Below are 284,696 nucleotides of genomic sequence, written 5' to 3' on the forward strand. Positions count from 1 at the left end.
ATTACAAGGAGGGATTTTATCCGTGTCTGCAAACATTCTGTCAGTGTTAAGTGACAGACATACTGCGGCTTCTGTTTTTAGTTCCGTCTTATCAAGTTCAAGTGACTAAGGAAAGTGGATACCATATGATGCATAGCTTAAAAGCCCTGTAATACAACTTAAAGATAAAACTAACTTTGCTTAACTTAAAGGGAAACAAAACGGATCATCAAGAGTGACAAATGTTAACCTTAAAAATATTCTGTATCTCAAACCAGATGTAATCAAACCACCATGTATAGTTCAGAGACGAGTCAACACACCAGGACATTTCTTTTCAAGCATGCATTTATTTTCTACTCTTGTCTTTTTTTTCTTCTTTTACATAAAATATACATGGAAATGAGAACACTGGTTTACCAGTAAAACATAATTACATGAAATCCCCCCACAGCAGAAAGTGTTGTCACATTTCATCAGGTTTAGTTGGACTTGAGAGTTGATGTGTTTTTTGTGTCATCGAATGCTGTACAGTGAGTCACAGTTCATTCACACTCGCTCGCTCACTCACTCATAGGCTCTTGCACGCACACAGCCACACAAAAGCTGCACAAGATCATCTCCACAGCAATTGCATTTTCTTTACATTTACATATTAACAGGTGGGACAGAATTCCTCAGTGTGTTTGGTCCAGAGTCCGTTCTTCAAATCCATAAATCCATTTGGCAGAAGTCCAAAACTTTTTCTTTTTTTTTTAAATTCTGGAAGCAAGTAAGAAAAATGTCCACTGATTTGAGGATGTCATTGTGATTAGGACACAGAAGACACTTCTGTCTTGCTGGTAGAGACTGAGGACTCATCCTCCACCATGCCGCCCATTCCAATAGTGCTCAGCATGCAGTTACGGAACTGAAAGAGAAGCAAAGATAGCAGAGTCAGAAACAATGGGTTCAGCTTTGAAGAAAGCAGAAATTGGAAACACTAGAAACTAACTAACCTGTTTGTTGAACAGCACATAGATGACAGGGTTGTACAGAGCTGAGCTCTTTGCAAAGAAGGCAGGGATGGCTGCTGTCAGGGCGGTGAAGGAGGCTCCCTTGTTCATGAAGATCCAGCCGGCAAATGAGGCATATGGGACCCAAGCTAACAGGAAGCCAAAGACCATCAGGACGCACATGCGTGTCACTTCCCTCTCAGCCTTCTGGGTGGACTCTGACTCCTGCTGCTGGGCTGCGGCCTAAAGAGTTTGATAAAATAAAAGATAATCAGCCTCCTGCAATGTGTTTTAGAAACACTGGACGAAAAACATGCCTAAAAACTTCACTTACAGCTTTGACTGTCAGCACAAGGCTTCCATAGGTGAAGAAAATGAGGAAGACAGGGATGAAGAAGTGGACGACAAACATGTACATGACGTATGATTCATTGTTGAAGCCTGGAGCCAGAGTGTAGTAGTCTGGTCCACATGAGCACTGCATGCCCTCAGGAAGGTACCTGTGTGAGGTTTAAGAAGAGCAAATCAGGTGTTTATTCTACAGCATCTAAAAGCATCTGATTTGTGTGTTTGAATGGTTTACAAGTCAATGAATCTTAGAAATTCAAGACTTAAAAGAATGTGTGAATTACCTGGACCAGCCGAAAAGAGGGGGAGCAGCACAAGCCATAGCCATGATCCAGGTGAAAGCGACTCCAGCTCCAGCATGAGTTCCACTGAACTTGAAGCTTCCCATGGGTTTGCAGACGACAATGTATCTCTCAACAGCCAGGACGACCAGAGACCAGAGAGCAACTTCACCTGCAGGAGAAAGGGAAGAGAAGTTAGCAATTCATGTGTGCTGTGTCATGTCTTCCTCCAAAGAATTTCCTGCTTCTTCTTTACTGACCTCCGAGTGTGGCCATGAATCCCTCAATAGCGCAGAAAGTGGCTCCGAGGATGAAGTAGCCGCTCATAGCAGATGTGATGGTGATGGTGAATCCGAAGGCGCACATGATCAGTCCAGCCACAGCCAGGTTGACCAGGATGTAGTTGAGAGGTTGCCGGAGCTTCTTGTTCTGAGCTGTTACCAACAATGTCAGACCGTTGATGGGAGTTCCAGTGCAGATCAGGAAGAACATGTAGAAAGCCAGAAGCTTGAAAAAGATGGGATCCGCCAAGTAATACTGCGGGTATTCAAAAGGACTTCTAACAATCCCAGTCCTGTTGGACATGGGGATGTAGAAGTTCTTGCCCTCAGTGCCATTGGGCTCGATTCCTCCTTCCCAAACCATCTTGAGTCGCTTACTTTGCCGGAGCTTCGATCGACAGGCAGTGACAACTGTGTGTGAAGTCACTCAGTGCCCAGTAGACATCTCATGCTGTCCCAGGTGCTGTTTTATACCTTCCTGACGTTATCCGCAAATTGGCAAAGTTAGATTACAAGGGGATTGTGAGAAAGGGGACAGCTCAAGTCAAATTGATAATTGACTTTAAGAAAGCCGGTGGTGATGCCGGTTGGTGGTGGTGATGGTAATGGGGGGGGGGGGGGGTTCTGGTAAGCACCAGACAAAGTCTGTCATCTGTCTTCCTGTGTCTGTTTCTTCATTGAAAAATAATCTCTTCACCTATGTGTTATGTTAAGTAAGCTAAGGAAGAATAAGGACAAAATGTTGCTTTACATTATATACCACTTTAATATATATAAATGACCTTTTCCTTATCTGTTTATAGGGTGGCTGAATCTCATGGTGATGGAAAAAAAATGTTTCATGTGCATGATCGTGCACACAGATGACAGGTGCTTTAATCTCCATCCAGCTCTTTGCTCAGCAGACACACTCACCCTACTGAGGGGCATCTAGCTGCTTTTGCGACTCTACAGCAACTCCTTTAAAGTCTTTATTGTTCGAGGATGGAAGTGAATATTGGATGTAGGACCGGAGATCAGGACAGTCAGATGAGACATCACGACACAGGCTGGGAAACAGGGTAAGGAATTCTGATTATTAGATGGAAATTAACTGGACAAAGTTGCCTCTCTGAGTGTTCGCGTGTGTGTCTGTTTGTTGGGCAACACACGTTTCAGTAGCTGACGAGTCAATAACTCAATTCAGTTTCATGTTACGCCACAACTGTAATGCTGACGTGGTGACAAATGCAGTTCAGCTCCTTTGTAAAGCAAACATCCCTGCAAACAGGGTGCACTGTGCCATGGGTAGATTATTTATTACAGCCCAGTCACTCGTTTATAATCAAACCTCTCATCGTGGATCACTCTGTTGGTGGTTATGGCGAGCAGATCGAACAACAGGTGAAATCGAACAAGTTTATTATGAAATGTAGCGGATGTCCGAGTTTTATTTTGTAATATCGTTTTCTGTCACACGGGGGCGAGCGGAGACTGAGAGGAGGCTGCTGCACAGTTCAACACAAGGCATGAGATGTACTCAGCGGTGATAAGTAACTAAGTGCATTTAATTATGTAGCTTACTGTTCTTGTACTTGTGTTTCCATTTTATTAGGCTATAACTAAAATTCTGTGGCACAGCATTTATTTGACAGCTGAAGTCACTATTTACTTTCAAGATTGAAACTACATTTTCCATTAAAAACATGTGAAGCTTCTAAATTAACAATCCAGTGTTAAGAGTAAACCAGTAGCTCCCTGAGAAGCGGACACCAGTCATTTGGTCTTCGAGTCCAGATTGAGAATCAATTATAAGAAATAAATAAGCTATTATAAAGTTATTTGTTTTTGTTTTATGACATGTATTTGACTGAATAATAGTGATTATAATACTAATTCAATAATTGTCATACTTTTTGAACATGTCAGATCAATTGGCCACTAATGTAGCCTAATTATCACTTTGTCTTTTTCTCTTTATAAATCTTTATTCTTTATTTTATGACTTGACATGACTTGGGACTACCTTGAGACTTGGACCAAAAGTCTTGAGTGGTTGGTTCTGTCTGGTGGTTCCCTCTTTTTTTTTTTTTTTTGCTTGTGTTTTATTTAAAATAAAGTATTGTTTTTGTTCGAAAGAGGTTAAAGAATCGAATGTTTGACGAAAAGCAAATATTAGAGAAAAGTACAGAAATATATGAAAACAGATTTATTTATCAGAACTTTATTATTCTATTCTATTTTATTTTATTTTGTGAGCCTGACCTTAGGTTTGGGAATCACTGGACTCAACTACCTGACTGTAATTAGGGCGGCTGTATCTCAGGAGGTAGAGAGGGTCGTCAGAAGGTCGTTGGTTCAAATCCCCTGCTCCCCCAGCTGCTTGTTAAAGTATCCTTGAGCAAGATACTGAACCCCAAATTGCTCCTAATGAGCAGTGTGTGAATGTGAAAAATGTTGGAAAGCGCTTTGATTGGAAAAGCGCAATAGAAATGCAAGTCCAATTACCATTTCCTCTTACTGTAGCCTAATTAAAACGGCTAAAATGAGCTCCACCTTGAGCGACTACAGCAGTAAAACTCTGCTTACACACTGATGCATCAGAATGAACAATCTTGTAATGTCATATATAATAATACATCAGTCACAGCAGATTGACTACTTGTACTTTTGATATGTTTTGTACATCCCATATGATTATAAATGCACTTCTTCTACCTGTAACAGCATTTTTATTAAATTGTTGTGTTAGATATAGAAGACATAGAATAGCTCATTATAGTTGTCACAGAGCACTATCATTGTGATGCAGGTTTACATCAGTGGTAAGATTCAGATCCCTTATTTAGGTTAATGTTGGATTATGTCATGTAGAATGGCATTCAGGATAAATTATTCATTCAGGGGTATTCAACTAAAATTCAAATAGGTCCAGTTAGAGAAAATTTCCTCAAGCAAAGTCCAGAACATCATAATGTCTAACTTGCGTTATGATTTAGTGTGATATTGAGGTAGCCTAGTAGTTGCATCAACGTCTGCATGTAATCAACAACTGACTGTCAAATCAAATAAAGAAAGAACAATTCAAAAACATTTTGACAATATTCATTGTCACTTAACATTTAATTATACAGATATATAATAGGCCTACTGTAGATATGTATTATTTTCTTCTCTCTTTAAGGAAAAGAAGGGCTGCATTTAAAAATAAAACAGTGACAATAAATAAATAGCTTTTTAAAAACTGTGCATCTTAAAATAAAGTACTTAGCCTAATTTTTGGAAAAATAAAATAAAGTGTAGCAGCAGCTTGAGTTTCCCTGTTTCGTTGTTAATGTTTCACATCTTAACAGTCTCAACCAAGTTTACAAGAGATAGATCTCAACACACACGTGCAGGTGCTCATTGGTGAGCCTGGAACGATATTTAGTTTTAAAAATGTTCATTGTGGAGAATGAATGAGTCTGTCCAGTCTGGGTTGAAAGCCCTGTTGTCGCTGTCCACTTTCCGCCGCATGTGGTTATTTTTCTCTGTTGTCTCCGGCTCACTCGTCTGTCTGTCTTCTCTCCCTGTATCGCTCTGTCACTCGCTTCTCACCTCTTTCATCTGTCTGTATTCAGAGTCGCAATGTTTATCGCCTGGAATGCACAGATTTGATTGGCTGAGTAGCATCACGTGGGATGGCTTAACTCGCATGCAATTGGTCAGTGGATTTCCTCTGCTAAACCAGTACCGTAAAGTCTAAAAAAAGCTGCGCCGGTCAAAATAGAAGCGCCCGTCAAAATTTAAAATACTTAAATAATTTATTGACAATAGGTCCAGGTCCGTATAGGACGGCGTCTGGGTCCGGACTCGGTCACTGTTAGTGACATATGATTTAGGGGAACATAAGCCAGAAAAATGGTCGCAAAATATAAAAATTACAGCGCTCACAGTGGCCCTGTTTGTTAACTATATGGGCCAGTATTACCGTATTTCTGGTGAATGTGTATTGTTGTAATTATTATTATCAGATTGAAATAGGATATAGAAAACAGGATACTGGATATAACTGTGTATTATATTTTATACACCAACTGTGTTTTGTCACATAATTTTAGGAGAGTAAAAGGTCACAACAGACACACTCGAGTAACGAACAAGTAGTTCACATTTGACCTGAGTAAATCCCAGTAGTGCTGTAACCATACTATACAGTTAGTGTATGAGCTTTGTGCAAGTGTAATTATACCTTATAGGCTATAACAGCAGAGTAAACAGCACACACTGTCATTCAGAAACTAAAACTGTGTTTCAGTTTGTCCTCAAAAAATGTCCTGATTTTGATGATTTTGTCTGTTCATCTGAGTCACAGTGTTCGTGATTGATCCTCTGCTTTGAATGGGTGGTTAACCTGAGGATTAAGCAGGAGGAGCAGCAGGAGTCCCACAATCCCTCCCAGCCTTGCAAGGGTCAATTCAGGTCTCACCAGCGTATTACTTAGGTCTACTGAAGAGTGGCACACACAGGCTACCTGGTAATTCCCAGTTTACTAAAGTATAACCATTGAAATCAGGCCACGCTTTAACACAGAATAAGAAAGAAAGAGGAATCTCCAAAAATGCCTTTATTCCTTGGATACAATGAAGACATATGTCTGACTTCACGCAAAGGAGATGGTGATCATCTTCCAGCAGAAAACACCACAGATCACACCAGTGAACATCCAGGGTTTGGACATAGAGATGGTGGCAAAATACAAATACCTGTGTGTTCACCTAAACAATAAACTGGACTGGACTGACAACACAGATGCCCTGTACATGAAGGGCCAAAGTCGCCTCCATCTGCTGAGGAGACAGGTCCTCTGGGGTGCAGAGGACATTACTACAAACATTTTATGACACTGTGGTGGCATCAGTGATCCTTTATGCAGTGGTCTGCTGGGGAGGTAGCAGCACGGACAGGGACAGAAAGAGACTGAACAAACTGGTTAGGAGGGCCAGCTCTGTCCTGGACTGTCCACTGGACTCCATAGAGGTGGTGGGTGAGAGGAGGAAGTTAGCCGAGCTGTCAATCATGGACAACACCTCTCCCCCCCCTGCACCAGACTGTGGAAGCCTTGAGCAGCTCTTTCAGCAGCAGACTCTTACACCCACCTCACTGTGTAAGAAGGAGTGCTACCGCAGATCATTTATTCCCACAGCCATCAGACTGTTTAACTCAAGCACTACATGAACAGTCACTTTCCACCCACTTGTTTGCTTTTGTAAATATCTTGTGTTTTTCTATTTATTTTCTATTTAATATTTAATATTTCTATGCATATTTTTCTGATTCTACTTGTACTGTTGCACCTTGAGCTGTTGTAACATGTGAATTTCCCCGTTGTGGGATAAATAAAGACAATCTTAATCTTAATCTCTTATCTCTTCCAAACATTAACAGCATCAGACAATATGCACGCTTAGCAACTAAATAGTTGTGGATTGGTGTTCATGTAATTAATTCACGTAATTAAAAAAGCCAGACAGTGCTGGCAGGTTCCAGCTTTTAAAGAGCCGCCTGTTTGTTTTGTCAATAGCACTTAGATAACAGGATAATACAGAGCTCTTTGCATTGCTGCTGTTAAGACATTGAAGGCAGCTCCCTTGTTCTCAATGATCCAACCTGTGGAAGAGGACTTACAAAGTCCAGACAACAAGAAAGGGACAGTAAAGAGGCACAAGTATGATGCGCCTCTCTCAGCCTCATGAGTGTCTTTCATTATGTCAATAAGAATTTTAATATAATGTTCAAGATGTTGTCGGCAGCCTAAGCAGCCCGGTCGCCAGGATAAAATGTTGGCACTTAACGTTTCTGCAAAACCACTGATATGTTCATATTCGTAGGCTACACACCATATTGACATTTTTTACAATTTGTGTTCATATGTGATGTTTAGGACCTGGATTTCCAGTTTACAGGGCTGCCAAGCTCACTCAAAATTGAGTGTTCAACCACAAAAAGACACAAAACAACCACAAAGAGAAAAAAAAAAACAATGACAAGATACCAAAACAACCACAAAGAGACACAAAACAACCACAGAGAGACAAAAAAACAATGACAAGATACCAAAACAACCACAAAGAGACACAAAACAACCACAAAGAGACAAAAAAACAATGACAAGATACCAAAACAACCACAAAGAGACACAAAACAACCACAAAGAGACAAAAAAACAACGACAAGATACCAAAACAACCACAAGAACACAAAAAAACACAAAAAGACACACAAAAAAACCCACAAGGAAACACAAAACAACTACTAAACACAGAGAAAGAGATACAAAGCAATCACAAACCAGTTCAATAAGGTTACATCATTAATCAGTCAAAGGCATTTGGTGCCTAAACCTAACCAATGCATAAGCACAGCACAGGTTTTGCAGAAACGTACATTGTTTCTGTTGATTGGACCTCATTTAACCCCACAATGATGTACAGTGTCTTAATTCACTTAATCTACTGAGGTGCAAAGTTTTGTTTCACAAATTAATTATAAAAAATCTAACGATAATTAAAGCTCTGACCGTCAGCACAATGCCCCCTAATTGAGATACTTTTTTTGTTTATTAGTTGTTTAAAGGACCCTCAAGAAGGCACCATTGTGCAAATATCATTAAAAATTTCATCATCTTGCAATAATAAAATAGTTCACAGGCAAAAATTTACTGTATATTAAAAAGATATTTTTTAAAAAGCCTTTGTGGTCCTGTCCTGTCACAGTTAAAAGCAATGAACTAGAAAACAGAAAGAAATAGAGCTTATCTTCCTCCAAGACCCTCCAAAGTTCAAATCCTCACAGCAAAGGAAGACAACATCTGAGGATTATTAGATTATCTGTAACAGGCCAAGTTTTATACAGATCTCAGATATGTGGTGATATCCTCCTTTCCCCTCTGTCTAGAGACATTCTGTTCCCTGATGATTATACACCTTAAAAAAGATGTAAGGCCATTTTTTCAGAATAGCATAAAATAGCTAAAATAAAATATTTCAAGTAAAAAATTTAAAGACCATACTATTATTATATATATTATAGTTATTATAATTATATAGACATTATTAAGAGTTTTTTTCTGCAATCAAATATTGATTTTTTTTATTTTTGGATGGCCCTCCTGACATAAGCCCACTGTACCAGATGGCTAGTCCGTCACCGCCATCTATCCAAGATGAGAATCCTTGTTAGTGCTGGCTGCTGAGAGACGCGGGACATTGTTGTCTGCAAACCTATGAGAAGCAACAGGTTGTCTTCACCGGGATTATGGCTCTAGTTTATGTTGCCATCATATTTTTGGTTCATCCAAGTATAATAAACGTGTGCTGAATTACGAGTTTAAACTCATGATCATTTATTTACGCACCCATTTATCACAAGCAGATTTCAAAAGGCTTTACAGAGACTGGAAACCAAAGCAAGTGACAATTCAGTAAGCGCCAACGTGCAGTCAGAGGCAGGAGAGTGAAGATGTTTATGTTGAATTTATAATCTTGTAACTGAAATCAACCAGTTTGACTCAGCTGAGGCAGTCATAGCGAGAAGTAATATCTTAAAAAGCACAAATTGGAAAGTCCCAAAAGTCACAGACTAATGTTTAAAAAATAAATAATTGTCTTATAATTGTCTATTTCATTTTATATATAAATGAGGCTTGTACAATCATGAGTAGCAGTGGTGATAGCAGTACTTGCAGCATTTACCAATGTTTTTATTGTGTGTATTTACAGTTCAAGTTAAAGCCATATACAGAGGTTTAAAAGAGAAGCATAATCATGTATATGACATCTTTCTTTGTACTTTACCTCCATGTGTGGTTGTTAATCCCTGGATCGAACAGGCAGTTGAGTCGGTGTGTTGAAGATGTTGAATCCACAGCAGCTCAACCTGGTCCAACCACAAGTCGACAAGGCCATTGATGGGAGTTCCGGCTCAGATCAAGACAAATATGAATGAATTTGCTGTGAATTACCAGAATAAACTGTGGCTCGTCAGAAACACTGTCCTGTTGATGTGAGATGATATGTGTCATGATTCGATTGTAAATTCTGCGTAGTTCTATATCACTCAGTCATAGCATGTGTCTGTGTCTGTGTCTTTCTGTCTCTCTTGGCCTTTAATTAAGCTGGCTGACTTTAAGCTCCTTTGGAGTATCTTAAGGACACTCAAAACACAGAAACATAGCTGACTACATAACGAGCAAAACTACCTTATGGAAGCATGAACTACGTTAAACAAGCAAAAATTACTTAAAATGAGCAGAAACCTACATGTAAAACTAGATGTAAACAGAGCATCACAAGCAGCTTTTCTTTGCATAGAATTCAGAATGTTTTTTTGTTTCTTTCTAGTTTATGGCACATATACAATTGCAATTACTGTTCTGTAGTCAACAATCAACTTTTTTGCAGAATGTGCTCTCTTCAAATAAACAGAAGACATTTTATGTCATATGTTCTTGGCCACTTATAGTGTCGCTCTGGCCCAACGAAGACAGAAATTAGACATCGTCTTTTCAACCTGTGACTGTAAGCTTTTTCCTGTCTTATCCGGGTCAGTTCGGGCAAAGAGACTGAAGCTAATCACATTAGGTCAATGACGGCTACAGTTCTTACATATGGATTTTGGTCTGGCCTGAAAAAACAAACAAATGCATAAAGATTAAACACACCAATCAAGGAAAGAAAGTAAGGAAAGTTCAGGGAGTTCTCATCCCCGGGTCGTCAAATACTAATGTTTTGTCACGTTTCCACAACGTACACTTGAATGTCTGAATGAGACACACCAGGCTTTACTAACTAATATTAGACGCTCATAACAAGAGTAGTATAAAGAAGATGTAAGCTGGCGGTTGGGGAACACAAGAGACAGCTGTTTGTGTTCCATGCGAAACTAAAAGTCAGCATGTATTTTTTTTGTCTCAAGACATGCATACGTCACATGAAAACACACAATGTCCTCAAAGAAGAGGTTAATAATGTACACTACACTATAAACTTATACAGTCAGTCCTTTTGATTCCAGCTTTGGTTGGCTTCTTTAGAAGAAGTTTACTAAAGGCCGAGATGATGTCCTAAAAACGTTTGACTGAACTTTATTACCAGTCCTTAATCAGGATTAAGAGAATTCATCCGGACCTGTAAATTGTAGCAAATGACTTTAGGCGATAGGCTCGCAAGTCCGTGTTAAGACTAATTACTGACCTCTTATAACCTATTTGCCACCTTATAGTCCTGTAATCCAATTGACAGATGGGTTAGTGGTGAGGTATAAAAATCACACCTCGCATCACTGACTCTCTGTCCATCAGCACTTTCAGGTTCTTCACTTTCAGAAGAAAATCAAAAGAACAACAGACCAGTCAAGATGGTTTGGGAAGGAGGAATCGAGCCCAATGGCACTGAGGGCAAGAACTTCTACATCCCCATGTCCAACAGGAGTGGGATTGTTAGAAGTCCTTTTGAATACCCGCAGTATTACATGGTGGATCCCATGATTTACAAGCTTCTGGCTTTCTACATGTTCTTCCTGATCTGCACTGGAACTCCCATCAACGGTCTGACATTGTTGGTAACAGCTCAGAACAAGAAGCTCCGGCAACCTCTCAACTACATCCTGGTCAACCTGGCTGTGGCTGGACTGATCATGTGCGCCTTCGGATTCACCATCACCTTCACATCTGCTATGAGCGGCTACTTCATCCTCGGAGCCACTTTCTGCGCTATTGAGGGATTCATGGCCACACTCGGAGGTCAGTAAAGAAGAAGCAGGAAATTCTTTGGAGGAAGACATGGCACAGCACACATGAATTGCTAACTTCTCTTCCCTTTCTCCTGCAGGTGAAGTTGCTCTCTGGTCTCTGGTCGTCCTGGCTGTTGAGAGATACATTGTCGTCTGCAAACCCATGGGAAGCTTCAAGTTCACTGGAACTCATGCTGGAGCTGGAGTCGCTTTCACCTGGATCATGGCTATGGCTTGTGCTGCTCCCCCTCTTGTTGGCTGGTCCAGGTAATTCACACATTCTTTTAAGTCTTGAATTTCTAAGATTCATTGACTTGTAAACCATTCAAACACACAAATCAGATGCTTTTAGATGCTGTAGAATAAACACCTGATTTGCTCTTCTTAAACCTCACACAGGTACCTTCCTGAGGGCATGCAGTGCTCCTGTGGACCAGACTACTACACTCTGGCTCCAGGCTTCAACAATGAATCATACGTCATATACATGTTTGTCGTCCACTTCTTCATCCCTGTCTTCCTCATTTTCTTCACCTATGGAAGCCTTGTGCTGACAGTCAAAGCTGTAAGTGAAGTTTTTAGGCATGTTTTTCATCCAGTGTTTCTAAAACACATTGTGAGAGGCTGATTATCTTTTATTTTATCAAACTCTTTAGGCCGCAGCTCAGCAGCAGGAGTCAGAGTCCACCCAGAAGGCTGAGAGGGAAGTGACACGTATGTGCGTCCTGATGGTCTTGGGCTTCCTGGTAGCTTGGGTCCCATATGCCTCATTTGCTGGCTGGATCTTCATGAACAAGGGAGCCTCCTTCACCGCCCTGACAGCAGCCATCCCTGCCTTCTTTGCAAAGAGCTCAGCTCTGTACAACCCTGTCATCTATGTGCTGTTCAACAAACAGGTTAGTTTATATGAAAATGATCTCACCTAAAATTATGACGGTTTAAACCCACCATGATGTGTACTAATATGCTCATTTTGTTCTCTTTTTCAGTTCCGTAACTGCATGCTGAGCACTATTGGAATGGGCGGCATGGTGGAGGATGAGTCCTCAGTCTCTACCAGCAAGACAGAAGTGTCTTCTGTCTCTTAAACATAGAGACATTTTCTTATACCTGGACATTTTCCTTTCTACTGTCTATTGGATCTGGAATAATCCTCAATGTGGACTGAGTGAAGTTCAGGGACGTGAACGGCTCCTGGAGCAAACTCATGAACTGCATTTTCTCATCTTTTATTTAAAGGATGTTGGGAAGTGTTTGTCTTGTTGATGTGAATTCAAAATCAATGCACATAATGATAAGATTTGTGAACGTATGTGGATGCTCACTTTGTCTCCCCCTGCTGTCGGAGGCACAGTGCTCTTTAAACATTTCAACTAATTGGCATCATTGAATCTACATGACATCCTTTAAAAAGCATTTGGCTTGATGCTATTACATCAGTGGGAACACATTTTGTACTGTATTTTCAAAGTGAGCAACTGCATACACTGAAAAACTCTATTTTTGTCATTTGCTGAGTTGGTCATCATGAATTGTAAACATTGTATATATATATGAAAAATTAGCATAGAAAAAATAAATGCATGCATAAAAATGTGTTGCTATATTGAGTTTATTTCAAACAATAGACAATAGAAACTTGCTGCCAGTACAAGAAAGTTGCAACCTAAATGCAGGTAATTCATTAGACATATTGAACTCTTTAATTGATCAAGATTTAAATGGGTTTAATGGACCACACAGAAGCTTGACTTTATCTAAACTGACATTTAAACTAAACATTTCCATGTCTAAGTCTTAGCTTGCTTCTACATGCTGCCTGTATAGGGCATCAGTCCCTACAGCAGGCACATTGCCATCATGTCATCAGGGTTAACTGATCATGGCGGTGACTAAGACAGAAAGGAATGTCCCAGAACTAGATCCAATTAGGAAAATAGCAGGGTTAAGAACACCAGAGTGCTGCAACTGTTGTGTGCTTCACGTATATTGGCACAATAAATGTGTTGAATGCAGAAACTTCATTCCGAAACAGATAAAAATTAGACCAAAGACCAAATGAGCTGACATGGTTGTGGTTGGAATTGAATTTGGGACAATTTGTACATTGGAATTAATATGAAATAGGATGTGACAGGATAGGGAGAAGTCAATGATGCTCAGAAAAACATGAACAAGAAAGAAAAGTGTGGTAGTCAAGGAGGTGACAGCACTTGTTTGCTGTGTTTGTGTGAGCCTTTAACATCGGACATGAGCAGCAATTTTAATTGAGTTAAAACTTGAGATTTTGTTTGAGATACAAGTGTACTGGACTTCCTATTTGTGTAGGAAGTCCAGTACAGAATCATTTAACTTTATTTTTCACACCGAAAACACTTTCCATTTATTCATAATATCAAAGTTAAACCAAACAAAACTGTAGGAAAGGTATTAAGTTATAAGTCAATAGTTTTTTGAGGGACCCCTACAAATCAAGCATGTGCCATTCAGTACTTAAAGGGCAGGACATAAAAACACTTACCAGTACAAACCAAAACATCTACAATATCAATATGGACATGACAACATAGGCGTGTCAGAAAATGTGAGAGTTATGGAGGGGACAGAACTTGCTTCTTGGTTGTTTTTGTTTATTTTTACTTAAACTCACACTTAAAATGAAGAGGTATAAAGTATATACAGTATATTTTAACAAAAATTATACCAATATTAATACTAATTAGGCATGAAGAACACAAAACATAATGTAGCAATCTGGCATGGAACAACAGAAGTGAACTTGTATAAGTAGTGAAGGCTAACTCAGGAATGAGGTGCAGGTGGGGAGGCTCAGGTGGCTGCATGGCTGATGAGAAATAGGAAGGGTGGGGCAGGCAGGCGATAAGGAAAGGAGGGAAAGTCTGAGGACATCTAGTGGACAGATCGCAGGTCTGGAGAGAAACAGAAATAAATTCAACACTTTAATTTTATGCCCCCATTTTTCACAAGTAGAAGGGAAATCTATAAAACCTTTTCTGTGCACACAAAAGCTTTATCACTGTCAGATTTGTGGCATATCAAGATGCTGATTAATCAGTATTATTATTGCACAGGTCTAAAAAGTGCAGTTTTATCACACAACACAGTGCCAGAGGTGTTGCAAGTATTGACTGAACGTGCTAACTGACAGCAGGAATGTCCACCAGAGCTGCTGTATTTTAGTTGACTTGCTTAGTTGTGCACTATTAAATGAATCTAATGTGAATGTATACATAACTCATTTTGGTCTGCACTAACTGGGATATTTTCATACTCATATTTATTATTTATTAATAACAATACACTGCCCACACTGTTCTAATTACACTGTTTATATTTGTACATGTTATGTATATACAATTCTATTTCTTACCTTTTTATTTTATTTATTTTTTACTATTATTATTGCTTATTGTTATATTGAACTGTTCTTTGGCTGCTGTGACCCACAAATTTCTCAGTTTGCGTACTTATAAAGGAATTCTGATTCTGATTCTGAACCCCCTGCTTCACCGCTCCCCCGCACCAGTAGGGAGAGCTGAGGTCCAGTAGGTGAACCTATCCGCCCCCCTCCCCCTTCTTCCACAGCCTCTGTATATGACACTCTCTCAGCAGCAGCAGACGCACCTTTACAAAACAGAGGGCGCCCAGCCGCCCACTCCCCACACGCCAACATGTCATAGTTGACTTGACGTGTAAATGAGCAATACAAAAACCGGATGAAATGAATGCAAACAGTTTTAAGGCAGCCGGTACTGGTCGGCACCGGGGTCGATCCGCCGAGATGACGAGATAAGCCCAGAGGTGGCTGCTACAGAGCCGGTTACTGTGGGCGACTGTCCGCTCTGTATTTTTTTTTTTTTTTTTTTTTGAGGGATCTCAATGCCGCCCCTCCACAAATGCCGCCCTGGGCGACTGCCCATATGAGAAACCGCCCCTGGGTTATACCATGGCCCGAACACCACCATGGTTCTCTCTGTTCACAACACTGACATTAGAAAACTCCTCACTGACACAACGCCATACACAGTCTGCCATCTGCATGGTACAGTGAAAACTGGGATTCATCTGTAAAGTGAGCATTCGCCCAGTTCTCACAAAGAGCTGCAGTCAGGTCAAGACCTTTTTGAGGACGATGAGCACACAGTAGAGTTTCCCTGAGACACTTTCTGACAGTTTTTGTGGAAATTCTTTGGTTGTGGAAACCAACTGTTGCATCAGCTGTCCAGGCGGCTGGCCTCAGACAATCTTGCAGGTGAAGAAGCCAAATGTGAAGGTCCTGGGCTGGTCTGCGGTTGTGGGGCCAGTTGCAATTCCTACCAAAAATGACATTGGAGACAACTTATGTTAGTGAAATCAACATTCAGTTAACAGGCAACAGCTCTGGTGGAAATTCCTGCAGTCAGCATGCTAACTACATGTGACTGCTATGTGTATTGATTTTGAGCATTGTTGTGTGATAAAACTGCATGTTTCAGATTGACCTTTTATTGTGAGCAGCTCAAGACACAACTTTGCACTAATCATGCTGTTTAGTCAGGATCTTGATATGCCACATCTGTCAGGTGGATGGATTAACTTGGCACAAGTCGATGCTCACATGGATTTAAACAAATCTGTGCTCAATATTAGAGATAAAGCCTTTTGTGTGCACAGAAAAAGTGTCAGATCTTTTAATTCAATTCATTAAAAATGAGAGCAAAAACAAAAGTGTTGCATTTGTTTTGTCTTTGTTGAGTATGTGGGCAGGGATACGTGAGCAGGGGCTGGGGACAGGGACAGGGCTGGAGATGATTGACTGGTAGAAGAAGAAAACCTTTAATCTTATCCCTGTCCTAATCCCAGGCAAGGCCACAGTAACAACAAAAGCCTTGTGCTGTCTGTCGACCATACTTAGTCTGTACTAAAGTATAAGTATCCAGGATCCACTTTCCATAACTCTTGGCAGAAAAAAAGAGGATATCAGCAAAAGCCTAGAGCGAGCAGCCAAGTGTATGCAGGGAGGGGTATGATAAGTATATAACTGTATGTAAAATGTATTTTCCTTAGTCATCTATTTAAATAATAAAAGTATGTTGCCCACTAGCAAATACAAATCAATGCTCCATGCAAGTCTGTATGGATAAGTTTCATCAAAAGACCAATGTTATGATTGGACTGTGTGGTGGCCTGTTTGTGGTGTGCTTCTGTGCTTTGTGTTTCAGTGGTGCTTGGTGAGGCTCTCTAGAGTTTATGTACATGGAAAGCTTTCTTTTGGTGACTCGCCAGCGCTTTAATCCTGCCTTCCTCCTCTTCCAGTGTGACCAGACCATTCCTGTGGACCAGCTCCTCTACCACTCGCTACACAGCCTCGCGCACCTCTGCCAACCCCTCACAACCCCGACTGTCTGAGCCAGCCTCCTGCTTAACCCTAAGTCTCCACCTGCACCACCCTGGGAACCACCAGCCTGCGCTCGAGCTCACCGTCTCTTCCTACCAGCAACATGTACCTTGTGATCAATAAATTCACCTTTCAAGTCACTACCTGTTTGGCGTCACTTTTGTTTCCACCTGTTCAAAACTACAATCATTACAACCAACACAGAATCAGTGAAATACTTGCAATTCTCAGTCATCAAGTAAAACCAAGGATGAAGTGAACCATTTGAATGTAAATAAAAATAAAACCGCAACCACCAAGACATCTTTTCATGCATGCATTTATTAACTTTTTCTACACTTCTTCGTTTTATAAAATATATACAGAATATTATGACAGAGGTCAACAAATATGCTAACCTCTCCACGTCATAAATATACACAGATGATTCTCACACACTCGCACATCCAAACATATCAACACCATGATAACAGGAAAAATCTTCAGGCTGTGTTTCATGGATGTTTTGCTTGATTCTCTTTCAGCTGTGGTTCATGCAATGTTGGAGTCCAGTTTTTATCACGAACCCACACGAACAAAAAGTGTGCCCAGGCATGTATTCTTATATTAATGTCCACTCGTTGCATTCTCTTATATCCATTTGCTTATTTCCATTTCAAGACAGCCAGATTCAGGAAGACATCAGGAAGGAGGATGTCCGCAGTTGTAAACTTATTAAGTTTAAGAGACAGAAGACACTTCTGTCTTGCTGGTTGATACTGAGGTCTCATCTTCAACCATGCCACCCATTCCAACTGTGGAGAGCATGCAGTTACGGAACTGAAAAGGAGAAAGCACACAGAGGTAAGATATCAAACAATGTTGTACATTTCTCACAAGAAGAAACCCTCATTTGGAGAAAATAATTATAGCTAAACATTAAATTATAATCAGATATTCAGGCTACACTCTCAGCTACTCTGAGCCATCGGTTTGGTAAAAGACAGCCTTTGTAAAGTGTTTATTACTTGTATGTAGCAGCTTCAGTAATTGTTGATAAATAATTTACTAATGCTTTAAAGAAAAAGTTATAATCCATTAGTAAGAGTAACTTTTGGTTTGCCAGGTTGTGGCTCATGTTCATCCTCCACCAGCAGGACACCTGATTTGTCTTTTCAGCGCATTAGTTCAGCTTGTTTGACCTCTGACCTCCTGGAAAAAGGGTTGCAGAGTGTCTAAAATTCATGTATGTACTATTTATAATTCTACCTGCAGACCTGGAATGTCTATAACTGTTGGTGACTCACTAACTTTTGCTGTCGTGAGAAACTCTTAACTGCAAACTTGATGTTAACTACCCTTTATTAAATATAAAAAATTTAAAAAAAAAACATTTTGGATGGATACCCAAAATTCAATAATTGTATTATAAGTTATCTATAAAGCATAAGAAAAACATTTATGAATCATTAATTTCAGCATATGAATGCCTTCAAAAACTAACCTGTTTGTTGAACAGCACATAGATAACAGGATTGAACAATGCTGAGCTCTTTGAGAAGAAGGCAGGGATGGCCATGGCTGTGGCTGAGAAAGCAGCTCCCTTGTTGAAGAAGATCCAGGCAGCAAAGCTGGCATATGGAGTCCAAGCCACCAAGAAGCCCAGGACCATCAGGACGCACATGCGTGTCACTTCCCTCTCAGCCTTCTGGGTGGACTCTGACTCCTGCTGCTGAGCTGCTGCCTGAAATGTGTTGAACACAAGGAGGTTAGTAAGACATACAGTCTCAGAACATTTATTTGAATTTCGAACTTATTTACTTGAACTATTTTGTCATTTATGCGAAATGATGCATTGATTAATTGAGAAGATTATTGGCAGATTAATAGATAATTAGATACAAACATATGTTGATCATCATAAAGAGTTGCTAATAGAATTTGGATTAACCTTTTTGACATTTAAGTAATATTGATAATGCACTTGTTGTGAAGCTGAATCAGTCTTACAACTAACATTAATATAACTATATTATAAAATAATGAGATTAATAAAATAGCCTTTTATAAAGACACATTACTGCACCAAAAAGGTGCAAAAGACAAGATTGAAATGATAAAGATGTAGGTATTAAATACAAAGCACAGGTGAGTTAAATGCGGCATGTTGAAGGGCAGGGTGACCAAAAAGACTTTGCCAACCACCGTATCAAGTACAGACCTACTTACAGTAAAGCACAGTTAAGATAATAAGACTTACAGCTTTGACTGTCAGCACAAGGCTTCCATAGGTGAAGAAGATGGTGAAGACTGGGAAGCAGAAGTGGCAGACGAACATGTACATGACATAGGACTCATTGTTGAAGCCTGGGGCCAGAGTGTAGTAGTCAGGTCCACATGAGCACTGCAGACCCTCAGGGATGTATCTGTGAGAGAATAGAGGGAATCACTCAATTTTGTACATTGAAGGAAACATTTAAGCATGCAAATCCACCCCACTACATGTGCTAGATGAACTTATGAGAAATTGTCATTTCCTGTCAAGGAATTAAGAATAAACGCTTCACTCTTACTGTAGTAAAAGCAACTTTCAGCAACACTGTTCTGTATGTCAGCATCCATTCTTTATGCAGTTTGACAGCAGATCATCAGAGGACTAATTTGTTTTTAAAAAAATTCTGTCTGCGTACATAGTGCTTATTACCTTTAAAACTTTAAAGACATTTGACTAGGTTTAATAATAACTTCATGCTTGTATCTGAGTAGCATTTTGCATCACTGGGGCAGTAATGATTAGCATTGAAGGAGGTCTCATCAAGGAAAAGAGAGAAAAACTGAAAGGTTTCTTGACTGGTCAGTTCTCATCATGTTTATCTATGCTTGCAAGAAGCTATTCATCATTACTGACTACCTTTAGTGTTAATCTTTGCCAGTGCAAAGCTTTCCTGAGACACTGTACAGGGTGACAACTACAAGCTTTGTTAATTTGACGTAACAAGATAATCAACCACTAATCGGGAGATAACAAGCTTTTTTGTCCCGAGATAACGAAGACCTTAACTTACGAACTTTCGAGTGCATCTTAAAACAACACTTAGATACTCTATTTACTTATCATTATCTACACCTCCAACATTTTTTGGCTGCTATAATTCTTCATCCTGCCCTTGCTGTCCTGATTTTTTTCTTATTTTAGTGTAGGCACAGATGTTTGATATTTGATTTACCTGGACCAGCCAGCCAGTGGAGGAGCAGCACAAGACATAGCCATGATCCAGGTGAAAAGGACTCCAACTCCGGCATGAGTTCCACTGAACTTGAAGCTTCCCATGGGTTTACAGACAACAATGTATCTCTCAACAGCCAGGACGACCAGTGACCAGAGAGCAACCTGACCTGGGAGAGAGGAAAGAAACAAAAAACATCCTGTTATAATTGAAGTTTTTCTTTAAATTTAAAATGCAATGTCAAAGAAGTTCTTATATCATACCTCCTAGTGTAGCCATGAATCCCTCAACGGCACAGCCTGTAGGTCCAAAAACAAAGTAGCCATTGATGGCAGTGATAAAGGTGATGGTAAAACCGAAGCAGACCATGATCAGTCCAGCCACAGCCAGGTTGACCAGGATGAAGTTGAGAGGTTGCCGGAGCTTCTTGTTCTGGGCCGTGACCACCAGTGTCAGGAAGTTGATGGGGAAGCCAGTGCAGATCAGGAAGAACATGTAGACAGCAAGCATTTTGAATAGAATTGGATCCCCCAGGTAGTACTGTGGATATTCAAAAGGGCTCCTGGCAAGCCCCGTCCTGTTGGACATTGGGATGTAAAAGTTCTTTCCCTCTGTGCCATTAGGCTCCATTCCTCCTTCCCAAGTCATTGTCACTACTAGTCTGTTGTCGTGTGGAGCTTCTTTGGCTAAAGCAGTATCAAGCCCCTCTGTAGCTGATGGGACGTCTAGGAGTTTGTTTTATACTGTTCAAAAGGGGATTACAGGAGGATTATAAATAAGTCTTTAATCCAATCATCTCAAATATATCTTAACACCGGATAATCGCCATTGAGGTGTAAAAAAGTTTTAGCAGCGCAGCTCTCTCCCTCTCTCTCTCTCTCTCTCTCTCTCTCTCTCTCTCTCTCTCTCTCTCTCTCTCTCTCTCTCTCTTTGCTCTTTTCCGGTCGCTCACTGAACTTGAGGGTGAAAACATTGAACCTATCTGAAGCATTTTTCTTTTTAATTGTTAAAGGTATAGATTGTAATTTCAACCACAACTGATTAACTCTTACACATTCAATGGTTCCTTTGAATTGCTTAGTAATAAATACACAAGTTAGTGGACTGGGATCCACTAATGTTTTGGATATATTCTGATGTTTAACAGCTTGTTTTTTTCTTTTGTTTTTTTGTTAAACAGTATTTTAGTTTATACATTTATTTCCTAACAAATAAAATCATTTGACTCACAAAAATTTAGGAAATCTTGTTTTAGTATTAAATTATTATTTTATGCATTTCTCTTTATTACTCATCATCCTCATCATTCATTGATCAATAGTATAACTGTAATCGAAGACAAAATATGAAACCTTTTTGTTCTTTTTGAATATTTGTTTGATTTTTATTTCTAAATTCAGGTAGAAATAATGTTAACTAGTGTAAAACATTATTTAGATTATATTATACTGTATATACAGTATATAGTATTCTAAAATTTGTCCGTCTTATCATCTCAACACAACATTTACAAGTGCTTATAACTCTAAATTTCCAGTTGGATGAAATTCCTCATCATATGACATATGCTATTTATTTGTTGTATTTGTTCAAAACAGATGACTCTGCAGTACAGTAAGTAATGCTCATGATCACTTTTTTGAAAAAAAAGCATTATTTTTTATGTAAGAAGAAATGGTGACATACTGGGTTAAAGTGTATGATATGGATAACAATTTGCATATGTATTGACGTCATGGTTCACCTCCTGAACATTCCCACCTTAATCACCACCACCACAACTGATGTCTGTGGGGAACATGTAGACATCAGATGTCAACTGCCGAGTGACTGTTGGCCTAATACATTTAAGTCATATGTACTTTTAGTGTCATTCCTTTATTGATAGTATGTTTATTCTTATTCAGAGTACGAGGGGACTGGACTGTGTTCAAATATGCACTTGGTGGACAGTAATAACTGCTTGTGTCCTTTGTAAATATGCAGGTTTAGTTTAGACTCTTCAGCAAACCTGACTGCTTTGTCAGTCGCACGTTCAGACTTTGGTAGGAAACTTTAACCACAATCGTTCCTGAACATTTAACCACAATCGTTCCTTACCATTTGACCACAATCTTTCTTGAACATTTAACCTAAAATGTTCCTTAACATTTAACTACAATCTTTGGTGTCATGTTGGTATAATTAATTGGGGAAAACAGTAAACTGAAACAGATACAGGAAGGATCCTTGAATTACATTGCAGAATTTTAGTGGATATCATTTTACACTATCTTTGAATGTATGTTATTATTTAAACTGTTTATTACTTTACTTCCTTCCTCTTGTTAATTGCATTGATTGATTGTGTGTCTGCCTGCCCTTGCTTTGCTTTTTTTGTAGAGACAGGTCACTGTAAACTGTACTCACCATCTCTGTATCCATGACACACTTATCCTGTGGGGAGTATAGCTAGCTAGAGCCTCTTTGCTCACATTGGGCTAGCGGTCAGAAATAACACAGTTCATCAGTTGGTCACAGGGCTGAGCCTAGTTGACACATATAGAGGAAACACCCACACACACACACACTCACTGATACAGTCCGAGTGATCAAATCACCTGAATCGACTGTCATGTCATAGATTGTGCCCATGCAAACATAACAGTTGCGTGTAAGAGCAGGGTCAATAATTACCAATTGTCTTTCATGTTTGGTGTGTGTGTAAAAATGCTAGTTGAGCTACACTTTAAACCACTGTGATTCATCAAAAATACAATTAAGCAGACAGTTTTGGATGCATGCATTTATTTACCTACATTTACAATTTCATAAGCATTTATAAAATATATACAATTGGCCAGGAAAATAAATTCCGGCCCACAAAAAATACAGATTCAAGTGCCAGTACATTTTAATAAAGATGAAGACATTTGAAATAAAACTCCTCCTAGATAACAAAGCACATCATGCCTGATGGTTGAGAGAAGCTGTGATGCTTCTTTTTATTTATTTTGAAATACAAAAAACTGGTGCTTCGCTGCTGGTGCGAGCTTGACATACAGTACTGCACCCGGCGTCAGATGTTACTGTACAGCATGCAAAGGGTTTTTTCAGGATGACTCGGAGCCTGAAGAGACCCCACTGAACATAACCAAATGACACCACTGTTTGTATATACTTGTTAAAAGTCCATGCGGAAAAATCCATTATAGTTGCTGAGATTTGAGAGCGTTTAGGAGGTAGTAGACACTTCTGTCTTGCTGGTTGATACTGAGGTCTCATCCTCCACCATGCCGCCCATTCCAATGGTGGTCAGCATGCAGTTACGGAACTGAAAAAACAGGACATAGTATGATTAGACATTAAACAAAATGCCTTTAAACAGTACTTTAGTATTATGTCATTTTTTAAATTTAAATCCTCAACGACACATTAAAGGAGAATGCTCATTTATTTATTTATTTATATTTATTTATCTGTGTGTGTGTGTGTGTGTGTGTGTGTGTGTGTGTGTGTGTGTGTGTGTGTCAGCAAATATAATTCCTCTGGTGAAGCACTTTTTCAAGAAACTGCTGTATGAACAATGATAAATATTTGACAATAGAATATATGAAACAGCTTTAAATATAAAATATGTCTGCCTATAGATGTATGTGAAATATGCGTGTACTGTACTATCCCATTTTAAGGACAGTTTTTGAATGATTTGTGCATGTGGATAAACAGTTAATGAATGTTTTATAGCGCACTGTGAGAGCGTGTCATTTAATATGATATGAATATGAATATTTTCTTATGGTATACTATTACAGAAAAGTGATAAAATACATTAATAAACACTTAAAAACGTCCTTATATTTGCTTCCAAACACTGAATAGGGACTTTAAAGTGAAGTGCTGAGAATACAGTACCTGTTTGTTGAACAGCACATAGATAATAGGATTGAACAATGCTGAGCTCTTTGAAAAGAAGGCAGGGATGGCCATGGCTGTGGCTGAGAAAGCAGCTCCCTTGTTGAAGAAGATCCAGGCAGCAAAGCTGGCATATGGTGTCCAAGCCAGCAAGAAGCCACAGACCATCAAGATGCACATGCGGGTCACTTCTTTCTCAGCCTTCTGGGTGGAGACAGAGTCCTGCTGCTGGGCTGCAGCCTGAAAATGAAATCAACATCAGTTATTGTCTGTAAAGCATACTTTCTGTGGATTTCACCAAAAGTAAAAAAAAGAAAAAAAAAAGAAAATCAAATGTGATGAATGTTTTCTTTTCATATAAGTATGATTATATGAAAATAAATCAATCAGATTAAAGCCACTGTCTCTTACCGCTTTCACAGTGCACACTAAGTTTCCGTAAGTGAAGAAGATGGTGAAGACAGGAACACAGAAGTGGCAGCTGAACATGTACATGACGTATGATTCATTGTTGTAGCCAGGGGCCTGAGTGTAGTAATCAGGTCCACAGGACACCTGAATACCTTCAGGAATAAACCTGGAAATACAGGACATTAAATGTGAGGTGATCATCTAACCCTTGGAGAGAAAACAGGCAAGATTACAATATTCAGTTTCAAGTGGGACTGTAATCTACAAGATATTATATTAAAGGCCACTGTACAGTTGCAATATAAGGATTTCATGAAGAATTGTTGAGCATCAAATAATTCAAAGAGTTTTGGCAGTGGCACCAAAAGCAGAGCACAAGTTACATCCTGGTTGAGTCTGCAGGATGTGACTGGAAGTCTGGGACATGGACCATGTAATCTCATCCTTGTTACCATGGAGTGGCTGCCAGGTGGGTTTATGTAATTAAAATTTGCCTTCCTATATGAAAAATGTGTGAAAACTTAATATAAATATAATATGTTATATTTATAAGAATATATCAAACTCAGTTGTCTGGAGCAAGACTAATATAAGAGTAATATTTGCTGAAAGTGACTGATGACTAGAGTGGAGGGTTTTAACACTCCCTTTAAAATACAACAATAATCCACACAGTTTTAGTTGCGTGACTTGTTGAGGCATTGATAATCCATCTTAAATGGGAACACCCAATCCCCACATTATCTGCAAATGCTACAAGGCGCTAATCACATGTTAAGATCGCATGCAAATATTCATTACCTGATATGCAGAAGTGCTCGAAAGGTAAAACAAAGGCAGCAATTAGAAATGGCTTTACTGTAGTACTCTACAGTTCATCTCATGAAGTTTAATAAAAGGACAAGAAATCATCTAATTTGTTTGTTAAATATAAAACCAATAATTCAAGACAAGTGTCATTTGATCATATCAGTATGTTCTTCAGGCAACACTGGGCACCTGCACCAGTATAGTTATTAATTACTAAAGTGGATTTAAGAAAGGCTTGTACCATTGAACCTCACAACACCTATTTTCAGTCCTATGAAGAATCTGTAAGATGAAAATTTGGGGATTTTTCTGGAGTCATTAAATGGGACAAATCATCACATATAAAACAATTTCCTCAATTATGTTGGAGCATTATATATTGAGTCACTTTGTTTACATTTGCACTGATATAGGTAAAGCTAGATGTTTATTTGAGCTATGCTAGTTTGAAAGTTAAAGTCTGTCTCTTCTTTCACCTTTACTCACTTGGTGATCCTTGTATCACCAGAAACGGAGCAGTCACATGACCAGACGGGTTGTAAACAAACCTCAAGCTTATATAGATCAGAAGAGGAAGACTTTGGGAGTATGTTTGGTGAACGTTGAACCAGGAAGCAGTCTAATGACCTTAACATTTTCTAATTCAGTGGTGTAGTCACTATGGTGGTGTTTGTTCAAAACAACCTACCTACATTACATTTACAATTTGAGTGTAACTCATTACCTCGACCAGCCAACAAGAGGAGGGATAGCACAGGAGCAAGCCATGATCCAGGTGAATGCACAACCTGCTGCAGCGTGAGTGGCTGAAAATTTGAAACTACCCATAGGTTTGCAGACCACAATGTATCTTTCAATAGCCAGAACCACCAGAGACCACAGAGACACTTGACCTGTTGATAAAAAACAAGAGAACAGAAGTTGTGATGAGAACCCTCAAAATCCTGTCATCTGTTGTGGCAGCTTAGAGCTCTACAGTCTCATGTGACCAGTCATGAAATAATGTTGCTAGGCAACCAATGGACTATAGCACAACCACAAGTAAACATCCATTTTCCCAAAGTGTACCTCCAATGGTAGACATAAATCCTTCAATAGCACAGCCCATGGTTCCCAAGGAGAAGTAGCCCATCAGGGCGGTATAAAAGGTGACTGTGAATCCAAAGAAGACCATGATCAGTCCAGCTACAGCCAAATTGACCAGGATGAAGTTGAGAGGTTGCCTGAGCTTCTTGTTCTGGGCTGTGACCACCAGTGTCAGGAAGTTGATGGGGAAGCCAGTGCAGATCAGGAAGAACATGTAGAGAGCCAGTAGTTTGAACATCCATGGATCTGCCAGATAATACTGTGGGTATTCAAAAGGACTCCTCACAAGCCCCGTCCTGTTGTTCATTGGGACATAGAAGTTCCTTCCCTCCGTGCCGTTCTCCATCTTTCCAAGATAGGATTTGGATTGGCTGTGTAGAATAGGCTTGGAGCACAGGTGTCTGCTCTCTAACTTGTTGCATGTTATACTGCAGCTATGGTTATATAGACCCCTGGGGGGTGGACTAACAGTGGATCAAGAAGATAAGCAAGAGAGGATTTACATGAGAATTCAACGTATTATCTGTCAGAGTATAATCACTTGTTGCCTAAGAGAGAAGGGTTCAACTTCATTGGAGCAATGGAGGTCACAGAATCACAAAGGTCACTTGACATTTGAGAGAGATACTTGTCTCTCTTTTCCTTTTTTTCTTCCTGTGAAGAGCATTTTTACAGCTCACTTCTAGTTATTTCAACATGAGGAAACTGCACACAAAAACCAGCACAGCGTGTCTTTTCATGAGCATGTACAACACAAATTCCTGTCAATCTATCCGTTTTTATATCTACTTCAGTATGAGTTTTCCTTTGAAGAAGTTGTGTAGGACTGCAGGTCTAACAGTGTAATTGAATAATGCACCTTTAACTGAACAAAATGTGTTAATGAGCTAAACACCATTAAAGGAGGCCTCTGACAGATAGCTGTAATTTTTTAAGCTGACTATCTATTTAGTATGGCAGCAACTAAGACTTTGTTAACAGGATTTAAGAGTGCAGGCGAGCACACAGTTACAAATGTTTGCAAACCGATGGATACAGGTCTGACCCTATTCTTAAGCGCTTGTTTCCAGACTCAAATCTTGAATGCTTCTGAGATGTACTTCTATACTAATGTGTTATACTATATACTAATGTATTTTTAAAAAAGCAGTTGCCCCTGGCCTGCATTATTGCCTTCATAAAGAAGAGACAAAAGTGTTTTGCTACCAACTGATTGATGGATTTCTGTTTACAGCTTTTCTTTACAACATCAAATCCTCCAAGTACTTTAACATTTACCTGTCCATTTGAGATTTAAGCAGGTTGTTCAAATCTTTACCTTTATAAACATTTTACGCATAAAATGTTCTGTCCATTCTCCCTGTGAGTGGAGTCGTCTGCTAAACAGCAGAAGCTTTTGGTTGCCTCACACTGAAGATGCCCTAATACCAATTAAATGATTAAATTACACCTGTAAGTTGACACACCTTCTAATTAATGATAACCTGAGGTAATCCCTTTACAGGATGGTCCAGTCTTTGATGAGGAAGTTGAGCTTACTTCATTAGTGTCACACATGTACTACCTGAATAAGGATGAATACCTAATACTGATTGAACCACTATGCTTGACCTTAAATCTATTGCCTCAATTTTGGCCCCTTGCTATACGGTAATGTGCGGCAATTCATGTCATGTTGATGAAGGTTCTCAGTCATCCAGGTCATTGTAAAATCTAAGTGCTGTAACGTAGGCAAGTGGACTTGTTTCAGTTTCTTGAAGTCGTTTCACCTCTCATCCAAGAGGTTTCCTCAGTTCTAACTGGCTAGAGGGGAGTTGGCAGGCTTTTAGATTCTGTGTGGGTGATGTCATGTTATTACAATTACTGACTGTACGCTAAACACAGCCAATTTTAATTTCCCAATACCATTGAAAACAGTCCTGATTGAAATGTTCAACGACATAATAGTTTCATGAAACAAAGAATATCTCATACATACTGATAATATGGACACCACTTATGAAAAATGTTGTCAGTTTATCATGATTTAATATTGAAGTTAGAAGATTTCTCACAGAACAGTTGTGTTTATGGAGGGTAAATGTTAATCAGTTAACATTTAAATGTTAACTAATTAAATATATGAAGATGTATTTGTTTGTTTATTTGTTGAAGGTGGCCTCACTTACCCTCATGAATTATGTATATTCTTGTATTATATTCTTAATATGAATTTATAAAGCTAATGTATACAATTTTGTACGAAGTACACATTGGCTCAATTATTAAATTAATTTGAGTTAACTGAATTACAACTACTTTTGATCAGTTACAGATAGTAACGCTTTTTAAATTACACGTCATCATTGTAAGCATGCAAGTGTGTGCAATCAATTCTGAGCATTGTGAAATTAAGATTGAGTTTGTGCTGATATGATACCAGTACAGTGGGATCAAATGGTGCTCCATGGAGATCAATGGATTTTACGTTTTAGAAACTGTACGTTACCCTCATAATTTGGTGTGTTTGTTTAGTTTTTCATACTGTGTATTATATAATGTGAATATACTGTAGTGTGTACGTACCATGGCTGAGTGATAGATACATTTAGAGTTAAATGGCCTTCATTATACCATGCAGCTCTTAACTTATATGGTATTGTATGAGCTTCCATGCCCTTGAAACATCAGAATGCAATTATAAGTATTTAATATTGAATAGTGTTTGTACAGCCAATAGTGGTTGAGTTATAGACTCAATGGATGTCAATGGATTTTTTCAATCCTGCACCGTAGAGAAAGGCTCCTTGACCTGCAGCAGCTGAGAAGCTGTTTGGTCAATTTAGAAGCTACAGATAACTTTCATTTCAAATTAATTGTGAGGTCCTTTTATCAGTTTGTGTTGAACTCCATTTAGCATTGTGTTAATATATTATACAAGTTATTTCAAATACATTAATGATAAGTAATAACATTTTTAACTATATATTTGTACAAAAAAATAAAAAAAAACATGTTCTATGCCTTTCTTAAGCAATATTCAAGCATAATTCTGGTTTACAGAAACATAGGTAGATGAAATTATCCTCATCCACAAGGTAAAGCAATAATGTAAATTTTCACAGGTGCAAAATGGAGTGAGTTCAGGAGTGGATTTAAATCCCATTTTGATTCAAAAAGATATGATGGTTTAGAAAATATTTAATCAATTCAACTGAATGACTTTGCAGTAATACATCTTTTCTCTTAGTGATATTTACTGTGTTTTTCTGACTCTCTGATATATGACCCCTTGAGACTAAATGAAAAAAGATCAATATACTGTATTTATACATTTAAAAAATAAATAAAAGCAGATGCATGGATGGATGGAATGAATAAACACAATAAACACAAACTGAACTTTTAGAATAAAATCAAAAATGTTAAAAATTGTAAATATCTCAATAGACTGCAAAAGCAGCATGACTGTTCAACAAGTTCGTTGTAGATGTGCACAGACTGTATGGGTCAAAAGATTGCACTGAAGACTCAGGTTCATCCGTTAAGAAGATCATTGGTTGGTCATGGATGTCAGCATGGTTTGTCAAATGTTTGCAAACCGATGGATACAGGTCTGACCCTATTCTTAAGCGCTTGTTTCCAGACTCAAATCTTGAATGCTTCTGAGATGTACTTCTATACTAATGTGTTATACTATATACTAATGTATTTTTAAAAAAGCAGTTGCCCCTGGCCTGCATTATTGCCTTCATAAAGAAGAGACAAAAGTGTTTTGCTACCAACTGATTGATGGATTTCTGTTTACAGCTTTTCTTTACAACATCAAATCCTCCAAGTACTTTAACATTTACCTGTCCATTTGAGATTTAAGCAGGTTGTTCAAATCTTTACCTTTATAAACATTTTACACATAAAATGTTCTGTCCATTCTCCCTGTGAGTGGAGTCGTCTGTTAAACAGCAGAAGCTTTTGGTTGCCTCACACTGAAGATGCCCTAATACCAATTAAATGATTAAATTACACCTGTAAGTTGACACACCTTCTAATTAATGATAACCTGAGGTAATCCCTTTACAGGATGGTCCAGTCTTTGATGAGGAAGTTGAGCTTACTTCATTAGTGTCAAACATGTACTACCTGAATAAGGATGAATACCTAATACTGATTGAACCACTATGCTTGACCTTAAATCTATTGCCTCAATTTTGGCCCCTTGCTATACGGTAATGTGCGGCAATTCATGTCATGTTGATGAAGGTTCTCAGTCATCCAGGTCATTGTAAATCTAAGTGCTGTAACGTAGGCAACTGGACTTGTTTTAGTTTCTTGAAGTCGTTTCACCTCTCGTCCAAGAGGTTTCCTCAGTTCTAACTGACTAGAGGGGAGTTGGCAGGCTTTTAGATTCTGTGTGGGTGATGTCATGTTATTACAATTACTGACTGTACGCTAAACACAGCCAATTTTAATTTCCCAATACCATTGAAAACAGTCCTGATTGAAATGTTCAACGACATAATAGTTTCATGAAACAAAGAATATCTCATACATACTGATAATATGGACACCACTTATGAAAAATGTTGTCAGTTTATCATGATTTAATATTGAAGTTAGAAGATTTCTCACAGAACAGTTGTGTTTATGGAGGGTAAATGTTAATCAGTTAACATTTAAATGTTAACTAATTAAATATATGAAGATGTATTTGTTTGTTTATTTGTTGAAGGTGGCCTCACTTACCCTCATGAATTATGTATATTCTTGTATTATATTCTTAATATGAATTTATAAAGCTAATGTATACAATTTTGTACGAAGTACACATTGGCTCAATTATTAAATTAATTTGAGTTAACTGAATTACAACTACTTTTGATCAGTTACAGATGGTAACGCTTTTTAAATTACACGTCATCATTGTAAGCATGCAAGTGTGTGCAATCAATTCTGAGCATTGTGAAATTAAGATTGAGTTTGTGCTGATATGATACCAGTACAGTGGGATCAAATGGTGCTCCATGGAGATCAATGGATTTTACGTTTTAGAAACTGTACGTTACCCTCATAATTTGGTGTGTTTGTTTAGTTTTTCATACTGTGTATTATATAATGTGAATATACTGTAGTGTGTACGTACCATGGCTGAGTGATAGATACATTTAGAGTTAAATGGCCTTCATTATACCATGCAGCTCTTAACTTATATGGTATTGTATGAGCTTCCATGCACTTGAAACATCAGAATGCAATTATAAGTATTTAATATTGAATAGTGTTTGTACAGCCAATAGTGGTTGAGTTATAGACTCAATGGATGTCAATGGATTTTTTCAATCCTGCACCGTAGAGAAAGGCTCCTTGACCTGCAGCAGCTGAGAAGCTGTTTGGTCAATTTAGAAGCTACAGATAACTTTCATTTCAAATTAATTGTGAGGTCCTTTTATCAGTTTGTGTTGAACTCCATTTAGCATTGTGTTAATATATTATACAAGTTATTTCAAATACATTAATGATAAGTAATAACATTTTTAACTATATATTTGTACAACAAAATAAAAAAAAACATGTTCTATGCCTTTCTTAAGCAATATTCAAGCATAATTCTGGTTTACAGAAACATAGGTAGATGAAATTATCCTCATCCACAAGGTAAAGCAATAATGTAAATTTTCACAGGTGCAAAATGGAGTGAGTTCAGGAGTGGATTTAAATCCCATTTTGATTCAAAAAGATATGATGGTTTAGAAAATATTTAATCAATTCAACTGACTGACTTTGCAGTAATACATCTTTTCTCTTAGTGATATTTACTGTGTTTTTCTGACTCTCTGATATATGACCCCTTGAGACTAAATGAAAAAAGATCAATATACTGTATTTATACATTTAAAAAATAAATAAAAGCAGATGCATGGATGGATGGAATGAATAAACACAATAAACACAAACTGAACTTTTAGAATAAAATCAAAAATGTTAAAAATTGTAAATATCTCAATAGACTGCAAAAGCAGCATGACTGTTCAACAAGTTTGTTGTAGATGTGCACAGACTGTATGGGTCAAAAGATTGCACTGAAGACTCAGGTTCATCTGTTAAGAAGATCATTGGTTGGTCATGGATGTCAGCATGGTTTGTCAAATGTTTGCAAACCGATGGATACAGGTCTGACCCTATTCTTAAGCGCTTGTTTCCAGACTCAAATCTTGAATGCTTCTGAGATGTACTTCTATACTAATGTGTTATACTATATACTAATGTATTTTTAAAAAAGCAGTTGCCCCTGGCCTGCATTATTGCCTTCATAAAGAAGAGACAAAAGTGTTTTGCTACCAACTGATTGATGGATTTCTGTTTACAGCTTTTCTTTACAACATCAAATCCTCCAAGTGCTTTAACATTTACCTGTCCATTTGAGATTTAAGCAGGTTGTTGAAACTTTTACCTTTACAAACGTTTTACTTGGATAAGCATAAAATGTTCTGTCCATTCCCCCTGTGAGTGGAGTCATCTGTTAAACAGCAGAAACCTTTGGCTGCCTCACACTGAAGGTGCCCTAATACCACTTAAATGATTAGATTACAGCCGTAAATCGATGCGCCTTCTAATTAATGATAACCTGAGGTAATCCCTTTACAGGATGGTCTAGTCTTTGTTGAGGAAATTGAGCTTACTTCATTACAGAGTCAAACCTGTACTACCTGAATAAGGATAAATATCTAATACTGAGTGAACCATCTCTAGTCTCTCTTCTCATCTCATTTTCTTAACTGCTTTATCCCTGAAAACAGTCCTGATTGAAATGTTTGACGACATAATAGTTTAATGTAACAAAGAATATCTCAGTTTATCATGATTTAACATTGAAGTTAGCAGATTTCTCACAGAACAGTTGTGTTTATGGAGGGGTAAATGTTAATCAGTTAACATTTAAATGTTAACTAATTAAATATATGAAGATGTATTTGTTTATTTATTTGTTGAAGGTGGCCTCACTTACCCTCATGAATTATGTATATTCTTGTATTATATTCTTAATATGAATTTATAAAAGCTAATGTATACCATTTTGTACGAAGTACACATTGGCTCAATTATTAAATTAATTTGAGTTAACTGAATTACAACTACTTTTGATCAGTTACAGATGGTAACGCTTTTTTAATTACACGTCATCATTGTAAGCATGCAAGTGTGTGCAATCAATTCTGAGCATTGTGAAATTAAGATTGAGTTTGTGCTGATATGATACCAGTACAGTGGGATCAAATGGTGCTCCATGGAGATCAATGGATTTTACGTTTTAGAAACTGTACGTTACCCTCATAATTTGGTGTGTTTGTTTAGTTTTTCATACTGTGTATTATATAATGTGAATATACTGTAGTGTGTACGTACCATGGCTGAGTGATAGATACATTTAGAGTTAAATGGCCTTCATTATACCATGCAGCTCTTAACTTATATGGTATTGTATGAGCTTCCATGCCCTTGAAACATCAGAATGCAATTATAAGTATTTAATATTGAATAGTGTTTGTACAGCCAATAGTGGTTGAGTTATAGACTCAATGGATGTCAATGGATTTTTTCAATCCTGCACCGTAGAGAAAGGCTCCTTGACCTGCAGCAGCTGAGAAGCTGTTTGGTCAATTTAGAAGCTACAGATAACTTTCATTTCAAATTAATTGTGAGGTCCTTTTATCAGTTTGTGTTGAACTCCATTTAGCATTGTGTTAATATATTATACAAGTTATTTCAAATACATTAATGATAAGTAATAACATTTTTAACTATATATTTGTACAACAAAATTTAAAAAAAACATGTTCTATGCCTTTCTTAAGCAATATTCAAGCATAATTCTGGTTTACAGAAACATAGGTAGATGAAATTATCCTCATCCACAAGGTAAAGCAATAATGTAAATTTTCACAGGTGCAAAATGGAGTGAGTTCAGGAGTGGATTTAAATCCCATTTTGATTCAAAAAGATATGATGGTTTAGAAAATATTTAATCAATTCAACTGACTGACTTTGCAGTAATACATCTTTTCTCTTAGTGATATTTACTGTGTTTTTCTGACTCTCTGATATATGACCCCTTGAGACTAAATGAAAAAAGATCAATATACTGTATTTATACATTTAAAAAATAAATAAAAGCAGATGCATGGATGGATGGAATGAATAAACACAATAAACACAAACTGAACTTTTAGAATAAAATCAAAAATGTTAAAAATTGTAAATATCTCAATAGACTGCAAAAGCAGCATGACTGTTCAACAAGTTTGTTGTAGATGTGCACAGACTGTATGGGTCAAAAGATTGCACTGAAGACTCAGGTTCATCTGTTAAGAAGATCATTGGTTGGTCATGGATGTCAGCATGGTTTGTCAAATGTTTGCAAACCGATGGATACAGGTCTGACCCTATTCTTAAGCGCTTGTTTCCAGACTCAAATCTTGAATGCTTCTGAGATGTACTTCTATACTAATGTGTTATACTATATACTAATGTATTTTTAAAAAAGCAGTTGCCCCTGGCCTGCATTATTGCCTTCATAAAGAAGAGACAAAAGTGTTTTGCTACCAACTGATTGATGGATTTCTGTTTACAGCTTTTCTTTACAACATCAAATCCTCCAAGTGCTTTAACATTTACCTGTCCATTTGAGATTTAAGCAGGTTGTTGAAACTTTTACCTTTACAAACGTTTTACTTGGATAAGCATAAAATGTTCTGTCCATTCCCCCTGTGAGTGGAGTCATCTGTTAAACAGCAGAAACCTTTGGCTGCCTCACACTGAAGGTGCCCTAATACCACTTAAATGATTAGATTACAGCCGTAAATCGATGCGCCTTCTAATTAATGATAACCTGAGGTAATCCCTTTACAGGATGGTCTAGTCTTTGTTGAGGAAATTGAGCTTACTTCATTACAGAGTCAAACCTGTACTACCTGAATAAGGATAAATATCTAATACTGAGTGAACCATCTCTAGTCTCTCTTCTCATCTCATTTTCTTAACTGCTTTATCCCTGAAAACAGTCCTGATTGAAATGTTTGACGACATAATAGTTTAATGTAACAAAGAATATCTCAGTTTATCATGATTTAACATTGAAGTTAGCAGATTTCTCACAGAACAGTTGTGTTTATGGAGGGGTAAATGTTAATCAGTTAACATTTAAATGTTAACTAATTAAATATATGAAGATGTATTTGTTTATTTATTTGTTGAAGGTGGCCTCACTTACCCTCATGAATTATGTATATTCTTGTATTATATTCTTAATATGAATTTATAAAAGCTAATGTATACCATTTTGTACGAAGTACACATTGGCTCAATTATTAAATTAATTTGAGTTAACTGAATTACAACTACTTTTGATCAGTTACAGATGGTAACGCTTTTTTAATTACACGTCATCATTGTAAGCATGCAAGTGTGTGCAATCAATTCTGAGCATTGTGAAATTAAGATTGAGTTTGTGCTGATATGATACCAGTACAGTGGGATCAAATGGTGCTCCATGGAGATCAATGGATTTTACGTTTTAGAAACTGTACGTTACCCTCATAAATTTGTGTTGATAAAGAAATTTCCGATTCTGATTCTGATTCTGAATCCCCTGCTTCACCACTCCCCTGCACCAGTAGGGAGAGCTGAGGTCCAGAGGTGGACCGATCCCCTGCCCCCTTCCCCTTCTTCCTCAACCTCCGTATACGAGACTTTCTCAGCAGCAGACGCACCTTTACAAAACAGAGGCCGCCCAGCCGCCCACTCCCCACACAGCAACATGACATCATTGACTTGACATGTAAATGAGCAATACAAAAACCGGAGGAAATGAATGCAAACAAATTTAAAGGGAAACTCTCGCCAAAATGCAACCTAGGCTTTTTTTGTGAAGGAACCCGAGTCAAACCTTTGTGTAAAAGCATAATTATGACGAAAAAGCCACTTTTAAGATTTACCGTATTTTCGTTTTCCGGTCAAAATCATTTTCAATGGCGTGCTAGGGGCAACTTTATGGTAGCATCAAAATCGCTATTTTTAAAACACTAAGAAGACTCGACACAACATGCCCATATTGCCCATATGAGGAACCGCCCCTGACTTGAAACATCAGAATGCAATTATAAGTATTTAATATTGAATGGTGTTTGTACAGCCAATAGTGGTTAAGTTATAGATTAATAGATGTCAATGGATTTTTTTAATCCTGCACCGTAGAGAAAGGCTGCAGCAGGTCAGAAGCTGATTGGTTGCTTTAGAAGCTACACATAACATTTATTAGGGCCCGAGCAGGAAACCTGCGAGGTCCCTATTGTTTTTGTAGTGATTATTATTTTTCTTTGTCCCAAATGATCGCATTTTTCACTGCCTGAACATACCCCAAAACTCACCAAACTTGGAATATAGATCAGACCTGGCGAAAAATTTTATAATCTGTTGTCAGTGTGAATTTTCACCACTAGATGGCGCTATCAGGGAAAGTGCATTTTGGCTAATAACTCCCACATACTTTGTCGCCCATTCAAAAACCTTATATCCCCGCGTTCAGTGAATTGTGCTGAATCTCCTGATATAGGCCACGCCCATTTCCGCATACGGTTTTTTTTCCGCAAATTCATGAAATGTCGCAAACCTACTTTTTCGAACTCCTCCCAGGCAATTTCACCAATTTCCACGAAACTTTGCACGCAGCATCTGTGGGTCCTCCTGACAAAAAGTTATTAAAAGAATTTTGATATTCCAAAAAATACTCAAGTTATTAAATAACAACTTCCTGCAGATTTCGTTCCAAACAGGAAGTGTTGCATATCTCCACATTGGTTTGTCCAAATGACGTCAAACTCAGGATCCTACTTCCTCATGAGGCCCTAAGGCTCTGTGCTAAATTTTGGCCGATGACCACTAGGTGGCGCTCTTTAAATTGAAGTATTTTATATCTCAACATCGGTTGGTCGGATTAACACAAAACTTGGTACACTCATTGCCACTGCCCTTCTGAGGACAGCTGACAAAGGGGTTACCGATCTGACACTAGGTGGCGCTCTGGTGGCAGTTTCTTTTTAGATTTGGCACTGTGCCCACACCATAACACTTATGGATATGAAATTGATAGGGGTGGTATAGACTGGCCCCTGTAACTCACACACCAAAAATGACCAACAGGTGGCGCTATTATCACACAAAGCAGTTTTTGACTAATAACTCCCACATAATTTGTCGGACATTGTTAAACCTTATATCTACGTGTTCCCTGAATTCACCTGAATTGTATGATGTAGGCCACGCCCACTTTTGCGCAAAATTTCCATTCGCAAATGCGCAAAATGTCACAAACCTACATTTTCGAACTCCTCCCAGACAATTTCTCCGATTTGCACCAAACTTTGCACGCAGCATCTGTGGACCCTCCTGACAAAAAGTTATTAAAAGAAATGTGCTAGTCCACACAACGCCCAAAATATAAAACAACAATTTCCTGCACATTGTGGTCAAACACACATTCTTGTGTATCTTGATGAAATACAGTCCGATTAACACAAAACTTTTCCCAGTTGTGTTCCATGGCCACATGACGATTTCTGACACATTTGGTGCAAATCGGCCAATAGGGGGCGCTTTTATTGCTAAATGACTAAATAACAGCTTGACTGCCTTCACTTTTGATTCCTCAACGGAAGTTGATGCATTAACAAGCCCCGACAGCAGCATGTAACGACAGCAGCATGTAACGACGGCAGCATGCCGCAACAGCAGCACACCCCGACGCGCGTGGACTGCGAGGGCCCGTTCATCGCTGCTTGCAGCTTTAATTTCAAATGTATTGTGAGAACCTTTTATTAATTTATCAACTCCTGTTAACATTGTGGCAATATATAATACAAGTTATTTGAACTACATAAATGATAAGTAATAACATTTGTAAGTATATGTTATATATATATAACATGCAACATGGAGTGAGTTCAGGAGTGGATTTAAATCCCATTTTGATTCAAAAAGATATGATTGTTTAGAAAATATTTAATCAATTCAATTGAATGACTTTGCAGTCATGCATCTTTCCTCTTAGTGGTATTTACTGTGTTTTTCTGACTCTCTGATATCATATGACCCTTTGAGACTATGACTAAATGAAAAAAGATCTATATACTTTATTTATACGTTCAAAAACTAAATAAAAGCAGAGAATAAGATTAAAATGTAAAATGTAACACTTTAAAAATAACCCATCCTTAGTCAATGGTACATTTTTGTTTACTATTCATTAATATTAATCATGTAACTTAAGTTAAAATGTATTTCAACAAAAGTAAAATTCACAGTTGTTTTTGGAAAGTTTGTAGCCGATGTTTATGAATAATTTGAATTACTAAAAGGTCCTATTTGTAAGAAAAGTAGATTTTTGAGTTCAAGCCCAGATGACCTGTCCTACAATCCCAAAGCCTCAGTATTTGTAGAATTGAGACTCAAAAAACAGCTTTTCTTACAAATAGGACCTTTAATAAATGGTTTTAGAACCAATTCATTGTTTGTTAACAATGAAGTAACTATTTACTAACTATTTACTACTACATTTGATGGTTATTATAACGTGTTAATGATAAAATAAAATTCAATAAAAACAATCTTACACATTTTGACAAATGTTCTGTGTACAACATATAGGACTTACATAAATAGGAAAAATAGTATCCACTTGGACCCAATTTTTGCTGGTTTGGGTCGGTGGTTAGTTCAAAGTAATACAAATAAAATGTGTTTTATATTGATTTACATATCGACCAAATTGTGATTCTTTTAGATGAGAAAGTGATGTCTAATGATAATACAACCCTATATGGTCATGCCCTGGATGTACAAACAGGAAACCATCTGTCACACGTAAGTATGCCAATTCCCACAAGTGGGATTTCCACACCAAGGAGCTTGTGTTCATCTGCTTAGCATCCAAAAATTGTCACCAGCAAGCTGTTAAACCGGAGGGGTTTGGCGCTTTCTAATCCTCAATCCTCACAAATTGGATTCACACCTTGTGCGCAAGTCGGAGTTGTTGAGCAGGTTGTCTGGGAGTCAGGGCATGCATTAGAGGTGACACCTGTCTCCCTCAATTCACGTCGTCTTCAAAAGTGATTACAGCAGTGACATAGTGACTCTAGAGGACCTCAGGTTTACTCTGAAGGCAGGCACTGAAGGTCATATTCTATCATGTTCTTCCTCTCCAGTAATTTTATTTTTATTTATGATGAGATCTTTATATTTGGGGGAAACTACGGAGACCAGTTCTGCCATTAATTAATTACAATACAATGACATTTAATGTACATCGCTGCTTCGTCCAAGCACGTTCGTTAAAAATATATACAGTAGCTGTAACGGCCCATACTGACACAAACTGAATTGTGCCTGTCTTTGAGTTACACTGTAATGTAATTGTTTAGATTGTGTATTTAGATAGATAGATAGATAGATAGATAGATAGATAGATAGATAGATAGATAGATAGATAGATAGATAGAATTTTTGACATGCCAAGCATTGAACAATCAAACCAACAGCAACTGGCAAATAAACTTATTTGCGACAGTAAATTATAAATATATACATATATATATATGTACATAACATGAAGATTTTTGAATGCCTACAAATATTCAGACAATGATGCATTAAATCCTGGTGGGTGTAGCTGATTGGTCAGAGGGGCGATTTGCGTATGTGGGGCATCTGGTACAGCGAGGATGTGAAAGCTGAGCTCTAAATGAGATTGATATAGAAGCTTGAAGATACCCATAAGCCTAGGGCAGGTGAGAAGTCCAAAAAGCTTAGATCAAAAGAGTGCCTGCCTCGTGCCTGAAGTCACACGTACACAACAGCTAATTGGCATTAACCCTCTGCTTAACACACTTAAGTGTGATGAAAGTGTAACAGGAAGTGCGGCACAAGTGACGTACAGGAACTAAAGCTAATCTGCTAGTAAGTCAGGAAGACACATTACATGACTGATGCAGAACATAATGTACCATGTTAACACACATTATATGACTGATGTAGAACATATTTTACCATGTGAAGACACATTATATGACTGATGTAGAACATATTTTACCATGTGAAGACACATTATATGACTGATCTAGAACACAATATACCATGTTAAGACACATTATGTCTGATCTAGAACATATTGCACCACTAAGACACATTATATGACTGATGTAGAACATATTTCACTACATTAAAACATTATATGACTGATGTAGAACATATTTTACCAAGTGAAGACACATTATATGACTGATGTAGACCATATTTCACTACATTAAAACATTATATGACTGATGTAGAACATATTTTACCAAGTGAAGACACATTATATGACTGATGTAGACCATATTTCACTACATTAAAACATTATATGACTGATGTAGAACATATTGTACCACATTAAGACTCATTATATGTCTGATCTAGAATATATTGTACCATGTTAAGACACATTATGTCTGATCTAGAACATAATGTACCATGTGAAGACACATTATATGACTGATCTAGAACACAATATACCATGTTAAGACACATTATGTCTGATCTAGAACATATTGCACCACTAAGACACATTATATGACTGATGTAGAACATATTTCACTACATTAAAACATTATATGACTGATGTAGAACATATTTTACCATGTGAAGACACATTATATGACTGATGTAGAACATATTGTACCACATTAAGACTCATTATATGTCTGATCTAGAATATATTGTACCCTGTTAAGACACATTATGCCTGATCTAGAACATAATGTACCATGATAAGACACATTATGTCTGATCTAGAACATATTTTACTACATTAAGACATTTTATGACTGATGTAGAACATAATTTACTACATTAAGACATTATATGACTGATGTAGAACATATTTTACCATGATAAGACACAGTATATGTCTGATCTAGAACATAATGTACCATGATAAGACACATTATGTCTGATCTAGAACATATTTTACTACATTAAGACATTATATGACTAATGTAGAACATAATGTACCATGTTAAGACACATTATATGTCTGATCTAGAATATAGCAGACCATATTGAGACATTACCACACATAGACAAGTAGGCTTGATTATTGTTCTATTAATCTTTCGAGCATAAAATTGGTTGGTTGGTTGGTTGGTTGGTTGGTTGGTTGGTATGTTGGAAGTTGGTTGTGAGTTGATCCTGCCAGGTGATTCAGTTAATTGAAGATCTCATTCAGAGATGAAGATGGGAATCCTATGTTTGAATCTAAAAAAATATAATGAACTATGTGCTGAGGTATCCTAGTAGGTCACTGTGTTGCCGTGGGATTATCATTGCATATGTGAACACTTTCTCTCAGGCTGTGCTGTCACAGACATGACGTGATGCCTGATGAGATCTGTGCTCTGTCTAATCTCTGCTTCCACAGTGCCCAGACACCCAGACACTCATGTACACCAAAGGATTAAGATCTAATGCTCACCTCTCCAACTTACATATGCATCGATTTTACAATCCATTGATACTGCATCCAACAAATTCTCATTAAATCCCCCAAGTCATAAAGTTCTGATAATGTTACAGGGAAATCTCCTGGAATTCATAAATATTATAATGCCAAGAACACAAGAAGTGATTTGTGACTGTGACTAAATTTATTTAGAATAAAATATTTTCATCATTACATCGAGACAATGTGTATCTGAATATTAACTAACTTGTTAAAGTTTAATAATCATGTATTTACCATGTTCATTGGTATCAAAGGTGTCATAACAGGTGGATCAAATGTATGAATAACATTTGTTTGTTGAGCACCCTCTGGTGGTCTCCTGATACTGCTCAGCACAGTTACCTCTCAGAAAACAGTGGTAGGCTACACACTCACTTGCCAGGTCATTAGGAACAGCCATTGCAATCTATTACAAGATTCCTGCAAGTATTTTTACCTTCATTAAGGTCATGATTCAGTTATTATCTAAACTGTTTTAGAGAGGTGTTGGTTTGAACTTTACTGGTCAATTGGAGACTGCAGATTGTGGGGCTGCTGAATTGTTTTGTGTAACATAATAGAAAAAGGTGTTTCTTATATTTGTCCTCCCAAATTATATCAATGTGGGTGGAAAAACTTAACTCACAAGCTACCAAACCTCTTTGTATTGTGACAGTGTAGCCAACAGATATCCCCCTCTACTGAACCGATGATGCATCACTTCCTTTATCTCCAGCTTTAGCACATTAGCACCCATACCAGCAGCTGCCAATTTACTGCACATTGAATATGAAGTCCTCTCCTATCTCTAAGGTCGGACAATATCATAAAGATGATACTGGTTATCATTTAGAAGAAGTTCTGACTGTTCTATTCGGCTGAATACATTTTTAATTTGTTTTATTTATGTGGGAACTAGGTCATATTTACATATGATGTGTTGTATGTTTTCCTCCCCCTTTTGATCTTTTTGCCCTGACAATAAACTATGTAAATCAAAAATGATGTAATTATAGAAACCGAAAGAAGAAGAGGAAGAAGGAACAAGAAGAAGAACACCACTTTATGACTAAAGAGTGGCCTTTAATGGCTAGAGTACGCAGGTAACTACTGGACAAAAAATGTTATACCTGCAGTGAACAAACAAGATAATCACTATAATAAAATGAAAATTGTGAAATGTCCATATGATTTGCTACTAAAGCACCCTCTAGTGGTCTATTTTGTTCTGCTCAGCAGAGTTCAATCTCAGCTGATGGAGGCTGGTGGTTCCTTAATACAGCATTTCTGCCAAAAATAAAAATACATTAATATGTTTATTTATGCTGGTTCTATTATTGGTGTTAAAACCATACTAATTTCCGTGATAGTGGATGTATTTTTGACATAATATGTAAGGTTTCACTTTCTGTATTATTGGTCTTGTTTTTAGGTGATTCAGTATTGTTTTCTTTTAAAAAATAGCAGCAGAGCAATAATAATGTCCTCTTAAAATTTGTTAAAACATGTTATTTTAATGACCTAACTGTATGTGAGGTAAAAAATCTGTTTATAAATATTTGCATAAAATGATTCCTATTTATTAACTTACAACAAGAATTTCCTGTCAGTACAATGAATTTTCATTCACACCTTAACATGCACAGGATTTTCAGAACCTCATCAAAGCTACAAAGGAGATGTCAGAGACATCAGGAAATATATTGTCTTTGAGGTTTTACTATAATCCTGCAGCGCCTCCCAGGGGCCAAACCTAGGAAGAGCTGATGTCCAGTATGAACAGCCTCAGATGAGTATGTGTTACAAGGTATAGTGATATTTTTTACAGAATAAGAAAGTCAAAAGGGCTCATAAACTCATACAGTGGTTGTGATAGAATTAATCTAGCAATATACTTTACAAAAACTTCTAGAAGAAAAATAATGGGGTCAATTACTGGGTGAAAAGAACAAGAAGTCTTGGGAAAGGAGTGATTCTAAGAAACATGCTGTAGTTATGACATACTCATGTAATCTTCTGTCTTTTTATTTTTAAAAAACACAGTTACTAAACATACTGGGGCATTATATTGTTGTTTTGGTATAGGAACATAGCGGGGGGAAAAGAAGCAGTTATTTAAAGAAACAGCTGAACAGAAATCAGTTCTAAAACACACCAGGACATTAAAAAGGGAGTCATTTCTTCTGTTCTCTTAGTCTTTGTTCAGAGTCTAACTTCTGCATCATACGATATATAATGTGACATATGACGAGTTGGACTTTCTCAGTGTTAATACTTGAAACTGGGTAAATTTCCTCCAGAAATGAGCTGTCATCTAATAGTGGTGGTTCTGCCATAAAGACCTGCGTTAAATTGTCTTCGTCTTTTTATTCCTTTTATTCTTTATATTTGTACTTAATTTTTTTATTAATATATTCAAGTTATTATCATCATTATAATAACAGTTTTATTATGACAACTAAACTTTGATATAAATACAGGTGAGCCAAAAGTCAGTGTGGTTTATTACAATCAGGATTACCAACATCAATTCTACAAAAAAGTTGAGACATCATGCTGCAGGGGTGTGGCACACCAATCAGCAGGCCAATGCACTGGAAGTAAGCTATCAGTGGATAACCACAACTATACACAAGAAATAACCCGTTTTTCAACAGAAAAAACATTCAAACTGCTACTAGTGCCACAGCAAAACTTAAATAATATCAGAACAAATCAAGTTTTGAACTCCCAATGCACCAGCTGCTCCGGTGACTGGAGACCAACACCAGCTGCAGCACAATAAAAGATTCAACTCACCACTATGCTATAACAACACATGGTAATTTCTAACCACAGGTCAACACAGCTTAAAGCAACATTATGCAGAAATGGGCATATTGTTGGATTTTGTGCCCCCTGAGTTTCTGTGTGCAACACCACTGTCATAAATAACAAAATTCATTACATCGTAACAATGTTATGTGTTGAAAACCTGTATGTTGAAGTAAACATGTATGTAACGCTGTGATCCTACCCTCTCACTGAAGTTACTTAGTGCAGAAACAAGTGATAGGGGGGCGGAGTGGCTGAGACAGAGACACCATTCACCCTATTACAAGACACTGTACCATCAACATGATTTCGAAGCTGTTGTTTTATGGGGAAAAATGTACATAATGTTGCTTTGATATTAGAGACAATTTCATCCCTTTGCCACTATTACAAACTATTACTATTACAAAACTATTACAAAAGAAACAGTACTGTAAATAGTTGGCAGACCCACATTTTATGTAGTAAAAATTCAACAAATGACTAATACCTTAGGGTGCATTCACACCACTACATTAGTTAAGTCATCCCTGGGTTAACACTGTGTGTGTGTGTGTGTGTGTGTGTGTGTGTGTGTGTGTGTGTGTGTGTGTGTGTGTGTGTGTGTGTGTGTGTGTGTGTGTGTGTGTGTGAAAAGGCTCAAATTCATCCCAGGGTCAAATCTTAAAGTGTAACTCCACCAATTTTGCACAATAAGTTTTGTTTACAGGGTTTAGGAGTAGTGCTGCATATGTCTAAAAGGTAGTATAAGGCCTTTTGTGGCTCCAGAGGAAGCTGCATGTTAATCATCTAAATTGCCTCCAGAGATGTCACTCAATGGCTAAGTTACATTGTGGGTAATGTAGACAATATTTCTGGTTCTACTGTATTAATTTGATCATTTGTAGTACTCCGCAAGACCTGTAAACACACTTTAATGTGAAATTGGTGGAGTCACCCTTTAATATGCAGTGCGTAAAGTTTGTCAGAAGTGGTCACAGGAAGAAATGAAGCTGGCACCTGACACTTTGTTAACTTAGTACATCTCTGTGTAACTGAATTCTTTGATGAAAGCTTATACTTTAAGTAATAACAGGAAAATTACAGAAGGAATACAGTAGTTTTATATTGCAGCCCTCATAATGTGTACTTACTCTAATCAAACTGTAAAACGGTAGAACAATGGCGTGTTATATTACTCTGTAATTCAAATGAATAAAGCTCTGAACCTGCAATGTGTTGAATTACAGCCTGAATACTAAGGTTTCTCTCAGTTTCAGGTGTTAAACGGACAGGTGTGAGGTGTGGTCTGTTATGCTTGAGACACCCACTACATTGCACAGTTGCATTGTAAAGTGCTTTACTCACCTAAAGAGCTTCTTTATCTCAATACCTCATTTACTACTTTATATACCTTAATTTCCTATAACTTTAGTAAGTATTTAAATATTTATATACATTTGTCATAGGGACTTTCTAAATGTATTAGCTTTGAGTCGATGTTCCCTTTTTGTCAGGTTTTTTGTTTGTTGCCGAATAACAATAATAATGTACACTATACTTAGTACTAAACACTCTTTATTTTAAACTTTGTATTTAACTTTTTAGGCTAAGAGTAATTTAAAAGTAAACAAAACTTCTTTAGAATATTGCTTTTATTGTCAATATTCTTAGTCTTGTTAACCACACTACTCAACACCGCATGTTAGAATTTGATGTTATCATACTCCATCATTATGACTCAGAAACTGTATACATCACAGATTTTAAATCAAAGAAAATAGATTTCCTTCCTAAATATAAAGTCTCACAACTATTTTGTAGTTTTATTCCAGCTCAGTCACCAGAATATGATGTTTCAGCAAAGGTACGAATTTTGACATGTCATACATATCATATCAACATTTCTCCAGTACGTGCCATATGACGTTCACATTATGTATAAGAGTTGACTTTTATGTCAAGAGGTAGAAGGTATGATTCTGAGCAAGAGAGCTGCCAGGCCAGAGACCACAGTTTAAGACAGCATTCCAACAATTGTAAGTGTTGCTTTAAGCTGTTTTTGTGCCTTAACCTAACCAGACCATAAGCACAGCGCTGTCACAACATACATTTGACAATTGAAGCTAAAGAAACGTAAACGTCATGGTTTGCAGAAACCTATATTGCCATCATTTCTTCCTGCAATTGAGTTGTTTATTACTCATAGAAAAAAAATAATTGTGCATAATAATGCACAATGATGTTATTTAATATGACTTTAAAACTTTTTTAAAAATCTAACAGTGTGATTTTGCAAATCACACTGTAATCTATATCATTATAAGAAGTATACAGCCAGCTGGAAAATACAAGAGAAATAAGAATGTATGTAAACTGTACAACCTGGAAGATCAGATCTTCTTATTGCTAACAGATGCTGCAAACACTGTAATATATTGGGATTTGTTCGAGTTTCCTGTATATTGTTATTGTTTTTGGCGGTTATTTTCAGTTTGTAAAACTGCTCAGTATTTCTCTCCTTTATTTTTCTTTAATTTTAAATAATAAATGATCTCTGAACTCTGTCACTTGTGTCATCAGGACTTGCCGTGCGCAGTGTGTGCAAGCTTGTGAAAGTCAGAAATGCTTCTTCATTTGTTGCCTTCTTTAATGTTCGATTAGATAAGTCCTTTGCTGGAGTGCACAGTATTTTCAGTCTCTGTGTGGAGAAAGAGATGGTTAGTGGTGATGAAACAACAAATATTCTGAACTATAATCATCTTTAATCAAGAGGAAATAATGTGAGGTTGTTATAGAGCCACGAAGTCAGCAGAAGGATGGAGGATGGAGGTTGTGGTTGATTGGATGGGCCACTAAACATCAGACTTTAACATATGTATACACTGATCGTTTAACTATAACCATGACATTATTTTAATAAGAACGATTATTTGATTAGTCGATTAGTTGTCAACTATTATGTTAATTGTAAACAATATTGAAAATCAATTAATACATTTTATATTTTTTTAAAGAAAAAAAGTAAAAAATATCTTATTCCAGCTTCTTAAAAGTGAATCTTTTTCTGGTTTCTTTACTCCTCTATGACAATAAACGGAATATCTGTGGGTTGTGGACGAAAAAAGACATTCGACAGTGTCGTCTCCAGCTTTGCGAAACATTTTTTCAACATTTTCTGACTTTTTGTGACCCAACAACTAATCGATAAATAGACAGATTTATCAACAATGTAAATAATCATAAATTGCAGCCCTGATTTTAACCCAAATTATAATCCTTCTCTTGCCCTTACCAAGTTGTATTATGCCTAAACACTAAACTTTTGTAGTTTTTATTTTTTTTAAATTCTGCTTTGATTATTAATTATTTTTTAGTTTGCAACTAATGTAACTCTATTGTCTGATTTGCTTTTGTTTGTAACAGTGAAAACGTGTTACTGTACCTGTCTCAGTGTTCCCGGAGTTACACTCACAGCATACAACATCCACAGAGGAACCATGAGTGTTGAAGAGAGCGTGAAGAATCCTCCAATGGCGTAACCCCACCAGGGGTATTCATAAGTGTTGTTGAATTTGAGCGGTGTATATTTGACCAAGGAGAAGAGAAATGTGCACTAGAAAACACACAAACAGAGAGAAAAGAAGATAAGGCATATAAAGATACTCAAGATGATGCAAGTTCACAATGGGCTTTTCTGCTTTTAATTTAATTTAAGAAAACATCACAGAGAGGAGAGGGGAAATATAGGAGCGAGAGCTGGAGTCTCTGGTGAGTAGGCCACTGAATTCACAGAGAGTTGCCCTCAATTTAAAGACATTGACACACACATCCAATGTTAGCTTACGGCTAGTGCACAGTAAAGTAAACTGGCTGTTTAGGGCATAAACACTGCATGAGTAACGCAAATAAACACAAATGTTCCTCCTGCCAGACTCGCTTCACTGTTGATGTATACACCATAAAATATCCACCACTGCTGATGAAAATCTATCTGATATGATTCAGGCACAAATGTTCACAGATGTGTTAAGGTTTTATTCACATCAAATGTGGTCTCATTCACCGACTTCCCTATCCTGGAAGTAGCAGCAGCAGCCTAATGAAACGCAATGTTGCCTTGAGTAAACTGGGTTTGAACATTGTTGAAAACATGTGGGACAATGTAAGTACACAACTCAACAAAATATATCACAGGCTCAAAGCATTTTTAGACAGTCTAATGCAGAATTAATACATATTATATCTTTAAATAATATTGGAGCCAGTGATGAGTTAAGTTACCTCTTATCTTTTCTTATCTTTTCTTATCTTATCTTATCTTAATGACTTACACAAATTCCTTAAACAATCCATTTAAAATGACACTGAACAGCCTTGGGTTGCAATACAGCACTGCATTAATGGTACTGGTTTCCATCTGGTTGAGACATTGACTACCTTCAGGACAGAAGCCTCTGGCAGCTGTCAGGTACACTCGCCTGTTAGTAAAGCATGAACAAAGTTAAAGGGCAGGTGTGCTCACATTTCCAGTACTTACGGTACAGACAGCTGGTGTGAAATACTGCCAACAATATTTCATGAACGGCCACGGTCGATATCCAATCATGTCCTGTATATTATCATACTGACGATCTGCACCTGAAGAAAATAGGTATTAAATACATCAGCATCAGGGTAAACACACCTCTGATTTCTTCCTGTTTAATTTGAATATGTTTTATAGTAATTCACAGGAAAGAGGCAAAGATTAGATCAATGTGTGAAAACATAAACAGAATTTTGCATACGTTTATTTATCTGCTTTCCTATCCTGCCACCTGTCACCCCTCAAGGTGGGCACCACTGGATTAAAACGTTAAAGTTAAAAGTTTTCCTTACCATAGATCCATCCAATACAGACAGACTGAAGAATAGCAAAAAGCAGGAGTGTCATCCCGCTGCAGGCATAGTAGTCAAACAGCTGGAAAATATAAAGGCCACCCTGCAAATACGAAAAAATAGAGTCGTTCAGCAAAAGTCAAAACAAGGTTGTCAACTGAAATGGAAATGCTCAAAATGAATGCATCTGTGAAGATGAAATTGTAAATGCTTTTGTGAAAATAAGACATGGGAAACATGAAATGTGACACTCAAAAGGGGGAATAGTTAAGCTTAAATTGACATTGACACATTTTACCTGCACCAGATACTCAGCCAAGAACTCGCTCAACCCTATAATGCAAATTTAGCTGGCTTCCTTTATTACATTGACATATAGTGAAAATAAAGGCTTACTTCTCAGTACTCACCTCAGTGACCATCAGAAGGCCAAGAAAGAAGCTCCCCACAGAAATTGCAAGAAGAAGGAGTTTACGACGACAGCCGCTTCGAAAGAAGTCAGGATACATGTCGGAGATGGTTGTGACCAATGCCTCTTGATAGACAAACTACGGTGATAAGAGATTTGTTTTTAATTGAAACAAAACGATTGTATTATGGTTTCTCAGTGAAATTATTACATTCCAAACAACCTTGATACATAGTCCTACCTCACTATCTAATCCTAAGAAGATGATCATAATGAAGAAGGAAATGGCCCAAAGCTGAGGAAGTGGCATCATAGCCACAGCACGAGGATAAGCAATGAATGCCAACCCTGGACCTGAAAAGGCACATGTAAAGAACTGTCATATTCTTAAACAACTCAAACAGTTTCATTGTGGGTTTCTGACACACATTATTAACCCTTCATACCTGATTCAGCCACCATCGCTATATCCACACCTTGCTCCTTTGCCATAAACCCGAGCACAGAAAAGATGGCGAATCCAGCTACAAAGCTGGTTAAACTGTTTAACAGGCACAGGTAAACACAGTCCCTGTTGGTGATAAATCAAACAATTTGTAAACCTGTGCTCTAATTCAACTTACAGGAACTAACTGGAACCAAACTGAATTGAGTTCAGTCAATATGGATGAGGAAAAATACAAACCTGTAGCAGTTGTTGCTGTACTTGTTGTAACTTCCTAAAGAAGTAAGAACACCAGTGCAAACTCCATAGGAGTAGAAAATTTGGCTGCCAGCATCCATCCATACCTGAGAGATTTGGATGAATTTATGTTTAGTTTAGGTTTGTAAAGGTGCTGTCTGCCTAGCTATAGACTGTCTTGAGTCTTGTGTATTCAGTATATTCAGGCACTCAAAGCACTTGATAAGACTTAAAAAATATTGTACCTCTGGATCAGTGAGGCGGGATGGGTCTGGGTAGAGGTAGAACATGATTCCTTCTTTGGCCCCCGGTAATGTAAGACCACGAACAAGCAGCACCACCAACATTAAATATGGAAACGTGGCAGTGAAGTAGACCACCTATGACAGAAACAATAGCCAAGTTTTGTGGCATTTAAATATTTAAGACCAGAGATTTCCATGAAAAAAGAAGTAAATAACAAGTTAAAGGAGCGATGTGGAACTTCTGTGTTCTGCAAGAAGCCAGTTGTTAGTTTATCTTAGCGGACTCCATTTCTAAACTAATGTTAGCTGCTGTTGCTCCTGTTAGCGGAGCAGAGAGGCACTGAGGCGAGAACGTGCATAAAGCCATATCCTTTCACAAAGTCCACAGTCAAGCAGCATTAAACAAAAACAAATAATCCAGCCTTGTATAGGCACCCGAGAGAGATGGGGAAGGTCTCATTTTTCATTTCATGTTACAATCCGCTCAAATATGGCCAATAAAAAAGTGATTAATACACATAACATGCTACAAATCGTTACACAGAGCCCCTTTAACATTAAGATTGTACCGTACCTTTCCTGTTGTCTTGACTCCATTCCAGACACAGAAGTAGCACAACGTCCAGGCAAGAAGTAGACAAAGGGCCAGGTCCCAACGAATATTACCGATTCTCTCAATCCCACTGGACAGGCCCAAGATTCTCTTCCTGCAACAAAGTTTATTAAGGAACAATACAACAAAAAACAACAGCTTTTATATGGTACATTATTCATGCTACCTACTCCCAAAATTCTATGACTGAAGATGTGCTGTTTCCATACAGGAGCAAAGTGGATGTTTGATTGGGACCATTCTCAAAACAGCCATCTTACATGAAAGAGAAAGAGAGCTTGTGAATACTGATGAACAAAGTGAACACATTGCACAGTTTTATTTGCCAAAACTGGAAAATAAAGTCCCTGTACCTGTGTTCCAGCTGTTGCCACAGCTTGCCCATGGAAGCTCAGACCTGAAGGATGAAAACAGGTAGAGAAACGTCCAAGCCAGTATGATAATGTAGTACACCCCAGTGTACAAAACAACCACTTGACTTCCGTAACCTAAGCCTGTAGACAGATAGAGATACCGTGTTGTATTACTATGAATAAACCCTTATAACATAACACAACAATGGCTCAGTTAAGTGTCCCATCAAGCTATTCCAGTGAGCCAGGGTGCACAATAACACAACCTCCCCTGCAAGTGGTTTGCAGCCATCTTTAAGGGTATGAAATACACCTGTACTTTTCCTGCTATGACATGTAAGAACAACTGCTGTGAAAAAGGTCTTACTGGGCATAGGTGGCAGGTGAGGCTGACGATAGGGAAGGCTAATATTTGACCAATGATCATACTTGTTTTAACATCCACATTAAACGACAACGTCATACTGTGATGTTCACTGTTCAACTGAACTGTCGTCACATTAAATTTTTTTATATCAAAGCATTCACAATAACCACTCAAAATCTCTCTCTTTCTTTCCCTCTCTCTCTCTCTCTTTGACTCTCCTTCCATGATCCTGTCATTTCCCTTCTGTCTGTGGATTACTACCATACCCAAAGTTTAATGTACAACCACAAAAAGCAAGCAGGCTAAGAAACTGTTTATCCGTCTGTCTATTGATTGATCACATCTGCTCCATTTCTATTCTTAACATTTCCAAGCCTGTAGAAATGTCACTGCAGCAAATATATGGCATATTTAAGCAGCAATATAGCTATAAACCTGACAGGACAGAGGAAACTTTTGGCTTCTGAAATAAATATTTTTGACAGCTCTGATGGAGCTCAGGATTCATCAGGAGGGTCATTATTTTCTAAACCTGGACTGTGTGTATGTCAATTTGGATATGTAGAAGAACATTTAATTCTGACCAATTCTGTCTAGCTGTCGAGAGATTCATGTAACAATGAAGTTAAGATGCTGTGCCTGATGCGTAAATGCTTATTGTGGACACATTTATCCTTTCTGCTGCTGGGGGATCGCTCCAGGTATTGTATTATTATTTTTTAAATTCTCATTAAAGATGTATAGTTTCACCCACATGCATCCCAGCGGCTATTAATCAGAGTGTTCATTTTTATGACCAGACCCCCTGATCTGTGGATTATCCCATGGATATAACTGCAATCTGCGCATAACTCTATATGAATGATAGACTAAAGCAGTAAATTTAGCCTTTTCAAGCCTTTATTACTATCTGCCCGTGTAACTGGGCCAGATAAACTTAAGAATGACAGAAACAGCAGTCGTTAAAATGAAATCCGATTTGGTATTCTTGTATTTCAAACATTCGGTTATGTCTTGGCATGAGAGTAACATTAGGATTCATTTGGATCGTCTGCAGACAGGACCAATTTAAGTCAAATAATCACTTGGGGCTTTGTTTTGGTATTCACAGACTCCTGAGGGGAAAATCTGGCTCTTTAGCAGCTAAATGCTCCACCTTGTGCGCAAAGTATTCTCTAACATTGTCTATCTGCTGTTTGGTGGTTGGCAGGTGCTGTATAGCGAGTCTATCAAGGCTTTTTTTCAGCTGGAAACCAAAACATGAAAGTTGTGAGCCGTAAAAACTCCTTTTAAAAAATTGGAGGATGCTTAAACACTGCATAGAGCTGAGGGCAACTAAAGTTACTCAGCGAATTTGCGATTATGGTTACCCCTTTCACGTACACATAGTCAGTTGAGGCATTGTTTATATAATAATATTAAGCAGTGCAGCTTTTAGTACACAAAACAATGAGGTAAATAAACAACCACCAAAACAGCAGTTTTTAATAAATTAACTTATCCAACAACAGTCATTAGCACTTATGTATGGCAGCATTTTTGTTTTTTTAACATCACACAGAATAATTTTACATATTTTCTTATTTTTGTAGCTGATCCAAAAAGGAAAAAAAGATTTACCTTCAAAAAGAGGGCAGATTTTTCTCCAACATGTTATTCCACCCTGACTGGTGTACTGGCCCAAAGATGTCTCCAGGAAGAACAGTGGGATGCCACAGGTGAACAAAAACAAAATATATGGTATGAAGAAAACCCCTTTAAAATAAAAATAGAATATCTTGTTAAAATGTTGATTAGATTGCATACATGTGTGCACACAAATAATGACTTCCAAAAATAGGTCAGGAGGTGTTGAACTTGTTTTTTTAAGGTTATACAGCTGCTAAAGAACTTTAAGAAACCATAATCAGTTTATAACAATACTGCTGGAGTTGGCTGGGTTTTTATTCCACCACTGGCATGAGAGAAATGTTGCCCTACAAGTCGACTATTAACTGCTCACAATCTTCTGGTTGTTTTCCCTGCGATACAACACAGCATTTTGTACATGATGTATCTAGATAAGATTTACCTCCTCCATTTTTGTAGCAGAGGTACGGAAACCTCCAGACATTTCCCAGACCAACAATGTGTCCGGCCACAGCGAGGATGAACTCAATCTTACTGCCCCACTGCTCCCTCTCCTGAGGTTCGGGCTGAGTACGTCCTGGTGCAGTCCCAAGGTTCATCAGATTCATTTTCACCTGTGAGTTTTGTTTTTGGTCCATTTCAACCTTTAATAGAAAGATTCCATTCAGCATTCTTAGAGAGTATGAATGAGTTCCCCGGTTACTCTTTGTTATTATCAGGTTTCACTCAGCCTGAATTATTTCCCAAATGGCATAACACATGCACACCATGCTAGATACAAGCCCTGAACAAGGCAAAAGACAGGCGATACAACTTTCCACCTTCAAAATCAGAAAGTAAAATATTTTGAAATAGAATAGGAGTCAGCAATGCTATCAGCAATGCTAAAGTTATTTTTTCAAAATAAAAGCCCCATGGAGCAACTGTATCTTGTGTGAGGCTTGTTTACATGCAAGATATATGCATACATACTGTGGATACTGTACAGATATACATATTACAACTATAGATACATACATACTGTGCATATCAGACCAGCAACAGAAGCCTACAGCTTACAGCTTTCACACAAAGATTCTCCAGAAAATGTGAACAGTCTTATCACAACAGACTACCACTCACAACATGTGGGATGTCTACTGCATTTTTCTGTCTGTATTTTATGTCAAATTTATATCAGTACAATAACATTCAAGCACCTGTTAATGTTTCAAAAGATTAAAGTGGAGTCTTGTAGAGTCTGTATGTGATGTGATGGAATTTGTTTCTAACTTTAGTCTACTTTTCTTATTAACAGTGTCTTATCTTGTGATTAAGTTGAGTCAGCTAGATAGCTAAACATAAAGTAAAATCAAGTATTGTTTAGGATCAAAAACATTTCTTTTAGCAAAACTAATCAATGTATGAGGTAAAAACACACATTTAGGATTTAATAAGTCATTTTCATAGTTTTTGCCTAAACGCAGTATACGAAAAAACAGATTTAACATGGCATAAATAATTGATTCAGTTATCTGCATTAATGCAAAACATGAGCTAAACTTTATCATATTACTGTACACCATGAAGTCAGATTTAAAAGATGCACACATTACCTTGAGCAGGTGAGGTCTTTCCTCCTGACACTTGTTTAATGAAAAAACACAAGCCTCTGTCCAAGATTAAGTTGAGAGAATGGGGCTTCTCGGAGGAGTGGCCACTGAGACTGACCTAACCAGTTTTTTTCTGTAGAAACCAACCAGACAGGGCACATAGGGCACACACACACACACACACACACACACACACACACACACACACACACACACACACAGTGTCACTGTCTGTTTTGTCTGTTTGCCATGATAAGACAGATAATAAAGAGGGGAGTGGGCTTCTCCTTTATCTTGGGACTACACACTAACATGCAGCATATTTGCATTTTGAATACATATGCATACATATGAAGGAGCTGGGTCATATCAAAAAGCAGCTTCATTATTTGTCATAATTCCATCAGTAATATCAGTTTTCTTTTTGGACTCAGTTGCGACAAAGCAAGCTGAATTGCTTAGCAGTGCTACTTTCTGTAATTGTTAGAAGTGATTGGGGGCTATTATTCCTCTTTTATCTTTCCTTTCCCTTCTAGACAGGAAGAAGGCAAAGACACAGGCCCCCTGGTCTACATAAGTGGAGCTGAGGTGGAGGAGGTGAGCAGTGTTAGGTTCCTTGGAATTACCATCACAGTGAACCTATCAGGGTCATCACACATCACCACCCTGGGCAAAAGAGCACAGCAACAGTTGTACTTTCTGAGAAAACTTAAGAAGGCTAATTCCAGAGCCAAATTCTGGTTACATTTTACATAGGAGCAATAGAAAACATCCTGACTGGAAATGCTCTATAGCTGGTGATTAAACCAGAACATCACTGGTACCCATCTATAGAGCATCAGTGACATCTGTAAAGTGAGATGTCTGCACAGAGCCCAAAGGATACCAAAAGATGACACCCACCCCAGCCACAGTCTGTTCACTCTGCTGCCATCTGGAGAAAGATACAGAAGCATCTGCTGCCGTTCCACCAGACTACAGAGCAGCTTCATTCCTCAGGCCGTGAGACTCCTTAACTCATCATCAACACTCCATTTTATAAAATAGATTGGGTTTTTTTCTGTGAATTTAGCACAAAATGACTCAAACATGGTTTCATTTTTTTAACCCTCAGTGTTGTAAAAATAATAAATAAGTTTATTGTGTACCTTGTCTTTTGTGGCTCCAGAGGAAGCTGCATGTAATTTGACACATTTCATCCAGTGATGTCACTCAGTGACTTAGTTGCATTGTGGGTAATGTAGGCACCAGGTTTGGAAAAGAAAGAAGAGTGCGTGGAATAAAAAATGGTGATGTATTTGGTTCTGTTGTATCATTTTCATTTTTGCTTTTAAGCTGTCCATAATGAGACCAAAACCTAGCTGGCACCCACATTACCCACAATGCAACATAGCCACTGAGTGACATCACTGGAGGAAATTTATTAGATTACATGCAGCTTCCTCTGGAGCCACAAAAGCTTTATATTACTTTTTTCTAATTGGTGGAGCGACTCTTTAAGTGAACACATCCCTAGGTATGAATAGTCCGTAACATTATATATAACGCTTATTAGCAATTTCAGATCAATTTATTTTTGCAGTTTTTCACAAGTTCTGTTTAAAGCAACACTTAGTTTCCCTCTTTTCACATTTGTCTCATGTTGCATAAAAGGAAGAACGAAAGCATCTAGTTGGGAGCATTAGATTTCTCACCATTCTTGTTCTCATTGTTCCCCTGAGAATTCAAGCCAAGAGTCATGGGTGTGAATGCTGTGTTCACAACACATGTTCACACTTTCTGTGAAATGTTTTTAACATTTTACGGAAACTTTCCTTATTTTAAATAATAGAGGATAAATTAATTTAGTACTAGACTTTTTTTTTTATTTTACCACCATAATACAGAAACACTTTAAGCAATTCAGTTTAGCTCCCAGTCATTAGTGAAGCAAAGCATCTCTTCTACCAGCTTTCACTGTTTTGCATCCTTCATTCCTATCCAACTGTTCCAGCTGTTCATACTCTTCTAACTTTCATCTTCTCATTAATACTCTCAGCTAGAAACACCACAAACATTTATTCATCTTTTAAATCCTATTCATAACTAGACCCTTTCCCCCTTTTATCCAATTCTTCATACTCCGTCACCTGCTTCCCTGTGTAAATTAAAGCCAGCTATTCAGTTTAGAATCAGATTCTCAAATCACAGTAAAATGTTCCTTTCCTTTCATACGCCACTGATATTATTCAACTTTAAAGACAGCAATTTCATTTAGCATCAGTGCTCAACATCCAGAATTCACTCCACAATTTCTTCAGAGATTGTGTTCCTTTGTTATTGGTGGTATTGCTGGAAGCTATAAAGTCAATTCAAATGTTTTATATCTTTAATTCATTTTTGGGTATCACCCTTTTCAACATCCAAATCACATTAAAACGTTCCAAAGAATATAACTTTCTTTGAAGCTTAGTTACAATGCAAGTCAATTAGAAAACCCTTTACATGCCATTGCTTGGGTTTTTGGTTTAGTTAATGTTTGCAGTTTTATTTTGTAAGGTTCATCCTCATGTGCCACATTATGTTACTTCCTGTCTATCTCTTGTTTTCGCTCCCTTGTGATTGGTTTCACCTGTCTCTGATTAGTCTCCTTTGAATTAAGGTCCGCTTCCCTCTCTCTTTGTCAGGTAAACTGTTTTGTTCCTGGTGGCATCTCATGTTTTCTGCCCCTGCCAAACCAGAAGCTCTCTCCGACCTTCTGGTTTGTACTTCTTCTGGTTTTTATAGATTTGCATCTGCCTGTTGTCAATTCTGTTGCTTGCCTGTGTTTGGGTTTGTTTTCAGTCAAATAGAAAATAAGCCACATGTTTCTTTAAATTCCAAACACAAATCTTATCTCTTAGTACACTTATACAGTGAGCCAGGAGTACTTTTTTTGTTTATCTGGAGAAAAAAAACCTGCCTTCAAAATGCCACACTCTAGTTACCAAATGGTTTCATCCACTTCTTACCTGTTCAAACTCAACTGGTAAAACACTTCAATCACCTCTCAGGGTATAAAAGAGGCGTCAGATGACCTTGTTTGTTTGTTGGGGGTGGAGCAGGATGGAGAACAGAGAGGAAGAGTGAGAGCAAAAAACTGTAAACCTTCTCTCACCCATTCATACATCTAAAACAATTGGGACCTTCTCACGTCAATTCAACTTTTCAATATCTTTCACACTTATTACACAATCACAATTTTAAGTTTCATGCCCTTTTTCTAGACCATCTTTACATTTGTGTGAGTGTGTGACAGAAAAGGAGGAGATATAAATGACTGCCTTTGAGGTAGAAGTGGGAGCATGAGAGTTTAGGCTGTTCCCACTCTCTGAGCCATGAGCACAAATAGCACTTAGCATCACCATGACAACCTTTGATAGCAAATTGGGAACACACCGCTGATAGAGACAAAAGATACAAAATAAATCCATGTACCGTTCGCTGTTTTTGAGTTTTCCTTTTCAAAACTGAAATATGTTTGAGAGAGAGAAATGGAGATTGAAACAGAAAAAAATATATTTTTTAGGGGAGCTGAACACAACAAAGAAAGATTTGCTTTCCTTTTCAACAGTTAAGACCACCAAGAAGAAGAGAGGGAAGAAAAAGTTGCACTTTCATATGTGTTTTAATGGACAAATTTAGGCATAGCTGGCAGAAAATCACAGGAGTTACCTGTTGCGACAACTCTAGAGAGCAGCATAGATTTGATAGATGTGAGCTTCCTTTCATATTGAACACAGAGGGAACAGTATCTGACAGTCACATTTTCAGCTGTCATGAAGTGTTGACCCTGCTATAATGGAGGTGGTTTTAAGAAAACTTTAAATTGATGTTTTGTTTGTTATTTTTAAAATCTATTTCTTTCAATGGATTAAGTTGTTAATTAAATGACTACATTTCAAAGTAATCTGACCAAACTCTAAGTGTCATGTGGCCTTTCTAGGTTTGATACAAAATATTCTATATGATGGTACCACATGATACTGTGAAGCATGGTAAAGACATTAAAATGTTAACGGCTACAGAATACTGCAGCTGAGTGATCATTCCCTCCACTCCCAGCTGCATTTCCAAACAAATACTGCATGTCTGTAGACACTAGAGGGTGACAATGATCTGCAAAGTAGCTTTTCTCTCAAACTGACAATCATCTTGTCCAGTCACAAACATACACACAAATATCATGTGTTTTATCATTTACATCTGTGTCCTTCTTTTATTCACACCTGTTGTCATCATTTATCATTTATCAAAAAAGTTGGACACTACATAAAGACTGAATAGATAAATCTTTAGTTCACATTTAAAAGTATCAATATTTCCAGCTCTCTCAGATCCTCTGGTAGCTCGGAGCGTAAAAGCTGAAAGCATCACCAAATGTTTTAGTTCTGCTTAGTTGAACAGCTAAAAGAGAAGAGCCTAAGGGTCTGAGGGGTCTCCTTGGCTCAGAGACCAAAAGGATTTGTGAGCTGTAGTCTGGTGCAAGGCAATGTAGTGTCTTTAAAATCAATACAAAAGCTAAGAGGCAACCAGTGTAAAGACTTTAAAACAGGCGTGATGTGTGCTCTCCTTCTGGCACTCAGATTTTTGAATTAACTGCTGCTGATTCATTATATCCATTTGTAGACCAGCCTCACAGTTGTCTAGTGTGCTCGTGATAAAGCACACTAGAGGGTTGAGTCCTAGTGCATTTATGAGTCCAGTTTCTCTCTCTGAGCCTTTGAACCAATGATCGGTGCTTCTGTTTCTTTTCTGGTTGAGTACTGTGACATCCAGGCAATGATATCTAAAATACAGTGAGCCAGGAGTACTTTTGTGGTATTGTTTTAAATTCATCACACCAGTTTGTATATTATGCGCAGTAAGTAATATGTATATGATAGCTGTGTGTATTGTTTTGGTTGAATGAACCACAACATGGTTTTTGAGTGCAGTGTTTCATTTTGCAAGAGATACACATTGTGTGGAGTTTTGGCAAAATGGTTAACTGTTTCAGTTTTGCTATTAGAGTTTTGAGGAATTGAGCTGAAGAGTGGAATAACAATGAAATGGTATCTAGGCCAGCTGAGTTAGCTTACCAGTTACAATATGTGGTAAATGGTCTTGCATTTCTATAGTGCTTTTCCAGTCTACTGACAGCTCAAAGTGCTTTACAATACTTGCCCCACACACACACACACACACACACACCATGCCATGCCATGCAAGGCACCAACTGCTCATCAGGAGCAATTTGGGGTTCAGTATCTTGCTCAAGGACACTTCAACATGTAGCTGGAGGTGGGATTTGAACCACTGACCTTCCGATCACTAGACGACCCGCTCTACCTCCTGAGCTACAGTCGCCCCAAATATGTACATACAGTTCTTTTTTTCATTTACAACATTGATTTTAAAGTTTAACTTTTCGAGGTTTTGAGGTAATAATAAATACCCTGATAACAGACTTCAGTTGTTCAGATTTTGGGGCTACATTATCCCTCACTGTTAGGTTTGTAGTTGAACTGTAACAACCCCAAAGCTTATAATAATAATAACACCCTACAAGTCTGAAGTTAAAGATTACAAATGTGACATAGTTTGTGAAGAAGTCAGACCTGTCTTGTTAAATCAGGAGACAGCTGTGTTTCTTTGAACTCCAGTACCCCCGAGCAGCCTCACATCGGAAGATGTTGCCGAAGATAATTCATTAACCACCAGTAGAATATTTTGTCCAACATCTTGTACCTACTACACCCTACACACTTGTTGCAAGCTCCTCTGCCAGAGAGACACAGACAGACATCAGCACTGAACTACAGAAGAGTATTTTGAGATGAAGAACACTGAAAAAAAAACCAAACATCCGCAGGGATATGACCTTGCTCTAGGTGATGACAGCTGGTGAGTATAAGATATGATTCCTTTATTTATCTGTAAGTAACAGCTTACACTTGTGATGTATTTCATTAAATTCAATAAAAAATCAAACTTACTGACAAGTTTATGTCTCAAATACTGCATGACTGAACAACTGTGCAAGGCCATTTGAAAACTCGTACTCAAATTTGCTTTATCAGTATGAACATAATAAATACTGTAGTGCCAAGTCAAGTTGAACGATTGAGCATGGAAGTTAATTTTCTCTCATGTTTTGAGAGCATTGAACCATTTCTCACTTCATGATAAGAACACACAATGACAACTGAGCAAACTCCATCCACGGATGAAGACTAAGATTACTTTGAGTGAAGGTCCATACAAATTGTACTGTAAAGTATCCAATATCAAATGCACGTAAGTATCAAAAGCACAAGTAAAATCAGTTTTTACATATATTTCTATGTATGTATAGACTATGTGGGTCGACCGATAATTGGCCTGGACTATTATTGGATCCAATATTCAGCATTTTCTGATTATCAGACTCATTTTCTTTTTTTTTTTAATCTGATTGTTGATAAAATTAAGTAACTAGTAACTAAAGTTATCAAATAAATGTAGTGGAATATAAAGTTCAATATTTGCCTCCAAATGCTGTGGAGGTGAAGTATAAAGTAGCAGAAAATGGAAAATACTAAAGTAAAGTAAAAGTACCTCAGAAGTGCAATGGAACAGTCATCCAAGTCGGAATCTCGAGTCGGAAACTCAGGCAAGATCCACCAAGCCTGACTTTACCAACATAAACACACAAGAACAATGGTGCACATAGTGAACAATTACTTTTTACTTTTTCATCACTTTTCACTTTATATAGTGTTTGTTTTGTGAAACAAACTATTTGCTTACTATTTGTTGCTGTCATTTTCCCTTCCACACTGTTCATTTTATGCTGTCGTTGCAATGTGAAGTTCACAGACTTTCCATACAAACATCCCTTTGTTGCATTTAGATTGGAAGTTGGGAATGCCGACTCAGAAATACCAACTTCTGACTTGCAATGGAACGCAGCATTAATGTTCGATGACTCAATTTCAGAGAATTAAACTCTTCAGTAGACTCTCTCCTCTGAGAAGCACAGTATAGCCTAATAGTCCTTCACAAAGAAATTCACAGTCCTGCGGCGTTAAATACTTAAACAAATCATCCACAAGTTTATACAGGCAACCGAGAGAGACAGGGAAGGTCTAGCTAGTTTGTCAAATCAGCTTATAAGGTGACGATATGTCAATATTCTGTTCACAACTTGTTTCTACTACCAAGAAGGCTATTACTACAGTATACCAATGCTCTCAGAAAATAAAATAAGGAAGCAAAAACATTATGTTAAACTGAATGCACTCATCAGAGCACCAGACTTTGAGAGAGATTGTGTCGTCTTCACAAACCGCACACATTTGTGAAATCATCTGTGTTGAAAATAGCAGAAATACCATGGTGGGGGACTGTGGATGTTGGACCTCAGGGTGCCTGTGTGGGACAGAGACTGACGCAGAGGGAGGGAGAGACAGGATCATCTTGGGTCACCAGCTGTGTCAGGAAAGATTATTTTGTCGCTGTGAGGAAATGTTTACCCTCTCTAGTATTAGCCTAAGTGACTTTAATACCTTTCCGTTTTCTTCTCTTCAAATCTTTCAGGTTTATTATAATTGTGTATAGCTGGAGTCAAACTGTATCTTCAATCACTCACTTTGTCATTTCCAGTACTGTGGTTTTATAACATGACACTCCATATTTTGTGGCTCACATTGTCAGTTGCTTGCAGCACTTTTGTTAATGTCTCATATTAGATTATCTAATGTTCCTCTATGAATTATCATGAAATCGGGATCACTTGCTCCAACATTTTGGGCAAATAAAAGCGAAGGAAAACAGCAAGTCTCAATTATTAATAACTTGCACTGTCCTCAGCTAACCAGAGAAAATCATAAACAACAACGACCGTGCCAACTCTTCACTTCCACAGCTGTCAGCTGTTCAGACTGGTGTGCAGTCAACGCAGGCCTATTTTTTTTATTTTTATTTATTTTGTTAAGGTGCACCAGTCAACACTTCACAATCTTGTGTGTAGGATTTGAACGTTTTTATAAGCCTTTGGTAATTCACAGTGGTAGAAAAAAATACTGCTGCTGCTGACAGAAATCCATGGCTATACCCTCTACCAACCCCCATCAGAAGAACAGCACCAAGCATGTTCGTCAAAAACTGTGATTTTTTTTTAAACTATAAAGTTTGTTAAAATTTTCCCAGACCCTTGAAAAACTTTTTTTTGTGTATTATGTCATCTCATGGAAAAGTGGGTCAAACGGGAAGAGGAGAGGAACTTTCTCTGGCCTGTGTGCTGGGTTGTGCACCTTCATTTCCTTCCAAGCCTCCTTTATTTTGATAAATTGACCTCACAATAAAATAAAGTTATTAATTTCTTGCCTCATAAAAATCCCCAAAGATTATGTTTGACCAAAACATAACCAGATGTAAACTTGATTTGTGTTTTATGAGGGGGAGTTACATGCTGGAACCAATTCTTGGTGGCTGACAGTCAGACGCAGTGTGTCCAAAAAAATCCCCCAAATTTGGTGATCTGCACTGTAGCCATAAATCCTCCACAGAAGTACTCTGCATAACAGTATAAACTCTTGTTCATCAAGAAATATGTAGCTCCATCATCCAACACCCCCTGAAATGCCAAATTGCCATTTTTATCTTTCAAGACAGCTCTTGAGACATGCTAGCTTTTCCTCCTGCTGGAAGTTTCCTGGAAATGTATTATGAAAATGATCAGCTATGTATTACTGTCACTGCATATAAGAATAGCAGAATGTCATTATCAAATCAAATTAGGGTCATTTTCAATCAATTTTAAGCTAATTATTGTGATTTTGGGCTACCTCTAGTAATTACCACCAACTTACCATTACATTTCCAGGCCTGTAAAATGAAGTGTTACCGTTAATTCCTTAATTGCTACATTCAACACCATCAACAACACGATTACCGATCCAACATACTACACATCTTCTCACCCACGGGACAAGGCATCAGCCACCACATTGTCGGTCCCTTTTTGTGTTTGATCTCCAGGTTGTATCCTTGCGGCAACAGGGCCCAACGCATCAGTCGCTGGTTGTGGTTGTACATCTGTGTTAGAAAGACAAGAGGGTTATGGTCTGTGTATACAACCACGGGAGATGGACTGGCACCGACATACACTTCAAAATGTTGAAGTGCGAGTAGCATAGCCAGGGTCTCTTTTTCAATGGTGGAGTAGTTCAGTTGATGGCGTTTGAACTTGACTGAGAAGTAACACACTGGATGACACACGTCACCCTCCCCATCTTGTATCAGCACAGCCCCAGCTCCTGAAGCACTCGCATCAACCTCCAGCTTAAAAGGACGGGAGAAGTTAGGCGCCGCCAGGACAGGTGCACTGCAGAGGAGAGACTTTGCTGCCTCGAAGGCATACTGACATTCAGTATTCCATACAAAAGGAACCCTCGGGCTACACAGACTGGTTAAAGGGTTAACTACCACAGAGAAGTTTTTGCAGAAACACCGGTAATAACCAGCCATGCCCAAGAAACGCCGTAGCTCACGCCTTGACGTAGGAACCGGATAGGACAGCACGGCCGAGATTTTAGCATCTACGGGCCGCACCTGCCCGCGGCCGACCTGCTTCCCCAAGTATGTAACCGTGGCTTTACCGAACTCGCACTTGGCTAGGTTAAGAGTCAAGGATGCTTCTACAAGTCGTTGAAACACTTCCGCCAAGCTAGCAATATGACTGGCCCAATCGCTTAAGTACACAACGACATCATCAATGTAAACACTACAGTTCTTGACAGCCCCTAGCACCAGATTCATCAGACGCTGAAATGTAGCAGGCGCATTCCTCACTCCAAATGGCATAACTGTATACTGCAGGAAGTGGTCTGGGGTTACAAAGGCCGAGATCTCAGAGGCTCTGGGTGTTAATGGAACCTGCCAGTACCCTTTCAGCAGATCGAGCTTTGTAATAAACATGGCCGGCCCAATACTATCGATACAGTCCTCCATACGAGGTAGAGGAAATGAGTCCGGCACTGTAACTGCGTTAACCTTGCGATAGTCGGTACAAAAGCGCGCGGTACCATCAGATTTAGGAGCCAGCAAACAAGGGGAACTCCAAGGACTACAGCTAGGTACAGCTAAACCATTGTCCAACAGGTAATTAGCTTCCTTTTTCATCAGTTCCCTCTTGGCTAAAGGACAACGGTAAGCACGCTGTTTAATGGGAGAGGCAGCACCAACCTCGATGTCATGTTTTAACACGTTGGTGCTAGATGGTACGTCACCAAACAGAGATGGATGGGAGCGCATTAAAGAAACTATCTCTTGTCATTGATCTACAGGGAGATAGTTCAAGTGGGTGTCTATTTTCAACAAGAACTCTGTGTTAGACAGCCTACCACTCTGCTGATCACTGCCCAGTACCGCCAAACCATCGTCAGATTCCATACAAACCAAGGAAGTAGCTGTTTCGCGAGGGGCAGCAGTCTCCGGAGTTTTTTCCTGCTCCCCCTGGATGGCTTCCCTGGAATGATAGGGTTTAAGCATGTTAATGTGGCACAATCGCACCTTACGTCTGCGGTCAGGCGTGTGAATGACATAGTTTGTGTCGGACACCTTGCTTCTTATGACATACGGGCCTGAAAAACGGGCAGTAAGAGCAGAGCCAGGTGTCGGTAACAGCACCAGAACTCTCTCACCAGGTTCAAACTCACGCTTAACTGCTTTCCGGTCAAACCATTCTTTCATACTCTCCTGGGAGGAGGAGAGTGCCACTTTAGCCAGCGCAGAAACATGACACAAACGCTCCTTACATCGCGATAGAAATCTTGCACTGTAGTCTGCGGAGAAATGTTACTCAAGAACCGTTCCTTTAACACTTTCAGTGGGCCACGCACATTGTGCCCGAACACAAGCTCAGCCGGGCTGAACCCCAAGGACTCCTGTTTGGCTTCACGCATGGCGAACAGTGCAAAGGGGACACCCTCATCCCAGTCTCTCCCTGTATCATGACAGTACTTACGCAGCATGGACTTAAGAGTTTGGTGCCAACGCTCAAGTGCCCCCTGTGACTGTGGATGATACGCACTAGAGACTGAATGAGTGATGCCAAGAGACTGCAAGGTCTGTCTAAAAGATTTTGACAGGAAGTTAGTTCCTTGATCAGTCTGTACAACTTTCGGTAACCCAAACATAGTAAAGAACTTGGTCAACCCCCTTGTGATGGCAGGTGCAGTGATTTTTCGCAGTGGAATGGCCTCAGGAAAACGAGTGGTCACGCACTGGAAGTGAGATGAAAGAAAAACATCCAGGCTAGACAAACCTCAGACTCAACCAATAACTAGGAATAGCACTACGGCCGGAGCCCCGAGAGAGTAATAATAATAACAACAACAACAACAACAGGAGGAGGAAGAAGAGGATGAGCACCACACAGCTCTGATTCACACACGACCGCACCACACACTACTTGGCGGTTTGACCCACTGGCCCCGTCTGTTTCCATCTCTGCAACCTTATAGCAGCCCACCCGATTGCTGATGTGCTGCAGGTGTGCCTGACCAGTCAGATGGGGAGGGCGGTACCTGGGGCAGGACACAAGAGAGCAGAGGACACACGTAACATAGGGGATTACCAACATCTCCATTTATTGTCATTTTCTGTCAGCTAGGTTTCATTTGCAGGGGTCAACCTGAAATGTCCGACTTAAATTAGAGATGAACAAAACAGATGTTAAAAGTACTATACTACTGTTATAAAACGTAGAGGCGGTGCACGGAATAAAAAGTTTAAGAATCACGGCCTTGGACGGTTTGGACTATAGTTTCACAAAATAGGGGCCCTCAAAAAACTTTTGGCACAGGGCCCCCAAAAAGCTAGAATCAGCCCTGACAGTTACCTTTAAAAGTATACTTATTACTTAATCCAGTTATATGTATTCCTTACTCCCTGTACAAAAACAAAACATATGGGCATCAACATAAATAACATAGCCTACTGTGCATATCCTGTTCAGATATGTATGTGTGGAAGCCTTCATCACCACCCACAGAGCCATACACTGCTGCTGTTACCGCTACTGTACACTCCCCCCCTCTGTACTGAGCAGCCATGTGGTGCGTTCAACAGTCTCCGCCTTGAGTTGCTCATTCAGAAACACTCATCCCGGCCCGCCCCCCGGCTGCCTCTCACTCTCTCTCCCTCCTGCTCTTTCTCTCGCCCCCATTGTCACACATCGCTCTCTCAAGCCTCCCCTCATGGGCTCACTCATGGTCAGAGCCGATAAGAGCACTTGTCCAGGGGAAGACTAGACTTTAATTTGCCCCCTAAAGGCACCAGATGAATCCCGCCAACAAGCGATACATGGAAGCATAAGTCTACTGACGTGACGCGATCTTTTCTCAGGTACCAATCTCTTTATCTTCAGGTCACATGCCGGGTTTGTTTTCTGTCTTTATCTTTGTCCTTTGTGTGAATTATTAGTTTACACTCTTGTGGTGTCATTTCACCAACAGGAAATAAAAGATACCCTCGCAGTGCAGTGACAGCTGGGCTTTTGTGGCTGAACTTCTGCTTGGCGCTTGGAGCTCTAATATGTAGGCCAAAGGTTACCGGCTCTGCTACAGAGAGAGCAGCTATTTCCCTTGTTTAGTGAGCACCTCAGGCTGCTCTGTGATCATTACTGCTGCAAGCTCACACTGTTTCAAACAATACAGTTCTCCTGTGCAAAGATTTGGACAGACTGCATAATGATAAAATCTCAGAAAACAGTTGTTTGACAACGTTTGATTGATGTTAATAAATAAGTATTTGTCAGCATCTTAATCCTAAAAGCAAAGCAGCTGTTAAAAAACAGCAGAACAACAGAATGGAGTTCATGAATATTATGTATATATAGATTTTTTTTTACATACATGAAACTATTAACCTCAGTGACAACCAAAAAAAGAAACCAGCGGTAGTGGCCAGAAACTTTGCCTAACACTGCCTGTTTCACAAGGTTTGGTCACATTGAGAGTTATTTTTGATTAACCACCATAAGTTCTTGATGCACTTTTCAGTTTTGTCGACCTTTCCATCAGGCTCTTCAAGGTTTGTGATGAGTCAGATTTATTTATATCACAAATCACAAATTCGCCTAAAGGAGCTTTAATGATCTGTTCAGATGGCACTTACCTGAGAGGTATAGTAAGTCTGGTGTAAAGCACTTTTTTTCTTTGCCCTGTGACTAATTTGCGATACCATATCTGTTCCAAACCGAATACTGGGGTTGTCTGTCTGGTGCTCATCAATAGTACACTACTTGTCAGCCACTGTAGAGCGTAGGGATGGCAGCATCAGTCAGTCCAGCGCTGTGGTCCAGACAGAATATCATGAAAACTGTTGGTTTGCTATGAAATGCTGTACAGAAATTTCCATTTCCCACCAGAAATCCTGCTGACTTTTGTCAAAATTTTTAATTATAATAACAATTTTAGTAATGACATTCCCATCAGCAAAGCTGGACCTTGTTACACATGTTAGAAATAGCATGCTAACATGCTAAATCACGGTGGTGTACATGGTAAACATCATAATATCTGCTAAACATCAGCATGTTAGTGTTGTCACTGTGAACCATGCTGATGTTAGTATTTAGCTCAAAGCATAGCTGCCTCACAGAGCTGCAGACTCTTGGTGCATGTCCCAAACCCCTGGACAGACAGCCCCTGCATAAAACTGGTCTCTGTAGGGGACGACCGATATGATTTTTTCAGGGCCAATATCGATTACTAGAAATCAAGGAGACTGAAAACTGATAATCATTTGCAGTAAAAATAAACCTCTTTGTGTCAAATTTCAAACAACCAGTGATGGAATGAACTTAAGTACAATTTACTCAAGAACAATACACGAGTACTTCGTTTTTCTGCTACTTTATACTTCCTCTCCACTACATTTATTTGATTTAGTTATTAGTGACTTTGAAGATTCCGATCAATCAGTGTTTATAGGCTATTACTTTTGATGTTTTACCAATCAGATAGTGTTGTGGGCAGGACATTGTGCAAGAGGATGTTGCATCTGAGCAATCTGACAGAAAAATCACTGATATCAATAATCAGAAAAATGCTGAATATCTGGTCGATAATCGCCCAGGGCTGATAATTGCCGTCTACTCCTAGTAGAAAGATGCAAATATTTTTGAAATTTGTGCTACATGACCAGAGAAAACAGGGAAAAAGGGCTGTGGTGTTCGCTTTTGATCAAAAGCTAGAAAATCTACAACGGCTAGAATGCACCGTGCCTTCCCAGACCAATAAATACTTCCACTGATGAGTACCAAACTGCAACTGCGGTTCTGGCTCAGAGACAGTTTTGAAACAGGAAACAGTAAAACAGCCAGTTAGTAACAAATAATATTGTTACAATAGTAACTAAAATATGTCTATGAAAGCATTTTAGGTGAGAAATAGACAATTTAGAGGAACCTTGGTTTATATTTGATTGGCAGTTCCCAGTTTTACATATTGAGGTTTTTTGGCATTTGTTTTCAAAACAGAGGAACAATATGTTGGCCACTTCCAGTACTGCAGCTGAACAGTACACTAAAATGTTTTGAGAAGTAGGCAGAGTAGGGACAGAACCTTGGTTTCTATCAGCTCTGCCTAGTTTAGACTCACTCTCTCAATCCGACTATACTCTTTATGTACGGGAATGCAGGCGTACAAAAATGAAGAACAACGATCTGTAGTTGATACAGCAGCCCTGAAGTCCTCCAGATGATACGTTTTGCATCATTTGATTTATGTCTGCAGGGTGGCAGGGTGCTGGGTGCAGGAAAAATAGAGAGAGGTTTGTCACAGTTCATTTGTATGAGCTACCAGCAGTGTAGCGATACAACACAGGTTGAAAATTTGCAAAGCTCCCGTTTAAGGAGCGGATATTAAGGCACTATAATCATATTATGGTAACCCATAATAAAGTTTATAAAGCTGGATTTATAAGTAGGGCAAAGTTTAGGTTAGTCAAATTTTTGCAGCACTTCGATTTAATCAGTTAATGCTGCTTAGATTTGTCCGTCCGTACAATTACTCCAGTAGACTGTTTGTGTAAACAGGAATGTGCTCTTTCACAACATGTCTGGTTTAACAAGGACTGAGGGTTTAGTTGTAATTATGTGTGAAAAAACAAATTAAATCTGGTTTAAAACAATTATTTATTGTTAATGTGGTCACCTGTTTATAATTTGTTATTTGTGGACAAAATAAAACATTTTCCACACAGATATTAATGAATAAGACCCATTGTGAGTGAATGTGCTCTTCCTATGTTGAGCAGCTGTGTCCCCATGGAGTGTGGTGTCTACCAGGACAACAATGACACCATTTATAGGATATGAACCCAGGAGATGAAAAACAAGACAGTAAGGCCATGAGCTGTGGCTCAGTTAATTCCCTGGTTTGAACCTTACACCAAGGGGAGGAATTTCTCAAGTGAGCAGGAGTAGCGACACCACTCTTGATAGCATTAGTCGAGGAAAATCCCACTGAAATGTCTTTTGAGGACGACACTGAACCGCTTCAACTCTACGGGCACTGGTCCACGTCTCGCCTCACCATGACAGTGGACTATCAGAAAGACAGAGACACAGAAACACTACACAATTGATGCCAGGATATGATCAAAACGAACTAGAAAGTGTCTTTCAGCCGACATATTTTCACAACGTTCAAACTGTAAAAAGTGAGGTGAAAAGCTTCATCATAGAGAGGAAAAGATGTGATTATCGTTCAAATATGGGGCACACTTTCAGACAATTGTTCTTTTTTTAATCTCCATAATCGTGTTGCACTCCTTGTTTATACAAAAAGTGACGGAAAGGATCAGAGCTGCAACGATTAGTCGATTAATGAAGAAGTCAATCAAAAGACAATATGTTGCCACTTATTTTGCGAGGCTAATCGTTTAAGTCATTTTTCAAGCAAATATAATTTATGATATTAAACTAGCTTTGGTTTGATAAAAGTAATCTGAAGATGAAACTTTGGGCTCTGGAAAGTTGTGATGAGCATTCTTCACAATTTTTTCAATATTTTATACAAATTTTATTTTAAAGGGGCACTGTGTAGTTTTAGAGAAGAAATTCAAATTCAGAAATTTATATTTACAATATTAATGAGGTAATAATACAAACTCAAACTTTTTTTCTTTTTTTTTTTCATAACTGAATAAACTAGATGTTCTCAGAGGAAAATACGGTCCCAGAGCACTGTTTGAAGCTAGAAAGGTGGCAGGGTCCGCCAAATATATACAAAGTAAAACAGTATGAAATTGTGTTGTCCTTTATGGTCAGTTTGATTATTCAGTTTATTCAGTTGTGAAAACAAAGAGAGTTTGTTTATTTAGTTTGTTTAGGCATAAAAAAGTCAGTGAAGATCTTTCTCTTTTGATTCACTAAACTACAAAGTGCACCTTTAATTGAATATTCAGGAAAATAACCAGCAGATTACGCTATAATGACAACTAGAATGCCACTCGATAGAGCGCGTCCATTTATCTGGATCTGCACCAAAATTTGATGAGGTCTATTCTGGTCTGAGACCCATCATCCATCCAAGTTTTGTGGAAATCCATTTGGTAGTTTTTGTGTGATCCTGCTGACAAACCAACAAATGGACACGGGCGAAACATAATCTCCTTGGCAGATGTAGAAATCGTTAGTTGTAGCCCTCGAAGTAATTGTGTGAAAATGCTGTTTAACCATCTGACATGCACTTTGGAAGCTGCCTACTGATGTCTTTAAATTCTCTGAAGAACATAAGCATATTGGAGCGCTCACCTCGTGTGCCCCGTCCACACCAAGTTTTTTGGGGTCGCTAGGCAGACCTCGTTCCTGAAGATAATTTGTCTCTATGAAAGTCCCAGTGTACCAGGAAATACTCTGTGCCCACAGAGAATTTATAGGATAAAGCAAATAGGACTTCCATTTATGTGACTTGCTTAAGCAACTGCCAAAAAAAGTTAAAAACACTGAAGTAATGGCAGACTTCCAACATGTGACAGACCAGCTTTACCGCCATTGGTAATATGCCCTTAAGTCTGTGCCTGAAACAGGTGTAAAGCATGAATGTTTGGGTTAGAAACACATTTTTGACCTCTTGTGAAGTTTTTCCATTTGACGCAGCCTTTTCGTGTCCTGTAAACTTTGTATATGGACTCCCTCTACACTTACTGTCTGCTGCATGTCACCTTTATTATAAGCTTTGAGCACAGTGTATTTTTTCCCTTCATGTTATTTTTGTTCTCATACTTGTGCTTCTTAAATACCACACGTATTTAACACATAATTGCAGGCCTCTGGTTTGTCCTCTCAGTGTATCTACCAAAAGATCACTAAAGCACTTTACGAAAGTTGTTTTGAGCATCTCAGGACGTATATTTAACAACATATTTTCCAGTCTATTTGCTTCACTCCCACATCTCATCCAAGGCAGCAGCACAAAAGCAACATTGATGGGGGAATTATCCTCATGCCAAGCAGCACTGACCCTCTGTTGACCTAATACAGCAAGACTGCTGGCATTGTGCGGGTTTTGAACATTAATATACAGATTAAATCATGTAAATATTCCTGCTGTGGTGAGTGATTATGTTGTTAAACTGTTTACTTGTTACTGAAGAGGGAAATATTGTGTTATTGAGCCACTATTTGCTACTGAAAAATAAAATCCACAAACAACATCAATAATTATAATTAATACCCAATCAAAAACATGTTTTTTGGAAACACAGGACTGCAGTATTTGCCTTTGAATGAATCTACACTGATCAGAAATCCTACCCTACCCTTTTCTTGTTACAGTGCGATGGACAAGCCTTTTGGACCAGATGTCAAGTTCACATTGAATGACGCCACGACGCATCCTGCACCCGGTACCCAGGCCAGAGGACAGTGGTCGAGCAAAATGGAGTTCCTCTTGGCTGTCGCAGGACAAATCATAGGCCTGGGAAATGTGTGGAGGTTCCCTTACCTGTGCTACAAAAATGGAGGAGGTGAGTTTCATTCAATGAAAGTGATAAGTAGCTACTGTCTTCATGAGTAAACATGCAGAATGTTTGAAATACCTCAAACTTGATGGCAATGAGAATAGATTGGGAGCTGCAACAGCAAGAATTTCTATCATAACAATGTTTGTCTATGTGTTATCAGCAAAAATCTCAATTCAGAACTACTATGTAAATATTACCTTCATTTGAGGTACCCAACATCTGCCACACCCAGCTGTGTGCAACATAAGAAACCACGAGCAAACAGACAAAACACAAGCAACGAAGAAAACATTTCTACAACTGTGATAACACATACGCTGCATTTGGAAACAAACACTGCGAGAAGCTAAATACAAACTGAGAAACTAATTTCATAGGTGTCGTAAAGAAACACTTCAAATGCAGAAACACAAGCATATCCAGACACAACACAACAACACAAGTTTCAAATGAAACACACCCAGACTACTGAACTGATGGTTGAAAAATGATCAAACTATATATATCTAGTATAATTTGAGATTAGACATTGGATAGCAATAGTCATTCTTATGGATCACTAAAAATGTTGAACCTACAAACAACTCATCTGGTGTTTTTTGTCTGTTTTCCCAAGGTGTGTTTTTCATCCCATACGTGCTCTTCCTCTTTACCTGCGGCATCCCCCTGTTTCTCATGGAGACATCCCTCGGCCAGTACACCAAACAGGGGAGTATAACCTGCTGGAAAAAAGTTTGTCCCCTTTTTGAAGGTAAGGATCTGAAATAACTGTCCCTGTGAAATCAAATAAATCTGTGTAATTAAACATTAAGAATGTCAAGACGTGTGACATTAAATTATTACAAAACTGTGATCCAATAATTTACAAAATGGTATTATGTCACTAAAATCGTATTAATCTTATATTGATTCATTGGCGCTTCATTATTTTATTTGAGTTTTCTGATGTTATGAAGGTTTTGTTCAGTAATGTTTGCAGACAGAAATAATCTAATAATAATCTGTTGAGAAAACGCAGATAAGTTAAATCTCAAAGACACACAACATGTGAGTATCTGTATATGTCCTTGGTAAAAACATTTTTTTATCAATTGCAACCTCAAATCCTTCACATCACATTTTTCTACAGTTGCTGGGGTGAATGTAGGACAAAACACGCAGACACACACATCAAGACCTGTGACAACATTTGTATGTACACAAATCTGTATATGAATTATGTAATGAGAGCATTGATATTGTAATATATTTTATCATTTGTCACAAAATAGAAGTTTTTCTATATGAGAATGTCTTTCTGAGTTTGTGTGCTCATTTAAAAACAGATATTCTGTCTTTTGACATTTAGGCAGATGGATTTGCGAGATCACGCAATCTCGCAAATTCCTCTTGCCAGGCTTCAAGCGGTGCGATGATGTGATTGGTTAAAAGTAGCCCATGGTCAACAGATGGTGTGTCCAATCACCTGCCAAGTATGTTTTAAAATGGCCGTCCACTTTGCCAGTTTTCAGTGGCGCCTTTCCAGATGGTTTTGGTAACATACCATCTATTACATGGGGTTCCTTGACTTCCTCGGGTTGACATGACACACAGTGGTTAAATATTACCTCCAGTGAGCGATCACATGTGACCGGATGATTTACTGAAGTGTCCTTCTCATGTTCACGTGGCTTCAAGCACACATTTCTATTGTAAATTAACAACAGTAGAAAAAGTATTTTTCACCTAGCTGCCTGTCTATATACTGGAAAAGTATATAGACATATTATTTAATAACAGTATATGTCATTTTTCATAAAGATTTTCAAATTATTGTAGTATTTTGTTATAATATATTGTTATTGTTTGATTTGTTTTATTACTACCACTTTTTTGTTTGTTCATGTATATTTTATCACTGTATTTACTGCAATAATTTACTTTTTCATTATTATTTTTTTTAATCTGCTCCACATGTTTTCTATATATGTATAATTAAAGGAGCTATATGTAAGCATTTTAGTTAAAAATGTACTAAAATTATCAACAGTTAGAAGATATAACAGTTTTGACCTCATGTCAAATATGTCAGTCTTGTGTTGCAGAGATGTGTGCTGAAGATAGCGTGCTAACCAGCTAGCCACTGCTTGTTGTGTCTCATAATACCACTTTGCACCTCAACAGGTGATGATGAGTTACTGTACTGTCTAGTCTGCCCTCAGTACAACATGAGTGGATGAAGAAGTAGCACCCCCCCTCTGGGGGAATAAACCAACTTTCAGCAACAAAGGACAGTAGTAGAGGCAAAACAAAAGTTAGCCTAACGTCTGTGTTTTTACTGCTTGGCGAGTAAAGTTGCATATAGCACCTTTAATTAAACTAGTGTTTGGCTCAAAGTAGCACACTGAACACAGTTTCTGACAAGAATTTAATCCAGAAGTATTTGTTGCTTATTTCAAAGAATTTAGCTTGTGATTTAAAGACTTTTTGTTTGTTTATTTCAGGGATGGGGTACGGCAGTATGGTAGTTGTTTTATACTCCAGCATCTATTACATCATCATATTGGCCTGGGCTTTCCTGTATCTGTTCTTCTCTTTCCGAACTGAACTTCCCTGGGCGAGTTGCAGAAACAGCTGGAACACAGGTAGGTTCCAGTATGTGATCTGTCTGAGTAAACACATGTGGAAACAAGTCTTTAGGCTCATTTTCAAGTCTGGTTTTGGATCTGGAATGCAAAGTCCAGCTGCTGGAAACATTTAAGTCTTGAGGTGATAGGTTTGCTCTGCCTGGCTTGTTATGTAACATACTTAAAAAATCTTTCCAGACACATCTTGTGACATACAGAATATGAATAGATACTTATGGTTTTCCCCAAAAAAGATCAACAACATCTTTGACGTCTTCTACTGAGACTTTAGGTGAACACAGAGAAGCTGTCGTCCATCATATGCCACAAACTAGTGTAATTACATTAAAAGACATATTCATAGATATATGAAAATGTCAAAAATTAATACATTAAATTAAATACTAGCACATTTTAAAGGCAAGAATAAAAAAGGAGGAATTTGATAATGTGTGTGTATGCACCCTTAACGCCTGTGATCTTTGCAACAGAGACCTGTGTGGAGTTTGATCGAAGGGGTGATTCGAATTGGACTGTACCTGCAAACGCAACATCACCTGCGAGAGAGTTTTGGGAGTAAGTATGAGTAAAAAAATTCAAATACGACAGTAAGCTCTGAGAGTGCCATTTGTGAATTATAACTGAGAATGTGCTTCGCAGGATACGAGTTTTAAATATCACAGGAAGTATCCAAGAGATGGGCAGCGTGCGATGGGAGCTGGCTCTGTGTCTTTTGTTGTCCTGGATCATCTGTTACTTCTGTGTCTGGAAAGGAGTAAAGTCTACCGGAAAGGTAGGATCATGTTTTATGTCATGTGCAAAGTATCAAACAACTCCTAAACTGTTAAAGGTTAACACATTGGCAGACGACATTCTCCTCATTGCCTCTATCACAACAACTTATGTAACATCTTGTTCGACAGAACATAAAACAAGATGTCTTTGCACAAAGTTCATGGTTCAAGTGGAAATGAATAATCACTGAAAGTTAATGTTAAAGTGAGGCCACGGCACAAGAGCTCATTTTTACAATTGCACAAACATAATGCATGGCTCCAGGAACGGCATTATCAGTCTGATTTGCAGATACTTGGTGGAAGCCAGAGGATAAATCCTAATAACTTTGGTGATCACGTTTGTGGTTTCAGTTAAACATTTCAGCAACTGTTGGATGTATTACTGTAGAAACTGGTGCACACTGAAGATAAAGTGGAATCACTTGTTGATCCTTTAAGTTGTGGCCTTGCCAAATTTTAATTGTGTCCAATTCTTTGGTTGATGACCAAATAAATGCAAGGCTACCTACATTCCCATCTACCTTAGCTAGACAAGACAAGACAAGATAAGACTATTGATCCCTCACAGGGGGAATTAGAAGTGTCTAAGTCACAGATAAAATATAACAAGACAAAAATAGAGTAATAGAACTAGAGTGGCACTCAGTAGAGCGAATACCTCTGCCACGACCCAACAGTCCCCTTTAATTTAATCAAGCCCAAACCAGCATCATCTTCTATGGCCCTGTATCACTCTAGATTTTAAACCACCCATAACAGCTTAACCATAATTTAAGCTCACCAGATCTAGGTCTGCATCAAATTGAACTCACTCCTAGATAATGTCACCTCAGTACGCCTGATTTTTGGATTTGTCACTTTATATGGATCTGCACCAAAGGTTAATGGGGTCTATTCTGGGCTGAGACCCATCCTCCATCTAAGTTTCATGGAAAGCCTTTCAGTAGGTTTTGTGTAATCCTGCTGACAAATCAACCAACAAATAAACGAACACGGGTCAAGACATAACCTCCATGGCTGAGGTAAAAAATAAAATTTTTAAAAATCCACTCTATTCACCTTTCACATATACAGATATGACCAAGATGGATCATTTCAGGGGATGATACATACATGATATCTAGAAGTATGCTAAAAACAAATACAAATATATACACATACACATAAAATATGTATATATAATTGTGCTAATTAGCAAATATTACCATGCTAAATTAAGAATGTGAAGATGCCAAACTTAAAGGTGCAATGCATAAGAATTGGCCAAAGTCAAATTTTGCTGCTAACTGCTGCTAAATGTAGCTGCTGTTAGCTTATTAGCTTGGTTGGCTGTGAAGTCCACCTCTGAGCCCTCAGCTATACTATCGAATTATCCCCTTTTGAGGTAGAAAGTGGTATTATGAGCTGGTTAGCATGCTAACTTCAGTTGATATTTCTGCAACAAAATACACTGACGTCTCTGACATACATCAAAACTGTTATTTCTACACATTCTTTTGATAATTTTATTTAATATTTGAATGTTTTAGACTAAAATTCTTACAAATTGCAACTTTAAATAAGCTGTTTCAAACATCAGTTGTGCAGCTTTGTAGGACTGTGATCACACAACATCCATTCTTTTAACACAGCTATCAATGTCCACAATTTTTCCACAAATCAACCCCACCATGGCTCTTCCACAGGTTGTTTACTTTACTGCCACATTTCCATATGTGATGCTGATGGTGCTGCTTGTTCGTGGACTCACGTTACCTGGGGCCTTAGATGGGATCAAGTTTTACCTCTACCCAGATCCATCCCGCCTCACCGACCCACAGGTATGAGCAGATTTCTCTGCTTACAGATGGTTTTAAATGATGTCACTGAAGTCAAAAGGTAAAACATCAGCAAATATCCATGAGGTGGTTCTGTAGAGATGCCCGACAGAGTTTCAACACAAGGTAAAGGCCTTCCATATGCAAGTGATCACATGTCTTTATTTGTCTTGCAGGTGTGGATGGACGCTGGCACACAAATCTTTTATTCCTATGCTATTTGCATTGGGTGTCTCATTGCACTTGGCAGTTATAATAAATACAACAATGACTGTTATAAGTAAGTCTGATATAATATCTATTATGTTTGCTTTTCTAAAAGTTTCAATACTGTTGATAAGATACACATAAAACACACATAAAGAACAAACACTTTCCCTACAATGTTAGCAGCTTCAGTCTGCCAGTGGAAACACAAGAATTATACAAAAATGATACAAAAAGATAGACCGTATTGGCGTCACGCTCGGGGTGAGAAGCTCGACTGCCAGGATAATGTTATGCTGCTATGTTCCAGGTTGCACTTCATATAAATGTAGTGAGTGTGACAAATAGTTATCATTTCACCACTTTCCAGCTTGATCAGCATCTAAAAAGATGATGGATAGCGAAAATCTGGACGGACACTGGGCCATATTTCAAAGTAAAACAACATATTTAATAACTCGTTAGCTAACGTTTGCATTTAACCACTTCCAAGCTAACATTGCAGTTTAATTACATCCAGGGCATTTCACTTCCAGGCTTAAAATGTGTCTAAGACGTGCATTGGTGTTATCGAATTCATTTACACCTTTCCAATCCTTCTGTCCAACACTATCAAACAGTGATGTTCGCTTGGAAGTGGTTGAATGCTAACGTTAGCTGTTGTCAAAAAGAGGCTCATGGGCTATCAAATATGTTGTTATATGTTGCTAACATCCCTCCAGATTGCCTTTTTTAGTTGCTGATCAAACAGGACGCAGTGAAAAAAATGATTTGTCAGATTCCCTACATTTATTGGACTTGCAATCTGGCACACAGCAGTACAATATTTGAGCTTTCCACCTTGAGCATGATGTCAGGGGATAATGACTGCCCTGCTAATATGGTCTATACCCATATTGGGCAAGATATTTCAGAGTAGTTTATACATGGATAACATCAGGTATTTGTTTCCTCCAAATATATAGTCATTCAGGCATCAGGCCAAAAAGACTCTTGTCAGGCAAGTTTATGAGTCACATCTACTAAAAGAAAAATGTGAACATTTTATGATTTGAATACAAATTAACAGGGTATAAAATGTATTTTTTGTCTTTTTTGTTTGTAGGGATTGTGTGTACTTGTGCCTACTGAACAGTGGGACCAGTTTTGTAGCTGGCTTTGCAATCTTCTCTGCACTTGGATTCATGGCATATGAGCAGAACATGCACATATCAAAAGTGGCAGAGTCAGGTGAGACTAAAGCAAATGTTATCAATCAAAGAATAAATCAAGAAAATAATGAACAATTATAACTCTATGTAGTTTCAGTGAAATACTATATATATATATATATGTATATATATATATATATATATATATATATATATATATATATATATATATATATATATATTTACACCCAGGGGTCCATTTTTTCTTTTGACCGTCTCGTTCTCACCGCAGGTCCCGGCTTGGCGTTCATTGCTTACCCTCGAGCAGTCGCCATGATGCCTTTTCCTCAGATCTGGGCAATATTCTTTTTCATTATGATCATCCTACTGGGACTGGACAGTCAGGTTAGCTGGCTCTTCTTTAGAGCTCAGTGAATTAACATTAAATAAAATAATAAAATGCTGAGCTATAAAACTCTGAATGTATGTATGCAGCATGTGTGGAGTTACTGTGTAACTTGGAGGTTTGTGTTTCAGTTTGTAGGACTGGAGGCTGTCGCAACATCCATTTGTGACATGAATCCTTCCTTCTTCCACGTCGGCCAACGACGTAAATTTCTCCTGCTTGGCATCAGCATTGTTTGTTTCCTCATTGGCCTTCCGATGGTTACAGAAGTACGATCAGATTATAATGTCATGTCACTTATTTCACAACAAACGTTTTTTTCCTCTTGTGGTAAAAGATAATGACAACAGCTGACTGTGGTCCCGTTTCACACACAGGGTGGACTGTACATTTTCCAGGTGTTTGACTACTACGCCTGCAGTGGGATGACTCTACTTCTCTTTGCCCTTCTGCAGTCTGTGTGTATTGGATGGATTTACGGTGAGTTAATAAATAAGAGGGATGTCCATGTTTTCTTTTTACTGTGATGGTAAATTCCCTCATCACAGCTTTTCCATCTACTCACAGGTGCAGACCGGTTTTATGCAAACATAGAGGACATGATTGGATACAAGCCTTTACCTCTGATTAAGCTTTGTTTGAAGTACGTCACTCCAGTCATATGCATGGTGAGTTGCAGTCAAAGTTTATGATAACATCATTGTAAACTGCTTGATTGATTTTGGGTCATATAAGACATCAGTTTACTTCTAAAGATTTGAACAGCTTCCTCTGTGACTTTTTTCAGGGAACGTTTGTTTTCTCCTTGGTCAAATACACTCCTCTGAAGTTCAACAACACAATTGAGTATCCATGGTGGGGTTATGTTCTCGGGTGGTGGTTCACTCTCTCCTCTACACTCATTGTTCCTCTCTTTTTGCTATACAATGTAAGCGTCACCCCCGGTACACTGCGACAGGTGAGCTCTTTGTATGTATAGGTCAACATGTCTAAAAAAAGCTATGTTTTGTTGTTGTTTTTTTATTAAAACCTATATTCTTCTTTGTCAGAGGATCGCCATCTTGTGTACTCCAGCTAACGACATTACTTTGAACAAATCAGAGAAGAAAACTCTTGAAGTATACGACCTGACCTCGTCTCCTGACAGCATGGTGTCCTAGTTATTAAACAGCGTGAGGCATCAGGAAAAGCTTTCCCTCAATCCAGCGGTCTTACTCTCAAGTTCCCTTTAAAGCACTGCTTCCCAAACGCTTGTGACACCTTGTGGCAGTCCCAATGTCCATAAGGAATGCCTTAAAATGTATCATGATTGTAGTTCCTTCAGCACTACAAAGTATGGTCACTGACTCAACAGAAATATCAAATATGAAGAGCTAATGAAAATCTAAGCTCAGAGATCCACTAACTGTACAGTAAACATTTGTTTTTCCTTGGTTTCACGGTTATCACGTGCCATCGTGTCCTTAATTCATCAACTGATCTATTGATTTTCTTTCTGATGAACTGTATTTCTTTAAATTTCAGAAAATAGTGGTACGTAAAGTTTCCCAGAGCCAGAGGTGACATCCTTTCGATGTCTCTTTTTGTCCAAATAAAAAGTCAGAAACAACAAAGACATTCAGTTTTATAAAGCATACAAAACAGGCAAATCTGAGAATCTGAGAATCTGGGACTAAAGATTTGTCTTGTTAATAACTTCAGCAATTAATCAGTTGCAAATTATTATTCTATATTCTGTATCATTCTATCTCATTGTTCTCAAACCACCTTATCTACACCCCCTGCTGCAACAGGTAGCCAATAAGCATATAATGTGGATGTGATATTCAACCTTGGACGTGACTGTGGTTTGCTGAAACATTAACTGCCAACATACAGTAATATCCTGGTGACTGGGCTGTCTTTGTCAAAGCTCATTAATGAACATCCAGGACCAAATTCAAACTCATATCTGATATTTTATATTGTAATTCATCTAAAGATGAAAGAAAAAAGTGTTATTAGAATACAAGTGTTTTTTGTTTGTTTGTTTGTTCTGCTTTTTAGTTGTAACCAGGTTGTTAACTATTTGTAGTTAAGTAACACTGATAAACTATTGCCAAATAAGCCATACAGATTGAACACTCGAGTCACTTTTAGATCACTGTGAAAGACAAAATACCTTAAAAATTCAAATTGTCAATGTTGAGACGAAGAATCCAGCAGTATGCGGTCCCGTGCACCATAGTTGTCCCTACACTTCTGACCTACTCTGAGCTCAGCTACTGTAAATATGTGCATGTTCTGCCGACACAGGGAGGGAACAATTCAGCACTGACAAGATTGTGTTTGGTGTTAAAGGGTAATGTCATTTTAAGTTGTATTGTGATGAAGTAAGCACCAACTGTACAATGAAAAGAGAAACACATGCAGACCTATCGGCTGTTATAGTCAGAATCAGATAATGCTATTTTTCTAACAGTATTTTTTTACTGTAGTCTCAATATTAAGCTTGTTTAATTATAGTTTTTGTAGACATTTATCAACTTTGCCAGTTAATGTTTATATGCTTTTGTATCCTTTTTTACATCATATATCATTGGCATCTGTGTAAATGCTGGAAGGATCATTCAAAATTTATATTTTCTTAAATGTCTGTTTTCAAGACATCTGTGGCAGAAGTTGTGTAAATTCATGTTTAAATGGACAATGTCACATTTTATATTACCTTTTTGTCAACAGTAAATAAATCCTGAACAACCAGTTAGTTAATGTTTTATAAATCAAAATGTTTGTGTGATTGAATGAATCACAGGACTGGTTCATAATAAGTCAATTTCATCATTTAAATTCTGTTCAACACTGTGATACCTTAAATGTTATCTTCATGAATGACACAATTTAGGTATTAATGTGATTATTATTATTACTTAACTTGAATGATGAGAAAGAATCAGCACCGTAAACTATTGATCATTTGCAAACTGTCAGTAATGGTCAGTTACTAGTTTGTTGTTGTTGTTGTTGTTGTTTGGGGGGGGGTTCATGATAATTTGTATTTTTAAAGACCATGAAAACCATGAAAGTCAACTATTTCAAAAAATAAAATAGTTTATCAAATGCTAATCGTAGTTTGTAAATAATTGAAATATTTGTTTTCTGAACACTTGAACGCTACAGCCCATTAAAGGAGTCATGAAGCATAAATTGTTGTGTCCTTGAATGCACCAACACAAGAATGTTTGGAGTGACAATGCTGCAATACCACACATCAGTAACTTAGTTCAGAAAACAAAATGCATTTAGTAATTCAGGCGCTTTTGATCAGATTACATGATTTTCCTCAGTAGATGGACTTTGTGTGGTTGCCATGGAAATATACCTTGAAAAGGACCATGATGACTTCAAAGCTGTGGTTCAAATTCAATTCTTGATCTTGGCCACAGCAGTTGAGAAAATTTAGCAGCTGTTCAGAGCTTTCAGTCACATCACTTGATCTCCTTTCTTAGATTTTAAGATAATCTCGACAAATAGTGTTCTGAAAAAAAAATATCTACAATTCTGTGACAATTAAGCAAACTGCCAATGAAAATAATAGCAAGAATAGCTACCATACTTTGTGAGATTGTTTTCTTCACTGGTGTTTCCAAGAATAGGACTTAACTTTGAATCTCAGCTGGATAGGGTATAAATATTAAAGTGGCTGTAATTGTTGTTTTTATAATAACACTGTATCAAATGACAACATGAGAGGAGCTCAGTGTTCAATTAACTGTACAAACCACAGCTTTACTGCTGTTTTGGCTCACTCTCACCACTCTTGTTCTTGGATGCAGCTGGCAGCTGTTTTCAGTAAAAAAAAAAAAAAAGAAAAAACAACTCTAAAAACTGACTGGACTAGACTAGCTGGTGAACACTGTGGAGCATTTGGCAGCTAATGAGCCAGATTCTTCTTTCTGGTGTTGGTAGAGACCAATGGCAGAGGCAGACGTAAAAAAGAGTGAATATTGGACTAAGATTCATCATGTGGACACAAACATGAATAAAATGATTTATCATAATCAGTGGTGATGTTTAACGCATTATCAATAGCAGGCATTCAATCAAAGGGGTTTGTGTTCGTCCAAATCTTCAGTCTAAATTACTCCTATCTCCTGCGCCGTTCTGCTCAGTGGTCGTGGTCACCTCTCCAAACCTGCAGAGCCTGCTGTAGAGTTTTGTCTTCTTTGTCTGTATGTCAGGGTTTTCATTGGCCAGTTTGTGATCAGATAGTCTTATTGGCTACCAAAAAGCAAATGAAAGGTAAAAAAGAAAAGTATGTGTACCCCCAAAAAATAACTTAATTACAGTAATTTAAGTAGCTGTAATTAGTTACTTCCACCCCTGATCACAATATGCACTCACGGCTTGTTTCTGCTGCAGTTTTAAAATGTATAGCTGCCATGACATTAGATCTGTTTGTATTCACAATAGGAGTGAATTACCTGGCTTAACCTGAGTGTGAACAATATCTATTGGCATAAATGAGATGCTTTGATTCACATTCTTGTTCTGCAAAGACAAACATAGTCAAATTATTCCTGTATCTGTATGTGTCTCCTTAAAGACAGTGTTGAAATTCCCTTCAGCTGTTTCAGTGTTACATAAGATAGATTCAAACATTTTTTATGACAATACCACTATGCTAATGTCAAAAGCATACATTAGAGAAATAATTACACTGTAAAGTATTGACCTATAACTTGAAGAATGGCGTCTTTCTTTAAATGCAACTCTTGGATTTATTTAATGCTTGTAAAGTGCAAAAAAATAAAAAAATATATATAAAGAAGACATGAACAAAGGTACCTTGCAGAGTTTTTTTGTCTGAAAATATTTCTTTCGCATAAATGCCAGTTGAAAACATTGATCACATTTTCCATTACAAGGTGAAAATCTTTTGAATACATGTAAACATTTTGCATGACGTATCACACATCAACCATGCCGCAGTTTAATCTGCATTTTATCCTTTTTGTTTATCTCAAAATTGTCAAAATTACTCCAGTAATTTGCGGTTATCAATGACAAATGTAGCACTCGAAATATTTTTGTAATTGACAATGGGGGATAAATATTCAGTATATTGTTAAACACAATTTATAATTGCTAGAAAAAGTACTTCATGCTTGTTTCCACTGTACAAAATGTTTGAATGTTAAGAGCCAGCGGTACTTGAAAACATTAAGCAATAAGCTGTTTAAAAACCTTGCTAACATACAACAATATATATTTACACACACTCATACGAACACACTCACACACACAAACATACTGTTGATTTTTTTTTCTTTTTTTACACAAAATATTTAAGACAGCTAAGGTTTTCATTTTGAACCAGCCAATGTTTATAAAACATCACGATTATTGTCAAGATTTTAACGTTCCATGAAAAGATAACAGTGTTGGCTTGACAGTCACCAAAGTGCATCATTGTCCACTATCTACTAACATTCACACATTTAAGAATAACAAAAGAAAAATAGATGCAGTGAAATAAAAAGACAACTGTTTCCGGACTGAGGCAAAAAGAACCATACAGGTATAAAATTATGTAGCTGAGCACATTACCAGAGTTGAAAAATTAATGAAATTTGTGAAAGAGAAAAAAAACTGTTCTGACGATTTTAAAGCTTCATTGTAGATTGCCTCTCCTGCTTGCACTCACAGAGTCAACACGAAAGGGCTGATTTTATGATCAAATGCCTCCTTTTGTGGCAGTCATCAGATGTAATGCTGCGTTGAAGATTGTGCCATGTTGCTTAAATGCAATTAGCTGATTGACAAACGCACAATGAGTGCAACAGAGAAACTTTGAGTCAAACTCAGACACAGAAACATTTCATTTAATATACGTTTTAACTTTTGTTTTTGTTTTTTTAAACTGAAGCTTTTGAAGCTTTGATCCAATAAAATTGGTATCAGTTTATAAAAATGTTATCACCGTCTGTTATCACACCCACAGACGCCTATCATGAGTTTGATCAACTCACTATACTACCCTGGCTTCACTGTTTATATTGTGTGACAATGTTTTTAATGAATGAAAGACAAGATTTCAACAAATAAGTAATGACTTATCATGCATGTACTCATGAATAAATAATTTTAGTGCATGGCCGCAAAACAATTCTTCAACTTTGCGTAAAACAAATGTCTAATCTTGAATTGTATTTCTGGAAATAATCTCTCTACATCACATCTTAAGTGCTGTATCGTTGGAGGATTTTAAACCCTGTGTGGGAGTGTCCTTACAGAGTTGTTAAGGACACATGTGAGCTCTGAGTTTCAGAGTCGTTAGGGGTCGTCTTCATGAAACTGAAACAAGTCCAGTTGTCTACAATATAGTGCTTAGAATTACCATGACCCGGACGACTGAGAACCTTCATCAACATCTCTATAACACAGTTTAGGTTCTGGTCTGGACATTTAGAAAAAAATTGGCTTTATAGGTAGTATCCCATTAATTCAGCTGTTACTGGCAGTAACCAAATACAGTAAATAGTGCATTTGCCAGAATGCCAGAACTCATGTTTTGGTCTAATTTAGGGGTAGATGGATTTGCCCCGAGTTTACAAGTAGGAATTCTGACTTTCAGTGTCGTTCCATTCCACTTTTTCTAGGAGGGGTTCCTCGTTGTCTGAAACGCAGCAGAATCATCTATGGTTTGATGTGACCGATGTTTGTTCGCTGTGATTGGATAAACAATGTGACTCAATGTGTGAAAAGAAATGTGTGAGGTGATGGGGAGAGGACCGAGGGCATCATGCGGACAGGAAGAGAGTGGCAGTGGTTGAAGGAGGGAGGGGCAGAGAGGCAGAGTGGGACACTTGGAACAGAGAAGTAGAAATAATCATGTTTCAAATACCACTACGCTAACGGGGCTTGTTACACTTCTTATTCAAAGTACATATTGCACATTAAAAAAATAGCAAGGTTTCAAGTCTGAATCCCAAACACCTCATGATACATGCATGCAGCTGCCCAAGAAAAGGCTTAATACCAAATACAGGTCAGGGTCAGTTTTGGAATTAGAAACACACTGTGGAGGCACATCTCAACTCTACATAGTCGCCTAATGACAAATAACATGGAATTCCTCTGCTTTTGAAGAAATAAATTATATTTTTATCAAAATATAGTGGGGGCTAAAAGTGTTCACCAGTCTGAACTCACTGATTCTGCAGTCTACTGGAAGCTGCGTCCTGGCAGTTGCACAATCCGTGCAACAGGGGAAATGCTGTTTGGCTTGCAAACGTCCCTGTTAACACTCTGCTTTATATGCAGGAATGGTAACGTTGGATTTGGGGATAAAGAGGTTTGGATTAGAGGCCTTTAAACGACTTTGTTCCTGCCTCTGCTCCCACGGCTTGGAAAGCAAAGAGAGGCATGTCTTTCTTTTTCTCCCTTTCAAATGTCAATATTACGACGGACAGTCCTGACTCTTCCGCCGTCGTTTCATGCCCACTTCACCGTTCATGCTGCTCCTCGTGCTCTCGTCCCGCCTCCTCTTCGTCTTCCCAGTCTGTCGAGGAGAGATGAAGCACAAGTGACTACAACAGTCTAAAATAAACTATTTTGTATTAGGCATTAGTCATTAGACTGATGAAAATAATCTCTGCATGTCCCTTTAAATTGAGCATTTTGTGAGAATGCACCTTCTTAGTGAACAACTGACAATTAAAAATACATACACATTTGTATTTTTTGTTAATATGAAAAAAATGACTTTATTAAATTTTGTTTTGAGGTCATTTTTTTATGTTTTAAACAAAGAAGAGTATCCACATCAATAGCTGAGAAAATGTACAAATTCCTGAATGAACACTAGAGGGCAGCATAAGACAGAAGAAGAAACAATAACACACAGGAGGATGATTTTCTATTAAAATCTTACCGAAACCTTTAGACAAATAATGAACTACCCATATGAATTATATAAATATATATATTTTTTAATAAAGGGGTCCTGCTGTCAGCATTAAAACATTTTACAGGCCACTTGGCCGGTATCGTTGGGATGGATGTCCATCAATTGTATCAATATTTCTCACCATGACACACAAAATGGCCTACCATCACATTATAACAAAGTCTCCCAACCAAGTAAATTAATTTGTAAGGTTGTATGGGAGTCTAATGTCTCCAATGTAATTTACAGAGCTGAAATTCAACAATTGTGAAGTCAAGCCCTTCAACTCTTTGTTGTTTAAATTCTACCTGTACAACAACAAAAAACTACTTTGGTAGGCCATAAAACTGGTGAAAATAATTCCATGGTGTGTGTTTGTTGAGAGCCTAGTGTTAGTACAAATTATACAGTTTTTAGACCTGTTTCCTGAAACTTGAAATTATTGTTTATATTGAATTAATTTAGCTGAAAAGAAAAGAAAAGAAAAGAAAAGAAAAGAAAAAAAGAAAAGAAAAGAAAAAAAGAAAAGAAAAAAAGAAAAGAAAACATTTTTTTTAAAAGTGAAAAAAAAAGAAAAGAAAAAGAAAAACAACAAATGAGCCAGGCTGACTGTTTGTCTACATTTAGCCAAGAACGGTGAGTTTACAGACCTTGGCATCTCGTTCTGCAAATTTCTGGAACATGTTGGCATAGGTCTTCTTGTCCTGCTCATGATGTTCCTTAATCTTGCTCTGGCAGATGGAAATCTGAGCACGAGCTGCTCGATTCGAGGGGTTGACTTGAAGCACTTGCTGAAAGTCTGCCATGGCCAGGCTGAACTCGTTGCGAAGGAGACGAGCTTCCCCACGACGATACAAGGCCTTCTCATTGCTCTCATCAAGCTCAATCACCTAATCCACACACACACACACATTACACACAGAGTAATTACCAAAGAATGTATCCAAAAACATTTGGCAGCAAAGAGACATTGTCGTAAATTTGGACTTCAGCTCACCTTGTTGCAGTTCTCCACTACTTGTGAGTACTCTTTTAACCGCAGGAAACACAGCGCTAAATTGAGGTGTGACGTCAAACTAAAGTCCTGTATCCTCTTCTGCTGCTCAATCCCAGTACCACACTCCATTTCTAGCCAGGAAACGATGCGCTGGTACTGGATGACTGCCTGGTGGTGCCGCCCTGCCTATGACAGGAAGATAATACCATATTATGACAATATGCAGAATAGGAATGTGAATTTGTGAAGATAAAAGATCAGCATGGGGAACATACCTTAAAATATTGATTCCCTTTGTGCTTAACTCCAGAAGCCAAATCCAGCTTTTGCTTCAAGTCCATTTCCCAGGATTCTTTAGCCTTGTGGAAACATAGTCAGGTCAGAGAAAGAGAGTAAACACTGTTTCTTTCCGTTTCTGAAAGTATCTACATAACTGTATCAGGAATAACCTGAACAGGAGCTGAAGGCGAGTTGAATCCTAATTCTTTTAATTGGAGGAGAAATCTGGTCTGGGATGTCGGGTGGTACCATTGTTCGTCCCAGATTAAATGATTATGTGAGGGGTTTAGAGATCAAGTCTTTAACCCCCCTTACATGAGTTTCTAGATGTACTCAAAAATCATATAATAACAATATTAATGTGAAAAAGAGGTGTGTATTTTGAGTTTAGGTGGGGTGAGATTTAAAAGTGTGTTTGAATTTGTTCAAACCCAAACCACACTCACAATCATGTTATTTCTTTGGATTTAAAAAGTAGAAAGCAGGGCTCACCCTTTGAAAGTCTTTGAGGGTAACTTCGTATACGATGTCAGTGTCTGGTCCAATTTTGTACTCTGGTTTACCTTCGCTTCCAAAGCCATACCTGTGAAAACAAGGAAAGACACGACAGAGCATGAGCCTGATGATAATGCCGTTCAGAAGAACAATAAACAAACTGTTAAACCTTCATTCTGAAACAACCCACTTCTATGTGTCAAACTGCCAAACTGGGTACAATGACGGTATTAACTGTCAACTCAAGCCATTTGACATTTAAACTGCAGCGTGGGAAATACCATGTGTTATAAAATTCAAAACCCAACACTGGTAAAAAGAAATCCCTGGATGTTACACTTGTATTTTCTATTTTATTGCAATATTCCAGAAACTTGCTCAAAATGCAATGATGTAAAGGAAAAACTTTTAAACGGCTTGTGAGAATGTTGGTGAGGACTGTGGGAGAAGAAGCACAACATACAACAGTTGGTCTCAATACGCCTCCCTTTTACGACCTATTTATTATGAATAAATCCATACCCTGTAGATTTTAATATAAAACAGAGTGTGCATTTTACAAGCTCTTAACCGGATAACGGACTCATATGAGCAGAAATGAAAAGATTCCTCAGAAGAGTAATGTAGCATAATAAATTGTAAGATGGTTCTTTTCTTGTACAAAAAAGGTGGATTTTTTGTGAAGAATTATGTATATATAGTATTATCTTTTTTTGTTTGTTTGTTTGTTTGTCTTCACTCTCTTGCTTCACATTTGTTTCTGTGTTAGTTGATTGCTTGCTGGCATGAACTCTTGATTGTTAGTGTGTCATAAATTCCTGGTACTTAACACCAGCACTTTGTATTGCTTTTGCCTGAGGGGATCATGGGGAGGGTTGGTGTGGGCAGGGTTAAGGCAATGATATGATGTGGTTTTGGGAGCACAGTGTCTTCTATATATTTTTGTAATTCCTCCTTATTTATGTTGTATTTCTTTTAAAATTAGGGGAATGATAAGATGTGGTTTGGGCTGTACAGTGTACAGTGTTGTGTGTGTGTTTTTCCTATGTTTTTTGTCTGTGTTGTTTATGAAAAGAGAAAACTGGGGTTCACAAAAAACACAGGAACAGGAATCTGCCTTTTGTATGATCAAATGAGTGTATGTCAAATACTATTTGCAATAGTTGTAATCATGTACTTTATAAAATGTCAAAAAAATGTGAAAAATGCTCATCTAACTTTCACAAGATCTAAAGTTTCCAAAAGCTAAAGGCTCCTCATTTACCGTTACAAAGAAAAGTAGCAAATTCTTATATTTAGGAAGCTGGAAATCATAAATGTTTGACTTTTTTTAGAAGTAAAATGATTAAAATTCTTAATTGATTATCCAAAAATATTTTAATGAATCAGCTAACAGCTAGCAACTCTAATAATAATTAGAATGTTCTTTTTGTTTTTTGGATGACTGACAACTCAGTCACGTCCTGATGATCAAAATAACCCACGTCACGCCTCAATCTCTATGAATCACGATCCTGACAGTTACGACTTTAAAAGTCCTGTCCATAAAGATTTTTTTTAAACAATATAGTACATTGCTAAACCAATATCAGTACCATATTCACATTATATCAGGTGATTGACTCAATTGTTGAGGACTGCAGGACTTGTGACTCCAATCATTAAGTACAAACTGTACACTATAAATAGAAGCAGTAACAATACTGATGCAAGAACAGAGTGTTATGCACATACTGAACATAACCAATATGCAGCAATCTATTATTTTACCCATCTGAAGTTTATTTGTTTATAGTAATAGTTTTGTTTTTTACAATTTACTGACTTGTAAACATTGTATGTTGTTAGTTATTGTTGCTTCTTATACATATTTATATATACACCTATTTTTTCACCTACTTGTATGTATCATGGTTATTAGAGTTAACTAAAACTGAACTATAAAGTCATTTAGAACAAAGGTTAAGTGCTGGCTAAAAGAAAATAAGAGCTGTACACGTATTTAGCTAACTGTACTGTACTTTGTATTGATGTATTGTGGTATGTGTGCTGTGATTTGTGTATTTCATTGTATTTCCATAACTATTGTGTATGTTTGTGTCATGATACTGACCACTGAAAGCTGTATATTTTTAAATGCGGTCTACATGTTAAAGCCCACCATGGGCAAAAGCTGAGAATTACCAATAGCTTTAAACTCTGTGTGGTGCACATGTTTCATGCTTTGTGTTGAAGCTATGTTATATTGCATAAAATTCAAATAAGTAAACTAAAAACTAAAACTAAAATAACGTAGAAATATACAGAAAATGTCTTTGGTTTTAGTCTTTGTCAAATATGTCAACACAAGCATGAGGAGGCACTCAGACTGGGACGTGATTTTGAGTGATGTGCCTTGACAAAGTGAAGTGAAGTGTATTATAACAACTTTTATGAACTTCTTAAATCTCTCATCCCTGACAAATACCCCAAACATATTTACAAACAAACTAAAACTAATAATAAAAACAAAACTGAATGAGCAAACACACATTGGAAACTTAACAAAACTAAACTGAACTGAAAAACTGTGTGTAACACAGAGCAACTTAAGACTGGAGTCAAATTCCTTGTATTTGTACACATACTTCGGCCACAAAGCTGATTCTGCTGAAATACTGACTGTTTGTAAACTGAGGGATTTTTCTGATTATGGTCTCGGTCTTCAAAAGTCCATATCAGACAAACACTGAAGAAAGGCTGTACTGTAAAATAGCAAAATGAATATAATCAGCATCTGGTGCCATGAAATAAAAGGTTCCTGGGGATCTTAATTGTATTTTAGCATAACGGGCGTAATGAAGGACCAAAGCAGAGATAATCCCACATAAATACTGGCTCACTGTAATTGCACTGAGAGAGTAAAAGAAGTGACAAGGATCACATTTTAAGCTTGAAGTTTCAGTAACTTACTTTGGCTTCAAGTAAAGTATGCAGCACTCTCCCTTCTGCATCTTGTCCATGGCTCGGTCGACTCCGAGAGGGACGCCTTTATCTTCAGCCTCACCAACAATGAAGCTGATGTCCCTGCAGTCAAACAATCTGCCACCACAGCTTCCCTCCAGGTGCACTGTGGGACATTAATCATGCCACAGTTTAACCTCAGATGCAATTGCTTAATAAAGAAATATCCGTGAAGAAAAAAAAAAGGGGGTTTTACCGTCAACTGTTGCTCCATCGTTGGGATTACTGTAACCGTCCCCTTTGACCTTTATTCTCCTTAAGATGCCGCCGTCATCCGTAAGCGTCTCTCCTTCGAACTTGAGTAGCTCCATCTGTTTTGTTGAAAACGTTTATTTAGTCATTGCGCCACACAAACAGTGATATACAGCAGAACACAAAATTACAGCTCAGCTTAACTCTGTGTAGGTGTGGGAGGAGAAACGAATACGTAACGAAAAACAAGTAGGAGTGAACACATAAGTCAGGCATATAAAACAGAAGAAAGAGAAATAATGACTATCAGAGACACAGTGCAGGTAAACTATGGAATCACTTTAAGACAAATACAAACAGCCAGCTAAGATAAATGCATCCCTGTAAGCTACATAAATCACCTTAACATTCATCTCCCACTGAGGTAGCTTCAGACTTGAAAGATTGTCTTATTATTTAGCACATCTGTTTGTTGCAACTCTTTGTTGCAACTTTTTGATGTTAAAGTAGAGTAAAATAGCACATCTCAAGACCTTTTTTTTTAATGGCTGCACAATTCAATTAAACGGCAATATTTTTATAATTCCACATCATTTTACACACATTTCCCCCAAAATATTTACTACAATTGAAAACTTCAGGATCTCTTCTAATTTAAAATAACAACATTTGAACAACATTTAGCTGCAAAGCACGAGTTTGTAATGACTGAAAGAATGAATGAATAAATTTTGTTTACTTTAAGGCGTTTATAAGCAGCATATAAACAGGGTATAACACACTGTAACACCGATATGAAGACATTTTAAAGCGTTTAATAAGGTAAAATATATGACAACATTAAGAATTTCTCCTATGAAGATATATTTGATGTTATAGCTGTGTTTCATTATATTTTCCATCATTATCAATTTAAATAGCAGCCTGAACCTTTGGGTGCCCACAGGACGAGTTGTTAATGCTGACAAATACATCAAACTGACAATAGACAAGTTTTCTGCTTCAGCATATCATTATGAAGTAAATGATGATTGCACAATGTAGATGATATAGAACTTTTGATCCATTTCTATTACAGACCAAATTATTTGAATAAGCTCATGTTTTGTGCTGTGTTGTTATTTGTGACTCTGAAGAAAATGGAAACAATCCAGTTGTCTTTGCCACAGAGGCGCCAACAATAAAACCACTTGGAAACACCAGCAGGGAAAGTTGTCTGTTGCCAGTGTAAATAAACACCAGTGTTGTAAAAAGTACCAAAAAGTTTTACTTGCATGAAAAAGTAAAGATATCGTGTTAAAGTCACCCATACAAATAAAATAAATTGTAAATAGTACTTGAGTAAAAGTCAAAGTCAAAAGTATCTGCTATTAAATGTATTTACGTCAAGTAATTTTCTGGCAATGAAAGTACTGAAAAGTAAATTCTGCATTTATTTACATGTATGTATATACCGTATACTATTGGTCGACCAATTATCAGTCTGGCCGATTCTCAGATGGGATATTCTGCATTTTTATGACCACTGGAATCAGTTTTTCTTTTTATCTAATTGCTGATAAAACTATTAAAGAATGTAGTGGCAGAAAATAGAAATACTCAAGTAAAATACAAGTGCCTCAAATTTGTACTTGAGGCAACATTATGTAACTTTTTGACCTTAAAATAACAGCTTCAAAATCATGTTGATGGTACAGTGTCTTGTAATAGGGTTAATGGTGTCTCTGTCACTTGTTTCTGCACTATGTAACTTCAGTGAGAGGGTAGGATCACAGCGTTGCATACATGTTTACTTCAACATACAAGTTTTCAACACATAACATTTTTATGATGTAATGAGTTTTGTTTGTAGTGAGCACGTACATTACGTCTGACAAATTGTTACAGACCTGCGATTTGTATTCACGACAGTGGTGTCGCACTCAGAAACTGTGGGGGGCGCCAAATCACACAACAGGCCAATTTCTACATAATGTTTCATAAGTACAGTACTTGTGTATATGTACTTAGTTACATTCAAATGCTAAACACTAAATAGGGAGAGTTGAAGTTAAGTATTACCCAAACAAAAATAAACGATCTGAATGTGTCGGCACAAACTGAGCCATCACACGAGAAAATAACTATGAACACCTGATGATATGATGCTTGGTGGCATCTGACACAGTTACTTTTTTGTTAGCTGCGATACAGGGGGAACACAGACAAAAAACAATTTATGGGTGGTCAAAGATAATTTTTATGACTTTTAAGTGTCCACAGGGGGTGACTTGTGAAGCAGATCATTTGGCTAAATGTCTTTTGATTCTTCCCAGAACTGAATTATAATTATCATTGATTATAGAGGACGGAGAAAGCCTGAACTGTGTCCCCACTGAGCTCAGAACAGACATCTGAACTGCTCTGAGTGTTACTGAGAGGGATTAAAATAGACAAACCAGTTAATTTTATGAGCACGGAGCGCCGTCTGCAGAGGCTGACACATGCTCCTGAATTATCAGGGTCCCTCGGTGTGATGCAGTTAATGCAAAGCACAAAAGGCAGCACTGACACGGCACACCTACCTCAAACACTACTGAACTGCTGGGAGGTATTTTGTCGGGATTACCAGCAGGTCCATAAGCGTACTCTGGTTTACAGAGTAATGTGCACACCTCGCCTCTCTGCATGGACAACACACCAATATCCCAAGCCTTGAGGACTTGTCCTGTGAGAGGGGAATGAGAAGAGATGCTACTGGTTTGTAAAAAAAAGCCTCAAAGATCATGCAATCATTTAAAGTTAAATTTGACACCTTTCTGTTTTTATCTTCTCCAGAGAGGAGAAGACAGTGAGGAGACGGTACAGAGAGAAAGAGCTAGCCTGGCTCCATCCAAAGATTAAAGAAATCAGCTAACCAGCACCTCCAAAGCTCATTTATCAACACTTTACATCTATTTATTTAAAGCAAAGATGTAAGAATGACCAGCTGTGGTTTCACAAGGGCGATAGCTTATATACCAGAGGTTTTGAGCAACAAGCAGATACTCCAGAAGTTATTGCACCCAGCCAAGAAATGATCCGGCACATAACTACATAATCACCCTGTAAAACCACGACTTGTTGTTTTTACACTTTGTTTTATATATGAAGATATAATGTGTTAATTAGGGAGCTTTATAGGAGCGAGTAAGTGGGTTTTGTTGTCGTTGGACACAGCCAAGCTAGCTTTTTTTCCCATATTTCCAGCTGAACTAACCATCGCCTGACTATAACTTCATATCTAACTGACATGAAAGAGGATGGCTCATCGAACTCTCATTCAGTCTCTCTTTCGAACTCAGCGCCGATATAGATTCACGGCTGTGATGGAAACACAACACCCGGCTGTTTTTTGTGACTGGCCCAACTGACTTGATAATACTTTTCCATCCATCACTGTCAAGCTGCACTTCAACATTTTTCAGTCAGCGCTTAGTTTGAAAGAGAAACTGAAATTAAAGATATGAAAAAAGTAACCAGAGGTCTGAGCTGAGTCAGCTGCCTGATCGGGACTGGACATGTGCAACTCTAAACAGAGATGACAAAAGAAGTGCGATGTGTCATTCCTTAGCAACGGCCATTCTCAGCTCCTGAGAAAAACGATGTGTCTGATTCAGAGCGTTATCTATTAAGACTTTTTAAAACAAGTTTCAATGTGTTCTGGATATAGTCTGATGAGGTATATTCTGTAGTATACTTTTTAGTGTTTCCTTTTTTTCTTACACATTTGTGGTACACAAAGAAAAAAAACAGAAAGGCAAACTTGTCAGCTTTAGTCTTGTATTAACTAAAGCTGGAGCCAATAACGGAGCCTGTGACCACTGCAGAGTCATTTGACCCGGGAATGAATGCTGATTGTACAATTTTGCCACTGAAGACAATAACACAGATGTTAGTCGGTGTCAGGCACAGTCAGGTTTCAACAGTAATACATAAAGTCACCTACCCTTGCCCACATTGAAGCAAAAAGGTTCTTTGCGATCTCGACTGCAGTCAAACTTCTTCCCGTTTAGCAACTTCCCTGTGTAGTGGACAGTCACTCTGTCCCCTATCATTGGCCGGTCTCCATCTTGGCCCTGATGCTTAACAACCTGCAGATGGTAAAGACAAGTTTCCAGTTCAACTGAGAAACCTTTTTAACAGAGAATATAGAAAAGACAGAAGGTGTGAGATCCAGAAAGAACAGACAAATATCAAGACTGTGCCGTATGGTGGAGCAATGAGTCCTCAACGTGCCTGAACGCCTACAATGCAATGTTCAAATTTAAAGCATTGATGATGAATACCTTGATAACTCCGTGGTCTTTGTCAGGTGTTACATCAATGCCCTTTGCAGCAAACACGGCTGTGGCTGAATGGCCATCCATTGGCAGATCCTGATCAGTGGTCATTTCTGCGTGTGGGCATTACACAGTAACACTGTAGAAACGAGGAACACACAAGCCTACGTGTTAGCAATCTGAGCACCATAAATAACATGTCCTTGTGTCTCATCTTTTCACTTTCGGACAAACTTGCAGCAAGGAAAATGGCACCGGAAAAAAAATCCAATTTGTGGAGCTGGACTGGAAAATTCTGATCTCTGACAAAAATATCAATACACAATCTCCATAATCCACCCAGTAAAACTTGACTTTTTTCCTCCACATTATATAACTTGCAGCTATTTAAGGACACACGTTCCAATTCCATGTACTGTACTGGAGACATCTTTATAGTTTTACTGCAAAAGCCACATTAACATCGATCCCAGCTGTGTGAGGAACATTACTTTGCACTACAGTTGAGATATCACTCAACTGTACGGCACCTTGTCTGATTCCCCACAGTAATAACACGACTATAAATATGTGAAAGGCAGCACCGTGTTGCCTACTTCGGTCATTTTATTTTGAAACACACGCCGTACTCACCAAAGTACAGTACGTTCCCTGCTATTAGTTTATGGCCCTTTGTGCTCTTTATCAATCTATAAATAACAGTGACACATCTTACGGACACCAGAATTAAATCTGCAGCACGGCACAACCTCATTCAGGGTTTTTCACTGTTGATTTTGTAATGAGTGCTTCAGTCTTCTTCCTCATATGCACATGAAAAGTGTGGGCTCGACTGTGCTCTCAGACTCTGTGCTGTTAAAGCTGCGCCATCACAAATACAGTCATGTAATCTCTGTCAGTGTTTGTGATGAGGCAGGTAGAAATCTTGAGTTGGTTAGGTGATACACTGATATAATATTTTATCAGAATTTGAGGCTACATATCGTCTGGTTTTGACAGGTGATGTTGTCATACAAATGCTGTCCCTTTTAGGTGTTTCAGTCGGCATTACCATTAAAATATATTTTTTTGAACAGTATTTCACCACTACCTGCACAGCCATCATATCCACATATTTTGATACCACCAGTTCTCACCCCATATACAGCATACTGATGTCAATATCAATATCACTGTATTCTGTCAAAAAAAGTGTTTTCTTGCACTTTTTTTAGCAAGAAATTATCTTTCTCACATAAATATAATACAACTAATCAGAAGAAAATATTTTCTTTTTTCTGGTCCTTCAAAACAACAAAATAATACAACAACCTTAAAGGATAAGTTCACCCAAAAATGAAAATTCAGTCATCTACTCACCCCGTGTCGATGGAAAGTCAGGTGAAGTTTTGTAGTCCACAAAAGAAACCTTCACAGCAAAACAGTGTTGCAGCACTCTCCTAAACAACTAAAGTAGATGGGGACTGCAAATAATCCTAAAATGGCTCCATACAGCTCGTCTGGCATATTCCAGTTCTCCAGAAGCCCTGAGATCCCAAATTGATTTGAAAAGATGTTATTTACACCCTCGACATGCAGTTGAGCTCGTGTACCCACTTCAGATGGGGTGCACACTCACACTTTTAGCTTAGCAGCTACAGTGAAGATTTCAACTTTAAAAGGGGTGTAAATAGCATATTTTTAACTCAATTTTCGGATCCAGGGGCCATTTTATGGCGCTCTTTTCCAGTGCTTTTTATGCTTTAAAACAAGTCCCCATCTACTTCAGTTGTTTAGGAGAATGATGCAACACTGTTTTGCTGTGAAGTTCCAGAAATGTTTTGTGGACTACGTAACACCTGACTTTCCATTGACACAGGGGTGAGTAGATAATGGCTGTATTTTCATTTTTGGGGCGAACTTATCCTTTAAACACAACACTGCTGTATTGAGATGATAGATAGATAGATAGATAGATAGATAGATAGATAGATAGATAGATAGATAGATAGATAGAGAGATAGAGAGATAGAGAGATAGATAGATAGATAGATAGATAGATAGAAAAAAACTGCAGCTTTGCCAGAGCAATAAAACTGTAACGACCTGTTGGTGTTACAGCTGCTAAGTGCTGCCTCTCTCATCACAGCAGCGATTGTCGTTGTCAACAAGCATTGTCACTACCTCAATGAATACACATGGCCGCATTTTTTCAGTCTGCCCTAGCAGAATAGTCTTGACATTGTTTGAAGACAATGAAAAAGTTAGTTAGCTATGTCAAGCATGTTGGCAAACACTATTTGGCGCTTATCATCACATGCGGCAGCTGAGACGTTAACACTTGCTGGAATAGCATCAGCTCACAGCTGTTCTGGGACTTTGGGATGTTACTAATGTCAGGACTTTTGGCCAGGGGTGTGAGGGTTTTGTCCACAAACCAAACATATTCAGTTTACGTTCAAAGAGGAGTAAAGAAACCAGAACATATTCACATTTACGAAGCTAAAGAAATTACAGAAACCAATGTATTGATTATCAAAATAGTTGGGAGATTAATTTGATAGTTGATAACTAATTGATGAATTGTTGCAGCTCTGTATCTACGATGACAAAATAGATTGAATAGACATTCTCGCAAGACTTACAACACTGTTGAATGCTCCCGTTAAAAACATTTCATTTTATTATATTATGAAGCACAAAGTTTCAAGCCCAAATTGTCTCTCGATCAGAAGAATAAAGGCAATTTGGTATGGAAGATGTTGTACTTCTTCTAAATGTTGTGAGGTGTTAGGAAACAGAAATCATTGCACAAATTTGGAATTTCTGCACCTAGACAAAATGAGATGTACGTGCGCAAACTAACAACAAGATACTTGCCATTTCAAAATAATATATCACAAGGACAAATGATGTCAGTTGTTTCTTAAATTGTGAGCTGTATGCTGGTGAGGAGTAAAGGTTTATATTAAGGCTTATGTCGTGGGTTCGTGTTGTCTGTGTTACTATATAAATAACGATTAGAGGAAATGTCACAGTCAAAACTCTCGCCTGAAAGTATTTATCACATCACACCTTATTGTAACTGTCACCCATCATCTGAGCTCCCCCGTCATGTAACATTAGGACGAGTTGGGGCAATAAATTAGATGTAACTCATCAGTCTGCTAAGGTCAAGTTCAGATTGACTGCAAAGCCTCAAGACAGTATTATGAGTGATAGGTTTTGCAGTTTGCTGATCAGACGGGACTCTTGCGGCCACTTGATATTTCCACAGCTTCACGGCTACAAACTTTGGGTTTTCCCTGCATCAGCTCTCTAGATTTTTCCACCAGTTGTCCTGTTCTTCAGTTGCTGTTGATGAGCATGTGCAAATATTTAGATATCCTGCTATGGTGACTAAGTTCTTAGAGATCCTGTACGAAAATGAAGCAACAGAGCTCGGCCCTAGAGAGAACTTGGCAGTAAGCTCACTGGATTGGGTATTGATCAAGATCACAATTCAGATTTTCTGTGTGTGAGAAAGATCTTAGGACCAGTTAGAGCACCAGCTGTGTGCTTCAACCCACAGGATGAAAAACCATAAAGATGTGTCTCGCTGATATCCACGCCATTTATTCTGCTTCTTCAGTTTGGTGTCACTCTCAAGTGTTCGTTTGTTGAACACAAAATGTCTGTTTTTCCAGGAGCAGCACCTGTGTCTTAAAATTTCATGGATATCATTAGATGTAACTTGTTGTACGCGCGTGAGTGTGTGCATGCGTGTGTGTGTGCATTTGTGTGTGTGTGTGTCTGAACACAATGTTCCTTCTATTCACAGTTCCCCGCTGGCAAAGCCTGATGGTGTTCACCAATCTGATACCCCCTCACGTACAAGCCAGCTTCATTTTTTTAATAAAAATGAGCAGATTCAATTATTCAAATTGAGCGTACCTTGAATTTGAAATTTGAACAAACGAGATTTAAATTTCCAATTAATGGTGACCGTGTTGTTATCATCAACACATTCACATAATCAAAAGTTATTCATTCCCTCAATTTTGTCATTTCACTTTGTTCTTTTCTTGTAAGAAAAATTTTGTTTTTTATGAAAACTCTGAGCAGGGAACTACAGATAGTTGGGACACTGATAAAATGGCATGTGAGCTACATGGACATAAACTCAGATACCCTCCGGAGGAATGCAGGAACAGAACACAATGAGGCAAAGACCACATCCACAGACGTACACGGTGTATCTGTACATTCTGTCTCACATCCGTACTCTGCTGCTGCTGCTGCTGCTGCTGCTGCTGCTGCTGCTGCCGCTGCTTCATATATGAACATGAGAGCACTCAATGTGCATGACCGACCCATAGGCTGACATCCTGAAGCAGGGCTTTGTCTGATATGTCCCTTTTTTTTTTACCTCACACATACATGACAAAGAGTTGAAAATGAAGCTTGTGCTCACTTTGCTGCTTGAGTGGCACAGATTCGTTGTACTTTAAATGTAAAACCAACAGTGTAAACCTTTGAATTTTACTGTTTTTTTTAAGGCAGTGCCACCCTTCAGTTTCATGTGTGTGTTTCTTTAGACACAAAGTTATGTATCTTGACTGAATGTCTCCCAGAGGCGATTTCATTCATCTCTGGGACTCTGTCTCAACCCGTGTCCATGTCAGCAAGCCAACTCATCTCAATCTAAATACATGTGCGATAACACCAGCATACTTTAAGTCACTCAGAGGCTTCCAATATGACCTGTAATGGTCTTAAATGAGTAGAAATCATCTGTGACTGAACTCCAGTCATTGCTGCTCTGTCTCAGAGACAGGGTGTGACAACCTGTACTTTATGAAAGATACACCTAAGCCTTGAGGGACACTAGGATGTAAACTGTTGTCCTCCGCGAGGAACCACAGCCAACAACCACACATTTCTCACACACACTCTCTCGCCAGTAAACACACACAGGGAGTCTTATCAGCCCTTATTTTTCCAGAGCACACTGTTACAGCTGTAACCCCAAATGCCCCATACATACACGTGCGGCAAATTCATCCATCCTGGAACATCTAATAATGATCTATCATCTATTGACTCAGAAAGGCGTGATTTCCTATTTTAAACAAGGGTACATCTCAATATAATATAATGCATAACAAGTGTCCCTTTATTTATTTTGTTTTTAAGCTGATCATAAAACACTAGACAAGCCGGCACATTACGTCTTCATGAACTCTTCTAAATGAAGTCTCTCCGCTGCAGGAGAATAAATAAATTAAAAAATACTCACATTTCCTTGCGCTCCTTTTTTTTTGTTACCCCTTCCCAGATGAAGAAGAAGAGGGAGAAGAAGAGGGAGAAGAAGAAGAAGAAGAAGAAGAGGAGACAGCCGGTGAGTGTTGCAGATCGTGAGCCGCGTCTATTCCTCCTAACTCGAGCCCGCCCCTCTCATCTCATGTCCAGGGTACTAAATGTTCTGCCCATGCGGTTACTACGTAGCGCTGTTATTCTGTTTCTGTTTGTCCCTCCTTTATCCCTCTCAACCCCCTCTGGCGATGAACGTGCCGGTGAAGTAACCACATGGATCCCAGGACTTCAGAAAATGACAGTGGCGTGGAGAGGGAGAGAGAGACACGCAGAGACAGAGAGAGAGAGAGAGGGAGGGAGGGAGGGAGGGAGAGGTAGTTGTGGGAGGGCGTTTAGTGTAAAATTAAGGGGCAGGTCTTGGAAAGAAGCCACAAAGTAACACAATGTTCCGGCTGTACTGTAGCTGTACCGCTGCCGCTGCTGATGAGAACACTGTGTTCCAATAGACACCCTGACCTGTAACCCGTTCCGTGCCGAGCCAGGCCGGGAACAGCCTGTACCGCAGCAGGCTGTTCTCTCCGCTCAGCTGACAACACATATCATCAACACTGCTGTGTAATAGCCTGACACACACACAGAGAGAGAGAGAGAGAGACAGACAGACAGACAGACAAGACGAGGATGTGTGACACCGACACAAAAGCACATCACGCTGCCCGATAAGACGCGCGCTGAGACGGATTACTGTTTGTGTAAAACAGCCGCTTCTTCCGACATTTTTACGCGATAAATACAATCGGTGTCACGTTTCTGTAACTTATACGAAGGTAGGGACTTCGACTAATGCGCATAAATATCTGTTTTTAATACTTATTTTTTATTTTTTTTCTATTATTATTATTATTTTGCTGCCTTGCTGTTATTTCTATCTCTTGCTGGGTGGAGATCGTTGTGTCTGCCAAACAACAAGTGTTTACATTACTGGAGTGTTTTCAGTGGTGAAAAACAAGTAACCACATCTGTTGTGTAAAAGTACCAGCACTAACACAAGAATACATTTTTGTAATTTATATTTTTGTATCAAATTATGTAAATGTAAAAATTTATAATAATAATAATAATAATAATAATAACAAAATAAAAGTAGTCACCAAGAAGTTCCTGATTCACGTGATGTGATGTTTAATGAGCTATTTCTTTCCCTTTTTTTGACATATGTTGTAATACGTTTTATGGGTTCTTGTTTTGCAAGTTAAATTTTAACTTGCAAAAGATGAATAGTACAGCTGTTTAACAGTAAGAAGGCTTAAATGTCTAAACTGTAGCAGGTTTTCTTACAACCTAAAACTGTCACTGCAGTCTCATTAGCTTTCCTTAAATACTGCACCCATAGACTGTAGGGTCTGTTTTCCTGGACCTTCTTTGTCTCAAAGTTGTGGGTTTCTACACAGTCTGTCCGGCGGCAGACGGTGTGATCAGGGGACAGAGGGACAGAGGGACAGATCTGTGTATTGTGATTTTACTGCAGTGTTAGGACTCCAACGTCATGATCACATCTGCTAGAAGTGGGGTTGAATAGTAGACATAAATGGTGCAGGGTGACTGACATGAAAACAAAATATTCAGTGAACGTGTGCGCTCCAGCCATCACAGTAAAAGTTTTAGTTATTAATTTTCTTTAGACAAAAACAGCATCTCAACACCAACTCCAATGATCTGAATTGATCTGAAAACCAAGGTGATGTGCTGTGTGGTAAAAGTAGGGTTTCATTTTGTGAAAAGCGGCCAAAGAGGCAAGTATTAGAGCACCTTAAATTCGTTGGCTACTTAACTCTAAAAAGATATTATTAGTAGTGTTTAGAGAAAAACTAAAAGACGACACCCACCCCAGCCACAGTCTGTTCACCCTGCTGCCATCTGGCAAAAGATACAGAAGTATCCGCTGCCATACCACCAGAGTAAAGAGCAGCTTCATTCCCCGGGCCGTGAGACTCCTGAACTCATCCTCAACACTCCATTGTCTAAAAGAGATGTAGCAGGAATCAAGGACACAAACACTATCTTGTTTTTTTAAACCCTTGTTTAAACAAATGCTAATAAATTTACCTTGTACCTTATATTCTCTGTAACATATATATTATACAACATGTTATCACAGCTGAAGTAATTTAAAGGTGCGATTTGTAAAAAGTGGCCACCTGTGGAAGTCGTACTCCAAACAAATAGGGGGCAGCATATCACCAGAGTTACCTCTAACTGCTGCTAATTGTCGCGCCCATAGCTAGTTAGTTCAGGTAGCAACGTCGATAGCATCCCTATCATAGAGACCGTTGGCTATATACTGTTCATTGAGGCGGGGGGCGGGGTGCGTAGACGACTTTAACATATTGTCAGAACTATTACTTCACATGTTGATCGTTTTTAGTTTCGCTTTTAATCTTTAATTTTAAGCAACATCAGGAGAAAGGGAGGAGTAACCTCTTGGGCCATAATACTTCTACTTTAAAGTCATTCTTTAAGTGCATTAGTAATTACTTCTTGATGAGGTAATGCATTATATTTTATGAGCAGTTATTCAGCATTTCACATCTCAATCTGCAAAGAGAATAGTGCCACCACTGAAAGTTAAACTCCTCACTGATGATAAGGTTAAGTAATAAAACTTGATCCTGGTGTTGCTGTGTGTAATCATGTCTTGCAATGCTGGTAAGTAGTGTAATATATCGTATTTTATGAGCTCTTGATATGCAGGTCAAATCTTACTCTGTAAGTAGTACAGCTGTTTGCAGTGAAGCATACAATAATTTCCTCTGACCTGACTTGTTGCTATAGCCTAATTAGGTTTCCTGTGTGACCCATAAAACAAGTATTAAAAAGAAGTATGGGGCCTTGCAGTAAAATACATATCCAAAGTTAAAGTGCTCACTTTAACGGATAGTAGGTATCGTCCATGGCAGTGTGTCAAATCACAACTTTATAAAGCTGGTTCAGGTGTTGCAGTTCCCTTGTGTAATGCATCATATTTTATCATCTGCAAGGAAAGAAGAAATCCAAATGTGTAGCATACAATAATCTGAAACGTAATAAAAAATATTCAAAAACCATCATTAAAAACAGCACTTGACTCTCACTTGAGACCAGTCATGTACGTTTGTCTTTAACATGTATTCTATGAAAGTTTCCTAAAAGACAACTCCTGCTTTATTGTCTTTACTGTACATAAATTATATAATGGAAGCTTTATTATTCTGTGAAATCTAAATAGAAAAATATTGGATTTTTGCCAGGTTTAGACCACCCATCATCTATTAGGCTCTGAGGCTTATTCTCCTTCATTGGCATTCCATCGCATCTGCTTAAAGATAATCTACTTATTCTCTACTTATCTATTAACTACACTTGCCAGTCACCAGTACATCCCAGTGTAGTTAACACACGAGTTAAGAATTCAAAAAGAGTAATAACAAGAGTAAGTGAGTTGAACAGCGTAGTTCGGAAAAACTTGCGCAGGATTTGACAAAAGACTTGGGTTTCAGTTGTTTTTAACCACATTCTCTGAAAAATTGGTATTTCTAATTGCTCGCAGACTAACAATGTGCTTGGTTGTGATCCATCAGCCTGCAGCGATCCATGTATGTCACCATAAGTTATTTGCACAAAAATTCACAAAAGGCAGTGTATGTAGGCATTCACAACCCTCTCCAACCTCACATTAACAGTACACGACACTCGATGAATTACATTGGCACATATCTCTTGGACTCCAGCTTGTATAATCTTTAAATTAATACTGTGAACTTCACGTTCCCTGGTCAGTTATTTGCACATTCCTAAAACTGTACAGCTCTTCCTTTCAAAGGTGCACTATGTCTTTTGGGGAAGAAGTTTTTATCAGTAGAGAAAGATCTTCATTGACTGAATAAACAAACTGACCTTAAAGGACAACACAATTTCATACTGTTTTACTTTGTTTATATGTGGCGGACCCTGCCACATTTCTAGCTTCAAACAGTGTTCTGGGACCTATTTTCCTCTGAGAACAGCTTGTTTATTCAGTTATGGAAAAAATAAATATTTCTGAGTTTGTATTATTACCTCATTAATACTGTAAATATCAAAATTCTGAGTTTGAGTTTCTTCTCCAAAACTGCATAGTGCCCCTTTAATTAACAGTCATATTTTATATTTTCTTTTATTGTTTTGATGATATATTTTTTCATACCGTATGTTATTGTTAATTTTCAATGTTCTGCTTCTTGACTTGCTTTTCATTTTCTTTCATGTTTTCTTTTATTGTTATGCACCAACAGGCAACCTTCACTGGCAGACTTTTTAGTGTATTGTTGCAGTAACTCACTGTTACAGCACCTTTACAGTAGCTTATCCGTTCATGCGGTTCACAGTTTGACGCCCTTACTGCAGTTTCATTTTACAGTACAAAACATGAACTGCAACCATTCTTTACAGTATAATAAACTTACTGCATCTAAGTTTTACGGTGTAATAACTGTAGAGTTATTTTAATGTAATGAATGAAAGGATTTCCATTTCTATATTTGCACTGCTGGGAAACATGTCACACCCGACAGTCTTAAGAAGCGATGCTATGTGAGTGGATTAAGAATTTTAGTGACACATTTCATTTACTGTTAGAAGTCCCTTCTTTTACCACATGCACTACTGCTGTTGTGTGAACTGCAATGCGCATTACAGTAGTGAACTGTAAAAAGAAAATAATGTATTTTATTGGGCATTTTGCAGAGAGTAACTGTAGAAAGTATGGCAAAGTCTAACTTGATTAAAAGACATTTAACTGTCTCCTGTGCACCAAAAGCGAATGAAAGCTTGTTTTTGGCATCATGCATATAGAATATAAAGTATCAGGTGAATTTATCTGCTTTTGTGTTTAAATTATTGTGTTAATGGTTGCACACAGAGTTAATAAACAGGAGAGGGGGGTGTGCAAGAACAGTTCCCATAAGAGTCGTAAAAGATTTTTATGGCTTTGCTTTTCTGCTTTTGTGGTCCGAGGATGAGGATACATTATTATGTCCATACAGGATGTTTACAATATGTTTCATGGCTGCTGCTTGTGTTTATGTTTATCACATCTTTGCATTAGAAGCTTGAAAATATGGCATCAGTTCTTGGTGTGGGATTTAATCAAGTGCAAGAGTTCAAGCTCTTGAGCTGAGGCGCTGAGACAGTTAAAACTTTTATAGCAGGGGTGAATCCCACAGTCAGAGATGGTGAGGACACTGTCTCACCACACTCACACGGCTGGCAGACAGCCAGATAGCTATTGAAGGGAACATGATGATCCTGTTAATTATAAAGGTGACATTATACACGTGAACCTGATTCTGCAAACCTCAAAAGGGATGTTGTAACCTGGCTGAGTAATCTTCTGAGCAGTCACGTAGAGGAAGACAGTGAGTTTGACACATTCCTTGAATTGGTACATTTTATTCACATTAAAAACAAACAATAGTACAGAAACAAAACAACTGTGGCTTTGTCGTCTAATGACAAGACCACCCACCTGATGCTATTAACAATAAATACATGGATTCATTTTTAAAAACTCGAGGCAGTTGACTCCAGCCCAGGCAGAGATTGTGTTTGTTTTCCCAAACCCTCGTCTGAGTTGCGGTGTACTGGTAGCTTTGTTGGCAACTTCCCCCTTCGTCTTGTGTGCATAAGTGGAGGTCAGAAAAGAACTCGACTGACCTGAGCTGAACCGAAATGCATGAATAGATTTCTATAGCAACACATGGCCTGAGATGTTTTCTTCCTTCCTGAAACATCTTGAACATCTTGTTTCTGTTCTGTTGAAAGCAGCAACCTGGTCGGAAACAGGAAAATCATACAGTTAAAAGTTAAATAAACTGTTTGTGGCTGTTTAATATGACCACAATTAACTTATTTGTGTAGATTTATCACTCAGATTTTCAGCTTTAGAGCCTGCTATTGCTCTGAGTGAGAAAGATTAGCTCTGTAGTTTTTTTTTTAAAAAAGTCTTGTTTTCTTTGTTCAAGTAAACCAATAAACAGAAGGGCTTCTTGATAATTGGCTGAGACATTTACTGGGCTAAATATTGTAGGAAGTACTCAAATCTGACAAGTATTTGCGAGAATATGTGTGCCTGAATGAGTGTCTTGGTGTAACCAGAAGCACGCGGGTGAGTTCATTCAGGGATACAGGCTGCACAGTCATCAGGAAGTGAAACAGAACAGAATGTGCTGTACTAATCTGATTGAAAAACACTGCCCTGAGTGGAGGCAGAAAAAAAAAAAAAAGATGTTTCATTTAAACGGCTAAAGGAGAATCCTATGGCAGCGGGGGGATATGTACAAGCAAAACAAACAGGGCTTAACTCTTCATTTGGTGATATAAAGACATGGATAAGGTTAGAGAAACACTGGCTCCCACACAAACATGCATGCTGCGACTAAAATAAAGCTGAGCAACATAATGCTCTTTGTTTGTGTTCTAGGCATCCGTGTTACGTACATGGAGTAATCTCCTGAGTGATCCCTTTTATCCCTGAACTTTTGCCCCCTGAAGCAACAGTTCTTTACTTGCGCGTCTGCCAAGTACCCTAAATAAATGATTCCTCGCTGCTTGAATGACGGTATATTATGCTTTTTATCTTTTTGTAACTTTCTTAAATAATCAGTTGTGACGACTGGTTTAAAGTCAGCCTACATATCAGGATAATAATCATATAAAAGGTTGGAGTTTACTGAATGCAGAAAGTTATAAAGATAGTTTACAGTCACAATACAACAGTGTGAAAATACTGCATCATAAGTTAAAGTCAAATATTGAAAATTTCAAATGAAAAGTAAAGTGAAGTGAAAGTATTTATTGTGCAAACAGATTAGCCTTGTCAGTGTTACAGCACTTTGTTATACATTACAGTACAGTAGTATAGTATATATTGGATTATTATTATGTATAAGAAGCATTTTATGTTGTAGCTGTAAAGTTATAAGGTTGTATAAAGCTGTAAAGTTAAGAGATCTTTGTTTTGTTAATGTGTTGTTTTTTGTTTTTGTTTTTAACCCTGTGGACATGTTTGTGGTTATATGTTCCTGCTACGTCTGGTCAATAAAGCTATTCTGTTCTTCTCTATTCCAGTTATTTGAGAGGGAAATAATTAAAATGTTTGAATATGTTCTGAATATGTACTGAAAATGTACGGCTGGTTTACGATCCTCACAATCATTTGTTTTGTATCACTTTTAGAAAAATGCAGTGGAATAAAAAGCACGATATTTCCCTCTGAAATGTAGTGAAGTAGAAGTAAGAAGTGGCAGAAAAAGAGCTCAAGTAAAGTGCAAGTGCCTTGAAATTATAGGTAAATGTACTCAGTTACATTCCATCACAGACTGTGGTCAAACCACACGTATGTGCAAATAATTGGAAAACCACAAAGTTGGGCAGCAGGGTTTTTTTTTTTAAATACAAAATGTCTGTATTCAATTATTCATTTCATTTTCAGGATCTGTGATTCCCCCTCACTATCATGGGAGTTTGTTTGTTTAGTAGCGTCAGCACTGGATTACTGTCATGCATGATTGCAATAAAAGAGTACAAGACTTCAAGATGTGTGGCTCCTTTTGTTGCCATTGTGTCTGTTTATATTCTGGTCTGAATAGAAACATTTAACTGCATTTAACGTAAGTCTAATTTTCATCTCAGTCAACTTCATGACTTTTCCTTATGTAAGAGAAACGCTTATATTGAACTAATGACATGTTTCACAATTCTACAGAAAATGATGCATTATTTTTGTTTGGGGTCTCAGACACTCCAGCTGTAAAACCTGGTGAAATACAATAGATTTGATGTGCTCTGTATCCGTGATTGATGTTGAAACTACTTTTAAGGCAGCACTAACCAAAAAAACCCTAAATTCGTCTATCTGGATTTCTTCGGAGGGGTGTTTCTGTTAAATTATGTTATTTAATTTTTTCTCCACAGCCATCTGGCGACCCCTGGAAATTAATTCATGACCCCCTTGGAGGTCCCTATGACAGGTTGACAACCAGTGCTCCAGAATATTAAATATCATAACCTTCATGTAGGAGGGAATAATTGCAGGACTGTTGTATTAGACTGCATTAATTTCAGCAGGGTGTACCTAATAAACTGCAGACTGAGTGTATGTATTCATGTTGAGCCCATAATACATAAAACATGACACATCTCCTTATTTGGTGTAATTAAAATGCAGTTTGGTTATTTCCACTTTCCATCACCGTCATCCAGTGTGTAAACAGTTTGTGGCCCCGAGAAAAGTTAACACTTCAATACTTTTCCTCACTGAGTGGGTCTCAGTGAAGTCAGAAACATTGGTTTGTGACATCAACAAAACAAGAGCTGAAGTTGAATGTAAAGCAACACTCTCTCCTCATCATCATTCATCATTATCTAACTTACATTCAGACTTACAAGAAAATTGAGCACATGGTAATTTCATCTGTCATGTGCAGGCGATCATTAATCAAAATTCGAGTCGAGGGTGTCAGTGAATGCTTGATAGTTAACTTGACAGCTCACAATGGCATTAAGAGCCCTAACCAAACATATTAGGGAGTGGCATCCTTAATTACTACAAACAAGACTGATAAGAAATTAGTTTAAAGATGATGCCACAAAACAAAGTCAGCCACACCTGACTCCAAAATGTAATGAAGACTATAATTAGGGCTTGTGTGGTGACATGTAAAGCAGATAATTCACCATCACACCACTTCCAGCATGAAATAAAGAAAGATTAATTACGCATTATTTTCCTGTCTTATGTTTCGTTCTGCAGTGTGAGGAGAGAGCGGTTAGAAATATGGTCAGAGAGGTACAAGGACTTCTGTTCCTGTCACCTCTTCTTCTGCTCAACACCAGCTATTTCTTGAATGTGTCTCGATACAGGAAGTGTACATACGGTATCTAACCACCACCCCCTGAACTCTGACAAGGGGTCGTTTGTGGTGTTTTCACCATGTTGAGCAATAACCCTCCCGCTCTGTGGAGTTACTTCCCTGCACAGCTGTAACTGTTTTTCTGTTTTTAAGGTCAAACTGCATGAATGAAGTTTTTATTTCCTGTCAACACATAACATAACAACTACATGATATACTCGGCACTGCTTTGCACAATGCATTTAACGTTACGTGACATAAATGTGGGGGTTTTCTCGGGCTCTCTGTTTAAGGCAATGGGTTTTCTCTTTTACACTGCACATTTACTGGATATTTGCATGCAAATGTCAGTAATTAAAACCTCTTGAAAATAAGTCATTTTCTTATTTCTCTTAGCAGTCACTCAGATTCTCTTAAGTAAAACTATGAACAAAGTAAAAAAAATACTAAAGCCTATCGTCTTGGTAAATTTAGCCTTCCTAAAGTATCAAAAACACACTTATTTTTGTAGTAAACAGCCCCTTGTGGCTGACGTGATAACATCATTATTAGCGAAAGTTGGACTAGTTTTAGATACTTATATATAGGTATTTAAATCCAGTGGTTACCAAACTGTGGGTCGAGGGTCACATGATGAATCTGGGTGGTTGTGAGATGATTCATAGGAAACAGAAGAAAAAAACACTTCTGCAATTTAATCTTGAATTTAATTTTTCGGACGTTTTTCTCTTGGTGTCACCTCTTTTGACCTTAAACTCTTATTTAAAATAAACTGAGTTTATGAGGAGAAAAAAAACATGGCTACAAAGCAAAATGATTAGGAACCCCAATCTTTAAAGTTGTATTGTATTTTGCAATGTGATTTTTATTGGGAATACTAATCTCAAATAAACTAAAACTGTAAAATAAATATAGTGGAGTAGAAGTATCCTCTTAAAGTACAAGTATCTTGAGAAAAAAATACTTGAGTACAGTACTTTTTTTCTTTCCTGTATTGTTTTCTGTTGTCTGTGTTGCTGTTGAACACTCCCATGTGTTTTTCATTAGGACAGATATACAGGCATGTTGCCATTTTGTGTTTAAAAATATTATAGATGATATGGAAGGGGAGGGGATAATTTTAAGGAAAAAAAGCCACACAGTGGAAAACTAGGCTGAAGGAGACAGAAACATGAACAACTGTTAAGAGACCATCTTTATCCTTAAAGCACAGGAGGTTAAACATTAAAGTCATCAATGAGTGGAGAGAAAAAATACTCAAAGGTAAAGAAAGGGTATTTGCCAAGAAAGCAAAACATCTGTTTCTGTACAGTTGTAACACAGTGTAATGTTGTGTACTTGCACTAAAGTATTGTGTCTATCATTGTACCCACATCATTATGTTACTATAGTTGAACTTTAGTATTTATGGCTTTTTATATTTTGTTTTCATCTCTTCTGTTTGTGATTTACATAACACAGCAATTTCCCATTCGGTTTCGTCAGCTTCAAAACCCTATCCATCTTTCCACCTGTTTATCAACAGAGTAGATGAGGATGGTGATGGAGATGGGAGAAAACTGAAGCGATTGGAAAACTGAAGTGGCTCACTGAGGCTCTCTTAATTTGTATCAGATGTTCAACAAATCATCGTGTGCTGGGCTGTTGATTTCCCTGTTTTGCAGAAATATTTACCAGCGTGTTTGTTCAATAAATGTAGATTTAACCTTGTACTTGACCTACAAAATGCATACAAAGTCTGTCTATAGGTGGTGCTGTGCATCCCTCGCAAAGAATAGATGTTTGTAAAGAAGCTCTCTGAGAAATCTTTCCTCGGATAATGTCTTTAAATTTCTATTTTTTAAGTTGACAGGAGAATTTGTATGAGGATTACAGTGTGCACTGTGTTGTGACTGTCCACTCCGGTGCAGCAGGTGGCGCTGTGTGCTTGCAACGTTGCCAATACACATAAAGAAGAAGAGCGGGCTGTTGCGTCTGCGACTGACATGCTAACAACAAGTCAGGCTAGCAATAACTGAGACGGGCGGCGTGAAACCTACTGCTAATATTATCTGTCAATTGCAGCCACAAAAGGTGAGCCTCATTTATCGAACACATTGGCCTGCTTGGGTCTAGCCATGTTGGGTATCATGTAACATATTTTAGCGTGCTTTCAAATCATTTTTTAGCCGTTTCGACGTGATTCATGCTAAATGTGCTAACTCGCTGCCACCATCTGTAGCTAGCATGGCGTTAATGTTTGCATAGCTGTTTGGGAATCCGGGTAGCGTAAATATTTTGTAGCCAAGTTGGACACAAGAGTTCCAGTTTTGTGCAGTGTTTGTGTAATTTGGCCAATTTGTGTTTTAAACTAACAAAGCGTTATTATGTGTCTCACGGGTAGCTGGTACGCACAAGCTAATGAATCCTGACTACTTTTGTTTGCTAGCTAGCGGTAGCTTGCTAACTGTTTATGTACGGTTAACGTTAAGTGGCTAGACTGACGTGTCCATGACACAATTAGCCAGCTCTTATTATAGTTTCATGGCAGGACTTTAATGGCAGGTAGTACAGTAACGTAAAATGTGACTGCAGAGACGAGGACAACGTTGAAGCTAGGGAGACATGTGGTCGATTATTAAAACTAATACCACGGTTTCCTCTTGAGTTTGAATCAGATAACAATAACTTGTGGTTGACTTTTATTTCACACGTGTCAGCATGTATCAACAGGTTTTTAATCTTTTTCTTTTATTTCAGGCACATCTGATTGTAGGATTCAAACAAGAATATATTTCAACTTAGTGAAATGGGAGGTAAGATACCATGCCTTGTTACTTCCTGTTGTTACTTGTTACTTCAGTTTCAAACACTACAGGGTTTCCCTCAGGGGAATTGTTTAGCTGGCATGGTAAGCCATCGAGAGTCTGTTCAGACCTGCCCTTCTTTTCATTTCTCCCGTCGTACAACCTTGAATCCTTTTCTTGCCTCCTCTCCTCGCGTCTTAGTCCTTCCTAGTTCCCACATGAGATGCGAGTGGAGCAGGTGAGGAAGAGAAAGTGAGAGGATAGGAGGCCTCCCATCTCCTCTCTCCTCGAGGAGCATTCAAAGTTCAAGTTCAAAGTTCAAAGTCGACTTTATTGTCAAAACTGCAATATGTACAAGACATACAGAGAATTGAAATTGTGTTTCCCTCTGTCCAGACAATATAAGTGAATATGTACAGAAAAAGCAGAAAATAGAAATATAAGAATATAAAATAAAATAGAAATATAGATCTAAAAATAAAAATAAAATATGTACAGCTAAGAGACATTCGGGAATATAAAGTCCGGAGATATAAATAGTGTGGAATAGGTATGTCAGTATTGGGGTTGGATATAAATATAGATATAAATATGGCAGTTTGATATAAATATGACAGTATAAAATGGTATAAACTGGACTATGACAATGAAGTTGTAAACATTCTTACACAGTGCAAGTAGATTTTAAAGTGTTTAGGAGCATTTTAGGAATTGAGACATTCCTCTGTGTGGGTGTGTCCTTACAGAGTTGTTAAGGACAAGTATGAGCTCTGACTTCCAGAGTCGTTAGGACCACTTGTTGGTCGTTGACTTAACCGGCAAAAAATCATTAAAATAAGTAAAATAATCCATCTATGTCAAACTGGAACGACCGTCTTCGAACAGAGGAGGTGGACTACCACATTACTTATCACCCACCTACAATGCTGTACTCCCCAGTTCCCTCCCCAGACAGCTTAACAACCGTTTACATCTGAGCTCACCTAGCCCGAGCAACGCACGTGAAGGACGGTTAAGTCAACGACCCACAAGTGGCCCTAATGACTCTGAAACTCAGAGCTCACACGTGTCCTTAATGATGCTGTAAGGACACTCCCACACAGAGTTTAAAAGCCTGCCACTCCCCTCCAGTTAGTTAGAAGTGAGGAAGCCTCTTGGATGAGAGGTGACACGTCTTCAAGAAACTGAAACATGTCCAGTTGCCTACGATACAGCACTTATAATTACCATAACCTGAATGACTGAGAACCTTCATCAACAACTTAATGTATTGCATTTTCTAAGTTTCTCCTCACCCAGCAACTCTCAAAAGTGCGCAGGGATATTGTGGTTACTAGTTCAGTGCCTGGAGCAGTTCAAAAAAACAGTGTGTTCATTAAAATCTGCTGCTAACATTGGCAGGTTAAGCATGCCTTAACATGTCATTTTCACTACATTTAACCACATGGAAATCAGACTGTGTGTAATCCATTCTGCCTGTTTTAAGGCTTCTTTTTGTTTTGCGGAGGACGTCGGTTGAGCAGACGGTCCTTCAATGTTTCATCTCCGAATGTGGTCTGAATGATCAGTTTTCAATGCATATTGAGGGATTTCAATGCATATTGAGTACACCTGTACTCCTTGTGATCGGATCTATCAAGACAGATGTTGATACCAGGTCTGAACAGCCTCTCAGATCGTGACACAGCTAGTCTCATGATTCGTTTAGCTGTTAAGTGACGGCCCAGAAAGAAGTCACACTAAAGAAATTTACTGTGTGAAATAGTGCCTCTGCTCTTTTCCCCTAGAGGTTAATGTGTCATTTCAAAAGTCATAACGTGAGGTGGCCAACCTCTGCCATTAAACACTGGGAAACCTGTACTACTGAGAGAAACCATAGTATCTGAAGCATTTGTATAATTACTGCCTGTCTAGCAGGTAGTGACTCACTTGAATGAATGTTGCAGGCAAAGAACTGGTGAGAGAGATGATAATCTCTTTGAAATATCACAGTTATCTCTAAGATTATCCAAGAAATTCAAGAGTTCTGATGTTGCTTTCATTTGATGTGGTAATTTATGCACAAATACACTTTTATATTTGGTTGTTATATTGAAATATTTTCAGTTTTACAGTGTGTTTACTCAGGCTGGGCATGCTAACCATAGCAGATTCTGTGGCGTTATCACTGTGATCTGGAACATTAAAGCAGGACTGCAATAAATGCTTTGCCTTGTCAGAAGGACTTCCTCTACGGCATTGATCTGTTCTCACAGTGTGATTACATTAGTGCCTCCTGTGAGGAGGCTAAAAGTTCAAGAAGCTCATATTATAAATATAGCAAAGTATGCCATATTCTAAATTGACATGCAATTGATAAATATAAAATTGATTATAGATAAAATAACCAGATAGGAAATTCTGTTTTTGGCACATTGAGGAAAACAACGTCCTCAAATTGTTGTTAAAATCCTATAAATCAAGTGTTGTCACAGAGATGCCCTGCTTTCTAATTTAACGTTTCCAGCAAAGGTTTTAGACAACCAGTGATAATAGTAGTATGGCAATCTCACTGTAGACAGTAGGCTGAATCTTTGACAGATGACACATTAAGACATTTTTAACCATTGCTTTTGCTGGTTAAAATGACGCAGACTACAGATCATATCACGTGTCTGTGAGTAGACCAAAATTAAACTTGGTTGGTGGTTAAAGGTCCCTCTGCTATCTGGTGTCTGTACTCACACAGCCAAAGATCATTTTTGAGGGGAGAGCCTCAACACAGCTGTACAAATGTGATTGGACTGAGTGTTTTTATAGGTCCAACAGATATATGTTCCCCCTTTTTGGGATTGCAAGTTTCAGGAGTTGCATTCTCTCAATTATACTGTCGTTCATGAGATCATTAATTTTATTTAATAGTTTTGAACAAAGACCTTTTGGTGCTGTTTGGCATATGGAATCGGACTCTTGAAGAAAATTTGATAACAACATCCCCATTAAAAATCCTTTTCTCAACGTTCAGCCCTAATTAAAGACACAGATTAAATTGGGCAAAACGAGCCTTAGTGCATTCAAACCATGTACTTAACACCAAAAAGTAAAAATTCTAATGAAGGTAAATGTTGGTCATTTAGATGTGGTGGTTTGGAATTACTCAACCCAAAATGATAGAATAAGAATAAGTTATAATGATGTGTAAGCAACATTCGTCATGTCTTCCATGTTTGTGTTTGTGTCTTTTTCTGTCAGACCCTGCTCTTAATAGAGACTGTCCCCTTGACTGCAAAGTTTACGTTGGGAATCTAGGAAACAATGGAAACAAGACAGAGTTAGAAAGAGCTTTTGGCTACTATGGTCCTTTAAGAAGTGTTTGGGTCGCCAGGAATCCCCCAGGCTTTGCTTTTGTAGAGTTTGAAGATCCTAGAGATGCATCTGATGCCGTGAGAGAACTGGATGGAAGGTAACTCCCTCAGCACATTTTCAGTAGCTCTTTTTGTAGTGCTTCTTTTTTGCACTTTCCTCTCATGTGACACCTTTTTGTTAAGAAACATGTGTGGCTGTCGAGTGCGTGTCGAGTTATCCACCGGGCAAAAGCGCTCAAGGAGCCGGGGTCCTCCTCCATCCTGGAGTAGACGCCCTCGTGAAGATGTAAGACGACGTAGTCCTCCAGTCAGACGCAGGTATGTATTATTATGTATTATTATTACGCAGGTACTGTTTCATTTAAACATGTTTTTCAAAAGCACAAATGACAAATAATCACATTCCCCACACATTGTAAGATTTGTTTTTGTACTCCTTCCAAATATTTGTTAGTTCGGCAAAGCCGTTCAAAACTAACAACCTCCTGCACTGCCAAACAATCTTAAATCCATAGATCTCAGACCTGTTGAAGGTTTGTTAGCCTTTAAGCCAAGTAGGAGGAAAAGTTTCTGATTGGTCATGGCATTGCTTGAATTCATTTGTAAGCACTGTTACTGCTGTAGATCATGTTGGTAAAATAAACTTATTATTATTATTATTATTATTATTATTATTGGCACATAAAGAAAAGAGAGTTCATCAATAGATAATCTGTGGATCTGGCTGCTTCAGGTTTTGATATATTGATGTTACTCCCTTTCGTTAATGTGTTAATTGGATTGATATTTTAAACAAACTTATTTAATCAATTTAAGGTTATTTTTTATCTTTTGCTTGACTATTTATGAACTCTTACAACAGTATGTCTGTAAAAAGACCAAGCTCTACTAGAGTGATATTGCTTTACGGGGACATCTTAAGAGGCACAGTTAGCACTTCATCATCCATCCAACATTTTTATAGGTACTTTCTAGAATTACTTTCTGCAGGTGTAAACTTTGTTTTCTTTCTGAGTTCAGTTGCCATCTATTAATAAAACTGAACCCCGTTGCAGAGTCACCACCACGCTTCTCACCATCTGAGTCAGTCAACTAGTCCTCTTTCAGCATCATGTGACTGCTGACCAGCGAGCCCCAATCAGCTTGGCTGGTGTTGTCACATGACCCAGGCGCACCACCGCCAGTCGTCAGGTTCCACCAACCTTTTGGTTCCTGAGCATGCAGTTCCCAGCATCCTCCTCTTCTTCCTCCAACCTTAACCCAATCGACAGCGGCCCACTTCACATTATCAACCAATCAGCGTCTTTACTCTCTCTATTCTCCACACAACTTCTGTGTCAACGGGAACAGCCCTTGGCTTACATCCCTTCCCATCCTTCCCCCCAAAAAAAGGCAGGGAAACTCTACAACTACCCCTTCCAACCAGCCACCAAGCAACTTCATATCGCCAACATTTGCATCATGTGGCAAATCCTCTCTGCAATTCGACCTCCCTCACCATCAGTCTGGCTTCCTTGCGTCATTTCTATCTTGTCAAAATCCCCCAGAATAGTAAGTTGATTTTATCCTGCTCTTTGTAGTTTTTATGCTTAATCTAACTTTCAGAGCTGCTTGACAGTTTTCCATCAAGAGTTTTGTAATTAAGAGCAATTTCAGTGCAGAGCTGCAAAAATCTAAAGATCAAAAGTTGTGGTCAAGGAACTTTGCCGTCAGTCTTTGATTTTCATTTCCAAAATTGTATTGGATGTTCACAGTGTAATTGCTGCGGAGTGCAAAGTCATGGCTTGACATTAAGTCACCTTGAGTGATATTAATTGGAAAAAAGTGTTTTGACTTTTTTTTTTTATATATGATCACTCTTTTCCAAGAAAATATCCTTTCACCTCAAGCACAGAAGTTTTTTAAGTTAAATATCACATTTCGAATGTCAGTGATCTTTAGAGCCAACACATGAAGGTTACTGATGGTCTCAGCCTGATCACGTCAACAGAAAAGAGCTGTTTACATTTAGCAATAACTTTGTGTAGATCATTGTGTGCAAGCTGTGTGTGTCCAGTGTTGCTTAAAAAACATTAATGGCAGCATTGCCGTGGACAGATCATCAAAGAATATGTTTTTCCATTTTTCATGATTAAGTTGGAACATATTTTACTTGGTGTTTGTCCAGTAATGTCTTAATGTCGAGCCCTGATTTTGTTCTACATTCTGGAGTACGGCTCCATGATTGGTGCTCATTGGACAAAGTTTCCTTTAATGAGTTGATCTTGATGCAGATGATCCTTCTATTAACAGACAAGGAACTACGTGTAACCACGGTTCCACGTGTAACCCATGTCTCTTTAAGGATCACGAATACCAAAGGTTGCTTTAGTTAGAGGAAGGGTTAGATTCTCTTTCCTAATGTTCGTTTCATTTTTCAACTTCACCTGCACTGTAGATCCCCGAAGAGGAGGAGTCTAAGCCGCAGTCGCAGCAGGTAAGCTTCTACCTGTTTATATTGAATTTGTGCGTTTGTCAAATAAATGATGTCATATTAATTTGTGTTTTTTGGTTTTGTTCATCAGGTCTCTTTCGAGAGACAGACGCAGATATCGTTCTCTCTCCAGAGACAAGAATAATAAGCGCTCAAGATCCTTCTCACGGTCAAGGAGGTATGATTGATTATGATCACACTGTACTCTAAAGGCTAGTTCAGACCAAAGATTTGTGTTGAGGCTAAACCGTTTTTGGAGCATTTAAGGGGAAAGTTGCAGCGGTGGGAACTGGCCGTCTCAGCTTGACTCCGGCTGGCTGATGGTGTCACTTGCGACTCGGCGTGTCAAGTCGGTCACGCTGGTTTTGGAACGTAAGGCCCGTCACCTGTTTCACCTGCCAATCAGTGCCTCGTGGAGTGCAAGCTGGTTAAGTCAACTCATCTCATCTCATCAATTTGTTTGAGGAATATCAGCTTCTGTCTGACGCAAGCCTTACAATTTAAATTTACTGCTACACTGGAAACTGCTTTTTCTGCTGTTCACATTCACCATCACTCTCGGCCGCTCGCTGTCTCTCACCCACTCAGCCACACTCGCTACAAACGCACCTGTTATTTTAGCTATTTCAGCAATACTATAAATACAACTGTAGCAAGTTACTCACTGTGACTATGCTTATTCATATTTTAAGACACAACAACTAGTATCCAGCTATAAAAACAGAAGTACAGTCATTGCAATTGGTGTAAACTGGCAGGTTTTCAGTATGTTGCAGACAGGCACATTGCAAGTTGTCGCAAGTTTCAACTAGGGTCTGACCTATATGGATTTTTTGGGGCTGATACCGATATTGGGGAGTAAAAATTCTGATAACTGATATATAGGCTGATTAAATGTTTGTAAATGACATGGATAAAGGATAGGGATGTTAACCTTACATTATTAATTTACTTCCAGGCCAGCAATGCATTTCACTAAGCACGATTGTCACCCCTCCCCTCTCCCCCACTGCCCAGCACTAATGTTAAGCTAGGTCAGCCTACCTTTACCTTGCTAACATAAATAGGTAAACATGACCGACACAACGAAGCACGTCATGACCCCCTCATGCTCTACTGGATAAATAGTGCAAGGACATCATATCTAAGGAAAACCAAGTCATATTTTCTGCGCTTTATTAGGAAGTGTTAACATCGTCATCTGTCAGGTAAGTTTTATTCTCAGATAGGCAATAATTAGCCGCTTTGAATTGGCCGGGCCCTAGTTTCAACTCATCTTGTTGTAAATCTTTGGTCTGGACAGGGCTTAATACTTAATCTTATCCCAGTCATTTTGTGTTTACTCACCAGTTTTGTCTATTTTACAGTCGTTCCACGTCTGAGAGGAAAGAAAGGCCGTAAACGATGGTTCATCAGCAGGATCCTGCTACGGTTGTGAAAAACCACGGTTTTTATAGTCACGTTTTTCTTTTTAAATTGTGTTTGACAGCTCAAGGCAGTCTTAGGTTGGTCATGATGCATTTTATGTAATAGCAGTCTGTCAAATTAACAGCAAAGGACCAGAGGTGTTCATCTTTCAGTTCTCATGGAAAGATTTGCCCATTTCACTGGAACATTTTTTTTTTCTTTAAGTTTTGCTCTATAAAGGATACAGAATTATTTCTTCCCCTGCATGTTTTGAAATGGAATACTGGGTTTAGGTTTACATTACCATCCTGTTTTTAACTGTTGAATTAAAGCTCATGTGATGTTTTTATTCATTTTTGTTGAGGGGTTTTTCTTTTTTTTTAATTCTTGGTCCACTCTTTTATTACTGGCGTTGGGTTGCTGTGAGCTGCATCACTATGTATACTTTATACTAGTGACAGAAAGCAAACTGGCAACACATGTTGTAAATAGTGGTGCTGCTACTTGCAGGCTATCCTTGAAGCCTAAAACATCATCTGTAATTCTGTATTTTACCCGTGTCACTTTTGCAAAAGAAGGCATTTATTCAACTTTGCATGGTTCTCTGAACTCTGACAGTTTGTGCTAATGCAGTTTAACAACTTGTTCAATAAATGTTTTTTCAAGGTGACATGATCTCCATGTCTTGCTTTTTTTTGTTTGAATACTTCCATACACTAATCAGATTTAAATTATGTAAAATCTCACCATATACAACAATCAAATGTAAGGAAATATGGAAAATTAAGCTTGATTCAGTTCAGGAAGTAGTGGATGTTGTTGCTGTTGCCTGATAAAGGCTGCAAGTATAACCCACACAGGAAACTATCAGTCACAGTTGCAGTAAAGGAACAACCCCTTCGTGTGAAATGTAACTACCGTTCAGCATAGGCAGATGACATTACAAAGCGGCTCATGTTGTGAGGCGACAAAGGTGCCAGATTGGGGTGGTGAGTACATGTGGCGTTTTAACAATTGTGTAAAAGGCCTGAAATCATTTTTCAGTTGTAATTGTTTCTCAAGCCGTTCTTGTTTCCTGTTGAACATATGTAGAGCAGTTAATCATTTTAAAAGGAAATGACTAATGAGTGACCAAGCAGTATACAGTAGTATTAAGCCATAAGTATCTAAAATCGTGTACGTCTAGTTGGAGAATGAAATTGTTTTGTTTCCCATTAGTTTATGGAGACAGAAATTATTAGTACATATTTACTGTTGTATATATTTTCTCGAGATTCAGTTGATGTTATCTGATGCTGATGTGTGCTAGATCTCAATGTGATTTGCTGACTCATTGCATAACTGAATGTCTCATGCTCTAGGAGAGAAGATTAGAAGTCATGTCGGCTCAAAGTGGAAAGAAAAAAAGAATTGGTTCACGCCGTCGGGTAGCAAACCAAAATAAAACGTCTGAAGCTGATGAGTTCCACATAACAGACAGTAAATCTGTAGCACAACCCTTCATATCAGAAGAAAAAAGTGAATCATTAAATGTATTTGATAATCCTGATAATTCACAATCTGAGACCCAAAAACCACCTTCACCAGAACTCACTGCAAACAAAAGAAAACTGGGGTCTAGTCGAAGAAATAAAGGAGGACAGCATGTGAAGGACTGTGAATTATACCTCAAACCTAGAGAGAAAGTTGAGGAACAGACAAGGGGTAATGAAACCAAAAAAACATTCCAAGCTCAGAGGCAGGAAGAATTAAGTCAAGGGACTGAGTCTGCAACACATGACGGCTCTTTCTTGGCCAATACACCTGATTATTCTTCTGAGATTCGTAACTCTACTACAACAAACTCTCCCGATGTGAACCTGGAAAGTTTTGTTCCCAAAAGTGAAAATTTGCTAGCAGACCAAGATGAAATTTCCACCGACAATAAAGAAGAGTCTGATTCTTTTAAATTAGAGGAAACCAAGCATGGAGGAACTGACACTCCTCAGAGTGAGGAACTCAGAGAGAATGCAGATACGTTTGGCATCTCTGAGTTAACTACTGTAAGTGTAACAGTAAAAGAAAGCAAAGAAAGAGATCAGGGCAAAGAATTGTTAAAGCAGGATGGAAATTTACAGGGCAACTATGTGGTGAGTGAGTCACATGTGAAATTAGACGATATAGAGTTCTCTATCACAGCGGAGGTAACCACAGATAAAAGCAGCCCCAGAGAAAATACTGAACTAGAATTCAGTGTTGGGCAAGCAGCATTTTCATCATCAAACGAGAAGTTGCAGACTGATGAGGGAAAAAAAGGAGATTTCAATGTATCTGAATTCACAGTTGCTCAGCATTCAGGGGATGCTGTCAACAAGGTGCACGAACAGGAGGCTAATCCAACAGAAATGCATGAAATCAATCACTCCTCTGATAATGTGACACAAGGTGGAAATTCTGAAGCTGACAAAGCTGAAGCAAGTAACACAAACCAATCTGAGTTGATGTTGGAAAGTGCTGATGATTCTGCTACTAAGCAGGAAGATTCAGATCCTGATGACAAACAGGACGAGCATCCTACAAAAGAAGATAACTTTAAGGCTTTAGAACAGACAAATGAGGATACCAAGATACCGCAGATCAGTCGCAAAGAACGAGTAGACAGTGCATTAGGTCAGGTGTATGAGGTTGAAGGCCATGTAGAGGATGATGTAAAACCCAGTGCTGAACAAACAGTTCATCAGGAGAAGGAAGGACTCTTCTCTGAAATGGAGGAGAGTGACTCTTCTTCACAAACCCTGCAATCAGAAATACATGCTCCTTTGGACTCCCAACCTCAACAAAACGACACAGACTTACACCCCATGGGGAACAGAAGGAAACTGGGCTCTAGTCGTCGAAATAAAGGACGGCAGCATGTCAAGGACTCTGTTGCTGAATCATACCATGAAGAAAAAGATGAAGTTGTAGAAAGTATCAGGGGTAAGGAAGCCCTGGAAACAACACAAATGCTAGTGGCAATAGAGAGCACGGGTCAAGAAGAATTCAGTCAAGGCAGTGAGAATGATGTTGTCATGCCTATGACACATGACAGCTCTTTATATGCAGACATCATGTCAGATTACTCTTCTGAGGTTCAGAACCCCAATACATCAAACTATCCAGAGACTGATCTGGAAAGTTTATCTCTTAAAAGTGAAAATCTTCAAGAAGACAATTATGAAAGAGAGTCTGACTTTAAGGTGCCTGATGAATCAGTGGGCTACAGGCTGGAGGGAATGGACAAATTGGACACTCTTCAGAGTCAAGAAGTCCGAGCTGCTCAACATTCAGAGGATGCTGGAAACAAAGTGCATGAACAGGAGGTTTATTCGACACAGATGCATGAAATCGATCACTCTTATGAAAGTGTGACACTTGATGCCACAGAAAAGTCTGAAATAACTTCTGACAACCTGATAGACCAAGCTGAAGTCAGTGACACAAACCAATCTGAGTTGATTGTGGAAAGTACTGATGATTCTGCCACCAAACAGGAGGATTCAAATCCTGATGACAAACAGGGCATGCATCCTACAAAAGAAGACAACTTTGAGGCTTTAGAACAGACAAATGAGGATTATAATGTCTATGATACAAAGCAAGTACTCACCGATGACATAGAAAGAGTAGATGCTGGCCTTGGTCAGGTGTATGAGATTGAAGGCAGAGTAGACGATGATATAAAACCCAGTGTTGAACAATCAGTTCTTCAAGACAAGGAAGGACACTCCTCTGAGGATGAGAAAGACAAATCTTTACAAACCCTGCCATCAGAAACATATCTTCCTTCTGACTCCCAACCTGAGCAAAGTGACACAAACTTCAAGCCCGTTGGTAGCAGAAGAAAACTGGGGTCTAGCCGTAGAAATAAAGGAAGACAACATGCCGAGGACTCTGTTGCAGAATCATACCACAGACCTACAGAGGAACTTGTTGGACATACCGGGGATAATGAATCCATTGAAACAACAAAAATGTCTTTCACAATAGAGACAGCAGTGCAGGAAAAATCAGTGAAAACCATCCAGGAAGGAATTGACACACGTGACACTGCTCAAACTTCAGAGGTCAAAGAATATGCTCATATTGGCATCTCTGAGCTTACTGCTTCAAGTTTACTGCTTTCAACAGCAGGTCAACAGCTAATAGACCAATCAAATTCAGTGGAGATGCCAGAAGAACTTCCCAATGTGTATTCTGTAACACAAAAAGAAAGCAAGGATGGAGATGAGTACACCGAATTATTAAGGCAGGATGGAAATTCACAGGACAACAATTTGGTGAGGGAGTCACATTTAAAATCAGAAGATATAGAGTGTTCAATCACAGCAGAGATAGCCACAGAAAATAACAGCTCAAGAGAGCATACAGAACCTCAATACAGTGTTGAACGAGCAATAGTTTCATCACCAAATGAGGAGTTGTCTACACATGAGGATATGATTGAGCATTTCAACTTATATGAAGTCAAAGTTGCTCAGCATTCAGAGGATGCTGTGCACAAAGTGTATGAACAGGAGGTTAATCCAACAGAAATGCATGAAATTGCTCACTATTCTGATAATGTGACACATGATGCCACAGAAAAGTCGGAAATAATTTCTGGCAATCTGACAGACAAAGCTGAAGTCTCGAACACAAACCAATCTGAGTCGATGTTGGAAAGTGCTGATGATTCTGCTACCAAGCAGGAAGATTCAGATCCTGATGACAAACAGGACGAGCATCCTACAAAAGAAGATAACTTTAAGGCTTTAGAACAGACAAATGAGGATACCAAGATACCGCAGATCAGTGGCATAGAACGAGTAGACAGTGTATTAGGTCAGGTGTATGAGGTTGAAAGCCATGTAGAGGATGATATAAAACCCAGTGCTGAACAAACAGTTCATCAGGAGAAGGAAGGACTCTTCTCTGAAATGGAGGAGAGTGACTCTTCTTCACAAACCCTGCAATCAGAAATACATGCTCCTTTGGACTTCCAACCTCAACAAAACGACACAGACTTACACCCCATTGGGAACAGAAGAAAACTGGGCTCTAGTCGTCGAAATAAAGGACGACAGCATGCCAAGGACTCTGTTGCTGAATCATACCATGAAGAAAAAGATGAAGTTGTAGAAAGTCTCAGGGGTAAGGAAGCCCTGGAAACAACACAAATGCTAGTGGCAATAGAGAGCACGAGTCAAGAACAATTCAGTCAAGGCAGTGAGAATGATGTTGTCACGCCTATGACACATGACAGCTCTTTATATGCAGACATCATGCCAGATTACTCTTCTGAGGTCCAGAACCCCAATACATCAAACTATCCAGAAACTGATCTGGAAAGTTTAGCTCCTAAAAGTGAAAATCTTCAAGAAGACAATTATGAAAGAGAGTCCGACTTTAAGGTGTTTGATGAATCAGTCGGCTACAGGCTGGAGGGAATGGACAAATTGGACACTCTTCAGAGTCAAGAAGTCAGAGCTGCTCAACATTCAGAGGATGCCGGAAACAAAGTGCATGAACAGGAGGTTTATTCGACACAGATGCATGAAATCGATCACTCTTATGAAAGTGTGACACTTGATGCCACAGAAAAGTCTGAAATAATTTCTGACAACCTGATAGACCAAGCTGAAGTCAGTGACACAAACCAATCTGAGTTGATTGTGGAAAGTACTGATGATTCTGCCACCAAACAGGAAGATTCAAATCCTGATGACAAACAGGGCATGCATCCTACAAAAGAAGACAACTTTGAGGCTTTAGAACAGACAAATGAGGATTATAATGTCTATGATACAAAGCAAGTACTCACCGATGACATAGAAAGAGTAGATGCTGGCCTTGGTCAGGTGTATGAGATTGAAGGCAGAGTAGACGATGATATAAAACCCAGTGTTGAACAATCAGTTCTTCAAGACAAGGAAGGACACTCCTCTGAGGATGAGAAAGACAAATCTTTACAAACCCTGCCATCAGAAACATATCTTCCTTCTGACTCCCAACCTGAGCAAAGTGACACAAACTTCAAGCCCGTTGGTAGCAGAAGAAAACTGGGGTCTAGCCGTAGAAATAAAGGAAGACAACATGCCGAGGACTCTGTTGCAGAATCATACCACAGACCTACAGAGGAACTTGTTGGACATACCGGGGATAATGAATCCATTGAAACAACAAAAATGTCTTTCACAATAGAGACAGCAGTGCAGGAAAAATCAGTGAAAACCATCCAGGAAGGAATTGACACACGTGACACTGCTCAAACTTCAGAGGTCAAAGAATATGCTCATATTGGCATCTCTGAGCTTACTGCTTCAAGTTTACTGCTTTCAACAGCAGGTCAACAGCTAATAGACCAATCAAATTCAGTGGAGATGCCAGAAGAACTTCCCAATGTGTATTCTGTAACACAAAAAGAAAGCAAGGATGGAGATGAGTACACCGAATTATTAAGGCAGGATGGAAATTCACAGGACAACAATTTGGTGAGGGAGTCACATTTAAAATCAGAAGATATAGAGTGTTCAATCACAGCAGAGATAGCCACAGAAAATAACAGCTCAAGAGAGCATACAGAACCTCAATACAGTGTTGAACGAGCAATAGTTTCATCACCAAATGAGGAGTTGTCTACACATGAGGATATGATTGAGCATTTCAACTTATATGAAGTCAAAGTTGCTCAGCATTCAGAGGATGCTGTGCACAAAGTGTATGAACAGGAGGTTAATCCAACAGAAATGCATGAAATTGCTCACTATTCTGATAATGTGACACATGATGCCACAGAAAAGTCGGAAATAATTTCTGGCAATCTGACAGACAAAGCTGAAGTCTCGAACACAAACCAATCTGAGTCGATGTTGGAAAGTGCTGATGATTCTGCTACTAAGCAGGAAGATTCAGATCCTGATGACAAACAGGACGAGCATCCTTCAAAAGAAGATAACTTTAAGGCTTTAGAACAGACAAATGAGGATACCAAGATACCGCAGATCAGTGGCATAGAACGAGTAGACAGTGCATTAGGTCAGGTGTATGAGGTTGAAAGCCATGTAGAGGATGATATAAAACCCAGTGCTGAACAAACAGTTCATCAGGAGAAGGAAGGACTCTTCTCTGAAATGGAGGAGAGTGACTCTTCTTCACAAACCCTGCAATCAGAAATACATGCTCCTTTGGACTTCCAACCTCAACAAAACGACACAGACTTACACCCCATTGGGAACAGAAGAAAACTGGGCTCTAGTCGTCGAAATAAAAGACGACAGCATGCCAAGGACTCTGTTGCTGAATCATACCATGAAGAAAAAGATGAAGTTGTAGAAAGTCTCAGGGGTAAGGAAGCCCTGGAAACAACACAAATGCTAGTGGCAATAGAGAGCACGAGTCAAGAACAATTCAGTCAAGGCAGTGAGAATGATGTTGTCACGCCTATGACACATGACAGCTCTTTATATGCAGACATCATGCCAGATTACTCTTCTGAGGTCCAGAACCCCAATACATCAAACTATCCAGAGACTGATCTGGAAAGTTTAGCTCCTAAAAGTGAAAATCTTCAAGAAGACAATTATGAAAGAGAGTCCGACTTTAAGGTGTCTGATGAATCAGTGGGCTACAGGCTGGAGGGAATGACCAAATTGGACACTCTTCAGAGTCAAGAAGTCAGAGCTGCTCAACATTCAGAGGATGCTAGAAACAAAGTGCATGAACAGGAGGTTCATTCAACACATATGCATGAAATCGATCACTCCTCTGAAAGTGTGACACTTGATGCCACAGAAAAGTCTGAAATAATTTCTGACAACCTGATAGACCAAGCTGAAGTCAGTGACACAAACCAATCTGAGTTGATTGTGGAAAGTACTGATGATTCTGCCACCAAACAGGAAGATTCAAATCCTGATGACAAACAGGGTGTGCATCCTACAAAAGAAGACAACTTTGAGGCTTTAGAACAGACAAATGAGGATTATAATGTCTATGATACAAAGCAAGTACTCACCGATGACATAGAAAGAGTAGATGCTGGCCTTGGTCAGGTGTATGAGATTGAATTCAGAGTAGAAGATGATATAAAACCCAGTGCTGAACAATCAGTTCCTCAAGAGAAGGAAGGACACACCTCTAAAGATGAAAAAGACAGATCTTTACAAACCCTGCCATCAGAAACATATCCTCCTTCTGACTCCCAACCTGAGCAAAGTGACACAAACTTCAAGCCCGTTGGTGGCAGAAGAAAACTGGGGTCTAGCCGTAGAAACAAGGGAAGACAGCACGCCAAGGACTCTGTTACAGAATCATACCACAGACCTACAGAGGAAGTTGTTGGACATACCGGGGATAATGAATCCATTGAAACAACAAAAATGTCTTTCACAATAGAGACAGCAGTGCAGGAAAAATCAGTGGAAACCATCCAGGAAGGAATTCACACACGTGACACTGCTCATACTGAAGACGCTAGTGATCAGGTCAGAGAAAATGCACCTGTTGGCATCTCTGAGCTCACTGCTTCAAGTTTACATTCAAGTGTAACAGTAGATGAACTGCTAGTCGACCAATCAAGTTTGATGAAGATGCCAGAAGAAGAATGTCCCAATGTGTATTCTGTAACAGAGAGTGAAAGCAAAATTGAAGACAAGGACACAGAATTGTTAGGGCACGATGGAAATTTACAGGACAACTATTTGTTGAGTGAGTCGCATTTAAAATCAGAGGAAACAGACTCTTCTGTCAAGCTGGAGAAAGACACAGAAAAACACAGCCTAGGAGAACATACTGACATTGAATGCAGTGTTGAGCAAGCAGCATTTTTATCATCAAAAGAGATACATGAGGCACAAAAAGAGCATGTTAGCTTATCTCAAGTCAGAGGATCTCCACAGTCAGAGGATGCTGTAAATGAAGTACATGAAGAGTTAGTAAAGTTGAAGCAAATGCAAGAAATGCATCAAATTTATTTCTCCTCAAATGAGGAGAGTGAATCTTTACAAACCCTGCAATCAGAAACAAATGCTCCTTTGGACTCCCAACATCGGGACAATTCTGTAAGAGGAGAGGAGCAAACCCCCGCAGGCTTCAACACCACTGGAAACAGAAGAAAACTGGGGTCTAGCCGTAGAAAGAAAGGACGACAGCAGATTGAGGAATCTGTTGCTGAATCATACCATGAACACAAAGAAGATGTTGTAGAAACTACAAGGAGTGATGGAGTCCTTGACCCAACAAATATCTCATTAGCAGCGGAGACAACAAGGCAGGAAGAATTACAAAAGCAACCTGACCTAGACCTCAGATCTGTTCAGAAAATTAGAAAAAAAAGATCAACTGTAAATGACGGAGACAGCGCCGAAATGATGCTGGAGAAAGACACAGTTTTGTCACAGAAAATTATAGACAACAGTACAAATGTGACAACCAATGTTGCTTCAAGCTCAAGTAAAGATGACGAATCCAACAAGGATGTCACAAAAGAGAATTTAGTTCAGTTTACAGGACATGACACAGTTAAAACTGACTTGATACAATCACCAGAGGATGATTCAGACATACAGAATATCTCATATCATGATGACTATGTCACTACAAGGCCAATCACTTTGGATGTTCTTGAGCAAGAAGATGCCTGTCATGTACAAAAGACGGAAGCTTTATCTTGTGATAAAGACTCACTGGGGCAAGAAATGAATATGCAACAGACAGATGGTGCAACAGAAACAGTGGGAGATGTCACGATCAAAGACTATGATACAGAAGCGGAGAGTTTAATGGATGTGCATTTTTTTGGACAGGGTGAAGTTGGAGAAAGATTAGAAGATCCTACAAAGAAAGACCAAGAAATGAATGCTTCGCAGGAGTTCACACATACTGGCACTTCAGCTCCATTTGGTTGCAAGGAAAACTTCAGAGCAGAGCCAGCTATGGATGTGCCTGAGGAAAGTGGAATTTCTACAGCAGTGGATGCATCTGACAGCCAACAAGGGATACAAGAGAGAACTCAATTAGATAACAGTGAAAATTTGCAAGGAAAATCCAAACAGAAGAGGAGAAAGTTGGCCTCTACTCGCCGGACTCAACTCGGTAGGAAACCAGAGGAAGGCATGGACAACAAAGATGAAACAAAAGACAGAGATGACATGAGAAACTTGAACAACATGGAAGTGATGGAGGAGTTACCAATGAATGTAACTGCAGAGGTATCAGAGAATGAAAATACAAAACCATCACTCAGCACTGCAAATAAAGAACAACAGGAAGCTACTGAAGAAACTGCCGCTGTTCCCGACAAGGGGCAAAAGCTACAAAGCAATACCGCCGACCTGGAGAGTATACAGAGCAATATGATATCAGGCATAGATTATTTAAAGGCCCTACTTCCCGAGCAATTAGCCTCCAACAACGAAGTTGTTAATCCTATTAAGTTTGCTCATGCAGCTGATATAAGGGATAGTGAGAGAAATGTAGATTTTAATGTGGAGCCATCACAACTAGATGATTTTACTGTACCTGAGATGCATGTTACCTCTGTTTCCACACAAAGTGATGAAGAAAGGCCAGAGAGTGTAAACGTTATACAAGACCAAGCTTTGGAATCAGCAGAAGCATCAGCTGTGGCTGTGGCAGATTTGGAAATAGTGAAGTCTGAAGTCAGAGGAGAAGTTGGAGAAGAGCAAAAACACACCCAGGCTAGTGTACAAGATCTGAGTGAGGTGAATGAAGAAGCTCACAACAAAAATCTCGAGATGAGGAACGCAAGTCCACACAGGAGAAGAAAGATGGGCTCAACCCGCAGGAATCTTGGATCACGAAGTAAAAGGGAAGACTTGCATGAAAAGCAGGAGATGGATGATGAGGCACCAGCCACAAATGTTGAAGATGTAAAGACTGAAAGTTTCCCAAGCATCAAAGAAAAAGAAGAACCACAACTTCACACAGAAGACAAAGACAGTGACAATGTTGAGTCTCACTTCAGACCTCCATCTGAACAGACATTTGAGGAAAATCCTGTTTCTCATGGCCAAGTAGTAGAAACAGAGCATCAACTAACTCCAAGTTATTTACCTGCGATACCATCCACTTCTCCTAAACCTGATGTAATGTCAGAAGCAGCTGGGGGACGAAGAAGAAAACTGGGATCTAACCGGAAGTCACGTGGACACCAGAGCAATGTAAACCAAACTCCAGGAGGGGACAGAGTAACAGATACACAAAATGAAGGAGATGTCACAAGTATCATAGATGAAGGTGCCATTAAGACAGCTGAAGAAGAGTCTTTTGGCCTGGACAAAATAACAGAGGTAAGTAGTTAAGCGGTTTTATTCTTCTTTTTCACAATCAAATTATTTATTTTGTGAATCTTCAATGATTGTTTCCAATGTACCTGAACTGATGAACAGACAGTGTTCTGTACTTGATTTGAATTAGCTTTTTTAGACCAATTCTCAGGGAGGTTTCTAAACAAATGCAACTTTATTTTTATTTTATTCCTATAGCCTGACGTAGATGATTAATATTGGACAAGTCTGAGTGTTCTTTTGCTAGATAAGTCTATTATGTCTTGTACTTCCCATTTTCATAAAACCTTTTGCACACTGGTCAAGTGTTTGTTGCAAAGAGAACAAAATGACACAAGCAACTAAAATGAGGAACATGCGGCTCACACTACACGTTTCACATGGGTAAAAGGAGAACATAAACATTTATCTGACTTCTTGATCTCAATGGGGGGTGTGTATTGCTGTCTCTTACTCACTTCTGTAAGGCCTAAATGACAGCAATTCAAGGAGCCATAGCAAATGAGTTAGGCGTGAAAGCAAAGCCAAATCTTAAGAGAAAAAGGCCTTGCACAGCTTGTAATGCATATTTATCTAATAATAAAAGCCCTTTCTCTAAAATGTCGTATTTTAGTGGTGGTTGCAGTTACATCATATATCAATGGGAGTACAAACAGTACAAATTCCTGAAAGTCTGATAATATCCTCACATAATACTTCACAAAACAAACACCACACTCTCTGTGTGCCAGAGGATTACTCCTGTCGGATGCAAAGTTTAGATCTGCAACTGCTGACTTTCAAGAGCTTAGTATGAAACAAATGAAGATGATCCTTTTTTGATTTGGCAAACCAAAGAGAAAACAATATGTAAGCTGTATATCAAAGTGTCATAGATTAAAGATGAACTCTGCAATCAAGGTAGAATCTGGCCAAGTGTCGCCTCATGATGGAGATATTTTTTGGCTGTGCAGGTTGATGAAAGTGCAAAGAAACCATCATCCAACATCAGCACCTCAAAGACGGGTCAACACTTGAAGCCTGTGATGTAAGTGTGGTTTATATTTCTTCCTTCTCCTTTTCTAAACATGTCAATTGTGTTGTTTTTTGAGTATTCCTTTACTGACTTTGTTTGCTGTTTTCATTTCTGTTTTTTATTTTGTTAGGGTTTTTTTTCTCTGAAAGCTCTTATTTTACTATTTGTTTTCTTTTGTTTTTACATGTTTGAAATAAAATATATCCATCAATTAATCAAAAAAGTCAGACACCGACTGACTGTGGCCTCAAAGGCTTGTCCAGCTGCCTCATGAGCCTTCTGCAGTAAAGTGTTGACCTACTTGGTTGAGTTAGTATCACCGGTGTATCAGCTGAGCATCAGCTGCTATTCTCCTTGTTGGCTGCGGTCAGCCTATCAGGAAATAAGATGGCATTCACAGATAGCTGTGGCAGACGTTTATCTGTTGTGTCACATCAATTCTGCATTGGCACATCCATGAGCTGCTGGCTGGTGACATCCCTGCCATCAGTTTGTAAGGCTACGTAAGTGCTGAGAAATTCTTTGAAACAGTTACCGTTCAAAGAAAGATTCTTTTCATGACAAAGATGGTTGGAGATGAAAATGGTTTCCTGAGAAAGTGTATGATCGATTTAGTGCCGCTTCAAAGACGCAATAAAAGACTGAATGACTTAAAAATAGTTTGGTTATTTTTCTTATAATGAAGATTTTGTTTTTTACTTTTTACTAAACAAAATATACAACATTCAAAATAACAGAGGTTGTCGGCCAAATTGTTATTTTCAACATCAGTATCAGCCCAGAACTTCACAATCAGTTATCAGTCACAGTCTTTATTCACATCAACATGGATCAACTGCCAGTAAAATTATACCTCTATTACAGCGTATTTGATTTAATTACAGGCACACTGGATCACAGTGGTTATATACAGCAATGAACTATAACCTCAGCCACTAAAACATCACTGTAGATAGTCTGGGTTCATGTGTAACAGTTAATCAGAATCAGTAAACAATGATTATATTAAGAGTTATGTGACCTAACCCTAAACCTCAGACATTCAACCTACCCTCCACATAGTTTTAAGACAAAGTATAATATTTGCCAGCCTGCCGTTTAATCCCTTTTGTATTATTGCACAAACAATTCTGCATCAGTGTTTTTTTTTATCTACAAACACTTCCACTGTCAGCTCAATCTCATGTACAGTATTCACTAAACTGTCGAAGACATTTGCCACTCAACCATGTGACTCATCTAAGCGGCTAATTCTCTGACTCACACAAGCCTGAGGTGTACACTAATCATCATGCAGAATTTATATGTAGTAAACACACTATGTGGTGAAAAACAGGTTTGTTTCATGAATGCTAGGGACATTGGTTGTTTGGTATCCAGCTTCCTAACAGGATGAGACAAGAGAGATGGACATGATGGATGGTGTAGCTGCAGCTGCGTTATTCTGATGCTAAATCAATCGATTGTTAAAGTCTCATCCTCAGATTGTAAAATACTGATGCTTTGGACAGGCAGTGTCTATTTGATGACCTGTGGGTGACACACAACAATCAGTTTTGTTGCTTTAAAAGATGAGATGCAAACAAAACTGTTACAAACACTCATTCTCCCTTAAATCAGTTTCAACTTTTCATCAGGTGTCTAATGAAGGACGGACAAAGGAAAGGGCACAATGAGATAACTGTAGGGTGGTGCTTTGATGCTTGTAAATTATTACAACAGGGGTATTGAGGAGTGCTTTCCCTCTGGAGGCGGGGGGTGTGTTTTATGAATTCTTGTACGTTTAACATTGTTTACTGCATGTTTTTTATCTATTCCAATATCTTGTTCGTATTAAAACTGTTTAGTTCTCAATTTCCTTCCTTATTTTTTCAAAATTCTAATTGTGCTTTGGCAACACATAAAAGGTAATGCCACTAAAACCCAGTGAATTGAACTGAAATTGAAAGCAACCTTGACTCAACCATGTCATATTTTCTTTTATAGAAGTCAGAGAAAGAAATCTAATATTGTTTAATGTGATTTATTAATTTAAACTGACAAAGATCAGATTATCTTTTTTCTACCTTTTCTACAATATAAGTGAATTATTAAAATCGATTTACCGCACACACCAACTGACAGACTCAAACAAGTAATTTTTTATTATCAACTTAAAAATCATAAAGTTGTAAACTCATGGTTGTATTCAGGAGGGTTTAGCAGATTCTTTTCTCAAAGAAATTCAAACACTTGGTGGGGAATACTGATGACTGAACAAAAAACTTGCAAACTTTAAGTATACCACTGTATGCGCGCTTTGTTTGAACTGTTCTTGGTTGTCTGTTCCACAGTGAGAAGACTCCTGCACATGTGACGACAGTTCAACATCCTTATGCTGAAATCCATCTGAGTCAAGAGAGTCAACAGACGTTATCTCTTGGTAAACAGAACATTAATTCATTCTTCTCAGCAGAATGTAGCTGACTGAAGAGAGATAATGCGCGAGGGAAGAAATAGAAATATAATGTGTGACCAGGAAGTGTTTATGTTTTCATTTCGGCAGGTAGTTCAACAGGAGCAGCTTCCAGATCAAACAGTTACAACGTACTGATGGTTGGAGACAGCAGTGTGGGAAAAACCTCCTTCATAAAGAGAGCTCAAAGTGGGAAGTTTTCTTTAGACTTACCCGCCTCTGTTGGTAAGATCCTGATCTTTATTCTATTATAGTCCCATAAATAAGTCTAAAAATACAGAATAATGTAACATAAATACATTTCGTAGGCATTGATTCCTTCACGTGGACTGTGGTGGTGGATGGAAAACCTGTGGTGCTGAAGTTGTGGGATACAGCAGGTCAAGAAAGGTGAGTTTATTGTTTTCTTTTTGCTGTTATAATCAAATGTATGAACTGTTGGTGAAAACACTTTGTTTTGCAAAGAAGAAAAATGAGTGATCCCAGTCATTTTACCATTTTTGGAGTCTGTTTTCCTCTTCAGGCAGATATTGCGACATATGTAAGGTGATTTAGGGGCGACTGTGGCTCAACCGGTAGAGCAGGTCAACCACTAATCAGAGTGTCAGCAGTACTAAACCCCAGATTGCTCCCAGGGATTGTTCCATTGTTGTGTGAGTGTATGTGTGAATGACTGAGCGTAAAAATATCTTGGGGCACTTTGGTTAGAAGGTGCTGTACTGCTCCTGATGAGCAGATTACCACCGTGCATGGCAGCCTCTGCCATCAAGTTTTCAACAAGTTTTTAGTCCATGTACCATTTCCATTTCCATGTATATTGCATGTATGAGAACTGTAAATCAAAGACATCAGAGACAATTTGGACAGGGTATTATTATATAATCAAAGCCTAAGGCACTCAAAATTTCCCAACCCTAGAATCCTGGTCAACTTTCGCATTTCATCTCAGCTAAATGTTAAAATGTTAATGTAATGTTAAAAAGTTCAACCAATATTTATGAAAATGAGGTCAGGAGAGAAGATAAAGTAACATGCAGTATAAAAAAGGTATTCTACCCCCTTTTTTTACAGTTGGAAATAAACTTAGTTGTAAAATTGTAGCCATTAACTACAACCAACATTAATGATAACTATTTAGGTGTTTTGGGGTCCCTCAATAGTGTCCTTAAGGTCGATCTTGAAGCTGACATGCATGCTTTGTGTGCCTCATGATGAGCACGCTGAACCACTTCATGATGACGAGTGTTGTTGCTGTAGGCCAGTTGTCATCAATGCACAGTTCACTTTTTTGGCATTATCATATAACGAGGCGCACTGTCAGTTCCAGCAGGTCCTGATGTCTGCTGTGGGTAGGAACAGTACAGTCATTGTGAGGAGGTCATCATCAGAGGTACAGGGTGTTATTTTGAGGTTTATGATTACCTGAATGTTGCACTACATGTACTGTGTCTTTTTATTCCTGGAAGTGGGGGTGGATCTTCTGTGTATGGATTCACTTTACCTTTCTGGTGGCCGGGGCAGCTTGTCTCTCTGTCCCGAGGGCTTCCTGAAGACAGTATCCTCCTGCAGTCGTACACCTCGGCCTGCCAAGACATCTGATGAGCACACTTGATGAAGCTTACATAAATAACATCCGCTATACACTTTCTATTGTAGCCGATCAAAGAAATTGTAAACAAGAGATACCTCAGAGATGCCTCTCTGAACATGTTGTTCATTCTCCTTCAGGCCAGGTTGTAACCTGTTCAGGAACTGGTTGGCACACCCAAGCAATTTTGTTGTATTGTGGAAATAGGACAACATGTCCATGTGTTCATTAAACATGTTGCATGTTTGGTTGACCTATTTAGAAAAGCATGGTTTGAAATGCAATGTTAGTTTTCAGCCACATTAATGTCACCACTGACTGCAAGCCCCAAAACACAAATAAAAGGAGACGACATAAAAACAAACGAGTTTGACACAATTTTGTGGGTTTAAAATATTGTAACGCACTTGAATTCATTGTTGAGGCAATTGTGCAATCACTGTGTTTGTTTACATCACCAGTCTTTCCAGGAAAGACTGAATGTGTCTCTTGAGAAACGCCTCAGGGGAGGTTTTGCAAACTTAACTAACCAGAATCATTGTATAATTAGAAGCACACGTTCTACTTTTGAGGGTCACGACCAAGTGTTTTTTTTACCGTATTGCAACACAAATTTGTGATGTTCACTTGTGAATGGCTGTGAGACAAGAAATTAGCTTGTTGTTGTGTTTTATAAAGTTTGTGGCCTCATCTGATTTAAAGAGGTTAGATTTCTGATTACATTTTTGTTGTCCTTCAAAGGTTTCACAGCATCACAAGACAGATTTTCCATAAAGCCCAGGCCTTTCTCCTGATGTATGACATCACTTCCTCTCAGAGTTTCTCTGCAGTCAGCTACTGGGCGAACTGTATTCAGGTAAGGTGTTCAGAAAGCTTCAGCGGCTGTTAAATGACGTCACCAGTCAAACTACTGGCTTTGTTTACAATGATTTTTGAAACTACAGGCTTCTATTGAAGGCCAGATATACTGTACAGTATGTTTATATGTATAATACATGTTTTTGTTATAATGAGTATTGTTTACAGTGGTGAAATGTAACTAAGTACCTTTAATATTTTAACATGATATCTTTACTTTTAGTCAAGTATGACTTTCAGGTAGTTTATACAACACTGATTATTTATAATTTTTCAATACTGATGCCAATGCAGTTTTGCTTACTAAGATTAAATTCAAAATCTTCAAGAACCTAATCTGATTGTAGACTAAAATAGAAAATATCAAACACATAGGGAAGTGTGTATTCAAAACAGCAGCACATATTACCAGTGAGGTGGAAAGGTTAGTAGTGCATTTACTACAGTACAACACTTAGATTATTTACTTGAGTATTCCCATTTATTACTGTACACTTATACTCTACAACATTTTGTAAGCAAATATTGTACTTTAACTCCACTGCATTTGTTTTTTATCTCTTATCTTTAGTTACCGGTTACTTTGCAGACTCAGATAATTAAAATAAAATATAATCAACAAATAAATGATGATGTATCTTTTGGATGAAGCTGCCCAGCAGTATATAAAGTAGCTCAAAATTAACTCCACGTTTACCAGTGTCAACATTAAAGTGATGTACACATTAAAGCGTCCATAATTATAATTCAATTATATATATTGTTCTGAAATGGGCAATCTGCATAATGAGTACTTTTACTTTTGAAAGATTTTGATGCCAATACTTTTGTACTTTTACTGACAGCAGGACTTTAAACTTTTACTTGTAACAGAGTATTTCTACACTGACAGAAACTACAAGTAATATCTATATCAATGGTATCTATTTAATATAAATGTAAAATATGCATCAAATATGCATTCCAATACTGATATATATAATCAATATCATTTTCATTATACACTTTCATTTTATCATTACATAGAACTGAGATTTAAAGCACATGGGACCAAATTGTCTGAAACATTTGAACCTCTTCACAAAGTGAGCTCGCTCTGTCAGTCCAAACAATAATCAAACTGTTTTGCAGGAAGGGGCTGCAGAAGATGTAACCATTTTACTTCTTGGGAACAAGAGTGATCATGCAAAGCGGCAGATTAAAATTCAGGAGGGGGAAATTCTCGCTAAGGTATCTGTGGAATTACACCTTCTCACACTGTTAGCTCATCTGCTGATGTCAGAATATAATTCTGATTATGAAACACACACTAAAGACAGCAGTTTTACCTCCACAGGAGTACAACTTTGAATTCATGGAGTGCAGCGCTGCCACGGGCGAAAATGTGATTCAGTCTTTGGAGACTGTGGCCAGGTAAGACATCTCACCTCTGACTTTTCTTTTATCCTCTGCCGATTTTTTAAAAGCATGAACTTTAGTAATCTTGGTGCTGATTGTGTTGTTGTCAGGATGTTGAGTCAAAAAGTTGACACAAGAGAGGAAACCACGGTGTTGCACAAAGAGCCCCAACAGAAAAAATCATCAGGATGTTGCTGAACAGATTTGTCATAAGCCTCAGTGACGGACATCTGAAAAGTTTGTATGTACATAACAACTAGAGCTGGTACTCAAGCCATCTTTGGTTCTTTTAAACTGTTATATTACAGATTTGTATTCATTTATACAAATGTATATAAGTTAAATTTCCTTGTTACTATTGCTTTCATCTGGTTTATTTTATTATTTCTAACAAGCTTTACAAGTAAATAGTTGATTTAAAGGATAGTATAGAGAACAATTTAAGTGTAAGATATTCTTCTAGTTTCATAAAATATCCTTTTTATATAAATATACATTTTAGAGACGAAGCCTCAGAGGGTGTTTTGATGTGTATTTACTGTATACCCTAATTTATATACTATACTGTGTAGCTGGCGCAGGCTTTCTTTAGAGGCAGGTCAAAGAACACTTCATCAGTTTTATCTTGTTAAATTGTTTTTCCTACTTGAATATGAACGCCTTACTGTTCTAGTGCAATTTCAAATGATCACATGAAGTCACTGTCTTTTGAGTCTTTGAAGATTTCCATTTAAAGATGTATTAACAATCAGTTGCGTTTTTCAGGTTTTTTAGTTGAAAAACTGAGAGAATCCTTTATACTGTACAGCTACTGAGTATTTGCTCCACAGTGTCTATTCTTTATGCTTAATTCATGACACAAATGTGTATTAAACTTAGTGGGTACACAATCTTTAAATCTCTAAATTTTGAGTATATTTATATAATACATTTTGAAGTACATTTCAGTGTTTACAAGCAACTCATGCAATATGCCTGTGAACAAAAGCACCTTGTCATTTTTGCTATTTTCTAACAAACGGTGTTATTCAATAATCACAATCAGTGTATCATGTTTTTGTATGTTTACAATCTGTTCTACATGAACACTGTCTTACTTGCAATTCCCATGTCAGCCAGATAATCATAAATACATTTCATGGCCTTATAATTAAAGACAGCAGTTGTGAAATGCTTAACAGGCTTTAAATATACTTGTGAAATATGTTTTATGTTTCTGTGCACCTCTCTACGACCTGTATCCATAAATGCCTATAATTTGTTTGTCAAGTTGTTCTAACGTCGTGTCCTGTGCTAAATAAACCTCCAGAACATAACTGTCTGCTCTGGAAGTTAATTTGTGTCCTCGTGGAAGTCGTCTTTCTCCACACTGACAAAGACAACAGTGTTCCCACTGGAACAACAAGTCCTTCTCTGGTATGAAGAGCACGTCAACGGCAACAATGGCACCACTGCAGTAACCTCATAAGATCCCAGAGGAACTGTTGTGGGAAACAGAAAATGCTGACACAGCATCTTCCAACATCATCAGAGGACACCAAATCTGATATTAGCGATTGGCTCCGATTTCATTGGCGTCATTTACCAGGAGATTTATTCCTCTTGCCCTCAGATAATTCAGTTTTAGGCTGGAACATGTACATATCATAACTCTGTTAAACATCAAACGTCAGAAAACAGCGCTTTTTTGTTTTTTGGGGGGGCCTGTAATTTACAAAAGGTTGCCAGGAAAACACTGTAATTTGGTTGTAAGTACAGGGAAAAGACACAGTGTTCCATTAGTAAACTTCCAATTAGTCAATGCCAATTAATTGCAGCTGAAAGGGACCTTTAGTCACACAGCAGGTCAGCAAAACAACCAAAAAAGACAAAATCTGTCTACAAAGAAGCAGAAAATTCAACATTTATAAGAATAAAGTTCTGATAATTATTGAATATTTACATATCAAATTACAAGGAAAGTGCTGTTTAAATTCCTGTTGGTTTCATCATTTGTTTCTCCTGTATTACAGGTGATGTATAATGGTTCCCAGTGGGAAAGCTGGCTGGCAGCTGTCTGTTGACTTTGTTTTTTTTTGTTCTCATGACAACTGAGACACTCGACCACAGCAGGGATTAGAAGGTTGTTAAACGGTAGCAAACAGGATATGTCTCAACATTACCGCAGAACAACACCAGATATCACTGAAATAAAAGTAACTCTGACCTTTTGCCACAAGGGGGAGTACTTGGGCTGATAAAGCAGGTGTCTACAGACCTCAGAGCATGTTGGTTTAACTTACTGTCATTAAAACGCCTCTATACTTGGCACCACTTTGCCCAAATGCCCTATTGAATTTTCTTTACACTGAAATAAGCTCAAATTATCAAATGGCAGCAAAACCAATAAACAGAAATCTTAAAAATCTTTTGAATTTATTTCATGATAAAAAATAAACCACTTTCATATTAACATTTGGGGAATAAGTTAATGTTACCTACACAACATTTAACAAAAGTTAAAACACTGGAACACTCATATTAGGGACTGACCAATAAGGTTTTTTCAGGGCCGGTACTGATACAGATTATTAATAATCAAGGAAACTGAAAACCGATATTTGGGACCAATATAAATTTGCAGTAAACATAAAAAATCTTGGTGTCAAATTTTACAGAAGCCAGTGAAGCACAGACACCAATAATCTGAAAAGTCTAAATTTCAGCCCCGATAATCAAGCAGGCCAATAATCAGTCTATTCCTAATACATGAGATACATCAGCTGTCCTTACAGATGGAGAGAAGGTTGCATATTAAACAAAAAGCATAATGTCATGTACCGTGTTCACTTTTACATTTTCACCTTAGGAAACCAGCATTTCTAGTCGCGTAGAGCAGTTCTGTTCTTTGTGAAATGTTTGGGATCAACTACCAGAGTGACTCGGCAACAGCTTAGTTAATTCTACCTTCTGCTGCAGCTGCTTCGTCGCTTGTTTCATTTTGTTGCCTGGCTGTCGTATTCTCTGGTGGTCGTAATTCTGAGTCCTTGATCGATGTGTGGGGAAATTTTTTGTTCTTTTTGGAGGAGTGGTATCGTCTGATGGCCTGCCTAACATCAGAGGTAGTCCATTGGTGGTGTGTCAGGGCATCCTGCAGGGTGAAGGGGCCGTCTCGGGTCCGTCTGACTCCTTTACACACTGCCGTGCTGCGCAGCTCGAGTCCGATCTCATGCACAACTTTGCGCAAATACTTCTGAGTTTCATTCAGACACTGCACCTCTGTAAGTACACAGAAAAAAATATCAAACAAGATGTAGATCTACATATTTTAAAACGAGGTTTCCTCTGTGTTCGATTAAAGATTATTTACCTAAAGTGAAGTTGGGAGGCTGGAAGCGAATGCAACGCAAGCCTGTCAAGATAGGCTGTGATTTCCCTTCTGGACCCAGTAAACCTTGTGCAGCCAACTCATACGCTTCCTGTGAGCGCATGTCTACGTTGGAATACCTGTATTTTAAAAAAGACAAAAAAACAGTCATCTACCTGTACTCTGAACATGGTATAATCATTCAGCACTTTAATGTGGCCCTGCGGAAAGCACTTTGTGGACTGATCTATTATATGTACAGGGAGGTTTTCTTCAAAAGTATAGAGGAAACTGTCAACTAAAAATGTCAATATTGTGTTTATAGAAATTTAATGAATATTAATGTAGTTAGCATACATTAACAAGGCCTTCTGATTGGCTCCCTGCAGCATCGCCAAGACCTTGTCCAGCTTGTCCTGTGTGATGTGACCTGTCAAACACAACCATATTTTAGGGTCAGATACAGTCAAGAGCACAATAACTTACGCAGTGATCGTAGTCGCCTAAGTTGCCTTAGATTTAATAATCTCTTCTCAAACTGTTATCAAGTGAATAACAGCTAAAACTGAACATATTTAGGAAAAAACTAAAGTATCATACCATAAGTGGACCTTTCCACAACTCTGCCTGCGTGAGAGAAATCATCTGTTGCAGTCCCAAATTCACCCTCCAGTGTGTAATCCTGAAATATATCAAACAGTATTTAGTCTTAAATATTGCATCTTTACACGTCTGATGTAAAACCAAAAGAAATGATAAATTACCCTGGTGATTCGTGTTCTGTAGAGATCATTCAGGGCCCTGTTTCCATTCCCGACAGCAAGAACTAAAGTGAGAAAGGTGTGAAAAAGAGGCATCGTACAGTAAATACAACTAGAGATGCACTGATCCATCTGCCAGGGACCGGAATCAGACATCATTGCCTGATACATTCGATTCTATGCCAGTCAATTTGTCATTTAACCACACAGACACGCAGTGGAGCAGAGACACAAAGGTTACTCCACCTGATGACAAAGTGTGTTGTTATATAGCTCTGTTGCACCTGTTTTCTTTGGGGGAAATAAAACATTGTAGCCGAGGGTTAGGAATGAGCATTTACTTTGAGGAAAATATAAAGTAAAGCTGCGTTGTCTGAAACAAAGCAGACAACTTTTTTATTCCACTTCCAAAAAAAGTTGTGTACGCTGTTAATTGTAGTTCTTAGAGGGAAAGAAAATGGGAAAAGGCAGCTCAGACTTTTGAAACAAACAGGTTTCCTTGTGTGATAAACTTTAAAAATATCCATACCTAGAACACCAGAGGAGGGTGCATCCAGGCAATGTCCTACTCCAACTTTAACTTGCTGGAATTCAGGTCCAGTCACTAAAATAGAAGATCATTACATTTATATTCACTCAGTCCTCAATGTGTGCAGATATGTTATATGCATTTTTATATCAATCAGGCGTTCCAGCTAATGTAACATGCACTAACGTGGGAATGAAGTCACTATTGTGTCATCAGGTGCATGATCAGAGCAGTTAGACCTGATAGAAAGTTCCCAAATAGATGTATTAAATAATTTATCAATACAGTATATACTGGCATTGTCCTGTCTATAATGACAAAACACTAAGTAAAGTAAGAATTGAATTAGCTGTACATATAAACATAGCACTGCAGTAACATATAATAATATACAGGTGAGACAGGAGACAGTGGGCTGGACACACATACCCAGGGGATGCTTGGACAGTACTGGCACAGAGGCTGCAGTCAGTGTGAGTCCCTTGGATGCTTCAGTCTCACTGCCTGGCTGTGGCAAGAAGCGGACCTCCTGAGGAAGTGGCTGAGACGGTGTAGCATTTAAACCTTTAATAAGACACAAACAGGAGTCAACAGGATATAGTGACTTCTCTGGAGTCCAAGGTTAAAGACAAGACTGACGGGCATGTTGGTAAATGTTGAGCATTAGCTGTGTCACGCCTCGCTGTCAGAGCAGACATAGACATGTAACTCGGAGAGTGTTTGATTGACCATATGATGACTTTTAAAGATTATGTTAGGCTCACCTTTCAGCAGATTTGTCTCGATGCTGTCCCGCACGAGTTTCCAGTGGACACCAGAGGGTTTGTATACACAAAACAGACCCTCTAACCTCCGAAACATCCGAATAGCTGGAGTCGCCATTATATTAATAACATTCCGACTTCTTCAAAATGTATATAGGGTTACATCTGTTGAGATGTCTCCAGTTAACTGCCTGTTTTCCAAAACATGGGCTGCTTTAGCCCTACTTCACTTGACATTACGCCATGTGATCATGTGCGCATGCGTACATCTCTGGCGATCGCAGTTTTAGCGGCCATGTTGTGAGCATACTGCCGCCTGCTGTCGTGGATGTATAACAGGACACAACAAGCCATGTGTGAGAAGACTGGGAATAATGGCGTTTTAAGAGACACCAGAATAAAAATGTAGCGGGGTTATGTGCGCTTAGAAATTGGCGAAGAGGAAGTTTAATTAATTTAATTAATTTTGGGGAGGGTCGATCGACAGATTGAACGTCGAAGGAGCTGGAACTCCACAAGATGCCGACAGCTGCCGTAAAACCGCACAGCGAAGAAGAAGAGGACAGGAAGTGTAGCGAGCTAACGAGCTAACCTTGTTTACAAGCGTTGACAGTCTGAAGACTTGATTTCGGTAACGTTTAAACTGTCTTTTTAGATGTGTAGCCGGTTGTCTCTGCCGGAGAAACTCTCTAACATGTGCAGTAAAGGTTGACAAGTAGCTAATAATGCGAAGTCAACGAGCACAATGTTAGCTTAGCTAGTGATGATAACAAGAATAAGTTTACGTACAGTCAGCCAGGTAACTTCTTGGTTTTTGGTTTTACTGTTAACGTTAGCTATAATTTGACGTGGTTAGTCACCATGAACCTCCAATTTGTGTGAAGTGTGAAATGAATGAGCGTCAGCAAGGGTTTAATATTAACTAACGTTAGCATAGCACAGGGTTGACAGGTTCACTGTCGCTTCAGTCACTCAACAATGTGTGCACCTCTAAATGTCTTTAACACAACAAGACATTTCCACGTCCAAAAGCACTATTTTGTCTGAAGGGGTCAAAGACATGTAACATGTTTCAGTAGGAAAAGCACAAGTGTAAGTAATTAAAGGACAGATAGCTGATTTTCAATTAACTGCTTCAATTTAAGGCTCCTGGTGTTGATAATGGCTTACTGGTGTACAAGCACTACAAATCCATGGTCCATCCACTCAGGTGATTCCTCTTAATCTACAGTGTTAGATATCAGCTTTCAAACTGCACTATGTAGTTTTGGAGAAGAAATTCAAACTCAGAATTATAATATTTACAATATTAACGTGATAATAATACAAACTTTCCTTAACTAAATAAACAAGCTGTTCTCAGAGGAAAATGTTTGAAGCTAGAAAGGTGGCAGGGTCCGCCACATGTAAACAAAGTAAAACAGTATGAAATTGTGTTGTCTTTTAAGGCCATGTAAGTTAACTGCCAGCTAAGCCACATTCCTGTTCAACCGCAGTAATGTTCTCATTAGACAGAATTAGTAAAAACACCTGTGTGGGTGAGCAGGCCTCTTAATGTTATTAACAACAACACCTGCCAGTCAAAATGTCTACTGTGATAGAAGCCTTCACACTTAAAGATTTAAAGTATATCATTCATGGTCGATCAACTGTTTGTCGGGCCCGTATTGGCCCTCAAGTATTGAGGATTATCCATTATTATGTAATGCATAATGTAAATTTTAACACAGGGCCCCTCTAAAAGACAAAAACATACAATTAGCAAAGCTAATGCATGACCCACATTAAAGCTTTTGTCATTTTAGTTAGTAAAATGCTTTAGTGGTGCATATCTCTAAACAGAATAATGAAATTACTACAAATTATTTGAAAACTCTACCTTGGCTCATGTCTTGTAAACAATTCAACCTGAGCTCTAGCGAGCCAGATTGATGGATGAGGAGCTTGTGCCAAAAAGAACTATCTTTAAGACAATAGTGTGTTTTAATGGTACAAATTATAATAGAGTTCATAGTGACTAGTCAATGATTTTTAGACCATCTGAATCATTCCAATATAAACATCCTGGTGAGGAAACATTTACTTGTCTTGTTTAGACATTAATCTGTCTTACGTCTGTGGTGTTGCCTCTGTAGGTGTGATGCAAGCTCCTCTGCGATGGGTGCTATGGGATGTGAAGGACACCCTGCTGAAGGTGCGTGCATCAGTGGGAGAACAGTACTGCAAGGAGGCTGAGCGAGTGGGCTTGAAGCTCAGTCCTGTGGAGGTCGAAGCTGCTTTCCTCCAGGCATATCGACATCAGTCCAGAGCATACCCAAACTACGGCATCACTAAGGGCCTGGATGGACAGTCTTGGTGGATGGGGGTGGTGCGGGACACTTTCTCTAGGTGCAGGGTACAGGACCCAGCCCTGCTTAATACAGTGGCTCACAACCTTTATCATAACTTCTGCAATGCAGAGAACTGGGAGGTAAATGACAGGTGATATTTATGGCATACACACATAATTAATAAAACTTACCTTTCTGGTGGTATCTGTGAAAATGCATCAGAAAAAAGACATTGAAAATTGTTTGAAAACAAGTTAGCAAAAAATGTTTTAAAATGGTTGTTTTTAAAGCATATTTACTAAGTAATGGTTGCATTTTTATATATGTGTCAATGTAATCAGTAGTTGACAAAGTAGCACAAAAACGTAAACTTAAATTTGTGTTATGTCTCTTTGTTTTAGGTATTTCCGGACTCACAGAAGGCCCTGGAGCATTGTTCTTCTCTAGGACTGAAGCTGGGGGTGGTGTCAAACTTCGATATCCGCCTTGAAGAGATTTTACGTGTTTGTGGCCTTCTGTCCCACTTCAGCTTTTTGATAACATCAGAGGAGGCAGGTGTAGCAAAGCCGAGTCCAGCCATCTTTAATCAGGCACTGCTGAAATGTGGTGTACCTGCTGCCAGTGTAGCTCATATCGGGGACCACTATGTGAACGATTACCTCGCCTCTCGGTCTGTGGGCATCCACGGGTTCCTGTTGGACAGACATAACAAGAAAACCCGACCCGACGTTCCTCGGAAGCATCTGCTCAGCTCCCTGGAGGAGCTGCCATCACAGCTTAAGCAGTACATGGTGTAATGCCAAACAGTTATGGGCTCAAGTGCAAAGCTACTCAGCCTAACTGTGGTTCAGTTATTTGAACTCATTTCTGTGATCGAGCCATGTTGACCTGACTGGATTTAACCAGTATAGAGCTCCTCACATGGTTAACTAATAAAATTATGAATTATGAAAACTATATGTGCAGTGTGTAATTATCATGTATTTACTGTAAATAAATAGGGAGCAATAAATATCTATTAATTGTATTGAGTCTGTGTCAGAAGTTTTTTTTCAGATGACAGAATTAAAGGGTTTTGAGGCAGAAATTTGGTACTGAAAAACACTTAAACAGTCGCCAGAGCTCCAAGTAATACATTGTTACAGCACAGATTTTTAAAACAGGATCATAATGAGAACACTGCAACACAAAAGTGAGGAACATACAGATGGGTGTTAAAGTAAAGAAAAAAACAAGCACATAGCGTCCTAGTAAGTTTTTGGGCCACCATCTGTGAACTCTACTGGGAGAATAAACCCCTTTCCTCCAAAACACACTCCCTCATTTAGTGTTTAGTGGCTCCAAAATCTCCCAGAGATGTTCAGATTTTCATACTCACTGAAGCATGCAGTGACTGCGGGACTCCATCGGGATAGAAAATCTTCAAAATCTTGCCATTAAAATTGACTGTACATAAGCATTGTTTGTTTTGTATCTAATTTACTCAGTGTCTTCCTCAATCCTTTTTAACTATTTTTGTATTCACTAAGATTTTGTTGCCTAAGACCATTAGGCTCCTACTCTGGCTTTTAAGGAACACATACAATATTAAACCAACAACATTAAGATAGCTTAAAGTCAGTCTTGAAATAATAAAAAGTCCATATGTGCATTGAAAGAGTTTTGGCTGCTGCAATTGTTCATCGTGTCAATACTGACCCTAAAATGATGCCTTCCATAGTAATAGGGGACAAAATTCTCCAATATTTTCCACCTTAATTCAGCAAGTTAACACTGTCGGAGAGACACAAAGAGGTCTTCAAAAGGCCATAACTTTGGACTGTACCAACGTGATCACACTGCTGAACTGTTGCCTCAACAGTGTGATAATAATAATAATAATAATAATAATAATAATAATAATAATAATAATAATAATAATAATAATAATAATAAAAGTAAGGAGAAGGCGTAGCAGTTTTCATAACAAAGTGTTTGTCATTGTTGAAACAGGATTGAAACATTTTGGGACTTGGATAAATAAGATCAGACACTTTGAATACAAAATAAAAATACATTTAAACACCCAATAATAAAGATAGAAAAACATTGCTAAACATGAATAGCATATAAGGTTTAGGATGCATTTGTACAGAGAATGAGGACTGGATTTTGTGCCCCATCGCTTGAGGAACAGCCAGTGTTGTAAAAAGTACCCAAAAGACATACTTGAGTAAAAGTAAAAGGTATCGTGTTAAAATATTACTTAAGTATAAGTGAAAGTCACCCATACAAATAGTACTTCAGTAACATCTTAAAGTATCTGATATTATGTATGCTTAACTGTCAAAAGTAATTTTCGGGGAATAAATGTAATAATGACCGATCATTGTCCTGTCTGATTATCAGATCCAATATTCAGCATTTTTCTGATTATCGGAATGTGACTGCTAATAAAATAATCTAAAAATGTGCTACTTTGGCTCTGATGCAGCAAAGTAACTAGTAACTAAACTACTGAAGTACAATATTTGCCTCCAAAATGTAGTGTAGTGGAAGTATAAAGTAGCAGAAAGTGGAACTACTCAAGTAAAATACAAATACTTCAACACTGAACTTAAGTACAGTACCTAAGTAAATGTTACATTCCATCAGGGTTCACAGCCTCCATTAACTCTTGGATAATTGGTATGTGAGTATTTTAAGATATTCAACAAAATGTGACCCTATCTTTTAAGGCAGGTGAATAGAGGTGAGGAAAGGGCGGAGGCAGAATGGAGGTCAAATTATTTAAACATATGTAAACAGTAATCAATTTATAAGCATGAGTGTAAACATGGTAACATCACAGTCCTGCTGTATTAAAGTGTCTTTAAGGTCGTCTGACAGTTTGAGCGGCACTCAGGATCAGCCACCAGTGTAAAACTGGTGGCACTTTTTGTTTGCATTTTGGGTGAAGTGACCCTTTAAACTGAAGCTCTGCGCTTTCTCCTAATGATTTGTTTCAGTGCTTGGCAGTGAGGAGAACAAGGCAGGGTTGCTTAACCCTAATACCTTTGTAAATACTCTTATTTCAAACCATCTGGTCAGAGGCAGATACTGGGAATGTTGGGCTGAGGATCAAAAGGGCCAGAAGAGGAAGCAGAGGGAGAGAGAAAAAAAGACCAGAATGGCATTGCAATTCAAAGCAGAGCTTCAGCCTCTTATGGGGAATAGGGATTGACGCTTGTCCAAATCAGATTTAAAGAGTTTAGGAGAATTTCCTGATGCCGAGAACACACAGACTTCCACTTTGTGTCACCAAATGTGAATGAAAACAGATTTTTAGTCTTAATTCCCTTTACTTAACCTTCTTCTCACTTGATTTTATTTGTTTCCCCTCGCGCTCCTTTGTATGTTAAAAGGTATTGTGAATCTTTACGGAGGCGCCCACGAGAGCAGCTTAATTCAAAGCTGGTTTAGTAGCTCAGCCAGACGGCTCTAAAGGGCTCCACAGAAATCCAATTGCAGACATAATGGGATTGTGAAACAAAACGAAGCTCCTCATGCGGAGAGCGAAAGGGAAGTGGAGAGGAGACGTTAAAAAGGGAAGAACCCAATGACATACAATTGAAAAAGAATAGGATGTATGTGGCACAGTCCTGCACATTGCACAAATGCTTTAACATGAATGGGTATACATTCAGTCGAGTCAGAGACACAATAAATAAAAAAAGTTAATGGCAATATAGAAGAGGGTTGAAACATTTCCTTCAGCTATAAAAGCACTTTAGAGTTCAGCTCTTTGTTCAATTGTGCCCGGGGTTCAGGGTTTCATGTTGGCATTTCTGCATCTTGAAATATTTAGTGGAAGAGAAAAATGGAGGCGCAGAGCATCGGGAAAGAGAAGAGAGAGAGAGAAAAGAGCTTCAGAAGTGAAAAGAAGGTCACGCGATGAATCGGGTAACAGACTCCAGAGACGGAGCGGCGATTAATACGCACATGAATAAAAAATATCCACACACACACTTGCATTTTTAATTCATTTCATTGGAAAACAAACGCAAGATAATAGAGGCTTTCCAACTGTGACACCATAAATCCGACAAAGCAAAGGGTTAATGTATCGACAGCGTGTATATACACTGAATATTTCCGCGTGGTTTTGATATTTACACGTAAAATGCTGTCATAACAAACACATATTCTGAATGTAAATATCATCACATACTGTAAACAAAGACAACAAATCATCCCCTTAGGGTCTCTTGGCATATACATACCATCACATTCATTTTACAGCGCACACAAAGCGCGTACACACTTTATATCGAGTCAGTTTGTATTCCTTCACCAACTATTATTCAATTTTTTTTAAGAAAATCTTAAATATTTTGTTTTAAATTAACCTTCAGAGGCTTTTCTCTCTTTAAAAGTATTTAAGTATTCAAAGCAGAGGCAATGCTATAACACACCACTGTTGAAATAAAAAGTGTTTTGTGTGTTTAGAAATAAAAAGCTGTGATTTAAGTGCATGCATGCTTAAAAGGACGTGTACAGACCGCGTGCCTCTTCCCTTCAGTGCTCGTTCAGGCAAACTTAGAAACAAGTGTATTTGGCATCTCTCATTATGTGGACACTTTTTTTTTTCTCCAAGTGACTACATTGTACAGTAAGGGAACAGTAAGCAAGCTTGCAGAAAAGTGCAACGATTCACCAGTAACGTGGAATAATGTGGCGTGTGTCGATACAGTTATAGCTTGCGAATCAAAAACCTCTGATGTGTTCAAGTACAGCTCAGGAATAAAAAATAAAACTGACACAGATTTCAGCTTCAGTAGAAATACTGGAGACAAATTGTTTGAAAAAATTACCTGCAGGATTTTTTCTCAAAACCATATTGGAATAGTTTTCAGTTGCAAGCTTTGTGTATAATTACAGATTGATTGAAGTCCAGGGTTTTTAAATCCATCAGCAGCCAGTCTATTTAACAATTCCTACTCCTGTCAGGTGAAGTGAGTTCCTTCTTTAAAAACAGACACTAAAACTTCTTTAAAGCATCAGTTTCACCCACCATCATTTCTTAAAATTGTCCTCTGTGCTTGAGTTCTGATGAAAAGTGCGCAAAGTTGTTAAAAGACAAAAATAGGAATTCTTCCGACTTCAGTAAATGAATTCTTGTTGTCCCGCAGCCCAAAGTAAACACATCCACACTGGATGATAAGCGGCCTTGCAGATCATTTCTCATGTCCTCGATGCTAGCCATAAACGGTAATCAGGACACACGGAGCTCTTCCGTGTGTCATCCTCAGAGCTCCAAACAGTTCATTGTGAATCTGTGGGTGTTTCCACAGAATCAAAGAGTAAACACGTTCCTGTGGTGCTGCAGGTCAAAAGTCCCAGTCAGTGGAAAAAAAGAAATGTCATGGAACGTTTAACCTCCCACATCAAGCAGGCCTACCTCAGCCACACTGAAGATAAAGCTTCTTCTTCTTCGTATGTTATGTTCGTAGTATGTTGATAAGAACGTGTGCGTAGGACTTTAGAGGCGATCCTGCGAGTGTGTGGGTCGGACACGATGAGGAAAACTAAACACGCCGTGATGAAAACGGCTCATGTTCCAGCAAGATGTCTTCTCAAACCACTGAAAGGGAAATGATAATGAAAGTTATTTTGTTTCCTGTATGCTCGCAAAGTCTTTGACAAGTATTGTATTGTCTGTGCAGCAAACAAATTCAAATTAAACTTTTTTTTTTCAGCACTGACGGCTATGCTATGTTCTGCTATTGCATACTGCAAAGCTCATTTTGATCAATTTTCAGTTTATAATCGAAAATCGTGACACCACCGTTCATTACAATCACTGGGCACCATAGTTTATTTTGAGTCAATCCCACAAACACCATCCTGCTGTTGGAAATACTCACTAGCGCACCAAATGTAGATTATTCTGCAGCTGATCATTGTCCCCAACAGATGCACTATTTAATCTTGTTTGAGTTACATTTGCTAATAACTACAGTGGCCAGCTGATAAAACCAGGGCTGCACAATATTGTCAAAAACTGACAATGTGACATTTTGATTTTGTGTGATATATTTTGCCACGAAAAAATACAGGAGTGAATTTCATCGCAACCAAAGACGGCCCTGCTGTGTTTGATAAAATGATCAAGAACGATTACTCCCATGTATCCAAGAACCCTTGAATCAGAGTAAGTTATGTAATATCTGACAGACTTCTCTTGAAGATGAATCATGGGAAAGGAGAATTGTGCAAGTTTTGCTTTTGTATTGAGCAGCAAAAAAGTTGTAGCAGAGCGTGTTTGGTGGATTGATGAAACTGCTTTCTTCACAGGATTGAACAACAGGGGGAAAAAAAGGCTACCAATGCAACCGTTAACTTTTATCGCATAATTTTCACCCACAACCACTGACATTCATAAAGTATGAGTAAGGACACAGAGGTACCATCTATCTGTATCACATGCTCGACCTGCAGATGTAGGGGTTTTTTTACTCTTCACATTAACGTAATATTCTTCACTGCCCTCAAATGTATTCATCAGTTATTAACATCCCCAGCAGCTGATAGAAGAAATAAATAGTGTACCACTCTCAGAAGGATAGCAGGACGCTCCGTGCTTCTCTGGGACGTAGTGAAGTGCATGTCTCCGCCTGCGACAGTCCTGCCTCCACCAGCAACTGCGTAAGAAAAGAGTCAAAATCCTCAAAATCCTTCTGACATTCATTATTTCATTCCTTGAAAGGAAAACTGTGACTACATGATTGCTTTCCAAACACTATACAGTTCCTCAGCGATGATCTCAGTGAAAACAATATCATGAAATATAAGATATGCCATGCGTATCACTTACTGTAACAGTGTGCACAACACCATGATGAGAACACACCCAATCACACACAACACCAGCACCGTGGCAACCGTCTGTTGTCTGTGATTAGTCGCAACTACAGCGAGCAGGTCTGCATGCTCACACCTCATCCCAACAAAGCCTGGATGACACCTGCAACAAGGCAGAAAATCACATGAGGTACACATGCAGAAGATTTAAAGTGAAAACAGCAGCTCAGATCACAGTTTCATGAGCTGACAAGGGAAGTGTCGACACTTTTAGTGGTTGGTAAAATGTTCTTTTTCTAACATCAGTCCACTTAAGTTGATGTCACATACTTGACTCATTATCTGCTCTAATAAATGACAAAGAAAAGCAGAAAATCTTTACATCTAAGAAGCTGGAAGAAGCAAATATTTTACATTTTTGCTTGAAAAGTAACTGAAATGGTTCATAAATTATCAAAAAAGGTGGTGATCAATTTAATTGAAACAAATTCAATGATTTATCGTTGCACTTCTAATCTTAACAGTTCAAAATTAAGGCCATGAAGTGCTTCAAATGCTCAAACACCAGAATGAGAGAGTTTAAAATGCAAATGTGAAAAATGTTATATAATTTTACATTAGCACCCTCTCAGATTTAAATTCTAAGAGTAGTTTCACCTGTACCGGTAAAAGTGGTTAAAACTGTCAGCTGTCTTGTCTGAACGTGAACAACAGTCAACTCAACAATGTTGGCATTTTACATTTAAAGGGTAACTCCACGAATTTCACATATTAAAGTGTGTTTACAGGTCTTGGGGAGTACTACTGCATATGTGAAAAAAGTAGTATAAAGTCTTTTGTGGCTCCAGAGGAAGCTGCACGTAATCTGAGAAATTGCCTCCAGTGATGCCACTCAGTGACTAAATTGCATTGTGGGTAATGTAGGCTACAGGTTTTGCAAAAGGAATAAAAAGGGGACATCGCTGCTTCTGCTGTATCGATTTTGATAATTCCTTTTTAAACTGTCCTTAATGAGTCCAATAGAATTATAGGAGTGCAATGTCTGACCTGTGGACTGCTTTTCAAAACCTGGCTCCTACATTACCCACAATGCCCCTGAGTGACATCACTGGAGGCAATTTATCAGATTACATGTGACTTCTTCTGGAGCCGCAAAAGGCTGTATACAACTTTATTTGTAACGTGCAGTAGTACTCCCCAAGACGTGTAAACACACTTTAATGTAAAACTGATGGAGTTACGCCTTAAGACAGCAACAACTTACACGCATGCAGGCGTCTCTTCTAATATCAGGAAGCGACACGTGCCGTGGAAGCAAAAATGGCGGTGGGAGTCCGGACAGTCATCAAAATGAGACCGAACAGCCGCTGCCACGAACTCTGCGAGGTTGGAAGAAGAGATATTGTGTGTGGGTTTTTAAAGTTTAGGTTACTGTTTATACTTTTTTCCAGGACCATATAATATATAATAATAATAATAATAATAATAATAATATTTCCCACTGTTGGATGACCAGTAGGGAATAATGAAGCGTTCACTGATATCTACTGATAACTATGACCTTTGGAAGTCCTGCAGGGCATGAATTCAACCTTAAATGACAGTTTCAAAAGTGACCCAAGTTCATGTAGTTAGAACACGCACCAGGACGCAGGTGAATATCATAAATCTAAAAATAGCCTAAGCCTGCAGAGACCTGAAACAACAGCATGTACTAAATCCTAAAGCTGACACCCACGCCACCAACGGCCGACTGAAGCCTTTTGTTACCAGTTGCGTGTGGATTTGTGGTGGCTTACATCTCTCGCTGTACCTGGGAGGGACAATTAGAGTCTAGAAAAGTCACGGTGAGACACTGCAACACAAAAACCTCTGTCCATCAGCCCACATTAGGACTCAGGAGAGAGCACACCCCTGCAGGAACTCTCGTTCTTTCGCAGAAATTAAACCCTTAAAGCCACTATCTCAGTTTTCACTAAAATATCTAATTAAATGAAAACCCAGACAGAACGGGACATTTCTCACACGTTTAGCTGTACAGTCAGACAAATTCCTACATAACTGACTCAAACAAAAGTCTGTGTTTCCCCGAGAGGCTGAAACAGATGCACAGTGTTGCATTCAGGGTGGGAAGGAGGATGAACATCCAGACAGATAGCTTGCATTACAGCCTTCGTCACACACTCCATTCCAACGGTAAATGGGCTTTTGGATTGCAGCCTACATGTATTGTCTCCTTCTTTCAGACTCTGTGAAAGCCCTCTGTTGTCCCTGAGGCATCTGCCTACCAACCCCTCTCTCTTTCCATGTGATTTTGGCAGTCGGACGAGAGAAACATTGAGACGGAAAACAGCCTTCGGGCCACATGAGGTGCTTTTCAGCTAATAATTCAATACTGTAGGTGCATCTTCTTTTTTCATGAAATGTCTGCATACACTGCTCATATGTGCTGCTCGTAATTTTTAATGTACCACCACTGCTGCCCTCACTCACGCTAAGAGGATCAATTATCAGTGAGCGCCACACTGTCTGCATGTGTTGATGCACTGCAGCTCTATGTGGAAACAACGCTGCAGTGAGAGTAGATCACGGGCTGCAGTGAGGACAACAGGACAGTTTTAAAATGAAATACCATGAATTTTTGCTTGAAATGGCTCAAAATAGAGCTTGACCCTTCACTTGTCTGGACTAGGGATGGGACGATAAGAGACTTTATTGCATTGGATTGTGATATTAAAAAAAAAACACTCAACACAATAATCGTGGTGAATTTTTATTATCAGGATAATCATGAATATCGCCACATGAATGACTTGAAAAACTGTCTAGATCGCTGACATACAGTCCTATATTGGTTCTCCGATTTATTTTGAATAAGCCTGTCACACCGTCTGAATGCCTGGCTTGTACATTGTATACCGCACAAAAACAGGTTCAATCAGACATGTGTAAGTACTACAGATTCCAAACTAAAAAACAACAGGAAGATGAGGTGACCACCATTTATTTATCTTTTATTTCTGCAGGAAGACCTCATGATTTATGATTACTTATTGAAGATTCTTTGACTGACAAAAAAAGATGTGCGATACAATAAAATGTTTTGTTAAAGTTGAGTTGTTAATATGTTAAAGTGATTCCAGTACGTTTTAGTGCAATTTTAGTTTTTATTTTAAAAGGCGCAATATGCACGAATATATGAGAATATATAGGAAAGATACGATATTAGAATATATAAGAAAATATGTCTAAGTTTAAAACACTAAAAAATTAACTAAAATTATCAACAGAATGTGAAGAAACACCTGTTTTGATGTTATGTGTGAGACAACTAAGTATTGTGTTGCAGAGATATCTGTCGCCATGTAAACAACAGAAACACTCCCCTGGTGTTCCAAGCTCACAGTCCAGATCGCTAACTGCATTGCTAAATGAGCCAACTAGCTAACAGCAGATACAGTTAGCAGCGGTTAGTGGTTACTCTTGTGATATGCTATGTTTTGTTTCGAGTATGAATTTGACAGGTGGCCAGTTCTTACATATTGTGTGTTTAAAGCTTTAAGATTATTTTGATGATTATTGGGATAATATCATGAGTCACAAATGTTGAACAGAGTAATTGTGACATGAAATTTTCATATCATCCTATGCCTAATCTGGAGATATGATGACTGTACTTACTTTTAACTGGAGGGATGTTAGTAGTTGTAGTAGTTGCAATAGTTGGGGTTGTTGCTGCAGAGCTGCCTGCCGATGCGTTTGGAGCAGCGGTAGAGTTTGTGTCGATGGAGATGTTGGCTTCAGTAATTATTGAGTCACTTGGCCCCACTCCTAATGTAAAGAGGGAACCTGCAGAGAGGAAAATAAACCTCTGTTAGCATATGATATGATCCTGACGGGATAAAAAAATATAGAAATAAAAACTAATTTCTTCAAGGAGGCATGTTATGCTTAAAAAGGTCAAAGTCCACACCAACCGAAGCCCCCCTCTCCCACAGAAAACACTGCTCCTGAAATGCCTCGTCAGTAGTCCCGCCTTTAATTCTGTGACTTTGTGACATCACACAATGACATCATGTCACACATTTGAATAATTAATATCTAGCAGGTGGTTTGACATGTAAGAAGTGATTTAGCACAGCTGCTCTGTTGTTGTTAGTGTTGCTGGCTCAGGCGTGTGAGCCGACCAATCAGAGCAGACTAGGTACTCAGGAGGGGGGACCTTAAAGAGACAGGAGCTAAAACAGAGTGTTTCAACCAGAGGGGGGTCACAGTGCTGCATCGCTGGACAGTATGACAAAACTGATGTGTTTTTTGAGCACTAAAGCATGTGTTCTAGTAGTAACCCAAAATAAAATTATGAACCTGAAAATGAGTATAATATGTCTCCTTTAAGGAATATAATATCAGATAAAGAACTCCTGCTTTGGAAGCAAGGTCTTCAGAACATTTGGCAAATGAAATACAGTTTCTCTTTTCTAGAGACGGCTTAGCAATGAGCTTCCACCTTCTTCTGCATTTTCACACCACATGACTGTGCTGAAACTTACTTTTAACTGGAGGGATGTTAGTTGTAGTCGGTGTGATGGTTGTGGTCGTCGTGCTTCTGCTGCTAGTTGTTGCGGAGCTGTTTGTCGAGGCGTTTGGAGCAGCGGTGGAGTTTGTGTCGATTGAGATGCTGGCTTCAATGATTGTCGAGTTGCTCGGCCCTGCTCCGAATGTAAAGAGGGAACCTGCAGAGAGGATATTAAAACACTGCTGACATATGATGAAGTTTTGATGTGGAAAAAAATAAATTACAACAAATCCCTAATAACTAGAATACCAAAAAGTTCACTGTCAACTCACCATTGAGTATCACAGACATACTAAAAGCACCTATAGGAATATAAGAAATATATGTTACTCTATTGTGATTCCCCCCCCCACCCCCCAAAGAAAACTAGGTGTTTCATATCATACTATATGATGAACAATATGACCCCAGTACTCTATCCCTGTACGGCTGTGACCATGTGACCTGGTCTTCAGTGTGATATCGATGCTTCATTGAGTAACTAGTACCAACAATAGTAACAGGGTCATGCATCCACTAAAAGGATGAGACCAAAGCTCTATAAATAAAGCAGGTCCATGTGAAGACACGCAATCACTGCTAGAGACTAAAAACCAGCTGGTAAACACAGGAAGGTGGTTTGTTGAAGAAAACATTATAGAAACATGAGAGATAGTCTTTTTTCTCACCACAAAAATGTAGAGCACAGAAATGTATCACAATGACACACCCAATAGAGTTTGAATATATTGTGTAACACCACAGAGCACAGAAAGATCAGTCCAACCATGGCTGCAACTAACAGTTATTTTCATTCATTTCATTATTTTCTCGGTTAGTCCTTGAAAATGGTGAAAATTTTTTTGTTCCCAAAATTTTTGTTCCCAACTAAGATATTCAGTTTGCTGTCATAGAGGAGTAGATAACCGGGGGGAAAAAATCACATTTAAGAAGCTGAAATTAGGGAATTTTGACGCTATTTCTTGATTTAAAAAACTTACTCAAACCAATTAATCATAAAAAAAAAAAAAAAGTTGCCAATTAATTTCAAAGATAGACAACTTTTCTGACTGATTGATCTATGCAGCTTTAAATACGTTTAGTAACATTAACAGGGAGTGTCACAGATAAAAAATGTTAAAATTCAGATAGGAGTTTTGTACTGATTCTCACTGCAAGTCATCAAGTGAATTAACATTAAATAATAGCATTAATTGGGGACAATGCTGATGATTCAGATCTAACTGTTAACTTTAATCATTAATCACTTCATTTATATGAATTTGGGGACATGGACACACATTTTAAAAAAAAATGCTCATTTTCCCGCAAAATAATGTACTCACCGCTTATGAGGAAAATTGTATCCCAGAAGATCCGAGTCATCATGACGACTTGCGGTCTGAACTATCGTAAATGACGGACAGCTTCACTGAAACGCGGCCGTGTGTTGAGACAGCACATTAGTCATTAGTGTTGCAGGCTGCAGGGCGAGCAGCAGCAGCAGAGACCGTCAGGAAGCATTTAGTCCCGGGATCACAGACCTGCACACCGCTGTCATTTACACTCATCTGATCCGCTTCAGGCGCAGAAAAGTAAACTAAATGTGGTCGCGTTTCCTTTTAATTCAGTCAACAGCAGCGGAGCTTCCAGCAGGATGTCCGAGCGTTTAACTTCACTGTGTTCAATTGAGGAAACTCGTGTAATCCTGTCAGAGGCTGACCAATTAGAGACAGAGAGGAGGAGGAGGAGGAGGAGGAGGAGGGTGTCGTCTCATTATGACCTCAATATCACGCTTCTTCTCTTTTAATTGTATTTCTCGTGCCTTTGTATGATTAGCCCTTTATACAATATATCAAATAAAAGTACTCATATGGTCCCTGTTTTATGGATTAAAATGACTGCTTAAAGGTTCACCCAAAAATGTAAATGCAGTCGTTATCTGCTCTCCCTCATGTGGATGGAAAGTCAGGTGACGGTGGGTAGTCCACTAAACATTTCTGGAGTTTCACAGCAAATAAGCTTTGCAGCGTTCTCCTAAACAACTGAGGTAGATGGGGACTTGTTTTAAAACTTAGAATAGCAATTGAAATAAAAACATAAAATGGCTCCATACAGCTCATTTGGCGTAATCCAAGTCTCCGGAAACCCTGAGATCCCAAATATATTTTAAAAGATGTTATCTCCACCCTTTTTAATGTTGGAAATCTTCACTAGTTACTAAGCTAAAAGCATTAACGTGCCCTATTTGCAGTGGGTGCACAAGCTCCACCACCCATCGCAGGGGGTAAATAACATCTTTCAAATCAATTTGGGATCTCGGGCTTTCTGGAGACTTGGATTACGCTGGAGGAGATGATGGAGCTTTACACCAAGAAGGTCCTGGGTTCAAATCTGCATGGGTTTCCCCCACCATCAAAACATGCACAAATAGGTTGATTCTCCACTCAGTACCCTTGACCAAAGGCACTGGCTAAGATCTGGAGTTGGTCCCCGCGGCCACTGCTCCCTTGGGATGGGTTAAATGCAGAGCACCAGTTTCATTATGTTGTACATTGTATGATATGTGATTAAATAAAGATTCTTCTTCTTCTTAAAACAAGTCCCCATCTACTTCAGTTGTTTAGGAGAATGATGCAGCGCTGTATTGCTGTGAAGCTCCAGAAATGTTTTGTGGACGTCAAGGCTTCACCTGACTTTGTCACCATCATCGGAGTGACTACATAGTGACATAATGACATTTTACTTTACTTACTTTAAGGTCAACCTCATTTTGACTACTTCCCATACTGCTGCATACAGCAATGCATCATATTCTATAAGATCGTCATATGTCTGTAGCATCGCTGTCTGTTTCTAAAAAGTCAACTTTTCATGAGTTTGGAAATACGTCTTTTTTCAGCTTTGTGACAATGTATTTTCCAGCTAATCTAACAAGGTTTAGAGGAGTTTATTTATCTTAATACGTAGGAGAATTTTCTGAAGAAATAAAGATACACTTTATCCTTCAGTATATCAGAAAAATGAAAAATCGTCAAATTCAATTCCCTGGACAGGAAGGGTAAGAAAAACTGTAATCTGAAAAGTAACAGGTAACTAAAGCTGCCAGACAAATATGGTGGAGTAAGAAGTATAATATTTGCCTCTAAGATGTAGTGGAGTAGAAGTATAAGGTGGATAAAATGGAAGTAAAGTACAAGTACCTAGAATTTGTACTCAGGTACAGTATATATAAGACATATACTTACAGTATATGTAAGTAAGTTTCCTTGACTTTCTTTTGCAATTTGGCCTGTTTTTCAATAAATGTCAGTAAAGTAATGTATGTTGTACAGACTATAAAACCCTTTAAAAAAAATAAAGGTGACTTGACTTGTTCTCCTGAAAAAGTTATTTATTATAGTGGTCCTCTTTATCTCCGGGTTTTATTATGAATAAAACTTGTTTTGTGCAGCGGGGCCTAAGAATAGCTCTGCTGCTCCGTCTGTTCATTCATCTGTCCAACAGTTTGGTCCAGAGTAAGATACGACTGGCCAGATTCCCATTGGGCTCAGTGTGGATATTAATGGACTCTGAAGGATTATTCCTAATGTTTTCAGTGATTCTCTGACCTTTTGTCAACAGTGTCACTGTGTCTTTTATCAGGTTCGTGAAGGCTACCAGACTCTCCAGAAAAGTGCTGCAGTGAGCTGATAAAGACACGTACAAACAGGATATTTTGCAGACTGTGTTTCTTTTTTACGTTTTTTCTCAATCATTGGTAGATCATCCTGTCGTTCCAAAGTCTGTTCCATTTTCTTCTTTATCAGTAGCCTTTGAATTCAGATAAAACGTCTCGTTTTGTTCGAACCTGCTGACTGATCCCTTAAATCATGAGATAACCTTCTTTTGATAATAATGTATGAAAGTATACATTATTTCTGTCATTTTATTAATAATTTACCGTCTTATTACAGTAACTACATTTTTTGTTTAGCGGGGTTGTGAATTGTTGGAGAGGAAATGTTTAGGGCAGAGATGCACAACATGAGCAGCAAACAGTGAACAACATTTCAAACCAGCTCCATCTGCTGGACATAAACAAGAAGTTGTTCAGTTGTCCTCCTGGATCTTATAATCAATATACAGTATATCAGAAATGTTATTTATTCTGCAATTGTGTTTGTCCGTTCTATACACGTGACATTTATTGCACGTCTAGCTCTTCTGGGCGAGGGCTCCTTCCTCTGTAGCTCTTTCTGGGGTCTCTACACTTTAAAATACGGAAGCAGGGTTGCCATTATTTTACTGTTAATTTTACAGTTCTTCTACTGTAAAATTAACCTTCTACATATGCCTATCTACAGTATTGAACTCTACCATATTTATGTTTTTAAAATATATGTTTATTTCAAGTTAATATGAAGTTTCATGTCTGTCAGAACATAATATTTGCTGAAATCATAATAAAGCGTTTGTTCAACCAAAAGACCTTTCTGTTCTCATTCCGTTAAGGAGTCACTGAAAAGAAAATACCATGATACCTTAAACTGTGATATTTTATACGAAGGTCATGGTATTGTGAAAATCTCATAAGCTCATCTCTCGTTGCCACCCTACTAACAGGCCATATTCCTGAATAAAGTTGCTTTCAAATTACCACAAACTGACACAGAAACCTTGGAGTAAATGAGCAAACAATAAACTCGAACATAAGCATTATTTTAATTTGAACACATCTTTGTGAAGTCAGTGCTTTCCCACAAGAGATGAATAGTATAAATTACACTTCATTGTTATTTTCTTGATATATAGGAGGTCCATAAGTGGAGAAATGTTACATTTAGGATTGTAAGATGTTTGGGTAAGACTATTATAACCATCATTGTCACTGTAAAGGTTTATAAGCATCAGTAGCAACTTTACAATAAACACTTACCTCATAAATGTTTTATAAAGTATGTTATTATTTGTTATTTATTAACAGTGAAATAACTATTAACTAAAGCTTAACTAGTTATACATTTTCCATTTATTAAAGGGACACTGTAGTTTCGGAGAATAATATCTACAATATGAATGAATGAGGTAATAATACAAATTCATAAATATTTTTCTTTTCCATAACTGAATAAACAAGCTGTTCTCAGAGGAAGATAAGGTCCCCAGAACACTGTTTGAAGCTAGAAAGGTGGCAGGGTCCGCCACATATAAACAGAGTAAAACAGTATGAAATTGTGTTGTCCTTTAAGGTCAGTTTGTTTATTCAGTCATGAAAACAAAGACAGTTTGTTTAGGCATAAAAAAAGAAAATCAGTCGATGAAGATGAAGATGAAGATCTTTCTCATCTGATTAAAATTTCTTCGCCAAAACTACATGGTGCACCTTGAAAGATGGTGGGTCATGGTCATAATTTTTTTATGAACTTCATTGAAAAACAATCAAATATACAAACACATCAGACATGTACTACATATAATTGAATCTGCTTGGGGTGGTTAAGGTAAATAAATAAATAAGAAAGAAAGAAAGAAAGAAAGAAAGAAAGAAAGAAAGAAAGAAAGAAAGAAAGAAAGAAAGAACAACACATGATGGTCATTATAAAATGTTACCAATGTTTGAACTGCAGGTGTATTTATGAAGTGAAACCACACCTCCTGGTCCCTGAACGTCACTCCTCGATATTGTTGTTAATTACTCACCTGAAACAGTTCGTCAGTCCTCCGCACTGAGGTGAGACCCCGCGACAAAACAACCCGTCACAGTAAATCTTTGCTGTGACTTTATAAGAGTAAGACGTCAGCTCACTATTTGGTTACTTGTTGGTTGCGAAACTGCAGCCAATCAGAGGGGGCATTACGCAGACACACGCACGCTTCACGCGCGTGCTCGGTCTCGTCTGTAGATAGAGGATCGGTGTTTGGGAGGTGGGCTGACCTCTGAGCTTCTCCGTCCGACCTGATCACTCTCATCAACTTCTTCGATTAAGAATGTCGCGTGGTGGTGCACAGAAGGTAAATGAGTACATTATACATCACACATTACTTTATCTCACAGTTTAACTCCTTTAAAAAAAACCGAATGACATGGTGGTTTGTGTAGTGAGTGCTGTTTCAAGATCTTTTGTTTTGTCTTAACAATAAAACAACCACGAACCTGCATAAAAACAGAATGTGGACTGACTGATATTAGGTAGTGTTTTGCAGGTGTCATGTTGTCTTATATTGTGTGCAGAGGTGGCAAAATTAATTCTCAATTACTCAGGTGAAGTAGGAATACAGACTGAAAATAGTCTTTTACTAAACCAAACGTAAGAAAATACAGACTCTGTAATGTACTGTAAGTATAAAAGTTAAAAGTATCCCTCTGAAGGATATCTCTACCGACCATTTCTGTGCAAAGCTAACAGAAGCTCATCATATTAATGTCAATCGAAGGCTATTAAACGTACAGGTTGAATGAGTAGGGTTTTTCCGAGCTGTTCGTTGACGCACCACAAAGATAGTTGATTGGTCAGCCTCGTTCCCAGGATGTCAAATACCAACATTTTGGTTTGGTAATGCGTCAGTAAATCATCTAAACTTGTCCTCAAATGGATTACAACTAAAGTAACAAGCCTGTGTTGTAATTGTAAGGCGTGGAAAGTACAGATATTCGTGTTAAAATGTAGAGAGTAAAAGTAAAAGGATGTCAGAAAAATATATACTCAGGTAAAGTACGGATAGATACCTGAAAATTCTACTTAAGTACAGTAACAAAGTATTTGTACTTGTGCAGTATCAGCTGCAAAACATGTGCAGTTAATGTTTCTAAGTGATCACATCAGTAATTCTGCTATAATGCAATCATCTATTACGTTTCTTGGTGTAAAATGTAATAATTCATTAATGTGTAAGTTAGCTTTGGCAATAATGTAAACATTAAGCTTATTTGAATTTAATTTAGATATTGCAGGTGTTACCCTACATGATGTCATCTATCCAACTGCATGTTGTAGTGTTGGTTTTATTTTAAGATTTGTCCATTGTTTGTTTGTTTGTTTGTTTGATTGATTAGGACAGAGCACCTTAATGAACATCAGTATAAAAAATACAATGTAAATATGCTGGATTTAGCAAGAATGCTGATTTTCAACTTTAGTTATTTGGCAGGTAACAAAAACAGTAATATAAAAATAACAATATACAATACACAATACTAAAATGAAGAATGAACAGAATACATTATTCAATAAGTCCATTTAAAAGCCAGTGAAGAAACAAACTGGTCATTTACAGGAGATGCTGTGATTTAAGCTAATTAGTAGGTCACTTGATACGTGAAGATAATGTGTATCTTAACAAAAAACATCTATCTATCTATCTATCTATCCGTTTGTATTAACAGAGCAGTCCTCTGACGTTGGTGCTAATGGTTGCTTCTGCAGCCATTGGAGGAACTCTTCAGTATGGCTACAACCTCGCCATAATGAACTCTCCCACAACTGTAAGTTTGTGTATGTAGCAGGTTTCCCAGTGTAGTGTTAAATATTCATTCAGATACAGGCCTGTATGTGGTTACTGACAGAGGTGATAACGCTCTGCGGGGTGAGTGAACAAATCCACTCACCTCTTTGCCGATTGATATTGGCTAAAGTTTCGTAGTCCACAAAACACTTCTTCACAGCAAAACAGAGTTGCAGCATTTTGCTGAACAACTGAAGTTGTTGTTTTAAAGCACACAGTTCATTCAGTGTGATCCAATTCTCAGAAAGCCCTGAGAAGATGTTATTTACGCCCTTTTTGAAGCCAAAATCTGCACTGTAGCTGCTTAGCTAAAAGCATTAGTGCACAACCCGTCTGAAGTGGGTCAATGAGCTCATCTGTGCATTAAAGGTGTAAATAACGTCTTTTCAAATCAATTTGGGACCTTAGGGCTTTCTGAGACTTGGATTAGAGTCCCCATCTACTTCAGTTGTTTCGGAGAACGCTGCAGCGCTGTTTTGCTGTGAAGCTCCAGAAATGTTTTGTGGACTACGAAACTTCACCTGACTTTCCATCGACATGGGGGCGAGTAGATGATGATGACTGAATTTTAGGTTTCACACAATCCTTTAAAAGTGTAATTTGTGTACGATGCTTATCGGTAAGTGTGTAAATTGGCACAAACCAGATTAAGGCTTCTTTTGTCTGTGATTAGTCAGTCTGACTCGAGCACATCCAATTGCATTGTGCTGTAGAAACTCAGTGTTTTGTAAAGACTGAACAGCTGAACTGAAAAATAAAGTAGGGAAGCCAATGAGGGCCATATAGGTGCAGTTATTTTTTTAAATGTGGTTATCTCAAGATCACAAGCCAATCCTTATGTTACCTCTAGATAACAAAGATAGATTTCTTGTGATAAAACAGCATTTGTTATAACGTGATAATGACAGACAAACAAAAAGACGTCATAAGCTCTGTTGGCAGAGGTAATGAGTGTCAGCTTTAACCACTGCTCTGTTTACATTTGTGTGTTAGGTTAACTCAGTGAGACTTTAAAGGTTGTCTATGTCGTGTTTCTCACAGTTCATTCAAACTTTTGTCAATGAGACCTTCCTGGAGCGCTGGGATATCCAGCTGGAGGATTACCAGGTGACTCTAGTCTGGACAATCATTGTCTCCATCTTCTCGTTGGGGGGGTTTGCAGGGGCCATTATCGCAGGACCTATGACCATACGCTTTGGGAGGTAATATGTAAATGTATGAATGCATTGCATTTCCAGTGCAACGTGTAGAGAGTGAATGATCAACTTGCACATGTTTGAATGAATAAATGAAGAGATTCTTTATTTACTTCCACTGTCACGTGTAGACAGTATACGACCCCGGATTGAGCCTTGATCCTCAGAGAAACACACATGCATCAATCACGCTTCAATTATTGTCACTGACTTTAAAGCATAAGGCTGATGTTGTTCCATTTTTGTTTTATTTTGAACAAATCCCATGAAAAGACCAAAACCAGCAACGCATCAGTCCATCCCAGTACCTTCAGTCTTTTTTGCTCGTTCTGTTGCACGCAGCCTCAAGCCCATACAGCCCTACTGAAGATGTACATTTTAAAAAACAGGCCACAAAAACAGCCAATACATTTTTTAAAGAGGCCAAAGAATTTTATGGAGACAGGAGTAAATAGTTTATTATTTCTTGGGCACTGTTTTCAGTCTCAGATAAACACACATTCGATTGCAGGACAGTGTATGTGGGATTGACTTAAAGTAAACTACAATGCTCATGTTCATCATAATATAGAAAATGTCCACTGATGTCTTTTTAGGTTCAGTTTTTCAATTTTATGTCATGACAATACTGTGCTCACGGTCTGGTTAGGTTTAGGTACAAACACCATTTGGTTGTGGTTATAAAATATCGTGTTTCGGCTTTAAATACCTCCTTTGGTCGCCACAAACATGGCTGGAAATTTTCCCGAGGTCTCCTTAAAAATATTCAGTGGTGTCACGCTTACAAATGTTGGTTCAAAGTCTTGAGCTGTAGTCAGTGGCTTGGCAGCCTTATCCCCCAGCTACTCCACCACCATCACCTCCACCTCTCGCTATTACAGTCATAAACAAGTAATGTTAACGTGATATGACACGTATTATTGAAGTGTCAATATGATACATAGCCTTAGAATGTGAACGTATCAGAGGTTTGCAGAAACTGCTCACATTTTAATCTGGCGACGGGGCTGGAAATGTCATTATTACAATATTACAACATATGTTTAATAGTTTTTTGGACACCAGTGGAGCTCTGTGGCACAGAGGAATAAGATAAATCCGGCTTTAACTTTACAGATTAATGCTCTGACCATTGTTTGGAATCTATTAACTTTGTCCTATTTTTCCATCCCTAGGAAGAAATGCTTGTTGTTGAACAACATTTTCCTCATGTCCGGTTCTCTCTTAGCTCTGACAAGTAGAGCTGCCAAGTCTTTTGAGATGATCATTATATCACGCGTGCTGATTGGAATAAATTCCGGTATGTCATTCGGTCTCATGCTCGTGCTGTATATTCGTAACGCCTGTAGCAGACTGCAGTGAGAACTGAACTAAACTGAGACATTGAAGACACTTTGCTTTGTGTTTTGCAGGGATCAGCATGAATGTGCAGCCCATGTATTTTGGAGAAAGTGCACCAAAGCACTTAAGAGGGGCGATCTCCTTGTCATCAGCTGTTTTCACAGCATTTGGTGTCGTGTTAGGACAGGTGGTTGGACTAAGGTGTGGACACTGTCTGACAAGTTTCTGTCAAAATGGGCCAATCCTTTACTACAAGAACAATATGGGTCGTAGATTATGTATCCACAGTAACGCTCTGGATTTTCTGTTTTAAGAGAGATTTTGGGCAGCGAGTCGTGTTGGCACTATCTTCTTGCCAGTAATGCCATTCCTGGCTTCATTCAGCTCCTCACCCTGCCGTGGTTCCCAGAGAGCCCCAGATACCTGCTCATCGACCGCGGGGACAAGGAGGCTTGTATTAAAGGTGCATACTGTTATATGTCAAACAGTGGTGGGAAGTAATGATTGACTATATGAGTATTTCCATTTTATGCTACATTATACTTCCACTCAACTACTTCTCTGAGGGAAATCTTTTTTACTTAATTACATTTGTCTGACAGCTATAGTTACTAATTACTGTAAGATCTTACATTAAGAAACATGTGATAAGCTTATGAAGTGAAACACATTGTGAAAGATTAAACCAGCTGCTCCCAACAAAGTATCGGTGAGTAGTCATGTTTCCGATTTCTTTGAGTTTGTAAGCAGTTCTGGCAAAGATACATATTCTGATGTTTCATTTAAATAAGATTTGTTTTTGTTTTTTTATGTCCTCTCCCATTATTTAACTCACAACCGAGTGTGTGAAAGGTAGTTAAAGGGTGACTCCACCAATTTTACACATTATTGTATGTTTACAGGTCTTGCTGAGTACAACTGCGTATGTGAAAAAGTTGTATAAAGCCTTTTGTGGCCCCAGAGGAAGCTGCATGTAATCTGATAAACTGCCTCCAGTGATGTCACTCAGTGGCTAAGTTGCATTGTGGGTAATGTAGGCTACAGGTTTTGAAAAAGGAAGAAAAACACATGGAATAAAAAGGCGATATCTCTTGTTCTGCTGTAATGATTTTGATTATCCGTTTTTAAACTGTCCATAATGAGTCCAGCAGTCTTTTAGGAGTGCAATGCTAGATCTGGTGCCTACATTACCCACAATGCAACTTAGCCACTCACTGACATCACTGCAGGCAATGTATGCAGCTTTATACTCCTTTTTTCAGACCTGTAAACACACTTGAATGTGTAAAATTGGTGGACATTCACTGTTCTCATTTTGTACTTTAAAAAAAATATCTATTTAGGTAAAAATATACTGTATTTTTACCTAAATAGGAGATTGAATGCAGTATTTGTACACTGCTGTATTGGCTTTACAAAGGTAAAGGATCTAAGTATGTCATCGACCACTACTGTCAGCACGTTAAAATCTATATGAAACACACAGAATAATACATTTTAGCTGGAGAATGACAACAAAAAATTTCTCAGTCATCTAAGTTGTGTTTTTTTTTCTCTGTCAGCTCTGAGGCGGCTGCGGGGCTGTGAGGTCCAGAGCAGCGAGCTGGATGAGATCCTGCAGGAACAGGCTGAAACTAAAGGCATGAGGCCGAGCCGACCCTGGGAGCTGTTCACTGACCGCTCGGTGCGCTGGCAGCTCATCTCCGTCATGATCATCAGCAGTGCCATGCAGCTCTGTGGGAATGACTCGGTAAGAAGAGCTGGGCACATCAGGAGACTTTAACAGTGTGATCTGTGTCTCTGTAGGAAATATTGTTATATAACCCACGAGGATCCGTGTTACTGATACCGAGCTACAGTGTCATGTTCTTTTGGCTCTCAGCTCCGTCAGAAGGTTGATTAGAAATTTGAGATGATCCATCAGCAGATAGTGTTGTGGGTTTTCTAATGTTCCTGCAGGTCATATTAATAATGTAAACTGGTGTTGAAGCAGCATCAGTGATGAGTGAAGACAGCTTATTGTTTTGAATGTGCCTTGTGTATTAAAAGTCATTCTTTGTTGTTTTTGCAGAGTGTTAGTAACATGTATAAACTGGTTTCCAGAGCTGCAACAGGTTTCCTTCTCTGTTAGAAAATGCTGACTGTATTTCAGGGCTTTTAACCACATGCTTGGCAGTTTTATGGAGGGGACTGGGTATTAACATAGTTACTCTTTGTCCCAAATCCTGGCTTAATCAGCTTATGAACACTTGAGGAACTTGTAATGATGCTCTGCAGTTATCTAATGTCTTTTTATGTTCTTTGTCTTTTAGATTTACTTCTACGCATCGTATGTTTTCAAAGAGGCTGGAATATCTGATGACCAGATCCAGTATATTACAATTGGCACTGGTACATGTGAGTTCACAGCATGTATTATGTGTGTAAGTATCTGACACTAAAACACGTTACGTAAGCAGCTAGAAGCAGAGAGAGACTGTTGTTTTCTGAAAGCTTTAACACAGACTGAGGACTAAGAACAGACCCATGTACTGTACTGTACAATGGGTTTTGCATTTCATTTGAAATCAGTTGGGTATATGATGTTACACTCGCACATATGAACACTTTACCTTAGATACACAAATTCTTGAGTAGCTAAAAAGATATGAAAAAGGTCTGTAACTAACTGCTAATAAGAGTAATAAGAAGTTCCTGGATATATTTAAATGAACAATATTTTGTCACTTGAGAAAGAAGATGTTATTTTTACAATATATTTTGACGTTTTGGGAAAATCGCTTATTCACTTTATTGCCAAGACTGAGATATGAAGATTGATATTGCATCTCTGTACCGTAAATATGATGCTGCCGCCAGTAGCTGGTTTGCTTAGCTTAGCATAAAGACTGGAAACAGGGGTAACAGCTAGTCTGGCTCTCTCTGAATGTTACAACCCACTTACTAACAGGTTATATACTAATTGTTTAATCTAGGCCTCTACAAAAATACTGATACCAGTTATTAGAAATCAAGGAGACTGAACTCCGATATTCAAGTATTTACTCAAGAACTGTTCTTGCGTACAATTTTCAGGTACTTAACTTGAGTATTTCCATTTTCTGCTACTTAATACTTCCTCTCCACTACATTTATTTGATACATTTAGTTAATAGTTACTTTGCAGATTCAGATTATTCAGTGTTTATAGGCTGTTATTTGTGATGTGTTACCAATCGGATATTGTTGTAGGCGAGACATTGTGTGAGAGGATGTTGCATCAGAGCCGAAGTAGCACATTTTAAAATTAGTAGGTAATCTAAAAGAAAAGTTGGAAACCAAATTTGTGGATTTTCCAAAATGTCAAACTATTCTTTTAATACAGCGGTATGTCATGACTAGCGTAGTTTCATGATATTACTGAATCTAGCAACCAAACATGGATCAAAGTTAATAAAATCTGATTAAATTTTAATCAAGTCCGAAATGGTGATACCAATAACTATTATGCACTTCCTATTTTCATCTAGTTACTATTTTTGTGTTCCCCGTGGGAGAAAAATATGATTCTCCCAGGTCATTCTGTCCTCATACAATAGGACGTCATACGCTTCCTGTAAAGACATTAAAGTCTGGATAAGGATAGTGAAGACTGCTCTATGAGGAGCATATCTCATGGTCTCTGCAACCTGGTCATTCAAAGCTACTGTAGATATCTCTACAGAACAGATGTCTGACGAACCAAGCCAAGGCAAAGCTGACTGTTTGCGTAAAACTTGTAAGGAGGCCTTCGATCTATCTATGTTAGCAGACTTAGTGTCTGTGACCTATTTTCCTCCTATCCCTCTATCTGTGGGAGAAAAATATGATTCTCCCAGGTCATTCTGTTAGCTAGAAATATCTACAGTAGGTAGAGCATCAATCTGCTTAACTGAGCAGTAGTTTTTTGACTGGAAATATACCATAAGCTCATTTATGCTGCACATTAGTAATGGCTATTCACTGGCACGAAGTTCCTTATTTATTCATCGATTACTGGTATGAACTTTAGATATAGTTCGTTATAATTCAGTATTGAAAAGAATAGGGTCTGATATACATTGCTGTTTTGATGTTTTCAGAACCTGCTGATAGAACGTAAAGGCCGGAGGTTCATGCTGATGGGAGGATTCATCCTCATGACTGTCTGGGCTGTTGTCTTTACAATTGCTCTGTCATTTGAGGTATTTTAAACCACTTATATGACCTACATACTTAGCTTTTCCAGCGAAAAATCATGTGTGTATCTTTAAAGATTTAGTAAACGATGAAAATCAATTATTATCTGTAATTTTTATGTAAGTTTTCTACAATGAAAAAAATCTTGTTTGGATTACTCACAGTTATTAATAGCCAAGCAATTTTGTCTCTCAAAAAACATCCCTGTGGGTTTTACCACCCGTGTTACTGCGTGTCAAACTGCATGAAAACACAGTGATGATGTATAAAGTAATATGAGGAGTGTGAGAACAGGGAAATCCACATTTCAGTGTGTCAGTAAGTCCACTAGGAGGCGTCATGAGTCAACATTCAGCCATTAGACAACGTTTGACTTTTTGAGAGTGGAGGTAAAAGGAAGATGATTATTACACTGGATTACGGGCCTGTGAGTGAAAATATTGAATTTCCCCAACTGGATCTAATTCTTCTTCTTCTTTGCACTAGTGAGTTCATAATTTAAGTTGGTTATACTAACTTAGAGACTTATCATAAAATATCTGGTCAAACTATGAAATATAAAAGTGTCACAATGCTTCTGGTTTCTTCTTTCTTGTGAGTTGCTCTCTGTAGTGATTTAACTTTCCTCCCCATGTGTGAACAGCACTATATATCCTGGATGCCGTACCTGAGCATGGGCTGCATCTTCACCTACATTCTCAGCTTTGGCATGGGACCAGGTCAGTTTATGGAGAATTTCTTTCTCGATTTGCATTTTTATAGCAAAGGGATTCACAAAATGTCAGTTTAAGATACATGAATGAAATGAAAACATACAGTCTGTTTTCAATGTAACTAAGCTGCACTAGTTAGATATTTTATTTGAAATGTTCATTCTGTCAACAACATCTTCAGTACAGTTTTAGTCATTTTCTCACCCAGAAGTCTTTACAGCAGCTGTTTAAATGCTAAATATGATTTTGGATGTTGACGGCCATTTAACATCCAATCAAGCCATAAACATAACTGCTCCCGGCAGATCTCAACAGCTGTTTCCATTTCCATAAAAACTCACATTGTCTCCTGAGAGAACATTTCAGGTTATATACTCTCAGGTGCCAGTTTCACATGTACACATAGCTTAAACTAATGCAGTGTGAAAAAATACATCCTGCTGTAAATCCTCTCTTCATGAAGGTTATAATGTTGAGGTGCTGATTCAACTATATGATCATTTTGGAGGATTTAGTTTTTGGTGATGTTGAATGGTGTAACATATCAAATAGTATTGATATTTCTAGGGATGTGATAATGAAGCTTACTCGGATCAATATGTTTTCTCATTTCAGCTGGAGTGACCGGTGTTCTGCCCACAGAGATCTTCAATCAGACCGCTCGGCCGGCGGCCTACATGATCGCCGGCTCCATGATGTGGCTCAACCTCTTCATCATTGGAATGATCTTCCCTTTTCTAGTGGTCAGTCTGACAATACATCCAGCCAGCTGTCAGCATCTGTCCATAAATACATCCATCCAAGCATTTAACAAACATGCCGTGACATTAAACAAGCATACATACATTTAGAGCAGTTACCTCTACAATTGTTTAATGTTAAAACAGAGTATACACACAGCTACAATATTATCAATAAGACGAAACTAAGACATTATTGAGACATTATTCTTGCATACTGTTTTCTGTCTGTCACTACCATAACCAATCTAATTAAAAGGTTTACTACTTTTAAATGAAAGATGACAGCTTTCAACCAACTGGTATTCGACGAAGTAATTAATTAGGAGACTACAAGCTAACACGCAGGTAAAATGCAGCATTAAAGACTTCTTAACAATATTTTTGGCTACTAAAGGCACCCTAAAGCGCCCCCAGAGGTCAGAGGCTCAAATTGAGCAAATAAGGGATGGACATCCTTTTCAGATGTTCATGGCTTCATCTCTGGTCCTGTGATCTTTCTAACATTAGGAATTTGAAGTTAAGGTTTTATTTAATTCCCAGTTATATAAATTCTTTTTGAATTCTGCATATGTTTACATACAAGGAAACATACAGCCAGGTTTGGTGCTGGCTAAGATTGACACAGACAATTAGACATTATGATTCAGTCTGACAGCTTCCCGTTGCCTTTCTTTCACAGAGCGAGTTGAGCGAGTACTGCTTCGTGCCTTTCGGAGCAGTCTGCCTGTTGTCGGCTCTGTATGTCGGCCTGTTTCTGCCTGAGACCAAGGGGAAGTCTCTGTCAGCCATCACGAGCGAATTCCACAAGCTCAACTTCAAAGGCGAGGACAAAATGAGTGAATCTCAAACACAAGCTCAGTATCAGCTGGGTGAGGTGTGTCTCTCCACGCAATTGTAGACAGACTTTTGTCACATCCACTGTCAACCTCACTTTAACCTGATCTGCCTGAGCTGGAAGAAGTCAAGCACAGTCCGACAGGAACGAGAGGAAACGGTCAGTTTAATATCACCGAAAGCAACTTAGATCTGCTGTTCCTCCTTTATCTGGAGTGTGTGACACAGGAAGAAACAACAGTTGTTTGGAATGAATTTTAAAATAACTGGATGGTGAGCCTGAACATTTGTAGTCACCTTTGCTGAAAAAAATCCTGTGACAACACATTAGTGTATAAATGTTTTGGTAAACAGACAGCAATTCATTTTATTACAGTTTTTTTTCGGTGACACGATGTAATACAGATTGTGATTTATGGAATCATTTTTGGACATTTAAAGATTTCTTATTGTGTAATTTCACTGAATATAAAGCATCATTTTGCTGTACGAATCAATACATAAAAAATACTTTTACCAATTCCAACTGGTACAGCGGAACAAGGGAGTAACAATTGGGAATTTTACAGGAATTAATATATAAATTATACTGTAAGTACTTTGCAAGTACTGGGTACCTATGTGATATACTACTGGTAAATAGAGCTGAATTTCAGTTCAGTTACACAGTTACAGTTAATTTCCGGATATTACACTATAAATCGTGGGCTGTATTATTAAGTTCTAATGTTTCTTGTTCAATGAGACAAAGGACACAGTTGTCATCCATGTTACCAGAGGAGTTATTACTGACTGTGACAAACTATCAGAGGTTGAAGAGGTTTTTATGTCTTTTACTGAAATAAAAAGTCTTGTATTCAAGCTTTCGCTGAAGGGAAACAGCAAACTGTACTTAAAGTATTAAAGTTAAAGTACTTTTTAGGCAGAGTGGTCCCTTTCAGAGACGTATATTATTATATATATATCCTGTTATTGGAATATGCTTGTGTTTTAACGTTTTTAGTTATTTTACTCCACTTTAAACGATGCCCTTGCTCATTTGGGAGGTCAAAGGTCAGAGCAGGCTGCACATCAGGACCTGCTGAAGTCTTTGCTGTGTAGCAATGGTGCAGCATAAAGAATGTATTTAGATAGAAAAACTGTTAATTTGCACGATATTAAATATAAACTGAATGCATCAGTGTGCACAGCTCACTCATTAAAGAAGGTATGATGTGGAACATTTTAGTCATGAAACTGTGAAATCGGCTGTTTCTACATGAGTTGAATATGTGAAAATGTTTATGTTGAATATTGCTGTCACTCTTTTCTGTTTTAATTATCAAACTCTGAGCCAATAAAAATCGCTTATATTAACATAGCTTTTCATAGTTAAATGTGCAGCAAGCAATTATAGAGTCCCATTCCCAGGACGTTAAATACCGACCCTTTCGGACTGAATCAACTGTCTTTCTCCAGAATTGCTGCTGCTCCTTCAATTTTCAATGACATCATTAAAAAAGGTGCCTTTCAAACATGATGCAGTAATAAAGTCATGTCAAATAAATGTTTTCTGGTGTCAAAAGAAGGAGTGTAAAGTTGTTTTATTTTGTTTAGCCACTGTTGGTTTGGTGACCATCACACACATTCACTCTCACTACCATGATTAATCTTTCTGTCTATCTACTGTATCACTCATGTATTTGAGTTTAGGCAGGCAGATGTCTGTTATCGCCTGGTTAGTGGTATTATAGTTTTTCTGTATACACTAAAATGTGTTTTATGTAAGCTGTTCACCTTTCATCTCTTGGTCCACAGGTGGTCCTACAAAATTTTGGAGGAAAGGTATTTTAAAGTGTGCACAAGACGTCAAGAATATTAGATCTAGAGTAAAGAAACATCTTTGTTTTATATATTTCACTTTGTATAAGTATCATATAACCTCAACAAAATTATGTAACACGCAGATTAAAAATGTCATGTGTCCTCTTTGCTCACTGGAAAGAAAACTGAAGTGTGGGAATTCCAATAAAAATCATCAAGATGTTAAATATATTTACAAATGTTTCTGCTTTTCTTTCAGGCTGTGAATGTAAATCGCTATACACAGTTAGGCGTATTTGACCACATTCATTGTCATTCACAGCGATGAAGTAGATTCACAATCGCTCACAGCTGTTCAATTAATTGTCCTGTTACAAATCAAAAAGTTGATGTAAAAGGTCTTATAAGCATCATGTACCGTTTATATAACGATGGAACAAACGTAGAAGGAGTATTTACAAACATCTCAGCTGGGATGTTGGCCATTTTGGTTTAACATGTGATCTGTGTGAAAAGAAGGCACACATGAGTAGATTCACATATATAACTTCTATGATGATCATAATATTATCTGCATTTTTAAAGAAGAGGAGAAACTCCACATTAAGCTGTTTTATCAAGTATGTAGTGGTTTCTCCAGAAGGTACCTGTAAACAGCAAATATGCAGAATTTGTTTTCTCGCACTGGTTGACTGGAGTATTCTTCATTTGTCAGTGTAAATATACATTTACAGCACAAGCTTTCAGAGTATTGTGAACATGATGCAGACACAAGCAGTAAATGAAGCACAGCAACATTGGATCAATCAAAACTCTGAGACATTGGTGTCATTTACACTGAGGATGCTGGGGACATGTTCCCACCACTTTTAGACCTGGCCAATTTTGTCATAGAGTTAGAAATGTGCTAAAAATGTGTCTTTAAAAAAAGAGCTTGTATCTTAATTAACAATTCATTCTCCTAATGAACTGTGATGCGCCACTGTGAAATTATTTTCCTGTTGTAAATATCTTCTCTGACCTCTTATCACATCACCTAAAATTGCGTAGTTTATACACAATTCAAAAAATGTTTTATTCATTTGAGCCCTGATGTCCCCACCGCTTTTCGACACCTTGCTCTGAGACACTGGACCAACTTAAATGAATGATATGGAATTCATTTTAACAAAGAAAAATGTGTTTGTTAGTGTGTGTCATTTATACATAAATTTAAATGTAAAAGATAATCCTTTGCAAAAACAATTAAAAGATGGTGTATAGTTTTTAATTGCCAGTCCAGCAATTTAATTTTGCAAAAGTTTAAGGACGGTGGCTGGTCATGTTTAAAATCTGAGCTGCAGTTGTCAAGATATCCTGACTTTCAGTCTCTGGTATTGTTCAAGATCTCAACATATTGGATCTGACAAATCCCACAGTGCATCTGGACTGTTTTTTATCAGACCACTCGTACCTGGTTAAAACCCACACCCTTCAAATGGCGCAATCCCAATTTGTAAGGCAGGCTTACTGTATATCCATTAAATCTTTCAGTTCAACCATAACCATGATGACATCAAAATGACATCATCAGGGTTATTGTCCCATGCTTGTCATAGAGCCACAGAGGGCCCTATGCAACTTTTTTGAATAGATGAATCATCCTTCCCTCAATGAGTAACCAGATCTTCAATTTTAAAATCATTGTAGTACCTATATAGTGTTTGCATGGACTTTGTAATTCCACTCTGACAAAGAAGAAGGAGACAAAATCTCTTACTGTTGTCACACTTTTAATGCTCAGTGCCTGATACACAAGACAATGGTCAGTTTGTAATACACACACCGATGGGAAGCTCTTCTCTCTCTTTGAACCGTGGCTCGGTACTATTTCATCTTGTTGAAGTCTCTTCTTTAGCATCTTGGACATCCTTGTTCTTAAGAAAAAGGGCTCATAAGTCAAAGGTCAGGATCTGATCACATCCAGGTGGGTGACAACATCTTAGTTAAGGCAGTCAGACCAAAGTTTATTCAATCAGTGTGTGATTGAATACACATATGTGAGCTCTCTTTTTTGGCATTTTTCTCTTAAATCTTTGTGTGTTTTGTGTTTTTAACATACCTCTTTACCAGTAATATCTCACCCGTGAACAGAACGTATTGGAAGGTCTTTTATCATCTACTGGAATCATCCAGACAGACCAGGCTGGGTCTGGCACAGTGTCTAATCTTCCTTGTGACACACGTCAAAACATGACGGCCTTGCTCGAATGGACAACTAAAGTCTATTGATGTGTAACTTCAGGCCGCATCCGTCATATATACTGCTCCTCTGCTCCTTCTGTAGCCAGAAAAAGAAAAAATGGACAGTGCATCAAAAAAGGTAGGTGCTCTTTCATTAAAGCGCTGTTTGAGATTTTTTTTTTATTATTATTTGAGATTATTTTAGTGTTCAAACAAAAGAAGAAAACATGTTCATCAATCTGTCAACTTTTAAACACAAATTAAATACAGAAAACTGAAGCAAATACTGTACAGAAACAAATTCTATTTTAAGTATTTTCTACGGATGACAAACAAGCTGATAATAAAACAGTACAAATGTAAACGATGAAATAATTTGAGACTAATGCACACAAGAAAAATCATGTAGTAATTAAACCAATAAATGTAGTAATTAAACCAATAGAATATATAAATCATTATGCATACATAAATGCATTTAAAAGCAACATTTTACTATCATTAAAGGGTCGGGCCATCCAAATCTGGGAATGATATGAGATAAAAGATTTTAAAAAATGACACTTCTGCTGCCACCCCAGAAAAATTGGGGTAAAATGAATTTGAATTGCTTTCAGTCAAAGAAATAATCCTATTGACAGAAAAGTCTGCTCATAATCCAGAGAAACTGGGACGAGGCAACTTTTTATTATGTTTTTTAAATGTATGTTTTATTGTGCTGTGCATAATAAATAAATAAATAAAAAATCCTCTCGCCTTCGTTGTACTGGTGTGGTGCAGATGATTCAGAGGTTAATATCTACAAGCCTAAACACATCAAACTAAAATGATCTGTATGGATGCCTTAATATCAGTTCAGGTATGAAAAAAAAGAAAAGGCCAGAACATTTGTATTTTACGGAAGCTCTAAAGGGCCATGCATTCATACATTTTATTTCTTCCTTTTTCCCTTGATAACGAGTTATTTTAATTTGTTTTCTCGAGATCTCGAGTTATTATCTCGAAATAACAATTGCCGTTTTCCCGAGATAACGGGATAATTTTCTGGAGATCTCGAGATAACGAAACTTTGTTTTCCGGAGATAACGATATAATTAATTCGAGATCTCGAGATAATGACTGTGATATGATAGGCCTGAGATTATGGAGACGCCCAGGACCTCGTAGCTGGTCAGCTATGTAATTAACGACGACATAAGGCTCACTTAGATTGCGCTGCCGATATAGCTGAAGCCTTGCTAACCGTGTTTTTAGATTGCACACACTAATGTGTATATTATCTGTAATAGCAAGGCATAATGCTATTTCAGCCTGTGTCAGGCCTTGATTGTAAAGATATGTGACGCGGTGATAGATATGCTCCTGCTCCTCTGACATTGCTACACTGAATGATGTTTCCTGCAATGATTTAATATACTACACTATCGTTTTGTTTTCTCAAGATCTCGAATTAATTATATCGTTATCTCGGGAAACAAAGTTTCGTTATCTCGAGATCTCGAGAAAATTATCCCGTTATCTCGGGAAAACGGCAGTTGTTATTTCGAGATAATAACTCGAGATCTCGAGAAAACAAATGAAATTTACTCGTTATTACGGGAAAACGGAGGAAATAAAATGTATGAATGCATGGCCCTTCAGGGCTTCCGTAGTATTTATATACACCAATCAGGCATAACATTATGACCACCTGCCTAATATTGTGAAGGTTCCCCTCTTGCAGCCAAAACAGCTCTGACCTGTCAAGACATGGACTTAAAACCTCTGAGGGTGTCCTGTGGTGTCTGGCACCAGGGCGTTTTATAGTGGATCCTCTGGGTCCTGTATGTTGGGGGGTGGGGCCTCCATGGATCAGACCTGCTCCAGCACGTCTTACAGATGCTCGATCAAATTGGGATCTGGGGAATTTGGAGGCCCGGTCAACACCTTGGGCCCTTTATTGTGTTCCTCGAGCTGTCAAGATGGAGCTAATTCTAACGTCAGGTAGTTTAATCTAATAAGGCATCATCATATGATTTTGTGTAAACTATTAATCTGTGAAGTATTTAGTAAATTAATCATATTCGTCAAATAGCCTATGTAGTGGAGTAGGAACAAGCAATAATCGGTGGTTCTTTGTGTTTGTCTTTGTTTTTGTCTTTTATTGTTTCCAATTGTGTAAAAAACAAAAAAATATTAAATAAATACAAAAGCCAATCACATCTAACGTATGTAATGTAATTCACATGTGAAAATGTGGAATTCACATATAAAAAAAGCAAATGTTACATGATTTGTTTCCACCTGTGGACAAAGTCAATCAATGTGAAAATATCCAGTTCACATGGGATATTTTTCTATTTTCACATATTAAAATTTTAGTTTATAACACTCTTTATAGCTTTGATTATAATCTTTAACTGTGTGTGTGCATCTATAACAAGAAGTTGAAGGTTAAACTGAAATCTGTAACAGAGCAGAACGAGGAACGTGGTGTCCAAAGAGCATCAGAACACATGACATGCCTAACACATGATTATATTCCTAATCATTAAACACATGTTTGGCCCACACCCCTGTCCTCTCCTACAGTGTTTAAGTAAGTCCCATAAATAAAAGGTTACTGTATATATGATGTCCTTTACATTTTAGCTGCAGTACTGGAGGCTTTATCTGCTGACGCTGGTGTTGGGAATCGGGGGATCGTTTCAGTATGGGATTCAAGTTTCTGTCATTGCCTCTCCAGCAGTGGTAAGATTTCTATTAATTAGACAATTAGTATGCATGAAAACTGTGAACAACCCTCTACAGTTTGTTTTTCTACAGTTTGTTTTCCTTCAACATCAGTCCCTGTGGAGTCTGCACAGAGTCTGTGGACGGACTCAGCAGCTCTGTCCATGAGGCTTGAAAATGGTTTGAGCAGGATCATTTAACAGCTTTAACGTAGTTTTTGGGTGAACTTATCCTTTAATTCAGTCGCAACTCAACGATCATAAGAGCCATCTTTGGTCAGAAACCTCACAACAAAACACAAACCTGCTTAGACATCAAGTTTTGCATCTTTAACATGACCTTTGACCTCTGTGCAGCATGTTCAGAATTTTGTGAACTACACCTGGATGTTGAGGTACGGAGCTCCGGTGACTGACTCCACCAACCAGCTCATCTGGTCCTTCATCGTGGCTGTGTTAAGTCTTGGAGCCTTGGCTGGGGCTGTTCACTCCGGCAGCCTTGCTGTCACTTGCGGCCGGTGAGACAAACACAAACACAAACACAAAAACACACACACAACATGGTTATATAATCTAAAGTTACATCTGTGGGATGAGTTGGGCTGTTAATTACCGGGAAACAGTCAACAGTACTTGCTGTCATCGCTGTCTTCTTCTGTTTTTAAGCAGTACAGCAGTTTGTAAACTGGAAGGGAAAGTGAAAAAAAAGATTAATGTTCACCCTCAGTGCCACTATTCTGGATTACAGGCATTTTCACATAATAACACCAGAATCAAGGGCATTTTCCGTTATTGTTGCTTTGTTTAAAATATAGTCACTTATTCAATTGACATAAATTGGGTACAACATAAAAGGTCAATTGCCAAACTTACTGGAATGTGCTCATAGATTGATTATGTGTAATGTAAAGTCAAGCCCCATCTTATATATATATATTTCTTTTGATTTTGCAGGAAAAAAGCTCTACTGATTAACAACATTGTGGCGATTGTCGCTGCTTTTCTCATGCTCTTCAGTCGCATGGCCAAATCGTTTGAGATGATCTTACTGGGCAGATTTCTCTATGGATATAATGTTGGTATGTTCTGATGATGTGCAGAGTGTTTGTTTGTTTGTTTGTTTATTTTTTAAGTGTTTGTAAGACTTTTTGCTTTTTTTCTCCAAAGGTCTTGGTCTGAGTGTGCACCTCATGTACCTCGGGGAGATTTCTCCAAAGAAATTCAGAGGTTTCCTGACGCTCACCAGCTCAATCTTCATCGGTTTTGGAAAACTTGCAGGTCAAATAATTGGCATCAAGTAAGAACTGACTGTTGGCACTCTAAAGCATAAATTAATTAATATTTAAACTGTCAAGACAAACTGGGCAAAAAACAACATCCTACTCACTTACTTATGAAGGAGGCCAAGTCTTTCTTTGGGTCAAAACATTTACATTACATTTAGGGCATTTAGCAGACGCTTTTGTCCAAAGCGACTTACAAAAAGTACATACAAGTGAATATAGGTTTTTTTGGTGGGTTTTTTTTGTGTTTTTTTTTTTTTTTGGAGTGGGAAGGAGTCATGCTATGCGGGGTCGAAGTGAAGTCTGAACAAGTGAGTCTTGAGTCTTTTGCGGAAGATGGCAAGTGACTCTGCTGTCCTGACATTGGTCGGGAGTTCTTTCTACCACTGAGGCGCCAGAACAGAGAAGAGTTGTGACTTCGCTAAGCGACCTTTGTTTGCTCTCAGAGAGGGCGGTAGCAGCCGGCCAGCTGATGTAGTGGAGCGAGTGGTGTTGGAGGATGGGGGAAAAGAGAGGAACATTTGGGTGTCGTCTGCATAACAATGGTAAGAGAACCCATGTGATGTGATTGCAGAACCTAGTGATCTAGTGTATAGTAAAAAGAGAAGTGGTCCTAGTACTGAGCCTTGAGGGTTACCAGTTTCCAGAAAGCAGGGTTTGGGCAAGGAGCCATTCCACGTGACCTGAAAGGTGCGATTTGTCATGTATGATGTGAACCAGGTTAGAGCAGAGTCAGCAATGCCAAGTTCAGCCAGAATGGAGAGGAGGATTTGGTGGTTAACTGTGTCAAATGCAGCAGATAGGCCAAGGAGAATGAGGACGGATGAGTGGGATGAGGCTCTAGCAGCAAGGAGGGACTTTGAGGAGGGCTGTCTCAGTGGAGTGAGCAGTCCTGATGCTTGACTGATTGGGGTCAAGGAGGTCGTTTTGTGAAAGATAGGAGGACAGTTGGTTGTAGGCGGTGCATTCCAGGGTTAAGAGAGAGGACTGAAAGAAGAGATACAGGTCTGTAGTTTCGGATGTCAGCTGAGTCTAGGGTGGGTTTCTTTCGGAGTGGCTTTACTGTAGCTGTCTTGAAAGCAGCTGGAATAAGTGAGGGAGGAGTTGTTCAGGTTGGTGAGGAATGGCAAGATGTCGTGTGAGATGTCTTGGAGAAGGGAGGAGGGAATCGGGTCAAGGGAACAGGTGGTGGCACAGTTAGACGTAACTAGTGTGTGAACATCTTCAGAGGAGAGAGGGCTGAAGCAAGTAAGTTCATCAGAGGTGAGGGTTGGGGGAGATGCTTTCTGGATGGGCATAGGAGTAAATGATGCCCGCACCCCAGGACACCACAGCGAAGAAGATGGTGCTCACAACAACAGACTGATAAAACATCTGGAGCATCCGGTTGCAGACATTAAAGGACCTGAGCCTGAGTTTGTCTTGGGGAGTGAGAGAATGAGTAGGCATTTGAGAGGGCAGCTTGAGTGGCAGTGTTTTCTGGGGTGATCCAGGTCTCCGTAAGGGCCAGGAAGTGGAGGGTCTGCAGGGAGTTGCAGCTTCGAGCAATGGGTATCCGGTGAAATCTTCTCCAGTTTGATGTCCTGACTGGGATTGGGTAGGACTCATGGCTGCGATGGGTGGTGGACAGTGAGTTACTTGGACTCCCTAGATGGACTCCCGCAGAGAGACTCCCTAAATCTTCGTTCAGCTGTCCTGGCGCTGCAGCTGACGCTGTAGTGACTAGCCCTTAAGTGCTAGATTTACCTCATGCAGGGTTAGCTCCTCCCTGCAATCAAGCCTATTCACCACAGCTGAGTTGGCCGAAACTGGCTAATGACCACTCAGCATCAACAGTTTCACAATAATTTACACAAAAGGTATCTAGACAAGATTAAATATTTCAACTAACCTTACTCACAGAATGCCTAAACACTGGATCTACAACAAGATAACATGCAGCTTCCTTCCCCTAGACAAAATGTAAAAAATGTAAAATGATTTTGTAAAACATTACAAAAATCAAGCAGTGCTCCATGTAGTTCTTCATGTCTTGATCAAAAACTTCTTGTTCCTGACTAAAATGCAAGACCTTCTAGACCTCTTCTGACTAATTAGTGACTTCCCTGGATAATGTACAAGCAGTCTTAATTACTTTATTTTAAGTGCCCATACATAGATCTACAGTATCTCCCTTCTTTTCTGCCATTTCTTCTGATTGTGTTTGTTTTATACTCTGTTTAGGGAGATGATGGGAACAGAAGACATGTGGCCGTACCTCTTAGCTGTTGGTGGTATTCCTGCCATCCTGCAGTTTGTGACATTGCTCTTCTTCCCCGAGTCACCTCGGTACCTTTACATTGACAAAGGAGACACTGAAGGCACCAGGAAAGGTGGGTGTACACAGCAGGCTCTGCATCTGCATACTGAATTCTGACGTTTACAAACATTTTACAAGTTAAGTTGGTAATTTGTCTTCAGTGTAAGACACAAGTTCTTAGATCATTAGTTTGATTTGTATGGTGGCCCTGAGTGAATTTAAACTTTAAACAAACTTTAACTGTTGAGATTGGGTCATAAATGAACAGCAGATTCATCATGTTTTTGTAACATGTGTATGTGCATGTGTGTTAAGCCTTGCAGTGGCTGTGGCAGGAAGAGGAATTGAAGGTGGAGCTGGACGACATGCAGAAAGAGAGGGAGAGCACGCTGGGAGAGAAGGTGAAGACTGTGAAGGATGTTCTCACCTCTCGCTGCGTCAGGTGGCAGCTACTGACTCTGGCCATCCCCTGCGCCGCTGCTCAGTTCTGTGGCATCAATGCCGTACGTTCACCTCAGTTTTCCTCTTCATGACATGAACATATACATTCACACGTTAAATTTTGAACTGTGTCTTATATTTCACTGTCTCATCCAGCTGTATTTCTACGCCTTTGAAATCTTCCTTGAGTCAGGAGTGCCAGAGGACCAGATGCATTACTTGTCCATTGGTCTTGGAGCAACAGAGCTCATCACTGTAGCACTGTGTGTGAGTGTCTCTTCAAAATAACATTAAAAAATTCATGAAATTACTCCTGAAGGAGGATAACAACTTGACTACATGTTCAAAGCAAACTGAAGTGGAAGTGTATCGTAATAGAAGTCTGATGAAACAACTAAACACAGATTTTATTTAACATCCTTGTTAATCTCCACATCACTGCTGTGTCTCAGTCGTTCTTGATAGAACGTGCCGGCAGAAAGAAGCTGATGGGCTACGGCTATCTGATGATGGGTGTCACCATGTCTGTACTTACCGTCACGCTGTCCTATAAGGTAAATACACTCCAACAACATGCACCTTTCTTTCTCTAGGCTGTGATGTAGACGACAGATTATAAATGTTTCTTTTTTCAAACAGGATCTGAACTCATGGATCCCATATGTGAACATCGGTCTGATCTTTTGTGTCATCTGCATTTATGGACTTGGGCCTTGTGAGTTTTCTGTCACTTGACTCCACCTCAAAACATTTCAAATATATTTTTATCACCTTCAAATAATTGTGTTATCCTCTCTCAGCTGGAGTGTGTATGGCTCTCTGTGCTGACCTCTTCCTACAAGCCTGGCGTCCTGCTGCTTTTGTGATCAGCGGGACCATCAACTGGCTCAGCATGTTCCTTGTAGGGATGTTGTTCGGCTACATTGTGGTGAGATATCTGCTGTGTATCGTCTTATTTCAAATAATCCAGACACATTAAACCTCTGTCTTTATGTCACATCACAATCTGATTTTATGTGTGTCGATGCAGGATGGACTCGGCCAGTTCTGCTTCCTGATTTTCGTGGCTTACTGCATTTTCAGCGCAGCATTTGTTTTATTTTTCGTCCCAGAGACCAAAGGAAAGACAATGGTAGAGATTATGGAGGACTTCAACTCACTGAATTACAAGAACAGGTCCGCTGACGCTGAGAAGACTGACATTGATCTTGCAACTAAGTTTTAAGATGTTTTATCTATAGTTTATTAATCACTTTTGACTTTTTTTTTGCAAAAGCTTTTGAGTATTAAATTATTCAGTTAAACTACTTCAAGAAAAAAACGTGCGCTTTAAAATTACATTTTAGTGTTGCCATTAAACAGATTAGAAATGTGGAAACCAGATAGAGTTCTGATAATGACATTGTTTGTTAATATATTACCATGGAAAATAAAACATTTGTAATCGCATCTATATATTGTGTCTCATTTTTTACAGTTGTTTATTTAATTCGTATTTTTTTCACATTGCTCCTCTTCCACCAGCAGTCTTCAAACATATGAACCTTTCTGCAGTCAATGTGCTGCTGGGGAACCAGAGGTCCCCGTCACTTTCTGGGTGAACATCAATCAATCGTTTGTTAAAATAAAACACTACCAGCTATTCATAACCATTTTGACTAATATGTAAAAAGTCAATTGGAAATCATCATTGTGACCTGTTTTTCAACCTATATGTCCTCTTGCCATGTTTAAATAGACTTCTATTATAATACACTTTCCCTTCTGTTCATGATTTAGGTTTGTCATCCATATCCTACAGGAAGTAGTGAAAAACAAATTCAGATCTTTTACCTAAATATACAAAATATTACTTCCTGTAGAAAGATAGTTGATTGCTATGTGTCATCCCAAGATCGTCAAATACTGACGCTTTGGGTTGGCAGCTAGGGTCAGGCGCTTACCCAGATTGTCAGTATTTGACGATCTTAGGATGAGGCTCAACAATCAACTTTTTTACTCCAAGAAGTCACATTTTGTTGCTTTTAAATAAAAGTAGCATTACCCTGGGGTAAAATAACTACTACAATTAAAAGTCTTGCATTCAAAACCTGCAATTTACAAGTTTTTTGCTTTAATGTATCATCATGAAGTAGATTGGTTGTAGAGCCCAACTGATATTGGACTTTTTCTGACATTGTTATATCAGCCGATATACACTCATTTTTTGCAATGACTCCTCATATGTGGTTATCAAACAATCCTGACAAAGATATATAATGAGACCGTATTTTTTCTTTTTGTATAAATTTGGTTCTTTGGCCTTTTCGTGGCTTTATTTAACAGGATGACATGCTGCTGTGGCGAGGACTAAGTCTCTGTACCAACTAAGCTACCGACGCACACCTACATTTTATTTTTTAACTACAAAATGTATTGTCTAAAATGACACCAGCACACAAAAACTTACTGGGAATTTAATAATTAAAAATTATCCCAAGCATCTTTTTCTGCATTATAATCTCTGAAAAAGAAAAAAAAAAGACTTATCAGGTAACAATCAATACAATAAATCTGTGATAGGCCAAATCAGTTGATAATATCGGCAAACCAGTATATCAGTCAGGCTCCAATTGGTTCTTTATAAAAATGGGTTGCACTATTTGTATCTATTTTTGACTAATTTTGTCTGCCACCGAGCACGAAATCATCTGGGAAAAAGAAGACAGACTGGCAGCATGTCTGTCTGCTTTCACATCTCCATAATGACTAAATGAGTGAATAACCTTGTGTCTTTGCATGTCTTGTTGGAGTGGCAGCTTGCAGACACAGGGCCAGGAGCTATAAATACATATCTACTGCAACAAGCAAACACACATGAAACAGGAAATGATAGTTTTCATGACAGACACTTCACTACAGCGAAATGTATTTTAAGTATCAAAAGCAAGGGGCCACAAAATTGCATCAATTTAGCGTTGATTTTACACAATTAATTATTGCTATTACCTGTACTTGGTAGAGTAGCAGCTGACAGACTTGTGGTAAATGTTTGTCTGCGGGTTTTAATTAAGCCCCAACAACACAGAAGCATAATGCGCCCTGCAGTAAAACTGCTATACATAGTTTAGTTTCACATCTGACCCTACCCCACTCCTTGCTGCCAATGCATTTACCAGCAATAATTAAAAGAAGAAAAGTTAGGAGCTTTTTCAATTGCAATTTATTTGACGCTCATCTCTGTACCAACAAGAGAGATGAGACTCAATAACAGAGTACAAAAACAAATATCTATAGAAAAGTATGCTTATATTGAAATAAGTCCAAAGACGTTATAACAAAACATGTAGCCCACATGTTTTAAGAGCAATCTTGTTGAGTATGATGATAAAATACCAAGTTAACATATTGTACATTTTCTGTGTGTTTTTATACAAAAGTGTCAATGCAAGTCACTCTGTACAATTCCTAACCTTTAGAAAAGAGGACCTTTTTTAATCCACTGCTGTGCACAATCAGTATTTGGAAGGCACTTTGCAACAGACCAAAAGCACAAAGCAAAACATTTAGGCCTAAATAATCCTTGAAAATCATTTTTTACACTGGAGTACCAACACGAAGTGAAAACAAAAATCATACATCCCAGTGAGGAAAAATAAACAAAGGAACGGCACTTCCTTACAGCATCGATAACAAAAACAACCCTTATTACCTTTTAAAGAAGTAAATACTAGTGCAGAGTGGATCAAAAAAGGACAAAAAACTTGGTCAAAGACATGAGTCGTGCAGCTGGCAGTGTGAGCGCTACCAGAGCAGAGTGACAGCGAAACCATAACTGCCACCAACCAGTGATCGACATTCAGTCCCCAACTCGGCTCGCAGGCCAGAACATGCAGTTTACACTTCCAATCAAATGGCCATAACTTAACATCCCTCCACATGATAGACGAGAAAGAAAATCTTTATATCTACAGGACCACCATTGACAAACACTGATCATATTGGTTGGTTCATATATATTTATATATATATTTATAGAATGTGTATATGAATGGTATATACACTTGTTACAATCACAACATAATTATAAATAATATAGGAATGTACTGAATTTAACAGACTGAATTACTCACAAATAAAAAATTAAACAGAAAAACACAGATCAAACACAGACACACATGGAGACACGTACTTTTTTTTTTTTTTTTACAGAGCCATCACCACACACACACACACACACACACACACACACACACACACACACACACACACACACACACACAGCTAAGCCCCTTCAATGTTGGATGGGTTTGATTTTCATTATGATTCAGGTTTTACAACACAAGAAGACACACCGACCTATTAGAAAGATGTTAATCGACTGATGTGTGAGAGTAAGAAAGTCAATAAGATACAAGATTTTCGTTTGGACACTTGTTATTTTACAGTAGCTCTTGAGCTTCTTGAGTGTTTTGATGCCAATTTTCTGTCCTTACTGACAGTGATCTAAAACCATTCATCTTTACTTAGAGAGAAATGACCTTCACACACACACCATCTTCTATTCAATAGCATCCTGAGTTTTCTTTTAAGACGTAAAACCAATTAAGAACCATAGTTTTAATTAAAGTAGGGCTTTACTAGTTTACTAGTAAGGAAAACTCCACAAATTTTACACATTACAGTGTGTTTACAGGTTTGGGGGAGTACTACTGCACATGTTAAAAAAATAGTATGAAGTCTTTTGTGGCTCCAGAGACAGACACTGAATGACATCACTGGAGGCAATTTATCAGATTACATGAAGCTTCTTCTGGCGCCACAAAATACTTTTTTCACATATGCACTAATACTCCCCGAGACCTGTAAACACACTTTAATGTGTAAAATTGGTGGAGTTACCCTTTAACTTACTTATTTTCGTTAGCAATTAATTGCAGATTGTTTTCACGATTAATAATTTAGTCTGTAAAATGTCAAAAAGTATGAAAATGGTCATTAAAAATTCCCAGAGCCCAAAGTGACGTCTTCAAATCGCTTTTTTTTTATCCAACCATCAGTCAAAAACACAAAGACTCTTCAATAACTGCCACAAATGACAAAGAAAAGCAGCCAGTCTTTACATTTAAGAAGATGAAACCAGCAAATGTTTGACATTTCTGCTTGAAAAATGGCCAAAACAATGGATTATTTAACAATGGAATTAATTGTCTTTCAATCAACTAATTGCAGCTCTATATTACAGTGGAGCGAGATTTCAAATCAAACAGAACAAAGCAGAGTGTGAATTTGAGGCTCCCGCTGCGTATTGATTTGAAGTGCTCGTCACAGGAATGTCTTGGATTAAACACATTCAATGGATAGCTTGTGCATTAACCCAGCAACCATTAGTGCAAACACAAGACATGTCATCTACTAACAGCACTAGCCGATCTGACAGGTGAGCAACACAAAAAGAGTAAAGAGACACTGGAGAATTAACTCAAGCGCAAGTACGTGACTCTGTAAAGGTTGCATTACATTTGGTCGGTCCAGAGGTTGGTGGGTCGGGGTGTGACTCCTTTGTCCAACACACAAATTAACCACACATCTCCATTTAACATAATTTAGAGTGAAACATTATCAAAATGAACAAATCACATGATTTTTCATTAGACAATTAAAAAAAACTGTACACAAAAGCGAGGGCGTGAATAAGTTAATAAAATATAATCTACATTTCTCAAAATATATACTGAAAATATACCTGACCTTGGTCCCTGTTTAATGTACACAAGTGATTTAAGCCCTAACGAACAAGAACTGGAAACCTTGTCATTGTAGGGGGGGGTACAAAAATCATTCCTAACAAGCTCGAGCCATGTCTCAAGACAAATTGTACAACCTGTACAAATGTAAAGGCATTTTATCTTGGGAAAAAGATTTTTTATAAAAAAAAAAAAAAAAAAAGGTATGCCTGTATGCAGTATAGATCATGCTAATAATGGCTTTCCTCTCCTTACTTCTACAATTTCACGTATGAATACTTCATTTAAAAAATCATCAAATCAAAAAACATCCAAATGAGATGCCAGCAGATCTGCTTCATTTAGAGCAGCAATCTCATCAGTGTTCATACTTCACACCTCAGGTTAAAGGTGAATAGTAACATTCCTTAAAGCCCCCCCATCCGGTGGATTTTGATATTTCTATGACATTTCATGTCCTTTCATATCCTATCCTTCCTGGCAATGTTGAAGAGCCACACTGTTCACCAAATATTTTTTGACAAAAAACTTAATGCTTGATAACCACATTTGAGGGATCATTGCAAAAAAAAATTGTGTATATCGGCCAATATATTGATAGGTCGGAATTGGCCCCAAAAACCGAGTATCGGTCAGGCTCTAAACAAAAACCAACCTCAAAAAAGAGAAAGCTGAGGCGCTACTAGAACTTAAAATACAGTTGTTTTTTTCACTGACATTCTGTAGGTATTCCTTATTACTGACTAGACGAGTGATGGTGGTTTCATTTGTGATTTTTCTTTTCTCCTTATCCTTTACATCTAATGACGACACACAAAACACTATGGTGTCATTTTCTTCTGTGAGGTAGCTTAATTATTTTATATTTTTGCGGTGCCAGATGGGCTTTGTGTGGATGCTATAACAATTCAAATTTAAGTTTTATCAATACACGTTTTAAAAGTGCTTCAACACTGTTGTCCTGTCAATAGTAATTCATTAAGGTCCTTGACAGTTACCAGTGCTACTCAGAGGCCAGAATACATGGTGTATGAAGCTGAAGAAAATTGCTTATAGTAAATGTGCCATGAAATAAGCCTCGGGCCTGTTAGGAATGCTTCTTGGAATAATTTACAGATTCAAAGAAAACCTGCTATCAAAACTGAGGCCAATTTAAATCCCTGTCCTTAAGAAAAACAAAATCCTTCTTAAAAAGACGCAGAGAAACAACATAAATACAGAATTCACGAATAGACAATAAGCAATTACTTGTTTTAAGGTTGCAGTAAATAATTCATCTCATGTCAAGAAACATTTGTGCAGCTAAGAAAGCTCAATAACACACAAGCCAAAAAAAACTAATGGGAGCATACTGAACATAACTTCAACAGATCCACGTCAGGTAAAGGACATAAAACCTTCATGTCGTTTCTTTATAAAGAAAATTTTAACACCGTACACGCACTTTTCATACTCTGAAAAAGTAGAAAAAGTAGGAATCGCATGGCAGTCTGTGACAAAATATATCGGATACACATTAAGCAATGTCACCAACGGAAAAAGTAGTCTTGAGGCAAAGTTATTCCCAAATACAGAGGATCTTCTGTGGGCAACCCGGCTTTATCCTAAGAATCAGAGGCTTTGCAAGAACTTTAGCAAATATGTCACTTCCCTCCAAAGTCGATTCCACTCTGACCCGCCTCAGCGTCCACCAGTGAAGAGGCAAACGCAGACTGGACTATCTGAAAGCCAAATGACTCAAGCAGAGACATGTTTTGTTGAGGGGAGAAGGGAGAGGTCAGGGAGGGGGCCAGCTCATTTAAGCCCGACCCCGAAACCCCCTGAGCCTTCTGGGCTTTGTGAACTCTGTGCTGGTGCTTGTTGAGGTAGGACTTGGTGCGGAAGGCCTGGCCACAGATGCCGCAGGTAAACTTCTTCTCAGGGTCCGTCTTGGCTTTAGATCCTTCAGGAGACCCCATGGTCCCTGCAGAGGCTCCGTTGCAGGCTAAAGAGGGCATTTCGAGCTCCGGCCCATCGGGTTTGTGTGGGGATTTAAGCTCGTCGCCATTGGACAACTCCCCAAATGAAGGATCTGATTCTTCTGATTCCAGGTGAGGACATTTCCCAGTGTTTTCCTGCCCATCTGTGGTGAACACATCATGGATAGGAAGGCAGAGAGTGAGACAGAGACAGAAAGAGAAAAGGGGGTAAATGGGAGGAAAGGGAGGCGTGAATTAGGACAAATGGATTATACAACAGGTTTTGTCATATAACTTTGGTCCAGTAGCTGGCTGGCACCTGCAAAACTTAAAAATTGAACTTGAGTGAGAAGGCTCCATCACAAATAGAACCAACTGACAATTTTACACATAAATCACTAAATATAGTTAAAAACAAAAAACAAAGACAAAGACAATTCTTCAAAATGTGGCTACAGCATTTAACTATACAATCATCTATCTCATTCCATTTGCCCAGTGTCCACTGACAATGCTGCGGTGCTCATCCAACATGTGGGCAGTGCTAGCACCATGCCCCCACCCATCCTCCTGCTTGACTGTACTGACCTGCGACAGGCCCATGGACAGGGAAGCCAGGCAACCCGCTAGAGCGACACTCCCAGAAATATGGAGCCCCACCTGCCTTCCCCATGAGCAGCTCAGGCTGCAGGCCCAAGGCTGGAGGGCCGGGCTGGGGAAGAACTGGGTGTCCAGAGAGCCCATGAAAGCGACCCTCTGCCTCAGACGAGGTGAGAAGCAGCTGGCGACTGGCGCACATTTCTACACAACACCCGACCAGGGGAGAAAGGAAGGGGGAGGGGGAGCAGACATAACAGGCCGGCGGAAACCATAGGGACAGAATTACCTTCATTTCATAACTATTGTTTAGCAAGCTGTCTGTTGAAGCAAGCCAGACAGATTGGATAGTTTGCATGTCGATGAGCGATGAAATAATTACCTTTTTCCTATTTTCCCCTTAAGCAAATACCAAATCACTGAATTAAGTGATTTTTGATGTAAGGGAATATCATAGTAATTGACTAAAACAGTTGATATTTGTGCTACTTTCAGATAAAATTAAATAAAGTGTGTGACATTTGAGTACAGACTTTTCTCACACTCATTTGTTCAACACTGGGAATTAAAAACATTTAAAATGACCACTTTTAAAACAGGTGTAACCTTGACTAAATTAACATGCACAAAATCTTCCAGTTGTTGCGCTTATTATGAAAAAGACAATATTCCTACTGAGTTGTTCTAAAGGCTAATGAATATTCCAATAATATTCCTGTTACATGCAGCCATGCAAAACCTTCTGATATAAGTCTTTCATCATGTTAAAAGTAGTTAGTTGTTGGTTAGTTGGTTAGTTGCAAACTGCAGTACAAATTTTCCTAAAACCCTGAAAATATCAGCGCATCACTCGTCTTAATCAGAAAATGCTACATTTGGAATAAGGCCTAATTCGGAATATCTCAATGGAAAATGTTGTATATTGTCTCATTCAGAATAACATTGGAATATTAGTGTGTGCCTGCAAACATAGTCACCGTCAGGACACTGCTTGTGTGAATGCTGGCTCCCTGAGACACCTTAATGAACAGAGAGTCATTACTGTTTTATCAGTTACACCTGTGCATCCTGCTGTGACATGTCAGAAGACCCCTGTGAGAAAAGTCCATACTGTGTATAACAAAGTATAATGTTCACACACACAGCTTGTTTGTCTCAATAAAGGGCGTGACACTAAATGGAGACTAAATTGCAGTAAATATAGTGACAGTACACACGTCTAGCCATGGCCATTTCCAAGGGTAAACCATATTTTCTGCTTTTATTCTGCTCATGTATGTGATGAGCTTCGTCACTCAGACTTAAATCATTAAAAACTAAATGACTGCCTGATTGATGAGTTCTCAGCTCACCAAATGCTGGTGTTCACTCAAATTTTCAAGGGGCTTAACAGTCTGCACCCCTTCTATCCTTAGACCCTGGATTTGGATGAGTTTGTTAGCTTTGTGGTAACTATGGTAACTGCTCAGATGACACCTATCTACTGTGTGACGGGGGAGAGGTCTGCTCATTTAGTGACACCACAGAATGGCTCCACAACCAATTATTTAATCCTCTAACAACTTCAGCAGTGCTGCTCTTAAACTGACTCATTATGGAAATAAGCACAAAAAGACTAATTTGCATAACAGCACAACCTGAGCAGTGAGCAAGCAAATAAAAACAATGATGCTGTCCAAAAGACACATCAATAACAAGACTCATCATTTGACATTTGACTATGCATATCTGTGAGTCATTGCATACTAGTGACATGCTGATTTGATCACGAACTGGCTGGCAAACACTATGACAACCAAAATCGATTTTAACATCCTAGATTCACCAAAGGAAACTGCTAACCCACTACCATTTAATAAGCTTGTCCAGTCTCCGCTTGCCAAAGGACGCTTTTCCTCAGCTAGGCCAGGATTCTAAGGTCAATATGGTGCTAATGAATTCCTACTTGTGGTATTAGGACAGATAATATCACTCATTAAAAAGAGGCTTGTACAATCTCTCAAAATAACTCCTTAGGCGTTACCTCACATTACTTATGATTATTTATCAAAACTCTCATGTTTTATTAATTATTTTGTGAATGTACCAATAGTCATCAACATTATTGTCGCAATATTGAAATCATGACATTCTCTTGAAAATATTGTGATATTTGATTTTGTAACCCAGTCCTACCATCTATGAAGTGCTTTTTTTAGGGGAAAAATATCTATCTAATGTATGGCCGTATTACCCAGCCCTAATAGGATCCGCAGCAAAATATCTACCATGATGCAATTTATAAGGTGGTAACCAAAATGATAAGTTTTAATGATTTATTAGGTTGCTAATGTTTCACCTTATAAAAGCAGCACTTATATGAATCATTTTGATAGCCAACCTTTGGTTGGTAATTAGTCATATAGCATGGTTTTGTCTCTGATTATTCATATAATTGCAATTGTGGTTGAGGCTCACACTGTGCACTGTCTCTATGCTACTGCTTCTCCCACAAGAATGGCAAAACTACACAGGTTTCATTAAATCCGGAGCAAATGGAGTACACATTAGGACGATCATGCAACACTGTGCATTGTTGAACGACTGCTGATGGTCCAGCCAAGCAGAAAACAGACACTGTTAACCAAACGATGCCATGGCCATGCTGGACAGACACACATGTACAAAAAAAAAAGAAAAAAAAGACAAAAGTGACTCTTGTCTGTTGTATACTTCAATCTGTATGTGGGTCAGCATTATATTCCCAATTCCCAGCCTAAATACAAAGCTACGTCTTCACTCTAAGTAGTATTCAATGTAGTGATTTAGTATCATAGGTGCACATCGCATTAAGTCTCCTTGTCGAACTACAGAAAATGTCATGATTACTACTGTAGTTTCAGTTCTTTAAATCAAATCAATTTTATTTATATAGCCCACAATCACATTGCTCAGTGGGCTTTACAATCTGTACAGTGAATGACATCCTCTGTCCTTTGACCCTCAATTAGAGTGAGGAAAAACTCTTTAGAATGTATGCAAGTAAATGAGTCTTCTGCCCACTGACTTGCGTTTATTCTAGTCAATCTTAAAACATGCACTGCTCATAGGTACAGCATAAAATGGTTTCCTCCAGCCATTTCTGCAATCCTGACCTTTGACATGAGTCAGTGAGTACATGTGGGTGTTTTCAACACTTTTCCCACTCTTTACATGGCACTAGGGACTGAAAATGGTATAGCAGTTAGAGAATAATTAGAGAAAATGTTCTCAAAAAAGGTGTGGAATACTTCCAACTGTTTTCCCTCTACCTAATTACCACAGAAAGGTTCTGTATACACTGCCCCCTCTGAATAAAAGATGCCAGGCATGAGCTAGCACAAAAGAAAGCCAGCACAACAGTAAATGTTTGAGCAAAAAGCTTGGCAGCAGAGGTTGATGTACACTTGTGTTTTAAACATACACAAAGATGCAGCAGCATGTTTCTCCAAAAAGCAGCAGAGCAAATGAAAAAGCCAGAAACATGGAGGTTTGGGATGGGGCGGCCGGCTGCTTGCCTTCCAATGAGCACTGGCGTCCCATGTGGTAAGGGTTGCCGTTGTGCATCTGCAGTTCACCCCTTGGCTCAGGGAAGGTGTGCATTGTGGCAGAGGGGGGCAGTGGAGGGCCATGGTGTGTCTTTATATGCACCTTAAGGTAGGACGCAGTGGAGAAACCTGGGACCAGAAGAACAAAGAACAAGGCAGTTGTTTGACACAGTCAAGGCCTTGACTGCGAGGAGGGGTGCCCTGTTGCACAACCACAGGCTCTTCGTTGTCAATGATTCGATGACTGGTTTGACCAGATTAACACTTGATAAGTGTTAATGATTAATTCAGGGGAAGTTAAATTAATATCCATCTCTTTGAATTTCATCTCTCAAAAGACTATCACAATATTATGGGCAAGAGGCAAAAAAATCTAAATTACCATCTTGAGGAAACTGTGTGATGCACAGGGTCCTTGTTTCACTCTCTGATTATCCATTCATGCATTTGCAGGTGCAAAGATGTCTATATTTCTGCTCTCCATTTATCTTGCCTCGCCTCCAGGAGCCCTGGAGTGGCTATGGAGAGAAAACGTATACATTGAGGCCACGTTTTACTATATCAAGTGCTCAAAATGCGTTTATGTTGCAATTCGTTCCAACCTTTTGATTAATTTGTGCCCATGAGATAAGTGTACATACTAAGTTTAACTCATGGGTAGGCTATCACGACGCAACTATGGTAAGTCTATCCACCGTGCATAATAAAGCACACAACTCATTCTACAGCACTGTTAGCTACTCATAAAATAAAGACAGAGCTATTTGCCAGCTGTTTAAAAAAAAACTGCATAAATTCTTCCCCAGAAAACTTTGAACACAAAGAATATGAAGATTTGTGCTTTGTTCTGCTTTTCTTTTCTTTTCTCTTTTTTTAAAAAGAAAACTTGTTTGTAATTCGACATCATTGTAAATGAGGGCAACCTCAATGGTCCTTCGAATTCAAATAAAGGTTTTGAATTGAACTGAGCCTGCGGCACACATAAAGGCTTAACGTAGTGATAGCCATCCTATGCTTTCAGCTTAGTAAATAACTGTATGTTGTTTCCACTAATAATCAAAACATAATAATGAATCATATCTCGTGCACACACACACTACCATTTTGAGTGCTCAATGTGATAAAACATGGAGTTAGTTTTTGTTTCTTTCCATTACAAGGAGAATAATAGAACCTCCACTGATGGATTTTGTTTCAACTCAGCTTTTCTCCACTGTCTTCAATTTAATTTTTTAATTGCTAGTTTGATGCCTTTTTTAAAATATTTTACCCTTTTATCCACTTTATCCATTATTTCAGTTGCAGCTTTATACATTTCATGTGACTTATCGTGTTTGCACTTGTAAATGTAACATTGCTCTATTTTCTTCGTACAAGGCGCACTCATGCAAAACAAGATACAAAACTTTCATCTGACCTCTGTGAAGAGATAAACGGTTGAAATAATAACCAAAATTAGTCTCCACAATAATCTCAACTGGTTCAACCACAGAAGGACTCTTGTGTTTGTGCTTATTGGACACAAAAAATCAGAAGCCGGGGAAGCCTGAAAACATTTTCAGCAGGGAGCACCAAGACTTTATGTTCAAGGTAAAGGCCAACTTTCAGACATATTTGTCACATTTAATATGTGAATTTTGTCTACAGACCAAACAACAACAGCAACAAAAGAAATATAAATATTTTGTTAAACTCAATGCATCCTGTCCCCTAAAGACAGTGCATGATCCAGATGGAATGATTTGAATCAAAATGTAGCCTTTACCTTCACAAGGAAAAGGCACTCATCTTAGTCATTGAGTTTACAGTTGTGTTTGTGTAGCACCATTAAAATCAGGAAGCAAAAGAAACTAAAATAGGACCCCACACACCCTGAACAAGACTTTGGGAAGAGTCAGGAGCGTTTGTGCTTTCTCCTTAAGATATTCTGCGACTTTTATACAGTACATTTCAGTGTTTGTGGAAGACATTTAACCACCCATTATCTAAATGGGAGTCCAAAAGATGCAGTAGGTGACCAATGTCATGTTTGGACCAACATTAAAAAAGACAACCCCCTCATTCATTATAGTGACCTCGCTCTACACACCGCAGAGCCAGCCAAATACCAAAACCGGGTTATGGCAAGCTGTTATCCTCTGAGTGTCCATGACTTCAGTGCCAACTGAATATTTGCGTGGACACAAGGAGCTTGTAACAGTGTGGTGCATGCTGAGGTATTTTAAACAATTACCTTTGTTGCAAATGCCACAGTAGTTATGCGTTCCTTCACTGTGTTTCTTGAGATGGTCCGTCATGTAGGCAGCTCGCAGGAACTTGCCACAAACTTTGCAGGGGATTTTGTCCTCATGGCATGCGAGGTGTGACCGGAGGCGATCTCTTGTGGCAAATGAGGCATTACAAATCTGCAAAACAGAAATTAACATGATAACATGTATTATGGCTTAAAACCATCATTAGCTAAACTGTGGGATATTAAGTCTTAAGTATCCTTAAGGTTACCTGGCACTTGTGGGGTCTCTCTGTTGTGTGAACCTGTTTGATATGTCCATTCAGGTGGTCTGGTCTGAAAAGAAAAAAGGAAAATAACATTTGTAATGGAAATTAGCCATAGATGGACTTAATATACACATTTCCACGCAGCTAAATACCTTTTCTTACTATTACCATTCCTCCCTTAAACTGTAAGAAAACCTCTCTGCCTTTGTTAAGACTTCATTTTAAAAGGACATTTTACTTAATTTTATTCATGTTTATACTTTATACTTACTGAAGAATAGCAACAAAAAATAAGCACCGTAACTGTTGTTGACTTCCTGTGTAAACCAACATGTGAAATGTTGCCTCCATTACAACAAACATCTTAGTTACTTCTGCCTGACTTTGTGAATGTAGAATTATATCCATGTTGTCTTCATTAAACATTACATTTGTGTGGTATCGCTTTATACGTCTCGGAAAATATCAAAGCCGGACTGAATTCCCATGTTATGAAATTTAATGACTTGTTTTATTATAAAATAGTGAAAATAATGTTCAGAACAAAATCAAAGTCACTCCCAGACTGTGTACAGACTTGTTGTCGTTTTGTTCATATTTCTGGAGGATAGCTTCAACTGATAATAATTTAGGACAGGCATATGATAGAAATTGGTTCTGCCTAAGCATGTTCAGTCACTACTTAATTCATATTATATTAAGTCAGGGCTGACTATTTATATAATATATGCAATATGACTAAATAAAAATACTAGGACTACTAATCTGTCACATCTTGTAAAAAATAATAAAAAAAGAAAATGAAAATAATTCAGTGGGGGATGTAATGCAACGCAGGCCAGAATCAAAACAAGGATGTAGTGGTTATGTGGCATGCTCTGTAACCATTTGCATACCAAGTGCCGACATAATGAGTTCAAATAAACTCTTTAGTAAAAAAAAATGTAAAACATAACGAATAAGGTGGGACATGACCAGTGCACTTCCAACCTCTCCCTCATCAAAATGTTGTCTTTCCTTTAGCAGTTAGCATGCAACTTCTTGTGACTTCCTTTTATTTCTTTTCTGCATGTATTTTAACCTCCAAAGCAGTAGGTGGTGGCAGTGAGTTTCCCAACAGGGCCTGAGAACACTGAGCCTGGGAAACTAGTTTTTGTGGTTGAGGCCAAATTACACAGATGACAAGTCCTTAAGTGAGGGCTCTGCAGTTTTGTGAGAACAGAAACAGAGACATTGGTGTGTGCTAACATTTAAGAGTGTGTCAGGGTTTGCAGAAAGTGGCCTTCTTAAAATTGCTTTGAACTCTGTCCTGTCTCTGTTAATTAGTACCAACCTACAAGGAGGACATATGTAGCTTTACTAATTTGGCTGTTTAAAGGCTAGAGCCTAACTCCAGGCTGCTGGTGACAAAATAGCTGACTACATTATGTGTCTGTTCATTTTTGTGTATCTATCAAGCTGATTAAAGCTTCCTGAACTGGAAACATCAGGTCTGTCATGAACTGCTTCCACCAGTTCCTGTTTTGTAAAAAAAAAAAAAAAATGTGGGTTCAACCTGTCGTTACTGTCCTTTAGGTATTACATCTCACATGCAGATATATAGGGTTGCATTGCAAAAAACAATACTGCAAACTGTGCAGGGCGTCTGATGATTGAGGCACAGTCACAGCATTGTTTTTGTACAACTCCAAAACACAGGACACACTGTTAGTGGGTCAACTCACCTTGAAAACCCTTTACCACAGCTTTGGCACACATATGGTTTGCCGACAGACCCGTCATGGGACCGCACATGGTATGACATCCTGTCCTTGCGTTTGAACCGGAGCCCGCACACATGGCACGCATACGGCTTCTCCCCGGAGTGGGACAGCTTGTGTCGGTTCAGGTGGTAAACGTCGCGGAAAACTTTACCGCAAATGTCACAGCCAACATGCCGCCTGGTCCTCTCCCTTTTGCGGCCGTTGTCCATAGTCAGCCCTCCGTGTACTTGCACGCCGTTTTCCAGCAGACCGGGCTGAGACATCACCGACATGCCGCCCGCCGCTGACAGGCTGTCACCGACGTTGTTGTTTACACCGCCGGTGTGAGCTCCGTGCTGCGCTTCGTGGTTCTTCAAGCGGGAAGCCTCTGTAAAAGCTTTACCGCAGGTCCCGCAAGGAAACAGCCCATTGTCTTTCTGGGTGCTGTGATTAAAGTGCACAGCCTCCACTGGCCCACCGGGTTTCTTTGGTCTCCCTCTGTTCCTTTTCGACCCGGGGGAGCCAGCGTCGTGCTGGAACGCGTTCCCCGGTATCTCCGTGGACGGGGACACGGACAGTCCTTCCACAGGCTCCAGCATCGGCACCGAAGACTCGCCGCCGTCCTCCAGTAACACGACGGCGGTGTCTTCGCTCCTGTCCACATGCATCTGTGCATTGTTAGCGAAGCTCTGGCCGTTCACCAGCATTCCCGTTCCGTTTACCAGATCCTGCTGCTGTGCCACCGGGAAACCCAGCTCCGTGGTCCCCGTGGCCTGGAAAAGGCTGGCGTCTCCCCCGCGGGAGGTCGGTACGAGGATCTGTACATTGGACTGTTTGATCACCTCCTGACATATCTCAATGACCGACCGCATCAGCAGAAACTTGGCAGCTGTCATCAACTCCGGGAAGCACTCCAGTCGCACCACAATCCTGGAGGTGTAAGCGAAGTCCAAAACGTCTTTAAAAACTTTCGGGCTGATGGTGTGCATCTCCAGCTCCTTGGCGTCGCCGTCCCCCTCCGTCTGGCGACTGAAGACGGACTCGAAATACTCGCTGCACGCCGCTAACACAGCTTTGTGAGCAGGGAAGCTCTCCTCGCCGACGCGTAATATCACATCGCAGAACCTGCCTCCATCTTTCCTCTGAATGTTGAGGTTGTGTAGCATCTCCGCACTGTGCTTGCTCACCTGGTAGGTGTACGAAGAAGTCCAAGACGGCTCCGCTACCTTCTCCATGCCGAATTCATCCAATAACAATGGTTGTTAACAAACACGGTCGAAGAAATGACGGATTTTGTGTGAACGATATCGTGCCGTTGATTCCAGCTAGCTACAGGATCCGACACCAGCCGCCCCTCCCCGTCGTTTTAGCATCTAATGTTAAAACGTTAGCAGTAGCAGCAGCAGGGAAAAATGGCAGCCCCCCAGCTTCCTGTGAACTTTGACCCTGGTTTCTTGAGGGGTGGGGGTCGCTCTTGTCTTGTGGAAAAGATGTTTCCCTCCGGTTTGAATCTGATTTTTGTTATCATCAATGATTAATTGTAATGACAGCCTCTTAGAGGAGCAGAGCCCCCGCACCGCAGGGGTCTTTATGTCTTCAGCTATGCCTAAATGTTACCACGCAGGTCTCTTCCTGCCTGCTCTGTTTGTAAAACCCCTCCCCCAACCAACAAACCACTGACATGAAAAACCCCCTTTTCCTCTGTACGAGCGCTGTCTGTGCGCCCATTCAAGACACACGTCCAAGCATTATACTGTACAAGTCACTTCAGGGAAGTTCTGAAACAATGAATATAATAATAAACCCGTGAAAATAAATGTAAACGAAAACAAAACAGACCAGTATTATAGTAAAATATCAACAAATATCTGTGGAAATAATTTAAGGGTTGATTATTAGGTTGGAGAATATTTTTTTGAAAATGATTCAGAGTGAAACATTTCATAAGCAACTTTTACATTATTGAACCTGTTTATTATAATTATAATTATTATTTTATCTTAACCACCCCAAGCAGATTCAATTTGCAGTCATTATTTATTCTTATTATTCTGTTCCATTATATGTAGTACATGTCTGATGTGTGTATATTTGATTGTTTTTTCAATAAAGTTAGTGAAAAAATTATGACCATCTTTCAAGGTGCAGTATGTAGTTTTGGGGAAGAAATCTGTAATCGGAATAGAAAGACTATTAAAATGACAACACAATGTCATACCGTTTTACTTTGTTTATATGTGGCGGACCCTGCCACCTTTCTAGCTTCAAACAGTCTTCTGGGAACCTTGTTTTCCTCCGAGCACACTCATTAATATTGGGAATATTAAAATTCTGAGTTTAAATTTCTTCTACAAAACTACATAGTGCCCGTTTGAACACTAAAGAGTTAGTTATTTTGTCCAATCCTATTTACCAGGACTTTCCAAAGTGCGGCCCGCAGGCCAAAGTTGGCCTGCCATAAGGTTCATTTTGACCCACCAAATGTTTGTAGTTAAAAATATTCACAGTTTTGTGGGAGGTAAAATGCTCTTTAAATATGTAGGATCCCTAATTATGAATCAACTTTCATAATCCCAGCATGGCAGGCAGAGTGACACTTTGCAAGAAGTCAGTCAATTAAGGAAACTTTGGATCCTAGTGTCATTTTGCATCTTAATACAGTACAATAGGTGTGTTTGCTTTTGGGCCTCCAAGGGAAAAATGTTTGAGCATCCCTGCTATGTAAATAAGGGGGCAGAATATTAAAAACTTTAATACAATCCATTCAACCACTACCACCTTAATAAACACCTTTCTGAAAGAGTCAATTATTGAAGATTACATGCTTCACTACGATGAGATATATTGCAGCCTATTGCATTGGACTAGAGCCGGATATCATTTCGTTAATTTTGATCATGTCCGTTATGTTTTTAAAACCACATAACAGAAACAATAAGGATTCATTAGATGTGATTATTAAATAATTACGACGATGATGTGCATTTAAAAGTTGAAAATACCTCAAATGTATGACATTTCTGCACCAACATGTCTTGTCAATTACTGGCCCACACATACTCGCCAATGCCACGATATCTGCAATATGCCAGCATCAGAAGAAGCAGATATCCTGGCCAATTAATCAGCCTGGCTCTGCATTGGACTGTAAACTTTAAATAAACAAAGAACTCAGTTAAATGCCTCAAGCAGCACAACTATTACAAACTATTACAAACTATTTTGACAAACATGTTGGATGAGATTACAAAGGCAAACTTCAGCAATTCTCCTGGCAAGTACAGTCAATAGAGAGTAGAAAACAGACTGCGCTCTGTTTAGAGTTCACAGCTACACTGGGCTGACTGTGTGTGTATGTGTGATTGATATCTATATATAGATATCTATATCTACATATGTATATATATCTATAGATAGATATGTATTCAGTACATAAATAAAACAAAAGCATTAAAACAATTAAGCAAATCGTGTTTTACTGAATTTTATTTATTAATTCTATTTGTGCTTTTTATAACTTAATAGCACATAAACAAACTGAATCCCAACCACCCTCAAAAAATTGACAATGTGAGCAGTGCTGCCCCCCCTAGTGACAGGTTGGATATGAGAGGATACAGTTAAAAAGGAAGGAAAACAACAAAACAAAAAAAAGGCACAACCAGCTCTAGCTGCATCCCCTGGAGTAGTCTTGAAATGCTCCAGCCAGTCACATCTACAGAAAAAGGGCCACTAGCCACACAGGAAGGGTACAGTATACACAATCCAACATTTCTCTCTAGCAGTAGCCCTTTCTCTGAGCATCAGGGGGAAATTAAAGTTGGACAAGACAAAGGAATGCTACCAGCTCTTGGTGACTTTGTCCCTCGCAGTTTTCAGATGAGCTGCAAGACAGTTTCAGCTTCCCCCATACCAAGAAAAAGAAAAATAGCTATATACAGGGAGAATAAGATTCTTTCCCAAGGTCTGTACAATTGGGCCTATACATTATTTACTGCGCAGAGCCGAATACAAAAAGGAAAAAAAAAAAAAATTCACTCAGTCGTCAAAACTTCTCGCCATCACTCATCTTCCCATTACTGCCGACAAGCCTCTTCAAAAGCAGTGACTTCAAGGTTGAAGACAAAGCATGGCATGGTTAGACTGTCCAGGTCTGTGCACTGTCTTTCAAATTAAAGTTCACATTTTTATGGTAGGAGGAGGTGGAGATGGGCAAAAAGAAAAAAAAAAAAATATCTTGCTATCCAGCAGTTTTCTTATGGCCGGAACTCCAACTCATCTACACTTATGACCTTGGCTGGCATGGAGGGGAGTGGCTGTTCTAGCACGTCTGTGCCGAACCACTTGGCGAGGCCGAGAGGGGGGCTGCCCCCATGTCGCTGGGATCCATTTGTCCTGTGAGGGCCTTGGCTCTGTGACTGAGGGCCTGGGACACCTGGATGCACTGCAGGGAGACAGAAAATACATAAAATGGGAACAATACCACCGCTGCTAGCAAATGTCAGTACAGTCTCATAATATTATACATTAGCTCCACTCACTTGGTCTCTGTTGCTGAAGTTGCTGCTGCATTACTGCTAACTGCATCTGAGTATTGGCTCTGGGAGGTAGAAGTGGATGCCCTGTTGCACTTAGAGGGTACAGCGGTTGTCCAAGCAGGGCGGGAGGCAAGCCTTGAAGTTGTGCAAGATCAACATGTGGTGGAAATATACCTGGTGTGTAAAATTAAAGACTTCCATTAGACATCATCAAGGTTGCACATCAGGTCAATTTCACTAAAAGCCATCACAGTCTAATATAAATACGTTTTACAAAAGATTAGAATGTGAAGAAAAAGGCTAACCTGCTTGCACAAGAGCAGGTCCAAGTTGTTGGGGCTGGATACCCTGCGCCAGCATTCGTTGAACCATATTAGGGTGGAGCTGGGGAGGAGGCCGCACCATGGGTACGTGGGATAGCAGCGGTACCGGATAGATGGGACGAGGGTAAGATGAGGAGGGTCCTGGAGGTGCCATGGTGGATGTATGGTGTCCAGCAGAGCCAGGCCTGAGACGCTCCTGGTCCTTACTTGGTAGGGTCTGCGAGCCGGCCTTTACTCCTCCCGAGTGGACTGCATTCCCGTCCATCACTTCCATGTATAGATTTGGCAAGCTGCTGTCTGTAATCACATAACCCCAATTGCCAATGTTACAGTGCTGTAGTTGATTAGGTAGTCAGCTAAAGTTCAAATTAAGATGTTGTGGGTAATTGTATCCTCTGTACCATCCTGAGAGTGGGCAGCTGCCTCCTCCTTGTTGTCTGAACGACTCGATGGTTCGTCTCTTCCTTTATCTTTTGTCGCATACATTTTGCGAATCACTGATGTGGGTGTAAATGACGGAGACAACTGAAGTAAAACAAATAAAAATGAAAAAAAAAAAGATAGAAAAACATTAATACTAGCCATACAAAAATTATGAAGAGTCTAACTTTACATGACAATTCAGAGCAATGGCAGCTGGGAGGATAAAGTTTATGCTCACCATGCTGGTGACGGCATTGCCTGGAGAGTTTCTTCCAGCAGGCTGTGGGCCTGGACCAGGGGAGCGATTTGTACGCTGCAGTCTGTGGATTACAAGAAAATCAGCCATGTGTAACTGTCAAATGCTAAATATCCATTTTGTCATCTCGTTTGAGTGCATCCATTCAATAAACTGATGTGGGCCAGGCCTTAAAATAATATTGCAATATTCTTAGGCTATATCACGATACATGACACATCTTGATATTTTTAAATCTCCTCAAAAGCAAAAGTGGGTAAAGGCAACTATCAGTACAAGTAGAACAGTCTGGTAAGTTCAGAAAATGACACCACTTAACTTTAAATTCAGCCTTTAAAACCAGAAAAAGAACATTTAAGCCATATCACTATATCAAAAATCCAAGACGATATGTAGTCTGATATCATGATAAAGCTAAAGTATTGATTCATTGCCCAGCCCTAATATATGCCAGTAAGTAGCATAATATTTTTCATGATTGTCAAGGATATTTTAGTAAACAACAAAAACAATTATTGTAAGCAGTACATGAGTACATGTGGCATACTAAGCCACATCATTAAAGTTTCTAAAGTACCCAAATACAAATGCCCTCTTCACAAGACACAGATCACTGATAACTCAGGGGTCATTAATCACATTAAAAACAACTAATTCTTTCAGCATTGATACGCATGATTCTGTATTTTAAAATGTTAAAAAAAAAACCTAACCTATTTCGAAAAGATTTATCCTGCGGTGGCTTGTAGCCGGACTGGAATGAGTGGTGGTGGCCATGTAGAGCAAGGTCCTGCTGGAATGCCAGTGCTTCAAAATCTGCCTGATTCACTGGCATGGAGAGCGCCCTCATCTGGATAAACAAAACACAAACAACTGAAGAGATATACGACTGATACCTGAAGGTGATAAGTGTTGCTTTTCTTAAAATATAACGTATTATAAAGTAAACAAAAAACCTATATATCTGTCCATGAAGCTTAAAGGAAAGCTAGAAACAAAGATTTTTGTGAGGTAGCTTGGAATTTTGGGTGATATGCTAGGTTGGTATGGTGAGAATGGTTACATGCATTTACTTTAATTGAAGTCCAACATGTCAAGACATTTAAGTTACCTGTTGCGGTGTAAGTGATCCAGGGCTGATAGACCTGTGTATATCAGCAAACTGCTCTGGCAGCATGGGCTGAGGACCAACAGGAAAACCTTGAGGATGGAGAGGAAGAAAAACTATTAAATGATCCAGCTCGTCTGACCAACACCATCAACGCAACTAAAAAAAAAAATATTAAAACTAAAGATGTAGAATGTTGAGGCTGAACTCTTTGTTGCTCACAGAAGGCCTCAGTGCCATGCCATCAGAGCTGTTATTAAGTTTGGACAGTAGCTTAACAATGATTAACACTTCCTCCTGTTGCTTCACATATAAAGCATTCAACTGTGTGGTGATGACGAAAATCCATCGAAGGAAATTTAATGATTAATAAATTATTTGAGCCAGTACTGAGCACTAACATTTCATTAAAACACATGAATCCCAATTCTTTTCTGATGATACAATCATGAAATCTGTGGGTAAGGCGTAATGATTAAAAAGAGAAAGTCCAAACAGTATGGCTTTGTGATGAACTTACCTGCTGAAGGCTGCAACCGACTGTTGAAGTAGTCAGGTGAGGGTGCCCTCTGTGGAAACAGAGGGGGTGATGGGCCCTTGTGTAGTAGACCATGTAATGGGGCAGAGGTCGTTGGGCCATCAGAGCTGCCCAACAGATTCCCAAGTAGTGTAGGGGAGCCACTACGAGCAGGACCTCCCAAGAGCTCCTACGATACAAGCACAGACGTAGTTAAGTCCCAATTCACTATAATGTTATTGGTCTGGCAGTTAGATTTAACTGTTCGTGAAATGTGGGATTAAGTAATGATGTGTTATCTATTGGGATGCTGCAGCATTCCCACACCTTGTATTTGTCAACGGAGACCAATTTTGAGGGTCTACACAGTTCATAACATGTGGTACCACTGAAGGGCTCGCAAGTCTGGCCCTGGTAGTGCACATTGTCATCTACCCAGCAGGGGACTTGCAATCAGACAAACAAGTCAGAATTCAAAACAGCATTTTCAACAACTAGATACAAATTCATCAGCACCCAACTGTTACCTGGTGGCGTTGCCACCATGCCGAGAAGACAAACTCTCCACATCCTCATTAATGTTTTGTTTTTAAACCCTGATCTGACAGGGAGCAGAGGACAGCACAGATTGGAAACTGGAGACAGTAAACACTAAAATGAGAAGGAATCCAACACAGGCAGCAGAATGATTGTACCACAAATTAATGAGCAGTCTCTAATGAAAAGATCAATACAGGTTCCCTTTCCCCCCTGCAGTTCAGTTTACACTCTCCATCTGCTCCAAAAAAATATTTTAATCCTGTAATGATTATGACACACCACCACCTGATCACAAACGAGAGATCTGTATTACCTCCCGAGACTGAAAATAGTTTGCACAAGGCCATGTGACGATCACTTGCTTAGACTAAACATTTGTTAGCATCAGCCTGAGAAGATGGTCAACATACACACCTGAAATATGTTTTTCTGCTGCTGAGCGGGCACCGGAGTTTCAGACACGGCCATCACAGCAGGGTCTGAAGGCTGCTGCATTGTACAGGGAGAAAGAATTTGTGTCAGTTGCAATGCAACCAAAAATAACTAATTCTTTGTAAAAATCCATCCCAGTGAATGTACAGTGTTTGGGAGGCATTTTGAAGGTCATCAAAAAAAGAAAATGGCAGACAAATTGGCCCTTTAAATATCAGTGCTCACTAGATATAAAATTTGGACATTTATCAAGTACAGAATTTGGTGAAACCTCTTTAAACTGCAACACTGCAGGCCCACTGAAATGAGTTTGTACATGCCACTTGCAATCAAAGTGTCCCTCATGCAAGTCAGGTATGCCTTTGGTTAAATGTATTGTCAATACCGAGCATTCGTCTAATTACTCTCATCTCAGTACAGAAATAAAACCAGATTACCAATTCAGACACTGACTTGCATAAAAAGGACGTCTGCAGGACATTTTTTCATGCACCATAACAATTAAAAAAAACACCAAACCAAAAAAAAAAATAGAAGAAAACACCTCAAAACTGTTATACAAATTTATGCCCATCACTTTCTAGTCTACTCATGAAAGTGGGTTAATCATGTATAGTTTAAAAAGCTTGCATGCAGCATCACACAGGGACAGATTTGTATGAAGTTACCAGTTTCATTGCAACATGCAAACTGTTGGTAGTTATCCAGTCTAAGTCTGGTCAATATCAATAAAAAACACATGGCAAGAATACTTACATTGTTTGTATTGGTTTTGGGGTGAGTTGGCAGAGTTCCACTTGCCTTCATGCTGCTGACCAGTTTATTAAAGGCTGACATGTCGGAGTCACGCGAGTGTGGACGGGTGCTGGAGCCACCGGTTAGAGCCTCCTCTAAATGTTCAGCCATGAAAGGTGTGCCGTTTCCCCTCTGGGGAGCTGGCACCTTTCGCACCTGTGATTCTGAGCCCAGCTTCATCCCCTTCATCGATCCCTCTACTTCCTCCAGCGAGAGTACCGCTCCACAGTTGGCTGGGGACAGATTTATACAGTTTAACTTTATGTAGAACTGTTCAAAACAAAAGACATGCACTGTGTTTCAAATAAAAGCTAAATTTAAAAAAAAAAAAAAAAAAAAAAAAATTAAACAACAAATGAAGAACTCAATATAGAGTTTAGAGAAGACTTCCAATAGGATGAAGACTCATACTTGAGACGCACAGGCAGGAAATGTAAGCTCAGATGCCTGAACAGAGAAGGCCTTAGCGAGTGTTCAGATACAGGAGTTTAGTCAGATATTCATTTCACTGGAATAGCCAAAAACATTACCCATCTAATAATGCATTTATGGCACTCACTGCTTTCCCGTAGCCGAGCCTTGTTCACTGACAATGTGGAAAGAAGAGGCTTCAGGTCTATTTTGGCCTTGTGCAGCAGTTCCAGGATGTCCACCTTCTCCTTGCACTCCGATGATTGAATAGGTGTGAAGTATGGAGCAGGGCCGTGGCCAGGGGACGTGCTATGCGTTTCGAGCCCTTCAGAGGAGCAAACCAAGATAAGAAATCCTTCACAGACACTCAAAGAACTGTGTTTTGGGGGCATAAACATTACAAATATGTAATATGCTAGTCAGCATTGGAGAGTGACCTAGTAAATCAGCAGCTTAGTGCTGACAAAGATTAAAGATTGTAACCTACCCACAGACTCCAGTACACTCAAGATTGGCTTCTTAAATAAATATAAGATAACACTAAAGCTCAGTGTTGTTTTGGCCTGAATGTACTTCAACTGGCTTGTTCCTTGATGCAGCGTTACTAAATTATCTGGATAACTGGCCTAAAATCAAGAACATGCAGAAGTTAACCTTATATTTCATTAAACCCACTTATAATAAACAGGCCTCTGATCTTGAAGTTTTCATACCAACATGTGCCAAGAAATGGCTCATTCTGGGAAATCAAATCATTTACCTGCAAGTTTTTCCAGCTCCTCGTGGGGAGTGGACCTCAGACTGCTGGACCGGCTGCCTGAGGGGCTCATGTTACTGGAGAACCACTGACTGAAGCGGCTAGCCGACACAGGGCCCTCCCCCAAGACATCCTCTATCATCTGTGAGACACAAACAGGCGCCGCTGAGACAGAGCGGGAGACACAATACACGGCAGACCGAACAGAACAAGGACAAAAGGTGGCACTTACGTTCACAGGGCGTTTTCCATCGATTTAGCACAAAATGTGCTAGAAGATTGAGTGCAGTAGCACTGAATGCACTGCCGTTTTGCTTGTGTTGATTTATTGCCACAAACCAGTCAGTACACAACTTTCTTATTGAGTCTGCTGACTGGTTAACTTAGGTTTTCTAATTAGTAGCAGGTGTACTGTGGCTATAATGATGGGCATAAATTTGGATTGTTGATACCTTTTAACCCCATGCAGTAGTCCACTGACCATTCAGTGAAAACACCCACCACCAAAGAGCAAGTTCAGTGAGAGCAAGCCAGTGCAGCAGAGGTAATCTTGTGCTGACACAAAGCATTGGCAGATTCTTTGTTTAGAAACTGTGCCACAAATGTCAAATCTATCCTCTAAAATATTCTTTATGACTATATTAACTTGTGAAAAAAGCTATCTAGTGTGAGGGGGAGGCACAACTGAAAACCTCTACTGTTAAGCTTAAAGTAGAAAATGCATAAAAGGAAAAAGGGAGTTAAAGATGCCATCCCATCTGTGATGTTACACCTTAAAAAAAACAAACACCAACAAACCCAAACAGTGCACCCCAGTACTTACAGAGGCCAGTCCTGGCATGGTCTTCTCCAGATTGAAGAATTCATTGAAGTCAAAGTCTCCCGTCGACTGCTCAGGTAGAACATCAGGGTGGGGAACTTCCTGATCAGCGGAGGACTGCCCAACGTCTTGCTCTCCGGCCTGTCCACCATTACATTCCACAGCTGTGCACACAAAATTAAATCATTAATCAGAAATTAAAACATGAAAAAAAGGGTATAAACTGCATTATGGTGCTGTATTTCTGAAGACCAAGGCTTTTGACATGCCTTCTTTTAAAGACTCTGTCCGCTTCCTTGATCGTTTGGACCTGCGCTTATCATCTTCCAGGATTTTGTCATCAAATCCAATGAGCTCAATCGTCTCAGACTGGCTGGTAGGACCTCCAGAGAACCACTCTGGCTCCTCCTCTGCATAGGAGTCATTCCTTCTTCTTTCACTAAACACACGTTTGTCACCAAAATCTCTCTGCAAAGGATGAGACAAGACAAACATAAAATTACTGTTTGTACTGCATTCAAAGTAGTTTAAATGAATGGGACCATTCTGAAATAAACTCTTTGTATGAAGAAACTGCCCTGATAAAGCAGGACTCTTTACTCAGAGCAGCATCTTCCTAATTTCACTAAGTAGTGAGTAAATGTGTGCTTTTATGATATGCAAGTAAAACCAGATGAGTGATCCAAATCAAATTCTTGCGCTTTAATTTTGCACAACTCTTTCTTGGCAATACTACTTTAATAAGCATTTAGCAACTCAAGAGATATGTATGGGCTGGGAGCAATGAACACCAACCCTGAATCTTTTATCCTTGAAGTCTCTCTCACGTTCCCTCTCTTTCTCCGCACGAGCTTCTCTCTCAAAGGCTCGAGCAGCAATTATGCGGCCACTGCCAATTCTGCGTGCAGCTCCCAGACGGAGACTCTCGTTCTCCTTATTTTCCAGGGGGCTGATTGGGCGACGAATGTGGGGTGCAAGTGCAGCGTTGCCTTGACATCCACCTCCAAAGCTGCGTCGTTGTGGGCTCAGTATGACATCCAGATCATCCTCCTTTAACCGCTCACGAGGATCTAATTATAAGGAGGCATTAAACAGGCTCAGTTTTAGACGTTTAAAAAAACTCCTGAATACCCTCCTACAGACATTAAGATAATTCAATGATTTTTTATGACATTTACCTGGGATTCTTCGTTTCAAAGGAATTCTATCATCCACATATTCCTTCTTAAAACCTTCCACTGGAGAGCTACGCTCTGAAGTGGGATACAGGGAGGCATGCCACTTCTCAGGGTCCCAGACACCATCACTGTATCAAAACACCATTTGAACCCACGATTAAAAGAAATGCTCTTCATGTTTTTCAAACTAAAAGACAATTGTCTAAAATGATTCCAAAGACCAAAAACATCAAATGGGTAAAATATGATTTTACACGTTACATGATAAAAAAAAACCACTCGAGGCTTATAACAGGAACAAAAAAGGATACATACAGGGCACAGCTTAAGTGTCTACTATTGTCTTCTTCTGAGCATTAGAAAGACCAACAATACCGTCGAACAACGACATCAAGTCGGCATTGCCAACATTTAAAACCAACTATAACCGTGGATTTCAACCTTTATCTTTGAACTTTTATCATACCAACTATCATCCCATGTAGTATCCCTCTGTGATTAAATACCTGGAATGAAAAACAGCAAGACTGTAGAATTGACAGCCATTCAGTAAACAACTGAATGCAATCCATACAGAATGTATTTTTTAAAAGTGTGCTGTAGAGAATATGCCAAAGACATCTTCTAAGACAATGGCAAAGGATTTTTTTGTAAAAATCTCTGAAGGAGTCTAATTCTTGCACTTCTGGACAACCACTGCACATTTGGCTCAAGCCAACAGCAGGGCTGCATTCAACAATCATTTTCATCAACTGATCTTACGATTAATTTGTCAATTAACTGATTAGTTGTTTGGTCTATAAAAAATAAAAAAAAAATGGCAGGAAAAAAAAAGTCCTTTAGTGTTTCCCAAAACCCAAGACTAAAAGAAAAACACAAAAACCGAGTGATCTGAAGACCAAGCAGTTGTTTTACATGTGCTGCTGTTCTCTATAGTGAAGAAATCAAAACATCTAGCAGAACCCACTGTTTGCCAGCCACCAGCAGCACTGTATTTGGTCAATATTTCCTCAAGGATCTAAAACATTTGCACTTCGATTCAAGACTGCAGTAAATGTGACTACGTAAGGTCCTGTAGATTCAGGTCACCGAATTATAGATTTTACTGTCAAATATCATGAAAGTTTGTGAACTGTTTGCATGTTTTTCATGAGCCAACCAAGCGCTACTTCAAAGTAATCATATACACTTCAGACAGCACATACAATTAGACAAAGCTCTTGATTGACCAATAAAAGCCACTTGTGTTGTAGGCTCAGAACAAATGCTGATGCTTTCCATACCTATGACCAGACACCTAATTCAGCCAATCGCTGTCAAAGAGAAGCCAAAAACTTGTCATGCAGTTCATCTAAAGTGTCTTATTTCACAAGATTAGTAATCCTTCCCTTGTTGACTCACGTTTTATTCAGGTAATGTCTGAATACTATACTGTGGATTACTTATGGAATGGATTTTTACGTAAAAGGAAATAAAACCTTACCTGTCATATTTCTCAGAGAGACAATCTGGTCTTTCATTGGAAACTGGCAGGTCTTTTATTTCCAGAAGTTCCTCCTGTAAAAATAATTTATCATGGTTAATTCGTGGTAGCAAAGACTCTGTGTGGCCCCCTAAATTATATTGGAGTTTTTCATCACCTTGGTGTATCTGAAAGGAGCCGTGACTGCTGGCTGTTTAACTTCCTCCACAGCAGCATCGCCATTTTTCTGCTCCACACAAGCATCGTTCTCCATGACTGATTTCAGACGCAGAACAAACAGCTTCCAGGCCAGCAGTGACTTCTCTACCTGATAGACACAAAGTTAACGTCTGCAAGTTAATCAAGCATGACAATAGCTGCTCTAATTGATTTAATTTTGATTTGCCTTGACAATGTAGCCTTAAAAGGTTCAGTTGATGTTAATCAATAAATCAATGGTGTTGATCAAAGTGTTTTTAACTCAGCAACACTGCGTCATTCAAGAGCTGATGACATTTTAAACTTGAATGGGGGAAAAATAAACTAACAAAACAGAAGTGGCCTAGCTTCAAACATGATTACAACCAGAAATTATCATCAAATTAACAATTAACCCCACCTTACGTCGAGCTAACCTCAAGGTGTAAACTTTAACAAAAGCTGCTAGCTAATTAGCAAGTTAATTGACAACAGCCGAGACCGCTGGCATTACACTAGTCACTAGTCAATTACAATCATTTACCAAGCGTTTACGTTAATTGACACATAGCCTGTAGTGGCTAGATTGTTAACGAAGATGTTTGAAGAACCTCTACAAAATGTTGACGTAAATTAAACAACATGTTGCCTAATGAATCATGTCTTCGCTGAGTTACAAGACATTTGACGCTAACAATTAGCCTACACATTTGTGTAGGGTTAGCTAAGCTAGCGCCCCCCACACAGGTAGCCAACAGTATACCTCGTTCGTGGTCTAACATTTGTACTAACTAGCTAGCTAATACATTTAGAAAAACACAAACGGCCAACTTACTCAGCTAGAAAGCTGCGTGGAATCCTGGTTGCTAACGGCCAAACAGCGGCACTTTACGTTAGTTAGCTAGCTAGCAAACCTAGCACCTCAAGCTAGCTAGCTAACTAGCTGGGCAATGGGGATAATGCCCACCCAGCAAGTACCAAATCTCAAGCCGGTTGAGTTGTTGCAGTGATTTCAGCAGACGCACAGTTTACTGGGGTAACTAAACACAATAACACAGGTCTAAATAACTAATTAATTTACACGGAGACTTTGTAATCTCAAATAATTGTCTGATCTTTCTCTGTTTTCTAAGTCGTAGCAGCAATTTTCATCTGATCACCGCTTTAAGAAGGTCCTAGGAAAGATTACATTGTGCCCATCGCGCCTTTGTAGAATTAAAAATAGTCTCGGGTGCATCGGCAGTGTTGCATTTAAATATTCAAATCATAGTAAAGAACTATAACCCAGAACTATATAAACGTTATAAAAAAATCAAACTTGCTTTGTGGAGGTATAATATAAACTTAACCGAGAACATTCAAGAGGCAATGTGTGGGGCAGCTACTTATTGTCGTGGGGTTTGCCCGATTTGTCGCTCTGTCATAGCCGTCCTTTGGTGCTGCTTTGTGTTATCGTCACACTCCGCCCTCATGGACTGTCTAGGAGTGCATTGCAAGCATCCCTTACTCTTAAAGGACCCTGGGTGCGTTCCTGACTTTTTTAGCAGCCTGTACTGCGCAGCGAGAATAAATATGCCACAGTTTAAACTCCAGTATAAATGATACGTTGTTTTAACTATTTAATCAGTTTCAGCCTGAAGAGATTATTTAATAGTTTGAAAACGCCAAAGAGACCTAAACTTTGTGCTTTGTGTCCTACGCAGAGCACCGGCGCTGCCTGTTGCCATTGACAACTGCGTCTGGAACAGACCCTAGTGTCACACCCGCGACCACGTGATCAGGAAAAACAAACGCGCGGCACTTAGTTACCCAAACAATCTCATCACATTGATGAAGGAGGAAACAAATGACTTAAAAAGTCGTAAAGTTGTGTTGCTTTTAGTCAGATGTGGTGTTGTGGTTTTACAGTTCTGCGCATTAGTGGCCTGATTTAATATAATGCAAAGTAACGTCAGAAAGCCAGATGTAGTAAGACCCCGACCAAGCAGTGTCAGTTCTGGTGATGGGACGAAACAAGCCCGCAAAGTTCACACCAGAAAGTTTCCTTACAGAGTGGGATACAGCTGGAACAAAGGTGGACGACTTAAGGAGCTGAGAATAAGGTGCTGACACTCTCCATGTATTCCAGTTTACAACTTTTATCTCATCGTGTGTAACTTAGTCCAACCTTTTCAACCCCTGCAGGCACTTGGCAAGGAAGTTCCTGAAGATATGGATGCACAACACCTTTGGACGAATTCTTCTTCATAAAGCCAGGTGACATGTGACAGCCATTTTGCAAATTGGAGTTGTTGAAATCAGACATTTCTAAATGATTTTTACCTTTAAAGTTGGATCGCAGTCTGGTTGCCACTTTGATCCTGAGTCCTCTTGCATGTTTCAGGTCCCACTATAGGAGCACGGTCCTGAGACGAGCCTTTGGAGGGTGGAGAGATGAGTGGTGGACATCTAGGAGGGAATGGAGTCTCACAATGCGGGCAGAGTGTCACAACAGGTGCATCATACAGTCTTGTACCTTAGTCAACTGGTCACAGACAGTCTTTGCGTCTGCTGATGATGATTTTTGTTTTTCAGGTATTATCTGTACAACCTGGCATTCCAGCGCTGGCGAATGTTTGTGTCACTGCAGATGGAAAAGAAGAGCAAAATCCAACATGCTAAATCATTTGGTAAAATTTTGGACTTTGTAGCTTTATGTTTTGTTACACGTCACAATCAGCTGTTTCGTCGTTCATCACTTTGTTTCCTTATCTAGCTGACAGGCAGCGGATGCGACTGGTTTGGGACAAGTGGGAGGTTTTCACAGAGATGAGGCGAATGAAGAACAGGATGCTTGACTCTGCCCTTGAGCTGAACAGACTCACAACCCTGCAGTATGATCATTGTATTTATAAATCAGATATACACTTATAACGCTTAGTGGATAATTGATTTTAACACAGCTGGGTTTTTTTCACCTCTGCAGTTCAGCATGGAGGTTGTGGCAGACCAGGCTGCAGCAGCATCAAGACCTTTACGCTTTACAGGACCAAGCCCTGAAACAGAGAGCACTAACTTTACAGAGCAGGGTAAAGACGTGATCCATAAATGATATATAGTCAACATTTTGTGTGCTGATCATTGATCTCTGATCCTTTGTATGCCGTGTTGTTCTGTTTTTTAGACTTGGCTTCAGTGGAAAGAAATGCACACAGCAGCTTGTTGCCGGAGAGAGAAAGAATCCACAGCTGCACATCTCTTCATCCTGATACTGAAAAGAAAAGCTTTACATCGCTGGAAAAGTTATGTGTCTTGTGTCCAAACCAAGAAAAAGTCACAAGGTCATTAAAATTTACCTCTTTCTTTATTTAAACATACCCCTACACCCCTGGTCTCACTCGCCCTTAGAGTCCTGACATGCCAGTGTAGGTGCTGTCAGTGAGCATACGTGGCCCCAGCTTTTGGGAGTTTTCCGCATTGTTGGCATTAGTTGAGCCTTGTCTCGATCATGCTGAATCTTTGACGGAGCCGTTGCTGAGAGAAATCACTGTGATTGTTCAGCTAAGCGAATCAGTGCACAAGAAGAGAAACAGAAAAAGGAAAGGAAAGCCCCTTGAGCCTGTCCCTGTGGTGTCCATGATTTCTCTCACTTTGCCTGGTTTCTCCTTATTTCTCACCATCGCCTCTTAGCCAGTGCCATTTGTAACTTTTAATCAGACATATTCTCGATTAGAAGTGGCTACATTACCAAGGAGTGGTGTTAAAATGATGCTGCTTTATCATAACAGCAGTTTATTTATCCGCAGTCCTGAGTCTGCCAGTTTCCGCTTTTGAATGATGAATACAAACTACTGCCAACTTGTGGTATGGAGAGTTATTTCTTCCACATAGCAGCAGAAAATACAAGCTAGTAGGCTGTGGTCTTTGCGTTGTGTTCAAGTGAAGATTTTTGATTGAGTCTACTTTTGTTGCCACTAGTTTTTGATGTTGGTTTGGTGTGTCTGGGTCCTTTCAGTTGCTCCTAAAAATGCAAAAGGCCCTCTGTAGAGCCAGTAATTGACTTGATCTGGGCTACTGTAGAAACCTGGTGGTGCAACATAGGAGAGGACTTGCTCACTCTGTAGATATAAAAAGCTCATTGTAAGGTAATAAAAAACAAAACAATTCTAGTTTCAAGTGGGTATACACTAATGAAACATGATTATGAAGATAATATTCAATTTCTGCCAAAAGGTGCCCCTAAATCCTGCACACTTGACCTTTGATATAAACCACAAGCTCTTTCATGCCATACCTCATGTATATATTCAACTACTTGATTTTATTTTTTAGCTGTGGCTCAGCGTGCATACCATATCCGCCTGTTGATGATGTGTTGGAGTAAATGGAGCAGCGCGTTGCATCACAAGCAGAGTAAGGAGGACCGTTTGCGAGCTGCAGGGCATTTGGCCGTACAGAGCACCCAGCGCAGAGCACTGGAGCGCTGGAGAGCTTGTATCCTAAACATAAAACAAATCAACCTTACACTTTCATTGCTATTCTACTGAGGGAAAGTCAGTACAGCTGTTTGATTCTTGAGCTTACAAGCAGATGTGACGTTGTGCAGAGAAGAGGATGAAAGAAACAGGATTGCACTTCAACATCGTCATCATCATCTACTGGTGAGATTCCCCAAAAATTAAGAAAACTGCACAGAAACCGAGAGCGCGATAATTTTATGCATTGATCACTGTGTTCTTGTTGCAGCGTGCTGGATTACAGGGACTTTCTCTTAACATTGTGTGGAACAAAACGCACAGACTGAACAACAACATGGCTGTCCAACATCATCATCAAACTGTAACGGACAGGCACTCCATCATCCTGATATCACATTGTCAAAAATGAACACTTTTAAAACTTCTAAAGGTTTAATGTTTTTATAGGTGACAAGTACGTTTTGGAAGCTGTGGCAGGACCGTCTGGAGGAGGCCGAAGACAAGAGTTTTCAACCCCTTGGAGACATGGCACTGACTAAACACAGGTGCTATAATTTACACTTCCCAATCCCTCCCTGTTTCACCTAGTGTGAAAAACTGTAGTAACGGTTCAGTGTATATGATTTAGGAGGATTTAGGGGTCGCAATTAAATTTTTATTAGTGTATAATCACCTCAAACTAAAAGTTATGTTTTCATTGTTGTAGAATGATCCCTTTATGTCTAAAGACGGCTTTTCATTTTTTTAGCGTCCACCATAGCGGAAGTTGAGACGAGGTTTGCTCAGTTGGTTGCAATCTCCATCCACATGGCTAGATGCCTCTAAATCCTACACACTGGATCTTTAATTGCTTCTCGTTGTAACATTCAGGTTACAAGCATGTTGCATATTTCCTATGAAGTTGTTGCATACTTTGGATTTAATTTTAACAGGAATTTTTTTTTCTTTACAGCTCATCCCTGTTAAGTAGCTGTTTCCACCATTGGAGAGAGATGCTCGCTGAACGGAGACACATGCAGGTATTTTTAGATCCAGAACATTACCGGCATGTTCTGCAGATATTCTCAGGGTATTCTGTATAAATTTCTAACATTATAATGTTACAGTTTATTGATTCCTTCAAAAACAGTTGTTGAAAATATGAGGGATATCTGTTTGACCCGAATCAATAATGAAAATATTTGTATATGTAGTTTAATTGCAAACTCACAAACATCATGTTTTTCTGCAGGAACTGGAGCAACGTGCAGACATTTGGTTTGCTGAACGCGTGTTGCCTCGGTGTTTCGACTCGTGGGTCGAGTTCACGCTGCAGAGAAGACTCCACGAACAGAGGAGACACAAAGCAGAATTCTTTAATCAGTGAGTTACCACCTGGAGTTGTTCGTCTGTTGTAGATGAAGCAGAGCTGACCTGACTGTTGTAATTTTTTTGATGTGTTGTCAGGCAGCGTCAGTACACTTGGGTGTTTTACACCTGGTGGGGACGATCAGAGAAGCAGAAGGAGCAGATGCTTTCTGAGAGGATGGTATGTTCAGCTGTAAAGGGAAACACAAACTACTGCATGATGTTGATCGAGAGCCCGGCTGTGTATCAGATACTGACAGATAACTCTCTGCTGTCAGGCTATTCTACATGAGGAGCGGGGCCACTTGCAGAGAGCCTGGTGTCGCTGGAGCCAGCGGACAGAGCAGCAGATCAACGAGGAGGAGAAACAGACGGCTTCAGACAGTCTGTACCTGTACAGGCTGCTTCACAAGACGATGACACAGTGGAAGGACAACAGCACTGAGATACGAGACAGGTGAGGCAACAAAGTGCTGATGAAGTGTTTGAGTAGAGAGGTGGACTTGCTGGTCTGATGTCTAACATATATTTTTCTATTTTGTTTGCATGTCAGGAGAAATCGAGAGCAGCAGGCTTTTCATCAGGGTGACCTGTGCTGCATGAGATGGGCTCTCGGAAAATGGAAACAGGTGAGTCTGTAGTATTTGATCATAACATGTGATGGGCATCTGTTCTTTAAGCTCAAGGTTAAAAAAAGACAGGAAGTGATCTGGTTAGGTCTGGAAACTTGCATTTTCTTTTAAGCTGTTCTGTGAACATCTCTGGTAAGAGTGTCTTAATGAGACCTGCTGTATTTATCCCAAAAACACTGCTCTCCTCTTCTTGCTCAGCATTACAAGACCTACACATGTCTCATTTTAGAGCTCATCATTGGATTATGACACAGCCCACGTCTGTTTAAATCCTCTTTTTATGTTTTATATTTTTAAGAAAATCAAGAAGGCAGTGGTACCAACACACATTCAATGCACAGTTATCTGTTTCGGGTCTGTGTTTTAGTTCCTCTTGTGTGTTTGTTCAGTTTGTTCAGAGCCAGCGAGTGAAGAAGAGCAGACTGGAGCAGATGAAGAGTTACCATGAAGTTAAACTTCTCAATCACACGTTGGTTGCCTGGAAGGTACACCAGTGTTTGTATGACCATGATTTCTTAAAGTTGGAGTCATAAAGATGATGTTAGAGCTGATGCACTGCGGCATGCTGTATTCACAGACGCACCACCTCCAGGTGTCTCAGATCTACGATCATGCAGAGGAACTTCACAGACAACAAGAACAGAACTTTCTCAGGTACTGAACATGAACAAGAACCCTCTTCTTGATGATTCATATCAGCTTCATCTTCTCAGTCTCAATAACATCTCTCTTCAGGAAGATTCTGTGTGTTTGGAGGGAGAACGCAGCGCTGCAAACAGAAGTCAGGCTCATGGAGCAACAAGCACAAAATCATTTTCAGCATTTCCTTCAACTTAAGGTTCTAAAGCTGCCTCAAACTATCATAGTTATTCCTTTGTTGGAGCTTTTGCTCATTTCTTTCTAATTCTGTCAAGGTGTTTCTTGCTTGGAGAGAAGCAGCAACAAGTGCAGTGCTCAGACGCCACCAGCAGGGGGAAGCAGTCATCAGGGCTCAGAGGTCCATAAATCAAGGTAGGAACAGAGCTCACATCTACAGTTTCTTTCTTTATTTTCTGTCAACAAATAATGTTTTATGTAATTTGTCACTTCTACCCACAGACCCACAGACAAGGAAACCCAAATGAGAGAGACCCTCCAAATAAACCAAGAATGTTTTTCCCCACAGTTTTTTGCAAATTAAGTGTTTTATAAACACTGTAGAAATCTTAATTTTCTTTTCAAAAATAAATATCCTTGCTTTTAGCCTTTCTACAACTTTATGTCCCACACACATTTTTGTCTGGTGTCTGTCTTCAGCACAGACTTGACAAATACTATTAATAATAAACTTTATTTATATAACACCTTTCTTAACAAAGTTACAAAGTGCTTAACAAGACATAAAACCAGACAAGACAGAACAAAATGAAGAAGATCAATAAAAACAATACAAATAAAAGCATATAATAAACATTTCTGAAAGCTTGTACATAGGCAAAGGTTTTAAAAAGAGATTTAAAAGAAGCTAGGTGCTTAGCGCCTCAATGTTCTGTCAGTATTCTGCTTTGAAAATTAGGCATGTGTACCTGATTTGGTCAACACTTTTTAACTTGATGTTACCTCTGTTTAGTTCACCTACTGCAGTCTTTCAGACGATGGAGGAAACAAACCAGGGAGGCTCGGAGGGAGAGGATGTACATGGAAAAAGCCAGACGGTACCATGAGTACAGACTCCTTTCTAAGACACTGGAAGCATGGAAGAAGCATCGCACACAGTATCATAGAAAAAAGGTTTTTAAATCTAAAGCCACATTGGTGACTTCACGCTGTAACATGGCTTTTTAAAAACGTGTTTATTTTGTAGGTAATGAAGCGACAGGGGATCATTTTGCTGAGGTTAAAGGTGTACCAGAAATACTTTGAACTGTGGCAAGTGAAGGTTTGTTGATATTCTTTCTCACACAAACACTTAAACCTCTTTAACGCCACTCATTTTACAAATAAAGATCACTTAACTTCACATGAGGAGCACTACTCAGCCAGTAAAACAGTTGCATTGATTCAGGAGGAGCTTTAAGTGTGACAACAACATGACCCTGATGCATTATTGAAATTATAGGATCCAGTGCTCTTTTTTTTTTTGCTTTTTAAGTCAGGATATCTCAGCCTCTCCTGCCTTGATTTTGATTATTCATTTTCTAAAGAATGTCTCTCACACGTCCTTCAACTGTATGGAAACATAAACTATTAAGTCACTGTAGTAGTCCTCTGTTTGTAGATAATCTATGCCAGATGTAGATATGTGAAGTTTTGGCCTTGTTTTATTTGTGGTGCTAATCATTCAGCTTGCTATATGGAGCAGATATCAAGGTCAGGCTGTCAGATAGTTGTATGTGGTTCGACTCACTGTGTTTAACCTGGCTGTGACTTTGGTTTCCTTCCTGCTAACAGCTGCAGCACAGACGGCGAGAAGCTGAGCAGACGGAACAAGCGCTCTGGCACTGGTCCCTCACTCTTCAGGCCAAGGTAACACCTGCCTGCACATTCTTCTCTCACTGCAAAACTGAGCTATAGATTAGAATAACTGGTGCTCACGTGCTTTAACCCATCTTAACCTGCTGCAGGTGTTGTGTGGGTGGAGGCTGTGGGTCACAGAGCAGCGCAGGAAACAAGAGCAGGCCGCTCGAGCTGCACAGGTCTACCGAGACCAGCTGTTGAGGGAGGGCGTGACGTGCATCCTCACGTACGCTGCTCACATGAATGACATCACGACAAGCCTCACACAGCACAGCCAAGAGCAGGTGTGTATCTGGATGTGTGTGTGTTTAAATTTCACTTCAGATATTAAGTTTAAGTTTACCAAGTCTGCCTGTGTCCTGCAGAGATCAAGACATCTCCAGAGAGTGGTGAGGCGCTGTGCGATGAGGTGGAAGCAGCGGGCGCTGTGCAAACCACACAGGGAGCAAAAGGTCAAAGTGCAACTGCCAAAAAAGAGTGTGACCTTCTGTTTGACTACACCTGGGTCGGTGGAGCAGGAGGATGAAGATGAAGTGCTTACTAAGCTGTAAGTCTGAGCCGCTGACAGCCTTTGAATCTGTGTTCAACACATGGTCCCAGTTTTAGAGAGCTTTTCATTTTCTTTGCATGCTGCTCAGCCGTCCGCCTCGACGTCAGCCACGTCGCCGCCCGGAACTGTTTGAGTCTCAACTGAAAATAAAGTAACACTGTTGTTTTCTACATAATCAACAAATTAGAAGTTAAATCGAAACATCATGTTAAAATTCTTTTTTCTTCTTTTGTTTTCTAGCACCCAAGATCAGTCGGCCATCACAGGCGCTGAAGCAGCTCCAAAACCCTCGCAGCTCAGTCATCATACAGCATTGTCCTGCCTCCATCCTGTTAACATCCCTGTTAGCTCCACACGTATGAGCACCACGATATCCAATGTGTCACCCTGTGAACCTCACTCATCCACTGTTGGCTCTCCTCAGGAGAAACAAGATGTTCTTTTACCTCCCTCTGCATTCATGACCACCGCTGCTGAAGATACGGTAATAATCACCTCTGTGACTTGGACAGACATCAGTGTGCATTCACTGTTAAACAAAGTAACTTGACTTTAGTTGTATTGTCTGCATTTGTTTCCAAGTTGTGGAAGAGCAGCAGCACAGGTTTTGGAGATCCTCTGCTTGTGCCTCCCTTTAAACAACACACATCAGCTCATCCAGGTATGACAGCTGCACCTTTCTTCTCCAGGATGGTTCATTCTTATAATTCTTCACGTTAGTCTTGCTTGGATTAGGCAGAACATGTGAACAAATGGCAAGTTCTAGACAACTTTTCATTGTGTTTCTACAAGACGAACATCTGAGAACATCCAGTGCAGAAACTGCAGCAACAGATCCGACTTCAGCTCTGACCAGAGAGCTGCTCAGCATCCAGCTGGACATGAAGACGTACCAACAGGACAGGAAGCAGCTCCGGTAAGAAATCTGTGAGAACGTTTCCATTCTTGTCAAGTTGTCGAACACATCGTCTGCATTGTGACTGATTTTGATTGTGTGTGCTCACTCAGGGCATGGCAAAAACTGAAGGAGGTGTTACAAAGTTGGCTGCAGACCAGCGGACAGGAGGAACAAATGGAGAAAGATACTGTTTGTCAAGAGTTGGAGGAGGTAGGAAGATGATTGTGTCATTGTTTTTTATGATGAACAAGAAACAACAAAAGACATGCATGCAGCATGGGATCATGAGTTGTTATTGTTAAACAACCACCATTGCTGATAAAAATCTATCTATGTCTCTATTTATGCAGTTCTGCTGTATGACCAGTAGAAATACATTTAGCCTTCTGAGTTTTGTTTATTATGGAGAGAGACATGTGAGGTGCTGATCATGAGGAAAGTTATTCTGAGGTAACTTCCCAAATTACTTCCGCTGATGGCTTCAATTATTCATGCATTCCTGTGAGGACAATAAATCAAAGGCGATCAGAGGTCACATGAGGGAAACGGTATAAAACCACCAGTGTAATGTAACTAAGTACATTAACTAAAGTACAGTACTTAGTTAGTACTGTTGATCTACTTGAATACTGAAGTATACCCATTTTATGCAACTTTATTCTTCTTCTCTCAGAGGCAAATATTGTACTTTTTACTCCACAATTTTTGTCTCACAGCTTTAGTTTCTAGTTACTTTTCAGATTAAATTTTTTCAGGCCTGTCCAGTGAAAACAAAGTAACTGAAGGATAAAGTGTTCCTTCATGGGTTGAGAAAATTCTCCTCCCTCTTAAACTGAATAAACTCTTTAAAGACCTTCTTGGATTAGCTGGAATAATAATAATAATTCCTGGTGCAGCAATAATATTTATCCAAAAACATTAGATGTAATACTCAAACAGTGATAGGGACTATATTGTACTGCAGAATGAGTACTTTTACTGATAATACTCACATACTTTTTCTTAAGTAAGTACAAGTAAGGTAAGGGTTTGATGCAGGACTTTTAGTTTAAGTATTTTCCCAGTGTGGTATTTATAATTTTACTTATGTAAAAGATTCAGAATAATTAGTCCACTACTGGAAATCACTGACACTCAAATGTATGTTTTTTTGACAGCTGGAGGAGCGCATCGACAGTCTGTCCACCGAACTGGCCAAACGGAAACCAACAATGCTGCTTCATGCAGAGAGGATCCAACATTTACAGACCGTCCTCACAGATCACTCTGCGTTTACAACATTACAGCAAATAGTGCTCACACACGGCAAAAGTGAAGACACCTGCTGATCGTTTGGACTGTTGTTCGTCTGCTCGGATCACATTTAACAAGCAAACTGAAACTGAAAGTGAATTAAGAAAACTGTCCACCAGCTGATACATATTTTCTGAGCTTTTGGCCGAGTTCGTAAGGATAAAATGTCCATGTATGCTATTTATTGTCTTCCAACTGGCTGTTAGTGCCTTACAGCAGCTCTCACTGCTACATCCACTCTTAAAATGTACAAAAACATTAGCTAGGGGTCGTCCTTCTAACAGATGGTGCTAAATATTTTCCATATGTGTGAAAAAAAAAGTGACTTTACTGTCTTCAGAGGAGCTGCCCTTGCGCAGTAGGTTTTCTATTTATGCTTTGGTACCTCTAATACTGTGGAAAATCCATGCAGGAGTGTGGGGATTTGAGACTAACAGAAAGGACAGCTGTCTGGTGTGCTCTGCAGAAGAGATAAGACAGGTTTGAAGAACAGCAGGGCAGAATGAGAGGACTTTATGCCATTTTACTCTTTGTCATCTTTGTCTGCTGCATCAGGGGTAAGTTTTGTTACGGAACTAGTTTATTTGTTTACATTGTTAAGTTATATTATGTTTATATTCAGGATCAATGTGTCTCTAAAAGTCTTCATTTTGTTGATGTTGACTTTTGATTGTTGTTGGAAAGATTGTTTCCCTCTTTTTAGTTTTTTTTGTGGACTTTATTAAAACTGATTTAAACACTATAAATGTTGTAAAATCATTTCACTCTTCACCACGGTTGACTTTAGATCTGAAAATTACAAAGAAATCATTAAACTCCTGCATCTTACTAAAACACAATATGCATAAAGTAGATAAATTCTCTACAGAATGTATATCTTCTAATGAACTGTCCCTTGCTTGTCAGCTAAGAAGATGCGGTGGTGCACGGTGTCCGATCCTGAGCAGAGGAAGTGCGCAGAGCTCGGGAAAGCTCTGGTGGCAGTGCTGCCGCCAGCTGCTGTGGCAGCGTTTGCCAAACTCTCATGCATAAGAGCGTCCAGCACGACTGACTGCATTGACAGGATCAGGGTGAGACATCCTTCACCATAAAACTTAGCAGGACTGTCGGAAATAACGGCCATGTGAAGCTATGTTTGTGTGTGTGCTTCTACATGTGTATTCAATTAAAACAATGAAGCATTTTCTTGACAAATACACAAAGAAAACTCTGAATGGACAAGTGGATTTCTTCTTAATATTTTCTCAGAAGTTAAAACCTGAGTTGCAAAAAATAATAGACAAATTGACAACAGATATTATTTTGAAAAACTCAAGTGGACTTTCCCACTCGACTGACAACTTCCCGTGTTATTGAGAATATTAAGCACAGTCAAATGTGTCATGTAAAGTTGTAAGCAACAATGATTAAGGCCAGGAGAGTTTTTTAAGAGCTCGATTGATATTGGGTTTTAGACGCAAATATTAATATTTAAATATTTAAAAAACAATATTTGCATGAACTTGATCAGGACTCCTTATACTTAAGAATTGTGATCAAGGTGTGCATATGATGTTTTATAGTTGACAAATCTACTTGTCTGTGCTCTTTTTGGCAGTTTTTTGTGCTATGATTTCATGTAATTTATCAGCCACCATATGCGCTAATACCTGTTGGATGAATCAGTTTAGCTCTACTCTTGATGATAACAACAGAGGTCGGTACGTGGAAAAGGAGAAAACATCCAAACCAGGAAGAGCCAAAGCCAGAGATGTGGACTCAAGTCATTGTGACTTGGACTCGAGTCGACTCCAGTCAAAGTTTTGATGACTTGCAACTTGACTTGATGGAAAATAAATGACTTGAGACTCGAATTGGACTTGAAGGGTAAAGACTCGTGACTTGACTTGAGACTAGTTTTGACTCTTCAAAAGTGATTGGGAGGAAATAAGAGAAAAAATTGGCTTTTATAAAGTTTTGTTTTGTTTTATTACATGAAAGAAATACTGAAAATCAAATTACTATAATCCAAATTAAATTCATTGTCATACTTTTTGAACAGAATAACAGAAGATAAATTGGCCAAAATCATTACTAAACAGGTACTTCTTCCTCCCCCATCCATCCATCCATCAATGTTTCAGTAAAATTCAAATGTGTTTTCAAATATTTGAATACCTACATGACCAATTGTTATTGACATGCACATACAACCTTTCTTGACTGATTTTGCACGGGCCTAATGGAAGCATTCACCGTGTAGTGAACCGCTATAGTTAGGTCTCTTTTCTGATATGTAGACTCACTGTGTTAATGCTTTGTTTCAGGCTAACCGTGCTGATTTAGTGACATTAGATGCAGGAGAAGTTTATTCTGCTGTGAAGCAGTTTGGCCTCGTCGTCGTTGCCAAGGAGATCTACAGTGACGGTAGGTTGACCTCATGTTTCTGGGACACTTCAGCATCTCTCTTCAGCAGTAGTGTCTGAGTCAGTGTGTCTGTGTGAGTCGTGCAGGAGGCTGTATTCTGTCTGTGGCTGTGGTGAGAAACAGCAGTGTGGACATACGGTCCCTGCAGGGCCTCAGGAGCTGTCACAGTGGGGTTCGATGGACGGCTGGATGGAGTCTCCCTCTCGGCTTCCTGCTGTCCCGCAACTACCTGAGCTGGTCAAAGGAGCAGCCGCTCAGTCAGGGTAATGGGATTGCAGTCAGCTCCAATGTGAAAGTCTTTCTGTTTTCATTTTGTCGTTTCTGGTCCTCTGATTTTCAGTCCCCTCACTTGTTTTTCTCCTCTCGAGCAGACGTCAGCACCTTCTTCAGTGCCAGCTGCATTCCTGGAGCTGCGGCTATGGCGCCACCTCTGTGCGCTCTGTGCCAAGGCCAGAAGTCCTACATACGCCAGAAGAATTACCACTGCGAAACATCCCACAGTGAGCCCTTCTACAACAGCCAAGGGGCCCTCAGGTCAAGTTCAACAAAGCTCTCAACTTAATGACGCACATTTGCTGTATTTCAAACATGAAGTCAGTCAGAACAGCAGAGAGGTGAAGTTCTTCTTTTACCTCTTTTTGCTCTGTCACAGATGTCTCAGGAGCGGAGCAGGAGACGTCGCCTTTGTGGACCATTTAGCTCTTGAAAGTATTGAAGGTAAACTAATCTTCTAATGGACTCCTAAAACAATCTCACTGTTCATTTATGATCTATGATTAAAAAACTATTCTGAGGTGTCCCAATGGGCGAGAAGTTACAAAACTAATAAACTGGCAGCTTCAATAAGCTGACACAGATTACCACCAACCAAATTATGCCCTATATATCATATAGTGCCCATCACCAATTTCAGATTCTTGCCTTACTTTAAGAAAAACACTATTGAGTGTATAGTTATGTAAAAATAAATGGATAAATAAATAAATAAAAAGAGTCTGGAATCCCTTGCCCCATAGTTTCACACAATCAGAGGCCCCATTTTGCACAGGGCCCCCGAAAAAAAGCTAAAAACGGCCCCGCCACACCCACTCAATGACAATTTCATCTTTCCTAAATGCAGATGCTGCAGAAAAGCTTTCACAAGTGCAGAATAAGTGGGAGCCTTAGTTTTCTTCCAGTTTAATAAAATCAGTCTGTGATTAAAAGGGTTACACGTTATCGTGTTACATTAAATCTGGTTAGCACAGATCAGATCAGACTCCAGAGTCTGCCATCAGTGGATTAGGATCAACAGGTTTTTGCATGATGTCAACAATATCATCTTCTGTTCTTCTTCTGTTTGTTCTCTCAGACAGTGACAGAGACAAGTTCAGCTTACTGTGCACAGACGGCACACAAGCTCCTCTCAGCAGCTACAGAAATTGTAATCTGGGACGTGGTCCAGGAGGCGGCATGGTGACCAGATTTAACTTCCGCAAGGTTGCTCGCAAGTTTCTACAGACAGTGCAGGTACTTTTTTTGTTTTTGTTAAGTCTTTTTCTTTCCCCCCTTTTCCCACATATATCACTTTGTTGCTGCTCTTTCACCTCATTAAAATATTCTTGTTGGATTGTTTATTGTTGTTTAGGGGCTGTTTGGTCAACAAGGGCGAGAGCGACAGCGCTTCCATCTCTTCAACTCCTCTTCTTTTGGAGAACATGACCTTCTCTTCAAAGATGTGACAGATAAACTGGCTGTTCTTCCAGATGACATGGACGTCAGTCAGGTGCTGGGGCTGGATTATGTGGCTCTCCTCAAAGGCCTTGGACATGAAGGTGCTGACCCACATTAGTTTGTGCTTGTTAATTGATTTAATGGCTGTGATTCTAACCATATTGAACCTGCTTGTGTGCAGGAAGTTCACTGGAGGACAGTGTGGTGCGGTGGTGCTGTATCAGCCACGCAGAGCAGAAGAAGTGTGAGCAGTGGGCTCTCAGTATAAAGTCTGACCCGCTGGTGTGTGTTAAAGCAGGCTCACTCCGCGACTGTATCGAGAAAATTAAGGTAAGTTGTTTAAGTCACAGGAGGCTGGGACTTTGAAGTTTTATCACACTTTTAAAAAACAAATATAATTTAAGTCAAAACAAGCTGTATTCACTGACACTGATGCTTCAGAGGGACGAGGTGGACGCTGTCTCACTGGATGCAACTCACGCTTTCATCGCAGGAAAATGTGGTCTGGTCCCTGTTGTCACAGAATATTATGGTGAGACTGTTTACATTTCTTTTCTTCTAAAGTCTGCTCTCAATATACAGACTATATATATATATATATATATATATATATATATATATATATATATATATATATATATATATATATATATATATATATATGTATGTATATATATATATATATATATATATATATATATATGTATATATATATATATATATATATATATATATGTATATGTATATATATATATATATATATATATATATATATATATGTATATATATATATATGTATATATATATATATATATGTATATATATATATATATATATATGTATATATATATATATATATATGTATATATATATATGTATATATATATATATATATATGTATATATATATATATATATATATGTATATATATATATATATATGTATATATATATATATATATGTATATATATATATATATATGTATATATACACACAGTATACATATACTATATATATATATATATATATATACTGTATATGTATATAAATAAATATTGATCTGTTCCACTGTGTTTCTCCTGGACTCTCAGGAAGAGAGTGTGTTCCAGCTGAGGGATCGACCCACCTGGAGACAGACGGTAAAACACTGCAGTAAATGACACTACTCGTAGCTGACGTGATTATTGTTTTTACACTGAATGAAACTGCTGCTGTCCGTGTCCTCAGTACTGCCCTCGGTGGTGGGCGTGGCGGTGGGGAAGCGCTCCAGCAGGAACATTTTCATCGGGAACCTCGGAGGCCGTCGCTCCTGTCACAGCCACATGTACAGTCCAGCCGGTTGGCTGCTGCCATACAGACACACGTTAAGTCTGGAGCATAACAGCAGCTCCCCCTGTGATCCAAACCAAGGTACTGATCTCTGCGGAGTCCTGCACATGTAACTTATTTATCAACTTCACATTCACACTGACAGTCCTCTTGTAATCAGAATATCATGATATGTGTTTTTTGTGTTTTCTCAGTGTACAACGGGGTGTTTTGGAAAGGCTGTCTTCCCGGCTCTCAGGGGAATCTGTGTAAAGTGTGTATGGGAGGCACCGGGGAGGCCGCCACCAAACGCTGTGCTGACAACCACAATGAGCGTTACTATGGCAACATGGGGGCTTTAAGGTATGCACAGTGACTCACCTGAGCCAGAGCTTTCTGCTCATCTGTGATTGCTGGTGTGGAGCATTTAAAGAGTTTTTATGAAAAGTATGGATACTCTCACTTGTGTTCTCTGACATCCATGTTTTTAAATTTGTTTGATAACACTTTATGATAACCATGATAAATAAATCGTCAATCAACATTATTTTGGATAATCTAATTTCATATAATCTATCTAAGCAAAATATACAGTCAACTGTTTTCATAGGGACTGTTGTAGCTGGATGCTACCAGGACAAAGTGAGAGAATGTTTGTATGTAATTTGGCTGAACTGACCCTTTAATCCTTCACTCATTACTCGCAGGTGTCTGGTTGGAGATCCGAGCGGTAAAAGCTACGGCGATGTGGCCTTCCTGGAGCAGCACAACCTGCAGTCCAACATCCTCAGTGACAAATTCAATATGAAGTTTTGACATGAACACACACTGATACTAACACAGTGTGTTTATTGTGTTACATTGTGCCTTTGTCATGTTGTACATCAGGTTTGAGTTCCACTGGTTGGGCAGACGGGTGGACGTCGTCAGACTTTGAGCTGCTGTGTGGTGACGGCCGTCGGGCCCCGTTGTCTGAGTGGGAGAGCTGCAACCTCGGAGTCATCCCACCGAACACCATCATGACACGGCCAGTTCTTACGGCACGAGTTTACGACTTCCTCATGAAGTCTCAGGTCAGCTCAAGTCAAGCCAATTTTATTCACATAGGCCAAAATCACATATAGCTCTCAATCACTAATCCTTAGACTCCTGATTTGAATGAGGGCCAAATATTTGTTGGTACCAAAACATTATTGCCAGCAGTAACTGTTGCTAAAGATCCAGCTCTTTGCTTCTTCTGATGAATACTGACAGAAATCAGACAGTTATATTATGATGGTTGTCATGGGAGTGTTTCATTGGATAATTACTCTTTAAAATTTTCTTTGAATCTTTTAGGAAACTTTGGCAGCCAACCCAAATGCAGAGTTCAAGCTCTTTGAGTCTCAGCAGTATGGAGAAAGTGACCTGCTGTTCAAAGATGCAACTCAGTGTTTTGTCCACACGAGCCACATGGACTACCGTTCCATCCTCGGAGAAGAGTTTTACAGTCACGCAGAAACTGTCTTCAACTGCACACACTCTGGTACGACTGTGATCAAATACACTTGCTTGACTGGCCAACAAATAAGTAAACTACCCCTCACACATGTTCATAATGTTGACATCTGTTTTCTTTACAACAGATATCTTGGAGTTTTGTAATCAGGACGTGTGCAGCATATTTTAATGGACACACAGAAGGACACCCAGCGGTTCAAACTTTCATCTGCAAACTTGTTTCGTCAACATGTGATGACTGCGAACCGTCACTGGTATCATCCTGTTAACAGCAGAGATTAAAGTCTGCTGCCTGACGCTACTGCAAACTGAAGTGATCGCCACATGCACCTGCTTTCATGATTTCCACAAGTCTTAAGGGATAGAGAAAAGCCTTCAACAAGTTTCAGGTCCCATTATAACTTAAAATGAGGTATAACATTTCTGTCTTTCAAAAAAACTCAAAACACATTTGTTTGTAACAGAGCAAAGTGCAAACATAAAGGCTAATGAAAACAAGTTAAGGTGACATGTAGCATTGAGGTTAATACCAAAACACAAAAGACATGACTACACTTGTGCATATATATGGGTGTAAAATCACTGTGTGTATAAACTGTATTCGTATGTAAATTACCCATGTTGTGCCTCAATTGTTCCACTTTTATATGCACCTATTATATCACTGTATTTGTTTCTAAGTGTGGTAAATGAGTGTGAGACTTGGAACCATCAGATGTTTGGGGAAGCCATTTTAATGCAATGTTTATTACTGTTAATTAATCATAAAGCAGCACTGAAATAAATGGCCTCAAACTCTGAGGATACCTGTTTTTACACACATTTTCATGACCGCTACACTTGTTGAATTACTAAAGCTTTGGTTTAAATAAAGATATCCAAACTCAAGAAAACCTACAACAGCTCATTGCAGCCGGGACTACTGTATTATAACTGGTTTTGTAGGCTACCAATTATGTACTGCAGTGTGTGTAGTGGAATTAAGTTGGTTTTAATGTTAAAAAATAATTAGTACAATTTAAATTTTTTCAGAAAAAAAATGGAAACAGTGTTATTAAAACTGAGCAGTAATCTTGAGCTAAATATGTTTGACTTCAACTCCCAGACTACACCGCGACTGTGTTTGGTGTTACGTAAAGCCTGATGTTTCCGGTTGCTGTCAGTGAAACAGTCCGACAAAGGTTCCCATCTTATATCACCTTGTTGTAGTTTGTCATGGCACTCAACCAACACTTTGCCGCAGCTGTCACTTTGTTCCTACAGTAAATATAAACTGTACGCTGTACCTCGTGAATAAGGTATAGTAGCTGAATAACGAAGCTAAACAAAGTTAGCTAGCTAGCTGACAATGTAACTGTAACGTTAGCAATTTGTTAGTTACCGGTTCAAACGTGCATGTTTGCAGAGCAGCCCGGTCACTGTCTCACGTCTTTCCTGCTATATTTTAATAATTTAGTTTATTGTATTCGATATTTTAGGCTTTTCACGCTCATTAGAACATTATCGTGTAATTAAAGGTTGTGTTGTCATAGCATGAAGCCGTGTTCTTCTTCGTCTTCTTAGCTAACTGACTAGCATTCACTTTGATGTCAGCGTTAGGTCACAGTACTCTGAATACAGATTACAAAGTGATTTTTGTAATATGTAACGTTATTCACTGGGTTACAAAGAAGGTAATCTAATATATACACTTGGATTACTACAAAATAAAAAAATTATAGCCTTATTCCCATTATACTAATTTTTTGTGGTTTTTATTTACGTGTATTGAACATTTGGGACACATAGTAAACATACAATATCTCATAGGATATATATTTATAAAAATAACATCAAACAGGGTGAACAATAATCAACCTTGATGAAGAGTAAGAAAAATAAAATAAGTGGGATATATAAAAATGGATATAAAAATATAATGAGCAGGCTTATATCTTATTCTCTAGAAAAGATCAACACAAAGTGGAGTTAAGACATCAAAGATACAAAAAAAGGACAATAAATTAAAACAGAAAGAAACTAGAATTGTCCACAAACATTTGAGCTCCACAAAAAATCTTTTTTTTACTTAAAACATCTCAGAATATTTCGATCCAATTCACGGAGCAAGTGTCTGACACGCTTTTCATGAGTTAGAAGGGCAGCAGTGCTTATCATGAAAGAAAGTTACATCATTTTAAAACTGACATATTTTAAAAATCTAATCAAGTAATTATCCTGATTGCATGTAATCCTTCACAGTTTGCAGTGACTTGTCACCGCCCCTCAGAGAAGAACATGGAAAATTAAATTAAATGTGTCATTTATAATCATCAGTACTGTGTGTGTCTTCCTGTAGATGAGATTGCCACGACGGATCCTCACACTACACACAGCACCTGTAAGGAGGGCGTCCTCAGCCCCTGCAGGTGTGGTTAACTTCGTCCCTGCCTGCAGCACCACTGACCTCCAATCCCTGGAGCTGCTGCAGGACTTTGTGACCCGAGCCAGACGCCTGTTTGTCATCACTGGAGCTGGTCTCTCCACAGAGTCTGGGATCCCCGACTACCGCTCAGAGGGCGTCGGGCTGTACGCTCGCACTGACAGACGACCCATGCAGCACGCAGAGTTTGTCCGCAGTGCAAAGTCCCGTCAGCGCTACTGGGCCAGAAACTTTGTCGGGTGGCCGCACTTCTCCTCCCATCAGCCAAACTCTGCACACAAGGCCCTGCAGCGGTGGGAGGAGAGAGGCAAGCTGCACTGGCTGGTGACACAGAATGTGGATGCTCTTCATTCAAAGGCAGGACAGAAAGGACTGACGGAGCTCCACGGCTGCACCCACAGGTGAGAAAACATCATCTGACACATTCATCATGAAGCTGCTCTAATAGTTTGTTCAGTAGATTGTGGTCTTTGGTTTTATTTTATTTAAACAATAGAAATATTTAACAATAGAATCCCAAACAGATGCAAAACCAAGTCCAAGTGAAGTTAAGATGAAGTTAAAACAAGAAGACAAAAGACACAATGCAAAACACAAAATGTCAATATAAATGAATAAAATTAAGAGAATGAAAGCAATAAAAAGACAGCATGTTTTGTTATTTGGGTGAACTGACCCTTTAAGTCACCATCCACATGCACATCCACTAAAATGTGTTAAAAAAGGAAATAATAGAGTTCATGTCTGTGTCATCAGGGTAATGTGTCTCGGCTGTGGTGGCATCTCAGCGAGGGCGGAGCTCCAGAAGCAATTTCTAGCACTCAACCCCGACTGGAGCGCGCAGGCAGGCGGCGTGGCCCCAGACGGTGACGTCTTCATCGAGGACGAGCAGGTCCTTCACTTCAGGGTTCCCTCCTGTGAGGCCTGCGGAGGGATACTGAAGCCTGAGGTCACGTTTTTCGGAGACAGTGTGAACAAAGCGACGGTGCAGTTTGTGCACGACAGGCTGGCGGAGTCGGATGCGGTGCTAGTCGTGGGGTCTTCGTTACAGGTGGGTTTTGGAGAAATGTATGAAGCCTCATGTTGTTTACATCACAGCTCCTCTGGATTTTTGTGTTAAATTGTTTCCCTTTCTGTTTTTTTCCCAAGGTGTATTCAGGATACAGGTTTTTACTGGCAGCGGGTGACAGGAAGATGCCAGTCGCCATCCTGAACATCGGGCCCACGAGGGCAGATCACCTGGCCGAGCTGAGAGTTAGCGGCCGCTGTGGTGAGGTGCTGTCAGTCATTCAACCTCTCTGACTGTCATGGACACACAATTTAGATATTCTGTAATAAGCTGGTCAAAATTCTGTAAAACTACCTCAGATTCAAACAGATAAACAACATACAGACCACCTCAGCTGTTTGTCCAGGAGCCTCTATGCGTCTCTGCCAGGAGAATTTGCTGCTATTATCAAAATAGGTCAAAAACTGACCTCATCTATTTTATGCAGAACAGTTGAATGTTAAAATTGTTCCGGGCCCAAAAGTGTGCCTGTCCTGGAAATACAACTTCCTTGCTCACAACAGATCGGTGTCAGGGGATCAATATCTTTGTTCAGCTAAATCAGAGAGACGACGACTCTCCTTGGAGACACAGAAAGACTAGTTCTGTTAGCATTGCTCTGTGGGTTTAAGTATGTACAGCAGATGATACAGCAAGCATGGTTCACTGTCAGACGGGCCTGAGATGAAAGCTGCGTAATGACAACCTGGAAGCTGAAGCCACGACGTTCGTCTCCGTTCATTGTAGCAGGTACTTTTATTTAAATTAAACGAGCTGCCAGTTACACAGTAGGCTGCTGTACTGACAAATCAGTTCATCTTTCTTATTGTATGTGAAAGAAAACCACAAGATGTTTGTTGAGGTGCAAGCAGGTAACAGAGGAGTGAAGTTCTGGACACTTTCAAGACACGGTGAAGAGATTATAGAAAATATGGTGCAATCAGCTGTTTTTTAAAGGGTGTGATTTGCTCATCTTAGAGAGGATCAGCCTCATGTTTTTATAAAATAATGCTCAGATTTTTGAGCAGTACACAAAACGCTAACATAGTCAACAGTATGGACCTTTTATCATTTTGTGAATAATGTTTAACTGTTAAAGAGGCTGAAGACTATAAACTGTGTTTTCAGACAGATGCAAATGTTAGTGTTTGAAATGTCAAGCTAAAATCATGTTATTTTCTGTTCTACATGATTTAAAATAAACATCGTTTTGTGTATTAACTTTTTACTGTGTATTACTAATGTTGTGAGGGGCACATTGAACCAAACGTAATATTTGCATTCTGTTACATCTTCACCATTTGTCAGTGTGAACTTTAACACAACTGGAGATGATGTAATAAATTGGTGCCCTGACACCACCGATCATCAATCGCACATCAATTTGTGTCAAAGCTACTACAATGAAGAAATTCTGATTTTTGTCTGCAGGTTAAAGAGGCACTGTGTAGTTTTGGAAAAGAAATCCAAACTCAGAAATGTACCATTTACAATATTAATGAAGTAATACAAACTCAGAAATATATATATTTTTTCCATAACTGAATAAACAAGCTGTTCTCGGAGGAAAATAAGGTCCCCAGAACACTGTTTATTTATATTTGATGGACCCTACCACCTTTCTAGCCACAAAGTAAGACAGAACGAACTTGTGTTGTCCTTTAAGGTCAGTTTATACGGTCATGATAATGAAGAGGTTTTTTTAGGCATAAAAATCAATCAGTGAAGATCTTTCTCTTCTGATTAGAATTTATCCTCCAAAATGACATATTGCACCTTTAAGTTCAGTCGTACTGTACAGAAGTCCTTTGCACAACACAAAATGTGACCAATGTAGTTGTTCAACACCTTACAGCTAATAAAATGATTCCCTTTTTGTTGAATTAATTAGTTTTGTGAAGCTTACTGAGCAATTATTGAGTTTTAATATATTTTTTTCAGACTGGATTCAGTCTATATAGGAATCCAAAACAAAGCTTTGTTCTATGGTTACGTAGAATCTCAAATTAATTGTTCTAATAAGTGTATGACCTTGTTGTCTTCATACAGTACAGTTGGTAATATTTTATATACCAGAATATAAACACTGATTACTTTCTAGACTTTGAAAACATCTGTGGAATCTCTGTCGTTCTCCTCTGATATGAATCGCATGATCTGACAAAAATAACGCTCCCTTGGTCTCTTTAATCCATTACTTGTCAGAAAGGTTGTGCATGTGCAGTAAATACCACAACATATTCAGAAATAAACAGCTGTTTTGACACACTTTAATGAAGTGATAAAGTAAACAAACATTAGTTTATCGTCATGACAAAAGTATGCTGCTAGCATCACAAACAGACTGAGGGCAGAGTGACTGTGGACTGACAAACGGTGAGATCCTTGAGGACGTTTTGCTGCTGAAATCTTTCCTGTAAACGAAGCCTCCAGTTTTCCAGGTTGGGCTGCGTCGCTTGAAGCAGAACAGCCGGGATGCTGAAGGAGTACAGAAGACACTTGTGCCCTGCGGAGTCCGCCTGCCATGTTGCTGAAGCTGTAGTCACCATCAGGGGAGTCATGGACAGACAGTTTTCAAAGCTCTTGTTCTGATCAAACCAGTAAGTGACAGGGTAACCCAATAAAACACCAAACACTGTGCACAGGTTCCACTCCTCTGATTTCTCTCCGGCATAATGAGGTTTCTCATCTTCTTTCAGATGTTCGAACCCTTTCAGGAGCAGCAGTAAATCTTGTATCATGCTCTTCAGCTCTCCTCTGAGCGGATCAGTGACGGTGGGCTTCTCCAGCGAGTGGCACACATCAATCACGGCCAAGCTGCCGTCATGAATCAGCTGTTCTACATTTGACCTGACTGCAACTGGATTCACGATAAGAGCATTTCCGTTTAAATCCAGTGTGAGGAGTGATCTAGACACGAGCTGGGAAGACTGCAAAGAGCTCAAATACTGCTGCACCTGATCTGCACTGGCGCTGTTGCTGTCATACAATAAAGCTGGTTTCAATCCCAAATCAACAGCCAAGACCTGAGCAGCCAGCTCCAGACTCTGAGGGACAGAGAGAGATTTCCTACCAGCAGACAGACATTTACGAGCTGCAGCAACAAAGAGCTCCTGAGTGGACATGGCTGCAGAAATCACACCATTCAAATAGACAATGTAACATAGTAATACACTTCAGCGATTAGACATGTTTTGAGAATTACAAAATTAAATTACAGCTTTTCTATGGGTCAACAACAACAAGAACAAAGACTCTGATTTAATGTAATTAGTTCTCTTCAGGCCACGATGACATGAAGCAAGTTATTCTACAGAAACAAGAAGCTAATTCAGGACAGCAGGATGTTTGTTTTAAATGTGTAAAAAAAGTTTCATCATCATTTATTCATGTCCTCGTTCTTCTTTGTTGGTCCAAGACACCTGAAAAGAACAAAAAAAAATCATGACGATTATTTAAAAGCAACTCTGACATAGGTCTGCATACGAACTGCACACACGTAGCAGACGTTTTGATGTTAAATTCCAATTTCATAAGTTTGTTTATTAGTAATGTAAATTGGATGTACATGGACATCACCTCCCACTGGATCAAGTAAAAGAGATGATCTCACCATCATCCTGGTTTCATGTTATAACCAGGTTATGTCACAGGCTGGGGAGCCATCAGGTCAAAATCTGAGAGGTTTCTTGCAACCCAAACACCAGCTGCAAACAAGCCCAGGTTGACCAGAAGATTCCTTTAAAAATGACACAATTTTACAGTAGTCACAAGTAATCTTACAAGATTAACACTTTAAACAATCAGCACAAAAACAACAAACACAATTCTAATGGTCACTGGAAATAAAAAATATTGCCCAGTGACTATAATCAGATTAATCTCCTAGGGGACAAAAAAAGTATTGGGTATCGGTTCTCGTAAACTTAAAAGGATTAATGTTTAGAAAATAAATTTTGCCACTGGAGTCTCTTCAACATCCAGGTAATAAAGTGGGACAGACAGAGGTCGTGTCAGTGGAGATTTTAATATAACTGTGCGGCTTCTCTAACAAGTGATAAGCTATCATATAACACACGGTTGGGCTGGAGCTTTAGGGGGCCCGGAGTTCTGGGACCCCATGACAGCAAGCCATCTAACCCGGTTTGTAATCCAACCTTGACTTTAGGATTTGAAGTTTGACAAGTCCAGAAATGCGAAAGAGGCTGAACGAGGCAAGGACAAATCTCTCCGGCGCACCATGAGCTAACGTTAGCTTCGCGGCTAACGACCACACAGGTCAAACAAATTATTGTATTAATATTAGCTCACCTTCTGAAGTCGTTTCTGTCTGTTGCGAACCGACAAGCTGAACCGATCCACTCCATCACCCCGGGGGAAGAGCTCTTTTTGCCGTTTGATCCGTTCATCTTGCTAACGTGCAGTGTAGCGACAGGCGCAGCAGCAACGAGGAGAACAGACAGGAGGGGGGAGAGTTTAGATGTGACACAAGTACGGTGCCCGATAAAGCTCAAACTTCAGACGTCCTTACACAATTCGATTAGCGTAAGTCCAAAGATGTCAGCTACCAGGTACCGTCGGTTCCTGAAGCTGTGTGAGGAATGGCCACGGGACGAGTTCAAGAAAGGCCGTGATTTGGGGATGTTTCTGCGGCAGAAAGTAGCCGTAGCCTTCCGTGAGGGTGAAAACACACAGGTACTGTAGTTTAACTGGCACAAGACACGGCTGTCCCTCTGCTAGGCTACATAACACACCGAGCTAAGCTAGCTAAGTGGATAACCGTGAGCAGGACAGCCGGGGATAAGAGAGCCGACAGCCGTCGACCTTGCCTAAACATTAGAAATGCAACAGTAGTGGTGCTAATGCTAATGTCAATGCAAATGCTAATGTACTTTAGTTGGTACACTATCACAAATGTAAATGAACCTGATAGCAAGGCAGTTTGATTATGTAAACTTTCATAAGTGGCTAAAGAAAGATTTTAAGTACAGTTTTGAGGTAGTTTCATGCTCCTCATGCTATTGTATGTACTACTGTAAGTACTACTGTTAGTATTGCTATTTTCTCTAATACCGTTATCAGAACCTGCCCAATACTTGATTTTTGGGGAGGGAGTCAAAATTTCCAAGATGGATATATCAGCTGTTATTCACACATTTTTGCACTCATCCCTCTTATGTGAATATCAAACACCTGAGACAAAGATGTGCATAGAAGGAAAGATACTTTACAGTTTAGCAAACTTGATTGACATCAGCGCACTGAAATGGTAAACTTCACTGTGAATTTAATAATTGTAAATTACCCCAAGCATCTTTTATTTGCAAAATATTCTCTCATTCATATCGGCACATACCAGACAATATATACACCCACACCGATATATCTGTGATAGCCCAATATCAGCCGATAATATCCACCAGCCAGTATATTGGTCAGGCTGTAATTGTTATTTTATTTTTACTCTGCTAAATTTCATTAACAGGTAATTATTATTGTAGGACTGGTATCTGAGATTTCTGATGTTATTGCTGCTGATAGCTGATATGGTTATTGTAAAGTTTTTACAAAAATTAATATACTCTAATATTCTTTTTTAACATAAACAACAGTATACTGTATCATATTCCAAGTTCTTGTTATTTATTGGCCAAAATGTCTGTATAAATGCAGCTGTAATAAGCTTTAAATCAGCTGATAATATCAGACTGCCTATGTGTTGGTCCAGTTGTAGTTGGTATTTACCTTTTAAGTTCAATATTTGTAGCAGTTCACATTGTGCTCGATGAGAAATTCCTATTATGTGACACTTATCCTGTCAATATGTTTTTCCCACCAGATCCAGGATCCAGAGAAATGTGACCAGATGTATGAAAGTTTGGCCCGCATTAACACCAACGTATACAAACAAAGAGTAAGTACAGAATATGTTCACATATTTCATGTGCTTCTGTAACTGTATCTATGCATCAATTAATTTATTACCTCCTTACCTAAAATATACATTATAACATACCTTTCCCCTCCAGAGCTGTCTGTAGCATCAAATATATCAGCTAAGGGTGAACTTCTCCATCATGTTAAAGACTGTAAAGACCTTATGGCAATTACTTTATAGCATTCATCCTATGGAAGATGATGATAAAACAATTTCTCTCTTAACCAGTGTCCCATTAACATTTAGCAGCAGTGTAATACAGTACTGTCTCTCCTATGAAACTTAATTTCTTCAAAAGAAATGTTTGAAGACTGTTCATTTGTCAGATAACAGTAAGTTGAAGCATTTAACATTTTTCTTTAGGTTTTAAACATGAAAATTATGCAGAAAATGTATCATGTCATGTAATTATGTCTTTGTGTCTGTTACAGTTTCCTCGTGTAAGAGACACAAGCTTTACTGGAGTTACAGTAGAAGAGTGTAAACTGCTTTTATCAGGTACAGACCCACTGCAACATTTATGTTTATGGCTATTTATGAAACACACTTTTGTTACAGTTTTTTTCTTCTTTCATTGTCCAGGGAACGTGCAACAGATGGACGAGGAAAAAAAGGGTTTGTGGAAGACGTTAATGGAGAGATTCTCCAAATCGCAAGAAGACGTTCCAGAGAAAGCTCCTGAAAAATAACTTCCTTCCTTTCCTTTCTGTTCTTTTCTCAATGCATGTATAAAATTAAAGCTTATTGTTGGTATCTTTATGGACTGTTCTGTTGTCTTTATGATTTACTGCCGCAGACTTTACAACAAGGGAATGTGAAGAAGGGTGATTGGAGAGGAATTCCCTTCACAAACATAAATTAGATTAAAATACTTTATACATTATTGGATTTTCTTATATCAAAATCATGTTGATGGTACAGTGTCTTGTAATAGGGTGAATGGTGTCTCTGTGTCAGCCACTTTGCCCCCCATCACTTGTTTCTGCACTATGTAACTTAAGTGAGAGGGTAGGATCACAGCATTACATACATGTTTACTTCACCAACTCATAACACTGTTATGACATAATGAGTTTTGATTGTAGTAAGCACATACATTACGTCTGACAAACTGTTACAGAACTGGAAATTGTATTTACTACAGCGGTGTCACACTCAAACTGTGGGCGGTGGTAAATTGCACAAAATGTCAATTCCCACATAATAATGCTTTAAAGGGCTGCATCCACCCCACGAGTAGGTCTTAGCTATATTATCCAAATTCTGGGATGCACTATTTCAATTTTCTATCCACCACTATCAATTCTGATACATTATCTCAGGGCCTTTGCAGATATTGACAACAAATGTGATACCAGTGTTCAATTTGTTCACCGCACTGCACATAACTTATTGGAATCATTTTTATGCAAGGTATACAATAGTCACTATCGTGATAAACAGGATAGAAATCTTTATTTTAATTGATTTATAGCACACATGGAACATTTCTTCATATGAAAAAGGCAATTAATTGCAGTGTTACACTTTATTTTAAATACACATGAACATGGACTTGAATGCTATTCTGGCAATTTAAGAGCTTTGAATGAATGCACTTTTTTAAAATTAGGGATCTGTTTGTTCAGATCAGAGGCAGGTTATTCCACAGTCTGAACATTCAAGCTATGATCAGACTGAGTGACACATCTGCTCTAGTGTAATAAGCTGCCATCTCAGGTGCTGCACATGAATGTAAACTAACAAGTCTGCTCGAGAAAATATAAGAAGACGACTTCTCAATTACCTCATGACTTTTTAAATCATTTTTCCACATTAATCTGCCATGTTTGAAGATATTGACTGGCCTGTGATAAGCTGATATTTCAATATTAACCATCAGAGATAAGAGTCGGGCATTCAAATTATTCCAAATGTAAGCAGTTGGTTACAAAGCACACAGAACTGTATCCTACTCTTCCTTCTTCTCTGGGTTGTCTCTCCATATGCAGTAAGTGAGGGAGGTGGCGAGGCACAGCCAGGACAGGTAGGGCGCCATCAGGAGAGTGGCGGTGCGGCTGATGGAATACCAAGACACCATGGTGGCTCCGACAGTCCCAGTGAGCATCATGATCTCAATGAGGGCCTGGATTGGACAGAGAGAATGTGTTAAATAAACACAAAGCTGTCACACTTGCTATGTCCCTCATAATCCTCCTATTTGATTTCCCAGTTAAAAGAAAAATTACATTTGCGAGGTTAACTTACCCATTTCAGCTTGTGTGCGCCAAAGAAAATCGGAGTCCAGGCCCAGTTCAGAGCTAGCTGCAGCCCATAAAGTCCCAGTGGAACCAGTGCATCCTCAGTAAAACCCCCCAGCTCTTTCCACACCAGGTAGGAGCCATACCTGCATGACAACATTTTAAAAACAAGCTAATTTAGAGAAGGAAGTTGCATCACAGAGAACAACAGGCTGCAGAACCCAGTCAAGATGATGCTTACCCCATGCCTGTATACAGACAGGTCCACACTATGGGGAATGCTGCATTTGGTGGGCGCCATGATGGTCTCTGCAGGGTTGGGTACCAAGTCTTCACCTCTTTGCGTGTGATGTAACCGCCATACAGCCCGCCGATGTGTGGCAGGGCAGTCATTCCAACCAATGGCAGCCACATGTTCTGAGATGAGAGTACAGCACATCATAGCTGTTAAACCTCTGGTAGGGCTGGGTATCAAACGTCAGCAAAAAACGTTTTCAGGAATGATTAAAAGGTGTCAGCGGCACTGATTATTAAAATGTATGGAAAATCGTCTGGTCAGATTCATACTCTTACTGTCCTGATGCGGGGCAGGTATTTAAGGCTTTTTCACTGAAAACAGCTGCTTGCTATGGCCAAAAACAACAATGAGAACAGTGAGAGTGACCAAAATGCCAGGTTTACACCAAAAGTACCCAGAAGGTTTAGTCCCAGAAACTGCTCTTCAGTTGTGGGAAGTGAAAGGTTTTTTCAGCCCGCAATGATTAGGCAAATTAGTCCACTGACATACGAAAATGCTACGGCTGTTTTGACAAGTCATTTTTGTACACGACTATACAATGACGACTGTACTTCGTCGGTGGCCCATCTATTGTTTGCTTTCTTTTCTCACTCCATGATGTGTTGCGAACAAAAAAAACTGGCAGCATTGATTTAATTAGGGAACACATGATAGCATCAGAGGTGGAGCCCCACTGAAGAAGCCAAAAAAGTTTGATTTCCTGGGTGTAAAATGACCCAGACATTCTGCAAACCTTCCACATTGTATGGCCCATAAAGCATGTGCACTAGAGACTTCTGCCGGTCGAGAGACTAACTTCTGGTTTAGCCCTTTGCTGACCTGAATGGGAATGAAATAATTTAATGATGCAGCTATTATAGACTTTCCAAATGTAATCGACTAAATGGCTCAAATTCTGATAGTGAAACCCCATCATTTCGCGGGGGTTGCGATGCTCAAAAAACACTATCCAGTGTTATACAGCTGCTTCTTTCACAATGTAAGCTTATGGGGAAAAGTATTTTTGGTCCAGTGTGCATCCAGTGAGGTTTTGGCCACCAAGTTAAATTGGCTATGAAACCCGGTGTCAATACTAGTGACTCCCATTCACATAGAAGAAGTTATGTCATCCATTCTTATTGTGAAAATATTGATGACAGCTGCTTTAAACATTTAAAAAATATCAGCCTTTGCATTACAGTATTGGTCAGTCTGAGAGAGATGCAGTATTTTAGTTTGTTTTATTGTGGATGCTATCTTTGCCCAGGTTTGTCTTGTAAAAGACATCTTTATCTCATGGCACTTAAAAAAGGAGGAAGGGTCGATAAGTTACTGAATCTTCCTTTGGGGCCAGACTGGTGAGAGTTGTATTGGAGTTATGCGTGGAGAAATACACTTCAACCCAACATATCTACATCCTATGACTTCTGATGAAGAAATGCCTCCAGAAAATTAAAGACCACACTTCAGAGAGCAGGTTAGCCACTGATGTTAACCCCCAAATGATTGTCATGACTGAAAATATTGTGATTAAACGAGGCAGGTCTGACTGATGAGACTGCACTGCGAACAGGAGGTTTTCCTGCACAAATCTGAGTAAAGGAATAACATGTCAATATAAAAAATCAGTGGTTAACCTACTCTCTACATCTCCCAAAGACCTCAATACAACAGGCACCGCAGTCTGGCCCCAAAGCATTATTCAATGACGTAATGACCCTTTCTTCTCTTTTAGGTTCCTTGGTTAAGTAAAGGTGAAATAAGAAATAAAAATACACAATTTAGGACGGTAAAGGCCTAACTTCTCTAGTTTTTGTCACATATCATTACTGTGATGATGTTTCAACTTTAAGTGCAGACTGACCAGAAGATTAACTGCGGTACAGGAAGTTTCATGTTTCTTAGAAGCTGATTTTCATGCTGTCTTGAAAATAAAAAAAACAATAGGCTTTGAAATGTATGAAAATGCACTCAAAAACGTAGTAAAACAAAAAAAACGTCTCAAGGTAACAGCAAATGATGCAAATTTGAAGCTAATTTGTCTTTTCTTTCTTTTTCATGTGGAAAAACATGACTTCTGCCGCAGTTTTCAAACTTACCGCTGAAGCTAATTTTACTACCACAATATTGCACGGAGGTAACGCAAGGTCAAAGCTGTCACACGTTACTTAACTCACCCGTCACTCAGTTGTTAGCTCCTCCGCACAGTAATGTATAATATGTGCGTCGCTCTCTCGGACTACACACCTACAGTGGAGACCTCAGGCATGCTGCTGTATTGTGATATAAGCGTGTTGAGCGGGCAGGGCCGTCTTATCGGTGTGGCCAGTAACACATTCCTCAGACGCTCCCTGCACCGACACACACACACACACACAAACACTGTGACGTCGAGGCGTGGTTAGCAACGATTGGTCGCCAAGACAAACTCAAGAGGAGACTGACGGTCAGCTCGGTATTTCGGTAGCTCAGTAAATGTGTTTTATAACGCTACCGAGGTCCAAAGGTCACAAAATGTACTCGCTGTGGTTACCCAACCTCCTGCTCGGCCAGAAATGACACATTTCCTTGTTGCTTACAAAACACACACAGCTGGATACGTGACTGGGTAGGCGACAGCAAAGATTAAACACGCCGTCGAGATAGTTCCCCACCCCTCTCATAGCGAGTTTGACTTCCGCTAGAAACGTGAGAAACATGTCAAAATTGTCTTGTTGCAAGTAGCTTCTACAATAATCGAGCTTCCGAAGACATTTAACTTAACTTAAAAAAAAAAAAAAAACTTAAGCCATGAATGCCTAAATAATCAGATGCCTAGTGACATAGTGGTACCTCTCCCGGTTTTGTGGCTCAGTTACAGTGGGTGCATCTACATGTCAACATGTGGACCTCCTTACTCACATTAAATCATGAATGAAATTGTTTTAAAGGTGCTGTATGTAAGATTTGGCCACCTGCTAAATTCATAAACAACTCCAGACATAGCTGCTAACTGCTGCTAACTGTAGCCTCTGTAAACTGTGTGTGTGTGTGTGTGTGTGTGTGTGTGTGTTTATAATCGGACTATCATCTAGGGCCTATAGTTAGCATGCTAATTTCAATAGTGGCTCTGGTAATTTTTGTTAATTTTTGAAAGTTTTAAACGCAAATTCTTACATATCGCACCTTTACACTTAAGCCGAAACAGCTGTTAAAGAGGCATCAGTTATGTAGTCATGAATGATGTGGTGGCCGTCATTGAGTTTTATGGTACTTTTATGCATTTTCATACACAAACAGCCCAGTACTGACAGTGCCAGCACATTTCCATCGATCACATACATCACACACGACAAACACCTGATATATACCAGCTCACGGCTGCAATTACCACTCTGTATATAGGAAACAACAGCTTACCTGCTTTAAAATGTTATAATCCGTCATTCTACCAACTAGACAGCGCCGTTAAAACAATTTTAAAAACCTCTAGGTGTAGACAGAGGTGCACCAAATGTGATGTCACCTGAGGTCATTAGAAACAAGATTTTCAGGGGTTGTTAAGTATTTAAAGGTGGGATCCTCAAGATTTATGAGCTGTTTGGAGGTTTAATGGGTTTGTTTCGTGATAATCCACAGTCCTTGTTGTGAGCAGTTTTATGAAGGAACTACTTTCGTTCTACCAAATTACAGCATATCAAGGAAGGAAATGTACATCTACTAACTATGCAAGGTTTGTACTTGTGACAACGCGATATTTAAACGTTAATGGTGTCCTCCTGCACCGACAGTGGACTACATTTACTGTCTGCTATTTTATTTAAGTGTCTAGATTTTGAGTGTGTAAACTCAACCCTCTATATTGTGACCTAAAAAATTCCACAATGAAACAAAAATAGATGTAAAAATGACCATATATGACTTGTTGTCAGAGACTAAACAGAATTATGATGATTATCATTGAGTGTCCAAAATCCCAATTTATGGCTCACTACTGAGTAATTTATGGAGTACCTATAATATAGCGAGGAGTGAATGAGGGAGTTATTTCGGACACAGCCTAAAACTGAGCCTACATTAACTTCCTCTGCTGGTTGCCTGGCAACTAGTCCTGCACATAAACCCCTGTAAAACATCCAATTGTCATTTTTAAACTTTATTGAACAGATTAAACAATCTAGATACAAGGAGTAAGTCAGCTTTAGAGTTGCTGGAAGGTGGGTTTTGTTACCTTTGGACAGAGCTAGGCTAGCTGTTTCCCCCTGTTTGCAGTCTTTATGCTAAGCAAAGCTAACTACCTCCTGGCTGTTGCTTCACATTTACAATAGAGACATGAAAGTGGTATCAATATTCTCATCTGACTCCCAACAAGAAAGTGAATTAGTGTATTTTCATAAACGTGGAACTTTTCTTTTAAGGTGAGAAACTTTCCCACTTTAGCAGATGAATATGAAAACAGCCTTTTGGTGTTAAATGTGCTGCATGTTAAATATGCAAAAAATACCAGTATGTGACTTGCTGTCAGTGATGAAGCAGAATTATGTTTATTATTTAGCGTACAAAATCTCAATTTACTGCTCAATACTGAGTAATTTATGGAGTACCTATAATATAGCGAGGAGTGAATGAGGGAGTTATTTCGGACACAGCCTAAAACTGAGCCTACATTAACTTCCTCTACTGGTTGCCTGGCAACTAGTCCTGCACATAAACCCCTGTAAAACATCCAATGGTCAATTTTAAACTTTGTTTTTTGTACAAAATACTAGATATAAAGAGTTAGTGAGCTTTCAAATTGCTGGAAGGTGGATTTTGTTACCTTTATACAGAGCTAGGCTAGCTGTTTCCCCCTGTTTCCAGTCTTTATGCTAAGCTAAGCTAACTACCTGCTGACGGTTGTTTCATATTTACAGAATTAAAGTGGTATCAGTCTTCTCATCTGACTCCCAGTGAGAAAGTAAATTAGTGTATTAATCTTCTAAGGTTAGCAGAGAGAAACTTTCCCACTTTAGCAGGGGAACATAAAAACTGCATGTAGAGAGAGATGTAACATTAAGGTAATAATAATGACAAGCGAGACACATCTTTTTAAAGAACAGGGACTTCTGGGAGAGAAAGTGTTAAATTAAAAACAAAGTCCTCATCACGTGTTGCTAAAAAAAATAATAATAACAAATTAAAAATAAAAACTTTAAGGGTAATATTTGCGGTGAAGTGACGGCAGAGATGCTCTTTCCTCTCAGCTCGGTGGGTTTTTTGCCCCTCCTCCCGGTCCGTCCGTCCGTCAGGCAGGCACACCTTCCTTCTCTGGTCCTCCAGCGTTTCTTACCTTCTTGCCGCTCCTTTCAGCCTCGTTGTCTGGCGGTGAACTCTCACCCCAGCTGCTTGGGAAATGTCATACAGCCAGAGGCCCGTGCTGCAGTAGGGGGGCGTAATAGGAGGAAAAAATAACAACATTTTTACTGCTCCCACTGCATCTTTTACCCGCGTCTCTGCCGTGCAAGTGCCACATCCCGCTACCAGCAGCAGCAGCAGCCGCCGCCGATAACTAATTGCAGTCTCAATGCTCATTTCGCATTAGGGCTAATATATATATATAAAAAAATCCGTGCCAGACATGTGAGTAGCAAACCATCGCTGTCGTTCTCCACTTACCCGTTGACTGCTATGTGCTCACGCTATTGTATCCTCACACCAATGAGAACAAATGCTCATTGAACCGTGTCGTTGTGCATTTAGTGTCAGTGTGCTGTGTTTCATGGTAGCATGGCTGTGCCGAGGTCTCTGCTGCACACAGATGGGGCAGATGAAGCCTCGCTGTCGGCTTGTTTTTGGGGCTCTGCGTCGGCTTGGCTAATTGAGCAAAAAAAAAAAAAAGGAAAGAGAAAAGGCTGTGGGTTTTTTCTGCTGTAAATAGCCCAGATGGAGGGGCCCATTCAATAACAAGCTGTGTGACAAGTGTGTAACGTAGCCGACCTCTTTAGCCTGCTCGCTTATTAAGACTCAAGGTAGCTGTGATTGTGGTGTGTGTGTGTGAGAGAGAGAGAGAGAGTGTGTGTGTGTGTGTGTGTGTGTAAGAGAGAGAGAGAGAGTCCAGCCTGGCATCTCCAGTCAGATGTGGAGGCCCAGGTTAGAGCACACATAATGCGGCGGTGTTGATGTGAAATGTGTTTGGAGGCTGTGTGAGGGTGACAAGGAGCACAAATCACAGGATGATCACTGGTGCAGATGTGAAAAAAACCAGGAGGCATTTTCAGCCTGTTTTGTGTTGAGTACGAGCTCGGATCACAGACGTGTAAGATTGTTTTGTGTATTTGTTCAGTGTTATTTTTCCAGTCCTGGTTATAAGATGCCACATTTAGCCTATTTGGACGTTTAGCTTGTGATTTCCAGTAGTAACGTTACAGGAAACTCACTGTAGAAGTATATTATTCTTATATTGTTTTGCGTTTTCAATATTGTGCATAGGAGATGTGGGACAAAATAGTCTCAAGACTCAAAGGTCTACAAACTACCAGCTTTTTCTCTGTGGCAATAGATTGTTAATTACTTCTGCCAGGGATTTGTTTGTTGGTTGGTTGGTTTGTCAGCAGAATTACACAAAAACTACTGAAACATATTCCCATGAAACTTTGACGGAGGACGGATTATGTACTAGAGTAGACCCCATTAACTCCAGGAATTTTTAAAAACTTTCTTCAGCGTGTTGGTTGATTTCACAGGGGATAATGCATGGATATTGATGAAAAAATCTGGCGTATTTGCTGTAGGTGGCCAGTATATGTGAGTGAGTGAAGGGGACTGCTGTGCTATTTATGGCAACACGGGGGTTGTTGTGGGACTAAAACTTAGTCGGCGTCCCAAGGTGAATAGAGAATAAAATGATTAAAGAAATTGGATTTAATGTGGATTGGTTATGTCATGGTCGATACACAATAAGTGAGGAAAGTACCGGTGCTGATACTGATTTGGTGTGTTGAATCTGTGCATCAGGGAATAAACAAATTTACTCCATCATTTAGTTACACACAGGAGATATTTCATTGTGTTGACAGACAGGGAAAAGCTCGAAAACATGCAACTTTCACTGTATCTTTTTCGCTAAATAGTCACAATGTTAAATGTTTGATAATAATGATTTTAAATGTTCTTAATGTATAGTTGATTTGAAGTAAATAGTAGAGAGGTGAGACGAGAAAGAAGACTGATGACATGCAACAGGTTCAGCGTGTCTAGGCCAGCAGGATGCCCTGAATCCATATATGTGTCTGCTAAAGCAAGCTCAATTTATATTTGGTATTTGACACACAAGTGTTTCTGTCTAAACCTGATGTTGTTCATGGTTTCAGGGGGGGGAGCACCATGCTTCTCTTGAAGATGGCAGTCCAACAAACAAGCTGGCTTGTGACGACGATGCCCAGCAGAAGATCCTGGGATTGAGACGTAAATCCCTTCACACTGATGGCCTGGACTGAGTAAGAAGTTTGTCTGTGTCGTTCAGTGTTATTTTGTCAGAGCTGGGTATGACATTGCTGATATTGTTAATGGAAAAGGCTGATGATGTTTGTTTCTTTGACAGGTTTCAGCTGGCCTGCTGAAGCTATGGGGAGCTGTTGGAGCTGTCTGTACAGAGACCCCATCCGAGACAACCATCTCACCAAATTTAAGGTCAATAATAGTAAAATAACTATAATAATAATTATATTTGACAAGATTTTTTGTCTGGTAACCACCTGTTTGTCACCACCACTTGCACTGTTTGTTTCCATGTGTCGTTATGATTCGGTAAACAAATGTATTTTACAGTTTATTTCAATAATCTACACGCTTTGTCTCCTTGTCCTAGGTCACCAATGTGGATGATGAGGGCAACGAGCTGGGCTCTGGGATCATGGAGCTCACCCAGACCGAGCTCATTCTTCACACACGTAAGAGGGACGCCATCCGGTGGCCATATCTCTGCCTGCGACGCTACGGCTATGACTCCAACCTGTTCTCTTTTGAGAGCGGTCGTCGCTGTCAGACGGGGCAGGGTGAGCAACATCTTCTCTCCTTCAGTGACACCATCCACCATTTACAACTTCTTTTTTTGTATACTATTTTAAACATTGGTGTGGTTTTACTTACTAGACATTTTCACTGAAGACATTTTGACACATCACAGTTGGAAAACCACAGGTGAATTCCATATACGCATGTAAGCCAACACGACGCAGATACTTCAAGCTACACAAGATTGATTTCCCATTCTGGAGTGTGTCACTTAAAAAAATTGCAATGCAACCGAAGTGGGAGCTGTGGTGTGAACGTTGCAGGCTGCGGGAGCTATAGCACGAAATAGCAAGACTAGCCATGGTGGATCAGTTTGATGAAGCTCCAGCTGAAGATGTAGTGGCATATTTATAAAACCTCGTCACCTCTTTTCTCCTCGTCTGTTTCTTATTTTGTTTCCTTCTGTGCAGTAGGTACAACGGAAAACATTCCTCACCTGCATGCCAAGTTTGTTACCTCCACCGAGGAGGTTAGGTTTTCACCAGTTGTTGGTTAGTCAGCAGGATTACACACAAACTACTAAACGGATTTACAGGAAACTTGGATGGAGGATGGGTCTTGGCCCAGAAAAGACTCCAATAACTTTTGGTGCTGATCTCAACTTGAATAGCACTCAGTAGAGCGAATACCTCCACCAAGGCCCAACAGTCCCCTTTTGTACTCACCAGCCACCTTAATATGCCTGTTTTTTTTTTCAACAAGAAACAGGAATGAAAAAATGTCAGACACAAATCTTGAAATGTTAAGAAAAACTTCCTGGATCTACACCAAAAGATAATGGGATCTATTCTGGGCAGATACCCACCCTCCATCCAAGTTTTGTGTAAATCAGTTCAGTGGTTTTTGTGTAATCCTGCTGACAAACCAACAAGCAAATGGACACAGGTGAAGACATAACCTCCTTGGCGGAGGTAAAACTTTAGCCAGAAGTACCTTTTTGGGGGGTAAAAGGACAAAATAGGTTACAATGTTGTAAACCTAAAGCCCATCATCCATTTATTTTCATTGTGTTATCTGTGGCTAGCCTAACAATGTTGTTATTTTGCTTGTTTACTTAGGAATCTTTGCATTCAAGTGTTCTCGGGCAGAAGAGATCTTCAATCTGCTTCAGGAGCTGATGCAATGTAACAGCATCAACGTGGTGGAGGAGTCGATGATGATGAGTCGCAGTGGTCACACACCAGAGATGGAGATGTCTCGCACGCCACAGACTCCCAACAGTGAGTCACAACACCACACGCTCACACACACAGTAGGAGTCCTGCTAATTATACACTTAAGACTAATTGTAGAACTTGGATGCAGCAATACAGCAGTAAAATTAGCAGAATTTGTAAGGTATTATTAGATGCAGGTTAAATTAACTCCAGTGAGTCACAGGTACAAAGGTATTCAAATAACACCAAGTGGAGCTTTAGACAGCCTGCAGCCATGGACTTCCACTTTATATGGTCGTGGTATATATGGTATATGGCAGGCTGAAAACTTACCATCATGTTTTAAGTGCCCTCATAAACATTGTATTATGACAGAATTCTTGAATTGAGATAATGTGGGTCATAGCTCACTTGTTTGAATGAATAGTAAGTTGAATTTTATTTTGGCTTGGGTAAGACAGTGAACCCCAATATGACTATCTGAGAGAAAGGATGAATTTAAGAATTAATCATGTCATTTTGCATATTAAAGTGGTTGTTATATTTCATATAATATCAAGATAATGCTGCAATAATGACTGTATTGTAATACTGTCACTAAAATGTAATGGGACCAGGTTAATATGATTATAAACAAATAACACTAGGACATTGTAAGTGATTTGTCCCTAAAATTAAGGTTTAAAAAATGAGCAACACCCCCTGCTGGTGGGACAGTCTGCAGTATCTGTCTAGTGCTTTGTAATTTGAAAGAGTTAAATGACATATTGTACTCTTTAGCCATTTTTGTGACATAGAGGGTAAGTGATTGAATAGTCTTGTGATTAAACTGGTGATATTGTACCTTGATATTAAAACCTCATATCATCCGGCTAAACCAGTTTTTGTATGTTGATGAAGGTTCTCAGTCATCCAGGTCACAGTAAATCTAAGTGCTGTAACATAGGCAACTGGACTTGTTTCAGTTTCAGTTACAGTTTAAAAGCCTGCCCACTCCCCTCCAGTAAGTTAGAACTGAGGAAGCCTCTTGGATGAGAGGTGAAACGTATTCAAGAAACTGAAAGTCCAGTGGCCTACAATACAGCATCTTTTGTATCTTTCAAGCAGAATGTAACAGAAATTAGCAAGCCAATTTCAGTATGCTGGGTTGTTTCTGTTGCTTTGGATGAAGGTGGTGGTGGTTGTGGTACTGCTTAAAACAGTTGCTTTGGTGTCGCTGTATCTCTTTTTATTTGGCATCATATTCTTGTTGACAGTCAGCAGACAAATAAAATAGAAACAGACGATTGTGCCAAACCTTTCTGGGAAAACTACAGAACTGTACAGGAACAGGATGGGATTCTAATTTTGTTTGTTTGTGTTGCTTTGCTAGTGTCTTTGATATCTACCCAATAGCGACATCTCAGACTAACTGCTTGTTTGGAGTAAACTTAAAATGTAATATTCTTTAATCCGTGGCCGAACAGGTAAATAAGTTCTCAACACTAAGATTAGTGAAAGTGTTGTAATAATGAGAAACAAAAGCGTCAAACATGCATTTTAGATGAATTAGATGTATATACTTATAACGCCATGAAAAAAGACAATTAAGCTCTTACGTAAGCTCTTGTGTGATCCAAATGTTCTCTACCTGGAAGTTATTGTAAACAAGCATTGTGATTGGTTCTGTTGGAGTGATGTGGCTATTAGTATTTTCACAAGATATAAACACAGTGATATTTGTGATAAATAATCATTAGTAATGTGGATATAATGACTTAGTGGGAAAAAGCAAGTATAACAACAAGTACAACAGTTTGGTTAGTTCAGAAAATAATCAGGAAAAGACCACACTGATGCCATAACGATATAATGATATCCAAAATCTAAGATAATATATAGTCTAATGTTATGATTCCCTTTCCCCTTCTTTATGCTTGATACTATTCGTAACACATCATTTTCCCGGAGTATTGCATTTTTGCACATGTTGAACTCACTGAATCAGGGCTTCTCTTGATAACAAATTCAATCTCGTCTTGATAATGTCACATAAATATGTTCGCAGCCCCAGCGTTCCCTGTCCAGGCTTTCCCCAATGGATATCCCGGTTATCCAATCAGAGGTGATTCCTCCCAACCCTCTCTTGCTGATGATCATGGACATAGCCTCATGGGTTTGGAAGATCAGGTAACATTTACCCATTCTACTCATTATAGTATCTGTGCTATTGTATTTGTGCCAGTTCACAATTTGACCCTGTTTATATTTTCCCTGACAGACCCACACCTATGTAAATACTGTTAGTATGGAGGGGGATCTCTCTATGCGTCACTGTGTGCACTCCCTGCCCGAGGTGCGACCCAGCACTTTCCCTGAAACAACACGGGGAGCCATGCCTGTTGGGGGCCAAGGAAATCCGCAGTCCAACCTGCGGTGCTGTCCCCTGGAGGAGCATAACGATCCTCAGGTGTTCTTACAGCCGTCCTCGCAGGAGGTCAAATTCATGCTGGGCCCCACTCCGGCACAGCGTCATCTGCTGGAGAGAGAGAGGGAGAGAGAGCGGGAGAGGCATGGACACAATCCTCACAACCTTCAGCCAGTAGAGGGTGCAACAGGTTCAGAGACGGAAGGAGATGAGTCCTCCATGCACCTGTGCAACTCTCACTCCTATCACCATTTCCATCACCACCCTCACCGACACCCGGGCCTTGAGCACGCGGACAGCTGCCAGAGCGGCGAACTCACCTACGAGAACATCAACGGGCTGAGGAGCGGCCGGAAGCAGAGGCTGAGTCCCAGCAGTGTGTCGCAGTCTGTGGGTTCGAGCAGCAGCAGCAGCACTGGGGACAGTCACACCCACTCCCTCCTGCACCCGCATCCCCACGGCCCATCATCCCTACCCCCGCAGGGCTACGGCTGCGAGAGGGGCATGGGCGGGGGTCATCGTCGGACAGCTCTGCTTAACTACGAAAACTTGCCCTCTCTGCCACCAGTGTGGGAGTACAGCGCTCTGCAGCGGGATGACGAACAGGAAGAGGAAGACGACGAGCAGGATGAGGAGGAATACGAGGAAGAAGAGGAAGACTTTGATGAGTACGAGTTCTCAGAAGGCCCTGGGACACCCAACGGGTACCATCAGGATGGTCGGGGGATCCACAGAGATGCCCTGCAGAACTATGTCAACACAGAGCAGGTCCAGCCTCGGCTCCGACACGCCTGTCCCCCGCACCCAAGGCCATGTCAGCCAGACAGAGGGGGGCGAATATTTAGTTTTGATTTAGGCAGACGATCGAGGTCAGGGGTCGGAGGCTGTGAGCACGGCCACATGCCTCCATCGCGGCAGCTGAATTACATCCAGGTGGACCTAGAGGGAGAACCTCCCTGCCAAGCCCTCAGCAGTGGGGGTGCCCAAACCCAGCCACAGCACCAGCGCCTACCACCCAAAAAATGTGGCCCACAGGCACCCCGGCGCAGTGAATGCTACGCAGTCATTGACCTAAAGAAGACCGCTGCCATGTCCAACCTGCAGAAAGCTCTGCCCAGGGATGATGGGACTTCCAGAAAGACTCGCCACAACAGCACAGACCTGCCTCTGTAAACAGTGTTCGAACTGAAGAGGAGCGACGAAGACAGATGAAGGCTTATCCTCATCTTAGCACACTGGACCCTTCACTGTCATCCATCCATTCGACTGTCGGGCTGAATAATACAGTACAGGTACCTAATTAGAAACTTACTGAAACCTATCTGTGCATATAAAAGGAAATGAGAAATCTCTGAGGAGAATTTGCCATTTTATTCTGTGTTATTTATTCGATATGTGGTGTGAAGCTCTCTGGAGAAATTGGCAGTTTTTACTACTGCAAGTATGTTTGCTGGATATATGGATATTTATATATATAAGCGTAAAATAATATATATACAGTATATGTATGATTTTATGCTTAGCGAGACTTAGAGCAGAGACCTCAGTGGAAGCAGTCATTGCCATACTGGATTAGCAAACTTTAATTCATAGACCCATCTTCACTCACAAATACTATTGTTCCTATCATTTACTTATTCTACATCCATATGTATTTTTACACAAATAATACGTGAGTCAAAGATGGGACTCTAGATACAGAGGAAGTAGAGTAGTTGTTGGCATGAAGGAAGGTTAATGGTTCCAAGATACTGGCCAATATTCATACCTCATCACAAGCATCTAAATCTAATATTGTGGCTGGTAGAAGAGACCATTATTTGTTATTTTATGCCTATAGAGCATTTTGCACACAATCCTATGGAATTGTATTTTATCATATTTTAGGAATGGTGTCGTCCAGTCCAAGAAAAAAAAAATTAAATGAACAGGAATGTTGGTGAAATTTAGAGAAACTATACTACACTGAATGATGGTAAAAGTAGCACACATGGATTAAAAACGAGCTTTTGGCTCCCTCCTGTCCACATGCAGCAAATGAAAAAGTAGCATATCATCTTTGATCACACCTCCTGCATATCATCCCAGACCTGCAGGAGGTCCACGTGGTTTACGCTTGTCACATTGCACTTTTGACCCTGGGCCACTGAAGCGCTCTTTGTCTCTACTCCCACTCCACTGGAGCCACAGGTTCGACTGTGTCCTTTCACCAAAAGCAGGGGGCCAAATATTTAATTCTTAGTCAGCGTTGTAGATAGAATTTATTTACATGTTTTGATGGAGACATCAACAACCTCAAATAGTGGCATTAAGCTATAACCTCACATAAAAATGTGCTGAATCTATCATTTGTTAGTTATCAGGTGTGAATGGTCTGTGTTCAAGGGGAAATCAAGTTTGTCGCAAAGTCATGCAGTGAAGATTGTTGTGAGCTATTTATCAACCTTCTCAGTCAGATATTTATTTATTTATTTCGTTATTTATTTATTCATTCCTTTTAAAAAAGAAATTGTAATTATTTTTGTTTTCCATGTGATGACCAGCGTTTTTGTAATCCAGTTGGTAATATGGAGACCAAAGTTTCACCTCAAATTATCACTGGACACTGGTGTGTTACTGTTAAAACTGTGCTTAATTATATTTAAAAAAAAAAAAAAGAAAGAAAGACTGTATTTATATTTTAAGTGCCAAAACTTAATTGCAAACTGTATGATGAATTAAAATCAAACGTGCCAATAGGATTTGTAAAAAACTATAGGACAGAGATGCTCGGACGGGAGACAAACCTAAAAAAAAAAAAAAAAAACAGAATCCAACTTTTTAAGGATAAGTAGAAATTTAAACGACAAAATCTGCACATTCCACCTCAGCCACATCGACAGCCATTTCGGAGTGAGATATAAGAATGGTAAACTTGTAGTCTGATAATCACAGTTAGGGTGGTTTTATGCTGCTACGTGTACATACTAACAGTAGCCTGTGTCAACTACAGCTACTCAAAACAAAAACATTGTGTTTGAACCTATGCGATGTCAGATCTTACCATATCGTTAATTGCTAATAGAAGTAGCTTTGTTGTGTTCTTCTGAGATTATTTCTGAGCAGTAGAAATACAAGGTACCATTTCAGAGAAGGTTTGGCCACTAACATTTCATTTGACCAATAATATTTTATTTCATTAAGATTGTTTTCTTGACAAACTGGCGTCTGGTAGGAGAGGTAGCGGAAGCACAGGCCCACAGATGCTGTCATCTCTTTGTTGAATGCTCATATCAATTTAATGTTTTCAGCTGATGGGGGAAGGCCAAATTTCCTAGTTTTTAAAATGCAGTTGTATTGTGGCATTAAGCCAAGGTTGATCTCTTTTTTTAAACAGAGCATTCAGGAGATAAATGTGAAACACAACTACAAATTCTCAACTTCTGATAAGGAAGGTTTGTTTTGGCTTCTGTGTAACATGAGATGCTCTGTGTAACAGAGACGATTTCTTCAAATTGATTCAAACCAAAAACAATTAAAAATAACAGCTTCAGGTTTGTGATTGGTGCTCAGATCAGCGTTTTCCACCTAGGACCTGCCCAGAAAACAACACAGACAAAATGTTTTCAGGGCCTTATAATATTAGCTTCCAGTATTTAGATGTATTTATTATTATTATTTATTCATTAGTGACTATTTTTAAAAATTTTGATTAGTCAATCTTTTAGTTTAATGTAAGAAAAAATGGAAATTGCCCATCGCAATGTCACTGAACACAAAGTTAGGTTTTTTAAAGGTGCGATATGTAAGAATTGGCCACCTGAATTCATACTCCAAACCAATAGGGGGCTGCATATCACCTGAGTAACTGCTAATTGCTGCTAAGTGTAGCTGCCATTAGCTAGTTAGCTTAGTTAGCTGTGCAGCTAGCAGTCTGGACTAGGAGCTCAGAGCAGTGGGGAAGTGTTGGTGTTAGCTAGCTCAGGAGCTTTGGGCTCTGACAGGCTGTTAATTCTTCACATTCTGTTGACAATTTCAGTTAATATTTTGGATGTTTTCAACTATATTCAAACATATTGCACCTTTTAAATTGCTATGTCTATTTATTTTACATTATACATTTTATTTACATATTTAACTTAGTTTTATAAAACTGTTAAAAGCTCTACTCCAAATAAGTAGATGTTTCCCTAATTTACATATTTTATGACTAATCTGTTATTTTCAGATATGATTAAAACATATTTTGCATTTCACAACTTTTATATTTTTTGATTGACCAACCAATGACCCAAAATTCAATGATTTAAAAAAAAGTCCCCACAAAGAATAAGCTGCAACCAGAAGACATTTGGTATTTTTGCTTAAAAAATAATTTTTAGATATTTGATGAAAAAATTTATATTTTATTTACTGGTTTGTAGAACGGCAACTAACGATTATTTTCATCATTGTCAACACAGAAGCCTTAAAGAGGTCATATTATGCTTTTTGGGTTTTTGCCTTTCCTTTATTGTGTTATGTAGCATTGTTGTGCATGTAAAAGGTCTGCAAAGTAAAAAAGCCCAAAGTCCACGCCAAAGGGAGTGTCTCTCTCCCACAGAAAACACTGCTCCTGCACTGCACAGAGCCTTTACTCCGTCAAGCCTTTACTTACGTAACTTATGTGCATCACTATGTAACAGGCGTTATATAAATATATATTTTTATATATTTATTGTAAAATATATACACTCCAGTCCGTCAGCAGACATACAATTGCTACTGCTGTAGCAGTGTTATTTTTGATCACACTACCTTGCTCAGCATGACCCACCTTACTCTGCCTCTGATTGGCTACATCCTGCCCGTTAAGTAATGCAAATGTGCAACTCTCACCAAACTCTCACCAAAGAAGAGGCGGGGTGTCTCACTCTGTAGCTGAAACGGAGCGTTCAAGACAGTGTGAAAAGGGATGCTGCAGCAATGCAACCTATGAGAAAAATAATGTATTTTTTTAAATTGAAGTATGTAAACCTATTCTACTAGGACCCCCAAGTAAAAGTATGAAGCTGAAAATTAGCATAACATGACCTCCTTTAATAACCCAAAATCAAAAGTTGAGTGTTTGTATTTTTATTTGACCATCAGACTTCCATTAAACATTAACAATTTAATTCTCTTCTATTATAAAAAGGCCAACTATTATTCATTTATTTATTTATTTATTTTGCATTATTTGCATAGATATTGTCATGATACATTGGAAGGATGTTTACATTTTTGCAATAATAGGTGAATTATAGCATTGTTTTGTTGATCTAAATCAGACCAGTGTGTGAAGTTTGAAATCTAAATAGTTGTCTATGGAGCTGTGGGCTTTACATATTCCATCACCTGTTCTCCTGTGAATCAGCCGTCTTATTTTTATTTCAGGTACAATGTTATTTTTTCAATCTTTATAGTTCAATTTTAGCCATGAAAGTAAAAAAAAGAAAAAAGAAAAGAAGAACCATACAGTTGGTGAGCATTCATAGTACTTAAATTAAATTTTATTGTATTAAACCTTTCAAACCAGTGGCGATGTTTCATATCGGAATCAGAAAATATTTCATCTACTTTCTCAGAATATTGTTACATGTGGTTTTATGGTCATTTAAAAAAAAATATCCATGTCTAAATGTGTTGACTATCTTTGTTGTAAGGCAGTAACCTCGCCACCACCCGAACCAGTTACAAGTGATTACAGCGTCATTACCACATACTCCTGTGTTTACAGATTATAATCAAAATGAATAGGTATTTTAAGTAATAGTTTTCAAATAGTTCTGCACAAAAACATGTGATATAATTGTAAAAGAAGTGCAGTTCCCATCTCATAACTCACCGTAATTGGCTGATGCTATCTCAAGCATTTCATTTTTCATAACGCCCAGTGTTTATGCTCTAGGCGTGATTCACCCAGGTGTCTGTGAAATCATTTAGTGCTGCTCGTTGGTATGCTTTATTCTGCTGATGTAATCTGCAGGGCAAGGAGCTACAAGTCGAGATAACAACACCTGTCATTAAGTTCCCTCATACTGAATTTATTGTATGGGTTGTTTAACAAAAGGGCTGTGCTCTGTGTTTACTGTACAAACATGAACGCGTATCTTGAAGTCCATTTAAATAAATTTCTCACTGTGCCTTTCATATTCAACCTGGAGAAACATTTTCATTGCAGTTTATGAGGGCGACCTGTTGTAAAAATAAATCACCGCCTGTTAGAAGTGTAAAGATTTAAGATGGTGAAGTTGAAAGGGGCTTTAGTCAAATGTGGTTTCACACTTCAAGTTGTATTTCATACTTGAAGTTGTTTTTGACAATAAAAAGTGCCAACTCCTGATTGTTTTACAGCATACTGTATTTTGAAATGATGTATGTTTCAAGGAATGTTTTGACACTTTGGGGAATGCGATTATTTTGCTTTCGGTCAAGTTAGATCAGAAGATTTAGAGCTAAAGCAAAGAGATGCCTAGCTTAGCTCAGCTTAGCTTAGCATAAACACTAGAATTGGGGGTTAACAGCTAGCCTGACTCAAAACACTTTGAAAGCTTACAATTTAACTTGTGATATCTCCTTTGTTTATTCCATACATAAATCTTTGTGTAAAAACGACATGTATTTGCGGGGGAGTAGTATCAGTTTCCTTATCTAACTCTTGGCAAGAAAGCAAAAAAAAGCACATATCCCAAAATGTTGAACTATTTCTTTCAGGTTGTAGAAATGAAAACTGAATGAAGCGTTATTTGTTGAGATTACATGAGACATAATGTTAATAATGTGTTGAGTGGTTTAGGAGATGCAGTGAAATAGCCAAACTCAATGTGACTGAAAAAGTGTTGAATCATGACTAGTATGTTCTGTAGCATATAATGTTAATTATGAATAAAGATTACAGTGTGTTTGTCATTATAATGTCATGTGGCTATGGTGCACTCCATCCGATTTCTCATCAGCTGCCATTTCTTCTCATAGTGCCGAAGAATGTGAAAATAAAATTCCTTTCAGAGATTTCTGTTTTTTGTATACTTTTCCAATTTGTACTCAATGTGTAACAGAAGTCAGAATACAAGAACATAGTAAGAACAGAAAGAAAGGCCAGCAACACGGTGTGCACCATAGTGCTACACTTCATCTTCATCATCTGTGGTTTTCATTATCTCTTAAGTGATTCATCATCTTCAAAAAAAAAAAAGAATTTCTCCCACAGAACATAATCAAAATGACATTGATATTGTAAAACCTCAATTTTCTGTCCATGCTATGAGATAGATCTCTGTCAAAATACTGCAAGTTTCAGAAAAACTGTAATATCTCTTATTATTATTGTGTACTTCTTTTTATCTGGTTTGTTTTTGTCTGGTACGAGGGTGTTAATCGCCACCAGAGGGTGATGTACATGTACGGGTCTGAGCTGTACAATTTTTGTGACAGATTTGTGTATTTACATACAGGTTGCATTGGCCTTTGTGACTATTATATCAATTTATGAATCGAATGAGTGCCAAATATGCTTGAGCATGACAAAATCCGGGACCTACAAGGAACTGCAGGTACTCTCTGACTCATCGAGTGCGACTCGAGTGACTCACTGCTGTTGTAGACTCTACTTGTGATATGAATGCACAGCTGAAGGTTTAACCATGCTAAATATTTTTGCTGAAAGAGGGAAAAAAAATTATTTATGTTTTTTGTCTCAGTTTGAAAAAGTTTCTTCAAATATTTGTTGTATGTTTCTGTGTCCATCCATGGCTTATAAATGAGTATGCAGTGATGGTCTTCTCATGTTGCCATTAGAGGTGAATATAAAAAGCTGATTTGCTTAATTTGTTGGACTGTCAACATCTGGGTCATTTTCATTCTGAAACCATTCCACACAGATGCCTTGTATGTTATCTGACCTCCTCTTCATCCCACCCTGTCCCAAAACAAAGTGAGCCTGACATTTGGTGAATTTTACCCTGAATTTTATCAATTATAGAGTGTGGATTTGTCCAAAATGTAAAAGTAAATGTAATTCTAATATTAAAATGAAGCTATGAAAATATCTTATTGCGCGCTAAACAGTGTCTATTATTTTTTCTTTCAAGTCAAACCTTTAATGTCTCAAAGAATCAATAAATGTATTTGAGCAAACAAAGCATTTCCCCTTCAGGATCATGTGCCTCTTCAGTTCATAACATGGAAAATTTTTAACATTACAACATTTACAAGATATTTTTTAAGGTATTCCTAGAATATTTTTATAAAATACACCAGAACAGGCTGCTCAACAATCAAAACAGTACAAGATCTAAAAAAACCCCAAAAAAAACATATATCTTTTTTTAAGAGAGAAAGAAACCAGTCAGGTCAACACAGTTTATGTGAACACTGAACCTTTTTGGGCTGTTGATGATCAAACCTGATCACTCGTGGAGGTGAAATGCTTTGTTTGCTCTGGTCTGTTTATTATTTTCTAAAGAAACATTGAAGACAGACGTGAAACTGACCTGTTTAAATGTGTGTAATACAATACTCAGACAATTCATCCTTCAGCCCAGCAGCTAAGAAAAGCTGTGTGTGTGTGATGGATGTCCGTTCCCTGAGGAGATAAATTATGTTAACTGTGTGAACACCATTCAAAGTAGATTTTTGTCGAAGCATGTACATCTGTCTGTAGCTCAACAACCTGCCCAGGAAATATTACCTATTATCCAAGTGGAAATAATCCTGTTTTCCCATTTTTGCTTAAACCACAAATTAAATCGTGATTTTCTCCAACAATTGTTTATGCAGCTGAATATTAACTTCTTTTGAGCATGTACTTAGTGTCTGCCAGTGTGTAAACAATTTTAATAGTTTGATGTACAGAGAGCATGGTCCTTGTTAGCTCTAGAGATTTACAGCAAACTGTAAATATATGCCTTAAATATTAGCTGTCTTGTCTTGTGTTCGTATGTCTGTCTTGTTTTATGGTTACTGAACAATTGTATCAAAAGAGGAGCCTCACAAATAAAGCAGAGCTTTTATTGTTTCTACTGTACCTTGCGTCACTAATGTTAAGTCTTGAGGGTTCTAACTTAACTAAAGCGCTCAATTATTCATTTTGCTGTAACAGAACACAGGTAGATAGACAACACCTGCACAAGGCGTCATGAAACTTGCTCTACAGTTTGTCATTTGAGGGTTGGATTTCTGCTTGAAATACGATCACCTGAAATTTCCAGTTTCCTAGTGCCGTTTTAACTACAAACAGTTCACTGTGTAACAAACAGAGGCGGTGATGGGAAGTCGGGTGTGTGTGTGTGTGGGGGGGGGCACATTTAAAGGAACAGTGATTTGAAACACAAAAATATAAGTTCTGATGGCTTCTGAAATGTAGATAAGCCATCTTAAATGTAAATTGCAGAATGTAGTCAAAAATAACTTCATTGATGGCTGCCTTCCAGAAATTTGGCTTTTATGCACCTTGTGATGTTTGGTTTACATCAACATCAAGTCAACATCTAATGGTGTTATCTTTTCACTTAATCAGCTATAACTGATATTTTATTATGAAGAATTTATAAAATGAAAATGTTAAACAATGTGAAAGGGGTCGCTCTTTGATGTATCTATTGTCACCAGACTCCGCCCCTTCTCCTGGCTTTAAGGAGCGTTATATCGAGTTTCAGCTCATTGTTTAGCTGTCAAGCCTGCAACTTCACTTCGTTTTGGCTCACTATCAACGCTCTTGCAGACAACACAGTTAGCGACTAGTGAACATAGGGGAGCATTTCGCCGCAAAATATTCTGAAACCAAACAGAGCTAAAAGAATTAATATTTGTTTTCATCAGGTCATCTGAAATGTGATTCCCAGTGAATGACGTTACTCTGTGAAAGCTGGAGGTGTAAAAGGACAACTGTTAAGTTTGTCATATCCACTTGAAAGGTGATGTCAGTGTTGTGTTAAGCTACAAACGTTAATGAAAGTGTAACCCAGTGAACTCTGATGACCAGCTGGTACCGTTTCCTATCTTGGAGATTAATTTGAGTTTTTGAAACTGTTTTTTTATTGTCATTACAAAAGCTGACCCATCAAGAAAAAACAGCAATGAACGGGACTACAAGAAACCACAGGTATGCAACCATCTTTGCAAGGCTGTGCACAGGCTAGTCTCTGCCTAAAGGCTTTGGGTTGGTAGATTGGGCTGGCCACCAATGCAAAGCAGCAGTATTTGACAAGTTGAGAATGAGACTCAAAAATCAACTTTCGTAGAAATTGAAGCTTTAAAGTTAAATGCTAGCATCAGAATGTTAGCATGATCACAGTCACGTTACTAACATGCCGATATTTGGCGGGAATAATGTTTACCAAGTACATTTGAAGCTGATGGAAATGTTATTCGTTTTCTGTGACACATTCAACATCAAGGGCTATTTATAACCCCAAGATAAGATTATTTTTATTGATGCCACAGTGGTAAATTTAAGCGTCACAGTAACAGGAGAAGTACACTTAAGTTTAAGATCATAAAAACTGGAAGAAGGAAGTCAGTGTAATATAGAAAAAGATATTAATAAACTGTAGGATTAAGGTAGAGTACATCAGAGATCATGGAGATAAATATAAATACAGTAGTAGTATAAGTAGTATCAAAATAATGAATAAAAAGAGCTGCAGTTTTACATGATAACGCAGCAGTTGCGTGTAACTATTGCAGCAATAAGATGGCATACAGTATAAATGAGTCTGTCCACATTGTTACACCCACTTATTCAAACCAGATGACTGTTTGCACACAGAAATTCAAGTTGGTATTGTTCTTTAATGATTTATGACCCAAAGCTGCAAATTCCCAACTGGCAGATAACTGAAGCCTGTGTACAGCCACTGACAAAACAGGGACGGCTCAGCTGATTTGGTTTAGTTGTTAGCAACTGAGCTAATCTCAATGACTCAAGCAGCTCCCGTCTCAGTGGAAAAATACAGAAGGGAAGTGGTATACCTTGGATCTTTATCAGAGCCAAACAGTTTTCTAGTTAGACGGTATGGCGTGCAGACCAATCCGACCATAATTAGGTCATAGAGGAGCCAAAGGAAACCATAGCTACTTTGTTTCTCACTCTGGCTCTGCTCATGACATGTTGTTTGTGTAGAGAGCCTGTTGTGCACCCAGCTGAGAGGAATACTGATCAGTTTCGCTGTAAGCAGCATTTGGGGGAGGGGGCTTTGTGATGGAGGGGTAAGTACTTCACTATGTTTTTGGTTTACGCTGGGCTGCTAAATGCATTGCTTTAATTCTAAAATGTGCTCTAATAAGTACAGCTTTCTAATAAACTCTTGCCAGTGAAAATTTTCCATTCCTGATAATCCTGCCAGCTCAAGTTCAACAAATAAATAAAGCTTATGAACAGTGCCAAACAATCAGCTGAGAAGTTTTGTCTCTGTGCATAACCCAGGGCTAGAAAAGTTTGTCAGCACTTGTCCTATAAATGTGGAGGAGGTGGATGGGAATTTTCAGATCAGATTTTAGAGTATTGTAATAAACTGCTACTTTTCTTGATCATGTCAAGGGAATTCCTCAAAGGGAACAGCCTTGAGACGCCTGGTCAAGATAACAGTCTTGCGAAGAAGACTCAGCTGTTGGACCGCGGCCAGTGGGGGAACAAGTTGGAGTTCTTGCTGGCTGTGGCGGGAACCCTGGTTGGACTAGGAAACCTCTGGAGGTTCCCCTATTTGTGCTACAAAAATGGGGGAGGTAAGCAGCAAACATTAAAATCATACATACTTTATGCTTTTACATTTACTCTTCTGCACAATAGGAAACGCAACTCCACGGAATCTAGTGCAATGTCAATAAAATGTGGACAAACAACCTTGAGTCATACATAGATTTAAATGATAAGGAAGTTGCTCAGGAGTGGCACAAAGCTTCTGTTTGTTACACAAAGCAACTTTTTTTTTCTTCGTGTGATGGAATGAAACTTGAGGGACAAAGGGGACCATTGTTTTTTCCTTATTTCGAAGTTAGATATCAACATAAAAAGCGATGCCTCTTTAAACTCTGCGGTCATATTACATTAGTATTTGATCTTTTAAGGCAACAATCTGTGGCTAGATTTTTGGATCACCTTTCTCGAATTTAGGGGACTGCTAAAAATTTTATGTTAAACTTCTGTATCCAGGAAATACTACCAGACCCCATGATGAGTTATATGTTTGCTATTGTACAATATGCAACAAAACCAAAAGAGCTATGAGCAAGTCTTATCTTGTCAACTGATTATAGTAACAAAGTGGTCTCATGCGTTACGTGACTCGTCATCAGATCTTGTTTGGCTTTTTTGTTGGCTCTTAGGTGCATTTCTGGTTCCATATGTCTTGTTTCTGCTTGCTTGCGGTATCCCAATGTTCCTCCTGGAGACAGCCATGGGACAGTTCACATCTCAAGGCTGCATCACCTGCTGGAGGCACTTTTGCCCTTTGTTTGAAGGTCAGTGTCAATCAATAAACTATGTATGTATATCACCTTTTATATAGGTCAGTGCAATTAAAAGTACTGCAAAGATGACTGACAGGTCAATAATAATGTTAATTACAACTGCATTATGCAACCAGAGAAGGCAATTTTGAGGAAATTGCAGTATGAACATTGGATGTGAAAAAGCTGACGCTGAATTGAAATTGCTAGCTAAAAAAATTAAAATTAAAATTGACATATGAAAAATGCTGACATTACACATTCCTTTGTGTACTGTTGCCGCCATGGTAAAGCTCTTTTTGGCTCCATATTGCCCCTGCAAGGACTTGCATTTGTTACCAGCACCTGTGTGTTAGAGCGCACGTTAAATATGCTTACTGGGCAGAGTTGTGCCTGCTGGGCCAGATGTCGTTATGCGTACTTGCATGAACCATGTTTTTGGCCCAATGGCCAGGAGCTAAACTGGATAACGGGCATGAAATTGGATGAAGAAGCAGCTGAAGGAGTATCAGGTGGATAAGGGTTGAATTAGTATGAATAGGTTTTAAATGTACAGTATATTAACAAAAAAACAAAACTAACTCAAACTTAGGTGGAGCATTGTATGATTTGAATGGAGTAAGGATGGCATTTTTCCACAAAAAAGTTTTATTATCTTGTTAAAATTTAATCTACATCTTAACCCTCATTATAAAGATCCTGAATCTATGATTCTGAAATTATTTGTCATTTTAAAAGTAACGACATCACAGAAGATGTCTCCTACTCAGATGAAAAGTCCGTTTTCTGGAGGCTTTAGGTTTCCACATTACCTGTGTGTAAGACTGGACACTGGACCAGGATGATGTCATAAATTATGCCTTGATGTAAGATTTTCAAAGAGCACATAGGAAATTAACCCTTGGGAGAATAGCCTGACCAATGACCAACCACAAAACCAAGACAGAACTACAATAACAATACTTTCTTTAAGAAAAAAGATGTTATACATGTTACAATACTATTTTCCCTATCACTATCAATAATCTACAATGACCAAACTTTGTCTGTCTCGTCAGGGATTGGTTATGCTACCCAGGTTGTGATTGCATATGCTGCTGTATCATACATCGTCATCCAGGCATGGGCCTTCTTCTACCTCTTCTCGTCTTTCAGCGCTGAGGTTCCATGGGCCAGCTGCAGGAACACCTGGAATACAGGTACACATACAGACAGATAAAGAAACTATGTGCATGGCAGATTTGTGTGAGTTATGTGTTGCTCATAGGGCTGTCATGGTTTCCCTGTGGTGATTAATGGTGGTATGCACTATTACAGTAGCTTCCTTTTTTGTCTTTTTTTTTTTTATCAATGCTTTAAAACCACTGTTAAAAAATACATCCCACAGGGTATCTAGCCTAGTTGTTTATTTGTTTTCATAAACAGTTAGGCTAAATAACTATACCCTGCGGGTTGTATTGTTCACAACAATATTTTCACAGTATTCAAACTTTTCATGATTTCACAATTAATTGATTTAACAAAATTGTATCTGTCATTTTGTTTTCAAATATGTATCTACACTTTAACATTTTAAAATTTCTCCTTTTTGTTTTTTCTCAGAGACTTGTGTTGAGTTTGACAAAAAAAATGCCTCATCCAATTGGACAGCAGCTGCGAACGCAACAACGCCTGCAACAGAATTCTGGGAGTACGTGAAATCACTACTTTATAGCTGATATCACACATTTTAGGAGGCCAAATACTAAATGTTGTTTTGTTGTTTTTCTTTCTGTAAAGATAATCTATGGAAGTGCATGCATCCAATTGGGCACATATATAACAAACACTGGTACATAGAGAAGTCAGGAAATATAAAAATAATTTTCGGCCAGCGGTGAGCTGTATTTCCATGTTGCTTAACCCGTGATTACTCATTATTTCTCTGTTGTCTTGTTAACATGCTGGTTCTTGCACTACCCTCAAAGCACCACTGTGCCAAAAGGAAACACCACAAAGCTGTTACAATTTCAACTCAAGCCAAGACAAACCCCCAAAATGGGTGCGACCATGTTTCAACAAATTATTTTGGCTGTCAGTTCGAGTTTTCCTGAACGTTTTCCCCACATTGTTGGGCATGGTCATGTGCACTCAGTGCACTATAAATGTAGCATGTGTTATAAATACCCACTTGGCTCTGTGGTGACCAGTCACATTGATAGGTCATTCTTCACCATCATAATAACCTTATTTAATATTTTCTTATCATTATTAGTAGTCTTGAACAAAGTTTCCCATTGTTTTTGTCCCCACAATGTTTTACTGCTCTTATTGGCAATATGACGTGTTTCTTTTCAGGAGACGAGTACTGGGTATATCTCAAGGGATTGAGGAGATTGGTAGTCTGAGGTGGGAGCTGGCCTTGTGTCTCTTACTGGCGTGGGTCCTGTGCTACTTCTGCGTTTGGAAAGGAGTGAGATCCACTGGAAAGGTAGAAGTCTTTCTCGAGAAAATGAGATAAGACTGGATGTATTATTTCTTTGACTATGGCATCTGAGCAGGAGATCTTTTAAACAGATGTGGTAATTACTTAATTGCATCATTCAGTACACCTGCATTGAAACATTAGCACGTGTTTGTTTGGAGCAATGAAAGTATGTATTGTATTCAGGATACAATCTGTCAGGCAAATGGGCTTTTGGTCCTATTTCAGACTATTGGAGTTTCATAATAATGGGCCATCAGAATAATGGCACGGCACCGGTTTGGTTTCCTACTTTGAACAGACAATACAATGATATATTTAGTCTTCAGCATTCAGGAAGTGATATCGTAAAACATCTCCTTAATATTGACATTGTCTTTCTTTTATGCAACTCTTGTTTTGTAGTTGCAGCTTCTTGTCAGATTCCAATAATCAAGGGTATCTTAAAAGCAGAAACCTGCCTTTGTTTCGTGTTGACAGGTAGTTTACTTTACAGCCACTTTCCCCTATGTGATGCTGGTGGTTCTGCTGGTTCGTGGACTCACTTTACCAGGAGCAATAGACGGCTTAAAATTCTACCTGTATCCTGACCCGACAAGGTTGGTGGATCCTCAAGTAAGTAATAAAGTAAAACATTTAACACTAACACCAAGACAAGCTGCCAGCTCAATATCCTCCCACCAGAGGCCCAAAAACTGTAAAAAAAAATAATAAATAAATAAAAAAAATAAAAAGTGAAACTTCCACTAATATTAATGTTTTGGCATCTTAGGTTTGGATGGATGCAGGTGCACAGGTTCTCTTCTCTTTTGGGATTTGTCAGGGGAGTCTAACGGCTCTGGGCAGCTACAATCAGTTCAACAATGATTGTTACAAGTAAGTGCTCTCTGCTTTTTGTCTTCTTTATTTAAATGCATCACAAAACTGATTGGCTTGAGATGTAGCAATGTGTTTTTCTCTTGTTATCTCAAACATTATGATTTGTTGAGCAACTAAGGATTATTTTTATAGCGTTCCGAGATTTCATGTTAACCATTATGTCTGAAATGCTTCATTATTTCCTTCTCTCTGTAACATTTTCACTTAATTCCATTACTTTTCAACTCAGAAACCAAAATTACTGACTTGTCATTCATTTACGAAATACTTTTTTTATTTCCTCAGGGACACATTTGTTCTGTGTTTGGTGAACGGTGGGTCAAGTTTTGTGGCAGGGTTCGCAATCTTTTCAGTTCTGGGGTTTATGTCGTATGAACAAGGACTGCCAATATCTGAAGTGGCTGCTTCTGGTAAGACCCCCATATAACTGTGCCTGAACCTAAATTTGGAAAATGTCTGTTAGTGTGGTTTTACTATATTTAGCCATTTTGAATTGGAAACCTACTCTACGATTAAGTACTGCAGGACACATTTAATTTGATTTATTCATCTAAAAAGGAGAAAACACATTAATCAAATTGTAAATGTGCCGGTGCTGGCCTGCTGGCTAATATTCAACTGCAGTCCTTTGAAGAGATGTATGAGAACAATGAAGTTGGCTTCATTGAGCTGAGCAAAGGCTATTGTTCCAACGGTCAGCTTTTCTGAAACCCCAATAGTCAAAAAACTGAAACATTTGTGTTACTGTGGGGGTTGTTCTTGGGACCCAAATGCAGATATCAGAGACAGGAAGTCAGTGAATAAAAGATTTTATTTCACAAAACTGTGATTTCCGGCAGGCAGGCAGGCAGGCAGGCAGGCAGGCAGGCAGGCAGGGTTGGCTGGAGCCGGCATGGAGGAACACAGGAGAGCAAACTGGAAGTAGTGCAGAATGGCACTGGAGATTTCTGCAGCCAAAGAGCAAGGGCATTAGCGCAACGGCAAAAACACAGAAAACACAAAACACTCTGAGTGTATGGAGAACACTAAATCGCAGCACTACAGTCACTGTATGGGATGTAATAATCTAGCACCGAAGTGGTGGAGAGACCAGGTAGATAAAGCCCGAGGGTGATAATCTGGAACAGGTGTGCCAATCTGCTGCTGCCACACCCACAGACACACACACAGGAGAAGGAGCAGGTGAGGGAGAAAAGGAGGGGGGAGGAGCAGGTAGGGAGAACACATACTGCCACAGTAGCACCGTGACACATTTGTCCATCATCGGAAACACTGAAGTTCATCCCTCATTTTCCCAAAAATATGTAGTTAACAGTCTTTGCAGGTCTTAGGGTATTCTAAAGGCATGAAAACCTCTGTGGTAGCTGGAATAAAGTGGTAACTAAGTGTATTATACATGTTACATAATTACAAATTCATATGAATCTTGTATAATTAAAAAATTGCCTTCTCAAATACAGGACCTGGTTTGGCATTTATCGCCTATCCACGCGCAGTAGCCATGATGCCTTTTCCTCAGCTATGGGCTATTTGCTTCTTCATCATGGTCATCTTGTTGGGTGCAGATACACAGGTCAGATAAAAACATATTTCATCACATTAAGCAGTTATAAATCCATCATGTTTTATTATTTAAACTTTGTTAATAGCAGACAACAGATTTCTTGTTCTTCACGAAAGTATTTCAGTTTACCCATTGGTCTGTGTCTCTGGCAGTTTGTGAGTCTGGAGTGCCTCATGACTTCAGTGACAGACATGTTCCCCACTGTGTTTAGAAGAGCTTATCGTCGAGAACTGCTGCTGCTCTGTCTTTGCTCTGTTTGCTTCTTTCTCGGCCTCCTTCTCGTCACAGAGGTGAGAACTCTACTAGGTCCCTACCACCCTACCATTTTTTTTCTTTGTGGTCTGTTCACAATGAATATAAGCTAGCCAGTGTACTGTCCAAAACCAGGCCAATACTAATTACTCCATTATCTTTTTCACTAACAATCTGTCCTTGTCCTAATAAATTGAAGTTGCACATGAGTGTTTGATCTGCAGTAACAATTGACCCTCTGTGTTCCTGCAGGGAGGCTTGTATTTCCTTCAACTTTTTGACCATTATGTTTGCAGTGGGAACAATCTTCTCCTTCTTTCAGTGTGTCAGTCTATTGCAATCGGATGGATATATGGTAAGTCATTATGGTGATTCTGCATTAATCAATAATATATATGATACAGTATTGTTTTTTTAAATGCCTGGTGAAGCTATCTTCAGTCAACCAAATTATTACAAGTTTTAAAAGGTTTTATACTCATATGATGAAAAGCAAAAAAAGTCGACTTTAAACCATGGAACGTGTTCCTAATGGAAAATTACTTAGGAGCCTTTATTTAGTGGTTAGTATAGATAAAATCAGCTGACTTGATAACCGTTGGTTTAATTCAGGTCGGTGTCAGTTTGTTCCAGAAAATCTGAGTACATCCTCCACTGAGGACTGGTTTAGCTCTTTAATAGATAAGATCAATATCCTTATTATTTATTTTATTATGGTAAAAAATAATCTCTCATACCTGAGGTATTTGGTCAGTTGATTTCAGTTTCGGGTGGTGACTGAAAACATCGGGGAGGACAGGAGGAAAACCAACCCATGTTATCATGTTATTTTAACACTGGTTGACTGCTTATCTGTACTTACTTACGGTCATTGAAAACTTTTGGAGTAAAACAATGTCTTATAAGATTTCTTAAAAGCAAAATACTTTCATTCAATTCTTCTGTTGCCAGATTAACTGCAGGCCTAATGCAGAGGATAGAGTATTTATAAAGGGTGTAGATATACTGTTTATTATATAGATTACAACAAACTAGAGCACAAATTACAACAATGATAATACATTTAGTTGCCAGTTTAGGAGCTAACCCATCATAATACGAACACTTTACAAATCAATACAGCAAGAAGGTTTTAGATAACTTGACTCTTTTTTTGAATTGTTGTTTCAACTTTGTGGCATTTTTGAAGATTGTTCATGCGGCTGTTAGCTTAACAGGGCTGCAACAACAAGCAAACTGTTGTGTTGGCTAGCTGACATCTATATAACCTCAATGATAAAAGGGAAGTGGCATATTTAGTTTAAATGTAGCTCATTATTTACACAATATAATTTTTTCTAATATGTTTCTGAACTGCCCCTTCTTCTCACGCCCACCCTAGCAGGTGTCACTGCTCAGACATTTTTACAAGAGAGAAAAGTCATTTTATAAATGCTTCAGAGATGTTTAATTTCAACCAGTTGCTCTTTTATTTTTGATCTCCCTCTTGCCTCTCAAAAACAGAGGAAGAGCCACCTCCTCTGCCTCTGTAGACCAGCCTCCCTGGTTGACTTGCTTGATATCTTGCCCTCACTTTGTTCTCTTTTACATTCAGATTTTTTTCCCTCCATGACTCCTCTGTAAGTTTTTTTTAAGCTTTATAGACATTTGAGCCTCTCTGAATGTGACTGAATACATAAGATCTGAGAGAGCTCTTCACACACAACCTTCACAGGGGCCTAATGTCAAGTGAAATTTAAATAGTGCCTCAGAGGGATTTGTGGTTAGAGTGACAGGGTTATTTAACAGGTTTAAGTGGTCATAATTGCAACACTGGCACTTTACAATAGTTACTCCTAAATCAAACTTAAAACCCTTTTTTTCTTGTTTACTTTTTGGCCTGCATATTTGGGAGGAGCGTGGGAGGAACCATTTTTATGTGACTAGTGTTTTTGAAAATTTCAACAGATGTGCTTTATAAAGTAATTTGACTTGATACATGTGCTTGTGTGTGTCTGTGTGTATGAACTTGAAAGTATTAGTTTCAAATATTATAGATAACGTCAGCGAAAAGTATTCTCATTCAATTTTAAGACATATCACAACACTTTTAATGATTTTTAACCAGCACCACAGCACTGAACTATACTTACACGACTAGTTTGTACCTATTAAAAACAACTGAAAAACATCTTTTTACCTCAGTTATCATCATAGGACAGAGCATAGTTGCAGAACACAATGCACAGGCTGATGTATAATGCAAACAGTTGTTGATAATAGATGTTAACACTGCGAACGATATGATGCAATTAAAACAGATACAGTTTACTTGATTGGCCGTCAGTACTGTGGTTATTTAGATCACATTAAACATTGTCATGGCTCCATGTGTAACAAGATTAGGATTATTTGCATAATTGCTAAAATTTTATGTTCAACTACTGTTAAGCAGTATATTTTTAACTTTTAACTATAACATTTTTCTTCTTGTATGCAGAGGGAACTACTCTATTCTGTATAAACGACTTAGCGATGACATTTTATTTACAATGTTTTGATCATGATGTTCATATCTGTAATATGAAAATACATGCCAAAATACAAAATACAAACATGGTAAAGTGTTCTAACTACTATTCGGGTGACTGTTCAGAATTAATTTGAATTTCTACAGATTTTAGATTAAAACATTTATTTCCTTTTGATTAACAGGTGCAGACAGTCTCTATGATGACATTGAAGACATGATAGGTTATCGTCCATCGTCAGTGATGAAGTATTGCTGGCTTTATGTTACCCCCATTGTTTGTATGGTGAGTGAAACAGAGTTTCTGTTATTTTGCTTTATTTTTGATTGTGCTCACACACCAAATTCAACAATGCTTGGAATCATTCTTTTTCTGCCCTCAAATGGTAAGTGGGAGGAGGTGAGGAATGAGGACGAGATGTGAGTGAATTAAGTGAGGATTTTAAAAAATGTGAATTAAAAAGCATTTCTTGCAAATGCAAGGTCTACTTACAGAAAAAATTCTGCATATGAGAGTATGGAAGAGTCAGATATCCACATATGTGTTTATGGTATATCATTTTAACAGTATATTATACAACACGTTTTGTTGACATTTACACTTTTCCCTATCACTGTCTCCCTCCCAAACTACCTCAGAACGAAAAACAAGGTGGAATGAGAGGTTTAAACAAGACCAAACATTACAATATTATACAAGATGAAGAAGAGAGGGGGGAAATAACCACAGATTAGAGATTATTAACTAATGGTTTAAATCGAACTTGGAACAATGAAACTGCAAACCAAGTTTGACATTTGAAAACTGTCGGAAATTAAATAGTTTTTAATTCAGTAATAGGTTTAGGGTAGAGAACATATCAGTACACTTAGTGTCCATCACTCTTTTTATGGTAGCTGCAAGAGCTTTAGAGAGATCAGTGAGTGATAAGACTCGGCTCTTGTCCCATTAATTTCCAAAAGTGCTAGATAGCATTGATGATTCATAATTATATGTTTAGACTTGTCTGTAGTGTTAGACCTGTTTTAATCTTGCTCTTGCATTAATCTGATGCCAGAGAGTGGCTCATAATAAGTGTTTTTTACGTATTGTAGAGCAAACGTTAACCTGTTGGGGAAAAAAACACAGTGAGGACGTTCCTAGTTTTTTTCCTCCATTCTGACTGACAAGATATCAGAGGTGCTGACTGAGTCCTGCACAGAAAGAGGTCACATCATCACTGCACTGCACTGAGATTTATGGCATTGGAAGTTTTTTTGTGTTGTAAAACTCAATGTCAATGTAAAACTCAAATGTCCTTCCAGCTGCTTAGAAAAAAGGCTGCTCGAGTGAAGGTAGCCAAGTGGTTTGATGGGATTACATGCCGTGGTGGAAGAAGTGCTCAGATTGTTTACTTTAACCTGTAGTGCACAATTTACATATAAATGAACATTCATTACATTCAACCCCTTGCCAAACAACTTAACACAATGCTGATTAAGCCTATTTCCATCAGATAACAGTACAGTATTGCGTTTTTGTAGCAAGATAAAGAGGGGAGCAGCCATACAGATGGAGTAGGCCACAGCAAGGAGAAGTATGGTGGAGCCAATGGTGTCAAAAGCACGTCGGCCGTGTTCGTGTATTTACGCTCACTGTCAAAAGGGGGAAACAATAGTTCCACACTGCAGTTTTAAGTGTGTGGACAGGGTTGTCAAAATTGTGTGTGGAAATGAAAAGCATTCTGTGAACAATACAGTATATGTGTTGGGATTATCGAAAAAAAACTTCCATGTGTAAATAATAAACTTAACATTCCTGTATACTGGACTACATTGAGACCTCAGTGGACATCACTGGACTGGCACTAAAAGTCAACATGTGTTGATAAAAACAACTAAAACCGTATGAAAATATAATTTTTTTTCCTGGCAGGGTACCTTCATCTTTTCGGTGGTGAAGTACAAGCCTCTCAAGTTCAACAAAACCTACATCTACCCGACCTGGGCTTATGCTTTGGGCTGGTCCCTTGGACTGTTCTGTGTTCTCCTGGTTCCTCTGTGGATCATCTTTAAAATGACTCAGATGAAAGGGACAGTATCGCAGGTATGTACTCAGTAAAGTATTATGAAAACACAATAATAAGTGTGATCTTGAGCGGAATCTATCACTTGATCAACAGAAAATTAATGATTGACCGATTCCAGCCTCTTGAATGTAAACTTCTGCAAGTTTTCTTAGTCTTTTATGATAATAAACTCAATACCTTTAGGTTTTGTCAGACAAAACACTCACAGACTTGAAATAGGTCTATCTGAGCTCTGGGAACTTCAAAGGGGCGTTTTTACTCTTTTGAGACATTTCATTGGCCAAACAATCGCAAAATTAGTCAGCAGATTGAACTATAATGAAAACAATCATTATTTGGAGCCCAAATGCGAACATTACAATATTAAGTCGCTAATATGAAAGCTTTGATTTCCATTGTGAGGGGACGCTGGAGTGATGGTTTGAACTTTAACTTTATGTGTCATGACAAATAGTGTGATTTTGTTATCATTTCACTAATAATTAACAAGTTTACTTCCTTCCTTGGCAGTTTTCTAGCTTTGATTGTTGCTTATCAAAATGACTTAAGACAGTGTAGTGGCCTGTGTACTTTGACCTGAGGGACACGGAGTCACTTACGGCTGCAATGGAACAATTGAACACGCTTTTGGATTTGGATTTAACAGTACTCTGTGTTCAGCCACGACAATGAGAACTATGAACAATGAGATCTAATTAAACATTGCCACAGAATACAAGTACTGTAGTAGAACAAAGATCATAGCTTAATAACCAGTAGACGTTTTGTTAAATTTTAACAGAGGGGTGGACTTGTACTTCATCTGATTGATCGAGGACAATCACAAAGGACAAAATGGATTATTCATTACACAGTATGGGTTATTATCTGATATTGTAGCTTTTGATTATGTCATCAGGAACTTCCTGTCTTACTGTAAGCTGTTTAGGGTTATCCCCCCATCCCCACCTCCTTTTCTTTCCTCTTTCTCTTTTCTTTTTTTTTTATGTTTGGCTGTTGTTGTTTTCTTTTTGTTTTCAGTTCATTGGTTTTACATCATCTTGTGTTCGCACAAGTTGTTACACCATTGTTTTTCATATTGGTTATGTTGCTTGATTTATATTCATCAAGGATATAAAAAATAGCCCTGTTTCCACAAAGCAGTATGGTTCAGTTCAGTCCGGTTCGTTACACAATTGTTTGTGTTTCCATTGTGAAAAGTTGCGTATGGTACCAAAAGAACCATTTGGAGCTGTCCTGTTTTTTCATTACCCTTCTGTTGAGATACCTAGCACACTGATCCAATATTAAAAGGTGGGGTTACAACACAGCAGACCACTGATTGGTCAGTCAAAACAGCCAGAGTCGTCTCCTCCCCTGCACTCTGAATTGGGATTACACTTGATGCTTTTTATCTGCAGTCTTCTGTCTAGGGCTGCACAATATGTTCAAAAAGTGATATTGCGATTATTTTGACAGATATTGCGATTGCGATATAATTCATGATTATTATGGATGATTAAATTTGACATCACAATTTTCGTTGTCATTGAAAAACTAGTAAAATCATGATGATGTGGCTCTGCCAAACAAACATGTTTTGTTACATATGGAGAACAAGCCTCGTAGGCCAGATAATCTCTGCAGCACTGCAAAATTTCATTATAACATTGTTTTGTGTGCCATTTTATCTTTATAAAATAATTGCAGTTCTTGCGATTTGGATATTGCACTTAGTCATATTGCGATTAAGAATATTTTGTGATAAATTGTGCTCCCATACTTCCGTCTAACTGCCTGAAGTTTTTTCTTAAGTAAAGATTGTTTCCTTGTGGTGATAAACAACTACAAGTGTGTGCTATGTGTGGAAAACGTGGGTGTGTGGTCAAGAATGAGCGAGCGGCATTAGAGACAAAGTGAATGCAAGCAGAGCAGAGGAAGCCAAGGTTAGCAGTTTGTGTATGTTGTTTTTCTGGCAGTAATGTACAGCATAGGTCACAGTGTGTCATTTAATAAATTCAGCAGCTTACTAAGAGTTAAGACAAGTCTCATTTGTTGTTTCCTTACTGCTGGAAAGTGGAAGGAAGTTCCCCCAAAGCTGGCCAGTAACAACCCCACCTACATTTAAGACTGCTGTCCATAGTGGAAGCGCAAAGCAGATCTAGGGGCTACTGTTGTGATGTGCAATGAAGTGAACTGAAATGAACCGGACTGTTTGGTGAAAACGAGGCTCAAGTATATCTGTTCTTGTGAAGTTATTACCAAACTGTAATCTTTTTGTTTTATTGTTCTGCTTGGTTAGTAACAAGCAATTGCCTTCACCCCCCCAGCAGTATATCACTGAAGCCCTCTAGCCAGACATGCTGGTCAAGGACATGCAGCTGCACATGCCAACATGCTCAACATAAATGTTCAACTTGACACTAATGATGCTTAAAAATGTGAGAAATTAGAGATGAAAGGGCAGGCTTTATGTGTCTGAGTACTGCCTATAGGCTTGTATTTTCCCACCATTTTATTTAACGGTTAGGTCTGTTGTCCTGTCCTGTCCTTAGACTTAGACTTGACTTTATTGATCCCGTTGGGATGACTCCCTCAGGGAAATTGAATTTCCAGCAGCATACAGTTCACAATAAACTCTTAGCTAAAAATAGAAAATAAAGATAGGAATAGAACAAAATACAATAGAATACAATAAAAATAAAACAAAATAAAATAAAATAAAATAAAATAAATATAAATGTAGAGGACTGTATATGTGTTATTGTACAGAAATTATTGCACGAAAGTAAGAGTGACCAGGTATGTATGTGAATAAATAGATAAATAGATAAATAAGTTATTGCACAGTGACACAGTATTGCAGTATTGCCGGCTATCTATTTCCTCCTCCCCCCAAGTGAGGAGTTGTACAGCCTGATGGCATGAGGGACAAAGGAGTTCTTAAGTCTGTTGGTCCTACACTTGGGAAGGAGCAGTCTTTCACTGAACAGGCTCCGCTGGTCGCTGATGACGGTGTGCAGAGGGTGGCTGGTATTGTCCATAATATCCAGCAGTTTTTCCAGTGTCCTCCTCTCTGCCACCGTCACCAGAGGGTCGAGCTTCATGCCGACCACAGAGCTGGCCCGCCTGATCAGTTTATCCAGTCTGGATGTGTCCTTCTTGGATGTGCTGCCCCCCCAGCACACCACAGTGTAAAAGAGGACACTGGCAACCACAGACTGGTAAAACATCCACAGCAGTTTGCTGCAGATGTTGAAAGACCGCAGTCTCCTTAGGAAGTACAGCCTGCTTTGCGTCTTCCCATACAGGTGGCTGGTGTGTGTTGTCCAGTCCAGTTTATTATCCAGCCACAGCCCGAGGTATTTGTATGAGTCCACAGCCTCCACCTCAGGTCCCTCTAGCAGGACTGGTCCTGTCCAATGGCATGGCACACTGCGTGCCAGTATCATTAAAACTGGACACTAGTGATTATTTTTCATTATCGATTAAACTGCATATTGAACTACATATTATTTTCTCAATCAATAGTTTGATAAATAGAAAAATACCCACCACTATTGAACAAAACAAGTATTGAAAATATTGTTTTGTTTGACTTACAGTCCAAAACC

At 38.9% G+C, this 284,696-nt stretch overlaps 25 protein-coding genes across 35 annotated transcripts in view; 13 read left to right on the plus strand and 12 right to left on the minus strand.

Moving 5' to 3' along the window:
* Positions 1–790: 790 nt before the first annotated feature.
* Positions 791–2,248, minus strand: LOC140997926 (green-sensitive opsin-like). The gene is made up of 5 exons (XM_073468019.1): positions 1,864–2,248; positions 1,607–1,775; positions 1,309–1,474; positions 978–1,217; positions 791–889 (listed from the first exon to the last, which is right to left on the minus strand). The coding sequence occupies exons 1-5, from the start codon at positions 2,246–2,248 to the stop codon at positions 791–793; spliced, it is 1,059 nt and encodes a 352-aa protein (XP_073324120.1).
* A 9,011-nt stretch (positions 2,249–11,259) lies between these two features.
* LOC140998847 (green-sensitive opsin-like) lies at positions 11,260–12,722 on the plus strand. The gene is made up of 5 exons (XM_073469243.1): positions 11,260–11,644; positions 11,733–11,901; positions 12,034–12,199; positions 12,291–12,530; positions 12,624–12,722. The coding sequence occupies exons 1-5, from the start codon at positions 11,260–11,262 to the stop codon at positions 12,720–12,722; spliced, it is 1,059 nt and encodes a 352-aa protein (XP_073325344.1).
* Positions 12,723–17,550: 4,828 nt separating this feature from the next.
* On the minus strand, positions 17,551–20,886 carry LOC140998845 (green-sensitive opsin-like). The gene is made up of 5 exons (XM_073469242.1): positions 20,502–20,886; positions 20,239–20,407; positions 19,272–19,437; positions 18,516–18,755; positions 17,551–17,851 (listed from the first exon to the last, which is right to left on the minus strand). The coding sequence occupies exons 1-5, from the start codon at positions 20,884–20,886 to the stop codon at positions 17,753–17,755; spliced, it is 1,059 nt and encodes a 352-aa protein (XP_073325343.1). The 3' UTR covers positions 17,551–17,752.
* Positions 20,887–23,452: 2,566 nt separating this feature from the next.
* LOC140998106 (green-sensitive opsin) lies at positions 23,453–26,794 on the minus strand. The gene is made up of 5 exons (XM_073468260.1): positions 26,422–26,794; positions 26,078–26,246; positions 24,544–24,709; positions 24,133–24,372; positions 23,453–23,551 (listed from the first exon to the last, which is right to left on the minus strand). Exons 1-5 carry the CDS (start codon positions 26,783–26,785, stop codon positions 23,453–23,455), a joined length of 1,038 nt encoding a protein of 345 aa, XP_073324361.1. The 5' UTR covers positions 26,786–26,794.
* A 20,521-nt stretch (positions 26,795–47,315) lies between these two features.
* On the minus strand, positions 47,316–54,593 carry LOC140997691 (sodium- and chloride-dependent GABA transporter 2-like). Its single transcript, XM_073467673.1, has 14 exons — positions 54,398–54,593; positions 53,947–54,081; positions 51,960–52,100; positions 51,777–51,861; positions 51,568–51,700; positions 50,994–51,128; positions 50,752–50,855; positions 50,513–50,637; positions 50,308–50,420; positions 50,068–50,205; positions 49,658–49,760; positions 49,317–49,417; positions 48,222–48,392; positions 47,316–47,477 (listed from the first exon to the last, which is right to left on the minus strand). Exons 1-14 carry the CDS (start codon positions 54,591–54,593, stop codon positions 47,316–47,318), a joined length of 1,842 nt encoding a protein of 613 aa, XP_073323774.1.
* Positions 54,594–67,770: 13,177 nt separating this feature from the next.
* Positions 67,771–83,735, plus strand: LOC140998188 (sodium- and chloride-dependent GABA transporter 2-like). Its single transcript, XM_073468378.1, has 15 exons — positions 67,771–67,937; positions 73,378–73,568; positions 74,182–74,316; positions 76,049–76,189; positions 76,663–76,747; positions 76,832–76,964; positions 78,654–78,788; positions 78,962–79,065; positions 80,098–80,222; positions 80,436–80,548; positions 80,681–80,818; positions 80,927–81,029; positions 81,117–81,217; positions 81,337–81,507; positions 81,599–83,735. Exons 2-15 carry the CDS (start codon positions 73,382–73,384, stop codon positions 81,707–81,709), a joined length of 1,782 nt encoding a protein of 593 aa, XP_073324479.1. The 5' UTR covers positions 67,771–67,937; positions 73,378–73,381; the 3' UTR covers positions 81,710–83,735.
* Positions 83,736–85,891: 2,156 nt separating this feature from the next.
* Positions 85,892–103,364, minus strand: fkbp5 (FKBP prolyl isomerase 5). The gene is made up of 11 exons (XM_073468379.1): positions 103,004–103,364; positions 97,753–97,885; positions 97,413–97,557; positions 96,010–96,152; positions 93,450–93,564; positions 93,203–93,359; positions 90,248–90,338; positions 89,752–89,835; positions 89,477–89,662; positions 89,130–89,369; positions 85,892–88,092 (listed from the first exon to the last, which is right to left on the minus strand). Exons 2-11 carry the CDS (start codon positions 97,855–97,857, stop codon positions 87,991–87,993), a joined length of 1,368 nt encoding a protein of 455 aa, XP_073324480.1. The 5' UTR covers positions 97,858–97,885; positions 103,004–103,364; the 3' UTR covers positions 85,892–87,990.
* Positions 103,365–113,912: 10,548 nt separating this feature from the next.
* srsf3a (serine and arginine rich splicing factor 3a) lies at positions 113,913–122,627 on the plus strand. Its single transcript, XM_073468655.1, has 7 exons — positions 113,913–114,020; positions 114,687–114,742; positions 117,965–118,175; positions 118,261–118,395; positions 120,515–120,553; positions 120,642–120,728; positions 121,918–122,627. The coding sequence occupies exons 2-7, from the start codon at positions 114,736–114,738 to the stop codon at positions 121,949–121,951; spliced, it is 513 nt and encodes a 170-aa protein (XP_073324756.1). The 5' UTR covers positions 113,913–114,020; positions 114,687–114,735; the 3' UTR covers positions 121,952–122,627.
* A 6,623-nt stretch (positions 122,628–129,250) lies between these two features.
* On the plus strand, positions 129,251–141,917 carry rab44 (RAB44, member RAS oncogene family). 2 transcript variants are annotated; one of them, XM_073469132.1, is made up of 9 exons: positions 129,251–133,266; positions 134,217–134,290; positions 136,612–136,699; positions 136,820–136,958; positions 137,042–137,123; positions 139,063–139,177; positions 140,311–140,409; positions 140,516–140,592; positions 140,688–140,846. In XM_073469132.1, exons 1-9 carry the CDS (start codon positions 129,328–129,330, stop codon positions 140,773–140,775), a joined length of 4,701 nt encoding a protein of 1,566 aa, XP_073325233.1. In that variant the 5' UTR covers positions 129,251–129,327; the 3' UTR covers positions 140,776–140,846. The 2 variants fall into 2 exon arrangements, with proteins under 2 accessions (XP_073325233.1, XP_073325231.1); XM_073469130.1 differs by having other exon boundaries at positions 129,276–133,266; positions 136,612–136,700; positions 136,824–136,958; positions 140,688–141,917.
* A 1,056-nt stretch (positions 141,918–142,973) lies between these two features.
* trub2 (TruB pseudouridine (psi) synthase family member 2) lies at positions 142,974–146,215 on the minus strand. The gene is made up of 8 exons (XM_073469041.1): positions 145,978–146,215; positions 145,643–145,777; positions 145,214–145,288; positions 144,688–144,749; positions 144,524–144,605; positions 144,281–144,353; positions 143,927–144,063; positions 142,974–143,835 (listed from the first exon to the last, which is right to left on the minus strand). The coding sequence occupies exons 1-8, from the start codon at positions 146,093–146,095 to the stop codon at positions 143,510–143,512; spliced, it is 1,008 nt and encodes a 335-aa protein (XP_073325142.1). The 5' UTR covers positions 146,096–146,215; the 3' UTR covers positions 142,974–143,509.
* Positions 145,842–149,334, plus strand: hdhd3 (haloacid dehalogenase-like hydrolase domain containing 3). 3 transcript variants are annotated; one of them, XM_073469044.1, is made up of 3 exons: positions 145,842–145,862; positions 148,113–148,447; positions 148,709–149,334. In XM_073469044.1, exons 2-3 carry the CDS (start codon positions 148,118–148,120, stop codon positions 149,102–149,104), a joined length of 726 nt encoding a protein of 241 aa, XP_073325145.1. In that variant the 5' UTR covers positions 145,842–145,862; positions 148,113–148,117; the 3' UTR covers positions 149,105–149,334. The 3 variants fall into 3 exon arrangements, with proteins under 3 accessions (XP_073325145.1, XP_073325143.1, XP_073325144.1); XM_073469042.1 differs by lacking the exon at positions 145,842–145,862 and adding an exon at positions 146,405–146,608; XM_073469043.1 differs by lacking the exon at positions 145,842–145,862 and adding an exon at positions 146,627–146,776.
* A 2,955-nt stretch (positions 149,335–152,289) lies between these two features.
* tgfa (transforming growth factor, alpha) lies at positions 152,290–161,386 on the minus strand. The gene is made up of 7 exons (XM_073468519.1): positions 161,031–161,386; positions 159,680–159,862; positions 158,811–158,978; positions 156,394–156,508; positions 155,143–155,292; positions 154,878–154,969; positions 152,290–153,909 (listed from the first exon to the last, which is right to left on the minus strand). The coding sequence occupies exons 1-7, from the start codon at positions 161,071–161,073 to the stop codon at positions 153,902–153,904; spliced, it is 759 nt and encodes a 252-aa protein (XP_073324620.1). The 5' UTR covers positions 161,074–161,386; the 3' UTR covers positions 152,290–153,901.
* Positions 161,387–165,654: 4,268 nt separating this feature from the next.
* LOC140997692 (solute carrier family 2, facilitated glucose transporter member 11-like) lies at positions 165,655–176,257 on the plus strand. Its single transcript, XM_073467674.1, has 12 exons — positions 165,655–165,678; positions 167,051–167,149; positions 168,211–168,371; positions 169,541–169,665; positions 169,778–169,907; positions 170,021–170,169; positions 171,269–171,456; positions 172,019–172,129; positions 173,807–173,908; positions 174,547–174,622; positions 175,232–175,359; positions 176,039–176,257. The coding sequence occupies exons 1-12, from the start codon at positions 165,655–165,657 to the stop codon at positions 176,255–176,257; spliced, it is 1,512 nt and encodes a 503-aa protein (XP_073323775.1).
* A 4,080-nt stretch (positions 176,258–180,337) lies between these two features.
* Positions 180,338–188,178, plus strand: LOC140997693 (solute carrier family 2, facilitated glucose transporter member 11-like). Its single transcript, XM_073467675.1, has 12 exons — positions 180,338–180,358; positions 182,851–182,949; positions 183,288–183,448; positions 183,885–184,009; positions 184,098–184,227; positions 186,437–186,585; positions 186,828–187,015; positions 187,110–187,220; positions 187,406–187,507; positions 187,593–187,668; positions 187,754–187,881; positions 187,984–188,178. Exons 1-12 carry the CDS (start codon positions 180,338–180,340, stop codon positions 188,176–188,178), a joined length of 1,485 nt encoding a protein of 494 aa, XP_073323776.1.
* A 1,959-nt stretch (positions 188,179–190,137) lies between these two features.
* Positions 190,138–204,409, minus strand: patz1 (POZ/BTB and AT hook containing zinc finger 1). Of its 3 annotated transcripts, XM_073468383.1 has the most exons (6): positions 203,024–204,378; positions 201,303–201,366; positions 201,034–201,205; positions 198,771–198,929; positions 195,226–195,438; positions 190,138–194,801 (listed from the first exon to the last, which is right to left on the minus strand). In XM_073468383.1, the coding sequence occupies exons 1-6, from the start codon at positions 204,274–204,276 to the stop codon at positions 194,323–194,325; spliced, it is 2,340 nt and encodes a 779-aa protein (XP_073324484.1). In that variant the 5' UTR covers positions 204,277–204,378; the 3' UTR covers positions 190,138–194,322. The 3 variants fall into 3 exon arrangements, with proteins under 3 accessions (XP_073324484.1, XP_073324482.1, XP_073324483.1); XM_073468381.1 differs by lacking the exon at positions 195,226–195,438 and having other exon boundaries at positions 203,024–204,409; XM_073468382.1 differs by lacking the exons at positions 195,226–195,438; positions 198,771–198,929.
* A 2,100-nt stretch (positions 204,410–206,509) lies between these two features.
* On the minus strand, positions 206,510–218,254 carry eif4enif1 (eukaryotic translation initiation factor 4E nuclear import factor 1). Of its 6 annotated transcripts, none has more exons than XM_073468938.1 (19): positions 218,185–218,254; positions 216,780–216,929; positions 216,623–216,696; positions 215,140–215,267; positions 214,757–215,031; positions 214,231–214,429; positions 213,965–214,125; positions 213,145–213,283; positions 212,533–212,709; positions 211,935–212,206; positions 211,161–211,235; positions 210,210–210,396; positions 209,693–209,781; positions 209,295–209,431; positions 208,564–208,645; positions 208,304–208,427; positions 207,885–208,199; positions 207,583–207,753; positions 206,510–207,485 (listed from the first exon to the last, which is right to left on the minus strand). In XM_073468938.1, exons 2-19 carry the CDS (start codon positions 216,873–216,875, stop codon positions 207,298–207,300), a joined length of 2,889 nt encoding a protein of 962 aa, XP_073325039.1. In that variant the 5' UTR covers positions 216,876–216,929; positions 218,185–218,254; the 3' UTR covers positions 206,510–207,297. The 6 variants fall into 6 exon arrangements, with proteins under 6 accessions (XP_073325039.1, XP_073325037.1, XP_073325036.1 ...); XM_073468936.1 differs by having other exon boundaries at positions 211,980–212,206; positions 218,149–218,206; XM_073468935.1 differs by having other exon boundaries at positions 218,149–218,206.
* A 358-nt stretch (positions 218,255–218,612) lies between these two features.
* sfi1 (SFI1 centrin binding protein) lies at positions 218,613–229,218 on the plus strand. Its single transcript, XM_073467431.1, has 31 exons — positions 218,613–218,901; positions 218,984–219,055; positions 219,183–219,293; positions 219,374–219,468; positions 219,555–219,672; positions 219,765–219,867; positions 219,963–220,119; positions 221,111–221,272; positions 221,369–221,439; positions 221,525–221,617; positions 221,704–221,801; positions 222,209–222,275; positions 222,488–222,618; positions 222,703–222,784; positions 222,882–223,060; positions 223,157–223,232; positions 223,625–223,720; positions 223,813–223,889; positions 223,971–224,073; positions 224,150–224,246; positions 224,845–225,005; positions 225,079–225,153; positions 225,666–225,740; positions 225,839–226,015; positions 226,097–226,278; positions 226,370–226,432; positions 226,522–226,765; positions 226,864–226,942; positions 227,074–227,197; positions 227,290–227,389; positions 228,337–229,218. Exons 1-31 carry the CDS (start codon positions 218,738–218,740, stop codon positions 228,505–228,507), a joined length of 3,603 nt encoding a protein of 1,200 aa, XP_073323532.1. The 5' UTR covers positions 218,613–218,737; the 3' UTR covers positions 228,508–229,218.
* Positions 228,975–236,078, plus strand: sxph (saxiphilin). Its single transcript, XM_073467432.1, has 17 exons — positions 228,975–229,029; positions 229,379–229,542; positions 230,779–230,878; positions 230,965–231,141; positions 231,250–231,412; positions 231,531–231,595; positions 232,230–232,387; positions 232,506–232,692; positions 232,773–232,921; positions 233,033–233,123; positions 233,683–233,730; positions 233,819–234,001; positions 234,115–234,262; positions 234,607–234,689; positions 234,788–234,972; positions 235,238–235,424; positions 235,525–236,078. Exons 1-17 carry the CDS (start codon positions 228,975–228,977, stop codon positions 235,566–235,568), a joined length of 2,187 nt encoding a protein of 728 aa, XP_073323533.1. The 3' UTR covers positions 235,569–236,078.
* A 518-nt stretch (positions 236,079–236,596) lies between these two features.
* Positions 236,597–240,090, plus strand: sirt4 (sirtuin 4). Its single transcript, XM_073468314.1, has 4 exons — positions 236,597–236,697; positions 237,738–238,222; positions 238,578–238,872; positions 238,971–240,090. Exons 2-4 carry the CDS (start codon positions 237,738–237,740, stop codon positions 239,121–239,123), a joined length of 933 nt encoding a protein of 310 aa, XP_073324415.1. The 5' UTR covers positions 236,597–236,697; the 3' UTR covers positions 239,124–240,090.
* Positions 240,091–241,125: 1,035 nt separating this feature from the next.
* On the minus strand, positions 241,126–241,994 carry c6h1orf74 (chromosome 6 C1orf74 homolog). The gene has a single exon (XM_073467843.1). The coding sequence runs from the start codon at positions 241,992–241,994 to the stop codon at positions 241,203–241,205; it is 792 nt and encodes a 263-aa protein (XP_073323944.1). The 3' UTR covers positions 241,126–241,202.
* tomm6 (translocase of outer mitochondrial membrane 6 homolog (yeast)) lies at positions 241,126–243,333 on the minus strand. Its single transcript, XM_073467847.1, has 3 exons — positions 243,181–243,333; positions 242,483–242,608; positions 241,126–242,291 (listed from the first exon to the last, which is right to left on the minus strand). The coding sequence occupies exons 1-2, from the start codon at positions 243,276–243,278 to the stop codon at positions 242,512–242,514; spliced, it is 195 nt and encodes a 64-aa protein (XP_073323948.1). The 5' UTR covers positions 243,279–243,333; the 3' UTR covers positions 241,126–242,291; positions 242,483–242,511.
* A 61-nt stretch (positions 243,334–243,394) lies between these two features.
* uqcc2 (ubiquinol-cytochrome c reductase complex assembly factor 2) lies at positions 243,395–245,566 on the plus strand. Its single transcript, XM_073467845.1, has 4 exons — positions 243,395–243,564; positions 244,709–244,783; positions 245,239–245,305; positions 245,390–245,566. The coding sequence occupies exons 1-4, from the start codon at positions 243,427–243,429 to the stop codon at positions 245,494–245,496; spliced, it is 387 nt and encodes a 128-aa protein (XP_073323946.1). The 5' UTR covers positions 243,395–243,426; the 3' UTR covers positions 245,497–245,566.
* Positions 245,567–246,237: 671 nt separating this feature from the next.
* tspo (translocator protein) lies at positions 246,238–249,666 on the minus strand. Its single transcript, XM_073467844.1, has 4 exons — positions 249,502–249,666; positions 247,289–247,464; positions 247,055–247,193; positions 246,238–246,932 (listed from the first exon to the last, which is right to left on the minus strand). The coding sequence occupies exons 2-4, from the start codon at positions 247,459–247,461 to the stop codon at positions 246,759–246,761; spliced, it is 486 nt and encodes a 161-aa protein (XP_073323945.1). The 5' UTR covers positions 247,462–247,464; positions 249,502–249,666; the 3' UTR covers positions 246,238–246,758.
* A 3,098-nt stretch (positions 249,667–252,764) lies between these two features.
* On the plus strand, positions 252,765–260,099 carry frs3 (fibroblast growth factor receptor substrate 3). The gene is made up of 7 exons (XM_073469016.1): positions 252,765–252,922; positions 254,653–254,778; positions 254,883–254,971; positions 255,150–255,336; positions 256,414–256,575; positions 258,560–258,681; positions 258,773–260,099. Exons 3-7 carry the CDS (start codon positions 254,906–254,908, stop codon positions 260,090–260,092), a joined length of 1,857 nt encoding a protein of 618 aa, XP_073325117.1. The 5' UTR covers positions 252,765–252,922; positions 254,653–254,778; positions 254,883–254,905; the 3' UTR covers positions 260,093–260,099.
* Positions 260,100–270,450: 10,351 nt separating this feature from the next.
* Positions 270,451–284,696, plus strand: part of LOC140998047 (sodium- and chloride-dependent GABA transporter 2-like) — a 15,087-nt gene continuing 841 nt past the window's right edge. The window contains exons 1-13 of the mRNA XM_073468179.1: positions 270,451–270,643; positions 271,244–271,378; positions 272,425–272,565; positions 272,969–273,056; positions 273,704–273,836; positions 274,311–274,445; positions 274,603–274,706; positions 274,995–275,119; positions 276,170–276,282; positions 276,426–276,563; positions 276,778–276,880; positions 279,220–279,320; positions 280,950–281,120. Of these exons, the coding sequence (XP_073324280.1) occupies positions 270,451–270,643; positions 271,244–271,378; positions 272,425–272,565; positions 272,969–273,056; positions 273,704–273,836; positions 274,311–274,445; positions 274,603–274,706; positions 274,995–275,119; positions 276,170–276,282; positions 276,426–276,563; positions 276,778–276,880; positions 279,220–279,320; positions 280,950–281,120 (1,680 nt within the window). The remainder of the gene's footprint in view (positions 270,644–271,243; positions 271,379–272,424; positions 272,566–272,968; positions 273,057–273,703; positions 273,837–274,310; positions 274,446–274,602; positions 274,707–274,994; positions 275,120–276,169; positions 276,283–276,425; positions 276,564–276,777; positions 276,881–279,219; positions 279,321–280,949; positions 281,121–284,696) is intronic.

The sequence above is a fragment of the Pagrus major genome, chromosome 6, assembly GCF_040436345.1.
Source record: "Pagrus major chromosome 6, Pma_NU_1.0".
Lineage (NCBI taxonomy): Eukaryota > Metazoa > Chordata > Actinopteri > Spariformes > Sparidae > Pagrus > Pagrus major.

Excerpts from the sequence above, each read along its gene's own strand:
- c6h1orf74 (XM_073467843.1), bottom strand. The coding sequence starts at position 241,994 with ATGTCCACTCAGGAGCTCTTTGTTGCTGCAGCTCGTAAATGTCTGTCT.
- tomm6 (XM_073467847.1), bottom strand. The coding sequence starts at position 243,278 with ATGAACGGATCAAACGGCAAAAAGAGCTCTTCCCCCGGGGTGATGGAG. Across the intron at positions 242,609-243,180 it reads GACAGAAACGACTTCAGAAG|GAATCTTCTGGTCAACCTGG; the intron begins GTGAGCTAATAT and ends TCATTTTTAAAG.
- hdhd3 (XM_073469044.1), top strand. The coding sequence starts at position 148,118 with ATGCAAGCTCCTCTGCGATGGGTGCTATGGGATGTGAAGGACACCCTG. Across the intron at positions 148,448-148,708 it reads GCAATGCAGAGAACTGGGAG|GTATTTCCGGACTCACAGAA; the intron begins GTAAATGACAGG and ends TCTTTGTTTTAG.
- LOC140997692 (XM_073467674.1), top strand. The coding sequence starts at position 165,655 with ATGTCGCGTGGTGGTGCACAGAAG. Across the intron at positions 170,170-171,268 it reads CAAGGAGGCTTGTATTAAAG|CTCTGAGGCGGCTGCGGGGC; the intron begins GTGCATACTGTT and ends TTTCTCTGTCAG. Across the intron at positions 174,623-175,231 it reads CAGCTTTGGCATGGGACCAG|CTGGAGTGACCGGTGTTCTG; the intron begins GTCAGTTTATGG and ends TTCTCATTTCAG.
- tgfa (XM_073468519.1), bottom strand. The coding sequence starts at position 161,073 with ATGATGACTCGGATCTTCTGGGATACAATTTTCCTCATAAGCG. Across the intron at positions 155,293-156,393 it reads GAAGAGACGCCTGCATGCGT|GTGTCATCCAGGCTTTGTTG; the intron begins GTAAGTTGTTGC and ends GCCTTGTTGCAG. Across the intron at positions 154,970-155,142 it reads GTGTTGTGCACACTGTTACA|TTGCTGGTGGAGGCAGGACT; the intron begins GTAAGTGATACG and ends TTTCTTACGCAG.
- patz1 (XM_073468383.1), bottom strand. The coding sequence starts at position 204,276 with ATGGAGAAGGTAGCGGAGCCGTCTTGGACTTCTTCGTACACCTACCAG. Across the intron at positions 201,367-203,023 it reads TGTGGTAAAGGGTTTTCAAG|ACCAGACCACCTGAATGGAC; the intron begins GTGAGTTGACCC and ends TTTTCTTTTCAG. Across the intron at positions 201,206-201,302 it reads AGAGACCCCACAAGTGCCAG|ATTTGTAATGCCTCATTTGC; the intron begins GTAACCTTAAGG and ends TCTGTTTTGCAG.
- LOC140998845 (XM_073469242.1), bottom strand. The coding sequence starts at position 20,886 with ATGACTTGGGAAGGAGGAATGGAGCCTAATGGCACAGAGGGAAAGAAC. Across the intron at positions 19,438-20,238 it reads CCACTGGCTGGCTGGTCCAG|ATACATCCCTGAGGGTCTGC; the intron begins GTAAATCAAATA and ends ATTCTCTCACAG. Across the intron at positions 17,852-18,515 it reads ATGTGCTGTTCAACAAACAG|TTCCGTAACTGCATGCTCTC; the intron begins GTTAGTTTTTGA and ends TCTCCTTTTCAG.
- tspo (XM_073467844.1), bottom strand. The coding sequence starts at position 247,461 with ATGTGGCTGCCATTGGTTGGAATGACTGCCCTGCCACACATCGGCGGG. Across the intron at positions 247,194-247,288 it reads TGTCTGTATACAGGCATGGG|GTATGGCTCCTACCTGGTGT; the intron begins GTAAGCATCATC and ends GTTGTCATGCAG. Across the intron at positions 246,933-247,054 it reads GCGCACACAAGCTGAAATGG|GCCCTCATTGAGATCATGAT; the intron begins GTAAGTTAACCT and ends TGTCCAATCCAG.
- trub2 (XM_073469041.1), bottom strand. The coding sequence starts at position 146,095 with ATGGCGACTCCAGCTATTCGGATGTTTCGGAGGTTAGAGGGTCTGTTT. Across the intron at positions 145,778-145,977 it reads CGAGACAAATCTGCTGAAAG|GTTTAAATGCTACACCGTCT; the intron begins GTGAGCCTAACA and ends GTCTTATTAAAG. Across the intron at positions 143,836-143,926 it reads GCCTCCCAACTTCACTTTAG|AGGTGCAGTGTCTGAATGAA; the intron begins GTAAATAATCTT and ends GTGTACTTACAG.
- rab44 (XM_073469132.1), top strand. The coding sequence starts at position 129,328 with ATGCTAGTGGCAATAGAGAGCACGAGTCAAGAACAATTCAGTCAAGGC. Across the intron at positions 137,124-139,062 it reads GATACAGCAGGTCAAGAAAG|GTTTCACAGCATCACAAGAC; the intron begins GTGAGTTTATTG and ends TGTCCTTCAAAG. Across the intron at positions 140,410-140,515 it reads AGGGGGAAATTCTCGCTAAG|GAGTACAACTTTGAATTCAT; the intron begins GTATCTGTGGAA and ends TTACCTCCACAG.
- LOC140997693 (XM_073467675.1), top strand. The coding sequence starts at position 180,338 with ATGGACAGTGCATCAAAAAAG. Across the intron at positions 184,010-184,097 it reads TCTCTATGGATATAATGTTG|GTCTTGGTCTGAGTGTGCAC; the intron begins GTATGTTCTGAT and ends TTTTCTCCAAAG. Across the intron at positions 184,228-186,436 it reads GGTCAAATAATTGGCATCAA|GGAGATGATGGGAACAGAAG; the intron begins GTAAGAACTGAC and ends TACTCTGTTTAG.
- fkbp5 (XM_073468379.1), bottom strand. The coding sequence starts at position 97,857 with ATGACCACTGATCAGGATCTGCCAATGGATGGCCATTCAGCCACAGCC. Across the intron at positions 97,558-97,752 it reads AAGACCACGGAGTTATCAAG|GTTGTTAAGCATCAGGGCCA; the intron begins GTATTCATCATC and ends TACCATCTGCAG. Across the intron at positions 93,565-96,009 it reads GCAGTTCAGTAGTGTTTGAG|ATGGAGCTACTCAAGTTCGA; the intron begins GTAGGTGTGCCG and ends TCAACAAAACAG.
- LOC140997926 (XM_073468019.1), bottom strand. The coding sequence starts at position 2,248 with ATGGTTTGGGAAGGAGGAATCGAGCCCAATGGCACTGAGGGCAAGAAC. Across the intron at positions 1,776-1,863 it reads ATTCATGGCCACACTCGGAG|GTGAAGTTGCTCTCTGGTCT; the intron begins GTCAGTAAAGAA and ends TTTCTCCTGCAG. Across the intron at positions 890-977 it reads ATGTGCTGTTCAACAAACAG|TTCCGTAACTGCATGCTGAG; the intron begins GTTAGTTAGTTT and ends CTTCTCTTTCAG.
- uqcc2 (XM_073467845.1), top strand. The coding sequence starts at position 243,427 with ATGTCAGCTACCAGGTACCGTCGGTTCCTGAAGCTGTGTGAGGAATGG. Across the intron at positions 243,565-244,708 it reads GTGAGGGTGAAAACACACAG|ATCCAGGATCCAGAGAAATG; the intron begins GTACTGTAGTTT and ends TTTTCCCACCAG. Across the intron at positions 244,784-245,238 it reads CCAACGTATACAAACAAAGA|TTTCCTCGTGTAAGAGACAC; the intron begins GTAAGTACAGAA and ends TGTCTGTTACAG.
- LOC140997691 (XM_073467673.1), bottom strand. The coding sequence starts at position 54,593 with ATGGACCAAAAACAAAACTCACAGGTGAAAATGAATCTGATGAACCTT. Across the intron at positions 51,129-51,567 it reads GAGTCAAGACAACAGGAAAG|GTGGTCTACTTCACTGCCAC; the intron begins GTACGGTACAAT and ends TTTCTGTCATAG. Across the intron at positions 50,856-50,993 it reads CCCGCCTCACTGATCCAGAG|GTATGGATGGATGCTGGCAG; the intron begins GTACAATATTTT and ends CAAATCTCTCAG.
- sfi1 (XM_073467431.1), top strand. The coding sequence starts at position 218,738 with ATGCAAAGTAACGTCAGAAAGCCAGATGTAGTAAGACCCCGACCAAGC. Across the intron at positions 225,154-225,665 it reads TTGAACTGTGGCAAGTGAAG|CTGCAGCACAGACGGCGAGA; the intron begins GTTTGTTGATAT and ends TCCTGCTAACAG. Across the intron at positions 227,198-227,289 it reads CAGGACAGGAAGCAGCTCCG|GGCATGGCAAAAACTGAAGG; the intron begins GTAAGAAATCTG and ends GTGCTCACTCAG.
- srsf3a (XM_073468655.1), top strand. Across the intron at positions 118,176-118,260 it reads GTGAGAGAACTGGATGGAAG|AAACATGTGTGGCTGTCGAG; the intron begins GTAACTCCCTCA and ends CTTTTTGTTAAG. Across the intron at positions 120,554-120,641 it reads CTAAGCCGCAGTCGCAGCAG|GTCTCTTTCGAGAGACAGAC; the intron begins GTAAGCTTCTAC and ends TTTGTTCATCAG.
- LOC140998188 (XM_073468378.1), top strand. The coding sequence starts at position 73,382 with ATGGACAAGCCTTTTGGACCAGATGTCAAGTTCACATTGAATGACGCC. Across the intron at positions 80,223-80,435 it reads ATCAAAAGTGGCAGAGTCAG|GTCCCGGCTTGGCGTTCATT; the intron begins GTGAGACTAAAG and ends TTCTCACCGCAG. Across the intron at positions 80,819-80,926 it reads GCCTTCCGATGGTTACAGAA|GGTGGACTGTACATTTTCCA; the intron begins GTACGATCAGAT and ends TTTCACACACAG.
- LOC140998106 (XM_073468260.1), bottom strand. The coding sequence starts at position 26,785 with ATGGAGAACGGCACGGAGGGAAGGAACTTCTATGTCCCAATGAACAAC. Across the intron at positions 26,247-26,421 it reads ATTTATGTCTACCATTGGAG|GTCAAGTGTCTCTGTGGTCT; the intron begins GTACACTTTGGG and ends TTTTATCAACAG. Across the intron at positions 24,373-24,543 it reads TAGTGTGCACTGTGAAAGCG|GCTGCAGCCCAGCAGCAGGA; the intron begins GTAAGAGACAGT and ends TTTCATTTTCAG.
- sirt4 (XM_073468314.1), top strand. The coding sequence starts at position 237,738 with ATGAGATTGCCACGACGGATCCTCACACTACACACAGCACCTGTAAGG. Across the intron at positions 238,223-238,577 it reads CTCCACGGCTGCACCCACAG|GGTAATGTGTCTCGGCTGTG; the intron begins GTGAGAAAACAT and ends CTGTGTCATCAG. Across the intron at positions 238,873-238,970 it reads TCGTGGGGTCTTCGTTACAG|GTGTATTCAGGATACAGGTT; the intron begins GTGGGTTTTGGA and ends TTTTTTCCCAAG.
- frs3 (XM_073469016.1), top strand. The coding sequence starts at position 254,906 with ATGGGGAGCTGTTGGAGCTGTCTGTACAGAGACCCCATCCGAGACAAC. Across the intron at positions 255,337-256,413 it reads TCGCTGTCAGACGGGGCAGG|GAATCTTTGCATTCAAGTGT; the intron begins GTGAGCAACATC and ends TTGTTTACTTAG. Across the intron at positions 258,682-258,772 it reads TCATGGGTTTGGAAGATCAG|ACCCACACCTATGTAAATAC; the intron begins GTAACATTTACC and ends TTTCCCTGACAG.
- sxph (XM_073467432.1), top strand. The coding sequence starts at position 228,975 with ATGAGAGGACTTTATGCCATTTTACTCTTTGTCATCTTTGTCTGCTGC. Across the intron at positions 232,388-232,505 it reads AGTTTCTACAGACAGTGCAG|GGGCTGTTTGGTCAACAAGG; the intron begins GTACTTTTTTTG and ends ATTGTTGTTTAG. Across the intron at positions 234,690-234,787 it reads CCTGCAGTCCAACATCCTCA|GTTTGAGTTCCACTGGTTGG; the intron begins GTGACAAATTCA and ends GTTGTACATCAG.
- eif4enif1 (XM_073468935.1), bottom strand. Across the intron at positions 215,032-215,139 it reads TTTGAAACGAAGAATCCCAG|ATCCTCGTGAGCGGTTAAAG; the intron begins GTAAATGTCATA and ends CCTTATAATTAG. Across the intron at positions 208,428-208,563 it reads GCAATGCCGTCACCAGCATG|TTGTCTCCGTCATTTACACC; the intron begins GTGAGCATAAAC and ends GTTTTACTTCAG.
- LOC140998847 (XM_073469243.1), top strand. The coding sequence starts at position 11,260 with ATGGTTTGGGAAGGAGGAATCGAGCCCAATGGCACTGAGGGCAAGAAC. Across the intron at positions 11,902-12,033 it reads CCTCTTGTTGGCTGGTCCAG|GTACCTTCCTGAGGGCATGC; the intron begins GTAATTCACACA and ends AACCTCACACAG. Across the intron at positions 12,531-12,623 it reads ATGTGCTGTTCAACAAACAG|TTCCGTAACTGCATGCTGAG; the intron begins GTTAGTTTATAT and ends TCTCTTTTTCAG.